Source organism: Drosophila teissieri, chromosome X (assembly GCF_016746235.2).
Source record: "Drosophila teissieri strain GT53w chromosome X, Prin_Dtei_1.1, whole genome shotgun sequence".
NCBI classification, from domain to species: domain Eukaryota; kingdom Metazoa; phylum Arthropoda; class Insecta; order Diptera; family Drosophilidae; genus Drosophila; species Drosophila teissieri.
This window is the reverse complement of record NC_053034.1, coordinates 13,376,830-13,609,813: the sequence shown is the minus strand read 5'-3', so window position 1 is coordinate 13,609,813 and position 232,984 is coordinate 13,376,830. Positions and strand designations below refer to the sequence as shown.

Below are 232,984 nucleotides of genomic sequence, written 5' to 3'. Positions count from 1 at the left end.
AAACTTCCGCTGTCATGAATCCGTTTCAAAAATTCATTCCACTCATTCACAAATGCTAATCGCAGACGGCGCAGATACACATCTGTATTTATATTCACATAAGTGCATGTGGGAATAAGAGTCAACTTCGGATGGCGAAGACCCAGCGACGCCTGCGCAAGCGCTTCTTTCTTTATTTCTTGGACCTCTTCCTCCTGCAAAAGCGATGCTTAATGCTCGCAGCTTGCCCAGTGGCATGCCCCAGGCAGCGGGTTTTAAGAAAAGGGAACGTGCCGGTAGAAATCTTCACCGGTTCCCAAAAGACAGGGCTTCCGTTCGAATGCTCTGGCCTTTTAACCCCCTCCCGAAAACACTGAGCAAATTTGAAATTAAAGTTAAAGAGTGCCATATAAGACAGCCAAACTAATGCATCATATAATTTATAATATAAAAGTAGCAACTAAAAGCACATTTATATAATGGATAAAAATTAGCAGAACATTGGTATGATTACAAAAGGTTAACAATAGTATTACCCTTAATTTCTGCGTGTGCACTTCCTTTCTGGTTTTGATTTATTGTTTTTGACATATTTCTCGTTCGTCGTTTTTTGGGCTCCTATTTCTTCGGACGGATTTCTTCACGAGGACGGGAATGCCAGGCTTGAGGCTTGAGGCTTGAGTTTGAGTCTGAATTTGGGTCTGCGTTTCAAGTGGATTCGGAGCTGAAAATCGTTGTTGTTCGTAATGTTTTATTTATAACGGATTTGTTGCTGCCACCACTTTTGGCTTTCCGTCGTCATTGTTTGTAAATATTTATGCCAAGCCGCACATGTGTGTGTCCCTTCCTCAAGACTCAAAGACTCCAAGACTCACAGACTCCTCCTCTTTTTGTAGTTTTGCTTTTCTTTGACCTGCTGCTTGTTTTCCCTTTGCCCCGTTTTTGATTTGGGTCCATTTCGCTAATTCCGAAGGCTGGCCTTAATGGAATTTAAATTTCATTTGATTCCCTGCCTAGGAAACCGCAGCGAAATTTGCCTGGCTTTTCCCCATTGCGGAAAACTTTCGGTCGTTTTCTCTACGCCCGGAGCTCTGGCAGCCAGAAATTTGAACCGCAACTTCAGCTTGGGATTTATGCACTCAGAAATATTCCAAGTTATATTCAATATTTGCTTGTATTATAGATCAATATGTTAGGATACATAATCCTTTAGAAAATACGCGAAACTTCGATAAAATTGGAACTTAATTGGTAGATTAGGTATCTAATTTCACTTAAAAAAATTGTGTTTATCCACATATTATGCCTAATTTTCTCGCCGTGCACCGAAAAGTGCGGAACGTGTAATTATGACGCCGCCTCGCACTTGGCCAAGCAAAATGCAAATGGTCAGCACCTGATCATTACGATCATTATAGAGCCGACCGACTGAGTTGCTCCAGATGAGGCCACTGATGGTCATCATGATGATGATGACGCCCCTGGTCAACGCCTTTCATTTAGGGGCGTGGCAGTGGCGCGTACGCCTTGCCAAATTTGTCCCACGATCGCGATATTTTCCGGTAACTTGAAACATTTTTCCACTTTGGTAGTGCAATAAAGTGAGAAAATGAAACGGGAAACGTGTGAAAATAACAAGGCTTTCAGTTAATAAATGTTATTTAAAAAACCTTGCTTTTTATATATTTGATTATTAGTTTTCCTTCCTTTCAACATTTAATATACATTTATATTAGTTCTATAAAATATAGTTTGCTGTTTAACTAACATACACCGACGGCAATTAACACAGCACCACAACATAAAATTTGTTTTCCATTTGTACGATATTTTCAATTAATTTCCCAAAAAGGGCTCGGCTTACAGCCTCAAAAATGTTTGCTGGAATATTTGTTATTATTCTGCTTTTCCTGTTGTTGCGGTTGCTTCTATGTTTTTCTAATGAGCCTTTTGGGTGGCCCTACTTCCACCTCTTTTCCAGCGTTTGTATTTCCGTTTCCATCTGTTTTTTTTTTCATTTAAATGATTTATTTATTTTTGCTCATTGCCCTTCGCAAGCTTTTGGCCTGTCCGCCGCAACACACATCCCTTAGACCCAGGATTGACGGCTACACTGAACAAAAACTATGTGTTTAAATTATAACTATTTATTGCATTTAGCATTGTGTTTATTTATCACTAACAGCTTACTGCTTCCAAATAGAGTCGCCATTGTCAATGGAAAAGCCAAGTCTTTCTTGATACAAATATAAAGTGAATAAAGTGTATATATATTCCTTAATTTCTTGCTGTGTACTCAGACGCTCCCTTACATTTTCTTGGCCCCACATTGTTGTGGTTAGCCGGAGCTTCTCTGGCTGCTGGTGTTTCGGCTGTAATTGTTGCTGGGAAATTGCTTCTGGCATTTGATTTGTACATCATTTTTAACGAAGCATAACGTTTTCTATATAAGCGATGTTTCGCTTCACAAGAACAGGACATGGCAGGTCAGACACAGAAACACATCCTTGTTTGCTAGAGCTCTTCACTCTAACTGCTAGCCCCTCCTTCTCCCAAGAACCAAGTTAATGAACAAAAAACGTGGCATGCAGATGTATGTATGTATGTGGTAATGATAATATTATTATTATTATTATTATTTTTGCCCCCGCTTTAGCAAAAAATGATTTGCACTTCTCACTGCACTGCCTGTGCTCTGTTGCTGACACAATATTTAATAGGCATTTGCGTTCGCTGGAAACATTAAATCAACCAATTAGAAAATTACAATGCCAGAGTGTGCAAATTGTGGAAGCAATTGTGAATGGGGAAAACACAATGATAATTGCAATTTAATTTAATTTGGTATATTGGTGTTTTCTTGCTATTGCCCATCTATTTTGCGTAACAGGAGACCACTTAGGCTTTCATAGTATAATTAATCTATTGCAAAGTGAATAATAACGAAATGTTACTGTTTAGTATTTTAAACTACTGAATTACCAATTTTTAAAGTAAAATATTGTATTATATTTCTCTCTCCATTTAGATGGAATGACATTACATATGTACATATCTGTACTTTGACATTTCCAAATGCCTTTGAACCATTTAGTTCCCATCGATCCAGCCAATTGCACGCGGCTTTGAAACCAAACGAACCGAAGACGAAGGCGAACGAATTTCAGCGCAAGAATTACACAGATCTTGCGTTTCCCTGGGGTTGGGATCGGATCCCCAGTTCGTTGGCATCGAGGCGAGGCATGCCGCCCAGAGGTTTCCGTTCTGCATCTTGCCACTCAAGTAGCGCCGACCAAGGCGATGCAGCACTGCACACTGCATCCCATCTCAAGTGCACCTTCCCATCGCCATCAGCATCACTAGCATCACCATCCCCATCACCAATCATCATCAGCACCATCAGCATTCTCATCTTCCCCGACTTCGACGTCGACGACGTCGTCTTTATCGATGGGAGACTATCGGAAAATCACGTAATGGGCACGTAGGCCAAATATTTACTTAAGCCCAAGTCGTGAGGGGGGAGGCTCCGGGTTCGAACTTCGAGGCACAGGGGCCACATTAATGCTGCGGTGGCGAACCAATTGACTTCACAAGAGAGCTGTAGCCGTAGCTGTAGCTGGAGGAGGAGCTGGACCTGAACCTGGACCAGGAACTGGAGATGGAGTTGGAGTTGGAGTTGGAATTGGAGATGCGGAGAGGGGACTGGGGTCGGGATGGGAGGCGTGAATGAGTAGCCGGCGTACACAATGCCTTGGCCCAGCAATTGTTTGCCTTAATTGCCCACATTTACTGCCGCATCAGGGGTATCAGTTGAAAAAATATTAATTAACTTTGGTTAATAAGTATGCAAACTATGGTAAAAACGTAGGTAAGTGTATTTGTATTGTATTTTCAAAGTAATGCTTTCACCAATGTATTACTACTTATTAATTTTAAAAACAAAACTTATAGATTATCTTAATAATATATCTGGGTCAACTATATATAGTATATGTGTAGAGTATATTATCACTTTCTTAATAACAGCATTAGAACTAGTGGTTCGATTTAGATTTAAAGTATTCCGCAGTAAAACAACTTTGGGAGACACCTTCATTGCGCGGAATATTCAAATGCGGAAAGTTTTCCTTTGACTCGGTTTTATTTTACTGTAAGTGGCGCTGCAAGTGCAACTTCAAGTTCAACAGTGAACAGTGACTTTCAGAGGGGCGGGGTGGGGTGGGTAAGCAATGTGGATGACTCTGAGATCCCCGGGTCGAGTTGACTTTGCATTTCGGGGGTACTAATGGGGGGTGTGGGGATACGGATACGGGTTCGGGTATTCCTTTGAGGACCACCCGCAGCAAGCGGATTGCGAGCAATTCCATTGATTAGGAGAGTACATACATCAACATACATACACGGAGCAGATCCAGGACTTCGCAACGAGTATCCTCTTGAGGAAATTACCAGCATACACTGCAAACATACACGCAAAGTCCAAACGAAATATAAACAACTTTTGCAACCCTCAAGTGTGGCGAATATCAAAGTCAAAGAATTGTGAAGTGGGCAACACACAAACGGCAAAGAATTCGAAAAACAACTGGAACCAGAGAGATCGCTATGGTAGAGTGCCTCGACTATTGGATACCCGTTACGCAGCAAACATTCAACATTCTTTTTGGCCTATTCATAGAAAATAAATTCAAAGATCCTGATCAAGTATATATATACTTTATATGGTCGCAAAAGCTTTCTTTTGCCTGTTGCATACCTTTCAACGAATCTAGCATACCCTCTTATTCCTACGCGTAACGGGTATAACAACTGGAAAAATGTGGGCCAGCCGAGTGAAGGTGGCAAGTATTTTGCACTAAAAGCGAAACTACTTAGCATTTGCCATCGAATTCAGACTCCGAATGCGGAGTTGCCCAGGCGGAAACGGAAACAGCAAAAGAAACAGAGGCGGAAGGAGCGGAAAAGCGGAAAAGCGGAAGGGAAAGGGAAAGCGAAAGCCCAGACCGAGAATTGAGGTCAAGAGACAAAATAGGCTTACTGACATGTGTGTGGGTGTGTGTGTGCGACTTTCTCCGTCTGAAATCAAATACATGTGTGTGTGTGTGTGTTTAGCCACCCTCTGCGGGAATTTAATGGTCAAATCCCTTGACTTTCGCCCGCCCAGAAAGTCATTTCCCGATGTTCTTTAACCTTTGCGCTTCCTGCTGCTGATTTCCACACCTCACACTTCAAGGCGGTTCAAGGGGATCTTGAGTTCAGCAGAATAATGCAACACTAAATCTCAATAAATACATAAATAAGTTTAAATATCAAATGGTACAAAAATGGTTCAAAAATAGTTCAAAGGCATATGTAGATTTAAGACATATTCAGAAATAAAACAAATCACCTTGATTAATATGCTTTCAAAACTTCTATTAACTGTCGAAAATCCAAAGTAGTGGGTATGCTGCAGTCGAATCACATTATCCTTGACTTTTTGCATGCATATATGTATATATATATATTTTTTTTGGAGTGCCCAATTGATGTTGGCTGCGCTTACGCTTAATTAACTCGTTTGATGCCGTTCAAATCCGCATGGAGATGCCCATTTGTTTGACCGCTTTTTAGCCTCTGGCTTTGACTTAGCATTTGGATTTGGATTTGGTGTTCGGTGTTTGGTTTTTTGTGAACTTGATAAACCGATAGAATTTGTTGTTTGATTTATACGCGGCCAGTGGGTGAGCTGTGGGGAAAATGGGGTATTAATTATGGAAAGTGCTCCATTCATTCCCCGAAAACACGCTCCGGGACATGTTTAATGAACAGTTTACTGTGAAATTGTCAAGAAAATGCGTGTTTAAGCCAGATTAAATGCAGCACGCCACTGATTTATGGCCGTGTTGCGCCCCACTTCACACTCGCATTCGTTGCGCTGGCATTGTTGTTTACTCCAATTATTTATGGGTCAACGAATCATCTTAAACAAGTCTCGAGGGCCGAAACAAAAGGCCCCACAAATAGGCCCATATCAAATTTCTGATGCATTATTGCAGCAACATGTTGTTAAGTTTAAGCCTGCCATGCATATGGCCAACGAGCTGGCTGGCAGGATGGGAATATTGTGGCTTAAATTCGAATTGACGGCGGATGGAATGGGGTATGGGTAGGGGGTAAAGGGGTAAAGGGGTAAATGGGTAATGGAGATTCCAGGTGGGCGTCAGTATCGAAAAAGTAATTAAAGGCCAGCGAGACAACGAGTACGAGTACGAGAACGACAACGATGAGAACGGCGACGATACTAAATGCTGATGCCAGCCGCAGTTAAAACCTGCCGCCGCCCACCTGCCTGCCACGCCCACCGAAAGTCCTGTCAAGTGCAATACGTGACACGTGCAGTTGCCAAAACAAAAATGCCGGACCAGCAATAATGTGCCGAATGGCAATGGTTTGCATGAAGCATGAGCGACCCCTAAATACACTACACATTTCATAGGGAATATCCATGGAATCGGAATATTTATATCGATATGGATATGGTCGGTCATATACTGAGTTGATTTTTCTACTTCCTCTGTTTTTATTCCCACTTTTTAAAGACTTTTTCGAATCATTGAAGTTCCCTGTTTCGAAGTGTGCCAGCTACAATAGAAATTCCTGCCTCGTCGTAATTATACAGTCAGCTAATGCACTCGCAAGTTGCACATGTCGTTGGGGATGCCGCAAAAAGAGCAACAATAGCTGCATGCATACGTATGTACATACGTATGTATGTATGAGTGTAGATACCGCATGAGGCAGATACAAAACGCATCCGTTTTGTGCGCTATAATCGACAATTATCAGCGACATGAGCAAACCAATTGTTCAGTGCCGCGTGTCCGCAGTCAGATATCCTTCGTCCTTCGTCCTGCGTCCTGCGTCCAGCGTCCTGTGCGCTTTGTGCAGCGGACTTCTGGATTCCTCGACTCCTGGCATCCTGTTTTACGTGCCGGAAAATGGCGATAGGCTCGCGGCCAGGACTCCATTTAACCCGCCAACTAGTTCATTTGTGTGTGTAATTGTTTGCCGGCGACACTGATTACGCTGCCTAAAAACACTAGTTAACAAAGTATCAGCAATCAGCAATTATTATCGGTAGGAATAACATGTGTGGAATAGTTGTATAAATTTATGGCAAATAGGATTAGTGCAGTAAAATGATAGCAGGCATTTTTCATCTTGTATTGTGTAACAGAATGAGCATGATTATTCCTTACATTCTATTTTGTTGACTAGTGAATATGGCCAAATGCCCTTTGCACTTTAGCCTCCCACACAAGTCGCCATTTTTGGACACTGTTAAATTTATTAAATTCATCTTAACACTGCTTACAGCTAGGCAAAAAAAGGAAATCATAATAATAACAAATGGGGAAGTAAGGTACGATAATTACAACGAAAACGAAAATACATTTCGGAACTTATGGCTAAATAAAAAAAATAATAATATTTGTAATTGTACACATTGTTTAGGTGAATAGGAATGGAAACAGGTTAATGTTCGAGATTAAAAGGGAAATGCAGACGAGTGTAAAGTTCTTCTTCAGGAATTTCAGTTTAAATTAAATCAATAATATTTATCGATTCGATTTTCCGAAAAAAAGAGTTCTCATCTCTTCCCGGTTATTCCAACGATTCCCGATCTTCAATTTCCTCAACGGAATGTGAGTATGTACATGAGGATGGGATAATACTTGGATCCCCTGCTCATCTCGCCCAACATCATCAACAATCCCGATCCTTGACCTTCTCCTCCTGGACGAATCCATGGTTCTCGATGCCGCGCTCGGCTGTGGATTGTGTGTTGTTTGTGGTTGGTGTCGCTGCATGATCGGCGTGCTCCAAGGACTCGTGTATCACATTGGCGATGATGCCGTTCATCTGACCCTTGGCCTCGCTGGCCAGCACCAGGGCTTCGATAGCATTGATATTGCCATTGGCATCCTTCACGGAGGCACGTTCCGCATCCGAGGAGGCCAGTTTCCGGCGCTGGCGAACCTGGAAGCGGTACATCCAGCTGAGGAAAAGAGCACAGTGCTATTACATAGACTTCCCGAGGAATACGCTTGGACTTACAGGAATATGAAGACGGAGAAGAGGGTAAGACCGCCGCCGAGCAGGAAGAAGGCGCCTGGCAGGACTCGCAACGTGGCTGCATACAGGGTGGTGTACATGGGAGCGAATACCATGGGCATTAGGGCCTCGGCCACGCCGAACAACGAGTTCACCTTGCCCAGCTCGTCCTTGGACACCAATTTGGTGGCTATCGATCGCATGGCTATGAAGGCCGTGCCATTGAAAATCTCCACCAGTCCGCCCAGGTACATATGCCACGGCAGGGTGGCAAAGGCGTAGACAAAGGACGACAGGATCTTCGAGGTGCTGGACAGTACGCCGACCAGTGCATCATCGATGTTCAGCTTGTGCGAGAGTATGCCCACGCAGAAAATCACACCGATGAGACCAGTGAACATGGCATAGGTCGAGAAGAAACTGAACTCCACCTCCGACCAATTGAAGCGGAATCGGGTGAACAGATACGTGACTGCCATCTCGCCGTGAAGCGGACCAATGATGACCATCACCACGATCATCAGCAGGATGACGCGTTTGCGGCGCTGGTTCTCGCCCTTCTTGAAGGCCACCCGGAAGGTCTGCACCACGTGCTCCTTGTCAAAGAAGTCGGCCAGCAGGCTCTTCTGCTCCGGACTTTTCTCCGGCCGGGATTGCGGCTCCTCCAGGAAGAAGAAGCCGTAGACGAAGGCTATCACGTAGAAGGCGGCCGAGATCGAGAATACGCCGTAGAATCCAATTTGCCTGTGAATATATATTGTTATATATATATATAATAGTAGTCAGTAATAGTAACTCACTTGAGCAGCACTCCACTGAAGGCCATGCCAATGGGCACACCCACGGAGAAGCAAACATTGAGGATGCCAATCCTCAGCGTGCGATCCTCCTCCGTGGTTATGTCCGCTATATAGCTAAAGACGCCCATCAACATGGTGAACCAGCCGCCGCTGAGGGAGGGGAAGATGGCCTCCGTGAGGGCGGCCGCCTCCATGGGCGCCTGCTCGAAGTAGACGCACAGCATCAGGCCGACGACGCCCAGGAACTCGCCCACCACCGGGATGAGGATGCAGGGCTTCCGCCGGCGATGGCGATCGCTCCAGGAGCCCCAGAAGAGGATCAGCAGGCAGGGGAACAGGGACTGGATCACCGTCTTCCAGGCGGCCATGCGCGCCACCATCTGCTGCACTGTCTCCTCCTCCCTAGAAAAAGCAACAAATTGGTATTAAATCTGCACATAAAACTAGGTAAAATGCATTTAATTTTAAAAATATTTAAAATTTAAATAATACTGCTATTGATTTGCTATATCATTTTGTATAATTATTATTAAAGAATAGTAATAATTCTGATTAATAGAAAATCTAAACTGGAGCCCAAAAGCAAACATCAAAGAACAGTATTCAATCTCAGAACAACATTAAACACTGCATAACTTTGGGCACATGGCAAATAATTTGTTAATTATTAAAGATATATAATTAAATTATATATATAAAGTCATGACCTACAGTGTGTAGTTGGCTGTTTGGCGGCGGGTGAGGGCATCGCACACCTCATCGCCGTAGGCCATGTTCACCCGACAGGCCTTCTCCAGGTTGAGATTCTGGGTGGCCAGGTTGGAGAGCACGCTGGGCATGATGTAGGCGGCCAGGATCGGTTCCACGGTGACATTGTTGGCCACCAGGCGGATCTTCTCGCGCCACGTTCGTTTCGCCGGCGGGGTCGTTGTGCCATTGTCCTTCTCCTTGGCCATCTTCTTCTCCACACCAGTGGCGGTGGTGGTGGTGTTGGTGGTCAGTGTCGTCGTCGCCGGAGGAGGTGGCTCATGGTTCACCGTGTACTTGGCGAACTTGGGATCGCCCAGGCTGCCGTCCTTGGGTGACATCCTGCCGAAAAAGAACAAGAATAAATATAGAATAATACGGAAGGAATACGAAAATTTGAATTTAATTGATCAGAGTGAAAGCTATTTTAAAATTAATATAGTAATATATTTTATTAGCTTATTTGGCTTCTTTTATTGGCTCTATGGCTTCTTTTATGCTATTTGATTAAAGCGTTTTCCTTTAAAGTACTAACAAGTTTCTAATTATATTATAGTACTGGAAGTGAGAGATAAATATAGCCAATTACTTTTAGCAACATGCAATGCAAATTTTCATTATAAACAATTATAGCCACGAAAGTTACTGAACTCATTTGTGTGGGATGCACAGGCTCTTTAGATTTCAACTACTTACAACTACTTACATAACTTGGGAGAATATATTTATATCTTCAATAAAATAAATAAATGGAAGTGAAACCATTTACACACACTTTCGAACACGTGGATAAATAATTATTCCTAAAGGTTCTTATTCTTCGTTATAAAAATTTATTATATTTGTATCTGTATCTTTATTTGTTTTTATTTTCTTAAGCATGCCAAAGTTAATCAACCATTTAATGCTTAATTTAACCTTTTGAGTTTTTTGAGAGTTATTTAGTACTGCTTCCCCTTGAAGATAAATTTGCTGTTGTTATCTAAAACGAATGGCCGTAAACACAAAATTGATAAATTTAATGATAGGTCCATTACCAAGTTTATTTGCACCGCCAATCTTGTATATGGTTTTATGATCACAATTGGTGTCTTTCAAAAATGTAAGATCTTCTCATTTAAAAATGTAATTACTTGGCTTATCCGTTGGCATTTCACCTTGGACTTTTTGATTAAGTAAATTATTTGAGTTGAATGAAATGACGAGTGTTTCCAGTCAACTTAAATGCTTTTCATTTCGCCCCGTTTTCCGTGTCAGCGTTTTTTTGGATTGACTACTGACTACTGCCTTTCGTGGAGTCAAAGTCAAGCGAAGTAGGGCGTCAACATGCGATTTTTGAAGGCTGTGTCTGTGTTATCATAAATGAGGGGTATCTGTTATCGGAGCCGCTGCTCTGCTTTTCTTGGGGAGGGGACTCCCATTCTGATTTCACAGCATCCGCTTGTAGGTCGCTAATGAAGCACATTGGTAGGAAAGCCCAGCAAATCAGCAGCAAAACATCATTCTGCGTGTCATGCCAATTCAATTGCAAAGTGTAATTAGTGGAACTCTGATCTGTAGGCATGGAGTCCCCGGGTCTGCAACTTTATCTTGAGATATTTGATTTGGAAATCCCAGACAACAACGACGACGACGACGACAACGTTTTCATTTTTCACACTTGGCATTTTTTGTTTTCTCTGTGGCGTTGTAGCTTTTAATTGTTTTGCTTAGTGCATTTGTTTTTGTTCGCTAAAAGTGTTTACACAATTGTTGCCACATTTTGGCTTAAAGCATATGTATACCCATCTATATGTCAATTCAACTTCACGTGCCAGCGCATTAACCTTATCGCGGTGAATGTTACAAGAACCCGCCAAGATTATGGCTAAACAGACATAAGCACTGTATACTTGGGCTGCAAAAATCAACGATGGGCATTTAAAACAATTAAACGAAAATACATAAAGTCTAGCTCAAGATTGTGGAGATCAACAAGTGCCTAAACTAATATTTAACTAAAATTCCTAAACTGCAGCTTAGTTTACAAGAAATTATTCTGAGAACAGCTGAAGCGTTTATAAATTTTAACACTGTTTGATATTAATAAATGGAAAATTAACAATTTATTTATTTGGCAAAACAAATGTGGCCAATTCTATTTGCCAGCTTATGTAGACAGTTAAAACGGCAATTTCAAGCGCTTTAGTTGAATCGTCGCGACGAATTAAAATTACCCAAAATTAGGCAAAAGCTAATTGACCTTGACAGGTGATCACACACACACACACACAATCCCACACACACACAAACCCCACACACACACCCAAGCATCTTGGTCATAAAGTGCACCACTGACCGTTTTAATCTCCAACTTCCGTCAGGCGATGACGCAGTCTAAAAACGAAAAAAAAACACAAAATGGCACATAGAAAGCTACAGCGAGCGATGTCCACACTTGGATTCAGATATCCAAAGTACACGGCAGCTTCGAGTCAATGATCGGGTGCCATAAACAAATCCGCGATGAATAGTAGTAGCCACTGAGTAATTGCATTCGTTTTCCCTGTAGTTCATTGTCTCATCTATTGTTGGGATAAAAATGACCGAAAACTCAGTTAACCTAAATCGATTTGGCCAAACAAACAGATCTTTATTTTAATTTTTCTCAGAAATAGTTTACATTTTGTAGTGGCATAAATCATTGTAAATGATTAATATAGTTTACATTTTGTAGTGACATAAATCATTGCAAATGATTAATATTTAGCACTACTTTGTAGTTCTAACGTCGTATTTAGTATGCCCAATTGTTCGGCCACGCCATGTTCACTAATTCACTTTAAATGCCTTACTCTTACCGACTCTACATCTTAAATCTTAACTTATGGCTCATAAATCTTGAAGAAGTGTCATTGGAAAGCTCTTGACATTGTCAGACCTCGAGCTTCCACATTTGCTGAACTGCACTTTCTGAACTTCTCTGTAACTTCTGTAATTTCTCTATTTTCTACGCTAATCCAATGCCATTCATTTCAGACATGCGTTGAACCCCAATACATAAAATTTTGAGGGCGCGGAGCAGGAAGAAGCGGTACTGAGGTCATTTTGGGCCGGCGATCGGTCACGTCAGCAATTTGGCCACCAACTCGCCGACTTTGGCAGTGGGTGTAGCCACGTATGCATACGAAATAGCCAAATCGATGGTTTTTGAGGGAGGTGCAACTTCAGGAAGCTTTCACATAGCTGACCATATGCAAGTGGACACTGGCAAGCATGGCAATACAAGGTCACCAGTAAACACATTTCAGGTAATAGTTTCTAATTGGTATTAATAATTTGTGTGATGAAATCAAAAAGTTGATGTAATAATGACAAGTGTATAAACCCCCGTTCTATTAGTTGGTAAAATCATTAGTGCGTGAATATTAAAGTATAACATATAATTTTGTACCGTTCCAGGAAAACCAATTATCAAGATACTTAATATTACCTACATATGCAATAAAAAAAGTTGATATTTTCCCCTATCAATGGGGTTTACACTTTCAACTCTTCCCACGTTGAAAATCACGGTGAATTAGCAAATATTTGGCGAGTGCCCAAACGAGCCATTGTGCTATTATTTAATTTTGTAATCTCTGTCTGAGTTTTTTGATTTATTTTTTTTTTTGGGTCGCCAACTTGGCTTTGCTCATTTCCGGCTGGTTAACAAAACTTTTCACACAAGCGAATCGAACAAGCGATGGCGCTCCAAATTACCCATTTACGTTATTAATTGCATGTCTATGACAGATACAATTAGATATTAGAAATACGAGTGTGGCATCGCAGATACGCCAGCACACGGATACGGATACAAAGATACGAAGATAGTTACGGCGGCTACGGAGTCTGCCCGTGACACAATAAACAAAGTTCTGCCTTAGTCGGGGGCACTAAATTGGAAATAATTAAATACAATTAGCTGGCAGAAAAAGAAGAGGAAAACTTTTCTTCTCGGATTTATTTATGCACAATTCAATGGTAAAATTAGCCGCCGCTAAAATATTTAGACACACGAACGCAAGCTGGGACCAAATACATTATGCACAGAAAACAATTTCAATGTTTCCATTAATCATGTTACTTTTTACTACTATTTAATATATACTCAACATGTTTAATCACATATAGACGCGAATAAAAACATACTTTGTGAACCTGTTTGCAATTCGCGGAAGTTCCGGACCAATAAAAAAAACACAGAAACAAACTAGCAAAACAAAAATTGATTGAAAAACGGAAGTCGACTATCGGGTACCCATTACTTTACTGTAAGTAATCTAAGGGCTTATTATACAGAATGTATAATGTATACATATGTATGTTGTAATCAACAATTGAAATGCGGGGCTTGTAGTATTATATATATATGTTTTTTACGGGTACGTATCTCTATTCGTCAGCGATCAAAATAATGATAAACGTACCACTAATTTGGGCAATCAAACAATAGCGAAAAACACGGATCTCATTTTGCACTAGAGAGAGAGAAAACCGCCACGGAAAATGTAGAAACAACCAAATTTAGAATAAATGAAATGCCATTTGCGTCGATTTATTCAGGCCATAATTATAATTAATTGGGCTTGACAAATGGCTTGGGATGCTACGAGATTGTCACCGAAACTTGGATTAAAGAAAGGGTTGTCGAAATTTGTCATTTATTTAAAAAAAAACAATGTATAATAGCAATTTGTCAATTTTTTAACCAAATAGCAGCGCATATAAGTGAATAATACGGTGCCACTCGAACTTCAAGAGCTTATCATTTAATGTGAAATGCAAGGAATGTAAAGTATTCAGAAAATGCTTATCCTTAGACTTTAGTTCAATATAAGGCAGTGAAATGTAATTAGTTACTGAATAGTTATTTTAATTAATATGTATGTATTCTTACCCACTCTGTACTTTCTTTAAGGCAAATTACAACTGGAAACTATGCGTTTTTCATATTTTTGACAACCCTGCGTGAAAGGGACGTGGACAGCGGTGGACAGCGAGAGGGCGCATAACGATGGTCAAACAAGCGGATTTGATTTAATTTACATGTCGTTAATAAAATTAGTAAAAAAGCAAGATACACACACAAACACACGCACTCACAATTGGGGAATACACATTTACAGATATATAGATACAGATACAGTTACAGATACAGATACAGATACATGGATGCTGTAAGCAATTGGCGGAGCAACGGCAAACGATATACGTGTACACTTGCGGAAATCCCCATCACCGATTTTCCCTTTCATCCGATTATTCAGTTTTAATTCTCTGCAGCTTTATTACCTGAGACTCGCTAATGCACTGCTCCTCCGATCGAATTGTTTGTTTGTTTGTTTGTTTTTTAATCGCCGCTTGTTTCTGTTTGCTCGCAATCATTTACATTGACACACGGCTGCAAATGCAGTTGGGATCGCTCTTCGAATCGGCGGCAATCGGTATTCGAATGGGTTTTGAATTGAAACTACAGCGGATTGCTGGGGTGACAAACAAAAAACCAAAAAAAAAATAACAACAAGGAGGAAAAACGCTGCCTTCTGTGTTTACTTTTTATTATTATTTTTTTTTTATTTTGTATTTGTGTACTATTTATTCAGACGCCACTTTCGAGCTTAAAAAGTTTGTAGTAAATGCAGCTTGTGCTTGCTGTATCTAAACCATCGGCGTTGAGCTGAACTCGGCGACTAAAATTTTTCGTATTGAATTTGATGAGTTCCGCTGGGCAGCCGCCGCACGGTAAAACGCCGATGCCGCTGCCGCCGCCGCCGCTGTCGCCGCCACCGCCGCTGCACAGTGGAACGAAAATGTAGCAAAAATCAACAAGCATTCCTAGAAAACACAACTCTAAGATTGCAAAAATGCCACTCTTAATATATTTTATTATCATTTCAGAGCATAGTTGTGTGTGCTCTAGCTATAAAGCTAACATATATTTTTTAGGTCATTTAATTCGTATTATATTTAATAGTTAATTAGAAATCAGTTTATTGAGATTCATTGATATTAATATTCAATCGATGATATTCATATTTTTTGCTAAATAATTAACGCACAAATTAACACCCGTTTGTAATGATCTTATCATTGTTACTTACCCCATGATTATGATTTTGATTTTGCCATGAAAATGGCTGGCTAGTCCCACTGTGCGTCGGCAGATTCAGTCGTGTCGCGGTGGGTGGGTGGTGGGTCGGTCGGTCGGTCGGTTGGGCGGTACGATCAGCGCGGGAGCAGCGCTGCTGTCGCAGAAAACACACTGAAACAGAAGCGGCGGCGGCGGAGATACAGGTTGGCAAACAGGTGGCACAGCCAGCGCTCCACCTTTTTTTTTCAAGTGAACCCTATCCAAACTGAAGGTTCCACTTGAGGAAAAAGTACTTCACAAGAATAGAAGGCGAAAAATCCCCACCAAAACCAGTTTAAAATTGGGATTTAACAACTTTCTTGAATTTGTAATTAAATGGTTCTTCCAAGTTTGTTCTTTGAAAAAAAAACATATAATATTTGTATATATGCGGATTAATGAAATTAAATGATTTATTAACAACTTTACTCAGTTTCAGAATTAAATGGAGTGAAAGAGTGCACATTCATTCATTAAAATTTAAGAACTAAATTAGTGAAAGCTTTTAGTGAGTTTAACTAATAACCTTGTTCGTCCTTATACAATTTCTTAATTCCAGACAATTCTGGCAATTGTGTTGCAATTAGCAGGCTACACCGCCCCTCGATGTCAATTAAATGTGTGTAGCTTACCCCATTAGTTGTTATTTATTTAATTGTCAGCTGCAATAACGAAAGTTACATCTTGGCGTACATATGTGTTTATTGTAAGGGTTTAGGCTTGCAAGAGATTATAAAATTCGTAATCACAGTTTATCGATTCACTGGCAGCAGCTTTTCACACAGAAATACTCACATATGTCACGACACAACATTCAATTGTGATCTTTCTGGGGAAGACCCCAGTGAAACGTAATAGGTAATTAATCACGAATAATTCAAAACTGTAGAATAACTAATTATCAAACAATCTCGGGGCTAGGTTATGGTAGGTTATGTACAAATGGATCTTAAACTATTTATTTATACTAAATAGTTTGTGTCAAATTCAAATGCACAAATGTAACATCTATACTATTGAAAGCCTCTTCATCTTCTCACTTATTGTTTACAAAATATACATTTATTAGAATCTAAAAACTTTCGATTCTTGGTTGTTAAATTAAACATTCAATTGGTACGTTTGATGTTCTGCTTGCAGGCGATGCAGCTTGCTCTTAAGCGTTGGCCATAATTATCGCACTTGCTGCCACTTTTAATAGCGCCGTCCATGTGATTATGATTGTGATGATGGGTTTCGTTGGGCGGTGGGGTTCAGTGAACGCCTGCAGTGGGCCGACCTTGACTCAGAAAGCCACAATGCCGCGGAGACCGCAAAAAGTGCATCCATCCATCGACTGCAGAGGCTTAGGGCCTGGCTCGAATGCAGTTAGGTAATTATTTTGCTTAATTGCTGATGCCCAATCCAACCAGGTCAGCCAGCATTAATGGCAGAGGATAAAGTTTTATAGATGAGAACAACGAGCTACTATCATGCCTTTGTAATCCAATAGTTCTAGCAATCCTTTCTCATTGCATACTTATAGACACTTAAATGGTAATTGCTTTGGTTTTTTAATTAACCATTAGTTGTTTTATTATTTGAATTTAGAATTTTGGTATTCTTACAGCTGCACTGTACCCAAACAACATAAAGGGTACCTCGGTACAACCAGTGTACTCAGTTACAACTGCCCAGATGCATACATACATAGATACATAGATAGATAGATAGATCATTTATAACTGGTCGCAATGAGATAGAGATTGAAAATCAGCATGGCAATAGCAGTTAGTCGATCTTGGCAGTCAACCCTCTAGTCGGCAATCAAGCAATAATATTTAGTTATTTGGTAATTCAATGCAAAACATGGTAGCTGCCAGCTGGGTACGTTGCTCCGTGGCTCGGAACGCTTTTGTCCGTTTCTATAGTAAGTAGTGCTGATTAAATTCTAATTGTTGTTATCTTCGAACACCCTTCAACGACCGAGCAGCGACTGGCAAGTTGAATGCAAATATAATAAAGAGTTGCAGTTGGCAGTTTGCAGTTTTGTTCAGCATAATTGCTGGAAACCATGGATCGCAAGACAATGCAATCAAATTGCAGCTTCATCTGCGACACCTGTCGTCGCTAGCAGCCATAAATAAATCAAACAAATCTATGATTCCCTTTCACGAATTCCTTGAAACTCTATCCCATCTTGTTGTGACATACTTAATTAGTGAAACCTGTTTGCATTTGCGGAAGAATCTCGATTTGAAGACATGCATCTGCCGCGGCGATTGATCAATTTAAATATATTCATAGCCAACTATGTGGGATCGTAGTATCGCCCAATGCCATCACTTTTTTCTCGGCTGCCCCTTCCTCGTCTTATATAAGCCACGTTATTTGGTTATCATACATCATTTTCACCCAATTGGTTTTGCAATATAAACAAATTCCCTTTGCACACTTTCTCCCGATCACTTGAGTGCGTTGTTGCTCAATTAGTTAATTGTGTTGTCGCTAATTGGCCGAATCCATTGAATTTTGCATATAAATTTGAAAGGTAATTATTAAACGCCGTTCAAAGACCAAAACAAACAACGAAGCCAACTCTGCGTCAAGAAAAAGATAAACATGTTTTTTATTCGGCCTACCTTGATGAGAAAAAAAAAAACCGAAACAAGGTTAAATTATTAGTTGGGGTAGCCGAAATACCATTTATATTTGGTTCAAAAACTAACTTATATTTCCAAAATCGTATATTATTTATATTTGGCTAAAGAAGAGCATAGAGTGTATTTTTAAATAGATTCAATTATATATATTCAAGCTACATTAAAAATGCATATACCCATTCCTTTACAGAAAATAGCTTGCAAACTTATTGAAACTACCAATCACATCACACAATTTCATTTGCGACACAGAAAACCTTTATTAAAGTAGATAGATATCCACAGACACGTCAATGATATATAAACATTTTTTGGGTTTCTTTTAATAAGAAATCGGTGTTAAAAGTTGGTCCAGCGCAACAATTTTCGCTTGAACGCTAACAGCCAAAAGAAATGCCTCAGTGGAAGTGCCAACCATAATGGCCAACTTGAGTCACAAATCGTATCTAATTTCGCCCAACGCCTTTTGGCCCGTTGACAACACACACTTGATGATTTAATGGATTATTTGGGCAAAAAATAATGAGAGAAATGAACATAAGCTGGAATATAGGGCAAAAACTGAATGCTGTCATTTCTAATTTGCTTTCATTTGTTACAATATCGAATTAATTCTTTATCTTAAATAGGAAAAATGATGATAATGTTTGTTTTGATTTCGATTTCAAATGTCATGGAAAAACTCGCGTGCTGTCAATTTTATATCCGAATATTTATATCAAATGTTAATAAAAAGAACTCTATTTCATCTGCGAATAGCTCATGCCCTTGTACTCTGCGAGTGGCCAATATAATTGGCAGCAACAATAAAGAACAAGTAAATAACAACAATCAGAATGCCAAATGCCCATGACAGCACAATCTGACTGGCAACTCGGTTGCGAATCGTTGTTGTATCATTTGTTGGGTAAACAAATTATAAGCTATGTGTATGCAATTTATTAATAGTAAAGTTCGTGGTTCCATACAGCCAGCCGCGTTTAATGTGTCAACAATTTGGTCCACCAACTACTATAGAAAATTCGACATTTTTTGTTAACTCAATTCACAAATGTACATATTCTGTGTTCCATAGCTATTTTTATTTCAATTGAATTTATTTTAAGCAGCCTGCTGTGCAAAGCCACAAGTTTCAGAATAAATAGAGATAATATATAAGAATCCTTTAAAAAAATATTCTCGGTGCTCTTATTTTCCTCCGCACGGCACAAAAAAATATGTACACGCATATGTAAGTTGCCCCATATATATAGAGGAAATGTTATAATGATGAAATAATAAAGCCCGAGGACAGGCCAAACAAATCCTCGGGGGAGTTGCCGGCCACACATCCTGCCCACAATAAGCGTTGATAGTCATCATAAAAAAAAGCCAAAGAAATGCCCTAAACACAGCCTACAGCCCCTTCTCCACCATACGCCATCCACCATCTCTAAACAGCATCCAAAGGCAAACAAAGGGGGGCCACTGGAACAACAGCAGCTCCTTATCACCACCAAAAAAAAAATACAAAAAAAAACATCAAGAAAAGAAAAGAAAAAAAAAAGCGAGCAAGATATAACCCCTTGGGGAAGTCCTGTCCAGAAATGCTCCGTTGTTTCGTGTTAAATTGACCGCTCACATGCAACTTGGGGCCATGGAAGACAATAAATATTTATATGTAAATGCCGGCAATATTGTCTTCATCGTGCACACAGGGCACCAAACAAACAAACGCAAAAAGGTGGAGATTTGGCTAACCTGAACCCGGAGGGTACAGTTCACACCATGCTAAGTGCGCCAGAGGTCGCACTAAAGTAAGCCATTAAATGTAACAATTGATATAATTGTACCCATTGCGTGTGCTGCAGCAAAGTTATATGGTTTTTCCAGCCACCGAAAGTAATGCACACAAAAAAGGCATTTACACATATATTTCCATACAGCAGCTACCTTTATATGGCAAAAGGAATATCAATTTATGAATAACAAAAATGACTTAAATCGCTTAAAAATGAAATTTTAGTTCTATGGCCACCTTTGAAAAGTTTATAAAATGCTTTTCCAAATTAAAGGTGTGAGCACACACCTACCACATCTGGTAGAAAGTTAAGGGTGAGTACCCCCAGGTAATTTTTTTTTGAAAACACAGTTCGATCGGAAATTTAATTACGAACTCAACGAGGTATGACATTCCATATTTGGACCATTATTTCGAATGTTCTGATCAAAATACTGCTATTTATAACGCAGAAACACAGAAAACCGATTTTCGGCCAAAATCCAAATATCATCATCAAAAATTGGAAAAAATTTGAAAAAAAAAAAAAATTTTTTTTGAAAACACAGTTTGATTGGAAATTTAATTACGAACTCAACGAGGTATGACATTCCATATTTGGACCAATATTTCAAATGTTCTGATCAAAATACTGCTTTTTATAACGCAGAAACACAGAAAACCGATTTTCGGCCAAAATCCAAATATCATCATCAAAAATTGGAAAAAATTTGAAAAAAAAAATAATTTTTTTTTGAAAACACAGTTCGATTGGAAATTTAATTACGAACTCAACGAGGTATGACATTCTATATTTGGACCATTATTTCGAATGTTCTGATCAAAATACTGCTATTTATAACGCAGAAACACAGAAAACCGATTTTCGGCCAAAATCCAAATATCATCATCAAAAATTGGAAAAAATTTGAAAAAAAAAAAAAATTTTTTTGAAAACACAGTTCGGTTGAAAATTTAATTACGAACTCAACGAGGTATGACATTCCATATTTGGACCATTATTTCGAATGTTCTGATCAAAATACTGCTATTTATAACGCAGAAACACAGAAAACCGATTTTCGGCCAAAATCCAAATATCATCATCAAAAATTGGAAAAAATTTGAAAAAAAAAATTATTTTTTTTTGAAAACACAGTTTGATTGGAAATTTAATTACGAACTCAACAAGGTATGATATTCCATATTTGGACCATTATTTCGAATGTTCTGATCAAAATACTGCTATTTATAACGCAGAAACACAGAAAACCGATTTTCGGCCAAAATCCAAATATCATCATCAAAAATTGGAAAAAATTTGAAAAAAAAAGTAATTTTTTTTTGAAAACACAGTTCGATTGGAAATTTAATTACGAACTCAACGAGGTATGACATTCCATATTTGGACCATTATTTCGAATGTTCTGATCAAAATACTGCTATTTATAACGCAGAAACACAGAAAACCGATTTTCGGCCAAAATCCAAATATCATCATCAAAAATTGGAAAAAATTTGAAAAAAAAAATTATTTTTTTTTGAAAACACAGTTCGATTGGAAATTTAATTACGAACTCAACGAGGTATGACATTCCATATTTGGACCATTATTTCGAATGTTCTGATCAAAATACTGCTATTTATAACGCAGAAACACAGAAAACCGATTTTCGGCCAAAATCCAAATATCATCATCAAAAATTGGAAAAAATTTGAAAAAAAAAAATTTTTTTTTGAAAACACAGTTCGATTGGAAATTTAATTACGAACTCAACGAGGTATGATATTCCATATTTGGACCATTATTTCGAATGTTCTGATCAAAATACTGCTATTTATAATCTCAAAAAAGTTTTTTTTTGAAAAAACAGAAAAACAATTTTAAAAATTGCAAAAAAAGTGACAAAAATTAATTTATTTTGTTGGCTTCTCTGTGCAACCAAAACTCCGCCTAAAAGTATGCAAGGCAAATAAATATAATGGAATAAATTGTAATGATTGAATAATTAGTTAATAGCAACTGTTGGCATATTATCAGTTGCATATTAATTTATACTTTTTTTTAAGGTTTGATTATATGTGAAATGAGTATTTTTATTTCAGTAACTTTCCAGGTATTTCACCAGCAATTTTTCAGTTACATTTTATGACAACAAATGCATTTATTTAATTTCAATTTCTTGCAACATTCCTCATATTTTGACCACAAATGTGTGCGTCTGTGGTGCTGCGCCCGGGGCAGAAATAAACCCATTTCCGGTGGCAGATTCAGCTTCAGCCTCAGTTCAGTTCAGTTTTCAGCTCCAAGTGACAGAGTCGAGGCTAAGCGACCACTTTAAAGTGCCCTGAACTTGATTAATGAATGGCAGCGCTCTAAAGTATGCTACGTCGTGCAGCTAACACACACACACACCCACACACACAAGGCTTCCCACACACACACTCAAAGTGTCAACGACACGGGGTAAAAAATAAGGAAAAAAGGAGAAAAAAAATGGTCGAAGGCATGGCAAAAGAAAAGCGCCGAGTTCTGAGATGGCTTAAAATCTGTTTGCCACGCGGAGCACAAAGTGAAATTGGCTCACAACTTGGCAGCTAATTTAATATTTTCACTGAAGAGATATGCGCGGTTCTTGAAAAGTGTGTGTGTGTGTGAGCTACACTTATAATTGTCACAGACACGATTTACAAGAAATTGCGCACTCCATTCAAATATGAACACAGGAAGACCTTAAATGTATAAGGGTTCTTTTTTATAGAAATCAAGACAAAACCTTACATGGAAAGCTAGGTAGTTCCTATTATCTCAAATAGACAATTACCCATGTAGAATTTTAATGAGATATAAGGAATAAACAAAATAATATATATTTTAACATTAAAATTTACTTTAATTTTGCTTGCATTTTTGATCATCTTTCCTGCTGCCAAATACACTTAAACAGTTTGCACTTCAGCCAGCCATAATAAGTATGTATACACATACTCTTTTGCCGTCATTTGGCTTCCTGATATCAACCTTTTTTTAATGCTTCCTGTGCAAGACTTAAATGTATATATATGTATATATAAGATAACTGAGTATTCCACCTGCTCACACACGGCAACTTTCATATGGATATTTGCCACACTTTGTTGGTAATTTAAATCACATTTTATGCGAAATAAGATTTAGCTGCCAATTTGCTGTAATTGAATTTAAATAACGTTTTCGCAGGGAAATATCCTACGCTTTAATTTGTATATATTTTTATGTCCATCTTCCAAAAATAATAATCGATACATGGTATAACAAAAATATGTGCATATCATCTATTTATCAAAGTAAACTAGCAAGTGGTTTGCTTCACAAAGCACTGAACTCTTTATTAATTCGCAAGCGCACATTTCAATCCATCGAATCCAGCCATGAATAAACTCATTAAGTAATTTATTCAAACGTCCATTTATTCATTAGCTGGCCTAAGCATTAGGTATATATATTTTATGTGCATGGTATGGTTAAACTTTATTGGCAAAAATAAGGATAGCACACATACGCAGTGTGGGCACATTGGCATTCCAGACATACATAAATCGAAGGTCGAAATCCAGAGGAACGAAACTCATCAGACACGAACGGACTTCGATTTCGCCCCAGCTTATTTTCGATTTGTGCAACAAATGAAGTGAGAAATTATTTTTATTATTATTTATATTTTTACTACCGATGCTGTGCTGATGGCACCCCAATGCTACACCCTCCACCCCACACCCACACCCACATTCCACATCCGCACCGTGGGCGAATCACGTATTCCAAAAAGCAAACAAACGCTGGAGCCCGCATATATAAACAGGCTGCCAAACGCTTCTCAACGGCGGGTAGTTATGAAAAGTAAGCAAAAGCAAATGCCAGGGAAAAATAATACGAGTGGGTAGATATGGGGGTACCATACCATCGCCATCTCCATCGCCATCACGAAACACTGAAGCAGCCAAGTAAAGTACATACATTTTTCGGTGGACGTCCGTCAGTCACATCATTAAAATCGAGCATGGCGCTCTGCTGAAGCTGCCGCCTAATTCGAGTCCTTGCCGCAAGATGTGCTGAAATGTGCCGCCAGGAAAGGCCAGGATGTAGGTGGGGAGAGGGGGCAGGGGCACTGGATAGGGACACCCATTCTCTGGAGGCATTCATCAATATGCCAAACATGTTTTGTTATCATCAAATGGAAAATGCTTCATTTTCACGTACGCCAAAACGGAAGACAAAGGCACTGCGAGAAAAACACACTACTTTATTACTTATCAAAATTATTTATATAATAATAAAATTCGAGATTTAAGAGCTATTTATGTTGTTTTTGTGGCATATAGTTAAACTATATGATTGACATGTTTAAATATATTGAAGTTAGAAAATATAGGAAAGGGAAGCATTATTTTAAGTATAGTTTTCTTTTAGTCTCGAGATAAAAATATATTTAGCAAGGGGCCTAGCAATTTTGTTTGAGTGTAGCAGATGCTAGGAAAATCTTTTAGTAGACAGTGTTACTAAAATAATTTTGGAATTTATAATGACAAAGGAACGCGAAGACTGAAGCTTGAACCATTTTCTTTGCTCGCATCGGAACTTCCGCCTTAATGCCGTATCAGCGCATTTCAAAGCGATTTCTTCAAATTTATTTGGAGTGCAGGACGCGCAACAGGACGAAGGGGACGACCAACAGGCTACTGACAGATAGACCGAGGCACCACCAACACCACCACCATCACCAACACCACCATCACCACCACCACATCGACAGCGAGACACCAAAGACAGGCCGTCAAAGTTGATGGCCTCCAGGCGAAGATGAGTGGAAGTTATCGTTGTGAATTCCGCAGGTGAATTTCCAAGCTCATCCCCATCCCCATCCCTATGCCCGTACCCATCTGCATCCACATACATATCCACACCCACATCCGCATCCTCATCCGCATCTTCGTCCTCATCCTCGTCCTCATCCCGCATTCAGATGGCAAAAAGTTTGCGGCTTGCGGCATCTGCCGAATGGCGGTGCTTAAACCACCCAAAAACTAGCGACGACGGAGCACATAAATTGATTACCAAGACATTTCACGACAAATTCGGCATATAACAACAATCCGCATGACGGAAACACGGGGGGATTCACCCCGCCGGATTCACTACAGAGAACAACAGTTTCCGGAAGCAATAGACTCGTTGATGTGGCAATGGCAATGGCGAAAGACGTCTGTGGCATTCCGTAATCTGCGACAACCAATTCTCAATACTCAATACTTAGTATCCAATACCCAATACCCAGTTGCCAAATCAATCGCGACAACTGTTGAGCCAGTCAGTCAGCTGGAGATTACACCGCCAATGGGGATTCAATCTGGGCACTTGACTGGGAATGCTGGGTTCAAGGAGTGACAAGGAGGAGTACAAATGGATTCAACCGAAAACTTGGGAATTAAACACAAAAATGTTCAAATTACTTAAGAAAGTACCTTATACTTATTTATCTAGCAGCTACTTTTAAAGTTTCCCAGGTTTAGAACAAAGAATGCCTGGCTGTTAGCGTCAATGGTTTTGTTATTACTTAAACACTTTTGTAACGCAGTGGGCATAGAATTTTATACCTATTTGGATAGAAGTTGCTGTAAGCTATTTTAGAAGGATTAGTGTATTGCCGAGAAATCGTTCAAAGATTTTACACAAGAAAAGTATACTTTTTTTTTTTTTTAAATTTTGCAACGCCTTTTGAAAACCACCACAGTAGTTCTCAAGAATAGTTAGAGGGTCATCATCATGTCGTATCGCCGTAGTCACACAGTCTGTCGCTTCTATTTGCTGGGCACATGTCGTTTCGGTGATTTTTGCCGATTTTCGCACGATGTGACACCAAATACGTCCAGTTTCGGCAGTGAGAGTCCACAGAGATCGGAAATCTCGGATGATATCGCGGAGGCGAAGGCGGAGGAGAAGGAGGAGCAGGTGGTGGCCAGCACCAGCAGCTACAGTCGGCAAAAGATCTGGGCAAATGCACCGGTGTTCGTGCCCAGATGCAAGAGTATTCCTGCCGAGATGCAATCCACTGGCGACCTCCAGGATATCTGTCCATACGGCGGCACCTGTATCTGGGGCAAGAAGTGCTCGTATCCGCTGCACATGGAGATCTGTAAGATGTGCGACCTGTACTGTCTGCACCCGCGGGATCTGAATCAGCGCCGTGAGCACAATCGCGAGTGTCTGGAGCAGCACGAGCAGGCGATGGAGCTATCCTTTGCCATAGCCAGGTCCAAGGACAAGACGTGCGGCATTTGCTTCGATACCATCGTGGAGAAGAAGGGACGCGAACGTCGCTTTGGCATCCTGTCCAAGTGCAAGCACACATTCTGTCTGAAGTGCATTCGCACGTGGCGCCAGGCGGAGCAATTTGAGTCGACGGTGACGCGAGGTTGCCCCGAATGTCGCGTCTGCTCGGATTTCGTGTGCCCCAGCGCCTACTGGGTGGACACCAAGGAGGAGAAGGATAAGCTGCTCAACGAGTATCGCACGGCGATGGGCGCCAAGGATTGCAAGTACTTCAAGATGGGCTTGGGCAAGTGTCCCTTTGGCAACAAGTGCTTCTACCGACACTCTCGTCGCTGTGGTATAAACCAAACCAAATCGAAGGCCATCGTATCAGACTGATGGCGCAGACAATATATTATTATGATTTTATGGAATATCATCCCTGGCGTATAAACTGGATCGACTGGAATGCAATTGGATCGATCTATTTTCGAGTGGCTCAAGCGATACTTCCATTTCAAATGAAACAGATCAGATGAAGATTAGAGGCAGCTTCTTTAGACGGCTGAGGGACAGCGCTTCGTAAACTTGGTCATGTCCTCCTCAGAGACTAAAAATGTATAACACTGAGCCCCACTATAGTCCTTAGACCAATATAGCACATTATATCCCCAAATAGCCGAATATATAGATATATATATAAACCGTACAAAATTAAACAAATCAAGTACTCGAGCACCAAATTTTGGTTTACATAATTTTCTGAACTTGATGTTTTCAAATTATCCGTACTTGCATTGAATAAACCACATTTGATAACAAATAGAAGATAAATGAGTTGTTTGCTTGCATTTAGAAATTTAGAAATTTATTGAGCACTTTGAATTTGCGTAATTTACCAGCTGTTCACATCGTACCACTCGGATGAGGAGCAGAGGTTGCCAAACTCGCCGTTGGAGCCCGATCCGCATCCCTGTGCTCCCCAGTCGCAGCTGGAGTAGATCTGGCGACCGATCATGTTGGTGGTGGCATAGTTGCAGGCCACCAGCACCTGGTTCCATCCATCGCGGTTGTACCGGGCAGCAGCGCAGCCCACACGAGTGTTCCTCTCCGACATCATCACGGTGAAGTGGCCAATGGCACTGCGGGATAGATGGAAGTTAAAGTTTTAAATATCGCTTAACACTTGTATGATATCGAAGAAGGATCTTGAAAAGCTCTCTTTCTCGTGTGGATTTTAGTTCCTTTTTGATATCTCAACTTTCTAGCTTTTGTAGTTCCTGAGTTATCGACGTTTATACGGACGGACGGACAAACTGACGGACGGACAAACTGACGGACGGACATGGCTATTGATCCTGATCAAGAACATATATACTTTATAAACTTACGGTCCGCTGTATCCGGATGGGTAGCCGCCGGCAATGATGCCGGAGTTGGAGTTGTGCACCTCATCGAACCACATCTGCACGCTGTTGTCCAGGATGTAGCCCATGTCGGGCAGGTCGCCGGAGTAGGCCTGCCAGGCGAGATTCTGGCCGGAGTACTTGAAGGCGTCGGTGTTGTGGCAGCTATCGTGCACCATGTTGCACTGCCGCACATTCAGGGAAGCCAGATAGGCGAGCTCATCATCCCACTCCATGGTGGCCATGCGACAGGCGGCATTGTGATTGGGATCATAGCCACCGGCAATGTAGTTCCGCTTGTCGTTGTGCGAGTGCACAAAGACCCACTTGTAGTCATCGTTGATGTCGATCAGCTGCGCGTCGCCGGGACAGCTGCTGTCCCACCAGTTGCTGTGCCCGCAGGCGATGTGGGAGCCACCGTTGCAGATGTCCCACGAACAGTAGTCGGTGGCCTGGGCCAGGCCCACGGTCACTACCAGGATGGCGAGCAGAGCGAGTTTCATGTTGCCTTTGTTGCGACGTACACCCAATGGCGATCTATTTGCCGGATCGTTCGACGCCGCGCTTATAAGAGGCAGCTTGTGGAGTATTGTCGAGTGCAAGTATAAATCATTCCAGTGGCCCCATACTCTTTCAATCTAATCGCCAGTTTAATATTTACGATGGACTAACTCTTGGTCTATTGAGTTCCGCCAAATCACTATATATGCAGCGGCCAATTTAGACAACTTAATCAGATTAAATATCTAAATATTCGAAATTGGCTTTGCAAACTAAAAAGTGCTGTGAGCTATGCATTTTTATATATCAAATTTGTATATAAAACATTAAAATTTTCTTCTAAGTAACGGGTATCTGATAGTCGAGGCACTCTCCTATTCTTTAGTTTTTGCTTTGATTTTGATAAGGCGATTCTCCGTTTTGGGATAGGTCGCTTCCTCGTGCAGACTGTTTTCACTGGTAATTGGATGGTTATCGGAACTGATTCGAGTATCAATTTATGGAGTACTTCCTTAGTTGCAGGTGCCCGTGCATCAGTTAACTATCAGGTTCAAAGCTTAGTGATAAGCTTAATTAGTACTGAAAATATGGCCCCATTTAAATAAAACCACCGGACTCTTTATGTTTTATTAGTTTGTTTTCATTCCCTATCAAAACTCAGATAAACAAAAGTATAAGAAATCAAAAACAAAGAAACCAATGTAAGTTACATATTTATTTGCACGTTTTTTTACGGCATCGTCAAAACAAAGAAATGAATATAAACGGAAACGAATCGCGAAATGGAATATAATGGATTAAATATGTTTTTCCAAGATTTCAGGTATGATGAGTTCCTTTTGTTTGCATCTTATCAAATTAAATACTACATTTCCTAGAAGAAGACCTCTCTTACATCCCAGACGAGCCTTCATCTGAAATCGTGTATCTTATCTTTCGAGAGACACGAGATAAGCTCGTAATATCTGAGCATCACCCCATCATACTCATTAATAGGTATACACAGGAACAAAAATTATAATTATAATTATAAATTATAATTAAGAACCCTACGCTTGCTTTTGATTAGAGTATATATTTTTGATGAAATGACCGATTCTAGCTTCTATTCATGGGCTCAAGAGAAAAGGTTGTTAACGTCGTACTTCTCGCTGGCACTGCACAGGTACTTGTAGGTGGGATTGGTACCGGTGGTACATTTGCTGGCCGGCTTGGAGCACGAGCTGTACATCTTGATGCCCAGCACATTGGTGGCCGCATAGTTGCAGGCCAGCAGGAAGGCCTTGTACGATTGCCCGGGCACCGAGTACGTGGCCACGGCACAGCCCACGTCCGTATTCCGATCGGCAACGAGCACCGTGAAGTGACCAATGGCCGGACCGTTGTAGTTCGACGGATAGGCATCGATGTAGGCCTGTTTGGTGTACTTCACCTCACTGAACCACATATCGACGCCCCACTCCAGATAGTGGGTGACATTCAGTGGATCGTAGTAGCCCATCCAGGCCAGATTCTGGCCCGACCAGTCGAACGCGTCCGTATTGTGGCATCCATCGTGCTCCATCTTGCAACTGCGCACGTTCAAGCTGGCCAAGTAAGCCAGCTCATCGTTCCACTTGAGCGTGGCCATCCGACAGGCGGCACTCAGATTGGCATTCAGTCCGCCGGCGATCTCGTTGCGGTACCCGTTCGACCTGGCCACCAGTGCGTCCTTCTGCGCGCTGGTCAGGGTCAACAGGGTGGCGTCACTGGGACAGCTTGAGGACCAGGCCTATGAAGGAAAAGGAAATAGTTATAATCCCGTATTGAAATCCCTGTTAAGGAGTATAACCAAGATTACTCACCCCCTTGTTGTCGCATCCCAGATTCTTGGTGCTGCCGCAGCTCTTTTTGCAGTAGTCGGTGGCGGAGGCGATGCCAAGTGCCACAGATAGGCTAAATATGATCACCAAGTTGCGCATTTCTATTCCCGGGCCTGATTGCTAGCGATTCCCACAGGGCAACGGGCTTTTATGGCAATCGCTGTGGAGCAGTTTTTGTTTCTCTTTGTTTTTTTTTTGTTTTTATCAACATTTGATTAAATATTTACCGCCAGTGTGTCTCATTTGTACCAGTCGAGTCTGCCGCCCCCTTTTCTTCCCTTTTTATTCTTTTTGTGTAAGGGGAGCATGCTCAAATGTGTAATAATACCACCCACTCCTCCGCCCGCAAAAGACGTCATTCGATCGGTGTGATGAAAATAACATGTCTGCGGGAACCACCTGAGAGTTCTTCGCCATGGAGCCGAGTGCCACTGATTGTTTGCGCAAGAGCACAAGATGCCATGAGAGGATTGTTAATGAGTAATTAAAAAAAAAAGAATCTGGGGAACAGAAACAGAAACAGACGTTGCTTTGTGTTTAATCTGAGTGATTATTTCAAAACAACTCCAAAGCGAAAATATTGGCTTTAATGGAGTGGTGGAAAATCCCATCGACTTAATGGCTGAGAAAGTATGTTATGTAGGAAATATAAAGTCGATAGATATTTCCTGACCTCAGTCAATAAAATCTAAGCATGTTACCTTTACTTTATTTACTTTATTCCAATATTAGCCAGCTTAGTCTCATTTTTGTAAGCTGCCAATCTGAGAAACTGGTACTAGTATCTAGTATACCCTTTTCCTCCTACGAGTTACGGGTATAGAAAGAACGGCACGTGCCGCGATGACCCTCTTGGCCAGATAAATGTTAGCCCAACTGCAGCATAGACAAAAGCAAATAGATCAAGTGCAAAACCCACTAGCCAAGACTAAGATGTTTACCCAGCTGCCCGGAAGCTGCCCCTTAACATGGCAACACCGACGACATTGCCAATTTAGCCAGCAAAATATTGAACTAAGCAATTGCACTTCCAAAACAACAATGGAACAACTCCGAAGATAAAACAATTTTGTTTTTAATTTGGAAAAATAAAAAGGGAAAATCAAATATTCAAATATAGCACCTAAGCTGCAAAATCTCAATAATTATGTGTACCAACTCCAAATTCGAATATAAACATTTCTTACCAGCAAAATCATCAAAAAATACACCAGTTTATATTTTTGTATATATATATATATAATTTTTTGACATATTTGATATGCTGACATTTTATGTATTTCTAGTAGGGTTTCTTCTTATGCAAACAGGCCTGTTCCGTTTTTCCAATCAAATTTATTAATTCGTTTTACTCCTGAAATAATATCCATACTTACTTAACTTAAAAGAGCTACCAATTGCCATGGATATCAGAAAATAAAAATCGCATATGTTTAGCAATTTGAAAAACACAATTTATACATTACTGGTATCAATTTGAATAATACATGGATCTATGTTCGTTTGCTGTTTGCTAGTTTATTGCAAAATGTTTAAATGTATCCTGATTTAGATTTACTTACGCACGGAATGGGGAACAGTCCTGTTGACTCAATTTTTGCCAAATTGATAATTGCATTTATGAATCAAAATGAGTCGACAATTGGCCTTTGGATGCAGCATTCGCATTCATTCCTGCTTATAAGGCATTGTTACCCACCATTATTTCGTGTAGATATAGACAGATGACTGCCATTGCATATATAATATTCAATTCTTTACCACTCACTTTCTCTTCGTACAGAAAAATAAATATATACTTGCACTTCCTGTCTCTGCCTTAGGGTACAATTACATATATGAATGTGTGTATATATAGATATAGATTTATTCCAGCTGGTTCTCAGTTTCATTTATATATGTACATATGTATGTATCGGATGTATACAGATACAGATCTGCGCTATTTGTGTTTATATATATATTTGCATAAGAAGTTTATCTGTGGGCTGTTTGCAGTTCTTGCAGTAGCTGTGGTTGTTGCTTTCCTTATATATCGTTTAAGTTCTTGCGTTCGTGTAGTTTTTTGTTAATAATATTTGGCGCTCCTAGGGCGACTTAATAAATTGCACACACAAAATATGGATTTTTTTGTTTGTTTACATTGATCATTTACCTTATTTATCATTTGCACAGTTGTACGAGATTTTGTTTCAGTTTTTGTTTCATTTGCTTGGTGTTGTTTGGTTTTTGGTTGTCGGTTTTCAGTTTTTGGGGTCGGGGCAACAATATCAAGAATATTTCTTTTGTCTCTGCATCTTAAATGTCTAGTAATTGTAAATCCTCCTCGATCATTTCAAATATTCTATATACAGATCTTACAAACGAATACACTGAATTGTAGCATAGCAAATGAAACTTGACAATTGTGCAGCAGGCAACATGGTGGAGTCCACTTTAAGTGACTCCATCGAGCACTCGGGAACTTAAACTAAAAATTCGCAACATCATATATTTGGAATACAAAAGCTAAGTTTAAGCAGTTTCTCTGTTTTGTGGTTGAGCCCAAGAGTAGGCCACAAACATATACATTTAGGTTCAAAGACGCTTGGCGTGGCAACGGGCGCATTGGAGCTCGAATCATGGAACCGGGAAGAAAAACAGAGGGATTTACGTATCTTCCACCAGGCGTTTTAATACGAATATATACGAATTGGTGGATCTCAAGTGGTTTAGATTTCGATTTCAAGTTTTTTCAAGAGGCGCAGTCTATGGGCAATTTATAGCCTTACAGTAATATCGAAAAAATATTTATAACACTTTGTTTTATTTACAACATGTCATGCATTGGTTGGTGGCTTCGTATAAATGGCCACATCTTTGCTTATTCGATTAAAATGGTACATATACATATATTTATATATATATTCATACACTAATAACTAATAACATATGGGAGTGGTCAGGGGTGGCCTAACTGCGAGCCCCCGCTAACTAAGTCCTTAGGAGAACTAAGCGCACTAAACGATCGATTCATGGATTAGCATTGGATATATCAAGTTGCGGCTAAATATCAAGTTCTTTTTTGCTTTTCGCGCGGTATAGTAACTGGAACGCTTAACTGGGCCAATTGGCGACGGGGTAACCAATGACTACGTGTTTACTTTCAATACATATAGATCTTCTTGCATATACTATATATATACTATATATATATATATATGAGTTAATACCGGCTAGGCATGATCTAGCCACAGTAAAGTAAGGGGGCTTACATCTAGGGGTGCCTTAGAGCAGCATTAGGTGCCTCTGCTTCTATACATACATAAATATATATATATACTTCGATATATGTTTATCTGTCACCTATTCTAGCTTTAGTTTACTTTAGTTTAGGTTGGTTTATTGTAAATTATTAGACACCATTTGCATATAGCAATAACAACGTTTGAGTGTTTAACGCTCCACCTGCCTCACACATGCCTGAACATTCAATCTTTACTCTCTCAACTCCTCGGCGGACTGAAACTGAACCGGAGCCAAATGCGATTGGGCTTGAATCTGGGATTGAGTCTGCTGTGGATGCTGCTGCTGCTGCTGCTGTTGTTGGTGCTGTTGCTGCTGCTGCTGCTGTGCCGGCGATGGAGGCTGCCCAAATTTACTGGAGATCTTGTGCGAGGCATTGACGATGGCCAGCTCATGCTTGGAGTCCAGATCGCAATCGTAGAGGCCGCTCAGCGAGTCCAGGCTGAGCAGGCGGGAGCTGGCCCGACTGGACACCGACGTGTCGTCCACGTCCGGCGCGTTATACAGCGAGTTGACGTCCGAGAGAGCGCCCTCGGCATCGGTTAGACCAGCTTCGTTCAGCAACGAGATGTTCTCCAGTCCGGGCTCATCCGTGATGTAGCCCGTGGACTCAGCTCCCCCTAGAAAGCCAGACATTAGTTAGGTTTAGAGAAAATGGTAGATAGCTTTGTGCTCACCTGTTGCTTCCTCACGACAATCGTCATCCGACCACTCCGATTGGCTCTCCAATGGATTGGAGTCCATGGACTGGTGATTGTGATGGGTCGCTCCGTACTTCAGCTCGTCGTTTATCACATTGGCCTCTAGGCCGCGCATGCTGCCGTTGGTCAGCGGTGCCGCCTCCCGCCCGCCATTCCGGTGGTCCTCCTCCTCTTCGTCATCGTCGTCGTCCTCCTCCTCCTCCTCCTCCGCCGCCGCCTCGTCGTCGTGGTGATTACCAGCCTCGGTGGCAACCTCCGATCGCTTGTGATTGAGCTCGGACTTTTGTAGGCGCTTCTGTCGCACATCGCGACCCACTTCGTCGTCCTCAAACTCCTCATCGGCCAGGTTGTCCTCGGTGTCGTCACGCTCCTCCTGCTCCTGCACATGGTTGTAGCGCTGCTGTTGCTGCTGCCTCTGTTGTTGGTGGTGATGGTGGTGGTGATAGCGTTGGTGTCGCTGCTGCGACTGCGACTGCACCGCTCCTCCATCCAGGCCGTCCAGACTCTCGTGGCTGTACTGCAGCTCCTTGGAGCGCGGTCGCTGGCGATGCGTCCTCTGTGGCTGCTGGTGATGCTGCCCGTGATGCGCATGGCTGCCATTGAGCTCCTTGGCCGTGTGCATCTCCAGCATGGCCAGCACGTGCATCTGGTTGCGGTTCTCGTGCAGAATCTCGCACGATTCCGTGTCCGACGTTTGCCTGCAAGAGTCACATGCGTTCGATTTGATATGGTTTACGAATATATGCATATGGATATCATTAAAGGAGTCTAAAATTATAAGTAATATTGGGCCACCCACACACCGGTTATGAAAGCGGCGAACCTACACCATATGACATGGAATGGAAGCTGTCGTCATGGTCAGTGATGGGATTTCACATAGGTAGACTATAAAATGCTTTATATATATACAAAATAAAGAGTGTAAAAAAGGACTTTCTTTTTCCCCACAGAAACACTTTCCTTTCCTTTCAGATTGAGGCATATTCAACTAAGTACATACATATGTCCTACCAAGCTGCTTCCCATCACTGGTCATGGTCTACTCACATTTGGCTGGACTCCGATGGATTCTTGTTGCGCGTTATCTCCTTGATGGCTTCCAGGCCCACCGGATGCTTGGCGATCATGAAGCTATTGCTGCCCAGCAGTTTGCCCCCAGCCAGGTGCTCGTGATCCACGTGCTGCTGCTGCTCCGTCTTGTGGTGGCTGCTGTTGTTGTTGCCACTGTTCGAGTTGCTGCCGCTGCCGCCGCTGAGATTGCCATTGCTGCTGCCGCTGCCACCGCTGCCATTGCCCACCGCCGATCCAGGGCCAGATCCCGAACCGGAACCATGTCCGGCGCCATGTCCATTCGCGGAGCTCAGCTTGCCATTGCTCAGGGAGTAGCTCATCTCCCGGCTGCCATTGCTGGCCGTCTGATCCGTGGTAGAGATGGCTCCAGCCGTAGTGGTCGCAGTCGGCAGGCAACGTGCTCGCGAGGATTCGTTGAGCAGACGCTGCAGTTCACGCTCGAAGGGCGACTTGGTGGCGATGGCCGCACCCGCTGCCATACCAACGGCTGCCTTCTGATAGTCGAAGCTGTTGCAGCTGTCGCCCTTGTGTTGTGTGTTGCTCGTCGCGTTGCTGTTGCTGTTGGTGTGATGTCCCTGACTTTCGGTGGTGGAGCTGAGCTCAAAGTCATGCAGCTGGGCCATGTCGACGACCGGCGAGGTGGGATCCACCTGTATGTCGCAGGGGTAGAGCCATTGCAATGGATTGACCAGTCCGCCGGCGGGCAGGTGGTAGCCATTGCGATGGTGCAGGTGGCCACCGTTGACCAGGCGCGGTGAGTCCTCGTCGCCTTCGCCCTCGCCCTCGGTGGTCTTCGAGTAGCTCTCATCCGAGCTGCTCATCGAGGGCGAGTGCGGGCGTGAGCTGAGGTCGTCCGTCGAGGACATGTCCCGGCTCTCCTCCAGATCCGTCGGTAGCTTCGGCAGCGGCTTCATGTACGTTCGCAGCACTGGCTTCGGCGGCAGCTGCGGCTGCTGCGAATACATGGCGTACTGTCGCTGCGATGGATGCGGGTTCTGGCCGAGATGTGACTGCTGATCCTGCGCAGAAAGCGCTTGCTGCGCCTGATGCTGCTGCTGCTGATGCGAGTGCTGCTGCTGCTGATGCTGATGCTGCTGCGACAACATGGTGTGGGGAGAAGTGTAACGTGGTGGCTCGTACTTTGGCGCATGCTGCATGGGCATGATCTGGGGGCGTGGTTAGTCGGAGATGAGCAAGCGAGAGAGAGAGATAGATGTGCGCGGTCATGCAAAGAGTGGACATAGAGAGTTAGACACATGGTACACACAGATATAGATATAAGGAGTGGACTCTCGGGGCAAGAGGTGGGCAAGCATCGAGAATAGACTGGCATGTAAAAGGAGTTACCTAACTGAGTTATCCTCGAAAAGATACTTTTAACTTGAGATCAACAAAATGATGTTTAAAGTTAATTAATTAGAAATTTATCTAACTGCAGTGCAAATAATCAGCTTGTAATAATAACTGAATAAATTCATTTAGGAAATGCACTTTTTACATTAAATGCAAATTTAAACTTAGTTTAGGTACAATTATCCATTTTTTGAGTTTTAATCCTTTTTTCTTTTATAAATACTTCTCATAGATGCACACAAATCTATTCTGGTTCTTGGAGATTAGTTACGAATGGGATGGATATGGGTCTTGGTATCTCGGTTATTTATTTTGTACAGGACAGTTTCTTGGAGGCACTTGGAGGCTGGAGGCTGGGACAAGGCGGTGCTGGCTGTTCAGAGGAGGATCTCCTTGCTCCAGAGCAGGTGCTCAGCGTCTTCACTCACCTTGGCTACCGGCGCGACGCTGCTGGCATGCAATAGCGGCTCGCTCTCCCGGCATTGGCCATAGCCCAGGCTGGTGAACGATGGCGGGTGCTGGCTCTGATTCAGATTCATATTCAGATTCAGATTCGAATGGAGGTGATGCGGTGGATGATGGCCATGCTGGTTTAGGGGCGGCACATACGTGCGTTCGCGATCTCGCCGCGGCATCATGAAGCAGTCGCCGCCGCCGAGCACGCCAGCCCCCACACCCATTCCCATTCCCATGCCCATTCCCGATAGGTCGAGGCTGCCGTGATGCGGCGGCAGCTGCTCCATCTGCTGATGCCGGCCACCGGAAGTCGGGTTCTCAATAATATTAAACTCGCGCAACATTACCGAAGGAACGGGCTGGTGCTGGTGCTGGAGCTGGAGCTGGTGGTGGAGTAGGATCTGGTGCTGCACTGGAACCGCCACTGCTGGCGGGAGTGGATGCTGGTGCGGGTGCTGGAACTGGAGTTGGTGGTGCTGGGGCTGGAGGGGAACCGCCACTGCAGCCGGCGGTGTCGTCGTTGCCACCATGAAGCCACCGTGCTGCTGCTGCTGATGCTCTCCATTGTGGCCATTGCCATTCTCCCGGATATTGGGCAGACCACCGTTGGCCATGAAGATGGGTTGCTTCTGCAGCTTGCTGTTCAAACGCTGCTGTTGCTGCTGGTGCAGGTGATGATGCACCGGCGGCGGCGGAGCAGGCAGCGGCAGCGGATCGAGCTGTTTGTGCTGATGCTGCAGCAGCAACTGCTGCTCCTCGCCGCCATTGCCCGCGTACAGGTGTCCGTTCTCCTTTTTGCTGTAGGTGTCGGTGTTGACACGATTCTCCGGAAACTGCGACACCTTCATATAGTAGTCCGGCGCATGCAGACTCTGGGGCAGGGACATGGCGTTGCGCACCTCGCCGTTCAGCGATTTGTTGCCGCTGTCACACAAGAAATAAGTGACCATGTCGCCCTTGCCCTTCACCTTGATGGTGCCGCGACAGCTGTAAGGTAATTTAAGCATTTTACATTGCAATTTTAAAGTCTTTATTTATAACAATACTCACCGGAACTCAAAGTGCGAGCCCACCAGGCTGTCGACCACCTCCTGAGTTACTTGCGAGTAGCCAGGAACGCCGGTGGAGTCCATGCGACTGGCCACGTTCACCGTGTTGCCCCAAATGTCATACTGTGGCTTTCGAGCTCCAATTACGCCCGCCACCACAGGTCCAATGTTGATGCCTAAGCAGGATTAATAATTGAATTAGTTACGAATTGAAATTCCAATTATATTCCATTATATTATATGTTTCTACGCACCCACGCGCAGCATGAAGTTGTTGTACGAGTGACTGTTTATCTCCTGCAGTGAGTGCCTCATGGCCTTGACGTACTCAATGAGCGCCGTCATGTGGCGCCGCACCGAGTTGGGATCGTTGGGCTGGATTTTGTACTCGGGTATCAGTCCCACGACGGCCATGTATGTGCTGCCAACTGTCTTGATCTTGTCGATGCCGCGGAAGCGATCCTCCTTGAGCAGCTCATCAAAGTCCGCGATAATCTCGTTGAGCAGACGCAGGCACTCCAGACCCTGATCGGAGCCATCCATTTCGGTGTAGAACTCGTTGAAGTTCGGAACGCTGGCAAAGATGACGCCCACTTTGGCATAACTCTGGTGGTAGAGCTCCTGCGCAGAGAAATAAAATGATTTAATAATAGGAGTTTCTTTGTTAAGTTGTCATTGGGTCAATGGGGCAGTTAGCAGCAGTGAGTTGCTTTTAACTTAATTCCAATTAGCACATATTAATCTTTCTAAATTTGTCTTTGGGTCAATAAGAGCAAGTTCTCACCATGTTGTTGCGGAATTGCGCATCGAGGAAATGTGCAGCCACATGAGCGGGCAGCAAATTGTGCAGAATGCGCTTGTTCGACTCCTGCAGCACGTCCATCTCCTTCTTCTCCTGCGACGCCTGCAGCTGCCAGAGGAAGTCCAGCCGGGCAGTGCCCTCCACCAGGCGTCCGTGCACCAGAATGGCAATCATGAAGATGGCAATGCGGGCCAGCGAGATCAAGTGGAGTGGAATCGAGGCGCTGGCAAAGAAGAAACGAGGTCGTGTTCGATTAGTGGACTGGATTAGTATGATGGCCAAAATTAGCGTTGACCTACTTGACCCGGTTGTCGTAGCACTCGAAGATATTCTGATGCGATAGCTCTATGAACAGGCCATAGATGGTGCCCATGCCCAGCACCAGCAGCGACTTGAATATGATGGGCAGCCTGTGGACAATCAAGGTTTGGCATTAGCATCGATGATGCACGTTGATGCACGTTGATGCACTCACCTGAGGAACACCGATACGGATAGGAAGGCAAAGGCAGCCGACAGGGACACGTACTGGGGCAGCGAGCACTTGCGATGAGAGTCGTTCTGGAACGAGGTCGTGCCATTGCCCGAGCACGGATGATCCGACACGCACGTAAACTGTGTGAATTGGAAATGGAAACGGGTGGGTTTGTATTTCAATATAATATCATACACATATACTGTACATACCACATTCACTTGTCCCACGGAGTAGATGAGTATGACCGTGAAAATGGTGATGGCCATGCGCAGCGAGAAGCTCTCCGAGATGTCCCAGATGATCCATTTGAGCCGCACGGCGAGCAGCAGCATCAGGATGGCGCTCACCCAGATGAAGGCGAACAGAAAGAGCAGCAGCAGGATGAGAGTGCGCGGCAGTGCGGTCACCTGGAGTGCTGCGCCCAGGATGAGCAGCAGCAGGGAGCAGCCCATGGCCGTGGTGAAGCCCAGATCGAAGTCCTTGTGATACTCGCGCTCCATGTCGCTCTGCCGGAAGCGCAGGGTCAGCCGGTCCACGTGCTCCGACTTGTCGCAGTCCACCGACCGGGCGTTGATCGCCTGCGATAGGAAACGGTTCACCCGATTGGTGGGCTGATGGTGCGCGGCCACCGAGTGGCGCTTCCGGAATGGCCTCTTGAACTTGTCCGCCACCTTCGACTGTGACTGCGGTTACGGATGCGTTTGTGGTTGCGGTTGCGGTTGCCATTTGCCATTTGCGATTTGCCATTTGCCATTTGCGATTTGCGGATTGGAAAGCCATGCAAGAGGGAGCAAGAAGTAGAAAGACAGATTCGTTAGTTGTGGTTGTGGTTCCCGGACGAGTTCTTCATTTTGCTGGATGGCTGGCACTTGGCACTAGGCACTTGAACTGGCTGGTTGAGTTGAAGATTCAAGAATTAAGTTTGTTTGATTGAAAAGCTCTACGTGTGTGCACTAAACTAGGGTATGTGGCCACGACTCACTACATGCTAACATGGCAACATGGTAACTGAAAGGCGGCGAGCAGAGCTGGGACATGAGCTGGCACTAAGCATGCTGATGCTGGTCGAGAATCGCGGATGAACTCGGATGGATCATGCACTCCGAGCGACAAGAATGACCAATGACAATGGGCAGCTGCAGCTGGCAATTGGCAAGCTGCTCGATGACACTGAACCAAAAACTTTCAAATAAAAACACCTAGAATTACTGCCTAATGATTTGTTTAATAATAAAAAATAGTAAAAGAAACGATAATCTAAGAATTAATTAAAGAAAATAACATTTTCTTCCTTATATAAATTGATTGCAGAACGAGTACCTAAAATATTACGCATACGCGGCGTTGTCTCTGCTCTAATCAATATTGAAGCTAATAAACTACGCTATTAAACATAAAACTTCATGCAATTAGATTATTTTTTGAAGCTCTTGGTAAGAGTTAACCTTATTCAATATTTTGTAATATTTTGGTCCAGTGTCTGGCTGCTTTAACAGGGCAAATACGAACACAACTAAATGGGTTTGATGAATTTTCGGTTTGGAAGCCCTCTCAGTAAGAAAACTCGGAGAAGGCCAACAAAACACACATAACGAATGAACAAAGCACACTTATGAAGTAGTTACACTTAACACAATTATTGAACGCATGTAAATGGACGAAACACAAACGGAAGGTCCCCTTCAAGGATATGAGCTCTCAAAAATAACATATCCAATTGTAATGGCTATGGATTGCACCATCAGAACTCATTTCCTTTGAAAAGGAACCTATGAAAGAACGAACGAACGAACGCAGTAACGATTTTGAACGATTGAACGAAAGTATAGAATGTTTTTATTTTATATATATTTTTTTGTTTTTTTTTGGCTGCTGCTCTGCTCACTTTATTGGTCTTGTGATTGTGCCTATGAATGCGACTAATCGTACTCGCTGTAGAGTTGGGATTTGTGCCTACGGTCACTTGGACACCGCCCCCACCGGCCAAACCACCGGAAACACAGCCACCACCACCGGAAATACCGCTGTCCACACCGCCGCCGCTGCCGACGACGCTGCCATAGCCCATGCCGTGCGGTGGCGGTGTTGCATGCAAGATCTTTTGCAGACGTATCACCTGGATCGGAGAAGTAGTATACACAGTTGTCATGTAAGTTCTTATATTTACATTTGAACAATGTTAATGTTTTCTGTGTGTGTGTGTATGTGTGTGTAGGTGTCTCTGGTGTGTGTGTATGTGTCTCTGGTGTGTGTGTGTTTCTTATTACTAGGCGTAAATTAAACAGTAGCGAGAGGTTGAATTAATCATAGTAGAACGGTAAGTTTAGTTAGGGCGGGAATCAAAACGATAACGATAGAAAGTGGAGAAGAGGCGCATCAAGTGGAAATAAAAATCGAAATAATCGATAAGGAAACTGAAGGATCGCACTAATATTATACATACATATCAAATATATATGTATATACATATAATATATAATGTGTGAGTATGGAGTAGTAGTTTAGTATAAAATACAGCCTTATAACTAGCGAAACTGAACCACCTATAAATTAAATCGTCCTCAGAGACGAAACTACATACTTTCCAAATCAAAGACTGCAAATCATCGATTTATCGATTTAACCGATTACTTATGTTATTTATGTTGTAGTCCTTTGCAAAATTGCCAATTCGTTTTACCAAAGTAATTTTAAATAATTTATAAATTACTGATATGTCAAATGTAAGTGTGTCCTTTGTGTTTTTTTCCGATGACAACAATTTCGATCAATTTACAAGTCCGAGGCGCAGATATATACATACATATATATATTCTACAATCAAACTACACACAACATCGACGCAAACGAGCCGTTATACTACAATTGTTAGTTGAGACAGCATTACGAATTACAATTACTGATCTTGCTAAGCTAGAAATACAATCTTAATTACTATATATAGGAATAGATACGTTTTTTGTACAATGCGACTACGAAACGAAAAAGGGCCCACCAAATATAACCGATCGAGAAACTAAAAACAAAAAAAAAAAGGAGCCATGGGGAAAAAGCGCAACTGAGGCATAATGGTTACTGGTTATCGGGTTTTCAAAACTGATGGATATAGAAATACTTAGACATGGGTGAGGCAAACTTACCGCATCCTGAAAGAAAACGAAAGGAAACAAATCAAAGCAAGAAATGAAAAGGATTCTCGCCGTCTTGAAGCTACCCGAGATCTATCTAACGAATCTTTCTGTATCCCTGCGCTACGGATACAAGATAAGATACTAGAACGGAAAATGAAAAAAAGCACACCAAGCCACACCACCCGTTAACAGGGATCAGGAATCTGGGAACCGAAAACTGAATCCCTCGAAAAACCACCCGGACATGCAGAGAACTCTGGAGCTACGACAAAATAAACAGAACAGAACAGAACCGAGAACTACAGGAACACGCAACTTTCAACTTTCAACTTCCAACTTCCAACTTTCCAACTCCTCCCACCTTGAAACTCCCGGAGTCGGCATTTCAGATTGGGGTTTGCTGATCTTCACATAAACAACACCACTTACCTTGCGCGATCCCTTCTCCGACACCTGAACGCTGCCAGAGTTCGCCTCGCAGGTGCTACCCCGTGCCACGCCTCCTCCTCCTGCTCCTCCTCCTCCACCTCCACCACCGCCGACTGCAATACCGCCGCCCAAGGCGCTGGCCGCCGAGGGGAACGAGCCGGTGGCTATGTTGGAGAACGGCACCGGCTCCGAGAACTTGATCGTGTGCAGCAGCTGCATGACCACATTGGACACGTTCCTGAACGACAACTTGCGCCGACTGCCAATTGCCGAGCGAACGCCCAGCGTGTTGAGCATCAGTGGCTGTGGAAGATACGGACAGATTAGCCAAGTTAACGGACAGATTAGCCAAATTAACGGACAGCTTGGTTCAAAGTAAAACCAGGGAGCAACAGGCAACATTGGCGTATCACAACAAAGACTATGCTCACCTTACGTCGATGTGGTGGCGGTACGATGAAGAACGTGTCCACACCATGGTCGCGTAGATACGAGGAGCGCTCGTCGCCGTGGCCAGCCTCCACCTCGTATTCGCCGGACAAGGAGTCCAAGGTGGCGCGGGTGACGTGCACCCGACCCGGCTCGCCGCCGGACTCCATGTGGTTGGCCAGGGTCACATCGTTCGACCACACGTCGAACTGCCACTTGCGGAGGCCCAACACCCCACAGAGCACCCGGCCCGTGTGGATGCCCACGCGCATGTTCAGGATGACGTCGGTGGCCTCCACCACGGTGCTGGAAACGGGAAAACGACGGGGAAACGGGGGAAAACGGGGAAAACGCTCATGAGATTACAATTAGAGTGCAACGCAGCGGTAATGAGAAAGGGCATTAATTAATTGTACCATGACCAACAGGGCTTAAAACCAATGACATTGCGAACCATTAGGCTTGAAAAATGCAATTCCTGCAATCCAATCAACTCTGTTTCGTCATGAATTAAGGTGAGTTAAATCACGTAGTGATTAAGTAAAAGTTACGGCATTATTTCCGTTTATTTATCAATTAAGTTATAACATGACTCAGTTTTTAAATCCCTGTGAATCAAAAGGCACAGATACTCACGCAATGGCATCGATCATATCGAGTCCCATTTCCACGGCGCATTTGGCGTGATCCTTGCGAGGTTCCGGCAAACCGGAGACACAATAGTAGCAGTCGCCCAGGATCTTGATACGCAAGCAGTGGTTGTCCTGCGGGAAAAGTACATAAAGTATATAAAATTCCTGTCGTAGTTCGGAATCCGCCTAAGGATCCAACCAACTTACGTGTGCCAGCTGATCGAAGCGGCCGAAGAGCTCGTTGAGCAGGCGGACCAGCTCCTGGGCACTGCACTGCGAGGAGAGCACCGTGAAGCCGACAATGTCCGCGAACAGGATGCTCACGTTCTCGTGCTTCTGGATGTAGATGCGATGGAACTGCCCGGCCACCGGCGACAGGATGTCGTTCTTCATCTGCATGGCCACGTGCTGCGGCAGCACCGATAGCAACAGACGCTCCAGCTTCTCGTTCTCATCCTGGATCTCCAGTCGCGATGCGATGCAGTTGCGCGTATCGAGAAAAGTGCGTCGCTGTGCACGCTCCATCATGATGTTCACCACCAGACCGGCGACATTTACACCGATGAAGATGACAATGTTGGCAATCAGCTGATTGTACTCCAGATAGCGCAGCGCATCCGTGAATATCTTGTAGACCGTCAGGCTAATGTGCACCGAGGGCAGGGCGATGCCAAAGGCCACCGCCTCCCAGATCTGCAGCGGCATCATGGCGTAGGCCAGGAAGACCACAAACACGATCTGCCAGACGCCCTCGGCCATCACCTCCTTGGTGTCCACCGGGAAGACGCTGCCCAGCGTGGGCATCGACACCACGCAGATGCTGGCCGTGAACAGCAGGATTCCGTAGCACAATGTGGGCAGGTGGTGGTCCTTGATCACGGAGCACTGCAGCAGCACCAGCACCACGGCGAACAGGCCGCAGACGATCGCATTGAAGATGTTCTTTTGCGATGATGGAAAGAAATTAATGTTTTTTTAATGAAAAGGGAAAGCAAGTACCAATAGTATCACAGTAAGTTTACATAATTGAATGGAACTACGAGTATGGGGTACAGGACTTACGTGAAAGGTGGCCGCGTTGTTGAAGGTCAGCGAGAGGGCCGCCATCACGCCGCAGAGGACGAAGACCAGGGCCACCACGCCCAGCACCGAGAAGCGCTGCAGCTTGAGCGTGTACCGCTGGTAGAGGCATTCCAGCTCATCGTTCTCGAAGCGCAGCGTGTTCAGCGGGCGGCCGCGCGTCGCCTTCACGGCATGGTCCATGCGGCGCCGCCGCAGCTGCCGCTGCCGAGCGGCTCCTTCCGACGCCTGCCAAAGGGATTGGGGCCGCCAAGATCAGGGGCTGCAAGTGGAGGAGCGCACGAGGTCATAGGTATTAGTATACTGTATGTGGCAAGTTACACTTCCTGAATTAACCCCATTTAATTCAGCTTTAAATGATATTTCTAATATTTCGTACAATAGATATACCATTATTCATAGAATATTATATGTATTAAATAAGCAAATCTAAATATAATTATTATACATTTTTCCAGAAGGCTACTCCCCATTTCCCGCAGTGTAAGCGGGAGCAGGTCACCTTGAAATCCGCCTGCCGTTGCATGTCAGTGGGCCTGCTTTGGGGGAAAATGGAGAATGTAAAAGGGAAAATGGAGAATCGAAAATGGGAAATGGAAAATGGGAAATAGGAAATGGGTGCTCGTGCACACAACCAATGGAGGGGAAAATGTCGAGAGCAAGACCCCCCAAATGCCCAGTGCTCCTCGGCCAAATCGTTTAAAATAACATTTCCCAAGTTCGCTGAAAATATCCGCTAAAAATAAGCAAGCTGGCGCGAAGCTGGCGTGAAATCAATCAATGTTCAGCACAAAATTTCCCACAAGCCCAGGAGCCCACGCACTTGAAAATATTATGAGAGATGATGAGGAGGATGGGAGATGCGAATAAGCACTGCTGACAACGGTCTTTCAGTGGCAGATTAATTGCGATTTGTATGCGGCAATCCGTTAAGTTCATTAAAATATTATGCACAAATTCATTTTGCAAATGAAATCCGTAATTAGCCGGCTTTAACGAGTGCAGCGTGGAATATTTGGCCGCTGGCCGCTGGCTGCCATTGGATCGATGTCTATATTCGGCTATGCCCGAGACGTTAAATCAATTAGGCATGAAAACATTTATAGACATCCATCGGTGGAGCAGCAACATCACCAGCACCAGCAGCACCAGCAGCACCAGCAGCACCAGCAGCCCAGAAAATGCGAGGTGTGTGTGTAACCTCAGAGATGTGGCAAGTTCACCCTTTTCGCTGGTCACACACGGCGAAGGTGTCCCAGGCACAAGGTCATCACCCAAAACCACCAAATGCCAAAATGGAGCCTCTGCTGACCTTGACAAAGCTGGCAGCCACTCGAATCCTAGCAGAAAGTGATGAGTATGTACAAAAACTCTATAGTTGCGCTTATTTACTTGGAATACTTGTGATTACTGATAGTTTTAGGCCATTTTTAAGTCAATCATTATCTCTATGCCATCCACTTATCCTTTTGCGAATTGGACACGCACTTAATGCCAACGAACTGTGCAAATTGTGCCGAACTCCTGCCCAGTTGAGCAATCATCATCCAGCAGCAGAGCATCAGATCTTGTAGAGCTTGTAGAGCCTCGTGTTTGCACAGTTGGCTCCGTGGAAGTCCCAACAATTAGACGTCAACATGCATGTTTCTTTTGTTTGTGCAGTGGCAGTTTGTCAATCAGTCACTCATTCAGTTGGTCAGGTATTCATTTAGCCATTCAGTCAGTTGGCTTGGCTTATTCGTTGATTATTCGCTGTCAATTTGTTTGCTCGCGCCGCTTGTTTGTTTGCTTATGTGGGTTGTTTGAATCATTTTTGATGTGCGCATTTCGAATTTGCATTTTCGCAGCGACATTAATATAATGAGACGTGAATATTTTCAATTTCTTGGCGTCCACCATTACTCGTCCCCCCAACTTAATGTCTTCAAAACCACCAGGTTGTATTCTTTTTTCTTTTTTTTTTTCTCTCTGTGTGCTTCTCTGTGTGGGCTTGTCCAAAATTCTATTTGCGGCACGCCAAGTGTTCGAGCGAATTTTTCTGCGTTATGCAAGTGTAATTTCGAGTGCTTCGCACTGCAAGTTCATCACACCAGACCCACAAAACTACTACTAAACAGTGAGAAAACAGTTCAAAAAAAAACAGAATAACAAAAATTATAAGCCAAAAACACAGCGCAACGGAAAAATTGCTGTCATTATAAATTCCCGTCAAGTGGGCATTTCGTGCGTATTTTGGAAATTGTATTTATGTGTCCTACATAAATTTCGACGAGCTGTTTTTTGCCATTAGTTGAGATGCTATATTCCACAGACTACGATAAATATTAATTAAATCAAGTCGAATGTTATGATTGGGAAATGTATCGACTTGACGCGCGCTGGTTATACTTGGCATCCCATCCATTTATCCAATAATATGTGCTAAAATGTACCCCTCGTGATGCAAAAACATGACAATTTCTTGTGTTTTCCCCCTTGTTTTCCATTGACAGGCAACCAACGCAGAGATCACAGAGGTACACTGTTCAAAATTCGGAGATAGGCTTGAGTTGCGTGTTCATTAGCGAGTAAATTGCCTCGCAAGTGATTTTTTGCCGCGATTTCTCGATTGATTTTCTAGCCCCAGCAATTGACAGCAATTAGGTTTGCAACACTTTCATGGGCTCTCCGCCATTAATCGTTTTCATCGTCGTCATTCTCGCCATATAATCAATCAAAATTCAATTTCCAATTTTCGCTTTCGTCGTCTGGCGCCCGCCAAACGAATTAGGGCACAAACCGATAGATAAAAAGATAGATATGTATATAGATAGATAGATAGATAGATAGATAGATACATAGATAGATAGATGGAAAGAAAAGCCGATGCAAAAGCAGCAGCAGCAGCATCAGCCAAATGACGCAAACAGAAACATTTAGCGAAAAAAGGAAATCGTAGAAATGTACGACTGTGTGTATGGACTTGGCCATATCAAACGGTTTTTATGGCCCACTAAACTGATTGGATTTTCGGATTCATTTATAGTTCCCAAAAGGAAAACTCCAGGAACTGCGATAAATTAAGAGTGTGGCTGGTTTTTGCGAAGTATTCAATGGTTTATCTACATATATGCTAAGAATACTTGAGGTGTTCAGCCTTGGAGTTAATTTATATATAAGGATTATTTGTCTAATATACATTGCAAAATATTTGTTGTACATATCGTACATATCGGAAAAGATTATATTTCGGAAGAAATTCGTTGACCAAAAGTGACGGATTATTACAAAAACCCATCTATTATCTTTGTAGAACCAACCTGACAAAACTCACTCATCCGCCATGTGGCACATAAATACATTTTTCCACACGCCGTGTGTTGCGAAACGGAAACGAAAATTGTATTAGACCAAGTTTTCAGCTAAAATGTTTTTGATAGACAACAAAGTTGTGTCCCTTTGACCAGCCATACATTTTGTGTGTAGCGAGAGAAGTCGGTCCAAAAACTAATTATATTTGCATACTCGTACGTTGTTCAGCAAGCCCAATTTGCCCCTTTTTCTGCGCGGCAAGTGGGGAAGTGGCAAAGACAAAATCAATTAGTGGATCCGGTGCACATATTGCCATCCACTTTACCAAATAGTTTATAACAGTGGCTAACAAAACAAAAAGTTATCAAAAAGTATCTAAAGTATATTTTTATGGTTTACCATGCCTAAAATCATGTGAAGCAATTCAGAAGTTGGAAAGCATTTAAATTGCACTTCGAATCAGAATCTGCCATTTCAAATATTTTGTGGACTAGTGTTATCTGCATCTAAAATACTCTTCGCTGCTGGCCAACACATATTTCGTTTATTTCGTCTTATTGGCCATTTAAGTAGGCCATCATGTTTGGGGCATTGCAACAAAATCAGTTTAGCTGACCCTCGAAAACTGTCGTAAATTGAATAGAGACCCCGGGACATGAAGGATGGACTTTGTTTTTGGAGGGTGGAACTCGGCGCCACACGAAATTTGATGTCTCGCCAAGGAACTCGTATATGTGAGGCTCCTACCACCAAATCCAGAAACCAAATCCCACCCCAATGGCCATAAAACTCGGTGGCCATTTGTTGGGCTTTAGTATTTTTATTAGCAAGTGCGCGAAATTCGATTTCCATTGTGGGCGGAATTCGATATATATGGCGACTTGATGATGCACACTGCAAGTATGGGAAACTTTTTTAGTTAATTAGTTTAGTTAAGCACACATGGGGCACGTTTTTCAATGCCTTTGTGCTCTCCGTGGATAAAAGTGAGCCAGTGCACACACCTCAGCACGATAAGAATCGAAATAGCATTGCACTTTGCACTCAGATAATGGGCAAGGCAAATAGATGCATATAAAGTACAGATGTTGCACCTCAGCACCGCGGAGTTCAACAAGGCAGCCACCTGGTATTTATTTGGATAATATTGAATAAACGCCTGTGCCATGCAATCATCTCCGGTCTCTAGAAGCCATTGCTGCAGCCGAACTACCAGCTTGATTTTTAATGCAACAAAGGGTACAGTGGGGCTCTTGCAACAAGAACGTATGTTAGTTGAAATATGTAAACAGAGTTAAGTAAAAATGGGTAGCGTCCTACAAATACCTAAATCGGAAATAACTACTAGAATAGATTCATTTTAAAAGTATATATTATTCTGCTAACTTATTTGAGATGAAGATGGTTCTTCATTGTGATAATCTACTGTTCTAGAAGGTCGAAGAAGTTTATAAGGCAGGGAGTAATGTTATCTAGGTGGCTTCTCTGTTGACTCGACGCCTCTATTTACACGTTCGTTCCCTGGATATTTCAATGCGGTGCAATGCACTGCCAGCTGATTCAATACCACATTTATTCCATTTTCCTCACGCGGTTTTTGCAGTCGGAAGAGATAAAGGTAAAGGTAAAGATAAAGATACACATTTGAGTTATAGAAAATGCAATGCTTGTAAGTTTGATTTATTAGTTATAGAAAATTCAATGTTTTTAAGTTTGATAGGACGAGAATTAGTAGAAAATATTTAATAATTTGATATATTTATATAAATCTTTCATAAATAAGCAGCTAACCTCAGCTTTTGATCCACTATTCTTGACTGTTTCTGCACTTTTTAAACCAACACTTATTTTTCAGTGTCGCTTGATTAGCGTGTGCCGATATGAGGCAAATTCAAATTTGTGTTTGAGGGATTTTCAGCGAATTCCTTTAGTTGCCGTGCTTTTTACGGCATTTTTGCGCCTAATTAAACGCAAAAAACACAAGGCGCGAGATATCAAGAAACGCATTGAGCATATGTAAAAACCCCTAACCTAGGAATCCAATCACTTTCCGATTTTGCGAACGTGGCTTCGCATCCGCAATGAATGAATGAATGACGGCAGGATGGAATGGTTGGCATGGATGAGGTGGTGTGCTGTGGTGTGCTGGTCGACGACGACGTCGACTACGTGGAGGTGGAGGTTCAAGTGGTGGCACAAAGCTCGGCAAGGGCACGATGCAAATTACCCCGAAAGGCCATCGCACAAAATAAAATCAATAAAAGGCGTTTATTTTTAACCGCTAGATGATTGAACGCCCGACGACGATCCGGAGCTCCAAGCGGGTTAATCGTGCTCAAATGCATCCCTTTGCCGCCTTCCGAATCCGAAACCGCGTTCAAATGGGGATTAATGGGTTAATAATATGGAAAGAATCTGGGATTTTCTGCAACCTTCAGATAAGAGAATATTATACGCTGATCGAGTTAGAATATGAATACTGTGTAATTATTGATGCATTAAGAAATTTAACCATGTACCCCTCACTACAAAAAAAAAATCTTGAAAAATTCTTGCAAAATTCTAGGCATTCCCATTTATTCAAAGATCATTTTATGATCACATAGCGAACATCTGCTCGTTTCTGCTCCATTGCATCGCTGTTGAAGTCAGCATGCACAATTGAGCGTCCCAAATTGCAACCGGAAGTTGCATGATCCCAGCGATCGTTGCCACCGCAGAGAGGCACATCTGTGGAAAGCTTTTTAATGCCGCAATTGATATGATATAGGATGATAATAACCCCTGCTTTCTGGACCCACTCAACTAATGGCCAAACGATTATCGAAACGACATTTGTACAAGCAACTATAAACTTTGTAATCCCGTCAAGATTACAGGTAGCAGGTGTAGCTGCTCACTGTGACGCAATTTCAGCGATCAAAACGCAAACTTATTATTTGTAATCTATGCTATTAGCTGCAAGTTATTGGCTGTTATTGGTTGTTTCGTAAGATCAAAACCTTGGCCACTTAGACCCCGAATAGCTTATGCATGGCACGCAAAGAAATAAGGGAAAAAAACCAAGAAATCGAATCCAAAATCCACAATTACCCGATCCCCAGACATCCAAGATACTTGAAGTGCCGTTGGGTCAACGGGCGAGCATTATGAATATTAAATATTTGCTATTTTAAGTGAAAACAAACCGAATGACAACATGAAAAAAGGGCTTAAAATTCAATGGAACTTTTCCAGCGTAATTCGAAATTGGAAGGAAAAATGAAGTAGAGATATCTATGTAAAATGCACATTTTTGGTCAGAGTAAACATAACTTTGTTATAATGGTTCTGTTCCTACTCTTGACGTTTTTGCTAATTGGAAACATGACAGCGCAATCATTTTAAAATCTGTGAGTTTATTTCCTTGTTGACCTAGTCAAAGCTCTTAAATTATTGTTAGAAAGACAGGCAGTGCAAAGAAAACTAGCGATGTAGGGATGTCTTATTAGCAGAAAATTCTTTTGAAAACTAATAGCCATAAGTTGATTTTTGATCTGCGCAAGAATCTCTAGTTTTAATAGATCCCGTGATCTAAATACAAATAGAACAATGTTTAGGTTAACCTGGCTGTTAATGTCGATTATGAGTGATAAGTGTATACAAAAATTCCATTGCTTCAGCTCTTAATTTTTAATTTCCATCTGTTCATCGCAAAAGTCGTTAATTAAGTTCCATAATTTGTTAAGTTTGTGAGGCCGGAAAGAGATTTCGCAGAGCAAAACAGTGCACTTCCTTATTTTGAATGTATTTTAAGTGTATGATTTAATATGCATTACTTGTTAAATTATCATTATATATTTCTGGGAGCTCATTTAAAAGCTTGCCGCTTAAAATTGATAATGGAAACTGAAAGAGTTTTCAGCATAATCGACAACTGCCAAATCATTTTCAAAAGCATCTCCCCTCCTCCATCAGCGATTTCTTCATGTCTCTGGTCATTTTGTCGGAACATCTCACTTAAAGTGTTGACTTTTAAATGGCAGCCAGTAAAAGCTAACCGAAACAGCAAACTGAAAGGAAAAATAAACGAAACGCCAGCGGCGATAGGAATAATATTTTTTCCCGATTGTCATTGACTTTGTCCTTAGGATACTTGAAACAAAAAAGGCCGCGACAAATGAAAACTCAACGTCAGGAGCATGAAATTAAAAACAAAAAATATATGAAGCCTGCAAAAGACAGGCGGCGGAAGGACGCGATGAATAAGATGATTTGTCAGCTTCTGACATTTTGACTGCTTCATTCAAGTCTTTAAAATCGAGAAAAGGACCACCGGATACTGGACATCATGAACATCATCATCATTATCAGCATCCATGGAGCAGAGCTGGCCAATCGGTGGGGATAAGCAGTGTCATTCTAATGCTAAGCCAAACAAAGGGAACCAGGTGATACAAAAGGCACGGGCGGCAAACCTCTGGGTTGTTGAACCAAATGTGCCAAATGAATTGCAGGTGTCTTGAGTGCAGCGACCCACGCACACAGGAAACAGCTGCCGGTGCAGCAGCAAAGTGTCCTTTCCTACCGGCCACCAACAAACAGCCAAACAGCCAACCACCCACCCATCCAGCCGGCAGGCAGGCAGGACACACATGCGCCTCCTTGTCGTCACCTGGGAAAAGCGAGTAAAGCCAGAAAAGCCAGAAAAGCACACACACACTTAAGCCATTATGCGCTCGCGGTGCTGATGACCCTTTGGCGGCCTGCCAACAACAGCAGTGGTACAGTAGTTGTAGTAGTAGAAGTAGTAGTAGTTGTGGTTGTGACAACAAACCGCTTGAAGGACCCTGTGCTGAAGGACCTGCCCAAGTCCTGCCAGGATGTGGGCATGAGTCCAATGTCCTCTTTAGACCAATGTTGTTTACGACATTTATTGTGACTGCCGACCACTCGAATTAAAGGACTTGCTTAATAGCACATAGGGTATGGTAGTCATCGATAGTTAGACATCGCAATCGATTCTATCGAAAGTTGTTTATCGTCTATGATAAATTAGTAGTGAAAAAAGTTACAAAACTAGGCTGAATTGGTTGCAAGAGCTTTCGGTACACAAATTACATATTTAACGCAACAGCCATCAAAAGAAAATATAGCATTCATAAATCAGAAATGCGTTGCAGCATTTGGCACGCAATTTCCACTTGACCTTGACGTGCCATCCAGAGCTTTGCTTCCTTTTCGGCAGGCAGTTGACTGCCCCATCTACGCAAAACTCTTTATCTGTCTACATATTTCCCATGACATCACTACCCGAATCGCGAATCGATAAAAGGTCTTCTGCTCTCTCGCAGGCCGTAAACAAAACAGCAAGGGGTACATAGAAGACATCAATAATAAGTGAAGATAATAGGAAGTCAAGAACTAGATCTTGGAAGCCTGGCATACCTAGCATATTATAAAGGTACTACCGTATAACTAGAAAAAATGGTATTATTTCGTTTAAATCTTGTTAGCATGACTAGGTCAATGCTGATTGCTGATACATAATGATACATATAGTACTATATATATAGTGTTAAGCAGGAAGGCACTAAAGATCTTTAAGGTTCAAGGGAGGTGGCAATACAATTGTTATTTTGATCACAGCTGTGTATTCACGGGCACACTTCAGTAGAGCGTTCCCATATTAGCTTATCTATCTTGCCGTCTTATCAACCCGCCACTGCGACCGTAGCGAAAGTTTCCTGACCCTCCGCAAAGAAAGACGTAAGATCGTTCCAAAGTGTTTCGACCCTATAAATACCATGCTCTAAAGTTGCTAGAACTTCAGTTACTTTCTGAGAAATAGAAAATCAAACCACTTATGCCAAACATTGGAAAATGTATGAAGAGTTTAAGATTGCGAATGTAATATTTATTTAATAAGTTTACGAGTTTTTTACGAGTCAAATATGCCCATTACCTTTGACACTAGGTATTAACCTATTTTAGACGCAGGAAAGCGTATGTGCAATCGCTGTGGCCACTTGAAAATTGTTTTCATTTTATCAACGCAACTCGAGAGCTGATTAACCCCTGTCCGCACTCTTTTTTCCCTTTTTCGTCCACAGTCGATTCGAAGTCGATGCCCACTGCACTGGCATTTGTTTGTCTGTTTGCAATGTCATTTGGGAATCTATTTATAATTCCCCCTCCTGCTGTGGAAAATTTCGATTTCCAGAAGGTTCCGATAGCCTGGGGTCAACTGAGGCTTTTGCAGTCCTACAACTGCAAGTCGGCCTCCTGCTCCTGCTGAATTCACAGGAAGGGGCATTATAATTTCAGCCGCAGTTCCTGTTTTCCGGACGGGTCAAATGCCAGTTCCGGAGTTCACTGACACATATGCGAATCGATCGGGAATCGCACTGTGGATTAGATGCATCTTTCAATTGAATATTTCAAAGTATGTATGTATGTATAATAAAAGATCATATTTGCCATGGTATTTTTACGAACATCACTTGCACTTTTGGCCGATACACTCGACTGGGTTCACCAAATTGATCTGCTCATTATGAGCCGAATGGGAAACAGTCGCGTCTGTTTTGCTTTCATCTTGCTTTTTTTTTGTGTTTTTTTTTTGTATACTAATATAATATTTGTTGTGCCAGCAACATATGTGAAACATCTGACATTTTGCTTTGTCACGCGAATATTCGAATATTGAGCAATGCAAAAACAATGAGCTATGAAAACACTCGGCACTACGAGCTTACTGAAAATAGCTATAAATAGTACTTCCCCTGACAGAAACCCTTTGGTTCTTTGGAGAACTATTATTTCTTGCCCGTTTGAATCACTGGCGATTTATTTTGTTTTCTTTTTGCTGTTTTTTGTTTTCTGTTTTTGTTTTTATATAGTCTTGGAACGTGCTTGAGTACTTAACAAAATCGGGTATCGGAATCTAATTGGCATTTTTTAATTAACCACTTTGTATGTGTGTCAAAATGGAGGTGTTATGGTCTGTGGATGAGTTTTTCAAATTTTATTTATTTTTTGTACCATTTGTACCATTTTATAACTGCAATAAATTGTCAAGTGCTCAGCGTTCTTAATTGTCTGCCATAAGCGGATTGGAAAATGTCGTTAAACGTCGTCGTCGCCTGAAACTGGGCAGTAAATTATCATGTACATGTCTGTCTCATTATTGCATAATTTCCTTAAAGTGAAAAGTGTTTTTCATTTACTTTCAGCTGTGTGTTATCTATTCGAAGCTTTATGATGAGGCACTTGTGGGTTCTAATCGCTTGGCTGATAGCCAAACCTCTCGGCTTTACTGGCTGCCAATGTAGTGTTAATTAAGGCAATCCAATAAACTTGACCCGAAGTGTCGAACAAATAGGCCTGAGAAACCGCTGACATGTTCGAGTGCTGCTGCTGGGAATCGAAACAATGGTCAATGGCCAATGGCCAGTGGCCAATTGGCAGTGGAGCATCTGAAGAGCCTCGAAGTGACAGGCGCCAACTTCATAAAGCGAATTGCTTGATAATTGTTTGGTCAGCCAGCTGTCTGAATTGGCCAACAAGTTTATATTGAAATGTGGTTTTGCGGATGGAAACAGTTTCACTTCATTCGGAGGTAGCTAATTGTGGCCATTAGCAACTTGAACACTGGCTGTCACATTTGGATTTGCTTCAAATATTGAAACGATGAAGATATTCAAAAAGATGTCTCAGTATTTAAGTATTTCTTCCTTAGCTGTTGCAGTATGAGTCTCATAGATTTCCCACTTTTGTAGGCTAGTGTAATTCGAGTGCGTCCAATAGGCGTATACGTGTTGGCCATTTAACCCCCTCAAGCGCCTTGCGAATCCCAGAGGCCTGTCAATCCACTCTCTCTCTCTCTCTCTCTCCAGCGTTGACTCGCTCAAGCATGATTGATGGCATTGATTGATCGGCGATCGATCGGTGTATCGGTGTATTAGTGTGTTGGCCACGTTGGGGCGGGGACTTAAGACACAAGCAATCATCTGGCCGACTGGACTGATCATTGTCATGTCGATCAAATCGGCAATTAGATAAACAATCGAAACAGTGAATGAATTCAGCCCATCCAATGCTCAGCAATCAAGTTATGACTTTGTTATGCAGTTGAATTGCAAAGTGCTTGAATTAAAATGTTCAAGAAGCTTAGAAGGCGGTGCACAGTGAATTACTATTGCTCTAACTCAAAATGATAATTAAATTAAATTAATAACTAATTCGGTAAACATCCTATTCCTTTTTATAATTATAAGCTTCTTTAATTTGTTGTCAGCAGCTAATGTTTGGTTTAAGATTTGGTGTCTAAGATCTCTTAATCCGATTGCATTTTTAATGCAAACTATAATTCCAGCATCTCGTCACAGGGCATTGCCAATTTGATCTGTCTTCACCTGTCAATCCGTCAATCCGTCAATCCGTCAAGTGTGTTTCAATTCGCAGCTCGTTTAGAGGCTCAAACGTTACAAATTTGCTGCGCGTGCGCAAGTGTCTGGTTTTCTCTCTGATCTTTTCAGTTCACTCGACTGAAAATCGAAATCAAAATGAAAATCAAAATCCAAATCAAACTCAAAACTTAATCAATGCAATGCGCGCGCTTTTGGTGTAAGTGGCTTGGCTTTGCAACTTGGAGATTTCATATAGGAGGCAGGTTTTGTTTCAATCTCACTTTTGATTTCGACTCCCAAGCAGCTGCCGCTCAGATATTTTTGCACAGTTGCTGTTGAAGTTGCGGTTGTCCGTCCGGCGGCACGTTTTTTGTCAGGGTTGCCAGCGTGAGTTCATTTTAATTGCCAGCACATTCCGCTGTCCATGCACACAGATACTCACTACTCACTCCGCACTACTCACTACTCACTCCGCACTACTCACTACTCACTGCACACAACGCACTATTCATTCGGGCCAATAGACTTCGGATACAGCCACCACTATCTAAGGAGCTCTGTAAATGAGCGGGGATTGAATTGCTGGCCAGCACTTAAGCCTGATTGATTTACCCCCCAACACACAGGCAGGAACTTCACAGTTCTATTGCCATACCATAATGGTCCGAAACTGCTGGTCAAAAGTTCATCAAACTTTGAATGGCAACAGGAAACGGGTATCAATAGCCTGGCTCAAAGTATCAACTCTTTAAGATATGAATGCTTTAATTATCAATTTTACAGTGATAAAATCAAATAAGGATCACATTGTATTAAAATTGCATACATTTTCCGTTTGATTTGCCTGATTTGCATGGACTCCTTGCCGAAAGGGTATTCAAATGCTTTCCAGTTGCTCAAGAGTTGAGCCATTTGGGCTTCAATTTATCTCTGATGTCCATAATTGATTCGCAGTGCAGATCTCTCTCGCAATTTCAGTTTGGTTAATTTTCAGATGGCGAGAATGGGGTTTTCTCTACATACATATATGTTTGTTTGTTGCTGACTCTGTCACATTTGGCGGCGAACAAATTAATTTTTGCGCCTACATGCACTAATTGACTCGCATATGGGCGTCTGTCTGATCTGCGACGGCGTTTAGTAAATCCCAAAGAAAAACCGGGCGGGGGCAGCAAACAAAAAAGCCGTTCGCACAGATGGGAAAGTTACAAATTGGTTATACTCTTACAGGGGGTATCTATGGTATTTATATATTGGAAGAAAAGCTTGCAATTATCACTACAAACAAATTCCAAGCTTCCATTCAACCATTCTTCGATTTAAACCATTATTATTTAAATTACCATTAAGATTTACATATGAAAACTTAATATTTATTTATATTTACCATCATTTTTTAAAAGCGCAAATATTTATTTAAAGCCAATTGAGGTCGAATTGATTATCACTTTGGAAAGCACTTTCTTCATGCTCAAGTGCGATGGAATATAGTGCATATACCATACACTAGGCGGATACTTGATATCAATGTCTGCTCATCTTGCGCTACCCACACGAAAAGCGAACAAAGACGCAGCTTGACCTACAAATGGCCAAATAGATAGGAAAAGCCGACACCCTTACACCTGGTTGAATGCCACATGGGGCGGTAGCATGGATAGTGGCATTAGAGAACATGTTTCAACATGGCAACATGCAACCGAAGCAGATCAAGTGCACACGTGAGCACACATTCACACATTCACACACTCACACACTCACACATGGACACATTCACACATGGACACTGGCACGCAGCAAATGCAAAATGGTTAATTAGAAATCAATTGAAACGTATATGTGCTCGTAATTGGCCAACGCCTGCAAAGCAGTCAACTGCCTGCCAACTGCAGTGGAGAGCTGCCGCCAACTGCGACCCAAATACGCCACCAATTGGATGTGGCATGCAAACTGCGACGAGAACCAGTTTGGACTGTGCCCCACCAAGCCCCACCAAGCCCCCCGAACCCCTCTCCATACTCCATCCACTGCTACAGTCCAACTTCAGCAGCTAGAACTGCGCAGAGTGTCTTTTCACTAACTCAAATCGAATCTCAGATAAGATCTATAGTTGCACTTACTAACTCTTCCCAACTTGACGCCTAATGCGCTTCGTCACTACGTGGGCTGGTTGTAGTCAGTGATGCACTTCTAGTTTAATACTTCTTAAAAAAAAAAGACAAAATTTCCGCAGTCAACTCGAAAACTGAAGAAAATCAATCCTCATTGACGTTAAAAGCCACAAAAGCTGTTCGCTCAACGAGTTGAGTAATGGGCACTTGTGTATGATATGAATGAAGTGCATAAAGGTTGTCGAAGTCAAGCACTGTCGCCATAATAATATTACTTAACTTATTTCCAATTTATTATTTAAGCAGTAACAATGACGTAGCCTTGACAATGAAATTTTGAGCTGCACGTACACGGCTGCTCAAATTCGCATTAGTTATTAAGCTCAAAAACACTTTTGAACGCTTTTCAAACAAAAAACTCTATCTTGAGCGCAATTACTGCATGGAATATATACGGTATCAAAAATACCATAGTATAAACTTTAACTTTAGAAAGAGTTGACAAACCAAATACCATTTAAATATGTTTGATACCCCTTTCTTAGAACGAAATTAAAGGAAGAATTGCAGTTTCTTTGGTCTGCTTAGAAAACTTGTTTGCCGGGGGAAATTGTAGGAAGTGGATTCTTTTGTAATTCCTCGGTCGGTTTCAATGGCACGACCATCAGTCGCCCCCATCAGCCGCCCACTTGCACTTTTCAGAGGCGATTTCCAAAGGCGGTTCGTTGTTTGCTGTTTGTTGTCAAGCAATTTAGCTCACTTCGCTGAAGGTTAGAGGCAACTGACTCTTTTGGCACCTCTTCGCCTTATCGCGAAGGGGTTTATTTTTCACCATTTTGTTTTATTTTCGTATTTGCGTTTATTTATTTATTTTATTTCTGCGGGCCTGAGGTTGAGGTTGCACTCTCGGTGTCGCGTCGCGGCGCGTCAATGCACAATTTGCATGCATGTCACGTTCCCTGCAACGATGACGGCTTCGTCACCTGGCCCAACGCACAGTGCCCCAAGTCAAGAGCAGCAAGAATTTGTGAATTTCAGGCAGGAATAGTTCGAAAAGCGAACCATATTAATTTGGCCAAGCCGATGCGGTAATACCCTAGGCGAGGTGTTACTACCATCACTGAATAACTGCTTGTTTCAATTGCAAGTAAATTCCCTCTGATAGTAACATCTTTATGGTAATGGTAAGCAGTAATTTTATTTAATTTAATTTGATATCATATTCGTTGTTACTTCGCTTACTTTAAGTACTCTATTTGATGACTCAAGTCGTGCGCAAAATATTGAACCTTTGAAAACAAAAAAAAATTGAAAACGAAAATGTGGCGAGTCAATTAAAAATCTTTGGCCATGTTTTTGTCTGTGTGCTAAAGTTAATTGAATTCACGACTGGCGCCATGATTTACGATTTGTATGAGGAATGCCATAATGGAAAATCGAATTGGAAAATTTTCCTACATTTTCCAAGCACTTTGATTGGTGCTTTGCGCTGTGATTAATTATAATTTGCATTTCTTTTTTATATATTTTAAGAATATCCAACTAATATTCTTATAATTTAAAAGTAGAATCTAAATGAACTTGCTTCTGCCACAGGTTAAGATATTGTTGCGAATTTTCGCAAAACTATTGAAAAAATTGGATTTCAAAACTCCTTTGTTTTCGTGCTCCTATTTTTCCAGTGAAGGTGGTCATGTTATTCTGCGAAGTTGAACAACGCGGCTTTGTATAAATTGGCAGTGCGTACGGCACAATGAGAACTTTTGCATCTGCGAGATTCTGAGATTCTGTGGTCACAGTCACAGTTCATTGAACCATTAGAACACACTTTGCCCTGCCGCAAAGATGCTGCAGAAGATGGAGAAGATGAAGAAGTGGCTGCCGATGGATGATACGGATGGAGCCCAAGTGCCGTGCCTCTGGATGCTGCACAGTTAAAACAGTGCACGTCTTTCCTTGAAAATGTATCTACGGAGTGTCGCAAGTAACACAAAAACGCGTTTCTCTTCTCGGCAACACTAACTAACTTAAATTATAAATTATAATACTACAAAGTATGTTTTATGTCTACATAAATATAGTTGTTGAGCGACGCTAAGCTAGCATTTGTCAATAATTTTAAGACTTGCCAAAATATTTCCGATAGTCGACGCTAAAATACGCTTGCTCATTTAATAAAGGAAATAAGAGATAGTACTGCATTTCATTGAGCATTATTAGTTTCAAAACAATCTGATATGATATATTTAGCTTTAAGAAACAAAAACTGCCAACAAATTAAAAAAAAACAATGTTGTTTTTTGTTTCTGAAGCCTTGTTGTTGTTTAACCAATTAAAGTTAGCTTCCGCCTACGTTTATTATTACTATTTGTATTTGTTTTGCTGGTTATTGAGCTTATTTTCTTTCCGTGTGCCTCTGTAAACTCTGTAGGTGCTTTGTGGGTTCAAGCAAACACTTTGGAGCGTGTCAACAGTGGCACTAGCGAGTCAGAAAAGCGATGCATCTTCATTGCATTCAGGGGAGGTGCTTATGGGAATGATGATGATGATGTTCACAATCTCCCAGAGAATTGTGAATGTTGTCCCACTGCTATGTTGCATAAGAAACTTTAGTTTGTGAAAAAATTCTACATCAGAACTATAAAATTATGAAGATTTCCAAAACAACATTTATCTAAATTGAACAAAAATATTTGTTTTCATATTACCATAAATAACGACTCATTTCTCATATCTTAATAGTAGTTTCTTTCCTAACGGGGCTATCATTTTTAGAAATGCCCTTTGAATATTTCTTTTGTATTTGTGGGGTCCCAAAAACGATAATCTGTGGGTGTTGATGGGCCATAAGACGCACATGTTTGGACCCCCAGCAAGCCACTTGACCCATATCCTTGAACTCCAAATGAAAACGAGCTTTCAGTGACCTTTTTGTGGGTACGCAATAAGTGAAATATTTATGAAAATAAGAACTTAAGGCGGCGAGCACAGCAAAAAATGCATGTGAAGAGGCTGCATTGTTCTCATGTGTGTGTGTAACTATGGTTTTTAGCGACTTCGAAGGCCAAGATGGCCAAGATGGGCAATGCACCGAGTGCTATTACCAATAAATGCGATGTGGCCGAGACGCAGGCATCAAAGCGAAGTTCTCTGGAGAAACCCATCTGGGGAAGGGGCATTTTTCCCCAGGGAGATTATCGCCATGCAGCCATGTAGCTATGGAGACCATTTAAAAATAGCAAAATCAAACGAATCCCGTGATTTCACGGAGGCTTGTCGCATGTGTCTCACTACCAAGAACATAAATATGTATGTATTTATGTACAACGAAAATATGAAAAGTCGGCGGGGCGAATAGAAACACATGTGTCAGCTGCACCACACACAATTTAATACTATAATATTAATGGCAATTTGTTAAAAGGGTTGTAATTATTTATAGCCATCGCCCTAATGATTCAGACAATAAATAGGTTTAATAATTCGAGATCCCTAATGAAAGCCTAGGAATAGAAGTCATTAAACGGGCTTAGTAGCTCTAATTATCCAGTCTACTCATTAGTTAGTCAAATACTTCTTATTAATAGTTATTATTTAATGAACATCATAAAAATGATTGGCCATAAATAATTACTTTTTAAGTAATAATAAATGCTATTGGAATGTTATAAAAAAAAATGAAACACTCTATGAGTAGTGCTCACAAACATTTTAAAATGTTATTTCTAAGTTCTAAGTTCAAGATAATAATAATTATATTATTTGAGTTCTAAGTTCAAGATAATAATAATTATATTATTTGAGTTCTAAGTTCAAGATAATAATAATTATATTATTTGAGTTCTAAATTGATTGCCACCCTCAGAATTTTAGGTACCTAGTTTTTGATTCTATTTTCGTTTAGATGAGCTATGTTCTAACATTCGATTTGCATTTATCTTATTTTTCCCCTTTCTATTCGATAAAATATTATATACATATATAGTTTTTACTTTACTCATATGTTTATTTATTTATTCAGCAAACTATTCTAACAACCTTCTCCCGATTTCATTTGCATCTTAGTCATAATAAAGTAGCTGAGAGGTTCAAAAGTATCTTATTATCTCAAACTGAATTCCGTCAAAGGGAATCACTTACCCAAAAAGCAACAACGATTGTGTTGCAAGTTGACTGCTGCTTCTTCTTCTTTTACGTTTTTGGCTCCTTGTTCTGTATCTCTTGTTGTTGTTATTATTGTTGTTTTTGTTGTTGTTGTCGGTTCAAGATGCATAGATGGCTGAGAGGAGAGTAAGAGGGTGCGAATGAGACGGCGCTAGGGAGCGAGTGAGAGGGCAAGCGAGTTGTAATTGAATGTTTGGCTCTTAATTAAAACAAGAATTGTGACAGCCACGCTTTAAGGCGGAGGGGGCGTGGCAGTCCCGCTCCCGCTCTCACTCTCACTCGCTCTCTCATTTGGTTCTTCCTTTTCTTCGCTCTCTCTTCGCGTGCCCTTTTTGATTATCTAATCCTTGGGGCAGGTGACATTTTGCAACTTTTTGGGGAAGCGGAAGTTGTTGCCGTTTTCTTGTGCTGCTGCCGCCGCTGCCAATACCGTTATCGATTTTTTGCGGCAGCTTGTTCTTGTTGCTTTTGTTGTTGTTGCCGCTGTTCGCTGCCGCCGCCGTCAGCCGAAAAAAAGGCGTGTGTGTGTGGCAAAGAGACAGAGGAACGTGGAGAGGAGACGAAAAAGCCAGTGGCAAAGCGCATCCATGGAGGAGAGAGAGAGGTGGGCCGAAAAGGCCAAAGCGAAACGGGTTAAGACGCAAGACAATGCAGATAAAGACGGCAACAACAATAACAACAACAACAAACACGGTCAAGAACGGCAACAACAGCAACCACAACAGCAGAAGGCGTCGCGGCGCGCTCTTCTTCTTGCTCTCCTACTTTATCATCTGCTTGCAGTGCATTCGTGTTTTTGTTGTTTTTTGGGGGTTTGGTTTTTCTTTTTTTTTTTGTTTGGAAAACTTGAATCTTTACCAGCTGCGTTTGGAGTTTTCCAGCCACTTCTTAAATGCGCGCGCGCATTTCCCACGACAAAAAGAAAACAAACAACCAGCGCGAGACACACAGTAACACTTTACAGCAAAAAAAAAAATAAATGGCAAATGCAAGAGGAACACACCAGCACCGAAAAAAAAGAAGAAAAACAGTTAAGATCGCCGCGTTATTTAACCGCTGCTACACACACCTCACGACGCGATTTCTTCGGATTGTTTGGCTTGGTTTGTTTGGTTTGCTCGGTTTCAGTTCGAGTTTCGAGTTCGCTTCGAATCGGTCTGTTCTCAACAAGGTGTTGCAGCCAAACTAAAGCGTCCGTCGGCGGGTCGAAGCGAACCACTGCGAACCGAGTCGAGCCGAAGCTGCACGAAGACGCACGAAGGCGCACGAAGGCGGACGAAAGCACTATCGTAGAGATGGGTCGCCAGTGCTTGCGCCAGTCTATCGATATATCGCACATGTGTGGCAAATCAGCTGGTGCGATGTTAAATTCCCATTAACAGCGTTAGTTGAAATATATACCAATTTAAAATATATACATTTAAAAGTGAAATCTAACGTTGTTTCCTTTGTTTGCGTGCGGTTAGTATTATAACTAATATGTATTTCTTGCTCTTTTATAATCGGCGCGCAGCGAAAGTCAAGCTTGCGATAGTCCATCGATAGGTCGAATATATTTGAGCAATCTTATCGTTCTTTTATTTAGTTCCTTTTTATCGATTACATTTTGATTTTGAATACAATTTGTATATTTACAATTCAATCAAACATTTCAAATGGCATTTTAATAAAAAGAAATATGTGTAAGCACAGTTATTTTTACTGTTATGAAAATGAGTATTTTATTGGATCGAAAATACCAAATACCTAACGGCCTAAAAATGGTGAGCCAAAACTGCATTTGATTAGATTAGTTACCCCATTTTATTCGCCAACCGCCCAGTTTTCGAAATGAAACAATCCGTTTTGTATAATACACTTCATATAATTGTATGCAGGTATTAGTATATGCAATTATTTAACATTCAGTGGCGCATGCAGAAGAAGACCGAAGAATTCGCGGACAATTTGCTAGCCGTTTGTATTTCAAATGTCTCGATAAAGTAATATTGCTGTAGGGGGTCTATTGCGCGCATTGTCATCGCACTCTTCATTTTCTTTCAGTGCACACGCCACATTTACCATTATTTGTACATTCTTATGTATTTTTTTTTTTGTGGGCTTCTTGTAAATCATGTTGCCGAATGTTTAGCTCGTACACACTAAAACTAATAAACTGATTTCGTTTTGTTGACTAGCATTTAGTTATTTGCTTTTTGTAAACAGCATAAAATGTAACTTTCTTATTTATATGCCACTAGATAAACTAAATTATTGCACATCATTTATTTAGGATTAGAACATAGTTTGCCACACGTGCCTGAGTGCGTTGGTGTGGATTTAAAAGATTCCTGCTGACTCATCCGATCCAATCCGATCTGATCCATCTGGATTGATGTCTATGTCTTTGTATTGAATGATATGTACGCTACGCTTTTGACTAATTGGATTTTGGATCGATCGTATAGATGCCCCAATACTACTCATAGAGTAAAATTTTGCCATAATTCATATTTGTGAGTGTCTGCAGTGATGGGAATTGTTTTTAAAGGTTTTCTAAATTGAAGAATAAATAAGTTACAACCATCCTCAAAAATAGGGAAATTTTCCAAATTTTAAATACTTAAATACTTAAATACTTCTTATGGCACTTTTGATCATCTATGCACTATTATACTGCAATCATCCATTGATAAGTGACCATTCCCATCACCGCATTTATGTATGAGTGTAAGTGATGGTGAGGGCGTTTTGGTGTGGCTTTTCTCTAAGTGTAGGGTATCTCGCTGTCGCTTCAAAACAGCAAGGCTCCAACCACGTTTAGTGCCTGATGGTGTTGCTTTTGTTGTTGCTTCTGCTGCTGATTCTGTTGTTGTTGTTGATTATGTTGCTGTTGTTGTTGTTGGTGGTGGTGTGTGTGGTACATGCTTGTGGTTGTTGTTGTTGGCGATTTGAGTTCCTCCACTATAATGGCACCATTCTCATCCACCAAGTGGTTTAATAGTAAATTCTCAACCTGCTCATCGGACAGTAACTCTTTTGGCTCTGAAGATCTGCAAAGTTAGTTAGTTTTGTATGTAATAGCTTTGCATACGGAAATTCGAACGAAAAAACACAAAACTGAGACTTGATAGAGAATAAATACATACATATATGATATATAGAGTGGGTGATGATAGGACAGGTAAGCAATTACAACACTTAAAACAAAGTCGGGCTTATCCGACTTCCAAAAACCCGGTACTCCAAGTTCTACAAGTTAACTTTAAAACAATGAAAAATATAATCATTAAGGTTTTATAAATTTATAAGTATATAGGATATTCTTAGGATCGATTATAAAATATAAAATAATTTTCAGTTTTATAAACTGATTGTGAAAAACTAAGTTTCGGACTAAGATAACTTTCCAACTGAAATAAACTCAAAACCAGAGTACAGGGTATTCAACATAGGTACATTCAAATAGACAGGGATAGCGATATGGAGATGACTCGGCTTAGAGGGAGAGGGCAATAGCGATTCCAAGCGGTTAATGATGAGTAGTGGGAAAAGGTAACGTTTAGAAAAAACACAACAGATATTTCTCGATTTTGGTTTTTGCGTTTTGAGCAGTACATACAGAATTTGAGGTTAAAGCGAGTGTGCGTTCGTGCTGTTGTTGTTATTATTATTGTTGTAGTTCTTGTTGTTGTTGCTGTTGTTGTTGTTGGTATTATTATTATTGTTGTTGTTGATGTTGTAGTTGTTGCAGTTAGGTTTTTGAAAGATATATTTTGTGAGATCGAAAGTAGCAAAAGCAGAGACCAAATCAAAGCAGCCAATTATTTGTTCATATTAGTAATTTAAGTACTATTAGTAAATTTTGCAGTTGTTCATTTTTGTAGTTGGTTGGTTGGTTGGTTGGATTAAGATGGGTGCAAAAATTGCGCTGATCATCGCTGTTTCGGTTCGGGTATATAGAGATATTTTTTTCAAATGCAAATTCGGTTTTGGAATCGAAATCGAGCTCGAAATCAGATTTCCGACTTCAAATGAGTCCGAGTTCAAATGAGCTTGGTGAGGCGGCTGTGCAGCGAGTTGAGCAGACTGCGACCGCCACCATTTGCCCCATTACCACCGTCTACTGACCTGCTGAAGAGGAAAAAATCACCGGCACCGCCGCCAGATCCAGATCCAGAACCGGATCCACCTCCACCTCCTGCTGCACTGCCAGCACTGCCGGTTGCACCGCCATGCAGCGCCAGTGAGTCCGTTGTGCCGCCGCCGAGCAGTGCCTCTCCCTCGGCTGCACAATCGCCGGACATCTCCGATTCGCTGTTGCGCCGCTCCAGGCTGCGGCCCACCTTCTGAAAGCCGTAGCTAAAGACATCCTTCACCTTGTCACCGGCATCGATGAGCAGATCCAGGCTCTGCCTGCGTCCACTGCCCTTGAAGCTATTCGAGCGGGACAGCCACTGGCTGAGGCTCTGCTTGCGGCTCATCTGCTGGCCACCGCCGCTGGATGCACTGCTATCGTCCTGGAATATTGTCGTGCAGGTGACCTTGCGCTTCGGTTCATCGGATGACGAGGTCGAGTGCTGGGACTGGGCATCCGCATCGAGATGATTCCTGGCCAGGCCGAGGCCCAGGCCGCCGGACATGCCGCCCGTGGAGTCCAAGCCCTGCTGCTCGAGCAGCGACTGATTCGAGTAGCTGGAACTGGTGCTATCCGAATGCGACAGCCGGATCTCCGTCCACTGCTCAATGTCGTTGTCCGCCGGTGCGCCGCCAGCCGAAGTTGAGACGGAAGCGGATCCCGAGGCCAGAGATCCGCTGCCCGACTTCACCTCGTACGGAGCGTGCAGGCCCAGCGGTCCCAATCCGGCTTCCCCATCCGCCGCAGCCCCAGTGCTCGCCGACTTGTGCATGCCGCCGGCCAGTTTCTGCGGAAACGTGAGCACCGCCTCGAAATCGGTCAGCAGGTGTGGGCACTCGTGGTGACCCAGACGCTCGGGCATGCGCAGGTACTCCTCATCCGCATGCGCCTGCTCCGCAGCGGCCGCCTCCGCCTCGAGGTCCGGGCGATCGGCAGCTGTGCCGCAGGAACTCCGCTCCAGACCCGCCGTCAGCGTGTCCACGGCGTCCACCTGACGCAGCATGGCCTCGTAGTTGAGCAGGTTATTGCGCTGCTGGCGCTGCCGGTGTATGTCCTCCGAGATCTGCTCCAGATTCTTGAGCGCCTCGTTGTACGTTAGCTTTGCCGCACTGACCTTCGCCTCCAGCTCGTTGACGCGCGTTTTCTGCGCCTTCAGTAGTCCATTGTAGTTCGCCCGGGTCTCGTAGTACGGCCTATGGTAGCGGGGAAGGATGCCAGCGGATTAGGTTAGTGGTGCTGCCGGCTGTGGCCATGTGGCCAAGTCGAGTCGGCGATACTCACGAACAGAGGGTACAATACAAAGCGTGCATAATGCTAAAATATCTCAACAAAAGTAAATTGCGCTTGAGCTGCAATCTAAAAGAAAGATAAAAGTACGGAGGACACAGCAGTCCGCCATAAAAGGAAAAAACAAAACGAAAAGGCATACAACAAATTAGAATTTAATAAACAAATAGAAAACTTAAAAGTTAACTAAAGAATGTTAAATAAGATAAGCGTAAGTTCGGCAATAAACCGAAGTTCGAAAATTGTTTTTTATCTGATAGACAGAAATATTTTCTAATAAACATTACAAGTTTTACAAATTATTTTACTTAAGCATACATAGCTTGGTAATAACTATCAGTCTTTACATCAAAATAAACATTAAACTTTATGGAAAATCTTGTTTGAGAAACGGACATTTGGAACTTCTGGGTCACCAGCACTCGACTTTCGGTGGCAAGCGGTTGCTGTGACCTGGTTCTGGCCCACCCATTTGCACCCTTAAGCAGTGCGCCCCCAAAGGGGAACCAATGAACTTTACCTGGATGCACGGAGCGCTTGCTTCAGCTGACCCTGGAGCTTGCCGACCCGGTTGTTGGCCACCTCGAGCTTCAGCTGGCACATCTTGAGGGCGTTGCGGGTGTCGGTGACCTCCAGCTGGGACTGATTGACCTTGCTGGCGGCATGGCTGAGCATCTCCTGGCAGGCGGTGTCCAGCGTGGACTTCTCGCCCAGCCCCTGCTCGGCCAGATAGACCATCTCCTTGGCGGCGGCATGGATGGACTTGGCCTTCTCGTGGCTGGCCGCCGCCAATTGCGTTTCCTTGGCCAGCTGGGCGGCGTAGATGCGCGACTCGTAGTACGGCTTGGCGGCATCAATGGAGTTGCCCAGCTTGTGGGCAGCTGCCTTAATCCGCACCACACTCTCGGCCAGCAAACGCTTGAACTCGCACTTGGCCTCCTTCATTTGGTTTTGGACACGGGATCAAGCAAGCAATAATGGTAAGTAACTGGGGTAATTGGGGAAAAATCAATACTCGCCCACTCACATCGAGCTCCACTTCGTAGCGGTTGATGTTGTCCGTGGCGGAGTTCAGCTTCTCCAGCTCCACCTACGAGGCTCCCAAGGATTAATTTGCTTGGCAGCTATATGCAGGTGGCACCTACCTGGACCCTCGGATCCACGGGCGTGTTGCTCTCCGTTGACATGGTGGCTGATGGCTGGTGGCTGCTGATTTTGGGGTGGCGATTCGCGGGGCTTGCCTGGATTTCACCGTGGAGTTGCTGGTGTGGATGCAGTGCAGCTGGGCAGCGGGGCAGCGGGTTCGTTCAGTGGGTCAATTGCATTTGCATTTGGCAATGCGACTCATTAGCCACGGCACATCGCGAATAGCAAAAGCAAAGCAAATCGAATCAATCGTGGAATGGAATCAAGCGAGCTTTTGCAGACACAATTATGACAACACGCTCCGGAGCTTTTGCGCTTGGCCAGCGGAAAAAGCTCTGGTCAGCTGCTTTTTACCGTTGCACAGCGCGCAGAAACTATCGTTTATTCCCATTGATTCCGATAGGAAAGACAATTTTTAAACAGCAATAAGTAAATAAGCAATATTGTGTTTTTTATTACAAATAAATGCATGTTTTAGAGCATACACTAATTGCTTGATTTATTCAATTCATAAAAATAAAATGAAATTAATACAAATAAAATACAGTTCTTCTATTCACTTGCGATAGGAACTCAGAACCCCTACGGTTACAGTGCAAACTAATACATTTGGAGTAAGACTAGAAATATGTTGAAAAGTCTTACATATATTTGTTTTTGGTTTTAAAATGCTTAAAGATAATTAAATAAATGCACAGCAATCTAAAATGAAAAAACAAAAACATTTTTCACATTTCAGCGTTCCACGAGCATCGCTTAGTCATCGCTGTTCGTTTGACGGCACACGAAATACTGGAATTGGGGGCGTCTGGTCACACTGCACCGATTGCACCCAGTGTCATGTGCGTGCATGTGTGTGCGTGTGTGTGTGAGTGTTAGTGTGTCGTATGAATTGTGGCGACCAAGTGAACAAATAAAAATAAATAAATAAATGCACATTGCGACCGACGTTGCGTGTGTGCAGACGCCAGATGGTGCAGTTGGATGACCCCAGCAGATGACCCCAACAACGAGTGACCCCGCTCGAGCCGCATTCGACATTCGAAATCAAAAACCCAAAGACAACAAAAACACCAGCCGCAGCGACAGCGGCAGCAGCAGCAACAACGACAACAACAACAGCAGCAGCAACGGCGATCGCTCGCACACACACGCACACACAGGTAGTAATCCGAACGGTAAGTTGTGTTTCACTGATAAAAACTTATCACCCGCACCAAAAAAGAAAAAACAAAAAAAAAGAAAAAGAATCCGATAATTCTAATTTGGTTTTCCACACAACCATTTGCTGCTCCATTCGCCGTTCATTTGCTCCATATTCTCTCTTTCTGCTTGCATGGCACAGACAGCAGCAGCAGCAGCAGCGAAATAACGGTAAAGCTAGCGCCCCAGACAGGAAGTGGTGAATAATTGAATATTCCAGCGACGTACAGACTAACTAATGGCCACGGGCGGCGGCGGCGGCCACGGAGGCAGCGGTGGATTGGGTGGAGCGGGTTCCGCCGGAAGTGCTGACCACCACAAGCGCAACACCTTCACCAGCTATGTGGCACCGCTACCGGGAGATTTGCGCGCCACAGCGGACACAAACGAATGGTGCCTGCCCAGCGATCTGAGGGACGTCCATCTGGCCAAGCCGCGTCTGCTGCAGGGCGAGCAGATAGTGGCCTCGGCGCCGGCCTACATGTACTCACCCATCGATCCGATGGACAGCAGCAGCGGTGGCAGTGGTGGCTCCACGCTCACAGCCACAACGTCAGCGTCGGGCACACCAGCGGATTACCATCATAGAGAGGCCACCTTCGGACTGCTTAGTGTCACCAATTTCAAGCTGGCCTTTGTGCCGCTGCATGCGAAGCGTAATCATGCGAGCACAGCACCACTGGTGGATCTGTATCAGGAGAACGCGTATGTGGGCCGGAATGAGATCACGCTGAACAACATCGATCATATCTACACCATTGCCGAGCTGGGACGGGCGGCCAGTGCGCTGCAGGCGGCGCGCGGCATGGCCAGCCATGCGGGAATCAGCAGGCGCAAGAAACTGGAGCCCTTCAAGCAGCAGAACATTAGCGGTCGCATCGCCGCCCTGCACATCGTGTGCAAGAACTTTCGCCTGCTGAAGTTCGCCTTCCAGCAGCAGGACTCGAAGATGTTCGGTGCCAGTGATCAGGGCAAACTGATTGCCTCCGCCCTGGTGCGTTTCGCCTATCCCATGCGGCATGACCTGAGCTTCGCCTATGCGCACCGCGAGCCGTACTATTCGACGCTGGGCGCATCGGGCACCAGTATGTATGCGACGAAGAACGACTGGGCCAGGGAGCTGATACGTTGCGGCGCCACCGAGTGGCAGGTGGTGAGCAGTGCCAGTGTTCAGCTGCTGCAGAATCCCCTCCAGGCGGGCAAGTACACTGTGCCGCCGCATTTCGTCATACCGAAGAGCTGCAGCGTGGATCGTTTCCTGGATCTGTCGCGCGCCTTCTGCGATTCACGAGCTGCCTTCTGGGTGTACAGCTATGGCAGCAGCGCTGCCCTGGTCAGATTAGCTGAACTGCAGCCGGCTGCGCAGCAGGACACCAAATCGGAGAATGTGATGCTGGAGCTGGTGCGCAAGTGCGATGCGGGGCGACAGCTGAAGCTGCTGCAGTTAACGGATCGATTGCCGAGCATTCAGGATGTGCTGCGTGCCTACCAGAAGCTGAGGCGCCTGTGCACGCCGGAAACGCCGGAGAAGTTCATGCTGCAGGATGACAAGTACCTGGGTTTACTCGAAAAGACCAACTGGCTGTTCTATGTGTCGTTGTGCCTACGCTACGCTAGTGAAGCGGCTGCCACGCTGCGCAGCGCCGTTACCTGTGTCCTCCAGGAGTCGAATGGTCGTGATCTGTGCTGTGTGATCAGCAGTCTGACGCAGCTGCTGCTCGATCCGCATTTCCGCACCATCGATGGCTTCCAGTCGCTGGTGCAGAAGGAGTGGGTGGCCCTGGAGCATCCGTTCCAGCGGCGCCTGGGTCATGTCTATCCCGCCCAGCCAGCCGGCGGCAATGCCGAGCTGCTGGACAGCGAACAGAGTCCAGTGTTCCTGCTCTTCCTCGACTGCGTGTGGCAGCTGCTGCAGCAGTTCCCCGACGAGTTCGAATTCACGCAGACGTACCTGACCACGCTGTGGGACTCGTGCTTCATGCCCATCTTCGATACCTTCCAGTTTGACACGCAGGCGCAGCGCCTGAAGGCGGTGCGCGACTCGCAGCTCGTCCAGCGTCCCGTTTGGGATTGGGGCGAACAGTTTTCGGACAAGGACAAGATGTTCTTCAGCAATCCGCTCTACCAGCGCCAAAGGGGCGATCTTGGCGCCCAGGCGGGCGCCGTGGCGCATCGCAGATCCCTGGCGGTGGGCAATAAGGGAGCGCATGGTGCTGGCAGTGGAGTCACGCCCTCGCGCAACACCATCAATCCGCAGCACTTTGCGACCGCTTCGTCAGTGCCTCAGGATCGTTTCCTGCAGCCGGCCCACCGCATCTTCGATCTGCATGTGTGGGATCAGTGCTACTACCGCTGGCTGCCCATTCTGGACATTCGCGGCGGCGGCCAGCCGCAGGTGGATCTCTTCCATCGCCTGCTGCTGAGCAACATAGCGAAGATACAGCGCTGCCTGGAGTATCAGAACTTTGACGATCTGCCTGATGCGTTCTACGACTCCACCGGTGAATCGCGGCCCAATCGGCTGAGGGACGAGAAGCCGGACAAGGAGGATGAGGCCGAGTTCGTGGACGGTGTGGAGCGGCGCAGGAAGACGACGACGAAGGCCGCCACGCCCACCAACGGACTCACATCCGTCAACGGCAATCTGCAGCTGTCGACGCTATCGTCGTTCTTTCCCTTCGGCAATCCCATCGCCGGGGATGCGCCGCTCCAGCTGTACGACATCCTGAGCAGCAGCAGCGAGCTGCTGATGGAGACCTCCTCCTTCCTGGACAAGTCGTCCATTGTCTGATCCACACAACCACACACACACACCCACACACCAACACACTCGTTCCACTTGTTTACTTTCAACGCTGAACTTTCGAAGTATTACACACAAAAACATAAAAAAAAAACAAAAAAGATTTAAGAAAACACAGAGAGGAAATTCCTTCACATATACATGGCATATCGCTTTTAACACCTTTGATTATTGTTAACTAATAAGCAAGTTAAGGTATAAGTTTTTTTTATTTCGTTTTACTACCACTAAACTGCATTGCATTGCTGCATGATAAAAAGTAAAAGTAACATTGACTAAATAATAATAACAAACGTAACGACAAGCAATTGATGTGAAACGAATTCAAAACACAAATCAGCAAAAACGAAGCGTACGAAAACACCAATTAAATCAATATGTATTATATTGTATGTAACTAAATATATCGATATGTATATTTAAATAAATCAAAAGTGTAAAATCAACAAAATGAGCGTTTAAGATTTTTAAATAATTAATAAATACAAAAACAGGGACTGCACAAGGGTTTACATAGCTTAAAGCTTCGATAAATAACTGTTTCATTCCCGATTGTTTAGGAGTCCCTCTTTTATAGTTATCCTGGTTTTTGCAATTAAAATCATAGCATATGGAAATTATAATGAACTTATAAAGATGTTATTATTATAATTTGTTATTGGATCGATATAAAAAGGAGCCATCAAGTAATTCTAAAAATCAGGACCTAAAGCATGAAAGAATGGCAGAGCATCTTCCAATAGCAGTAGAGGATCATGAGATCTTAGGGGAATACATTAGGATTGATCAGAAACTGCTTCCAACTGACAAACAGGATCTTGAGATGAAACAGCAGACTGAAATTCAGGAAACAAAGGATCTGGACAAGCTAACCGAGAATCACAAGCAACAGCAGGATGTGGGGAGCCAGTTGCCACGTAGGCATCCCAATGGCGGCGCCTCCCAATCGACTCAAGTGCGTCCAAGTCGCGTGACGCCACCCATGCCGTCGGAGGAAACGATGCGCCACTCCATAGCCGACAACCTGATGGAGATCCTGTTAAATATGACTAATCCGCAGCATCGGCAGCGGTGCTTTTCCCTCTTGCAGGTGGGCGATGCTCTGCAGGCACGCAGTCGCATCCTGGCCGTCCTGCAGCAAATCGACGAGAGGCGCACGACTCGCAGATGAATTATCTACATCAAAGTTATCCATCTACAAAGTCTGGTATATCTTAATCATAATCAAAACTTATAATGCCTTTGATTTAAATCACAATGCACTGCATTGTCGTTACGAGTTAAGCATTTAATAATAAAAACGTTGCGTGGCTAACATATTTAGGAAGGGATTTGATCTTTGGGTGCTCTATTGGATCATCACTTGGCCTTGTCGTCCTGCTGTTTGGCCTCCTCCGCCTTCAGCAGCTCCGAAACGATGCCCACCTTCTTCAGCTCCTCGATGAGATCGCCACTTTGGTGCATCTGCAGCAGGATGTCGCAGCCGCCGACGAATTCGCCATCGATGAACACCTGCGGAATGGTGGGCCAGTCGGTGTAGTCCTTGACTCCTGTTGGCAATTGGTTTATTCTTAAGTTAAAGGATTGCAGGCTAGTGCATATGTGAAGCGAACTCACCCTGTCGCAGGGACTCGTTTTGCAGCACATCGTGGGCATCGTACTGGACACCGTGCATCCGCATGATCTGCACCACCGCATTGCTGAAGCCACAGCGTGGCGCCTGTGGATTGCCCTTCATGAAGACGACCACCTTGTTGGTGCGCACCAGCTTGTCCATCGTCGCCTTGTCCACCGCCGCGCCGGTCGCCGCATCCGCCGCAAAGAAGCGGGACAGAATGGAGCCCGGTGTGGTGGTGGCGGATGCACTTGCTCCGGCGGTGAGGGCAGCGGGCATCCGGTAGCTTGGACGCAACAGGCTCTGGCAAATTCGGTTCATTCTGACGGCGGCGACTTGCTCGGGGAAATAATAATATAAGCAATATTATCTAATAAAAACAAGTGCTGTTCAAGTGTCAGCTGAAATGTATCGATAGCTCGAGTGGCGACGGAACGGCCTATCGATTACCCAACGGGTTTCGATTACAAACATTTCAAGAAACTCCGGAATATTTCAATACTTTTATATTTTATGTAAATTATATATATTGCATCCTTATAAAAACAACCACAATGTATATAAAACCTATAAACACACTACTATATCCAATCATAAGCGGAAATGAGTCATTCATTAGTCATATAAATCTTTAGTTATGATTAATATACATTTTAACAAAATCAATGTTAAGACATAAACTTACAATACATTTATTTTACAATACTAAAGCATACATAACTATGAATACAATGAATCAATCTAACTAGTGCAGTGTCGTGTAGGATCTTTGGAGCTCCCCAGGATTACTGGATGGCGCGGCCTGAGGCTCAGTTCGTCCTGTTCCCGTGCCAGGACCTATCATGTTCTCCATCCGCTGGCTGGTTTCCCGCATGACGCCACCGAAGTCGGGTAGATCCGGCAGATCCAGTGCCAGATGGGCGGAGAATCGCTTGTAGACGGAAGATTTGGTGCTGTCCTTCTTCACTTTCTTCCTGCTCTCCTCGTATTTCAGCTGCTGCTTGAGGAATATTGAAGCCTTGATCATTTCCTGTATGTTCTCGAATACGCTCTCCGACTTTTCAATCGTTCGCAGGGCTCTGGTGGTTAAATAGATTAAGTTCAGTTATACATATAGGGTATGGAGTACATATGGTAGTAGAACCTACTGAATGCCGTATTCCATGTCGTAGCAATGGCCCTGGAGATTATTTTGCAGCTGGTAGACTTCATCGCGTTTCTCGAAAATCGCTGGGGAAACCTTGCGAACGTGCTCTTGCACCCGGAAAAACGCCAGCGATGGATCGTTGGCGAATATGTGTATGTTCTCTGATATCTTCTCCGATGTTTTCTTCGTTTTAAATACCAATTCGCCGCCGCGCGACATTGTTAGATGCAGTTTTTATTATATTTTAGCTTTGTTTACATCAAGACTCCAATTGGAGCAGTTATCGATAACCTGACTGGGTATTTGTGTTTGGTATTCTATACGGTATATATCGACTGGAAATGACTAGGGCTGCACAATACTTTTGGTTAAGTTATGGAGTGTGGATGTAAAAAAAAAAACATTATTGTATAGCCTAATGCATTATTCATTATAATATTATTTTCTTTGATAAAATATCGCCAAAAGCGGAACACCCAACACATCGATACAAATCGATAGTCGCACTCCTCGAAACTCCACGCATCGCTGCGAACTGGCAATCGGCGTTTTTCCATCTCCAGCGCAAAGGGATTCGGTTCTAAAGAACGGTAAAAATTTCGTCAATTGAAGCGTTTTAATTGAAAGTTAGAAATTATTTAATTGAACTGACGCGGTCAATTAAACTCGAAATATTTTTTGCATATTTTTTTTACTGTGTCAGTGAGTGAATGAGAAACTAATTGAAAGATCCAGTGGCAGAGCAACAACTTTAGAAACGGAAAACAAACTGTGGGATGCTGATAAATTTTCCCGGCACGCATTTTAATGATTTATGAGTAATCTAGTGTAATGCAAAGCCGGTTTTTGCTAAACGTCTGCTAGTTATGAGTTCTAGCGTAAAAAACTATTGCTAATAAACATTGGGTACAGCAACAACAAAGCGGCAATAACAAACTTTGTTTATATAGCAACTCCAATCAGCCACCCCAATCAGAATGCACGCACACACTAAGGGTTAATTTTCCAGTGTGTATGCGAGTGTGTTTGTGTGCGGGTTATTTTTGTTGTTGGTATTGTGTTGTGTGGTGTTGTTGTTGTGTGCTGGGAATTTCTTCTGATTTTTCTCAGTGCAAAAATGATGAGCTCATTGATAAGACGCGCCCCATCTCTCGCTCTCCTTCTAGCACACGCTCGCTCTCTCTCTCCCCCTCACACACACACGCACACTGCTTACGTCATGCCGCACGACCCCGCACCCCCTTGCTCTAGTTTTTATTCGCAACTTATTTCTATTTGATTCGAACTTTGATAAAGAACGGCGCACAAGAGTCCCAGTGCCATAGAACTAATAAAAATCAACAGCACAGTTTACATTTTCAAGTGGCCGCTCTGCTTGCCGCCTTCACCCCGCCAAACTCCTCAAGTGACCATAATTCAGGCCCACACATTCCGATTCAATCGTTCAAATAAACTATAGAATGTACATACATATATGTACATACACTCATGTACATACATACATACATATTGTACATATATAGCAGGTATTATATGCAGAACAAGTTGCCCCTCATTGCTAATTGTTGTTGCTGCTGTTGCTCCCTAGAGACAGATAAAAAATAAGCTTTTAATAAAAACGATATAAAACAAAAACAACAGAAGAAAAAAAAAACGAGAATAGCAATACCGAGTACAACAAAAATCGAGAACAAAAATAAATAAAACCAGAAAATCGCGCGTGTTTTGATGCTAATCTGGATATCGAATTTGTAGCATACTTTCGGGCGGCGCAATGAAAGCTTCTATCTTTTTTCTAAATTTATTTAAACACAGCGAGAAAATATTGCGGAATTTGTAATATTGCAATGCCAAAAGTTACTGCACCTAGAAATGTATTTAAGTAATATGTATTCAAAGTCGGTGTAAAATTTGCTAGTAATAGCTACATGTTTTTTTTCCGTGTGCTAATTATACATTCGTGTGTGCGCTCTTGTTTCCCATTTTGCGGCAGAACTTTTCAGCAGAGCTTTCGGCAAAAGGAGTAATACAATAGCAAACAAATAAAACACAAATTGCGACCAACAAGTAGACGACGACGACGCGGAACGACTCAGCACTCAGCACTCAACGATGGGCAACATACACACGACGGGTCCCAATGAGGCGTTAATTGTTTCAGGTGAGTCCCACCCACCCATCCACCCACCCACCCACACAACCACAGCTGCTAGCCAGCCATGGGTTAACCCTTTGGCGTCATCATCGCCGTTTGGCCCAAACGCCTGTTGACTGAATTTGAAATGCTGCAATTAGGAAACCGCATTTTGACAGGACATTGCGAATTCAGCCAGGCTCGCCTACATACATACATACATATGTACATACATATGTACATACATATTTATATTTATATTTACATTTGTGACGTTCGACTTCGCTTTGATCTGCGATAGCGTTGCGCTCAGGATAATGACAGCACTGAGAGAAAAGCTGTGCAAAAGTGTGCTACCTTCTATGCTGAGGCAGCTTTAATCAGCTTTAAAATCTAAACTGTTTCACTGTTTTATTAAAATACAAACTTACAAAAACTCAATTTGCAATCCATATATATTTTTTACATTTTTATTTTTTACCTTTTGACATTTTCCCTTTCGCCAAAAGTCGTATTACCTGTCCAATAAAGTTCCAGGCATGTTTGTGTTATATTTTGTACTTTCATTTATAATATTTTACACCGAATTTCGCTTTATTGCTTATCGTGTAAATGCATTTAAATGGATATACACACATTAAAATATATCAAATGGGCACTTTGAGTTGGGGCCTTAAATTACATACTTGTAAACAAATATAAAAAATCGGAAAGTATCGTATTAATCATATAATAGTACTGGGTTTTGTTTTCCTTTATCAACCTGATGACTTATCATCCTTATCATTCTGATAGCCTTACTTACTTGAAATGAAATGCATTCAGATAAAGATCACATTTGGTAGATTGTTTTTTCCGGTGCAACGTCTGAGGCCAGAAAGACGCTCCCTTCGGCGGCACAGAAAACTCCCCGATGCATATTGAATTTTGCGCACACAACAACGGGAACAACAAGCCCGGGACAGTGATAACCACTTGTATGCAACCACCCCCCACCCAGCACCCACTGCCCATCACCCAGCACACCACCCACCACCCCCAGCATCCCGAGCGAATGAGGGAAACCACCCCGTGCTGTGTGTTTTGTATATGCCCCGTTTTGTATGTTGCCATTCTTCTGAGCCTGGCCAAACTTTTTCAACCCCCGTGCGGTTGTGCGGGCATGGGTTAATGCACTCTGTCCAACCCCCAGGGGCACCCCCCCACCCCCAACCCCTCTCGACCTCCCCCAACCCCCTGCGAGTTGGCAACCCCAAAAACCCAAGAAACCCAATTGCAACTCGCTCGTCTCGTTAAGGTAATTCTATTTAATTAACTCGCCAAGTCAAACAACAACTGCGGCCTAATAGACGCGTTTGCTCTGCACTTTCGCTGCCTTTTTGCGAAATGAAATGATTAATGAAATAATACACTTAACCGGGCATCGATAATCCCCTAATGGGGGCAGCTCCTCTCCCACAGGATGCTCAATACTCGCGAAGGATAATCGATTTGGACACGCATATTGAATTTAATGAATTGAATATTTTTGAGATGAATATTCTCTATTAATTCATGTCTAATTTCATCATTATTCCTCAACCCTATGGTTACCAAAATTATATATTATGATTAGAAAAAAATGTTAAGGTAAGAATCCGACAATGGATTCTCTATGGCGTTTCCTTAGTTCCTATGGCTGACTCCCAGATCCCAGATCTTATTAGATCGACTCCCAGTCGGATCGTATCATATCCGCCGCCTTTTCCCCGATCATGAAGGCCGCTGCATTCGTGTGGGCGGTGGGCGGGAATGGGATGATGCTGGTGTCCACCACCCGGAGTTTCCGCATGCCGTGCACCTTCAGCTGATGGTTGACCACGGTGGTGGGGTCACTCTCGGCGCCCATGCGACAGGTGGCCACCTGGTGGTGCAGTGTGTAGGACAGCGTGCGTATGGAGCAGCGCCAGTAGTCATCCGAGGCGAACTGGTGACCCTCGCATCCTGGCACTGTGCGCTTGAGCAGCCTGGCGCCAATCCTCTGCATCGCTGGCATTTCCATGATCCTCAGACTGGCTTTGATGCCGTCCAGTAGGTACTCCACGTCCTCCTCGGCCACAAAGTACTTGGGATCGATTTTGGGCCAGCCCAATGGATTGCGATCCTTCAGCCAGAGGCGACCCACCGACTGCGGATGGAACTGCATGACCAGCAGGGTGAAGTGATCCTGCTGCGCCTGCGCCAGTTCCCTGTACATCTTGTCGTATATTTCGTCCTTGAAGTTGGCACCCAACTTCAGGCCGGTGCCTTCGTCACTGGCCAAGCTGCCAGTGACCATGATCAACTCCACATCCGGCCAATCCCTTGGCAAACTCGATCGCTGCGTCTTGAGGAACGCCAGGGCTTCGACGCCGCCAATGGAACTTAGGCGCGTGGCTGGGTTTCCGGCCAGGAGGTAGGATATCACCTCAGCCGGCGTGACCCGCGACGTGAAGGTCGTTTGGCCCGTGGTGTTGGTCACAAAGGTGGGTCCGAAGTGGCACATGTGATCGAACATGCGCTTGCCCACCGGCAGCGCCTTGATCAGCGGTATGCCAATGGCCCTGAGGTTATCCTCTGGCCCAATCCCCGACAGCATCAGCAACTGCGGCGAGTTGAAGGTGCCCGCCGATAGGATGACCTCCTTGCGGGCCTTGAAGGTATAGGCCTTGTTTTTGTAGTGAAACTCCACGCCGTAGGCCGATTGCGTTGCCTCATCGATCAGAATGCGTGTGACGCGGGAAAAGGTGAATATCTGCAGGTTGGCGCGCAGATCCCGCACTGGTTTGATGTACGCCGAGTACGCCGAGTGCCGGCGTCCATTCAGTGTGGTGGCCTGCACATAGGACACCCCCAGCTGCGACTCGCCATTGTAGTCCGTGCGCGGCAGTCCCGACTCCACCGACGCCTCCACGAACGCGTCCACCAACTGCGATCGAAAGCGCACATATTCCACGCTCAGCGGACCACTGTGATTGTGATACGGCGACTGCTCCAATCCTTGAAGTTGGGCATTCTCAGAGCGCAGAAAATAGGGTAACACCTCGTCGTAACTCCAGCCGGGATTGCCAGCTGCCGCCCAGGCATCAAAGTCCCGGCGATTGCCCCGATTGTAGATCATATAGTTGATGGAGCTGGTGCCGCCCAGCACCTTGCCCCGCGGCAGGGCGCACTCATTGTTGTTCATGCCGTGGCAGGATAGCTTCTGTGGCACCGACCTGTAGCCCCAGTTCGAGGATGTCTGCTGCAGATAGCCGGCCACCACTGGCGTCTGATGCGCTATGTTCTCCACGCCACCAGCTTCGATGAGCGCCACCGACCACTGGGGATTCTCCGAGAGGCGGGCCGCCAACGAGCAACCAGCTGCTCCGGCTCCAATCACAATGAAGTCATAGGTGGATAGATCTCTGGGCACTACCAAGGGGATAAGCAAACTGAAGAGTTATAGGATTGTAACAACCAGGAGCTGAGACTCTAGTTACCATTCGGTCGCGTGGCCTGCTCGATGAGATTGACCAATCCCACCTGGTTGAGCTGGTCCAGCACCAGTCGGTTGACATCCCCGCGAGAAACGGCCGCGAGAATGAGCAACTGCAGCAGCAGGAGGAGCTGTGAGAGCTGTGAGCACTGTGTGGACTGCATGGGGCTAATGGTGGGCAAATGAGCTGCTGTCGCCTGGAGGGAGTTGCTTTTAAGCTCCATGGCTCCTGGACGCGATTGCACTGGCAGCGAGTGACTCAGGTGCCATAATCGCACGTCGGTGGGTTACCTTTTGTTGTTGTTGTGGTGGTGGCTCTCTCAGTGGCTGTTAATCCAGCGCCAACGTCGCCAAATGAGGCCCCACCCACCCCGTGTGCCATATTTGGGGTTCTGTAGTGGGTGTACACGATTCGGAACGATGTTGAAAATAAATGCATTTTATAAAATGAACTACAAACTCCAGTGAACTTAAGTAGCGCTTAATAGCTAAACTAAACACGGAAAATCGTAAAGAAAAACCTCGCCAAGCTATGAAGACTAAACATCGCATAAACTTAGAAATAGAATACAAATAGAAATCCAATTGAGCATTAAACTAAGCCACAAAAAACCAAATGGCAAGGCGAACAGAAATAGTAAACAAATAAAAACAAAGCCAAGTTGGCCAGAACCGGCCAAAGAAATAAAAACAAACCCAAATAAAATTAGCACCAATTAGCAGTTAAGCAAAATAAATAGTGAATATCGCAGAGTTTAGCTGGAAGCATCAAAACATACATAGTTGAGGTGCTGAAGTCATTAAGATAAACTTGGCTTGATCCAGTTTCAAATCAGTTGGTTCTTCTTGAGTGCTAAAAAGGTACACGTAGAAAAATTGCTGGGATTTCACATAAATATAGGCTTATGTTAAGGCTTATAAAGGAAAGGAAAAAGTATGCACTTAAAACCAAATCGTAGTCTTTCGCAATGAATTCATTGAACTCTCGGCAGGATTTCCATAAAACCAACGACAAATATGCATGTGAAAGCTAGCAACTATAGGGTATCCAGCAAGTGGTAGACTTATTTCCTGGTTCTGGCCAAATGTGAAGGGAGCAAGACAAGATTCTCACTTTTTAAGTGGCGTCTGCCATTTGCGGGTTCATTTAACTTTGACGCGTGTTCTCCCAGCGTTGGGCCCCCAAATGCACTTCAAGTTAATATTATATGTATGTAAGATACAATAATATCATATATACATACATCATCGATGAGGCATACACAATCTATTAGTATTCTTTTTTTTTTATTATTTTTCGGCCCGACTGGCGAGGCATTGAACTTGCTGGAGTGCGTAAACCCGTTTTGGGCTGCCTCGTTTGGCCCGATTTGGATTCGGATCAGCGCGAGACCGGAACGAATCGGTGGGAACTTATTAAGCTAGGTCATGACGTGGTCCCAATTGGAGTGACCCGCACCGTGCTGGCGACCCCGTTTCGGCGCTACACTCAGCGAATTTGTGTGGCCATTGGTGTAACAAGTTTAACAACGAATTTGTGTGGCCATTGGCTTAACAAGTCAATTATAATGATTTCCGTAGATGTTTATTTCGAAAAATAAATGTTAGTAATGTTGTGAATTTGAAATAAGATTTAAATAATATGATGCCCTTTACAAGTGAAATTTAGATTACTTATGTATGGTAGTCAAAAATCATTTAGAATATTAAAGAATTGTCAAATGCTTTCAACTTGCGTCGTTTTGACCCGTTTGCTTTCTGTCCAACTTTCCTCTCGCATTTTATTAACCCCTTTACATAAATCGCCGCCGTTTCTGATGCTGATCTCTCGTCATCTGCCGCTAATCAACTCCAGTCGGATCGTATCATATCCGCCGCCTTTTCCCCGATCATGAAGGCCGCTGCATTCGTGTGGGCGGTGGGCGGGAAGGGGATGATGCCGGTGTCCACCACCCGGAGTTTCCGCATGCCGTGCACCCTCAGCTGATGGTTGACCACGGTGGTGGGGTCACTCTCGGCGCCCATGCGACAGGTGGCCACCTGGTGGTGCAGTGTGTAGGACAGGGTGCGTATGGAGCAGCGCCAGTAATCGTCCGAGGCGAACTCGTGGCTCTCACAACCTGGCACCGGCTTGTCCAGCAGTCTGGTGCCCACGGCCTGCATGGCCGGCATCTGGGAGATGCGGATGGCCTCCTTGATGCCCTCCAGTAGGTGCTCCACATCCGCGGGGGCCGAGAAGTACTTGGGATCGATGCGTGGCCACTCGAGGGGATTGCGATTGTGCAGCCACAGGCGACCCACGGAGGCGGGCTTGAAGTGCATGATGAGGAAGCTGAAGTGATCCTGCTGCGTCAGCGTCAGCTCCTTGTACATCTTCTCGTATATCTCGTCCTTGAAGTTGGCTCCCTTGGCCAGGGCGGTGCCATCATCGCTGGCCAGGCTGCCGGCCACCTGGATGAGTTCCACATCGGGCTGGCTGGCCGCACTCTTGCCGGATGGCACCTTGATGAAGGTGAGCGTCTCCACGCCGCCGATGCTGGACAGGATGGTATCCGCCCGGCCCAGTAGGAACTCCTTGACCACCGGTGCGCCCAGTTGGGCGGCGAACAGAGTTTGGCCCGTGGTGTTGGTCACAAAGGTGGGTCCAAAGTGGCACATGTGATCGAACATTCGCTTGCCCACCGGCAGCGCCTTGATCAGCGGTATGCCAATGGCCTTGAGGTTATCCTCTGGCCCAATCCCCGACAGCATCAGCAACTGCGGCGAGTTGAAGGCACCCGCCGATAGGATAACCTCCTTGCGGGCCTTCACCTTGAAGCTTCTGCCCTGATGGGTCAGCTCCACGCCGTAGGCGGACTTGGTGGCTGCATCTATGAGCACACGGGTGACTCTGGCCAGTGTGAGGATGTGCAGATTGCGACGCCTGGATCGTATGGGCTCGATGTAGGCACGGAAGGCACTGTGCCTTCTGCCCTTCAGTGTGGTGGCCTGCACGTAGGACACGCCCAGCTGCGACTCCCCATTGTAGTCCGTGCGCGGATGACCCGCCTCCTGGGCAGCGCGAATGTAGGCATGCGCCAGTCGCGAGCGATAGCGCACATCCTCCACACTCAGGGGACCACTGCGATTGTGATACGGCGACTGCTCCAGTCCCTGCAGCTGCGCATGCTCACTCCGCAGAAAGTAGGGTAACACATCGTCGTAACTCCAGCCGGGATTGCCAGCTGCCGCCCAGGCATCAAAGTCCCTGCGATTGCCCCGGTTGTAGATCATATAGTTGATGGAGCTGGTGCCACCCAGCACCTTGCCCCGCGGCAGGGCGCACCTGTTGTCGGGCATGCCACGGCAGGCATGGCGCTGTGGCGTCGAGTTGTAGCCCCAATTGGAGGCGGTCGACTGCAGATGGGCCGCCAGCAGCGGCACCTGGTGCACTATGTTCTCCACGCCGCCGGCCTCGATGAGGAACACACTCCAGTTGGGATTCTCCGAGAGGCGAGCGGCCAACGTGCAGCCAGCTGCTCCGCCGCCAACCACGATGAAGTCATAGTTTCTTTGGGGCACTGAAAGAGGATTGGAAATATATGAATGTGAGTGGGAAATGTAAACCCATTGCTCACCATCGCTGAAGAAAGGCACATTGACGACATTTCCCAGGCCCAGTCGCCGCAGTTCGTCCAGTTGGGAGTTGCTCCTTTGGGAGTGGATCAGCGGGATCAGTGGGCTGAGGAGCAGACACAGAAGCTGGGACAGCAGCAGCTTCTCCATGGTTGCGATGGCCGGTAACTGAACTCTGTGGCTACCGAGCGTCGGGTGAAATTGGACTTCTACCTCTGTGCGGCAGCACCGCTGCCAACGCACAGTGGAACCAAAAAAAAATATATATATATATGGATTATGTGGTATTTAACTCATACTTTTATTTAATTTTTCTTATGAGAGTTAGTTAGTGGAGAGTTAGTTAGTTACTGAATATTCTGCAAACATATTAATTGATTTGATTTCTAATTGAAGCTTGCTTGCTCCACTGTGGATTACCTTGCCGGTTTGGTTCTCCCTCATTGATCTCTATCCTCTTTCTATCTCTTTCTTTTCTTTTTTTTCTTCGCTGCTGAGATAAGTTGGTTGACTTTATGGCCAGGTTTGTAGGGTCGAAACAGGCTGAGAGGCTGAGATTGTCTCAGAATTTTTATTATTTTTATTGCCACCTGCTAATTTGCGCTTTCTGCTTGCTGCCTCTCTTTCATTTGCTATCTCTTTTCTAATGCAGGCAAAAAAAAAATAGGATTATTTATGTTGAGATTAAATACTTATATATAGATACTTATATTATGGTACATATTTTTAAGCAATTATTGATCCATTTTCCTTTAAGCTGATGTATTGTATTATTTACATTAAAATTTACAAGTTATACATAACTTCTCTCTCTGTATTTCCTCTGCATCTGAGCTCAGTTCAATGGCATTTGTAGGGGCATCTTGTACTGGCTGTTTTTATGGCTTATTTTATTCGCATGCCGCTGGACTGTCAGTTGAATCTGGAATCTGTGAAGATTGAAGCTCCAGCGGCTCGGGCACTCGAGGGTTAATATATTCCCAGCCACCCCATGGCGTATTATAATCAAGAAAAACACAACAAAAAACAGTACAAAACCAAAGCCGATTAAACGACTTTAGGTCTAGCCAAAAAACCAAAAAAAAAAACAAAACAAAGCGAGGGAAATAAATGAATATAAAGGGGATGAAGGGGTGGCTCAGTGCAGTTGGGATCAACCCCAGTATGTGGATGCAGTTCCTCCTTCATTGGATGCCCTAACAAAATCGCAGCAACCAAAAAGTAAAAGGGGAACATGAAACCAAACAGGACTGGGATTTCACTGGGAGGACATGGAACTGAAATTTGAGGGAAGGGCCATGTTTTGGTCATGGCAATTGCATTCAAAATTTGTCTCCTTTGTGTTTGCCTTTTTTTTTCTGCGATTCAAACCGCCCCCTCGATTCATGAATATTTCAATTTGTGTTAATGAAAAGTCTGGCGTAACTTTAGTGACTTTCTGTGTGAAAGGAAAGCGAAATGCTGCCATGAGTTTTCACTGCCTGAGTTTTCCTATCCACGTAGTTACAAATATGCTTTGTTAGACTTGGAATCACAAGCTGGCTTTGAAAATCCATCTAAAATATATAAAATTCAAGAGCTTTAAGCTGAGCTCAAAGCTTTTCACTTCGATTTGAATAGAATTTTAATGTAGTCTACCCTTGGGATGTTGAAAGATATAATACTTATGCTAAGGCAATTATTCTCAATTTTCGACTGATTTATACACACTCCACATACATAAATAATTCTAAGGTCAAATCGCTGCAAATTATACCAAGATCAATCCAAAGACCTAGCATCAAATATTGCTTAAACAAAACACCTAACAAAACTCACAACGGCTTGTTCGTAAAAAAAAAAACGAGAGTAAGGCAAAAAAATGATCATTTCCGCAACAATAAAACTATAAAATGATTGAGAGACGCGCAGAAACAAAGGCGTGTAATAAATCAAAACAAAAAATCGTCAAACAAGCGAACAACTTCACGGATTTCACAGATTTTGATTATGAAGCCACAAATTGATTAGCATTAAAAGTGCCGGCGCTGAAAATCTCTATTGAAATAAATGAGACAATGCCGAAGACAGAAGTCCAATAAAATTCAATGTCAAAGTCAAATTTTGGCAGGCCTATAACTATTGTTTTTTTTTTTAGGAATTTAAGAAGTTTGAAATTTAGTAAAAATCCAATTAAAATCAGAGAGGCAACAGCTGTATATATAAATTTCTAATTTATAGAATTATAGAATATAGAAAACCAATTTTTGTTTATAGTACATACAAAACTTATGTTCATTTATTTATGCTTATGTTGCTTATATAGCTAAATCTTAGGCTAGAATCAGTTCAGGCAAGAAACAATTACTACAGATAATAACAAACAAGTTTTCAAAGACCTAAAAAACTATAACTTAAGCCCCCTTTTACACTGGCCACTGCATTTAAGGTTTAGTGATTTAACGAGATGATCTGATGATTTGGTAGGCCAGTGTAAATGGGTCTAACACCTGATTGTGGAATCAACTTTGGCCTAAGGTGGGCTTCACTGGCTTCACTGGATGAAGCCATGATCCTGCTTGATCATATCGGCTGCCTTCTCGGCGATCATGAAGACGGGTCCATTGGGATGGCCGGACATGATCTCGGGCATGATGCTGGCATCGGCGACTCGCAGATTCTTGATGCCGTGCACCCGCAGTCGATGGTCCACCACGGCGGCGCGATCGGATTTGGGACCCATCTTGGCGGTGCCGGAATAGTGGTAAATGGTGAAGGTGAAGTGCCGCACATAGCAGGCCCAGTAGGCCCAGCTCTTGTAGGGATGCTGCTTGCACGTGGGGATCTTCTTCTCCCACAACTGCGCATTGATCGCCTGCATGCCACGCTGGTCCATCAAACTAATGGCCTTCAGCAGGCCCCGCACCGAGATGTCCACATCGTAGGGATGGGCAAAGTAATTGGCATGGATGAGGGGATACTTGAAGGGATCGCTGCTCTTCAGCATGATGCGACCGCGACTCTTGGGGCGCAGTATCATGGGGAAGATCATGAAGGCGTTCAACGATTTGTCCTCGATCTCCGCAAATAGTGTATCGTAGATGACCTTCTTCAAGCCGAAGGCACGCGAGATGGCCGGATTGGAGGACATGGAACCGCCCACCAGGAAGAGCTCAATATCGGGCCAGCCATCCTCGTCGCGTTCGTGATCCAGATCCCAGAAGGCAATCGCCTCACAGCCACCGGGCGAACCATATGGTCCCTCCATCCGGTTGAATCGGTTAATGAGCGTGGGATCGGAGAAGTCCTCGAACTTCAAGGAGGTGGCATTGGTGGTGAACGTCACCGCCGGTGCCGTGTGATCCTGCAGATTGTAACCCACGGCCAGATCCGCCACTGGCTTGATGCCCACATCGCGAAGATGTTTCGCTGGTCCCACGCCGGAGAGCATCAGCAGTTGCGGCGTGTTGATGGCGCCGGCGGAGACAATCACCTCGCGTCTGGCCAGGATCTTCTGCATGCGTCCCTCGGTCTGCACCATAATGCCATAGGCCGTCTTGGTTTGCGGATCGATCAGCACCTTGGTCACCAGCGCATTCTTTCGCACATGCAGATTGCGCCGCTTGCCCTTCAGCGGATACAGATAGGCACGATTGGAGCTCCATCTGGTGGAATTGCGCGTTGTGGTGTGCAGGAAGGCCACACCATTCTGAATGCGTCCATTGTAGTCCCTGTACTTCAGCCCATCCTGCTGGGCAGCATCGACGAAGGCTTCGGCGATCCTCGAACGCCAGTTCACATAGCTGACCTTCACCGGGCCATTGCGACCCACATAATCCTCCTCCGCATCCGGCACACTGCTGCCCTCGTACTTCTTAAAGTACGGCAGCACATCCTTGAAGCTCCAGCCCGGATTGCCCAGTGCCTCCCAGCGATCGTAATCCCGGCGATTGCCGCGCGTGTACATCATGTAGTTGAGCACCGAACTGCCGCCCATCACCTTGCCCCTGGGCCAATTGCAGCGATTGTTGTTCATGGCCAGGCAGGCGTGGTCCGAGGGCTGTGTCCGGTACTTCCAGTTCATCTCGCCCAGCTGCAGGAAATGCGCCACAATGGGCACGTCCATGACGAGTCGCTCGGGCCCACCGGCCTCCAGCAGCAGCACTCGCCACTTGGGATTCTCCGAGAGTCGGGCGGCCAGGGCACAACCAGCTGTGCCAGCTCCTACTACTATAAAATCGTACTCGCTGTCGAGGATCACATTGTTGTCGTAGTTCTCCAGCTCCACGTCCGCCTGGCCGCGTCGCAGGAAGTTGATCGTCTCGAAGAGGACATTATTGTTGGTCTGCGCAGAGATGCGACTCCAGGTGGCCACATAGGCACACAGGCACAGGCCCACGAATATCAGCGATTTGCTTGTTGCCATTGGGGGGCCTTTTTAGTTACTTGCCACGAATTCTTCTGCACTTTTCACACCAATTGCACAGTCAAAAAAATATAATAAATTATTTGTATATTTTTGGGATATGATGGACGAACGCGTTCTGAGTGCTGTGTGATCGACGCGATCGCGAGCGTGTTGCCCAATCGGATACGTAACTAGAAATGCTGACAAATGCTGTGGCCAAGTTCAATTTAATATTAAATTCGGCGCCGATCGCCGAAGAGAAACGATCGCTTTGCGAATCTCTCGGCACTCGGTTTTCAGTTTTCGGTTTTTTTTTTGGTTTCTTCGGCTCACCAAGAATCTTCAAATCTTTCGGAAGACTTGACTATGGACACGTTCACAACGAATCTACATCCACGCAGACAAAGACGAAGAGCTGGCTGAAAACTGAAAGCTCCGACGATCTGACGAACTGAATCTGAATCTGAAAATGTATCTGTATCTGACATTGAGTTGCGCTTGCGCCGATTGACGATCGTTAGCAACTGCGAACAAGATGCGGAAGCCGGTGTCGAAACATTAAAGGGCCTCCCATGGCCCATGGAAAACCGGTGCTTAAGATCCTCCTCGATTTGGGTTTTGGCCTGCAATTAGCATAGTGTCATCGTCATTCAGTAAAAGAATTCGGGCGGGGTTCGTCGAAGAACCTGTCGCCGTTGTATCTGGTTAAATGTCAAACCAGATCGTACATAATAATAATCTGCATAATATGTTTAGAATTCTGTGGTTCTAGATGTCTATCGGTTAATTCATGTCATCGGGCTTATTAATAATAACTACTATTTATGCCAACGAGTTGTTATTCTACTAGCAATTCGCTTTAAATATTACACCTGTACAATTTTAATTTTAATGCAGGGAATTGTTGAATCATTCGTTACTACATCGTCATATAAAATTGATGACAAGCAACTAACAATTTCCAATTGATTTGCTGTAATTGAAACGTACTGCAATCGTATGATCTGCATTTGTTAATAGCTTTTCTCTATGCTAATAGCGTTTTAGCTTTAATTTATAATTTGGAAACAAAACAAAATTTCATGACAGGAATCATGAATCAGTATTATTATTGTTGTAATTTCTTTTTAATGGTGATAAACTGATATCAAAGTTCTCATTTCTCTATCAACCTTTTGCAATCTATATTTATCATCCATTGATATTACAACGCATGCCACTTAAAGAATTCGCAACCTTTTTCACTCTACAACACATTCAACACATTACAACACATTCCACTTGAAGCATTTGTACTGTATTGTATAGTGTTTAATTTACTAGAAATCACTCAGCAAATAATATTATTGATTGATAAGTGTTACTGATAGTTGGTTTTTGACTTATACAAAGTTATGATCCTCCTTGATCATGTCGGCCGCCTTTTCAGCTATTAGATAGACCGGTCCATTGGGATGGCCGGAGACCAGGTAGGGCATAATGCTGGCATCCACCACCCGCAGCCTATCGATGCCATGGACCCGCAGGCGGGCATCCACCACCGCCGAGGGATCCGAGCGAGGACCCATCTTGGCGGTGCCCGAGTAGTGGTAGATGGTGAAGGTGAAGTGGCGCGCATAGCAGGCCCAGTAGGCGCTGCTCTTCCACTTGTACTTGGCACAGTTGGGTATCCTCTTCTCGAACAAACGCGCACCGATCGCCTTGAAGGCGGGCATTTGCAGTAGACTCACCGCCTGTTCGATGCCCCGCACTGTGATGTTCAGGTCATAGGGATGCGCAAAGTAGTTGGCATAGATGAGTGGATGCTCCTCGGGATTGCGACTCTTCAGCTTGATGCGCCCCCGGCTCTTGGCGCGCAGTATCATGGGGAATATCATGAAGCCGTTGGCACTCTGGCGTTCCAGTTCGCCAAACATGCTCTCATAGACACTCGATTGGATGCCCAACGCGAGACGTAGTGCCAAATTCGTTTGCAAACCACCGCCCACCATGAAGAGCTCCATGTCGGCCCAACCATCGGGATTGCGTGCATCGTCCAGGGCGTAGAATGAGATGGCCTCCACGCCACCCGGTATGCGTAGCACGCCGCGTCCCTTCAGGAACTCAGCCATGGCCTCCGAGCCGAACATCTCGCTAATCTGCAGCGAGCTCTCGTTGCACAGGATGCTAATGGCCGGCGCAATGTGATCCTGCAGGTTGTAGCCCACGGCCAGATCCGCCAGCGGCTTTATGCCCATCTCCCGCAGATGCTTGGCGGGTCCCACGCCCGAGAGCATCAGCAGTTGCGGTGTATTGATGGCGCCCGCCGACAGGATGACCTCCTTGCGGGCCACAATCTTCTGCACTTTGCCATCGATTTTGACCATGACACCGAACGCCGTCTTCTTCAGCGGATCAATCAAGATCCTGGTGACCAAGGCGTTCTTTTTGATATGCAGATTCTTGCGCTTTCCCTTGATGGGATACAGATAGGCCCGATTGGAGCTCCAACGGGTCTCGTTGTAGATATTCGCCTGCAGATAGGACACGCGTATCTGCTGCTCCCCATTGTAGTCGCCTTGCGGCAATCCCGCATCCCGGGAGGCGCGCACAAAGGCCTCGGCAATGCGAGTCCTCGTCTCCGAGTAGCTCACCTTCACCGGGCCATTGCGACCCACATAATCCTCCTCCGCATCGGGCACACTGCTGCCCTCGTACTTCTTAAAGTACGGCAGCACATCCTTGAAGCTCCAGCCCGGATTGCCCAGTGCCTCCCAGCGATCGTAATCCCTGCGATTGCCGCGCGTGTACATCATGTAGTTGAGCACCGAACTGCCGCCCATCACCTTGCCCCTGGGCCAATTGCAGCGATTGTCGTTCATGGCCAGGCAATAGCTAGTGGATGGCTCCGTCCTGTACTTCCAGTTGATCTCGCCCAGCTGCAGCAGATGCGCCACAATGGGTATGTCCATGGCGTAGTTCTCGGGCCCACCGGCCTCCAGGAGCAGCACACGCCAACGCGGATTCTCGGAGAGACGTGCGGCCAGGGCACAGCCAGCGGTGCCGGCTCCAACTACAATAAAATCATATTTCGCCCATATGTGCTGGCCCTCGTCCAGATTCTCCAGATCCAATTGCGCCTGGCCGCGACGATAGATCTCGAGCATGTCGTTCAGCGCATTGCCACTGTCGATCTGGCTGATCACCATGGAGTACTCCAATAGCCAGAAGACAAGAAGGGACGCAATGTTCCAATGATTCCGTGGCAGAGTCTGCATCATGGAGCTGCTTCATCACCTTGCAGCCGGACTCACTCGACTGCCGCGATCGACTGGAACGCTGAGTTCTAAGAGCAGAACTAAAAAATCTAGAGGCTGCGGGTAACTGCAACTGGAAAACTCAATGGGGGCCCTGCACTGTTGACAATTACGACTCTTGGGCCCAACTATCATCAGTCATCAGTCCAGTTTGATTCTTATTTTTATATTTTTCCACAACAGTGAAAACTGAGAGTGTACTAAGTAGTGTGTGCAATTGATCGATCGTTCAAAGATCGTAAACATTCCAACCAAAATGCAGTGCGAATGCACAAATCAACGATTCACGGGGTATTGTATGTTCTCAACTGTGTGCTGAATACAGAAATCGCCTAATAACGGGGTCTGATCTAATAATCATATCGATGGATTGTGGCTAAGGGAAAATAACAACGAAATTAGAACTTGGAGGTGACGATACCCAATGGGGAACAACACAATTTCTAGAACTTTAATTGCTTGGAATTAAGTTCTATTCGGTAAAGCAGTAATATTAAATAAAAAGATGGATAATTGTACAAAATATGTCGGTTGCCAAGTGTAATGAGAGAGAGTATTTAAGTTATATAAAAAGAAGCATGAAATACACCATGACAAAAGTGGGAAACGTAAATATACCAAGAAGATTTCATTTACAAAGCAAACCTAACATTATAAACTCAGTTTCTCAGCTCGTAAATGTATTGCGAAAATGTTTATCGCAGCTGGCAATTTATAGTTAATAGTTAATAGTTCATTTATTGATTTGTTTCCAAACGATCAGTAGTCGCTTCTAATTATACTCACCTCCTAGTAAATGGTGAATGGTTTTAGTGGCATGTAATGTTTGTTTTTATTCACGGGGCTGATTGTTTTTCGTTGTTTTGTTTCTTTGAAGCAAAGCTTTGTGTTTAGTAAGTAATTTTTATAATTATTTCCGCTTGCATGTGAATATTCGTGAGCTTAGAATGGGAGAGCCCAAGAGAGTCGATTGTTTGCCAGTTTGGCAGTTTGTGAAAAATTCCAAGATACCCGTAGCCACCAAGCTTGGAATCATGGTTACTTGCCAACGTAAACTTGGCCAGTCGACCGCAACCGTATGACATACTAAAAAGAGTAAAAATGTATAAAAAAAAAGGAAAATAAAAATAAAAATAAATTAAAATGCTGCTTAATGGTTTTTTGATGTATTCTCCGCCCCACAATGGCGACGTTCTGATGTGGTATATGCTTAGTCGAAGGACATCGCCCAGAGATTCCGTTGCCAGAAGGAGTTACTACTCATAATCAACATCATCATCATCATCATCATTGAGAGAGCACATGACTGGCATACAAATGAGCTAAGAACCCTCGAGAAACCATCTGAAGGGCAGCCCAGAACCAATCTCCGTTGACATTCAAGCCCAAATGAAGCGATACACTGGACACTTTGGAGTCAAGGCTGCAAAAGCCATTGCGGCTTCCAATTTCGCAATTCGTCTGCGATTCGCGAGCTTCAAGTTCGTTGAGCTGCCATTCGATTATGTGCAGTGCAAACAATTCCTGTGAACTCCGCAAAAATGCATTTTAAACTCGGTATTCAAGTTAGTAAACTTGTTTTACAGCCAAAGATACAGATTGATTTTCTGAGCAACAAAAGTACTTTTTCCAGTTTAAACAAATAAAATGTGTTTGAGTTGCTTTAGGAACTTTTTGTCTTTGTATAACTGCAGCTAGTAATTACTCATGTCATTAAATTACCCATTTAACAACTAGCTGCTGTTTTTCGCCCAGTGCAGCCAGCTAACGGCAATTCATGCTTTGAGTCTAACTATCGATTGCTGGCTAAGAAACAGCAGCAAAATGACTGCTTTTGTGCGCATAGAGTCAAGAATTTAAGCAAACTCGTTGTCTTTGACCGAGTTTTCATAGTTGGCAACTGCCGATTTTGGCCAAGCTGCTCTTTGCACCGACTGACAATTTTCAAATTTGGGGCCTCGACCATGTCGCTTTACTGGCTCTTTGACACTCACACCAGCTAGCCCATGGCATTCAGGATTTCAATGCATTTAATTCACTTCGCAGAAGGATGTTTTTCGCTTGTTATTGCGAATGTGAAGCGAATTTCCTCTGTTGATACTGCTGATGGTTTGACATTCTGCCGAATGACTGGCGGAATTTGAGAAAATGTGCTGGCCATAAAATGTTCTCAACTTAGCCGTAAAACGCGACTTATGGTTTTGTTTTTTTCATTCTTCTGTTTTGTTGGTGGCGATTAATTGCGTTGACTTCGATCATCATGACGAAGCAACTCGTTCACTTCGAAAAATTTGCATAGACAGTGCTTTAGATGTGGTAACATTTGGCGATCGAAAGCAGTTAAAATATCCCATTCCTGATTAAAGCCAAAAACCAGTTTATTTGCAAGAATTAAGAGGCGCTTTGTTTTATGAATGAATGAAGGTAGAATATGTATTCAATGTTCTCATCTACTTGGTAATACATTTTTCTTATAGAAAACGAAATTCTTATTATACATATTACGGGAAAATCATTTCTTGGCTTTATTTTATACTTCCTAAACTGAATTGAAGCATTTTAAAGTGCATTTTTAGTACAAACTGGGGGTTTCCTAATTCGACATGCCAAATGCAGTAGCTTTATTATCTGTTATTTTACGAGAGGTCATTACAGGCAGCAATGACATAATATTACATAATGTAATAGAAATGTTTTGCAACTGCTTTGAAGTTTGCTCAACAATTGCTTTTCTGTTATATTTATGTTTTTAAATCGAGTAGGTCAAGCCAGAACTGTCAAAATTTCCAAATAGAAAAGGGTGAAGCAAAAACTTTGGGCATACTACATCTAAAACTCTGGGCAATGCACAGACCAGCTGTAAAGGAACGTGAACCTAGGATTACAATCCATCCTAAAGGTGCACCGCCATCTAGAATATTTTCAAGTTCGACGAGTTCCGACAGCGAGCCAAGTTGTTCCACAAAATATTTGAAAAAGCTGCAAATCGATAGAAACATAATTGAAACTGCGGCTCCAAAGCCCAATTGCTTTAGTGTTCAGTATCGCATTCCTGGTCTTTCTGAAAATGGATACGATGGGGATACCGATGAAGTTGGTGATGATGATGGGGATGAAGGGGATGATGCCACAATTGCAAACCTGCCGAATTGTAGCCCATCGAGCTCAATCCCTTTGAACAACTATGTGCTCCCAGAATCGATTCCATCCCATAGATTTGGTGGATTTCTACATGTCCTCTCCCGCAGTTTGTATCGCTCTTTGGCCAGGATGGCCACTGGACTTGGACTGAGACATCAGCAATCTGCCTGGTACAAGAACTGCTGGCAAAGTCCTGGTTCCAAGCCAAAAAGTGTCCATCTTATGGATCCATCCGCGCCCAGTTTGCTTGCGAAGTTGCCGCCAAATCCGCAAAACAGCGAGAGTTCCACAACGATGTGATATCTTTACCATTAAACCCCGCATCGCAATAGTCTGTAAAATATATGTTCAATATAATAGGTATAAAATCAAATCAATAAATAAAACAAATATACATTATGCACAACCGGAACCCCTGCGTAAATAGAAGTATTATTGCAGTTTATTGAGTGATTTCCATAATTCGATTACACAAAGGAAATCGACGCATTTCATTGTAGGAAGTCTAGCTGAGTAAATGAATCAATTATTGAGACTTCCCCCGAATTTTTGGAGCCGAAACCAATCGATTCATTTGCAGATGATTGACATGACAAAGCAGAACAGAAGTTGAATAACATTTTGATACGATCATAATGTGCATAATTGCTATACGCCAACGCACAAATATAGATACAAATATAGATACAGATACAATCCAAATAGATACACACACCAAGTTTGGCCAGATAACATTATTGTTTGCCAAGCACTAAAGCACATTAAAGTGTGCAATTATTTGATTTGAAGTCCACTATTCGGTGCGATTGTTGTGATCAATGGTCAATGGAGTACACTCAGTTCAAAAATGAAATAGCTGATGAAGTCAGGAAGTTGATTGGATAGATCAGCGCAAAGATGATGATGGAACCTGGGGTTCATGGATCAAGTTAATCAAACGAAATAAATGCCATAAATCAGTCTAGAAAATAATTTGTTTACTAATTAAAAAGGGCGGACTGTAAGGCAATCATTTTACGAGTACTAGCTTACAATTCTTAAAAAGAAAATTCTAAAAAATAATTTGTTAACTAATTAAGAAGGGCGGAGCTTTGACTGTAAGGCAATAATTTTAAATACTCTGTTAGGTAATGGAAAAATCCACAGATTTCTACCTTCCATTATGCAAATCACTGACTCAATCGACGCAGAACATGAGCTTAATAGTTCTTATAAAAAAAATTATAAACTTACCACTGAATCATAAAACCCGATATGTCTGCCCAGCATTTCCGAGCCCCAAGGTTGCCCCCCAAAAAAAGTGACTAAGAAGTATTTGTTCACCTTTGATTGGCACCTTTGTAACAACTTAAAGAACTGGCTGCTCGGGTTCCTCGATCGTCTATATGGGTCACTAATCATGAACCAGGGTCGTGAGTTAACAGAATTAACAGAATTAACAGAAAATCGAAAGAAACGAGACACTTCCGCTTGCGCAAAGAATGCTGCCATGTTACCATGAATATTTATGCTGTAATCTCGCACAATTCTCAGTTTTTCATGATTTATCGAAACCAATTATAATATTTTTCCTCTTTTTTTGTATTTTTTCTATTTACAGGTGAGTGGCTTGCTGCGGAGTATGCAAATAAGTGAATACTACGACTATAACGAGGCAGAGATCAAGTTCATTGGGTCTGGGTCAACTGCTCGCACACGATGGCGCTTGTCTAACGGAGATCGGAGATCACAACAAGTTGATTGACCTCTAACTGGAACGGTAACACAACGATCCGGAAGTTTATCAATTTTATCATTTCTGCTGCAGATGATCCGCTGCCATGTAGATACATACATACTTCCGCTGGGCATTGACCCAGTTTGGGGTTTAGTGAATTTTTGCAGACTCTCTTGCCAAATTTTGCATATTTGCTATTTGCTTGCGTTTATTGCGTTTGTGGCCGAGTTTGGCCGCTGGGAGATTTGCGTGTGGACACATGTGTCTAGGGCAGAGCTGGCGATTTGATCTCGTGGCGAAATTGCACTTGGTCACGTAGACATTGGGTCTCCATTCCGCTTAAGCCGTTCTCTCTGTGCTTTATACACCTATTTTTCGGGGGCGTGGCTGAATTCATTTCACTAAACAAGTCCGCATATGTAAACTGATAGGTATGCGACTGGTGGATACCGTTTATAACCACATGGCGTATACGTAATGTGCATCCACAAACAAATCAATACAAAACACTTATTCTTTATTGATTAAATAAAGGATAAGAGCTAGATTTTATACAATTTATTTACATATAATATTGCAAGTAAATAGTTAGTGATCTTCACTCATTAACTTATGTTTGCTATGTTCACAGGGCGTATACGCAATATCGAAATATTGCACTTTGTACCTTTCAACTTCGCATACCCTACGAATTAAATATACTTTTACATTAAAAGAACCCCAATTAGACCTTGAACTTGCCCGAAACGCTGGCCCATTAAAATGTGTGATTTGTTGGCCATGTTTTGTGTAAATGCGCTTAGCAGCGTCTTGGAGATTTCCATTAATAAGCCATAAAATCTGTTTTTTTGTGCTTAGCTTCAGTTGAAATGATTATAAGCCGGTTTTTTTTTCTTCATTTTTTGCCGGTCAATTAGAACGTTTCGTGGTCGAAAAGTGGTACAGGGACCACTCACTTAGCATCTTGGCATCTTCATCGATCCGTTGGTCCGGAAAAAGACAATCCAAAGTGATTATAATTTGAGTTGATTAGACCAACTTGCGTTCCGTTGGCCATTTCCGGCTTCCGATACTAGCATGAAAATGAAAATTGTTGACCAAGGCCATGGTCTGCCTCGTTGGCCTGTCAGAAATATGATTTATAACACTTCGATTAGGCAACTTAAAATGTTTAATATGTTTCGTATATATATCTATATATTTTACTGGGCGTTGCAGCGACAAGTTGAAAACGTGCCTTGTCTGCTGGTAAGTAATTAAATATACACATTTTCTACACAAGAATGTTGCGTGTTATGTCTTTTTTACTACCGCGCCCAAATGCTAGGCTATGGTATATAAATACTCAGATGGCTATTTGAAGTTAAGTTGAATAGGGTTGGGCCCCACTATGTATTTCGTGAATATTTTCACTTGGGCTGGGGCCTATTTAGTTGTCACTCATCGTGTCTGATGTAATCAATCAAATACTGCCTATGATGTAATTAAATGTAGAAAGCTTTTACTCAGTTTCAATACTGATACAAAAAAGTTACTATAAGCAATGGAACTCCATGTTAGTTCTTAAACAAACTACACGTTTTTACTATAAGCAATGGAACTTCATGTTAGTTCCTAAACAAACTACATATATCTTGAGTTAGAACACAAATTGCTGAAACAAAATATGGGCAAATACACCCAATCACCTGATGATTCAACTTTTCAAATTTATTTACGCCACTAAACCATTTTGCTTACCTCACCTGTGTTGCCTGCTTTTCGGCTGTTAGCAAATAACAAGCATTTCGCCTTCATGTTTATGCAAATTTAATTTATTAAATAGAATGTCATTTAAATAATGAAGTTCATGGAAGGTTTCTATAAATAGTCAAAGAACATTAAACTAACTAAGCTAACTTATCATAAATAATACATAAGCAAAAAAAAATGACAACAATTACTTAGGTAAGCAGTTAAACTATGACTCGATTTCTGGATTCCTTCTAGCAATGGATCGTTGTGTACAGTGCGATGAGATTCAATGGGAAGTACGAGTTACGCAACTCCGCCTGGTTGCACATAGACATCTATATTCTTTTATTGATAACGCCAGCAGATAGTAACTTCTAGCCTAATGTGTTGTGGAAATTGTATAGGCTTTTGGAGTACTTATTGTCTTGATGAAAGACAAACGACGCGGTACCATGATTCTCAGGTGTAAACCTTTTATGAGTGGTACTTTTAAATGGTTTCACAAGGAAGCATCAATCATTTCTGGTTCCGTAGTAAAGTTTTTATGAGCATTACAAGATGGCCATCCAATGATAATGAACTTCAAGTCGGTGATATAGACGTTTTGGTTGTTTTCATACATAAGATAGCTTCTGGTTTCAGTGTAGATAAAGAATTTAGGTAAAGAATGTTCGGTGCATTTTCGAATCACATTCTGGTTTTAGTTTCAGTTGAGTTTAATAACGAACTCAAAGAGTTTATGTTGCAACATGCTGCAACTTTAGCAATGGCAAACATTTTGTGTTGTTCTCTCGTTGTGGACACTTTCTGTGAGTGTTTAAAGCTATGGAGCCCTGAGCACAAAATCGGGAGCTAACTGGAGCTCTATATGTATTCTTCATCGCTTAGCCACTAACTAACTAAGTGAAGTCGCTTAGCCACTAACTATCCGCATAGTTGAGTGTGAAGTTGCTGCTGCTGTCAATGTTGCTGCTGTTGTTGCTTGTGTTGCTGCTGCTGCCTAAGTTGATGTGACTGCTGCTGTTGCTGAAGTTGCTGAAGTTGCTCTCCATGTTGCTCCTGTCACTGATGTTGCTGCTGTCGCTTTGGCTGCTGTTTCTGGGCAGTGTGCTGATGCCCTGAATGTCACTGCCAGCTGGCACTGGATCTCTAACTCCATTAGCTTGCCGCTTCACTTTGTACTCGGGATTCGTGAGCCAGTCCTCCTTGATGAGATCCGCGCCCTTTTCCGCTATCATTATGACCGGTGCATTGGTATTGCCACTGCTAATCGTTGGCATGATGCTGGCATCAATCACCCTGAGTCCACGCACTCCATAGACCCGCAGGCGGGGATCGACCACAGCCTCGGGATCCCAGGCGGGTCCCATCTTGGCGGTGCCACACGGATGGTAGATGGTCATCGAAATGGTGCGCACATGGCACTCCAAGTAGGCATCGGATAGGAATTTGTGCTGCTTGCAATTGGGCAGCGGTTTGCGCCACAATCGCGAGCCGAATTGCTTGAACACCTGGGCCTCAGCCACGCGAAGCGCTATCTTGGCACCTTCCACCAAAGTTTTCGCATCCAAGGGATCATCGAAGTAGTTGGCATTGATGAGGGGATAGTGGAAGGGATTCGCCGAACGTAGTTTCACCGAACCCCTCGATCTTGGCCTCAAGAGCAGTGGCATTATCGTCCAGCTGTCCTTGTTGGCTATGGGATGGTAGACCTCTTGGTACACCGACTCCTTCAGGCCCAACACCTTCTTCACTCGGGCGCCATTGTCCGAGTTAATGGAGGCCGGTGCCATGTGGAACTGAATGTCCGGCCAGTCGAGACTGCGATTGGAGTAGGGTGTGTGCACAAAGGCCAGACCCTCGACGCCACCCAATGTGGTCATCGGTCCGCGTTCCCGCAACACATACTGAAAGGTGACCGCGGTGGGATTGAAGCGATCCTGCACAATGGCCACGGGCTTGTCCACCAGGAACGTGAGTCCGCCCATTCCCACATGATCCTGCATATTCTCGCCCACGGGCAGATCTTGCAGCACACGGATGCCGTGCTTCTCCAGATGTTTTCGTGGCCCCAAACCAGATAGCATCATTAGCTGTGGCGTATTGATGGCACCAGCCGACAGGATAACCTCCCGCCTGGCCGCTATCCTGTACACCTTGCCATGTTTGACAAACTCCACGGCCTGGGCCCGCATGGTGCCCGGTTCGATGATGATCCTGGTCACCTGGGAGTTCATCGACAGATGGAAGTTCTTGCGCGAGCGTATGGGTCGCAGGAACGCCTTGGCGGTGGAACATCTCGAGCCACGACGTATCGTTCCCTGGGCAATCATGAAGCCCGCCTGTTTGGCGCCATTGATGTCGCGATTGTCGTAGCCCATCTGAGTACCGGCTTCCACGAAGGCGGCCACCAAAGGTGAATGCCACGGTGACTCCTGAACCGTCAGCAGTCCACCGCGACCATGATACTTATTGTTGGCCAAATAGGGATTGCGATTATCCTCCGATTTCTTGAAGTAGCGCAGCACATGATCGTAATCCCAGCCAGGATTGCCCAGCGAGGCCCAGTGATCGTAATCGTTGCGATTGCCGCGCACATAGAGCATATAGTTCAGCACCGAACTGCCGCCCAAAACTCGTCCCCTTGGCCAATTGCAGCGATTGTTTTGCATACCCAGGCACGCCTTCGTCGAGGGCTCCGTCTTGTAGGCCCAATCCAGTTTGCTCAACTGCAAATAGGCCGCCAGCGATGGCACATCGGAGATCTCGTTCTCATCCGGACCGGCCTCGATCAGCAGCACTTTCCATTTCCTCACCTCGCTCAAGCGATTCGCCACCACAGCTCCCGCCGAACCACTGCCCACCACTATGAAGTCGTACTCCGGATACAGATTCAGCTGGTCCAGGGGCCGCGATTCGGGATCCACGGCATCGTAGCGATAGTACGTGATGGCGGCCAGCATCAGTGGGATGAGCCACAGTCCGGTGGTCACCACGCCGAAAGTGGACTTGATCACAGTGGTGATGAACAGCAGATTGAGCACCATGTTGGCCTACGGATGTCTACTTGGGTTCTCTGTGGGTTTATCCCTATATAGTTCTTGCTATATTGTTACTCTTTTGGTTTTTATCTTCTTGCCACTCTCTGAAGTCTAGGGTTTCTTTCTTTTGTGCATGGCGGGGCTCTGAGGTGGCCCGATTTTCAGTAAACTGCTCAGTTTCAAAGCTGCTCTGCTCCAGTGCTTTTGTGCCACCAAGTTTAGTGCGTTCCTAGTTTTCTATTTTTTTTTATAAGAAGAGAGTTCTCTATTTTCTGTGTGGTTTTTTAAACAGTAATTCCTTATTCCACTATTCTTTGCTTCCTTGCATTTAAAGTAATTATTGCTGGTAGATTAATTGTAGTCTAGTCATTCCTTATCCTTATATGTTGTGCTATCCTTGTGCTCTTCGTAGGCCAGCTGAAAGATAAGAAATATAGTTTAATTAATATACATATTTTGGCAGCATTTACTTTCCATTGATGTTGTTTTGTATCGCTGTTAAAAGAGAACTTTATGCAACTTCACGGCTTAAGTTTTCACATTTGAAGTTACAAAACCTAGGTGTTTGCAATCCCGCTGATTATCTAATGTAATTTCGCAGGCTTAACCAACCAAAAAGGCGCCATTATCGCTTGCAAAACATTCTTGCATGTTCTGGTTGTTGCCGATCTAAATGATTTACCAATTTCGAGCTGATTTGCCTAACCTAACTGCCCAATCGAATGCATTCGGTTGCAACAGTTGCATTTGTGTTGCACTCATCCAAGACACACTAGCCACTAAACTCCATAATAATATTTCCCGACCAATTTTGGATGTTAACACGTCGACGACCTTGACGATATATAGCGGCCAAAAGCGACAAAGGGGGAATTGTTAGCGGCTTTTTGCGTTTTCTACGTTTTTTGGTTTATAATGTTAGCCACGTAAATGCAACCATCTCTCTGTTTGTTTGTCTTTCAAATTCGTCGGCCGTTTTTTCGCTTTTCGGATTACAACAATCATTTTTCGTTGGTTGTTGTACGATCCAATGACGTAACCGGTGGACCTATGGTTTTTATTTTTTTTTTAAATTTATTTTTGGATCTTTTGGGGTATTCGTAATTGGCGTGCTCGATTGGGCAAAAGACATACGAAATGGGTTTCGTTTCATTTCGATTGTTTTGCGAGCAGTATTTGTATTTTTTTGAGCTAAGCCCGGACTTAAGCCCAGATCGAAACTCAATAGCCATTGGTTTTTGGCCATAGATACGAGTGTATATGTGGACATGGGATCTGTTGACACATGGCGGCTGTATGTTGAGTTGTTATCGAGCGGGTGTTGAAATACCAAATACCCAACGCCATTTAACGCCTGTCTATCCAGTTTACCCATAAGTGCGGGGTTCCTTCCTTTTTTATTATTTTCTTTTCTCTTGATTTCAGAAGGGGGTGGCGTTTTGGGTGGGAGTGGGAGTGGGAGTGGTGGGTGAGAAACCCACAATTTACATACCTGGCCTAATGAGTGTGCGATGCAGAGAGAGGAGAGACAGGTGAAGGGATGGGAGAAATAAAAGTGACAGGTGGTGTCGAAAGACAGGGAAGTGATGGCCATTTCATTTGAGTGATTAACGATGCCGCCTGCTATTTATAAACAAATCGATTTGCCGCGCTTTACAAGTTCATTAAGTCTAAGTTATGGCGCAAATTAAGCGCACCACGGCCTATAAAGAGATCTAATTAAAAGCAGGTATCTCATTAATTACCAACTATAATTATAAGTTATGCAGTTGGAGTTCAAACTAAATTTTGTAATGATAAAACTAAATTTTGTAATGATAAAACAACATTTTGTAATGATTAAACTAAATTTTGTAATGATAAAACTAAATTTTGTAATGATTAAACTAAATTTTGTAATGATAAACTAAATTTTGTAATGATAAACTAAATTTTGTAATGATAAAACTACATTTTATAATGATAAAACTAAATTTTGTAATGATAAAAGTAAATTTTGTAATGTTAAAACTAAATGTTGTAATGATACTTTTTTTTAATAATAGTTTGGAACTTTGCTAATCTGGTTTTATAACATTTGTAAAGCCTATGAAAATTCTTTATCATAAAATCCGCCTTAAGCTTGTGTAAAATGTATAGCGAAATTGTCAGTAAACTCTTTTATTACCACAGGTTGACATTCATTGCTACGACCAGTTTTTATAAATTGAATGACATCCAAGCTGAATTGTAGCCTACTTACTCTTTGAGTTTGGAATAGTTTTTAGATTTTTCACCGCTTTTCTCTCGCTTTGCTTTCCTTGAAACCCGGCCCCACTGACGTAATCAGTTTCAATGTCGATTTCTTATCACTTCAATTGCCAACCGCAAAACCCGATCTTCCGGCGACCAAGTGAAAGGCCAGACCAGTAAAAAAAATATATATATATATAAAAAAAAGCAACAGGTTGCTATCTTGCCACAGATGCAGATACGGATTTGGATTCGGATTCAGATTCAGTATCTGAAGAGTGGAAGCTGCGGCTGCATTTCTTTTACAGATTGCTTTTCTTCATTTCTTAGGGTTCGTTTTTTCTGAGCTTTGTTTTGGTTTTTATTTTTTTGTGCGAAAAACCTCCGCGGGGCAGAGAGTGCGGCAACAAAAATCGTTGTAAAAATGTCGAAAAAAAGTTGCACAAAATTGGGTCAGCAGCGACAGCAAACAAGTTTACTTTTGCGGCTCCGGGACCAGGTAAACCTGTTGGCCCGGCCCGGAGTTATCATCCCCCCACCCCCCTTACCCCTTACCGCTTACCCCTTACCCCTTCCACTTTTCACTCCCCACCTCACTCCCAACTGCTATTGACATGCGTCATTACGGTGGAGAAAAATCACGTTGTATTTAGGCCCGAGTCAAACATCTACATCAACAGCTGTCGGCAAAAGAATAGTAGTACAATATACATAAAAGCGCTATATTGCTGCTCTATTTTGAATACTTTTGTGGGGAAGAAGGAATACTGTCTTTGGAAAATGTATCAAAAGTGCCTATTTAAGTTAAAATGGAGCATAAACACAAGTTGAAGTGGTAAAGCCAAAAGCTAATATCTTGAGCACTGCTGTGAGTGGATTATTATATTTACAATCTTGTATCGTTGCAAACCGATTAGATTTCCTGTCCAGCCAAAGGCCAAGATCACCGTGATCACTACCCCTACTACTTCAGAGGTTTTTATATGCCTCACTGTTTTTAGCACCCACGCACTCAACCACTTTATCATTTGATGATTGCGACAATTAAGTGATTTCGTTTGCCGATTTTGTGCGCTAATTTGGTGTAAACAAACACAAGACATCAGTCAGTCAGTCAGTCAGTCAGCTACTCAGTTTCAGGTTGTTGTTTTACCACTCGACATTGCTATACAGTTGCCTGGGTTCATGATTACAATGTCAGCTGGTGTCATTTGGTGTCATTTGATGTCATTTGGTGTCATTTGGTGTCAGTCACCTTGGCCGCCACAGGTGCCACACTCATTTGCCGGCTGGATTCTTCAGCTTTTTGTTTGTGTCATTGACTTGATTTTGGCCACAAGCAAAAGTAGCAGCATCAGCAACCTAACTGTATTCAAATAGTGCAATTAGCTAATTATAATACTCATGGCTGAAGTAAAATGTTTTAATTACCTAGCGGCAAATTTCATTTAGCTGCAACAACACCCAGGAAAATGCGCGCCACAAACTGCTGCTGCACAGCAACAAATTTTTTCATAATAAACTCAATGCCAGAATAATGCAGTTGAAGTTACAAAAAATTGGCAAATATACTGATTTTTCGCGGTGTATTACTGCTGGTGCGTGCCAAATGTTAATTAAAACTATGCACTGGCCATCGAGGCAACAAATCGAATAAAACAGGGATGTTTACGACTACTGGGAGATAGTTTCAAGGAAAACAAACATTGCACAAATTTGCGCTATTTATTTATTAGCAAATAAAGATAAATTGGAAACATAATGGCCAAACTGCACCCAAAGGATAGGCATCTTTAAAAGTTTTGGATATTTTTTATGTATATTTATGTGGAGATAGTTCCCAGATAATCGTTACTTCTTGTAGTTTGAAAACCATTTAAATGTATTCATAAAGCTGAACAAGTTGAATTGCTTTACCGAGAAGCCATTCATTTTTGAAGAGTATAACTAAATGCATTTTTATTCCAATGACTTGTATGCTGACTATCAAAATTAGATACCCTTTTTCATGACTTTACAAACAGCTTCAGTGATATTAAACTCCCATTTTTGATCAAGTATCTTCCATTTAAAAGCCTAATCTATCTTAAAAGCCTGCTGGCAAAAAGCCTTCAGTGTCAAACTGGAGGCATCCACTATGATGTGGCTGCTGTTTTCGAAGATGTTGCTACTGCGCTAAAGTTATGCGAAATGGGCGTGGCCGACGTCGCCCACTTCTCATTTCTTTTTTCCATTTTTTTTTTGTCTATTTTGGTTGATGTTAATGCAAATTTCTTTGTGTCTCCGCGAGAGCCCAGTGTTCATAGAGAAACAACTGCTGTTGATGTTGCAAAGACAAATCTTTCTATTGTCTTTAGCGTTGCAAAAAAAAGGGGGAAAAAAAGCGAACAAAAAAAAGAAGAAAATGTTACAGCAGCAGCAACATGAAAAACAATGACAATCGCCCAACAACCGTTAGTGTGCAACATATAGCCTACTTATCAAAGCCGCTCTTTCTTTATTGTTAATGTTTTCCATTATTTTTTGTCTTCGTTATTTGTTTGCCCGAATGTATTTCATAGTTTAATGTGGGTTTTTTGTGGGTGGATTGTGCAAATGAAAAAAAAGCAGAAAAAAAACTATGCACTTGAGTGCATTTGATGTCGAACTGTTTGCACCCATTATTTTTAAATATAAATCTTTTTGTATATTTTCTTTTTCGAAACCGGCTACAGGTGGTTTGATTCACAACACTTTTCTGCACTGGCTTACTTGCGATTCTTAGCCCACGTAGCCTGGCACTTTTGGCACAGCAAATCACAAATCACCGGATCCTTTGGATTGATTGAATTTGCCGATGTTTAAGAAATACGTACATATATGTATATATGCATATATGGATTATTTAGGTCGGATTTGCTAAGCCGCTGACTGCGTCTGCGCGGCTGCGTTGCACGTAGTCAACTGAACGATCCGCTTGCCGCGAAATTCCGAAAAGCCAACGCCATGGATGTTGCATATTATTGGCACATCGAACACGTTGGATGGCCAACAAGTTTGAAGCGCTGATAACGGTACGAAAGTGGTAGTGGTAGTGGTTTGTTACGAACTGCCAATGAAGAGGAGGAAGAGGAAGATGCGGTCATTAGGCCAAGAAATTCAGAAGGTCAAATCCGAGAGGCGAGAGAAAGAGGTGGTAATTGGGTCTAAATGCACAAAAAAATAAGAAATAATAAGGCTAAGGCATGGTTGCAATGGGCCAGCATATTATAACTAAATATTATTAAATATATATTATTATATCAGATAAAAAAATGATGAAATCTTAAATATTCCCCTTTAATTATAAAGCAGTTTTATATACATATTTCTGGGAAGTTCTCTCCGCCTGAGTGACCGCATTCCTCGCATGCCAAACTCAGCAGAAAAGTGGCAACCCAAAAGCGTAAAATGGTCAAATGAAGTTATTAACCCATAAACATGGCTGAGAAAAATCTGTGTGTGTTTTTTCTGTCTTTCTGTTTTGGTTTTTTCTGTTTTTTTTCTCTCGATTTTTTTTTTCTTTGGCAATTGCCTGGGACAACCTGGCTGGCTGTGTTTTGTCAACGGGTATAATTTATGTAATCATGAGCCAAAAAAAGTGAAAAACAAAAACAAAAACAGCACGGCTATGGTAAAGAGCAACAACATGATTTAGGTAAGCTGTTGAAATATTTCACTGCTGTCTTTTTCCCATTTCGCCTCGTTTCTCAGCTCGCCGTTTTTGTTGGCTGTTGGGTGTTAAAGTGCAATTAGTGCCCAGGGAAGAGGGATATATGCATGTCGTATACCTTATTTATAAAGAGGGGCCATGGGCAAGGAGGTGGACGCCATGCAGATAAGCTGAGCTGCCTGCCGAAAAGGGAATGTGGCGACTTTAAATAGCAACGCCCCCTCAACAAAAAAAAGTGCAACTCATTGGGAAAAGTAACTATTAAGTGCCCGTGCCAATTTGACACTGCAAAAGAGGGTTACAACAAAAAATGTGATTTAAAGTAAAGCAGGATTATAATAATATTATAGAATATTGCTTAAAAATGCTATATTGAATTTCTTTATAATTTCTAAAAAACTAGCAGAGAAGCCATACCTTTTTCGAGAGTATTACAACTTTCCCTCATCCGTAGAGACTCCTTGAAGAAAAGAGAGGGTGGGCTGATTTGAAGTGCACCATCTGGCGAAAGGCTGTGCCACCAGCAAATCAGCGCTCGAATTAAAAGGGCAACAAGTGGCTTTAACTTTGGATTAAGCCTCGTTAGCTGGATAGCAGCGCGGATGTGTATATATATTTTGTTGGCTTTGATTTGGTTTTTGATTGCCTACGTGAGGCGCGGCACCTAACACCTTGCCCCATCTATGACATAAGCGGCGGATACTTGATATTTTTTTGACAATGCTCCTCCGACTGCGCCGCCATCCTCCTCCCCCTTTTTTTATTTTTTGTTTCCAGTTTGCAATTGAAATTATATGCCTTGAACGATTTCGGGTTCGGATCTGTACGATTTACTCTGTTCAGTTCAGTTCAGTTCACTTCAGTTCGGTTTGGTTTGCTTCGCTTTTGGTTTTGGTTTTTCTGTGTGTTCAGTTTGGCTTCGCTGCAATTGCAACTTCGATGGCGGACTTGAGGCACGGCATAATTGACCGAAATTAACCAAAGATTATTCAATCCCTCCCGTGGCTCCACAAGCCTCTTCCCGCCCAAAAAAAAAACCAAAAAAAAAAAACAAAAATAAATCTCAACCAGTCTTGGATTCATTTGCTTCTTTCGTTTGCTGGTGCGATTTGTCGCGTGTGTTCGACATCACGTATCTCTGTTTGCACTATGAAGCTAAGGAGGATGACGATTACGATGTGGGAGAAAAGTGAAGAAAATAGATTATGGGTAAAGAGAAAAATGGGTGAAAAAGGTACTCAAACGAATGCCAACTTCCCTTGACATGCATTATGATTAATTTCGATTCAATGCATACGCGCACTGATGATACAACGCATGGTTGCCAATGAGTTCCTCAAATGATTCATTTTATTCAGTTCATGTGTTGCAGCTTACTTAGAGGATGTAAGATGAATGATCTTGCTCGTTTAATTGATAGGGGCTTGGATTGATTACTTACTTACTTCATTAAACAAAAAGCCAATTTAACATAGATAGTTTTATATAGATATTTAAATATGTTTATGGATATATTTATATTTTAATGGCTTATTCAATCCATCTTAAATCCACGCCTCTACTTTGCGTGCATTTCCTATTTTATCTCTTCAGCCGTCTCATTTTCAAGATGGTCTCATCGATCGATCGATCTTTCGGCGGTTTAATGACCCAATTTCTGTGTTTCACTGACCACAGACACAGATATTCAACGCACGTCCGCCGATCTTTGCCGTGCCCGCTATATGTACATATATTATATAGTGTGTCATCATCCCGACTGCCGACTCCCGACTCTTGACTCCCCATCTTCCCTCATCTTCATCATCTTCATCTTGGGCATAACACTTTCCATTAGTATGCGGTCGCAATGACTTGTCGTTTCGTTAAAATCAAATCAAATATTTGCCCGAAACTTTGTTTGCATTTATTTATTAGTTATTTCCCACTGTATACCATACTGTATACCATAAACATACCATACCATATCATACCTTACCATGCCATACCATATCATATCATACCATACCATGCCATATACCATAACCCCGAAAGAGGGCCTTATATAAGAAGTCTGGGCATCGCCTTGGGTGGTTTATAGACTCGGTTTCATTTATCGCTGTGTTCCCCTTTGTTGTTATTTATTTTTGCAATATTATTACAGGAGGGGGTGGGTATGGTATTGGGCTTCCCTGGAAGTTGCATGCGAAATTCGCAATTGTCCGGCTTTTCGCTGGCAGTCGATAATTGTGGACAGGGCATTGCCCAAACTTTCAACTGACACCTACGAAATAAAACGTGCCGAAAAGCTGGCTGGCTAATGTGGTCAACAAATTTGAATAACCTTGGCACACTTGAACGCTCGAAAGCGAAACGGTATATATTTTGTTTTTATGGCAACACGGAAGCCTGACTATCAAAAGAGCCACGCCCACGGCCGAAAGAAAAGAGGCGGGGGATTACGGAAACCATCATCGGCCATCAGCATATTAAAAATGCAGAGAGTTTATAACATTTCAAGGGGCCTTCGTGGGGGCATTTCATTTTTCGATCATACTGGCAATTTTTGACATTTGGCTTTGGCTTTGGCTCTGGCGAAGCGGAAGAGTGGGCTGCCCAGAAAGCTGGCCAAAAGGGGCGTGTGCAAAATAACGCCCAGCACTTAAGGCAAATCGAAAAATTAAATACAATTTATAAACTTCGTGACTTCACTTTCGCTGCGGTTGAAGTCTTAGCTAACTGTTAGCCGTGGTTCATGTACATGCTAAGTGCACTGATACAACGACAGCCATAGTAAACAAACAATAATTAAACTATTTATTTATAATATTAAAATATTATTATTTATTATGATATATATGCATATTATTTTAGGCTCTTTTTTAATTAATTCGTTGAGCTTAAATACTGACTCTTCAAAACAATCAAATAAATGACAGTTGTCATGTAAGATTACATGAAATTGTGTAACATGAGGCTTTCATGTAGATAAAATGTATTTAACAACAAAAAAGTTAGTAAATCCTTATGATAAAAATATAATTTATCAAGAAAGCGTACATGAAATAGTTGAAAAAGGGTTCCATTAATAGATACGAATAAAGTAGTTGAAATTGAAACCGAAAAACATTAATTAAAATTGGTAATTTATTTTTGTTTTTTTTTTCTAATAAAGTCCCATCAGTAGCCGACTAATTCATGTCACAGTAAATAACCAAGTAACCAAAGTAAGAAACGCTTCTTTTTCATAAATAGGTACATAAATATTTAATAAAATGCTTGATAAGGTTATACAAAAAAAAAGCAGTTTTGTGGGTTTTTGTACACTAAACTTATTCAAATAACTAAGCATAAACTGAACGGTGAACAAAACGAGGAATTCGATAGAACAAAAACACATAGCGATAACATTACATCAGTTAATCCACATTTGACTAGTTGAAACATAAATAAGCGATAGACAAATTCTTAACTAAGTGGAAGTGGAAGTGGTAGTGGAAGTGTGCGCCCGCCTGGCGCCCCAATCTTCTTTGATCAAATCGGAGGCCTTTTCGCCAATGGCGATGACCGGCGCATTGGGATTCCCATTGACAATCGTTGGCATGATGCTGGCGTCCACCACTCGAACACCGGATACCCCGTACACCCGTAATCGTGGATCAACCACGGCCGTTACATCCCAACTGGGTCCCATGCGACAGGTGCCGGCGGGATGATAGATGGTGAAGGTGAACTCCTTGATGCAGCAGGCCCAGTATTCATTCGACTGGAATGGCAGATGTCTGCAGCCTGGCAGCGGGATGTTATGCAATCTGGAGCCGAAACGCTGGAATGCCTGCGTATTAGACACATTGATAGCCAATTTGATGCCCTCGACCAGCACATCGATGTCCTCCTGGTGGGCAAAGTAGTTCGGTATGATCTTGGGCTGATGCTGCGGATTCCTCGAGTTCAGGCGCACCCATCCCGTGCTCTTCGGTCTCAGCAACAGGGGCAGTATCGACCAGGTTTCACTGTGCTGCAGTGGCTTGTACACCGTGTTGTAGAAACCATCGCGCAGATTCAATATCTTGCGTATCTGCTCGCCGCCATCGGAGTTGATCGAACTGGGGCAAAAATGAAATTGCACATCGGGCCAGTCCACCGATGGGTCCTGGTACTTGGTGTTCAGAAAGGCGACTCCCTCCACGCCCGAAAAGGTCATCGGACCACGTTCCCTTAGTATATACTCCATGGAAACTGGTATGGTTTGGAAACGATTGCGGGTGACGGTCAGTGGAGCATCCACCACAAAGGTGAGTCCGCCCAGACCCACATGATCCTGCATATTGCTGCCCACCGGCAGATCCGATATCACTGGTATATTGTGCTCCTGCAGATGCTCCGCTGGACCAACGCCGGAAAGCATCAGCAACTTGGGGCTATTCAGAGCACCAGCACTCGCTATCACCTCTCTGCGCACGAAAACCACATTCTTGCGACCACCCCTCGTGTACTCCACGCCAATGGCTCGCTTCTGCTTGTCGAACAGGATCCTGGTGGCCTCCGCATGCAGCAGGACATCGAAGTTCTGGCGCTGGCGCACGGGGCGAATGAAGGCCTTGCCCGTGGAGCACCGGGCACCGCGGCGAATCGTGCTCTGCGTGAGCATAAAGCCCGTCTGCTGGGCACCATTAATGTCCCGGTTCTCGTAGCCCATCTCCATGCCCGCCTGCAGGAAGGCTATGGAGAGTGGGGTACGCCATGGAGCCTCCTGAACCGTTAGATAACCACCCGTTTCATGGTATGGCGTCTTGGCCAAGTAGGGATTGCGTACATCTTCCGATTTGAGGAAGTACTTGAGCATGCTGTCGTAGTCCCAGCCCGGATTGCCCAACGATGCCCAGTGATTGTAGTCGTTCTTCGAGCCACGCACATAGACCATGGCATTCAGCACGGAACTGCCGCCCAGCACTTTGCCCCTCGGCCAAAAGCAGCGATCGCCCTTCATCGCCTGACAGTACTGGCGCGTGGATGAGGGCGTCGTCTGGTACTTCCAGTCCAACTCCGTTAGCTGCAGATAGCCCGCCAGAGCGGGCACGTCCGAGATCTCCGTCTCATCGCCGCCGGCCTCGAGTAGCAAAACAGTCCAATTGCGCACCTCACTCAGGCGATTCGCCACCACAGCGCCAGCCGATCCGCCGCCAATCACCACAAAATCATACTGACGACGTATCTGGAACAAAACAATGGGAAGTTAATGAAAGATCTCTAAAATCTATGCAAAAGATACTTGGTACTTGGTACATATTATCATGCATGATTAGCTTAATGAATTGAACTTACGACGGTTGGCTCCTGGACCTTGTTCTCGGGATCTACGCTTTGATAGCGATAGAAATTCATGCCGATCGCCAGCAGCGGGATCATGCCAAGCAAAGACGTCATTGTGCCAAACGCCATGTTTCAGTAATTGTCAAATCCACGGATCCGTTCCCGCTGCTCCTGCTCCTGCTCCTGATGCACCTGCTGATCCACCTGAGACGCCTCCACCTGTTGTCCTCTTGCCCGGTCCGTAACAATGCGCTGGCGCACTGGAGGATAGCGCTGTGTTGGTGCTGGAACTAGCCGATAAGCTCGACTCGCCGCTGGCCAAGATCTTGGGTGTATAGTTGCGAATGCCGCCGGGACGAGCGGATTTGAAGTGAGCCCGTGCCCGCTCGTCCTCCTCCAAGATGTCCAGATACGACTTGATGTACAGGTGATGGCTTAGGTAGTGTTTCTGCTTGTCCAGCGAGCGGTTCGATTTGCTGGACACCAGCGAACTGGGACAACCGCGACTAGAGCTGCTGCTGCTGCGACTGCTGCTCGCACTGCTGCTGACGGCGGATATCGAGGATATGGAACTGCAGTGGCAGGACGAGTTGTAGATACCGCTGTCGGAGCTCTGCGAACTGCTCCTTTGCAGATTTAGTTTGGCGTAGTGCGAATCCGTATCCGATTGACTGGCACTCGCTGGTATCTTGCTCCGCTCGTAGGTTTGTTTGCTCACGTTGTACTTGTGACGCAATCGATAGTTCTGATTGTTATTATTGTTGATATTATTGCTGGTATTATTATTATTATTGTGGCTATATTCGTTGTTGGTGGTGGTGGTGGTGGAGGAGGAGCTGGTGGATAGGTGACTTGTGGGCGTGTAGATCGGCTGGTTGGTGCTGCTAATGCCGCTGAAGCTTTTGCGCTGTGGTTGTCGTTTGTGGTGGGGTAGTTGTTGTTGTTGGTGCTGCTGGTGTTGTTGGTGTTGCTGATTTTGCTGTTGCGATATCTCTTGGCCCATATTTTGACAGAAATATGAACAGAACTGCAATGATACAATTGTAAACTTAGTTATTATAAAAATGACATTCATATATATAATATTTATGTATATTATTATGATAGAATAAAGTAACCCAGAAATTAGAATTATTAAAATGAAATTAGTGCACTCAATTACTAAATATAGTTTCCGTTTACATTGCAAAAGAGTTGGTTTTTATATAAGAAGTGAAGTAAAAATCTCTTGATTGATTGCTTTGATTGCAATGGCAACATCTTAATATTTCCCTCCCTAATCCATTGATGAGGCAACCAGCTCTCGACCATTTCCAGATAACGACACCCAAAAGCGTGGGAGCCGCGCTATCATACGTCCATCTATGGATGATGGGTAACTGATGAGCATTGTAGTGGCTTTTTTTTTTGGTTTTTTTTGGATTTCTTGTTAACATGTTTGCCATTGTTGCATGACTTGGCAGGCAAAAACAAAAACGAAACCGAAACTGAAACTGGCTCGTAAGTCAGCAACATGCAAGCATTATTGACTAGCGGAAGCCGCTAGATATCCAAAATTAGTGTATATATTCCAAAGCCTCCAGTTTGGCAATCGTTAACCAACAGATGGCGCTGTCACACGCGCAGTCAAACAAAAGACTTAGGCAACGAACTTGCGTACATTTTCGCAAGCAACGAAAATAAAACGTTATCAAATCGCATTGAAATTGAATTTAAAAATATAAATATTCAAATGTTGTCAGCTGCATCTCATTAGATAGCCATTTCTTTGCTTTTCTTTTCTTATTTGTATATAGTAGTATTATTTTGTCTTTCCGCGGCTGCTGCGTATATTTCTCCTATTTTCTCTCTCTTACTGGCTAGTTTTTCAAGTTCAATGCCGTTTGACAGGCGGAAAAAGCAAACAGCAAGAAAAAAAAATCCTCGACTCTTGATTTTTTTTTGTGTCTCTTGTCTCTCGAGAGTCTTGAATGTCTCAATGTCTTAGCCTGTAAAATGCAATTTCGTTATTTTGTTTGTCCATTGGCGGCATCGGGGCTTAATTGCCGTCCAGCTCCTGTTGTTGTTGTTGTTTTTTCTGTGGTTTTTCCAGTTTTCCCCCTGCGCTCTCGATTTAAAGCGATCGCAGTGAAAGCCAAGCGACATCGAGCTTCCTACATACGGTACTCGTATTTCATGTAATCACTATTGTATGTAATATTTAATTTATTTTTCCCTTTTTATTCATGTTTTCTGGTTTTTTAGTTTTTGTTTTAATTTTTTGTTGTATTTGTTTGGGTACCTCTGTCACAACACTGGAAAATAAATGCTTGGAACTGCTCTCGATTAATTAAGCGCACCGAAAATAGTTGTCTATTTTTAGCCGCGCAAAATGCTGTTAGCTAAATTGAGATATATATGTATATGCGTATATATAACGATTTTTGCCAAGCAATTTCGCTCCAGCGATTTGAACGGCTCGACGGTTGCCATGTAACTAACAACACTAAAAAACCGAAAAAACAAACATCATCAGCGGCAGACGGCAGAAATTAAATCCAAAATCTGAAAAATTCATTCACTCAAATCCCCGTTAAAGGCAGACGCAACACTGCCCGCTAATTTATGCAACGCCCTTGGGCGGAGTGACAAAGGAAAACCCTCCAAGCTATATCTATTTTTTTCATTTTTTTTCTTCTGTTTGACGCAATAATACTGGGCCAGGTTTTCTCGGGCATTTTTACATCACATTGATGTCGATTCATCCATTTATTTCGTTGGTTCAGCTCGTCATTATGCAATTCACACATTGTTAGCAACTGGCCGCAGTTTTTGGCTTAGTTTTTTTTATATTTTTATTGTTGGTGCTCAACTGCCTGCCAATTATGATTTGACAGCTTTTAATTATGGCCAGACATTATGCCCCATAATTGACGACATTTTCACGGATTTCTGTTGGCTTGCTTATTTTTGTTTTTTCTGCGTGCCCTGCCCTCTTCTGTGGGTCGTCGCACAGCCACACACATAAATCTAGTCCGAGTGTGGCAAGTAATTTCAGCTACTTTACTCCGGCTGAACGCTTTCTCGACAGCCGGCTGAGTCATGGTACCGTGACACATTAAAGAAGCCCAACTTGGCCAACAAACACACGCGAGAAAACGTCGAAATAGTATCAAAAAAAAAGAAGAAAAACAATAGAAAAATTAATTTCCTTGCTATGTGTGCTGCAGTTGCTAGGTGACACCTGAAAATTAAATAATTACTACCTTTATGTTTGCGTAGACTGTGATTTATTGAGAGTCTAAAGCACGAAAGGTGTATACACTGATTTTCATTTCATAAATTTATATTTTAAGTATTATAACTTATTTAATTGTATTTATTTAAATATGAATTTCACGTAGCTGAGCTGCACATGGCTAATTTAACTTATCTGTCAATTTTCTTACCCTACCATTTCTAACTTTCTTGCTTTCTATTTTATAATGGCATAAATTAATTGTAATAAAAATTTCATGCTGTTCTATTTTTTCCTTTGCAGTAGAAGATTCTACATTTTCTATTGCTTCAAGAATTCTGCTTGCAAGAACACTGAACTGACCCTTGCATTTGGGCCAACTTGTCGTTGCTTCCCGCAGGGTTTTCCCCACTCAATTTTTCCCTCTCTCGTTTGAGTATTCGAATCATATGGTTATGTAGCTCTGGCTCTGCGAGTATAGTGTCACTTTCCTGCTGGCCTGCTTGGCGCTTTTAATTGCCCGAGTCGTATGCACACACAGTGCCAAGTGCCAGTGGCGATACACGCGCTCCATGATTGCCTCTTTATGGCTGCGACGTGCACAAATTGATAATAATTCGCACAGAGGTGTGAGGCGATGGATATAGCGATCGCCGGATCGGCGGATTGGACAGATCGCTGGAGTAATGCCACCGTATTGGCGGTAGAAAGTGTGAATAGACCAGAAACAAATAAACAAATTCCAAGCGCAAGGTGTGTTTGTTAGGAGGATTATATAAGAATATTTGACTACTAGTAGTAATCGCCTTCTTTTTCCAAATATTTATTTACCTCCATTTCTTAGTTTTTTTTTGCGCCCTCTTTTTATTTTCCATCTTTGCCAAAGGGTCAGAAATCGGTGTTGTTACATAAAAAATAAAAGTGAAAATGAACGCACTTGATGTGTGCGCTTGTTGTCTTGGATGAATGCAAATAGGTGTTAATGTACGAGTTAATGGTTATTTGTCTGTTTATTAACGAATGTATTTATAAAGCTTGTAAAAGTTAGGCTTTTATTTATTCAGTACTTATTATGATATATGCAATTATTAACTAGTTGTGTAGTTGGAAAACAACTGCTAACTAATTCTTGCGGCAAAAATGTAAACAAATATATTTATCAAGCCTCAGTTGAGTTTAGTAAACTTGCCTGTGGTTTTTTGGTTGTTATAGTTGTGGCCGCTGCTTTGGTTTTCCAGTAGCTGCTGCTGCTCCGAAGTTAGTACGGATTATTTATTTATATTTTTTTTTCTGTGGTGTGGCGGCTTCAAACTGAACGCGACTGCCTGCCACTTTCCTTTGTCTCACTCACGATTACCATGACTGCTGTTGCCGTCTTTCATCTTTCCAAACGGCAACAGATAATGCAAAAAAAAAAAAAAATAACTAACAAAAAAATAAGGGACAAAGTACGATTTATTGCACTGTAATTTCTACCGCAAGTGATAATTGTCCACGGCGATTTCGTTTCACTACCGATCACTCAAACATTTATATACATATATCTGTGATATATAATATATATTTTGCCGCTCACTGCGAAACGCACGCCACGAGCTCGTCTTGTTCAATGAGCAATTCGCTTTTAGGTCTTGCTTTTGGCCACCACACTCGACTGCCTGAAGACGGCCAAAACGATGAAGAAGTAGCTTTTCGTACGGCCTTCAAAAGCTTTTCCCTCGCACTCCCAGATGATAACCACAACTTATGTCTGTAGAGTCCAAGTCCAAGTCGCAGCACAAACAAAAGTCCGAGCTTCAGGCCCACAGAGAGAGAGTTGAAAGCAGAGGGAGAAACATCCGTAAAGCTGCTTACAAAATGGGTACACCGGAAGAAAATTAATACACTAACACTTATCTATTCTCTGGTAGATAAATAATTGGCCTTCGATTTAGTCTGACTTTAATATTAGTATCAGTTCAAACCTTTAACTTTCATTTGTTACTTAGGTAGCATATTTAGGAAATAAAGTTCTTACAATTTTTTTTCCAGTGATTCACCGTTGAGAAGACACGGCACTTTCGATTTCGTTTCCATTTCTCGGCGCTTCAACTCGGCTGTCTTCGGGTTTTGTCATTGAGCTACGTGCTCCATTCAACGTTTGTGTTGCCATTGCAAAAGCTTTTCGGGACTTTGTAGAAGAGGACGGGGATGGCGATTCAGAAAGAGAGGGGGCGATGCATTGGAAAGAGAGAAGTACATACGTTGGCCAGTGTTTTTTGGAGGCTTTCTTTGGCTGAGCCAAAACCGCTGGCAGCGATCATCGCCAGCGATTTACAAGTCTGGCAATTGACTTACCGTTTTATTATTCATGATTCCCAATTCAAAAGTTGAGCGTTTAACTGGGGGGGCCCAATGGCAACAAGGCCATAAAGATCGGCACCAAGATGGAGATTTCCGGTTTGTTTACTCGTACGTACTCCATTCCATTTCATTTGACAGGCGATGCAATCGAAGGGTAAAAGTGCTCCATACCGAATTTATTAGGAGTACTTGCGTCTGGGGAGCAAAAGTATTGCGATATCACTACTTTCAGCTCGAAAAATGTACATAGGATTATGGGATCAACAGGAATTACAATATAATAGCAGCTTTATAATGAGTTGTTCCTTATTTAGTCCATCACTTTATTGTCCAACATTTATTTCCTTTTGGTGCTAATATGCTTGCACTCGTCAAAGTAAGAGGTACCCAGGATAGCTCAGAAGTATATTTTTTATATTTTAGTAGTAAAAATGAAATGGTTTAAGTCTTTTGCAAATTACTACGATTTATTTCGTTGTTTCGCCCCCGTTGATTCCACCTTGCCAGCGGAAAACCTGCAGCCCACTCGAAATAAATCCACTCACATTAGCTCCATTCATTAGGCGAGTCAAAGAGTTGAACCCCACTCTGTGCAACCTGCGACCTCTGGGGGCATTGTCAGGTGCAATTGCCCCTCCATTGAACTCTGTGCACGGAGCCCGAAAATAAATAAATAAATGCTTTTTTATTTTCGCCAGCGGAGCGGCGCAGCTTGTTGTTCCGCTGCGAATGCAAATATATTTTTGCATGTTGCCGGCTTCCGACAACCAGGCCAAAAGTTAGGCTTACGAGCCGACTTTGAGCTTGACATTACACTGGGAAAAATGGTGCATCAAACTTGAAATGAAAATCGTTTTTCTGTGATTATAAATATTAGTATTTTGATCAGAACATTTAAAGTTATGCTTCAAATATAGAATGTGATACCTTGTTGAGCTCGTAATTAAATTTCTGTGTTCAAAGAGAACCAATGCATATTTTGATTTTTATTACTCATACTAAATTGTTGCAAGTGTCGCATTTGGTGGGGGCAAAAGTGGAGAGGTTTGAAATGGAGCAGCTGGGAAAGGAAAAGGGGATCGTGGGGGGCCTGAGAAGGCGCCGGTGGCGGGCAACTTTCATTTTCGTTCAGATGACTGTAAAATTTTGGACGGTCATTGCTTTGCAGCATAAATATTTATGCGTTGCACTTGAGAGCGCTGCAATTGGGATTGAAATCGGAATTGGAAACGGGGCCTTAATGTTGGGCCCATAGTGCTGCACACACACACTGCACACATGGAGCTGGAATCTAGTTGGGCATGTGGATCAGATTTATGGCCGTCTTCCGCGACCCAAGTGAAAAAAAAACAAAGAAATGGTAAAGAGAAAAAAACAGAGATGTGGTATATCTATGGCAAAAAGCAGAGTGCCTGCGGCAATTAGCCAAGCACACAACGCCTAGATGTGTGTAGTGCATTTTGTTAACAAATTATTTTGGCCGGCCAAAATGCATTATTCAATTGGGAATTATTTATTATAGCTCTACGCACCGCTAGCTACTGTGATTGCGAGCGCCATTAATGTGTGTGGCTAATTGCAATCATCATCGGCTGTAACCGAAATCGTAAATGAAATTGTAAAAATGCTATTAATTCGCCAAAAGGGTGATCATGATCGCATTATGGCATTGGCATTAACGCACCTAACCGCATCGAATTGCTCAGATCCGCTGGAAAATATCCGTTCCGATGTGGAAAATATCCGTTCCGATGTGGAAAATGAGGAACTGCATTGGTTATCGGGTTGCGTAACATTTCCTCGCACATTTCTGAGTGCTGATATGCTGGAAGTACGTGTCTTACATAATGGAATCAAATCGGAACTCAAAAGGTTTCATCCATTAGATACTTTTTAATGATACTATTTTTAAGATAATACAGTTGTATGTTCCATTTTATTAAGTCACATTTGTAAATTTAGCTTTTCATTTGTTAAATTGATTAACATGTTTTTCTATTATTCCATGTTCCTGCAAGAAGTACAATTGAAGATTGTCATTTATATCTTTTTTAAACGCTTTTATAATTGTGGGATTTATAAAATTAGTTAAGTTTTCCTACTTTAACTCGGTTAAAGAAAGTGTGCAGCTTTCTGAAAGCTCTTCAAATCGTAAGCCTGCTTTTTAGCCGACTTTACAAATGTTAAGCTTTCTTTGAAAATATTAGTTTACTAATAATATCTTTTGATGTCTTTCATTGCAGGTAAGCTTTGGATAAGCTTTTGATGGTGCATTTCAAACTGTAGCTTAATAAAAATTCGTGAGCCCGGTTTCAATCTGTAAGTTGGCCGAAATATACCTTGCATTTCAAACTGTAAGTTGGCCGAAATATACCTTGTATTTCAAACTGTAGGTTGGCCGAAATATACCTTGCATTTCAAACTGTAAGTTGGCCGTGATATACATTGTATTTCAAACTGTAAGTTGGCCGAAATATACTTAGTATTTCAAACTGTAAGATTGTTAAAATATACCTTTTATTTCATACTGTAAGTTGGCCGAAATATACCTTGTATTTCAAACTATAAGCTATTACTATTCAACTTTTGCCTCATTTGTAGACCAGATACAAACCTAAATAGTTAAATTAGCAAAGTAAATAAATAAAGCTGGGTTACAAGGTTTTTACTTACTTAATCTGAAATAAACTGAGCCAGTTATTTTCATTAAAGCAACGCTTGAGGTAATATTTGTATTTATTCGATTTATTGGGTTTCTATACATTTGCGAACTAACCAAACATTTGCATCGTAATCGTAATCTTCGGCTTACGAACTAATTGAGGTACTCCAAGTGTACGCGGCGTCAAACAAACAATAAAAGTATAACAAAAATACACATTTCGATTAGACACACACAACAGACGAGCGATATTTAAAAAAAAAAATACATAAAAAATTAGCATAAATGACTCGATATTTACATGAAGCACTTAAATGACTACGATCATGGGCGGAGCAGACAGGGGCCTCCTTGCGAAAAAAGGGTAATTCTTGCATTATTTTTTTGGGCTAGAGAGCGAATAACTGTGAGAATGAGAAAGAGCAAGTTGAGCTTAATAAATTAAATTTATTTAGAAGGCGGAAATTTGTGCTAACCCCCCTCCCGTCCCCCGTCCAACTGATGAACCAAACACACCCCAACGAACCCCACCGCACCCGATTGACCCCATTTAAACCCCCACGCAATTGCAATAGCTACGACCTTGGCAGTGGCCATTGCTGTACCGGTGATGTTTCAATGTCCAAGTTTGCACTGCTCTCCGTTTTCGTTTCTGGTTCTGTTTCTGTTTCCGCTTCCGTTTCCGTTTCCGCTTCCGCTTCCGTTTCTGTGGAGTTTAGTGATCGTTTACTTCGCCACTGGGTTCGTGGTGGACTTGTGTTGTGACCTTGACGCGGACTCGGCCCCTGACCTTGAACGCCCGCGGGCGCCGTGGTGGGCGTTAGCCACAGTTGCTTGATCATATCCGCACCCTTCTCGCCGATCATCACCACCGGTGCGTGGATATTGCCATTCGTAATGGCCGGCATTATGCTGGCATCGATGACCCGCAGCCCGGGTATGCCGTAGACCCTCAGCTGGGGATCCACCACGGCCCAGGGATCGGTGGGTGGTCCCATTTTGGCCGTGCCACTCATGTGGTAGATCGTCATCGTGTACTGCCTGATGAAGCAGTTCCAATAGTCATCGGTGTACAGGTTGAGGTGCTTGCAATTCGGCACTGGTTTGTTCCAGAAACGCGCGCCGAATCTCTTCATCGCCTGCGTTTCACCCATGGCCACCGCCGCCTTGACGCCCTCCCGCAGCACATTGACATCATCCGGATGGGTGAGGTAGTTGTGGTACAGCAACGGATATCGGAGGGGATTCTTCGAGGCCAGCTTAATGCTGCCCCTGCTCTTCGGTCGCAGCATCATGGGGAAAATGCCAAAGACATCGCGATTGTTGACCTCCCCAAAGACCTCCTGGTAGAACTCATCGGTCAGGCCGTGGGCGGTCTTCACCTGGCTACCGCCGTCGGACATCACCGATGCCGAGGTCATCATAAAGTTCATATCCGGCCAATCGTCACTGGCATTGGCGTATTTCGTATTGATAAACGCCACCGCCTCCAAGCCAATGCTGGAGGTCAAAGGGCCATCCTCGGTGATGGCATACCTCAAAGCGGTATTGATATTAACCATACGCTTCATCACAATCGAAATGGGATAGTCGATGAGGAAGGCAATGCCGCCAACGGCAATGTGATCCTGTAGATTCTGTCCCACGCCCGCCAGATGTTGCACCAGCGGTATGCCCACTCTGCTCAACTCCTCGCCGTGTCCAATGCCCGACAGCATCATCAGATGCGGCGTTCCAATGGCTCCTGCCGACAGAATCACCTCCCTGGTGGCATACACATTCTGCAGCCTGCCATCGCGTATGAACTGAACTCCAGTGGCCCGTTTCGTTTGCGGATCGGTTAGCACCTTGGTCACATGCGAAAAGAGTGCCACATGCAGATTGGGTCGCAAACGAGCTGGTCGCAAAAACGATTTGGCCGTGGAGCTGCGGGAACCGCGTCGCATGTTGAACTGGTAGAAACCGAAACCCGTCTGTTGTTCTCCATTCACGTCCACGATGTCGTAGCCCATCTCCTCGCCGGCCTGCAGAAATGCCGGGCCAATGGGTGTGTTGTACGGCGCGTCCTGGACGGTCCAAAGGCCACCTAAAGACAATGTATTTGTTATAAATTGTATTACCAATTGAAATATTACGAATATAAGGCGATCTTTAAAAGCTCAGTTAAAAATACTTTCTCACAATCGTTTCAAGAAAATCCTTTTAGAAACTACATCTATTGATTCAATTTATCAATTATTAAATAAATTTTAATCACACTTTCATTTGAGCATTCAGAGACCACATTCAACTTACCTGTGCCATGGTAGCGCTTGTTCCTGGCCAAATAGGGATTGCGCTGATCCTCCGACTTCCGGAAGTAGGGCAGGATGTCCTCGTATGCCCAGCCGGGATTTCCGAACTCCGCCCACTGGTCAAAGTCTCGCTTGTTGCCCCTGATGTAGAGCATTGTGTTCAGCACCGAGCTGCCGCCCAGCACTTTGCCCCTCGTCCAGCAGCAGCGCTTGTCCTTCATCGCCTGACAAGCTGTCGGCTGAGGTTGGGTGCTGTAAAAAAATAAACATAAACATATTATAGATTAGAAAACGCCAAGAAAGCGAAAATCTGCAAATTTGGCTTATTGAAATGGGTTTGCAGTAGCCGCAAAGATTGCGACTGAGTGAAAACAATTAGCGAATCTCGCCGAGACCAAACAAGCGGCCAGAGATATCCGATTATTTTTTTGTGGCAAGTCAACAAAAGCGACAATGAAAGCGCATTAGTCTCAGAGCTGCCACGCCCACTCCCCCGAAAAAGGGGTGGGGTGGGGTATAATGGCAAATTGCCCAGTGGCGGCCAACTTAATTACAACACAAACACAAAAGCCGGTGTTAAACGCTCGTTTGGCCACAAACTCAGAAATATCTATGAGGCAATGAACCGAGCGACCTCCCCTTCGTACTTTTGCCCTTTCAGTGCCTTTAAATGGTATCCATGAGTGCGAGTATCTGAGTATCTACGAATGGCATTTAAAGTGTGGCTTATAGTACTGTGGAGGTTGCTTTGAAAAATGCCAGCTACATATGTTGCTCAAGCATACGAAAAGCATTAAAAACACCACACAGCTGGCGCCAAATTGTGTTTTTTATATATAAAATAGGATTAGGATAATCAAAAATTATAGCTATTTTAAAGGCAAATTGAAAGTGGTAAAAATTTGAAGAGTAAAACACATAGGGCGATAAAAAATGCAATTACTTGATGATGTAAGCAAGGTGCATAACCAGACAGCCTATAAATTCATGGAAATTTCTTAAGATCTAGTGAAAAGTAAATAAAATAAATAAGTAAAATATTTAGCCATAAAAGTTCATTACACGAAACATGCGCTTGGTTAGGAAGTTAACTGCATAAAGAAGATATTTGTTAATTATCACAAAAAAGACCTAACAAAATTATAAGAAGCAAAAAACACGATAGTTTCCACCCAGCAATTTCAAGCACTACCAATTAGCGGAAATCCCAGCCGAAGTTACGCATTTGTTGGGATAATAATCTCTTTGCAAAGTTCCCAGCATTATACGCATACTTTTTCCTGCCGTGAGTGCAGCCAATATAAACCCAACAAATTGGCAAACAAAACGTTTTGACAACTGCGGTGTTTTATTTTCCTTTTTTTCATCTCAGCTCTTCCGAATCTAATAAACCGAAATTCCATTTCTTTTGGGTGCCCATTAGAGCCGCTGCTAAATACATAGGAAGACATTTTTTTGTCTTTGGTTGTCGTTAATGAAAATACAAATTACCAAGTGACAGGCAACAATCAAGAGGCGACTTAGCCAAGTTAACTTGGCCACGTTCGGCTGAGAAACGCGCGACGACGAAGCAAACAAACGGAAATCAAATGTCAGTTGCGGAAAACTTGGTCAGCAATGATTTTACTTGGCCAACATGGCGTCGTGCTGCAAAGCCAAAGAGAAAGAAAGAGTTTAAAATTCCATCAAAATAATCATATTGCCACGGCGGCCGTGATACCCTTTTGATAATTTTATTCAATGAATTAGTGTTAATTGCAGGCACTCCATGGACCATCATCATCATTCACATGTCTGGTAAAATGCATTTGCATCTCTGGCGATTAGGGTGTCAAAACCTGTGCCTGCAACTGATTTGTTTATACTTTTTCCCTAAGTTAGAGGGTAAGGGTAATTAGCATACGACATGCACGTATTGGGCGTCTGATTTATGCTGCCCAGATCGGTGATGGATATTATTTCCCTGTGCAGTCCGTTGACGAGCCATTAATATCGATTCGCGCCACTGTAGCCCCACTGTAGCTCTACTGTGGCCCATTGTTTGCCATGCTGACTTATTGGCTACGTGCTGCGGCCATTTCTCATAGATACCACAGATACCACGGATACACTACAGGTGCAACCACCACGCATCGAAACGCGCGGGCAAACAAAATTGAGAGGGAAAAAATGAGAAAAGAAATAACTTTCGCCTCAACTTCGGCCTTCCACTTGGGCGAGACTGAGCCCAACTGACGCAATTTGTTTGCTTTTTATTTGCCATTTAACAGTTAACTCACATAAACGTAACAAATTATTATTAACTCATTTCGCTTAGTTTATTTGGGTTTTTTTTGGGTCTTTTTTTGTAGTGGGTGTGGAGGCGTAGATCTTGTCTTCTTCAAGGCAATTGTTGAGAAATGGGAATTAAAAGGTTGCTGAATTGGGAAGTCCTTTTTCTTTCCAGGAAGTTGGCAAACATATCTTCTATTTATTTTGCACTTGAATGCCGTTCTAAAGGCAGTGAATCATTAGGGACATTCGACGTGCTCAACTATCATAATTGCCGCTTATGAAATGAATATGCATGCCGAAAATGCGAGTTGATTGCATTATTTTCGTAATTGTTTAATGCTCGTTAACCGAAAGTTGGTTAAGGCCCCTCAGAGTCAGTAATACCCCAAAAAATGTTAAGGGGAAACGCGTTCAGATGGAACTGCCGTCGATTGCCATATAAAATCGCTTAGCAGCCGCATTAGGCTGTAAAACGATTCCATGCGATTTATTAATGGAAATGTTTATTAATCAAAGCAGACTGGCTGAGTGAAATGTGGGAAAAATGTGCAAATATTTATTAGTTGGTTTCAAAATATTTGCACAGTAAATGTAAACAGCTCATGATGAGCAACTATGCTATAAACAATGGTTCGATGTCCTCGTATTATTACAAAACATATGCTAAACATATTCTAAACATATCCTAAACATATCCTAAAAATATCCTAAACATATCCTAAACACGTATGTATAAGTCTGTCTAATAACTGAATTTACATAATCTATCCGCTGTTGCATTGGTGTTAATTAGATTAACAGCAAATATTTGCGATCCGTCTGGTGTCATAACCAGTTTCATGTGTTCGATTGTGTAAATGCAAATGAAATGATATACAACATATCAATATTTAGTGTTAATCGGTGATTCTTCATTTTAGGCAAACGTGGTGTGCAGTTGATTTGTTTTGTTTTGTTTTTCACTTGGTTTTTATTGCCCGGTTGACACAATTCGAGCTACGAGGCACTTGTGTCTCGAGTATAAAAACCCACCGAAGCCTGTCCATTTAACCGGCTCACGTATGGGCCACTCTCCTCACCGATTTGAGCGGCTTTTGGCGATTGGCAACACGGCAACATTGGCTCCATTCAGCTGCAATTGCCAAGTATCAGCCCGTTTCATTTCATTTCAGTTCAGCTCGTTTCATTCGCTTCGTTTTGTGCCATTTCCACCCTAACCCACTTTACCATACTCTACTCTACTCTACTCTTCTATACTATACTCTACCATACTGTACCATGCTATACTATGATACCATACCATGCTGCTCGAAGCAACTGCGATACGATCCGGTTTGATGTTGGGAAACTGAACTGGACCGGCGTAGGATATCCCGATCTCAGAATATACACTGCGAGAAGTGATGTGCAAACTCACAGGGTTCTAAAATGGAAGTTGCATTTGTACATCTTCTTTCTTCATTTCTATAAAAGATTTTCCACTTTGCAGAGTTAACTACTTTAATGTATTATATGTAAGCACTTGCAGTTTGCATTCGAATTCGTCAGGGGTGTGTCTCCACTGTGGCTGCCAAAATAACTCTGGCATTAGCGAACGCGAGGAGGGAGGGAACTTAATGATGCGGATAAGACTGGGGGTCATCAGCAGCTCGGCTTGCGTAATCCCCCAGTGGAATGCACCACAGATCCGCAGATGGGTTGTTTGCGGGGGTTCAGGTTCGAGTCAGGTTTTTCCTTTGGGGGCCCTCCATGCCACATGTTTACCCTGTAGAACCATTGTTGGTTTTAGGCGGCGCCTACTGTGGCTGACTGCGCATTTGAATACTTTCAAATTGGTCTTGCAACTATAGTTGCACATGGATTATGAAATATTTAGCGGCAAGTTGTAAACTTTACGGCACTTGTCCTCTAATCACAAACGAAAGTAGTTGGTTGAATTATTGATTTATTATCAGTGCTGCAAGAGTTTTTGGTGTTTAAAAACTGTGATGATCGTGTTCCCACGACCTTGAACTCCAAAAACTTGCCACTGAATCCAATCAGATACCAAACTGATGACACCAATTCCGTGACTTTCTCAGCTGGGTGAAACTTTTAAGCCCACGAGTGAGTGAGTCAATCAAGATAACCGGCCATGATTGACGTGAGAGTGATTGTCAAGTATCTGTCTTTTTTTTTTTCCTCTCCAACTCAGATTCAATTTCGATGCAGTTTGTCGACTGAATTTCCCGTTTTCGCGTGTCGATTTGTGGACACATTGCACCCAAAACAAACAACGCCACACTTTTTCAGATACTTTGCTCTCTGCAGATCCAGCTGACTGGAGCTGCTAGCATTGAGATACAAAAACACTGAGATACAAAAATGCAGATACTGCTACCGGCTCTCCCCGAGTTGCCAATGATGCAATGATTCAGAAACACACTCGATTATATTGCCACACTCGATGCACTTAGTTTGGGTTTTTCTTGTTGTGCACACTGAACGATTTTTGATTATTATGGGTGATAGTTGCACATGAAACTAGAATTGAATTTGTGTAATAATGGTAATTTAATAAAAGAAAAAAATAATAATTGCTCGCATTTTTAGATATAGATAGATAGTTTTTCTTATGCAAAATATAATCTTTAGATTGAAAATGTATCTTTTCCTACCCTACATAAATAAAAATGTTGCAAGTGCCCTAAATGTGATTTAACAAAGTGCTTTAAAGTGTATTTCTTGTGGGTAGATTAGCATAATAATCTATCTTACATTGTTTACTCTTTTTTGCACCCTTTGATTTATTTCGCATGCACTGTGCGCAATGCAATATGCGGTTAGCATTCAATTATGCCAAAAACTAATGGAATGGGAATGGAAAATAATAGAAAAGAAAAGGAATGGAAGGGAAACGAAACGAAAGACAATGCAAGAGAATGGGAATACTAATGGAATTGGAATTCTGAAAGTGAAACTTGCAGCCAAAAAAAAGAAGAAGCGAAGAAGACTCATAAAGAAAACCGAACGTATATCGCCGCTAGGCCTACAGACCCAACCCAAAACACCCAGCCCCCTGTCGCATTAAACAGTTAAATGGATTACGGTATTGGTAACACGCTCAAACAAAATTCCAAGAAAAAAAAAAACGAAAAAAAGCGAAAAAAAAATGCCAAAGCTCATGAATAATTAAGCAGTGAAGTTCGATTTGTTAATTTGAGAGCCGGTGGCCACAGGTGGCCGGCCGCTGATCATCGGCATCAGCTGTTATTAATGAAATGCCGTGAGATAGAAAACGATCTCAATGAAATCAGTGGGACCCGCCCCAAAACCAAAACCAAAACCCAAAAAAAAAACCAAAAACAAAAAACAAAATTTAGAAGCCTGAGGTGCAAAGGGCCTGCCTAACGGTAGCCCGTTCTAATTCGAATCAGCCGCTCAGCAGCACTGATAATTTCCCATTTATTGTTAAGCCGAAGTTGAAGTTTCTGGTTAATGGATGCTCGAGTCGCCATATAAAGCCGCACTTAATTGCTATTTGAAAGCGAGACACAGCCACAAAAAGGCGGAAGATTATCCATCGATATGTTAGTGGTTAAATTGGTAAATGGTAAATGGTAATGGTCTACGTTTGTCTTTATCTAATTGGAACATTCTGGATGGGGGATGGTGGATGGTGGATGGGGGGTGGGGGGGTGAGCCGGGAAATGAAAGTGGGCCGGGGAAAAGTGAAAGATGCGAGAGATCCAAGTTGCAAGATCAAAGAGCCGAGAAATGGGATCACTGGAGAGCAGCAGCCACAAATCAAGAGAAATGCAATGAAAACTGTCGTAAAGTAATTGCTGTTAATGGTGTTATAAAATGTCTGTCAATATGCTGAACAAAGATTTAACCATGAAAATACATAAATTAAAAGCGAAAATAACTAAAAGCATGGAAAAAGTATAGTTTATATTAAGTGGTATATTAAACATGACTTTTGGAGGCATCAATTAACTTCCAAAATGGATTTTTCTTATATTCAAATAATCTCTTACATATGTTTCATAATTTAAGGCACTAAACTTTTAATTTCAAGTAATTAGTTTATAGTTCTTTAAAGTGCCTTTAAGAAGCCATTAAGTATTTCCCAATTCCAACATGTCGCTTTTCCTGCAAATTAAATGCGAGTACATCGTATATGTAAGTCAGTGCATTTCCATTGTCCATTTCTTTGCGACGAGTGCTGAAATCGCTTTGCTGTTTGCGTGCAAATAGTCTGAAATTTGGCAGGCGGTTGCTAACTAAACGAATCCGGCCTTTGGCACCATCATATCATCATCATCATCGTCTTGGGTCGCCTGAACCCGCAACCCATTCAAGTTGAGCTGTCTATTTGGTCTATTCCGAATACTAATGACTACAGCACATCGATGCAGATTAGCATATGGACAGAATTCGTTGTCAGCTTTTGGAAAAATGCCAACGTCATCGAGATGAGTTGGCCAAAACAAAAAAAAAAAATAAAAAAAAAACAACAAAAAAAGGCGCAAACAAAGGGCATGTCCGGTCACTGCTAAGGCCAACTATTTGACCCAAAAAAGCAATTGAAAAATATTTGGTATTTAAGTGAGATAAGGAAGTAACCACGAATATATATATATATTTTTAAAACAATTAACAATGTAGCAAGAATTACAAATATAATGAGGTCAAAAAATCAAAGATTTATGAATTTGAAGAAGAGTATTTGAGTAACAACTTCCCTCCAAACTATGCATTTAATTTTTAAAAATTTATAGAACCTGAATGTTGCATTTTCTACAAAAATGAAAACAAAAATGAAAACCACTCACCGATACTTCCAATCCAATTTGCTTTTATGCAAATAGAGCGACAGCAGCGGCACATCGGAGATCTCCGTCTCATGGCCACCGGCCTCCAGGAGCAGGATCTTCCAGTGCGGGATCTCCGAGAGTCTGGAGGCCAGCACAGTGCCGGCCGAGCCGCCACCGATGATGATGAAATCGTAGGCCAACTCCACCTGCTGCACGTTGAAGGGTCGATTCTCCGGATCGAAGAGATCGTAGTTGTAGTAGGCAATGGCCGCTATCAGGAATGGCAGTATGGTCAGTTTGCCCACGCCAATGACAGCGGTGGCCAGCTTGATAGCACCGGCGATGGCCAGGCCCAATTTGGAGGCGCCTGCCGCTGCCACGCCCGCTGCTGCCGCCGCCTTGGAGGCGGCACTCGCCTTGAAGAGCAGGCCGCCCACGGAAACTGCGGCGGCTCCCAGAGCGGGAACTACAACCATGTTGTTGTTGTTTTTTTGGTGGAGGAGGGGATTTGGTTTACTGGGGCGATGTTTTCAGGGAAGGATTTCCCGAAGGATTTTTGTTTCACGAATTTCTTTGGGCGCTTCCTTGGGTTTAGTTCCGCTTTATTGCTGCGACTGCATTGCGTTGAGTTATTCAGGCCACTTTTATTGGAATTTTGCACTCACTATCAAAGCACACTGAGAAAAAAGCATCACAATACGGTCATTTGAAAAATCAAAGGCTAATGTGGAAATCAAAGTGACATTTAATGTTCAGAACTTTCGTTTTGAAACATAAAAAGGCTGTTAATAATATTTTGAGTTTATAGGGCAAACAATGAGGTTTTTTTTTCAACTTTTTAATGGACTATATTGTGATATTTTCTCTCGGTGCCATCCGTCACGTTCGCATTCACAGTCACTTGCCTTTCTGCACTTTCATTTAGGCCTCGTAAACACATTGAGCAAACAGAAACAAAAATAAATAAATTGTAATTGAAATAGTTGGCTGTGTCGCGCGCGCGCTGATTTTGGTATCGGTTATTATGGGTGTAATCGTGCAATGGAAAATGGAAAATGAAAAATGGATAATCGGTTAACCGGTTCACTGGATAATTCGCATCGCCTCGCCAGCCCGTTTCGTTTGTTTTAGGCCTTCCGCCTCGCTTGGCAGTCGCTGCGTTTCTGAGCCACAAAAGCCGCTGGCCTGCGACGTTTTGTCTCCGCTGCTGCAGCGCCGGCAGAGGCGGTAGCCGCGGCTGCGGACGCCGGCGTCGCTGCCAACAGGCGGTTGCGCATGCGCACGTTTTTCCCCAGCGAATCCAACTGCATTTTCCGCGGCAGCTGAGTTTTAACCACAGTTGTGGATCGCAAACATTTGCACGCACATTTAATTGGATTTAAACTGAGATTTTTATCAAATCCTGAAAAAATCTACATTTTCTAAATGGCTTTTAAAAACAAAACAAATTCACCAGAAAAATTATTGATTTGGGTTTTTAGAAACCCAACAAATTCACCAGAAAATTCATTTAAAGTAAATATGGAGTATTGCTTCCTTGTAATTCACTTAAATATATATCTAAATTATATCTCAACAGTAAAACTGAGAACTTAGAAATTGCTTTAAAACTTTAACCGTTTCGCCTTCCTGTTCTCTCCGCTTCCATTTGCGGTTGCGCCTGCGCTCATTTTGCCATGTGAAACGGTTACCGATTCGCGAGCCTCTCTTTCGCACTCTCCCACACGCACAGACACAATCACATGCACATGCGATGCGGTTGCGGTTGATGGCTGATGACTGATGCTGTGCATTGCGAAACGGTTACAATAAACCGCTTGCAGCTCCTGGCTCTCGCTCACACACACACATGCGCAGATGTATCTGACATTTGCGGTTTTTTGTTTCCCTTCAGCAACTCCTCTCCTTTCCTCTTTCTTTTTTTCTCTTCTGTTTCTTCTTCGATTTCGAATTTCCTTGCAGACGCCAGACGACCTTCATGCTCACTTTACGGTTATGTGCACTTCTCTCCGCGAACGATGGGCTTGATTTTGAGTCGAAATTCGGGTTGCAACTTCGAGTTACTCGGCCAGTTGGATAGTTGGGATTGCGCACGTAAGCCTTTTCAGCTGAGACGTCAACAAGATGTACAGTCAAACTTCGATAAGTGCAAATGTGTAAAGTCATATGTTTTTTAACCGATACTGTCCGATACCGCTTCGCAGCAGCTCCCGTTAGCAAGGAACCGAACCATAACCGATTCATTTAGATGATTACTGAATTTTCATAAATTTAACGTTTTATTTATATAAGTACATTTGATTTATATATTAAAAGTGTTTTTATTTCTATTTTCATTTTCATATAATATTTTTTGTACAACGGTTCAAAAATAACTTTAGTTGGATTGTCTTCACTGTACTTACAATGCGTTATCGGTTTTAAATTCAACTTGAAACGACAGCTGGCAGAAGAACCACAATCAATTGACCAGTTTTTGGCATTGAAGAAGCCGAAGAGTTGAGTAAAAAAGTGAAGATCAAAGTGAAATTTGTGGCATTTAGTTGTTGGTCGATTGTTTTCATTGTTTAACCGGTTTTTCCTTATTTCGATCAGTGTGTGTTTGTTTGTGTGTATTTGCCAATTGACAAACCACAACACGATTTTTGCCAAGTAATTGTCATTACATTACATTACATTACACACCTGACATCGAACGGATATTCAACGCAACTAGTTTGTGGTATCAATCGACATTCAATGGAACCACCAAAATTGCTTCCATTTCTGCCTATGAGGTTTTGATGTTTTCGATGGTGGTCCCCAAAAATTGTGGGCTTATAGAAAGCCATATTTTTTGCATTCCATTCAATTTCCTGGTTGCACTGTGCATTGTTGTGCAATGTGATATCCGGGAAGGATTAAGGCGAAATGGGAATTAATTTCAAAGTGTAGGCCGCTTTATTATTAATTGTAATAATCTAAATGTATTCAATACGATGGAAAATAACAGTTTTGTATTAAATTAAATAAATCTATATTTTTAGACAGCAATTTACGCTCATAATCTTTATCGCTGGTACAACAGGACGTATGAGCTATATTTTGTAAAACTTTTTCCCCGAATTATAAAGTCTTTATTACTTTGTTTTTTGGTTTGTTGATCTCACATTTGGCATTATCTATGGTCAGTTATCTTGGGGTTGACACTATTTTCGTGTTTACTGGAGCATTTCCCAATTGGCCGAAAAACTTGAACCACTTCCACCTGCCGAAGGAATGACGAAAGTCTCACACACAACATAATGCCGGCAAATTAACGGAGCCGCGATGATGTGACGATCGTTTGATATATCACCATCTAATGGGGCAAGGTCAGCAGCACAAGCAATTCAAGCAGAGTTTTCCATGCGAATGTCGCGGAAACTCACAAATAAACAAATAAAACATGACAATAAAGGGCACAAATAAACTTGTCAAACTTTTTGCGTTGAGTGTGTCTTGCCGGCGTTTGTTTTGGTTTCTTCTTTGTAGTTTTTTTTTTGGTTTCTAACTTGAAGTCTTCAGTCTTAGGGCCTCCATTGGTCAAGGGCCATACTTCAATGGTCAGGTGAGGTGACCTTCTTGCGGGGAGGTCTTTGCATTTGACAAATCTTGGGAATGCAAGGCTCTATTGTTATGTGTTGATTTGTTGCACATATTCTGGAGGTAACTTTTCTACTTTTACCTCAAATAATGTAAAATATATCTTTAAAGAAACCCCTTTAAAGCGGCTCTTACCAAACAAATTACTCTCTAATGAATACTAATGCATCATAATGGCCAGAAAACACTTTCGGTTCCCAGGCTTCTGTGCATATTTAATCAACGATTTCCGCTACAATTACAATTACAATTAGTGTTACTGTATGGTTTAACATACACACGAACAATTTCCGGCACTTACCACTTTTCATATGAGCACTGGCACTATATGTACTAGACGCAATATTTCTTTTGGGCCAATTGCCCAATCAACAAACAAATTTCTGCTCGAGGGCAATTAAAAGTGAAAATAGAAGAGGCTCCAAAAAAAATATACAAATAAAGTTGGGTAAAGCGAAGAGGCGTTTTCCCTTCTCCCCCTTTTCTTCTGGCCCAGAAGAAAGCTCCCTCTGGGGTGACATAACAATTACGCATCCCCCCCTTTCAGCCCCTTGAGGCCAGCCATGACTTTGTCTTTCAGCTGAGTCATCCACATCTGTATCTGCAGCCTGCGCACTGGAAATGAACTTCATTAAACGACAAATGCAAGAAACGAAGCCATGGAGTAACAGCAGCCAGTGAGCCAAGTGCTCGTAACTCCCCTAGAAATGGCAGCGTGACACGATTCTCTGCAAATCGTAAATATTCAAATAGCTCAAATATTTATCTAATCAGATAAACAGTTTAAAATGTTTCCATGTTTAAAGGCTAATAAACTAAATTCCATATAGAATGTTTATTCAACTAGAATGTTATTCAAGTGGCATGCTTAGACTTTGGAGTTAGAAAGCCCCTCAGGTTTTGCTTCATATTTTTGGGTAATTAATTATGGTAACTCCCCTATAATTTACTATATATAGTAGTGAGTATCACCGCAACTCACGTCCATCTCCGATTTGTATCTCGGCTCGTGTATCTGAACAGCAGTCGCGCATGGCCGATTTGGCCGACGTGCCCAAGACTTCGCATAGATGTGTGCCATATGTACATAGATATGTAGGTTACCCGATGGGCGGTTGCCAACAGGGGGGGGCGTGGCAGACAGTGGCCAACTGGCAGTCTGGTAGTCGGTGAGCGGACATTTCCTCCGCCAGTAGAAAATCATCCCAATCACTTACTTGCCTAAAGTGTTTTGCTTTTTGCCTATTTACCTACATATGTGTGACTTTCGGATTTTTGGAATTTCCGTGCATACTCCCGCGTAGCTCTGCTCATTTTTCACTTTCCAGCGCAGCCACTGAATGTGGCCACTATCTTGGCTTGTATCGCGAGCGATTTCATCTAATTGGTTTCCATTTTGCGCTTTGGTCAAGTGCATGGCGAGAAGAAAAGCGTTATTACGTGACCTTTGTTAATTGCGTGAAAGGAGCGGCGAAGTGGAGGGGGTCAGAAGTGGGTGGGGGTTTTAGATAGTGTAACCTCTCACACTCTAAATGGAGCAATTGTTTAAAGTGGATTTCGTAATGAAACGGTTAGTACGGATATGTCTTTCCATTTGATGGAGTTCAATTTGTAAAGTGAAGTGTTTATGGCTAACAAGATATCTTAATGCCATTTCATGTCATATCAATACCATGGTGTACATGCAACTTAAACCTTTTCAATTAATTAGTAAGGACTTGCAACTTGTTTAAATAAAGTTATTGATTAACTTGTATATCTCATCTGCCTTCCGCTAATTGGCGTTTCCCTAACACTTCTATTATACAATTACGCGGCGTCCACCCACTTGGTGGCCAACAGCACTTGGCCAACAATTAATTGCGTTTAGCTTGGTATGCAGCGCCAGGCATTAGATGAAAACCGAAATGCTCAAACAAAAACTGAAAAACTGGCACGCTTCGCGGCGCCTGGAAATAATATACATATTGCGTTGGTCGCCGGGCATAGATAATGAGTTGTCCGCAATGAGCGGCAATTTGCTGGTCGAAAAATCGAAAAATTATATATATATATATATATATACATAGTTCCAAATAAAAATGAAAAGTGAAAGCTGTCAATCAAAAGCAAAACGTAGCTAACCAGGCCGACCATCAAGTATCGCTGAGATTCAATACAATCGCCACTTAATGCTGATGGTGCGGTTTTCGCATTTGCCAGATAAATCATTTTGCCAATCGAATTTTACAGCCAACATTAAATTGGCAGGCATTTTTTGGTAATAAAACTTAAAAAAAAAAGTAATGCCAAGCTAGCTTGAATGCTTTATTCTAAGAAAAACATTAAGGACAAACGTAAGTTGTTGGAAGCTCAAGACAGTTTGGCAGCCACTGTACATTTTAGTTAGGACGCCAACCAAAAGGTACAAAAATGTAAGGCATGCGTGTAGAAAATCCAGGAAACGTAGATAAGCATGTAGAAACTCAGAAACTCATGTTAATAACTTTATAAATGAAAAGATAATAGTTTTAGATGAGAAGATGATTCAAACTTGTAATTATATGTAAGAAGCATATATTTATTATAACAAAAAAAAATGTGACAAATATTTAAAGCCTATATCGTAAAATATCGCTGAGCTTAGAGCTCGGTGTGCTGGCCGCCCAGATACTCCGCCTTGATCATGTCCGCCCCCTTCTCGCCGATCATGATGCAGGCGGCATTGGTGTTGGCGCCCACAATGTCGGGCATAATGCTGGCATCAATAACCCGCAATCCCTTGGCGCCATGCACCCGCAGTTGTGGGTCCACCACGGCAGTGGCATCGGTGGACGGGCCCATGCGAGTGGTGCCCACTGGGTGGTAAACGGTGGTGGTCATGTGGCGGATGTAGCAGCGCCAGTAGTCATCCGACTGATAGGTCAGGCCATTGCAGGCCTCCAAATCCAGCTGGTGGAGTGCGGCCTCCCGCTCACTGAACGCCTTGGTGTTGGGCAGGTTCTTGTAGATGTTCAAGGCCCTGATGTAGGTGTCCACGTCGCGCTCATCGGTCATATAGCCGGGATCGATGATGGGAGCATCCAAGTAGTTCGCAGATTGCAGGGTCAGACTGCCCGCCGAGAAGGGCTTCAGATGCAGCAAATAGGTAATGTAGGTATTGGTCTCCTGGTTGGCGGACAAGATGCTCTTGGCCACGCGCTCATTGAATCCGGTGGCAGCCACATAACCCTTCAGCTCCGGACTCTGCATCAGGCTGAAGAAGTTGGTGGTCTGGATGTCCGGATTGGGTCCCTCAATCGAGGTGGTGTTGATGAAGCCCGTCAGCGCGGTGGCCTCGTGGTGCAGCAGTTTGCTGTAGCGACCCATCAGCAGGTTGTACATGGCGTCCACCAGCTCCTCCTCGGTGGGCTTGCGGGCGGTGGACTTGTCGATCTGGAAGATCACCGGCAGACTGGCGTGATCCTTGAGGTTCTCGCCCACGGGCAGGTCCAGTTTCACGGGGATTCCCAGGCTCTTCAAGTGCTCCGCGGGTCCGATGCCTGGGAAAATAAGATAAGATTAGATATATATAACATTTATAAATATATTATATTTATATAAACTCTCAAATGCCTAATTAGTTTCGGTGTATCATCATAAGCAGCTGTATGTATATTCTACTGCGTATTTCTTGTTTAGAATGTTTGTTAGACATAGAGAAACCTGTTCCTAAGTTCAACTCAAAAACCTGTCCTATTTTAGTTAAAATTCATGTGAATTTTATGAAAAGTCTATTAGAACTTGTTCTTCAAGAAGATTTTCTCTAAATATTCCGCTTAAACAATTTCACTAACTGTTTTTTTTACTCTATTTCGTTGCAGGTTTGTGAACTTTAACTATGATGAAATACCACACATAAAGTCTAGAACTCGCCAGCTGGTAAATTTATGGTGCTCGCTACTTAAAGGGGAAGTACCGTAGCGCACAATCGTAAAAGATTTTGTTATATCTCGCTAGGGCGTTATTTTCCATACATAGTTTTACAATCCCTGCCCGATCGGACAGACATAATCGCTTGACCTTGCTCGACCTTGCGATTTGACGATTTGACATTGACATCTCATCGACAAGAGGCTCCGTTGCTTGGGTCTGATATCGTATTCCGGCTATCTAATCGTCGCCCGATCCGCGCTTATCAAAAGTCTTCACTGGCTTTTGGATGCAACCAACAGAAACAGAAGCTAAAACCAAAGTCAACAAGATTTAGGGGCTTAAAGTGGGATTGAAGGATAGATGTATATCTTGTGCACCGAGAGAACCTCTAATCTACATTTGCTATCATGTTTCTATATTTCCTTATTTCAAACTAGCAGTTGCCAGCAAATTATCAAATGAATAATAGGATATCCAAAAAGATATATATGTTATCAAAAAATATAGGTTTTAAGCTGGCTTTCACTTATCTGCATTATTTATGCCATCAACAAATAAGTTGAGCTCGTTAATATTTAGGGGTTTAGTGATATCTTTGAAGGTTGCGGATATGTTACTTGTGAAAAACCAAATATTCTTATGATAATATCAACAATATCAACTCACCTGAGAGCAGCAGGATCTGTGGTGAGCCAATGGCGCCGGCGGACACGATGACCTCCTTGCTGGCCTTGACCGTGTACTCCTTCTTGCCGCGGTGCACAAAGGTCACGCTCTCCGCTCGGTTGTTGCGATCCAGATTGATCTTCTTCACGTGGGCGTGGCGCAGGATGTGCAGATTGGGCGTGTGCTTCTTGAGATGAGAGCGGGCGGTGGTGATGCGACGACCGCCATCCTGAGTGCCCAGGATGTCCATTTGGCCCACGAACGAGCCCTCGGTGAAGTCCGGCGCACTGCCGTAGCCCATCTCCTGCATGCCGGCGCGTATTGTGGTGCGGAACTCGTTGTCGCTCACGTAATTGTTGAGTCCCATGGGTCCACCGACGCCATGATCACCGGCCTTGTAGTCCGGTCGCGTGGAGCGCAGATCCTCGGCCTTGCGGAAGTGCTCCAGCACCGCGTCGTAGCCCCAACCGGGATTGCCCCGCTCCTGCCAGTCATCGAAATCCTTGCGCGTGCCCCGGGCATAGATCATGGCATTCATGCCGTTCGTGCCGCCCAACATCTTGCCCCGCGGCCAGTGGCAACTCTCGCCCTCCATCGCCATGCAGGCACGTCCGTTCGGCTTCGAGTGGTACTGCCAATCCCATTCGGAGAACTGCGTGGCCATGTGCCAGGCCACGAACTCCGTCTCAATTGGCGGATCGCCGCCGGCCTCCAGCAGCAGCACCTTCCACTTCTTCACCTCGGCCAGTCGCCCAGCCACCACGGCGCCCGAACTGCCCGATCCAATCACAATGAAGTCGTAGTCATGCTGGAAGCCACCAGCCTGCTCCAGCCAGTCGCCCTTGTCCTCCGGCCACTGATTCTGGCCACTCAGATCGCAGTACTTGGCGATCAGCGTGGACAGCAGCAAGGACATCAGCGTGTTCGCCGGACCCGCCGAACGGGCAGCGCACTGGGCGCTCAGGAACTCCATTGTGGTGCTCGAAAAAGTCCTTTAAGTGGGCTAAAAAATATTAAAAAAATGTAAAAAAAAGTGAAAAGTGAAAAAAAGTGAAAAATGTGTAAAAAGTGAAAAATAATCCCAAAAAGTGTATGGAAAAAACATAAAAAAAGATAGAAAATATTTAAAAAGGAATAAGACACGTATATAAACTTTTTTAAACTTCCTGTAAAGTAAAAAGTAATTGTAATTGTAAAAAGTGAAAAATAATCCCAAAAGGTTTTTGGAAAAAACATAAAAAAAGATAGAAAATATTTAAAAAGGAATAAGACACGTATAAGAACTTTTTTAAACTTTTTCTCAAACAATATATAATTGAAAAACTTTTTTAAAGTTATTCTTAAACAATATATAATTGAAAAACTTTTTTAAAGTTATTCTTAAACAATATATAATTGAAAAACAGCTCCTGGCTTAGCAAACAAACAATAGAAATTCCTTTTCTTTGCCAAGGATTTCTGAAATTATGTGTAATAATCTATCTGCTTTAGAAGTCCGATGGTTTGTCCTAAAATTTCCAAATAAAACACTTCAAATAATCCTGGCAACTACTGATATGCACTGAAACTCCAAGGGATACCCACTGGCTGTGCTCTGTATTATCCTGCGGTGCTCCTGCGGTAATCCTCGACTCCGAAATCCGTAATCCAAGTGCGGCACACGTGCGAACGCTCTCTCCGCTCGACGGCAACTGTTCTACGGGGCCGGCTTTCAACCGGAATTTGTACGGCCGGGCAGCGAATGCTTTTCGTATGCCATCGGCGTCCGTAAATCAACAAACAACAATATCACTCGGAGACATTTGCATTTCGCTTCCAGTCGTATGTGTATACATATAGCCGTACCTAGGTGTTTGGCATATATACCTATATACCTATATATGTTATATATACATGTGTGTATATACATATAAATTAGACGCACCTTCCGCCTTCAGCAGCTGCGCGGCACTCCCCTTATCACTCGAAGATTAGCTAGCCGAGGTGTGATAAACCCGCAGCGACCCATGGAAGCCACCCAAAATCGAGAATCGTGAATCGAGAATCGAGATTAGAGGTTGGAGATTGGAGAATCTAGAGCCTGCCCAGCTTTGCACTCGGTTATCTTTATGCTCGTTGGTGGCCGTGTTTTTGGCTGGTTTCATTCTTCTTTTTCCCTTTTTTTGTTTCCAGCTGATAAGGACAGGTTATGTTTTTGTTGAGGTATCGCCAGCGAGAACCTGTTCTGTGGGTTTGTGGGTCAAGTTTGGGCTAAAATATATGCTAAACATCTTAATAATGGTGAGGGGTTTAGAATCTGATTTTTATATATTATATTAGTTTTTAGGGGGGGGTTTATAATCTGATTTTTATATAATATATCAGTTTCTTCCACAGTGTTCTAAATTAGTTAAAGATTGCCTTTTGAATAACTATTCAGTTCTGAATTCAGTTAACAGGTTAACTATCTGCATTTGGAAGCCAGCTGATGAACTTCATTACTTGGCTTCAGTTATGAACTTTATAGAACCCATTACCTTATAAACAAAGTTTATATATATATATTTTATATATATTTTATAATAATTGAAAACAAAAAAGCTCTATTAAATTACTAATACTTAAACGATAACAAAAAAAAGTTAATAGATAAATGCTTGCATAACATTCTATAAATATGCATTCCAGAATTAAGTTAAGCCTGGATTTCTCTTATTTTTGTAGTGTAGTAACTAACATGATTTGAAAAACCAAATTGTGTTGAAATCTACAGATTTAAGTGGATGTATTTTGTGTGGATATCAACAGCTTGTTGTTGACAACTTGCCAATCGAGCAGAGGGCTGTGTGTGGAATGCTCAAACTAGAAGTCATCCGCATGCATGTGCGGCACCCAGATGCCACCGTTGGCGCCGAGTGACTCGCCCTCGTAATCCTCCCGGATGAAGTGGGCCGCCCGCTCGCCAATCATCACCGTGGCCGCATTCGTGTTGGCACTGACCACCGCTGGCATTATGCTGGCATCCGCCACCCGGAGGTTCTCCAGCCCGTGCACCTTCAAGCGCTGACCCACACACGCCTCGGGATCGTAGTCGGGTCCCATCTTCACGGTGCCCGATTGATGGTAGCAGGTGACGGTGAAGTACCTGGCATAGCAGCGCCAGTACTCCTCACTGCGGTACGGCTCTATGTGATCGCACTCGGCTATCGGAATCCTGGCCATCTCGGCCAGGTGATCCCGGAATGCTTTCGTCTGCTCGAGGGACTCAATGTAGCGTATGCCACGCATCAATGTGGCCACATCCTGCGATTCCGTTAGATAGTTACTGGTTAGGATGGGCGCTTCCCGGGGATCTGTGCTCTTCAAGTGCAATTCCCCTTTGGCCACTGGATGTGAGAGTAGTATGAAAACGCACAGCAAGTGGGAGTCCTTGAGATATCCTTGCAGCGCGTCTATATACTGGTCCTGGAAGGACAGACCCTTGGTGAAGAGTTCCAGCGCAGCGTGATTCGCTCGCTGAAAGAACAGGTGATGGTTCTCCGTATCCGGATAGACACTATCACTACTCGCATTCGTGTTTATCAACGCCACCAGGGAGGCGGTGCTGTGCGTGGCCAGCGGTCCGGTGCGATGGATTAGGTACTGATAGATGCCATCCAGCACGCCCTTCTCCGTCAGGGCCTCCGCTTGACCCTCGTCCAGTTTCAAAAAGACAGGCACCAGCACATGATCCTGGAGATTGCGTCCAACGCCGGGCATATTCAATACCACGGGTATGCCCAACTGCTCCAACTGCCGACTGGGTCCAATGCCGGAACGCAGGAGCAGCGCTGGTGAATCGATGGCGCCGGCCGAGATCACCACATCCTTGGTCACCTGCACTCGATGGCTCACACCAGCTCGTTCGAAGTTCACGGCCGTCACCGTATCGCCATCGAACTGCAGTTTGGTGACCAGCGCATTCTTGACCACATGCAGATTGGCACGAGCTCGGGAGACGGCACCCAAATAGCCCTTGGCCGTGCTCATCCGCTGACCATCTCTCACCGTGCCCGGCACATGGGCATAGCCCGTCTCACTGCCCTCCTGGAAGCGCTCGACATAGGGGCGACCCAACTCGCGCCCCCCATCGATGATCATTTGGTGTATGGCATTGTCCTGTCGCTGGAAGGGTTGCAGGGTTACATAACCCTTGGGATGGCTGGCATTGCCTTGGGGCGTGACGGACTTCTCGAAAAATGGCATCACCTTGTCATAGCTCCAGCCCGTGCTGCCCATGGCCGCCCAGCCATCGAAGTCCCGGCGATTGCCACGCACATACAGCATGGCATTGGCTGCTCCCGAGCCGCCCAGCATCTTGCCACGTGGCCAGTAGCAGCGGCCATCCTTCATTCCCTGGCACGCCTCCTCGCTGGGCTCCGTGAAGTAGTTCCACGTGAACTCCGTGTGCTGCAGCCCAAAGAAAAGCGCCGGCAACTGCAAGATATGGCAAATGTATAATAGATATATATATATTAGTTTCTTCTTATTGCATACTTATAGACATAAAGCTGAATTGAGGTTTTGGCTAAAATTGCACTTGCTGCTTTGAAGAATGCTATAATTATCAATAATCATTACCTCCTGTTTGAGAAACTTTTAACTTTGTAGATAGAAAAAAAGCTTTGATTGCAATACAAAATGTAATATAATATAGCCTACTATTATTTTATGGTATGAAGTAGCTTACGACTTTGTTTACTAACGGGGTGAGTGGTTGACAAAGCTCAAGAGTGGAAAGATTTAGTTAGCTAGTAAGTGATAGTAAGTGGACTCACCTCAGATTCGATGGGCGGATCTCCGCCCGCCTCCAGGACGAGCACTTTCCAGTCGGGATTCTCGCTCAGCCGGCTGGCCACCACAGAGCCCGCCGATCCAGCGCCAATGACCACAAAGTCATAGGGTTGACTCAAATCGCCGGCATAGTCCACTGGCCACTGGCTGGCGGGCGAAATGAGGCACTGCGAGGACAGAAGGGTTTGCACCAGCACGGTCATCATGCCACCCCACAATCCAATGCCAGGTGCTGCTCCTGCTGCTGGCGTACTACCGGATCCACACGGATTTGGGCCACTGGCCGCCGCATCCATGTTGAGATTCTGGCCGCCGTCTAGTGACATTGCGATTGCGATTGCTTTTGCGATTGCCTCTGGTTTGGACCCGGTTTCATCTGTATCTGCGGCGCAGTCGCGCCTGAAGATTCGCTTTTATAGCCGCGGATCTGATAAGCGGGTACAGTGCAGCCTCCCCCCGCGGACGTTGACTCAGTCATCATATATACATATAATGGTGAATAATTTCATTTTTCAATGCACAAGCAGAAAATACAAAATGTTAATGAGAGCAACAAACATTTAAAAACTGTTTGAAAATATCTTTAGACTTTCTTAGCAGCTCTGTAAAACTTTAATCAATGTGAAAACTGTAAAAAGTTCGTACTTACTTTCCTGCTTATCGAAAGCTTCTTTGTTTGTCTTTTGAGCGAGTGGAAATATTTTTTTATTTTTAATTTATAAAGAGTGGATTCTTAAACGTTATAAGTAATTGTTAGTAGTGCACAGATATTTCTCTGTGTGTGAGTCGGCATCATCATGATGAGAACCAGAATCGCAATCGAAATGAGTTCATCGCTTATATGCACTACTTTCTTCCAATTACGTAGTATATTTTCTGATTGCAATCGCATTCTGGATGCAATTGGCATTTTTTCATAATATATGTACAAGCAAACAGTTATAAAATATTTTAATATAGTATTAATACTAATTTATGTGTGAAAAATGTATATTTCTGAAATCAAACCAAGATGTGATTAAGTTTTAAAATTGTTATGAAAATCTTTAGCATTTCAATTTTACTATCTTCGAATGGTTTTGCCATTTAAGAGCTGCAGCCGAGTTAGATAAAAAAAGCAGTAACGTGACAGAGATTGCCATGATAACACATTTAGATAAGAACAATATCGTTTAAAACTGAGCACCAAACTGCACACATTTTATCGCTCCGCAAAAGTCGTAACCAGATTAAACGAGTATATAAAGTCACTTATAGCACTTGGCTCCACACAAACACACACAAAACTAAAGCAATTCAGCTTAATAAAAAGCATTTAAAAAAAAAAGAAAAAAAAAAAGAAAACAAAAAATGCAGCTTAACAAAGTAATTAAAAGTGGTGCCCGAAAAGGCGCTTAAAAATTAGAGACAATTATAATTCAGGTTAGCGCCACCTGGCGGTCAGAGCCCGCTGTTCATGGCCGTGCGAATAAACTGAACGGGGGCGGGGGGCACGGCATTCGCTGCTGCCGCAATCAGACTGCCGACGGGCGCCAAATTCAAACCAGCACTCAGATCTATAAAAACAAATATCAGATCTTTAAGAAAAGTGCAACTTTGAGCTGTGTAAACATAGGAAACTTAAACTTAAACTAGCAAAACTTAGGAAACTTAAACTTAAACCAAATAAACTAAGGAAACCACTTCATTGAGTTGAAACAAATAGTTGAAATGGTTATGGAGCAATGCTGAATGGTGGAAACTGCATCTTTTGAATTTCAAAGTTTGAAGTATCTTGTACTTCCTGTGTAGAACTATTAGTATAAGTAGTATTTCAAGGATTGAAGATGGTTTGTTTAACTTTTTTGTAAGAACCTAAAACTTACCCGATGGATCGTTGATGGGCACTCGATCATCTCCAAATCCGGTGCCGCTTGCAGTGGCAGTTCCCGTATCCGTACCCGCTCCCGCTCCAGTTAGCAGATCCTCTGCGAGGAGGAACTGCTGCGGTCTGGCCCGACTGGAGTCCAGCAGGAGCAGCAGCGCCAGGAGCAGGATGCACTTGGGGGACAGCAGTTGGAGCGGCATTTGCGTCATTTGGCGAGCAGTGGCGGACGTGGACTGAGCAGCACAATCGCCGCGCACTCGCATGAAAAGTCTCGAAAACCTCTTCCGATTTGCGGCCCAAAGCAAAGCCATGGCCCACTGAGACACTCAAACTGGTAAAACTCGTAAGCTCGCGCTGCCATTTGCCATTTAAGTTCAGTGGCCGCTCATAAATTACGGACCGAAAACGATTGAGAACAATGCTTCCATGCAGCATGAATGAAACTCAAAGATACTCCTTGTAGCTACCAAATATTTGATAGAAATTAGACTCTAAAACGTTTGTAACTACAAAATATTAGATAGAAATTACTCCAAAACGTTTGAGGAAAATAGTTATATTAATGAAAAGGAAAATATGCAATAGGGTTTTATCATAAAGCTAAGTTATGAAAGCTAGTCAATCACAAAACTAATATGCTCGCCACTCAAAAAAACTATACCGGAATACACAATCATAGGTAATCACTGCGCCAGATTGCGAAAGTTCAGAACGCTGTCAAGTTCTCACACTTCGAAAACACAGCGCACAACATAAATGGGAAATGCAATGCATTGAATTGCAAAGGGAAACAAACTGCAGCAAGTGCATCCAGAGTCAAATGAATGCCAAGATCATTACCAAAGCAAATTAGCTGACCTGCGGAATGACAACAATGAATGGTGCTCCATTATATATGGTTAGTTTCAATTGATATATGGATTGCACTCGTTGACTCCCAGGCAAAAATGAAACAATTCAATGTGCCATTAGCCAGGCATGCATTTCATTGAATTGTTCTCGAAGGGCTTAGCTAGGTTGCCATATAGTTTTCCTATCATTTTCATAAATACCTTCTCATGAACGAGTGTTTTTTAGAGGTTCTCTTATTGCGCAAGTCGCACTTTTTTGTGGCGAGTCTAAGTTGTTGTGTTTAACCATTAGTTTATTGCTTTAAATTAAAGTACAAAGGGAATGCTGACATCGTAGTACTGAGCTAACCCCAACCACCATCTCGGTAGTGATGCCAGTCCTCCTTGATGATGTCCGCTCCCCTCTCCGCCAGCATCAAAGTCGGAGCATTCGTGTTGCCCGTGGGAATAGTGGGCATCACACTGGCATCGATGACCCGCAATCCACGCATGCCTCTCACCCGCAATCGGGGATCTACGACACCGCCGGGATCCGAGGCTGGTGCCATCTTGCAGGTGCCCACCGGATGGTAGATCGTCTGGGAGTAGAACCGGGCCAGGCACTCCCAGAAGGCATCGCTGAGGTACTCCACCTCCGGGCAATTGCGCCACTCGTAGATGTTCATGGTGGCATTCAGCGCTTGCATCACCGGCGTTTGGGTGAGACGATGGGCCAGCTTCAGGCCCTCCACCATCACGGCCATGTCGTGCGGATCGTCATAGTAGTTGGCATGGATGAGGGGATGCACCTTCGGGTCGGCGGAGCGCAACTGTAGGTATCCCCGGGAGCGTGGACGCATCAGCAGTGGGGCGATCACAAAGGAATCCTGGTAGATCATCGGCTCGAATGCCTCGGCATAGTTGTCCAATGTGATGGCAGCTCCACGGCGTCCAATCATTCCGCCATCGGCTCCATAGCCGTAGCTGCCCATGAAGATCTGGACATCGGGCCAATCCTGGCGGGGATCCTGATAGCGAGTGCTAATGAAGCCCATCACCTCGCTCACGGGCATGGCGTAGAAGAAGCTATCCGATCCCCGAACAAAATCCTCCACCGCCTGCTCATTCATCATTTCGGGCACAATGAACGACAGATGGCGGTCTTGTCCACTGTCGAATGTGTAGATGGCGCCCGAGGTGGAGATGTGATCCTGCAGATTGCCACCCACGCCGGGCAAGTGCTGCACCACCGGAATGCCAAGTGGCTCCAGTTGCTCCCGCGGCCCCACACCACTGACCATCAGCAGCTGCGGACTGGCCAAGGATCCCGCGGACAGGATCACCTCCCTGCTGGCTCTGACCGTGTGCTTCAGCAGGCCGTACTCGAAGATCACGCCGGCTGCTCGATGGGATTGCGGATCGATCACAATGCGCTCCACAAATGCCTTGAGTACGATGTCCAAGTTGGGACGCTGCCAGCTCCGGCGAATGTATCCCTTATTGGCACTGCAACGCAGTCCATCGCGAAGGCTGCCATGTGGCGGAGCGAATCCCGTCTGGGATCGACCATTGAAGTCGCCCTCGGCATTAACCATGCCCAGCTGTTGGGCAGCCCGCATGAAAATGTCCAGTAGCGGCGAGGGGAATCTGCAAAGAAGTGCCGCTGAAAACTGCGACTGCTCAGTATTTGCTCAGTATTTGCAACTCACCTGTATCTTTCAACGGAAATGGGACCACCATGTCCATGGTACGGACTATGCTCGAATCCAGGCACCCGCATGTCCTCCAGCTTGCGGAAATAGTGCAGCACATTGGCATAGTTCCAGCCGGGATTGCCCAGTTCCGCCCAGTGATCGTAGTCCCGCCTGTTGCCGCGTATATACATCATGGCATTGATGGAACTGCAGCCGCCCAGCACTTTGGCCCTCGGCCAAAAGCAGCGTTGATCCTCCATGGCCAGGCAGTATCGATCCGATGGTTCGGTCAGGTACTTCCAGTCCCACGGACTGCGCTGGAACACCGGATACAATTGCGGCAAATCGATGAGCAGTGGCTCATCCCCGCCAGCTTCCAAGAGGAGAACACTCCATTCCGGATTCTCCGAGAGTCTGGCGGCCAACACACAACCCGCCGAACCGCCGCCAATCACAATAAAATCGTAGGATTCACGCAGATCTTCGATGTGTATGGAGCGAACGCGATGCTGCTCGTCCACAATGTCCGGCCGCTGCTCCAAGATGCCTCGGTTCAGGAGCAGGATGATCATGGCCGAGGGGCCGAGGGTCAGCAAGAACCGCCACATGGCCACAAACGTGTTGATCGCCGACATCGTGAAAATACACTGACTGACTGAGTGAGTTTCGGCGGAACTATTTTCCTGTACTCCAGCGAAACTGCTGATTCCAGCTAAAGTCCATTCTGCTGATCCACCAAAATACGTTATTTCTGTGAGTGCATTGACCAACATGCAAGACACTGACTTCTGCAATCCCAGTTGCTCCATGGAGAACACTGGTCTGCAAAAGAAAACAGCAAACACAGAAATGCTACCTTAACTAAAGTTCCTTTTGCCATAAAATCTGTAATCTGTATTGCTTAGTGTTTCGTCTTAATTCACAAAAGAATATAATATATAATATATATCGTCTTGATACAAAACAATGGATATTATTTATAGCTTTACCCCCCGCACGACCATAAACAAATGGGCTGACCAAAAGAAAACAGCATTCAAAAAGTGAAAACAAACAGCGGAAAATGCGATAAGGGCGAAGATCATAAACTCGTGTATTGAAAGCCAACTGAGTTCGCATTTAGGCAATTAAAAAGTGCTTGTTCATATGGCCAATTGTACGGGTATATTTAATTAGCAATTTGTTAATTGGTTCGAAAGCTGTGCAGACTTTAACCTTTACTCCAAGATCTAAATATTATTAATGAGAATCAAATTAACATTTGTGCGCAAAAATTGTTAGTGTAGTTTAGAAGCTAGAAAAGCAATCATTTTTGCTAAGAATATTTTACCACTATTATTTTATTATATTATATTTTATTATATTATATTTTATTATATTATATTTTATTATATTATATTTTATTATATTATATTTTACCACTCGAATTTACGTACTATCATATCAGTATTTTGATTAGAACATTCAAAATATTGGTACAAATATGGAATATCATACCTCATTGAGTTCGTAATTAAATTTCCAATCGAACTGTGTTTTCTAAAAAAAATTAATTTTTTTCAAATTTTTTTGCAATTTTTGATGATGATTTTTGAATTTTTGCCGAAAATCGGTTTTCTGTGTTTCTGCGTTATAAAAAGCAGTATTTTGATCAGAACATTCGAAATATTGGTCCCAATATGGAATGTCATATCTCGTTAAATTCGTAATAAAATTTCCCATCAAACTGTGTTTACCAAAAAAAATTAATTTTTTTTTCAAAATTTTTCCAATTTTTGATGATGATATTTGGATTTTGGCCGAAAATCGGTTTTCTGTGTTTCTGCGTTATAAAAAGCAGTATTTTGATCAGAACATTCGAAATATTGGTCCAAATATGGAATGTCATACCTCGTTGAGTTCGTAATGAAATTTACAATTTATCTGGATGTCAAATTAAAAGTGAAAATTTTTGACATTTTTTTTTCAAAACTCTATGATGAAACAAACAAAAGTAGAACAAAAAAAAAGTTATATTTTAAATTTTAATACAAACACATCCAAACTCATTTGCAGTGTTCTTAACGTTGTAATACATATTATAAAAGATCAGCACTCCTGTACCACCTCGTTATCTGCCTCCCGATCGTCGAGAATCATTTGTGCCCCCTTTTCGCCAATCATCATGGCGGGTCCGTTTGTATTGCCCGCCGGCAACTCCGGCATGATGCTGGCATCCACCACACGAAGACCCTTGACCCCGTGAACTCTCAGTCTTTCGTCCACCACGCCGCCATCCTCCCCAGAATTTCCCTGCTTCCTCGGAGCCATGCGACAAGTGCCCACGGAATGCCAGGCACCCACATAGAAGTATCTGATGTAGCACAACCAGTAGTCATCGGAATCGGGAGCCAGTGCATCGCATTCGGCGAGGGGCGGCAGCCAAAGTCGCAGGCCACATCGACGAAAGGATCGGGTATTGCTCAACTTCTGAATATATCGCACATAGCGGAGCAGCGTCTGCTGATCCTGCAGAGCCTCGCCATAGTGGTTTTCGATCTTTGCCTGATCGGTGGCATTCGTGCTCGATAGACGCACTCTGCCTTGCGACTGGGGACGCAGTAGGGAGCCCATGATTTGCAGTACATCTGCTTGCTGCAAGACATCCTGCTGAGCCTGCACCAATTCCGGGCGAAAGCCCAGGTAGCCAAAGCTACCGGTGCTTCCCTTGGGCAACAGCGTGTGGGCCACCACATGCAGATCGGGTTCACCGCGACTGCTGCTCGGCGCACTGGAATTGATGTAGCCCATCATGTAGAAGCCACTGGCCAAAGGACCCTGCTGATTGTCCAGCAGATACTCTGCGACCGATACGGGAGCATAGGGATCCTCGGTGGCATCCCGTGTGCTGTTGACGGCGCAATTCGCGCCGAAGAGCAGGAACAGCGGCATCATGCCGTGATCCTGCAGATGTCGACCCACTGGCAGGTCCTGGTACGTGGTTATGTTCCATCGCTGCAGCTCCTCCCGCGGACCGATGCCCGAAAGCAGGAGCAACTTGGCGGAATTGAGCGTACCTGCACTCAGGACAACTTCTCCCGAGGCTATCGCCGTGTGTTCCACACCATTTAGGGTGTAAGTCACGCCCGTTGCTCGGGTTCCGTTCGCATTGAGTAGCACCTTCTGCACTTGTGCTCCTCGGATTACCTTTAGGTTGCCCCTTCTATTAACTTGATCGTTGGCCAAGTACAAACGACCGCTGCTGGCCCTGCGTCCTTGGTTGACGGTCACGGGCACATGATGCGTGTAACCGAACGTGGCACCCGCTACAAGGGGCTGTTTCATCCGCGGTACACCCAGTTCGGCAGCGCCGGCGTATATGAGGTTGGCCAACTTCAAGTTGAGCGCATTTGGTTGCAGGTAGGAGGGGTTCAGGCGCTGCTGCAGACGAGCGTAGGTCTGCTGGACCTGCGTCCAGTCCCAGCCCGTTGAGTTCCAGCGCCTGAAGTTATCCCGACTGCCGGGTATGTAGATATTGCCATTGATGGCGCCACCGCCGCCCATCATGCGTCCATGCCACCAGACGCAGCCGTGCGTGGTCGCCATTGCCTGGCAGCATTGCGGATTGGGCACAGCCTCCTCCAGGTACATGTACCGCTCGTCATGATGCAGTGCCGCGGTCAGGCTAAAGATCTCCGATTCCAGCGGCGGTAGTTGTCCCTCCTCCAGCAGCAGCACCTTCAACTGGCACAGCTCACTCAAGCGACTGGCCACAATGGCACCGGCACTGCCTGCACCCACCACTATATAGTCATACTGCTCCATCTCCGACCGATCCTCCGGCGGCTCGTGCTGCGGCGGCCAGGCGGTGTTGTTGGCCAGCGCGAGGCTGGACGCATTCAGAGCTATGGCCACCGATTGCATCAGCGAAATGCCCAGGCCACTGCTGTCCACCGCAAACAATTGGGCCACAACCGATGTAGGAGTAATGCTCCCAATAAACAGGATCAACAGTGGCCACAAACTCCTATTGAGGAGCAGGGTTCTGATCTCCGCTGTGCGCGGTTTGTGTACGCGCTGATCGCCCATTTTTAACTGATTTAAAGCACAAATGTAAGTAAGCGATGCGTATGGCACGGCATTTCGGGCACAATTAAAAGAATGTCGCGCACGATGAGCATATGAACCGAAATATACGTATACTCTGCCCGCGTTTATTTAATTTTTCGGGCTGCTTTCTGTTTGCCGGCCATAAAAATACGAAAGCAAACAAATGCAATTCCAAGCCCATATATATTTATAGCCCCGAGCTTCAGGCCCCGGCCAACAGGTGGCGCCGTTAAGAAAGTTAACTAGTATGGGAGTTTTTATTACAGATATGTATGCACATATAGTACAATGAAAAAGAACACACTCTTGCCATCAGATCATATTTTGGGTTATTAAACAATATTAGTAACTTATCTTCAGTGCTCCAATTATCGAATCGTGTTTTAAAAAGCAATCATCGATAGCGTCAAAGCTATAAAATAATATAACTTCTGATAACTGAAATTTGGACGATAAGTCAATTTTTCCTGACCAATTTAACAAAAGCCATGCAATGACCGTATTTTCATTGTTTATTGCGTTCACATATTATTAAAATAAATACAAGGGCGAGCTTATAAGATACTTCAAAAAAAAAACGAGGGACAATTCGAGTTTAATAAAATAATTTCGGATGGGTCATCAGCTGGGGCTTTATTTCTAAACCATTTACACCACTCACAGACACTTAATCTTAACACTCACAGGCTATCACACTCAGTTCAAGCATTTACACATTCACGTTTAGCAGACATACAGATAGATACATTCAATGGATAAAACACAGTTTTTCTGTGCTGATTATTGAGAAATCAGCTCTAGAAAACTATACTCTAACTACGCTACAAAGTAAGTTTCGTTCAGACGATGGTGTTCTTGATCCAGAACTCCTTGATCATATCGCTGCCCTTCTCGGCGATCATAATCACCGGCGCATTCGTGTTGGCGGACACCAACTTGGGCATAATACTGGCATCGATGACGCGCAGTCCTCGGATGCCGTAGACCCGCAGCTTGGCGTCCACCACCGCATCCTTGTCCCAGTAGGGACCCATCTTGCAGGTGCCCACCGGGTGATAGATGGTGGACGTATACCGCCTGACCATGCATTCCCAGAAGGCGTCGGTGAAGAGTGGCACTTGTTCGCATCCCGGCCAGCGGATGCTCGAAATTCTTGACCCAAATCGCTGCATGGCTTTCGTTCGCGATAGCGCCACCGCTATCTTAACGCCCTCGATCAGGGTCTTCATATCGAAGTCATCCGTCAGATAGTTGGGAAAGATATAGGGGTAATCGAAGGGGTTTCCACTCCTCAGCCGAATACTTCCCACGCTGCGCGGTCGCAGCAACATGGGTATTATGCTCCAGGCGTCTCGGTTGTTGATCGGCTCGAAGACGGCTCTGTAGAAGGCCTCAGTTAAACCATGAGCCTTTCGCAGTTGCGATCCCCCGTCCGAGTTCGTTGATCCGGAGACGAAATGGAATTCAATATCTGGCCAATCCAAGGAGCTATTGGCGTACTTGGTGTTCACATAGGCCAAACCCTCCACTCCGCCCAGTATGGTCAATGGACCCTGGCCAAATACAGCGTATTGCAGCACAGTTGACATGGTGTGGAAGCGATTCTCCACAATGGACACGGGTTGATTCACCAGGAACGTCAGACCGCCCAGACCAATGTGATCCTGCAGGTTCTCGCCCACACTCAGTTCCTTGATGAGCGGTATTCGATGTTTGGCCAACTCCTTGCGCGGACCCACGCCACTCAGCATCAGCAGTTGCGGACTATTGACCGAACCACCGGATAGCACCACCTCCTTGGTGGCCCTCACGTGGTAGAGCTTCTGATCCTTAACAAACTCCACGCCGAAGGCTAGTTTCGTCACGGGATCGATCATGATGCGGGTGACGTGCGAGTTCATGGAGATATGCAAATTGGGACGTAATCTTGCCGGTCTTAGGAACGCCTTCGATGTGGAGCATCGCGATCCGCGTCGTGTTGTGCCCTGGGCAATCATAAACCCGGTCATCTTCTCGCCATTCAGATCCCGGTTCTCGTAGCCCATCTCCACGCCGGCCTCCACGAAACTGGCCGCCAGTGGTGTGTGATAGGGGGCCTCACCAACTGTGAGATAGCCACCGGTGGCATGGTAGGGTGTATTGGCCAGATACTGATTGGTGTTGTCCTCCGACTTCTTGAAATAGTACAGGGCGTCGCGATACGACCAACTCGGGTTGCCCATGGCCTCCCAGTTGTCGTAGTCATGCTTAGATCCTCGCAGATACAGCATATAGTTGAGCACTGAGCTCCCGCCAAGCACCTTGCCCCTGGGCCAATTGCAGCGACCTCCTTGCATTGCTGCAAAATATGATAGTTAGCCAACTAAGTCAACGAGATTTACTCATTAGAAAGACTTACCCAAGCACGATGTACCCGATGGCTCCGTCTTGTACTGCCAGTCGATCTTGGACAGCTGCAGATAGCCAGCCATCAAAGGGACGTCCGTGAGTTCCGTTTCATCGCCACCGGCCTCCAGCAGCAGTACATTCCAGTTCTCCACCTCTGTCAATCGATTCGCCACCACGGCGCCCGCCGATCCCGCGCCTATCACAATGAAGTCATAATGGTCGAGGATGTCGTCGCCGCCCACATCGCTGGGCTTCGACTCCGGATCGATGATCTCCTCGTACTGGAAGTAGGCCACCGCCGCCATCAGCATCGGGATGAACCAACTGTTGCTGGTGGCCGCCGTCACCGCTCCTCCAATGGCCGAGGCGGCTCCCACGATCGCCGAGCTCATTTTCTCCGATCGGTCGGGATGCGATTTGGATTCAGTTAGGGGGTGTCTACTTTATGTACTTTATGTATATAGATATAGGTCACTGATTTCAGCTGGAACGTGGCTGCAATGACAATTACATTATTTTTGGGTTAAAGAAGTGAGTTTTAAGGGAATGGGTGAAGTGAAAAAAGTGGGCACATGTCATGAAAAGTGGCACTGACATTTCGTATGTAATCGGGTTATAGGGTGCGATTTTCATGCCCAATATTTTGATCACGATCGTATCGCGTCGATTTCGTAACTTGCATTTGTTATGCGTGCATTTGGCTGGATTCCCTCAACTCTGTGAAGTATTACGATCCCAGATGATCGTGATCGATAAATCTAGGTAACCAATGGGTAATGCAAACAATGCCGCTTTCGTTAAGAAAGAAAAGGGTTCTTTGGCTTCTCAGTTTAATAAATAACTTAGTAACTTAGATTTTGGCATTTTTAATTCTAAGAAAAAGTATTCAACAAATTGTTTAAAATTTTTGTATCGCATTCGGAGTATTTTTATTAATTTAAATTTCTAGTCTGGATAATTTATAGTAGTACTACTTCATCTAACGCAATGCGCTTCGTCACTACGTAGATTTACGTTTTGCACTGAAAAACATACATTTCCGTCTATAAATTGGTCTACAGTTTCGCTGTATATTAAAGTTGTACTTTGCCATCAAGCTCCACTATTTCTCCCAGTGATATTTTATCTGATTTTCCAAAAATCTCGCGTCACGTGTTGCACCCAGTGTTTCGGAATGTAAATAAGTGGCATGGATTGTTTTGGAGCGGGAAAGTGTGATGGGGCATGTTTGGATAGGGGGCCTCCCGCATAAAAGTGAAATCTCCCGCTCTATTATAAAACTTTACTGGGCAGCGATACAAAAACAATTGTTATAAACAAAACTGAAAAAACAAGCAGCAGCTAGCAACTTTTCACTCCCGGTCGAGCCGCATGCAACAATTGTGATGCACACTCACAAATTCCCTAACACATTCACTCACACGTAGTCCTCTCACTTGCAACCAGTTTGCGCAGCTACAGTGGTACTTCCCTAGCATAAACTGCCCTTGCTAGAAAACTATGTGTTGTTAAGTGGCAGGCAAAGTATTTAAAACCTCAAAATTATACAAAATTAAATCTTTGAATATCTTTGAAGTGGCGGAAAATCATTTCCTTTTTCAATTCTTAGGGAACACATGTGATTTTCCTTATTAACCTTATCAGTGAGATAAAGCTAACCGAGAGAGAGAGGAAATGCATTTTCTCTTGCCAATCTTTGCATAATCAAAGTCTGGTAACTATTAGAGCCTGTTACTGATGTTGCGTTTTTGTTTTTGTTATTGTTTTAGTCAATGGCAATTACAAAACTTGTTGTTGTTCCTGCTGTGGCTTGTTGTTGTTGCAAACAGGTTGTAAGAGTTGAATGTGCTCACAGATCAAGTTCAAGGTATAAAAAAAAACATACATAAACTCCACTGTTAAAAAAACTAAAATACAACATGTAAATATTCTGCTAAATAAATTAGCAAATTAGTTGCCACAGTGAAATGCGGCATGAATCACATTCGTTGAAAGAAGAAAGCTTCTGCGTAGGCGTCGAAGAATTGCTGTGCGTATTCTTTTTCGGAGCCCCGATTCTTCTTATTTGACTTTGATTTCTTTTCTTTCTTTTTTTTTTGAATATGTACGTTTTTTTTCGCGCTTGGCACACTTCTTTTCGCTCTCTTCTCTCACGTCGTGCTGTTTTGTTTTTGCCTTACTCACTTGAGCAACGAAATAACAATTCTCGACTTCCCGTAGCGCGATTTGTTTGTTTTTATATTTCTGTGCGCACTTTCTTTCTTTTCGTTGGCTTTGCGCATGCGTGCGCACTACCCAAGCGCTTTTCGTCACAATTCCCTTGGCGGAGCTTCAAAAAACCACCTCGCGCTTAGAGGTTCGCTTGGTAACTGAAGACAGCAATGCCGAAGAAACCGCTAGTGATGGTAGCTGCTCTCTCCTCTCCTCCGCTCCGCTCCGCTCTCCCTCGAACTCGAACTCCCACTCTCTTTCCACAACTCTCTTCGAAGCTCTTTGGAGAGTGCAGTACTGTGCCCTTTTGGCCAGGGTAACCGTTACTTTTTTTCTCCACTTTAAATGGACAGTGCAGCTATGAATATTACACTTCCTGTATTTTGACTGGACATGTGTGTACATGGATAGTAGTAGTATCGATGGAGTTACGGACTTTGTGACGTGTTTGCCGGCACGTAGCCAACACACATACCAACGGAAAGAAACACCCGGTTCAGCGAAATGCTTTCACTCTTACTGTTTGGACAACAGACCGGCCAAATGCCAAAAGCTCCACGATCTTCAAAAGGTGGCGTGCCTGGTGGCAACACCTTTTTGTGGGTCACTGTGCGTGTGACGTCAGCCAAACGGGGTGGTTGGCAAAGGAAAAGTTGGACCTTTATACCCACAAAACAAAAAACAAAGAAATGTTGAAGATGCTAAAGATGCTAACTAATGGTTACTTCACTCTTTCTTAAGTTACTTCAAACGTAACATATGAAAAGCTAAGCATTACATGCAGAAAGTTATACATTTACTAACAAACTGGAATCAGACTGTTTATTAATATTTGTGTTTTATTTAATTAGTTAACACGTATTACTGTTATCACTTTTCCAGGTGGCTGCTGTGGATCGACCAAGAAGCGCACCATTGTGGGCGGCTGGGCGTGGGCGTGGTGGCTGGTGACCGATGTGCAGCGACTGTCCCTCAATGTGATGACCCTGAATCCGATGTGCGAGAACGTGGAGACGTCCCAGGGTGTTCCCCTCACGGTCACCGGAGTGGCCCAATGCAAGATCATGAAGGTACGATCCCCACCAGCTAACTACGATTCAACCGATCTCCGCTCGTTTGTGGGTATGGGTATTCTGGCCACCCTTTTCTCTTCTGCACCCCCAAATCTGAGCGAAAGTGATTGAAGCTTGCCCGAATTTCAGTTTTTGACTTCAGTATGCAAGATTTGTTGGTTTGTTAACGTCTTAATATTCTTAGCCAATTAGAGTGCCGAAAGTAGCGAGTTGGTATCCTGCCTGCACTCGTTTATACATATCTATATATACATATATACATACATGAATGATCGATCCTTTCTAAACCTCTTTTTAATCCAAAAATGGCTCTTTGTTTTGTACATTTCCCGCCCGATTCCCAAGTAACCTAATCTCCATTCACATCGAATGCATATTTAGCCTAGCAAGTGCTCTCAATCTGACCACCGCCAAGTAAGTTGCGATCACCCAACCCGGCGATCTACTCACGTAGTCCTAGTTATAGCCATAGATCTCCACGTAGAACTCATCGAACACCCCGCCTGTTTGTTCCCGTTTTCGGCACTCGTTACAAACTTATTACTTTCGGTATTGATTAGTTTCCTCGTTGATTTCTTGATCGAAGTATACAACTTTTTGATTTGAAATCGTACCATTATATTTCATTATGTTGAATTTGTAAAATAGATTTATATCTGGATGGCTGGCTGTGTTGGACAGTTCTGTGACTGAACACCGACTTTTTACTTGACTTTTAGACATGTTCGTGATCCGGACGATATCATGTATTATTTACAATTCGATTTCACTCACATCACTTGATTCTGCTTCGTCTATAAGTTAATCTTTCAACAGGTTTATTTTACAAAAAATCTTTACGTTTTCTGTCAAAATATTTACTCATTCGACTGTGATCACTAGGAGGCTTAGCCATTTAAATATTAAATCATCTATTTACTGGTTTTCGGGATCTTTTGATCTTCAACTCATTCCTGTGAAATAACGATACTATCTAGTTCTTAAAAAACTTAAAAACTTTCTAAGTAATAGTACCAATTGTCTTCAAAACTATTTTTCCATTTATAAATATCATATCAACACACTTCAATTGTATGATCACAAGTTTCAGTAAATGCAGCATCATAAAGTGCACTTCACTTTCCAGTTGATTGCAATCCTAATCGATTTAATGACTAAAGAATAGCATGTTTCCAAATTTTGTTCCATTACTTAATTATTTTCATTCGATTTTACAGTCATCTTCGTATAAGCAAAACGATTATCATAACGACGAGGTATGTTTATGATTGCATTTATTTAATTTAACATCCTGGGTTCGATTCATGTTGGTTTTTTGTCCTTCTACCAAAAAAATGCAAAATATATTTCCATTTCTTATCGAACACCCTAACCACCCATACACACACACGCATCCACACACACACACACACACACACACACCTAGCGCAAAGTGATCATGATCCATTAATTAATATTAAATGCATGTGCTTTCTTTCGGAATTTATGCCTATACTTGTTTGTTTTTGTTTGTTTATATGCATTTTGCGTTTATCGAAGTCATTCAATCATCATCATCAGAAGCTGAGGAGGAAGAAGAAGGAGAAAGAAAAGTACAGTCTGCAAAATAATAATACAAAGAAATTATCCAAAATTGAAACCTTGTTGATCTCTGTGTTCTACTCTCTTTTTTCTCTACTTTCTTTTCACCACCACCAACAAAAAAAAAATAAAATCGACTAAAACCCTGCCGACCGATCGTTCAACGTTCAACTCATCAACAAAAAAAAAAAAAACAAAAAAAAAAACCAATCCGCAACTAACTGTAACTGTAAACGAAATCAACAATAATAACCAAACCAAAAACAACACACACAATCAATATAAACACACACACATGCATTCAACCAACAAATATCATTAAAATCTAAATTGTTCTACTCCAAAAACAAAATACCACCAAAAAATACCGCTCCTCTACCGTTACTGCTACCGTTACTCTGCTCTGGTTGCTGCTGTTACCGTTATACTCCATGTATCGCTCTATATACCTCTATATTATAAATATATCCATATATTTATATATATATATATCTCTCTGTTGCGCTGTCCATGTGTGCATGTGCGTGTGTGTGGGTATAAATATTTTTAAAAAACATACATCTTTATAATAAATAAACAAAACTGACAAAAAAAAAAACATACAAAATCAATCAATCGAACCTATAAAATGCCTTCACACACATGCACACCGACATGGTGACACCCACACAACAAACCCACACACACAAACACTCACACACACAAACACACACACACGTACAGATGATGAATGTTTATTATTTCCACCATCAGGCCGACGAGCTTCTAGGCACCGCCAGCGAGCAGTTCCTCGGAAAGAGCGTCAAGGAGATCAAGCAGACGATCCTGCAGACCCTCGAAGGACATCTGAGAGCCATATTGGGTGAGTAAACCATAGTGACGGCTAGCAAAACATTGCTGGGTTACCTTTTTCAGCCCATATCTGTGTCTATCGGGGTCACCAAAACCTACAACATATCTTAACTTACCAAAATGCAAGCAGATCATGGAGTAATCATATGACAGCTTTGGGAAAACAGCTCTATTCACTATTACTATATTAAAGATTGGCCGGAAAAAGTCGATTCGAAATATAATTTCCCTTTCAGTAAACATTTTGTGGGTCACCTTCTTCGTGCAAAGCCTACAAATCATAAACGCGTCCACGATTTCCATTAATTTAATTTATATATATTACTATAATATATTCAGAAAGATCATTGCATACTTTTGGGCCTCACATTGGAAGATCTTTTGTTTGATGGTTTAATAATTATTAATTATTAATTTTGTAATATTTATTTTAATATTTATTTATTAAGTGAAGAATCCGTACATCATAATATTGTATCTTAACATCACAGGGGAGAAATATCCTAGGGGTTACCAAACACTATATACAAATTAGTGAAGTAGGATTAATTATTATTAAAACGCTTATGATTAATTGCTCTAAAGTTTATTTTGTATTTGATTTTCAAACTATCCCATTCCATTTACCTTGGCTTTACTTTCTGCTTCTTTAAACTGCTTTATTTCCTTAATTTCATATTATAGTTTCATTTTATTTCATAGTTTCATTTCATTTAATAGTTTCATTTCCTAGTTTTTGCGAGGCAAAACGATTTTTTTGTTAGTATTTGATATTTTTAACTTCTTGAAGAACTTGGTTTCTGCTGCAATTGACCATAGTCATGTTCAATTTTAATGCTTCATTTAGTAGCAATTCCATTCCGAATTATCCAATCGATCTGAATCACTTGCTTTCAGTGTTGTGGCACAAACAACTAAATTTGGAAATGGGCAAACAATCTGTGAAACGCGTAACGTGCACTGTGATCCATCACTTCTTGTAATACATGTCCATGTGGGGCTGGTCAAACATATTGATGGCATAGTCCAGCTCGTCCAGCTGCCGTTCGATGGCGATCTTCCGATTGCGCACGCGCAGAGTTGGCTCCGAAACGGGCATGTGATTGTACTCCTCCACCAGCTTGCTGTACTTGATGTGCGCATCCTGCAGAGCCGCCTGTCGCTCGCTGGCGGTCAACGGGGTGTAGCCTTCGATGGCGGTGGGCACCTTCTCCCTCTCCCTCTGCTTCTCCCTCTCCTTCTCCTTGGGCCTCTGATCCTCCAAATGGGTTGGTGGCGGCATCACCTCCATTAGCTGCGACTTGCGACTGACGTGAGATCGCTTCGAGGCCGTGGTGCTCCTGGAGGCCACCGTGATGTTCGACTTGATGGTGGCACTCGAGCGTACGCTCTCCTGGGAAACGGAGCGCTTGGACTTGAGCGTCTTGGCGGAGGCACCGCTGCGCGCACTCAATGGTGCCTCGGCATCGTTGGTTCCCTCGCCCTGGGTGGACTTTGCCTGGGAGCGACGAGACGCCCGGGATACTCGGGACATGCGAGAGCATATCGAAACGCGATCGGCCTGATCACCTTCGCCCTGTTTGGCTGGCATTGGGCCATCCATTTCCGACTGGTGACCCAGATGCTGTGACACCGCCTCCGCCTGGTGACCCTGATCAGTTGGATTGGTATTTGGGTAGCCGTGAAGGCAGTTGCAACCGGTGCAGCATTTCCTTGGCGGCTTCACCTGCTGATCCTCCCAGCCGCCCTGCAGGCGCTCCTGCTCCTTACGCTCCGCCGTCTTACGTGTGGACACATCGCAACCACAGGGATTCGGTGGCAGCCGGCGGCGCACCTCGTTGTGGAATCCATATGGCTGGGCAAGACCGCTTCGCAGACGTGGAGACTCGTGGGCACCGTGCAACGGACGTGAACGACGCGGGTGGCTGCTATGGACATGGGGACGCACCTTCTCCGAGTAGTGGAGGACCACTGGACGCCACAGGGGCACACGACGGGCATTGGCCGCAGCCAGGCACCGGCCATTGGTCTCCATCCTGGTCACATTCAGCTTGTTCTCTTGCAGAAAATCACGACCACCGCCATGTGATCGTCGCAGTGTGGACATCGTATCCCTATTTTTGTATATACTCGTATATCGTTAAGTGAACTTGCAAACTGCGGCAGAAACTGAATTGAAAATATTTGTGTATTGATGATCACATAAAGAAAGCAAAAGAATAGTGAAAATCCGGAAGCTAGAGTAGTGAGGCGATTTTATTTTTGGTGTACGTTCTGATCGAAGTGGAAAATGAGACTGAAGCATTCCACACAAGGACATTGACATGTGTAGCGAATTGAGGGAACAGGCCTACTTGGCACACAATTTTGGCTCTTACTTTCATTACCTCCTTGATAGTTTCCTCCAAGAGTTTCCAGTAATATCTTGAATTTTAAATACGAAATTATTCACATTTTATAGTCTCCTTACATTTATAGTCTGTTAATGTCTTAAAGTACGAGTAGTATTGAATAATAGGTGCAAAATATGATACGTGTTATGAATATAGTATTATCTACAATTACGAGAGGTTTCTGTGCAATCGAGAAACTGTGTTCTTAATTATATTATTATATTTGCCACCAATCGTTCATGTTATTGGTTAATAACATATTGAATATACTTTTCTTGAATCTAGTTAACGATATAAGGGCAAGTCTTTGACTTTACCTTCTAATAGAATAGCTCGCATTGCCAGCTAAGCACAGTTCTACAGTGTTTGCCTAGACTTTGTCCACGACCTTGATGGCCAATCTACAGCTTTTAATTAAACATAACTCGCGTCGAGGGTTTATGGGCCCATCGAACCCGAGTCGTTATACATGGCTCACTATAGTTTAGTCTATACGAGTAGTACATATATGTACATACATGTGTTCACGAGACGCTCGAGACCTCAAGGCGGTTTCCATTTGGCGGCGCGATTACAATTTCATTTTGCGAGCCGATGCCAGTACCGATTCCCATGCCCCTGCCTTTATACCCATACCTATAACCATTCCGAATCCAAGTCCGAGTCTCCGGGCGATTTGAGCTGCCTGTCAGTTGTTAGTTGTAAGCGCATCGCGAAGCGCTTTGGTTGTCGGTTTGTTTTATTCAATCGCGTGTGAATCGTCTCAGTCGGAGGCCAAAAGTCGTACAAATAATATCAATAATTGTGGGTGCTAGTATTGGGACCACCCATCTTGAAGGAAAACGGCTGCGATCCGATTAATTCCCGCTCGTACCCCTTTCTGGTTATGAAGTGACGTCATATACATAGCTCTTATCAAACGCCAGCGATAAGAATGCGACAAATGACGTCAAATACGGCAGAGAGCACGGAATGATTTAATTAAAAGCCAGCAAGATAGATGGTTAGATAGTAGATTGCGCGAACAGAGATACCAATCCAATAAGTAGACCCCGGTTTGTTGGCCATTGGAACAGTTGTTCGACGACATGTCCGCCGTTTGGATGGGCGTCTTTAAGGTGGCCCTGATAGTGGGCGTTACCTCGCTGGTGGTCAGGCGGTAAGGTCATCGATTAAAGGTGGAAAGAGCCACCCACAAAACAAACTAAAAATCCATTTCCCTTTGCCTTTCCACAAAAGTATGAGAACCCATTTAGTCGGCTCATTATCATTATCAAAATAGTTGCTATCTGTGGCATGCCAACACCGCATTTGCCAGTGTTTAAATCATGTTTATTTGTTTATCAACAAAATAGAAGCACTGTGCACTGTGTGTTCCTAAAATATAATTCGCGAAATGTAGCAATGCGTCCTTACACAAAAGTACGTGACCTGAAATTCGCCATTCCAAGGCGGCTGCATTTCAATTCCGTTATGAGAACGTGAGGTGTTTTTTGTTGCATATCAAGTCGCAGGTCTGATTAAAGAATTGAGGTTTTGTTATATTTATAAGACTATCAAATTGTTGACTACCTACTTGGAAGATTTCAAAGTTCAATCGAAAATGGAATCGAAATGAAATTTCTCTAATTCAAACCTATTTTCTGTGCAATGACAACACCCACTTAATGTTCGATTACTTTGCTTGCGACCTTGCAGGAACGCTTACAGTAGAAGAGGTATACAAGGACCGCGACCAGTTCGCTGCCTTGGTGCGCGAGGTGGCCGCACCGGACGTGGGTCGCATGGGCATCGAGATCCTGTCGTTCACCATCAAGGACGTCTACGATGATGTGCAGTACCTGGCGTCGTTGGGCAAGGCCCAGACCGCTGTCGTCAAGCGGGATGCCGATGCCGGCGTGGCGGAGGCCAATCGAGATGCTGGTATCCGTGAAGCGGAGTGCGAAAAGAGCGCCATGGATGTGAAGTACTCGACGGACACGAAGATCGAGGACAACACCAGGATGTACAAGCTGCAGAAGGCCAATTTCGATCAGGAGATCAACACGGCCAAGGCCGAATCGCAGCTGGCCTACGAGCTGCAGGCGGCCAAGATCCGCCAGCGCATCCGCAACGAGGAGATCCAGATCGAGGTGGTGGAGCGACGCAAGCAGATCGAGATCGAGTCGCAGGAAGTGCAGCGCAAGGATCGCGAGCTCACGGGCACGGTCAAGCTGCCCGCCGAGGCCGAGGCCTTCCGCCTCCAGACCCTGGCCCAGGCCAAGCAGTAAGTACCTAATCCTTAGTACCAAAAACGCGAATTCTTTAGCTCTTAATGCAGAGGTTGCACAGCAAATTGATTCCACCGATAATTAGTTACCACTTGATACGCGAGCTCTGCAGCTTTAGATATTTCAATCAAAATAGTTTATTATAGTTCTGCTCTAGCATGGTTCATATTATATATTATATTAATCCATATATGGCCGCCTTATCTAGGGAACACAAATATAATTGTTATGGGAGCAGTGCAGCTTTGTCGTATTATAGTGCCGTGTATGAAAGTTGTATCTATCTGTAGATAAACGCAATGATTCCACTCAACATGTAATAAATAATAATATATCAATTGCGCTGGGAAAGTTTTACTATAGAGCGGCTCTGTGGCTTTGTGTAATATGTGGATATCAGTTCTTGTGTGATTCTTATAACCAAACCCATACTAAAATCCACGCCTTTCACCTCCACAGATGCCAGACCATCGAGGGCGCCCGTGCCGAGGCGGAGCGCATCCGTAAGATCGGATCGGCGGAGGCCCATGCCATCGAGTTGGTGGGCAGGGCGGAGGCGGAACGCATGCGGCTGAAGGCCCATGTGTACAAGCAGTACGGCGATGCTGCCATCATGAACATTGTGCTCGAGTCGCTGCCCAAGGTTAGTGCTCCACATGCATTTAGTTTCGAATTGCTTAAGTACAATCCGCTGAAATCCATTACAGATTGCCGCTGAAGTGGCTGCACCACTGGCCAAGACCGATGAGATTGTCCTGATTGGCGGCAACGATAATATCACCAATGACGTGACCCGCTTGGTGGCCCAGCTACCGCCATCGATCAACGCCCTGACCGGCGTGGATCTGTCCAAGGTTTTGTCCAAGATTCCGGGGGCCAAGGCGTGAAACCTAATGGAATGGGATATCCAGGAAATGGCAATGACAACGTAACGCAGCGCAAAGGAATTGTAACCGATACAAAAACAAACAAAAAAAACTGAAAACCGAAAACAGAAAAGGATAGACAACCAAATTGAGAAAGAGACGGCAGAAAGCGACAAAAAGAGGTGGCGATAGTTTGCTAGAGAGGGGGCGTGCATTTGTTAGAGAGAGAGAGAGAGAGGGGAAACAGCGAAACGAACTTGAAAGAAACTCAAGTTTCGAAATGAAATCGAACGTAGCTAAATGTACTCCGATATTATATTTATATATATACATATACTATATATATATATTTGTATATGTACATGCACACATGCAATACACACATACACTTGTCTCGTCTGTGTGGTGTGCCAGTGTGTGTGTGTGATGTTTGGCGGCGTAACAATCAAAAATAGAACACAACACAGAAAAAAAACCAACGTTAATCTCAGCTAAAGTTATGCATTTCGTACGCAACATTTTGTGGCCTTTCCTCTCGAAAACGAAAACCGATTACGATAACGATAACGATAACAAGAAATCAACGTGAAATTTGTATAACTTTAAATCGAAAACCATTTAAGCAGAGTGTTAGCTATTTATTTACTATGCTATATATATACTATATACATGCAGACTTGCTATACACAAAGAGTTCTTTGAATAAACACATACCAGACAGTGTTGTACAGGCATATATTCATCATTTTACAGTGTTGTAGAGATCTGTATAAGTAGTCTCTCTCCATCTCTTTCTTATACATTTCTATCTGCTAATGGATTCTTCATCTGTCCGAACTACAACTACTGCCTATCGACTAAAGCCAAAACTTTAAGCTAGTAAGCCAAATGGAAAGAGAGGGAGAGTGCTCTTTGAGGCCACAGATCGAGTTACTAAACACAAAAAGCTTACATACTTCCAGGCACATTATTTATAATTAACATTAATTTTTTTTTGTTTTTTTATTAACTGTTTATTTTCTTGTGTGTTTTCTATAGAATTTTGTTAAACGATTAGTTTTTACCGAAACGTGCCATAAAGGGTACAATTTTTAATATGTTTGCCAATTCTTCCTGTTTTATATTTATTTATATTCGATTATTATACCAAATCAAGCTTTGCTCGATCAATTGATATGTCATATTGCGAAATAGTCGTATATTACTTTACAACACTGTTTTTCGGCAATTTGCGCTCTTCCAAACCCCACACACACACACACACACTAGCACACTAACCAACACACTTGCGTTTGAACTTTTATATTAATTTCAGTGCACAAAAAGAAATCAAGCCTAATTTCTTGTTATACAGCGTTTATGTAATTACGTTTGTCTCGTTTAATCATTTTTCAATGTTTATTATTTATGTAACAAAACATATTGAACTACGAATATGCATTTACGATTTTGTACTTTATTCTTACACATTTTTTTAGTTTATAGCAAAAGAAGAGAACAAAAATAAAGAAAAACTTAAAAAAAAGCCACTAATTTTGTTATTTACTAAAGTCTAACTGGAATTAAATAGTTAAGCAATTAATTCTAACCGTTTATTTTAATAGAGTAATTAACCTTAATTTTTGTAAGCACTTCTGCGAATCACATACACATACACACCCATTAGACACAGAACACTCACATATATATTTTTGTTCTATTGTATATTAAGTCCAAGTAATTTTAATTGTAATGCAGTCTGATGAAGCAAGAGAACAAGAACAACAACCAACCGAAGAACTAAAAGCTAAACCTAAATCAAATGTAAAATTTTGTGTATTTTGTCGTAAATAAATAAATAAAAAAATACTTGATTTGATTTTTATATTGCAATGAATAACAGCTCATCCACCATAAAAATACGTTATTTCATCTAGTTCATTTCGTCTTTATTTTTAAACATCGTGGCATACATGGCATTTATAGTATTGGATTTGGCATGCCGCCGTCTTTTAATACGATCAACAAACAATATTCTTATGGTACAGGGCAAAAAAAAAATGTATATATGCAGGTAGGGGAATATCATAGCAAAATATCGGATGCGTCATTAAGTATAATCAAAGGTTAGAGTACAAGCATACAGATTACACTTTATCAATACGCATTTGTTTATGTATAGGGTCTTACGTATGCCTAATCTACACTTACTAACTATGGACCAATCGAGCGACTAATCGAGACCTATGCCTAAGCCTATAAACTAAGTATTTTCGAAGTTGTAAATGCAATGTCTAAACCAGTTCCCAGGGATCAGGGGATCCAAGGCCAGCATTGATGTTTCTCATATACATACATGTTCCGCGGAAATAAGTTCCACAAACAAAAAGAGATTTTAAATATTAGCAATAGGTTGAAGAACGGATCGCTTTAAGACCTCCATTCGTCCGTGTACCATTCCTGATTGAGACGAACAAAAAAAAAATCACAAAAATATTTCTTAGCCTACGAAGATCCATGCTCTGCGTACTTTAGTCGGAGAACTTCTCCTTGAGCTCGCGGCGCAGGATCTTGCCGGTGGGATTCTTGGGCACCTCGTCCACAAAGACCACTCCGCCCTCGAGCTTCTTGTAGTGGGCCACACGTTCGGCCACGTACGCGGAGATCTCCTCGGCGCTGGCCTTTTCTCCCTGACGCAGGACGACAATGGCACGCGGTGCCTCGCCGTTGAATTCGTGGGGAATACCGAAGACGGCCGCCTCCAGGATCTTGGGGTGATCGCGCAGCACTGCCTCCAATTCGGCGGGTGGCACTTGGAAGCCCTTCACCTTGATCAGCTCCTTCATGCGGTCCGTGATGTAGAAGAGACCGTCCTCATCGTAGAAGGCCACATCGCCACTGCGCAGCCAGTTGCCCGGATAGAAGGTGACCTGATTGGCCTCATCGTTGTTCAGATAACCAGACATCACCTGGGGACCACGGACGCACAGTTCGCCGGTGGTGCGCGGACCCACACCCTTGAAATCGTCGCCATCCAGCGGAACGAGCTTTGCCTCCGTGCTGGCCGGCAGCACGCCGGTCGAGGCGTACACCTTATTGCCCTCCGGAGTCAGCAAAACCACGGGCGAAGCCTCCGTCATGCCGTAGCCCTGCTTGAAGACCGTCTTCGGGAATCTGTAAGAGGACATGCCATAAGTTCGGGTCATCCGCACATCACGCGTTGCCAACTACTCACTTGTTCAGGAAGCGCTCTACATCGTGCTGACCAATGGGGGCCGCTCCACTCATCACCACCTCCAAGTGGGGCGCCGTTTCCTGCGTCAGCTTGGGATGGTTAATCATGAAGAGGGCTGCAAACATAAAGTTAATAGATTAAATATTGTCTCGGTCTTGATATACTTTCCACTTACCAATTGGGGGCACCAGGTTGAGGATGCTGCCCTGGTACTTGTCCAGCGACCGCATGAAGTCGTCCGGCTTGAAGCAGGGCATGGTGGCCAGTCGGCAGCCCTGTCCCAGCTTGGAGAGCATCACCACGGTGAGGCCGTAGATGTGGAAGAAGGGCAGCACGCCCGGCAACGTGTGCTGGGGACCCATGAGGTCCATGGGCAGGGAGGCCTGCACCTGCTCGCAATTGCTGCTGATGTTGTTGTGTGAGAGCATCACACCCTTGGGCAGACCGGTGGTGCCGGAGGAGAAGGGCAGGAAGACCATGTCGTCGGCGTTGGTGTCTTTGGGCGCTTTCAGATCCTCGTAACGCACATTCTGGGTGCTCATCAGCTCGCTGAAATCGATGGCACCCTCGGGCAGCACCTCCTCGGTACTGGTCCGCACCACGGCAATGGGTATCTGTCTGCCCACCAGCTTGCTGGCCTGGCTGAGTGTGGCGAATCCGGATACCGTGCCCACCAGGAATTTGGCTCCGCTAAAGGTCAGCTGCCGGGCGATCTCGTCTGCAATCGAAATGTGACGATCAGTGTGATGATCTTTCGACTTTGGAACCACGAAATACAGATGTCGCCACAAAAAGACCCTCAGATAAGGAGCCTTTGACGCACTCAAGAGTCACCCATAAACAATGTACAGCGGTGGTCACGCAAATAGCTAATTGTTCGCTTAATTGACTGCATCGCACTTACACTTTAATATGCCCTCAACTTTTATGAAGGATTTACGGTGGGCAATCATGATAACTACGCGCGAATTTGCTCTCACAAAAATTTCGAATGGGTTGAGTTATAAAAATGAAATTGTCGTTTCAGTGCATTTGAAGCGGTCATTTGAATAAGTTACCTTGAACGCTTTCAGCAGGTTAAAAAATACTCAGTTTATTTACAAAACTCGTAATCTGAAACTTGGATGGTAATGCTATCTGTGATATATGTATCTAACAACGTTTGTAATTGTTTCTTGGTTACTATTGCTGCGAACATCGCTGTACAGCCGGCATTTGGAGAAGCAAACAAGCAGATCTTAACTTACCCGGCGTGTAAATGGGATTCACTGTGGTCACCGTCAGACCCGCCTCAATGGCGCCCAGTGTGGCGATGGGATACTCGGGGAGATTCGGCAGACAGATGGCCAAAACGTCGGGCTTGTGGAGCTTGAACTTGGTCTGCAGACGGACGGCAAAAGCGGCGCTGGCATCTCGCATCTGCGCAAAGGTATACTGCCGATCGGTGATCACACAAACCTATAAAAAAAGGGTATTAAGTATTAGTTGTATTAATAATGAAATAAGTTCAATTGATTTACACATACAATGCACAGATTAAAAATCATAACAGCCACCTATCTCGTATAAAAATATATGTTAATCGGGCAAATATGCAGATAACGATAAATCAAAATCAAAATCAAGCAAAGTCTGGAAAAACCCAATGGGTGGCACTCGAATCTTATCTGAAGAATGCTTCAAGTGGTCTCATATGTTAGCATTGTATGTTTATCGGAAATCTAGTGTATAGTATAGAACAGGTGTCATAATCACTATGGTGAAATTAGGCGCGACAATTAGGCCGCAATAATGACCCCCCATACACTCTTGCCACTGATATGGGTTAAATCGTTTACCACCTAATTAGCAACGGAATAATAAAACCCTTTAATGCCATTTTATCAGCACAAGTTTAGCTGTTGAACAGATTAAACGCAGTGTCTTTCAGATTTGGCCAAGGTCAGTACGTGGTGATGATCTGGATTATTTGCGGCGTATTGGAAACTGCTAACAAATATTTGAACTTCATCCCTTGATATCAGTTCTAAAAAGATCTTAACTGGCCTTGACTTCTCGGTGGAGCTGACTGACCTCAAAACCGGTTTTGCAGGGCTAAGGTGAAGGTTGTTGAATGCAAATTTGCTAGTAGCAGCTAAACGAAAGGGGGTGGTGGTGGTGGTGTTGGTGACTCGCTGATTGGGGGATTGTCCGCCTAAAATTTGCGCAGTCGGAAATCGCATTCGGTTAAAAATAAGCATTATAAATAGCCGCGCCGCCAACAAGTTGCTCAAATTGAAGAAAACAACCCGCAAACGAGGCAAACACACAACACGACAACATCATAATGAATAAATAAGCGAGTAAAAAATAAGAGAATCATTTCGTGCATTTGCCATGTACATATATATATGTACATATATATACATATATATATGTAGATTTGCACCACCCCCCGCAACCCACCTCAAAACCGGCGAGCCCCCCTGTGGGTCCATCGAAAACCGCTTCGCTTGGCTTCAGTCGGTTGGACGGTCCAAAGTTCAGTGGGGCAAAGTACAAAGTCTGCAAAGTCTAAACAAGTCAGCTCCTCTCATTCTATCTGTCTCGCTCGGCGCACTCCCTCTCTCCCTCTCTCTCCCTCGCTCGCTCTTGTCACCTACACCTACTCTGCGCCGCGACGTTTGTTGACTTTTGAGCGGCGAAGAAGTGCCCCAAAAGTAGCTAGGAAATAGCTGAAAGTATCTCAGATTGTGGCCGCTCATCTGAGAGATACTTTTTCATATTTCAAAAATTAAATAATGATACAAAAAATACAAAAATCTTCTAAATGATCTAATGAAAAATAACCATTTGAAAATTAATACACAAAAAATCATCTAAATTATCTAATGAAATATAACCATATCCTACTGCATACACTTAAAATGACGCGTACATTGACAACTATAAAACTAATTTTAAAATATTTTAATTTATGTTTCATAGAGAATATGCCAGTTGTCGTCACATATACATAGATTTATTACTATAAAATAGCCAAATTACCAACATAGGATGGCAAATTAAAACGCCGAGGGACTGGCTCGCAAAAAACAAAAACAGAGGAGGCTGGACTGCTGACGTCGACCAGCGGAAAAAGCAACAAAAATGAAAACAAAACCATCAAAATTATCAAGCAACAAAATAATAACCCCAGGCGTAAATAAGTCGGAGGCAATTAAAAGCGCATTATATGGACATATCAGGAATTTTCGGGGCTCGATTCAGGTCGATAGACTTGAACACTTGAATGCGAATGGAAATTTATTAAAACTGAGTGATTGCACCAATGAATCATCTTGATTGCAAACGCAATCAAACGCACAAACAGTCCAATTAAAATCCATGGAATTTAAGGTGACAAGCAAAGCTCTTTGTACGTTACATAGTCCAAAAAGTATTTCTAAGGAATATTGTTGATTTAAGGAAAGAAAACGATAACTAATAAAAGGAGCACGTAAACAATTCTCATATGAAATGAGTTCTACTCGTATTTCCATTGCTAAATGCATATAGATAGCACTTGAAATTCGAGTAATAAATGCACGTTGTTATTTGCCACACAGAAATAATAACATAAATATTTGCACAAAACCCAAGTGCCTGTAATAACTGATCCGTCTTACGAAAAATGTGAAATATAATGATGACACGACTAAATAGTACTTATCTTATCTAGTAGAAGAAAGAAACCCTTGGGAAAAGCGACCTATTTCTTCTCCCATCGCTGAGTAAACACTGAGGGGGCGCAGTAGGGCAGATAGTGGGCGTGGCAGCGAGTGGAAACAATAGGCGAACTTTGTACTTTTAATTGCATTTAATTCAACAATTGTCTCGGGGCTCTGGGCTCTGGTTACGCCTCAAATAAAAAATAAAACCGGCCATGTGGGCGATTACTACTCGGTTATATCAGACCTCAACCTCTCCTATATTGCACAAATGATGGCAATAAATTTCAATGAAAACTGTTTGCACTTTGATTTGCACAGGCACTATACATACATATATACATTGTATATATACTCGTAGCGCTTCTAGTTACATGGCGAAAAGTGAAATGTGTAAACAATTGGCGAAGGTCGCCTGGGAATGATATATTGTATGTACATATGTGTGTATAAATCGCAATATATGTATGTAGTTATGCAAGTGGGTCTAAATATACGCCGGCTGCTCTTTTATCGCGTTGACAAAAGCTGGACGCGATTCATTTAATCGCGAGATTCCCTTATCTGCAATCCCGGGCAATTTGCCTCATCCACTTGACTTGCGCCCACTGAGCCATGGATGCGAAATCCGGAACGGGAATCAAAATACCACGGTATTCCGGAAGAGGGGCCGGCCTTTTAACCCCCCCTCACTAATAGTAATAGTAATAGTAAGAGCGAGGCCTGTGTTTACTACATTTCACTTTCGCTCTTATCGACGACCCTTATCAGCACAACCCGTCATTAGCGATGTCCGATAAGCGAACTGATGGCGAACCGGGGGCCTTAATGACCCAAATAGACTCCACCTAGACCCTCCCTCTATCTCCCTCACTGATAAGCAGTGATAAGTCATGGTAGTCATGGCAGTACATACATATGTATGTGTATCTGCGACCACGGGGGGGATTGCGATGGAGGATACAAAGATACGAAGTGCAAAATGTTGCGGCAATCGCAAATCAGACTGACGAATGCCAGCGCCCGTATAAATATCACTTTATATATAGACGTAGGTTCAGGTTCAATAAACCGTCATAAACAAACAAAGAATTTCTGAGCGGCGCCTACGACAACGAATGCAACGACTTCGATTGCGTGAATTTATGATGCGATTGGGTTTAATTGGGCTTGGGGTTAAGTTTATGTTTACGTTTATGTTGGGCCCCATATTCAAGTGGTAAATTCGATTTTAATTGTCTATGGGAGATTTCATACTCGAAGTGAGTTTCAATGGGCTGTAGTGATAATAGGTATTTTCATAGGGTTTTAGGTGTCTGGTTCTTATAAGAGATACTTTTGAATGCACTAAACATCTAAACATCTTTGACTATGGAGATGATAATACAGTATCATCAATCATTATCATTATACATAGGCACTTGTTTATAACTGGTATTCTGTTCACTAAGTTGTACTAAGCTCAAGATCCTTGCTAACTGCAGATCCTTGGTATCCATTTTCGAATGGTACTCAAGAAGTAAGCTTCCTTTGAAGGAGTTAAATCCCTTTAATGATAACGACTGTTTTGCCAATAGGAATTTCTGCCTGTTTGCGGAAAGTATTGAAAACTACTTAAACACTAGGCTTTCAATCACTTTCAATTACATTCAATCTTTTTCAATCACTTTCAATCTTTTTCAATCACTTTCAATCCTTGATCACTGATCTCTGATCACTTACCGCTGCGGTGCGTCGCTCCCACTTCTTGAAGTCGCGCCACACGTACTCGTGCAGCGGCACGTTGGGCACGGTGACGGGGTCAAAGGGCGAGGTCTTGTAGTAGCCGTCCTCGGGACTGTAGTGCAGGAACTTGTCCGTCTCGCTGACGCTCTGCGTCCGCTCCCGCTGGGCGCTGGCGGTACTGGTGGTCCGCTGGCGCCGGTTCGTCGTGATGGAGCGCGTTGCGGCGCCTCCGAAGGCGCTGCGCATGCGCAGCAGTTGGGCGGCTGGATTCATGGCTGCTTTTGTGTTAGTCACGCGGCTTTTCGCTCAGTGGAGGACAGAGTGTGGGTTTAATTTCTATGCAGTTGGCTCTTCGAGGTGCGGAACTAGTGTTTGTGCTGCTGCTGTTGCTGCTGCTGATGCCACACGTCTGCTGCTGTCGAGTGTTGAGACACGACTGGCGACGCCGTGCGGCGCTGAGAGAAGTAATACCGCTGCCGCTGCTGCTGCTGCTGCTCACCAACCAACCGACCAACACCAACACCAACAAAAACACGTATACGGACGCACGATCGCGTTGGCGGTGCGCGCTATTGCTGTCTCTTTCGCTCAAACACTGCAAATAAAAGTTAATCGGCGTTCATTTCGATCTGTGATAACTAATGCGGACTTTAATGTATTATATATGTGACTTAAATGAGATGTACGAAATTCTAAATTTAAATTTGAGTAAGAGTGGACTTCATATGATTAGTCATAAGTTTCCTAATAAAACTCTTATCAGTTACAAAATCAAAAACTTAAAAGATAAACATTATTGTTAAACTGTTAGCCAATCATAATAAATATTTTCTGCAATTGACATATGTTAGCGTACCTGGGTTGATATAATTTTCCCAGTGTATTTGCTGCCTTCATTTGCTGTTTTTGCTTTTTTGGCCTTCTTCGGAATGCACTCTCTCACTTATCCGCTCTCCCTATCCGCAGACTGCAACTGTAAATTGAAAAGGGAAACGATCTGTCAATAATAAAATGCTACTTAAAATGATCTTAGACTGATAAGGAAGCCGAAACAGAAACCGAAAAACAAATGCATATCAATAATATTTATACTTGTACTATCTTGAAATATTTTTATAACCGCTTTATTAGCCATTTGGTGTACACACTCGAAAAGAAGCCCCTTAAGTTGTCACGTTGTTTCCTTCGCGAAGTGGTAGCTGTTGTTATTGACACTTGAAGCATTTCCAGTTGAAGAGGCGTTTTTCGCATTTCTTCCAGTGCATCACTTGAGGCAACTCCCGTACACAGTGGCTCTGCAGTACTAGACTTGCCCGCCCACGCACCTCCACCCCCCCTCTCTCTGTCTTATCGTTATCGCGATGCAGTCAGTGGCTTCTTGATGTCTGCGCATGACTTGCAGGCCTTTCCCGCGCTTATCACCACCATTTTTCGGTATGCCGAACCATCGTTGCAATGGTATGAGTATGGTGAACCTTGATCACTGACTCAAGAACCGCTAATCCCGCTGGAACACCTGGACTGCCATGAATCGGGTGCGATTTACTCATTGAAGGGGGTTTTTGTTCTTCGTTGACAGAACTGACCATATGGAAAATGGTATTTTGTTTTTAGGTAATAATGTGTAACGAATGCATGAATTGGTACACTTTAAGCTTTTTTAAAGATAATAATTTGCATAATAATAATAATAAAGAGTTTCTTGGAGGTGTAATACCTGGTGCTGAAAAAGATCACCTTAGAAGGTTGTTCAACCTGAGGATTCCGAAAACATTGGACTTCCTTTCTGGAACTAAAAACTGGCAATAACCAGTGCATTCACCCTTTTGCAAGTGTTTGAATGGGAAACTCAACACTCTTTTGCCACAAGTTTCACCAGCTGGGGGAAATTCTGCGTTTGAAATGGACACTTGTAAGAAAGCAATGCAATTCTTGCACTATATACACATACATACATACATATATGTATGTGCATGTGTCAGTATGTAATATGAGAAGTAAAAACAAATCCCCGCAAAGCAAAACGAACAGCAACAAAAACTAGAGAGCAACGTAAGCGGAGCTCAAGGCCAAAAAAGAGGCCCTCTACCTTTCCCCTCCCCCGTCCACTCAAACAATCCGAGCTCTATGTAAATGAGTGCTCTCTTCGCCTCACTCTCTCTCTCTCTCCTTCTCTTACATCGATCGCGTTACAGTTGCATTTGCATTTGCATTTGCATTGAGAGAGAAGAAATTCAAAGGAGAGAGTTACAGTGGGCCTGATATCCAGTTTTTGATAGTATAGCATATAGTTGGATGTCGGATAGTTGTTATTCAACAGTTGATTGCATTTCGAACTTATCTTATGTACATGCACTCGCATGCAATGTGCTTATTTTATTCGCATAACAAATCAAACACCATTTATAATGCATCACACACATTATATCTCTCTCTCGCTCTGCCCCCCGCCCACAACTACAGTTAAGCGCACAGTTCTAGCACCACAGTCTAATTAATTTTAGTATTGAGAGTATAATGGCTAATTAAATTAGTATATGGGTAGAATGGATCAACAAGACATTGGCTGTTAAGTTTGCACTTAATTTGTAAACATATTTTGTCACCCAACCAACTTTCTCCTAAAACTTTTTGTTAGAAACGCATCTAATCTTATTTATACCAAGGGCAGATTTAATCATATTCTGCATACAAACGGTGCTATGCTAGAATTGCGAACTCGTCTGTGCGGAGCATGCAAAATTTGTGCGTTTCGCGAAAACGAGTCGTCGCACTTTCTTGGCGCTGTTTTGTGTTGAACTTTGGACCCTGGCTGAGTACCACCCCCCCTCCCCTTCTGACCGCTGGAAACGGGACCAAAACAAACTCAAAAATGTTTATCCAAGCAAACCAGTTTTTCTCGACTTCATTAAGGCTGTTGCATGTGAGTTTTTGGGCTCCGATTGCCGTTGTCGTCGTGTTTTTGTTTTGTATTATATGGCTGTTTTTCTTTACATTTGATGCAGCTCCAACTTGTTTATCTTGGTTAGTTTCGAGCTGGGTTATGGGTGGGCTTTGGGGATTTCTGGGGTGTAAGGTTCAGCTTTTCGGTTGCTTTATCATTTTTTAGTGAGGGGATTTGCCACAGGTTTCAGTTTTTCGACTATCACTCACGCAAACACCTGCGCACTAATTTGGTAATCTGCTGTGCTCAGCGTTTGTTGGGGAACTGCCACCAACTGAATGCTCTCCCCATAGAATGGGGTTGCAGGGGGGGTTGGGGAGGTGGTGCCCTTGCAATGCGCTCTCTTCAAAAGAGAGGTAAAGGGAGAGCGAGCGCAGCATGCGGGGGTGGTTCTAGGCATCAGTAATGGGATTTAAGCCTTTTTCTTTTTACAAATTTCATATTTATTTGATTTTAGCTTGTAAAATGTGAGAACCTGCAGAGCATATTATTCTATTACTCAATTGTCGTAGCCTTTAATTACAAAACAAGCTTATAACATATTTTATGATTCTCAAATTAACTTAATACAATCAATTTTAAAAATTAAATCTTTAAATGTTATGATATTAGAACTAAAAAAAAGGCAGTCTAGTCCCTTATCCAAACAGATTAAGTTATTAAAAGTCTCGCTAAGCCTAAGTAGGTTGTTTTTTAAGATAAAGTCTGATCCAGAAAGCTCAAAAACGAAAAGCTATATAACAAGTAATTGAAGCGTTAAGAACGTTGTATGTAGATTATACTTTTATTGCACATATGCGCCAGCTGTTGGTCAATTGCCAGTACTTGACACGACATCTAGATGTCGCTGGAAAGAAATGGAAATCTGTAATTTGTTGCAGACAATACTGAATACTATCGATAGTAGGCGGCTGTTTTCAAATGGTTAATTTCTGTTAATGCGACTTTTGGATTCTGCCTAGAATAAAGTGTGATATGGCGTAAAATTTAGTAAAATAGTACATTTCATTCACTACTTTTGACAATTATATAATATTTAGATATTTTAAGTACTCACGGTTACCTTGCTTGTCCCTGAAATGCGTGATAGTCCGTGGGCGCCACATCCTCACCAGATGTGTGCCGAGCCTGGCGAAGAAAAGGTTGATGAACTTTAGGAAATTGAGAAGTAGGTGTAATAAATCCCTCACTATTTCCATTTACTCACCACTCCAAGGACGCTGATGCCGAGGGCATAGTAGAAGATGAAGGGGAACATCGTCTCGGAGCTGCAAACAAAGGGTTCTGCAATGGCCAATAGCCATTTAATCCTTGCCGCCTTAAGTACCTCATATATCGATACCGTCGTGAGTAGCGCCACCTAGCGGGTGGGTAGCATTCTACGAGCAATCGATAAAAATCCAAGTGAAAATAACGGTACAATCGGCAGTGGCCATCGAAGTTTTCCCAGCTCTGGCAGCGCGCAACTCACTCGTAGTCGACTTTTAGGTGCGTAGTCGCGAAAAACTATGAAGACGCAACTCTCGCGTCGAGCGGTCCTCAGAATCCGGGATTCGTCCTCCAGTTCGAAAATCCAGCAAATAAATCCAACATTTTGTGTGCGCCAATCGAATACGATACGTTTTTTTTTTTCATTTTTTTTTTTTGTTTTGTCGCCTGGCATATTTCGTAATTCGTAAATTACAACAGTGCGATCGGTGGGCGGGGGGTGGTGGTGTCGCGAGAGGGGGGGAATTATGGGAGAAGGAAGGGGGCGCCGCGCACGTGTCGACGTCGCAGTCGGCAATTGTTGCACGCTGCTGCTCCTCCGCGTTTCTTGTTTAATGTTCTTTCTTGTTTGTTGTGTGCCTCTTCGTGTCCCGTTAATGGTTGTTTCTTCTTCTCCTCCATCTCTTCCACTGCCACCTCCACCACCACCTTCACCTTCGCCGCTCAACTGCAGTGCAAAGTGAAATGCGAAGAACGCGTTGCAGAATAATCACATCGCAAATACGGCGAAGGCAGATAAATTGAAAAGAATTGAAGAATCAAGCGAAAACCAGTGAAGAATCGGAATCAAAGAACGTATCGAAATCAGCGGAATAACACTAAAAATATACATAATTATATATATATACCTATATATATTTAACCATCATTTAAAAGCAATCAAAAAGCAACCAAACAAACAACAAAAAGCAACAAAAGGTAATCACAAAAAGGCAGGACGAAATATTGTGTAATAAAGTTGAATTTCTTTCACTTTGCCGCAAAAAAAAAACCTAGGGAGAAAGAGTAAAAAAATTATATATGGAAAGAGGGCTAGCCGAAAGGGAAAGAAAGAGGGAGAGAGAAAGAGAGAGAGGGAGAGAGCGAGAAGGCGGCATAAACACACTTCTAATTGTAATTGTTGTCTACTTTCGTTCTGCCGGCGTCGCTGTCGCCACTAAAACTTTTTCCTGGCGGAGTGAAAGAGACAGGGCGAACGGCGAAGTTTTGCCCGAAAGAAAATGTAAGGAAAAGCAAAGAAAATTGAAATGAACAGGGAGCGAGGGAGCCAGGGAGTAGGAGTAGTGGAAATGGAAAAATGGAACATAATAAGTTAAATTTGCGTGCTCTTGGTTTTTCGTTGATTCATGCCTCGCTTTTCCTTTATTTATTTATTCAGTTTTGCGCTGCTTCCTTATTGGTTTCTTAATTTCTTGATTTTTTCCTGCTATATATTTTCCCCCTCGCTTTGAATGTGTGTCAGCCCAGAAAAAAAACGAAATGCGCAATTATGTCAGCAACTGAATAAGGCGAAAAAAAAGTCTTAGCAACTACAACAACATTGCTTATTTTTCAAGTGCAACCAACACACACGCACACACTCACACAACGCACTATGCGGTTGCATAAGTGTCAACCGCAACAACGCTTACAGTTTGACAGCCATTGCGCTAGGAATGTTCAAAATACAACAAAATAAGTTTATTCTGGTAGGAAAATGAAGTTTATATTATTTAAACAGCGCATTGTTGTCCATGTGGCGACTTCATCAAATCTGCAGTAAAATATTGCAGCACCTAAGACTAATAAAATATTGTTTTAAATATTAAAAACATTTTGTTGTTAAAAAAATAATACTTCATTTGTTTACCCTTTGGGTGTATTACATTCGAATTGGTTCTGCTGACCAAAGTTCCACTGTACAGGTGAAAATGGGTGCAAGTGTGGGTGGCCAGCGTTATTTAACATCCGCACAAGATTGATATTGATGCCCTTTACACCCACACAGGCGCACCATTACAAACACTCCCAGGCGCACACGCATACATGCACACGCTCACACACACGCATGCAAACACACGTACAGTGAGTCACAGCAACAGGAAACGGGTAAAACTACTTAAATATTTAAAGCATTTGATGCCGAAGGAGCGGGGGCGATAAACAGAGCGAGACGCTCGAGGAGGAGGGGGTGAAATTGAATGGGTCCGCCCACTTTTTGCGCCTGGAAGTATGCAAACAATGCCAAATGGCACCAGCACAGAAATGCCGAGTAAATCTTGAGAGCAAGTTTTCCGCCCGCCCAAGAAAACGCGAAAAGCCCGCAACCAGGAGAAAATAAAATAAGGAAACCGAAAAGAACAACCAAATTCACCAGAAGAGCCCAACAATTTTGTCACGCATGTGTGGCTTCAAGTGTGTGTGTGCCTTAGTGTGTGTGTGTGTGCCTGAGTGTGTGTGTGCCTTAGTGTGTGTGTGTGTGGGCCAAATGAAAAGAGCCAAAACATTAAAAATGTACCAGCAACCACAACAACACAAATGACAAAAATAACAAGAATAACGGGAATAGCACAGGAAAAGTCCAAGCTGACGGGCGCCGCAATTTGCTGTCAACATAAAATAAATAAAATAAAATGAAAAGAGCAAGAAGCAATACCCACACATACATATTCACATACATACATGGCCAGTGTATACATATGTGTATAAATCTTGTAGATATATCTTTCGTACACTTTTGGCAGTTGACTTTTAGCGCCGACTGTTCCCATTCGCATTTTCACGTTCCCACTTTGCAATTTTCAATTTTACTTTGCGCATATTTAATAGCACAAATCGTAAATTAGATTCGCCACACATATAGCCCTATTCGTGCACTGAACCAAAAATATGCAGCACTCAACAGCGTACCAAATATTGATTAAATCTAAGCGCCTTTTTTTCATACTTATTATGTTCAATATTTAATTAAGGTAAATGTGCATACGATTTGCATACAAACCAAGTTAGCCATCAAAATTGCCCAGCATCTACAATTTGTATCAGTGCCTTTAGTGAAGCTCCTTTTTTATGACCCAAAGTTAATGAAGTGTAAGTGTTGGGAAAGGGAAAGAGGATGTTGCTTGGAATATCCTGTCTAATCAATCAATAAGCCTTTAATCAGATTTGCAAATTTCTAACTTTACGCTACGGTGAGAACATTTGAAATGTTTGCTATCGGATTATGTTAAAAAAAGAAAGGGTGGCAAAAACACTTATTTATGTTTCGTAAACACCCGGGTGTCTAATAGAAAGTTAAGCGTCCCTTTCCATTTCGCCCTAGGCACTCACCCCTTTCCTCAGGCTTTCCTTTCCTTTCCAAGTCAGAGCTGACAGCTGGTTGTAGCTCCTGGAAAATAGCTATCTCAGGAATTTCATCCAGTAGGTCGAAATAACATTATCGGTATCCTCTGCTGCCATATATCACATATCACTGCACCACTCACTCACAATTAGTATTTAAAAAAATTTCATCGAAAAAGTGGTTTGCTTATGTAGGACTTTTGAGAATCGCAGAGGAGGGCACCTATATTTTGGTACTATTTAGTATTACGTATTTAGTATTTTTTTAGTATTTAGTATTATTTAGTATTTAATAATATTTAAATTTTAGTATTTTTTAGTATTTAGTTCTTAGTATTATTTAGTATTTAGTATTAGTCGTTATTTCCATTATTTTGTATTATTATTATTTCATTATTTCCATTATTTTGTATTATTATTATTTCATTATTTCCATTATTTTGTATTATTATTAATTCATAATTTCCATTATTTTGTATTATTATTATTTCATTATTTCCATTATTTTGTATTATTATTATTTCATTATTTCCATTATTTTGTATTATTATTATTTCATTATTTCCATTATTTTGTATTATTATTATTTCATTATTTCCATTATTTTGTATTATTATTATTTCATAATTTCCATTATTTTGTGTTATTATTATTTCATTATTTCCATTATTTTGTATTATTATTATTTCATAATTTCCATTATTTTGTGTTATTATTATTTCATTATTTCCATTATTTTGTATTATTATTATTTCATTATTTCCATTATTTTGCATTATTATTACGGGTGGCACAACACCCGGGTGTTTGTTATTGCCGCAAATAGAGTGTCAAGACACCCGGTGTTCAGCGGTTGCACTTAGAGTGCCGCTGGCTGGCTGCAGTTCTCTGATTTCTACCCCTGACCCTCCGCAAGTGTTTTATGTTTGACATCCGCTGGCATCCGTGCAGCCTTGCCGTGGCTTCCGTTTCCGGATGACGCTGCATTTCCCCTGCTCTTTTACTAACTGCATTATCGCTTATCTACACTGAGCGGAAAGGCGCCTATTCATCATGCAGATTTACTAATTTTTCAGCCCGTTTTATGAATAATTATTTATTTTTCAAAGTTAACAAGGTTTTACCAAATTACATAAATTTTTTCCAATTGCTTGTATATAGTATATTTTATGTACATTATTTGTGTTTCATTGCACAGTGTAATAGAAGGTGATTTAAATAGAAATGACATAGAGTTTCGATTCGTTTGAGGCACATGGCCATATATTTCTGCAGGACCTTCGTGGGCAGGTCCCTCCATAATGCTAACTGAGGTTTCTTTGTGCAGGCAGTGCGGCACTTATCGCTTGTACAGTGAAACCAGACCAGTTGGACCACCTGCTGACTTCCTGTCAGATTGTCAGACTGTTTGGCTTGGCTTTTGGCTGCGGCTTCTTGGCTGGCAGCTGCGCGCAGGATTACTCGGAAAAGTCGGAAAAGTCGGAAAACTCGGTAAACTCGCTCCCCTCGTCCTTGTCCTCGTTGACCTTGTGCCCGAGATCTGGCTGTCGTATCAAAACAAGTTTATTAACATTCCGCTGGCTATCAAAGCGTTGCTCTGCCACGCCCCCACCGCCCCTCCGCCAAGGCGGCTGGCAGGTGCCCAGGGGCAGGAGGCATGGGGGGGGGGGATAGACAATTACATATGTAAAATGTGGGCAAAGTTTGGCAGTCATTGGGACAAATGGGCACGCCGTCCTGTCGCCATAAAATTGGGCTAAAAATCCTTAGCCAGCTTTCAAGTGAAAACACAGCCCAAGGGGGAAATAGTTTTCCTAGTTCCTTAAAAGTATGTTATTATAATAATATTTTAGTATTGTTAAAATATATGCCAAGTATTTAATAACAGGTCATTGGCTTTGCAAATTTTTCTATTCTGATAATTGGCAGTGGGAGTTCAGAAGTAAATGCAATAGTAAGGTTACCCACTTGAAGTAAGTACACCTGCTCTGAGTGCATTTTGCGACCTTTTAGGGAGTACATTTGGACTATTTGATATATTTTTTTTTTTTGAGGTGGCACTAGAGCCCGAACTGAAGTCTAAGGAGGCTGGAACTGGCCAAAGCACGTGCGCAATATGTAAATTTATTTATTTCTCTGTTGTAGCTGCTCTTTTATTTTTGCCATTTCTGCTGTATTTCTTCCAGCTTTTGGCTTTTTGGTTTCTGCTCTTCTTGGCCCTCGGCTTGATGTTGTTTTTATGTTAATGTGCCCGGCCGCATGTGAGTGAGTGTGTGTGTGTGGGTGTGTGGGTGTGTGTGTGTGGGTTAGTCCCTAAGCTGTTGGTTTTTCTTTATGTGTGTATGTCTCGTCCCGCTGCTTCAACATCGTCCCTCTCATGTGCTTGCTCATTGCTTTTAATAGCCAACAACACGCCATGCATTAATTTATGAATTTCGTGTTGTTCTGGGCGGCCGAACTGGCTGTGGTGGGCGTGGCCTTTCCGCCCACCCGGAAAGCTTTTATCCAGAGAGCCAACAAGCCGCAGAAATAATTAAAAAGAAAATAAAGGCGGCTTGCAAAAAAATAAAAGACAAAGACGCATGCCGATTCTTTGCATCAGAAGATTAAATAAATTATTGCCTGCAGTTGTCACAAATTTACCGATTTTTCCAGTTTTAATATAACGAGGCTTATTTCATTTGAATTTCAATAGATTCTTCTACAATAGAAGCTCAAGCCAAACTCATCAAAGGGACTTCCCTTTTGAACACCGAAGCAATCGATTAAAATCGCCTTGCAGTCAAGACTTTAAAATATATACATAAAAGTTCAGTTCAGTTTATATCAGTTATGAGCATATTTATTTGCCTTTAACGTTAATACTTTATGAAGAAATTCTTTAATTTGGTTGGCAAAAATGTCTGCATTAAAATAACAACTTTAATTACATCTCATTACGCCACAAAGGCATGCAGGGCATTTTTAAAAATTGAAATCACGTTGAAGGCATTATATCGTTTCCATAATTGCATTATTCAAGAAGGCGTTCTGAAATACATTTTTATGTAACTTTTAAAAATGCAATTCTTTAGCAACCTACTATAGTTGTAAAAATTACTTATTTACACTGAAGTGTTGTGTACCAGTTTATAGTAAATAGTTGTATAACCATCTATTTTAGTGGAAATTAAATTTTTCAGAATACGAAGTTTAGCAATTATTATTTTTGCGTCAGCCACAAGTTTTGTTACGCAGTTTTAAGTGAGTCTACTAGATGTTTTGATGGCGAAAACCGCATAACTTTGTTAATCTAATGAAAAGTACAGTATCTGTGCAATTTCACAAGCCGCAAATGTTTAAAACAAGTTGCTAATGATAGCCATTACGTATTTATATGAGAGTGCACATTATTTGTTTACAGGAGTCGCAAGTAACTGACCGGAAATTGAAAACTTTTGCAGGCCAATGGCTTCTAAAGTTATTTTCAGCCTTCCGCTTGATTCGCACTGTGCAGTGGCTGCCAAACTGTAGACGCCAGTTTGTCGACCGCCCAAATGTCGCAGCATACTTTTTGGCGTACGCTGTTAAACTATTACAGTTATTGTCGCTGTGCGTGTGCATGTGTGTGTGTGTGGGAATTCCTCGAAAAGTGTGAGAAAAGGATACCCACGTTTTTTTTTCTTGATTTTCTGCTCTTTTGCACACTGCTCTTGTTCTTTTCCCGTCTCTTTCTCTTTGTTTGCCCTGCTTTGGCCTATTGTTTGCTTATCATGTACATGGCCATGCATGTGTGTGAGTGTTTTGAGCTTGTGTGTGTTTGTGTGTGCGTGAGCGTTTTCTTACTGTGTCAATATTTTTTGGCGTAAGCTTTGCTTTTAGCCATGACAAGTAAATATGCCATCGCAGAAGCAAAAGAAGCAGCAGCAGCAGCAGCAGCACAAGAAGCTGAATAAATTGGCCAGTCTCGAGTTTTTCCCAGCCTCCCCCCCTTTCCCATTGCCCACTTTTCCAGGCGGACAACAGGCAACAAAAAAAAAAAGCAAAAAACAAGAAAAGCAGACAAAAGCCCCTGGCCTGAAGTTCTCAAGTTGTTGTTTTTGTTGTTGCTAGTATTAGTGTTAGTGTTGCTTTGGTTGCGCGTGGCGCAATCGAAAAAGTTTTTATGACACAATTTCCCTTTGTTGCCGTTTGCCTTTCGCCTCTCGTCTTGGCACACTTTCGATTTTCGATTTTGCCATCGCAAAAAAAAAGTGAAGCAGCGGGAAAGCGACAACTGAGTCATTTCTGGTACACCGGAAAATAAGAGGGGTTAATAATGGGAAATAATAATAATTTAGTAGAGAACCAAATGTAAATTATTCTTAAAACTAACCGAAACAACGATGAATTCAGTTAAAGATATGCCAAAATCTGTAAAAAAACTTCAAATCTCGCAACCAATTTAAGTTTCAGTGTAAGGTGGCAGCACGAAGCAGTTACTTCGGCAACTTCAAAGCCGCCAAATGGAGAAAAGACCCGGACTTCGAGGTCTGGGACTGCTGCAGCTATATTTAGAATTTGCAGTGGGCGTGCTAACTGGCTGATTTCAGTTGGGCGGCAGGGGGAGTGGTGCGCAAGGATCGAAGGATTGCTTACGGAGCAATTGGCACAAGGATACGCTGGTGCCACTCCCCCCCGCCCCATTGGGCAAAGCCAATGCGAAGCGAAGTTGCATGCAAGAAAAGCCATGCAAAGCGGGCCAAAAATTATGTGTTGCATACTTACGTGCGCCGCACTGACCTTGCGTGCGGTGGAAAACTGCGGGGGGTGGGCCGAAAAGTGCAAGAAAAACGGGTGGAAAAAGTAGGGATTCCAAGGAGGAGGCAACAACAGAACATAAAAAAAAAGGAGGCAACGACTTGGCCAGGTGCAACACTATCTTTAACTGTGTCTATCGCTGGCTTTTATTGCACTGCTCGTTTCAGGCACCAAAGTCTAATTGGATAGGGGGACAGAGACAGAGACAGAGATAGAGATAGAGATAGAGATAGAGACAAAGAGATGGCGCGGGGGAGCGAGATGGGGAGATGGCCGGAGAGCGAGACGGAGCAAGGAGACCCACAGCTTTAGCCTAGGCCAAATTAATCGATAAAAAGATCAAATTGAATTTGCCACTGAGAGAAGAAGAAAGAAAAAGCGCGGGGGGATAGAAAAAGAATGGCAAAGTGGGCGGGAGAAGGGAGAATGGAAAAAGGAAGAGGGAAGAGGGCCAAGAAGAGGGAAATGAGGCCCAAAGGCAGCCAAGTGAGCCGTGAGCTAAGGCCAAAAGCTGATAAGCCGCCGCAACAATAAAATCAAATCACATCTGGCCCGCGCCACGTTAACGGGCTCAAGCGGTCAGCAAACGGGTAACGGGTAAACGGGTAATGGGTAACGGGTAAACGGGTAACGGGTAAACGGGTAGATGGTAAACGGGTAGAGGGTAAACGGGTAGAGGGTATCGGTTTTTGGGCTGGCAACGTAATCTGCAAAAAGCTTAACAAAACTTAAGCGAAAATAATCGTTTAACTTAGGTATGCTCTCATAAACAATTTAAAGGAATTTCGAAGCAAAATGCTGAAAGCAAACTTCAGCAACAGAAGTAGATAACACAAATAATTATCTTTAAATATATTAAAAATTATTAAGACAGATCCCCTGACTTTTGTGAGAATTTGTAAATACAGGAGATAAGACATGAAAGGACTCTTAGCTTTTCCCAAGAAATGCGTACAGGAAAATACCATTTCAATGCCACCTGCCGCACCCACTTCATTTATTTAATGAATACGCATCTCCATTTATTTTTCATATGCCAAAATGCTTTTGCTCCCGGCGCCGCCTAATTAACTACAAAATATGAATAAAAATTACTCACTCAGCGGACCGAAGACAAATAGGACGCATTATCCTTGCCATCCCAGGCATTAGTCGGGGATAATGTCCTTCGAGTTCCTGGATGTTTGAGGTTGTGTTTGGATGCCAAGGAATCCGCTGCAGTCGAATTTCGGTGGATTTGCCCAATGCAATCTGCCTCGGCTGAAATATATATGTCTTGGAAATGAGAATGGGAATGGGAATGGGGTATCCCAAAATAGACTTTCTTTTTCGCATGATTTTTTTTTCCACTTTTTTGTTGTCTTGGGTTAATGAAATGGCTGCCCTACTTTGCCAGCCCGGCCAAGGCGGCCCAACTTGGCACGCAAAAGTCAGGCCCAGTTTCAGCTCTACATGGCTACAAAAGAATGGCTCCTCTTTCCGATTTTATGGCATCATATTTCAAAATACAAGTCAGGCTATCTATCATCCCATAAACATAACTAACTTGAGTCCAGTCGTTTCTTTACGTATTTGATAGGGGATATCCGCGTATTTCTAAACTTGCATATAACTTCTCTATAGCTTAAGCAGACTATTTAAAGATGAAAATACATAATAATTCTTAAAAATACCTTATATGATTAGATATATAACAAATCTGTTTCTCCCCGTGCAGTTTCAGTCGCAGTCGCCGTTTCAGTTAGCATTTTCAGTCGGTGGCGGCCCCAAGCAACTTGGGCTGACGACTTGGCAAAATCAAGGTTAAGTATATGTATTTATGCGCATAGCCAAGTAGCACTGACTTGTGCACACACATACATACATATACACATATCCCGTGGAGCGGGAAAACAAAGGACGAGGCTTTCGAGGGGTTTGGACTGCGACAGGAAATGTCAATCAATTAGCCCGGCCTTAGGCGCCAAATGCGTCGGCGGTTGGCCCTTTTGGGATAGAGGAATCGAGGGATCGGGGAAAATGGGGGAAATTGGGGGTATCCCTTTGGGGATGGTCCTCCAATTCGCTGCTTTCCCTGGGTCTTTGACCATAGCTGCTTGCACCTGACTTCTTGGAACTCGTGACCCTTTTTTTTCGTTTTTGCGGCCACTAAAAGGACTTTGAATGACATTCAAGCTAAAGCGTTTGACTTTAATTTATGGGGCTGACTTTTGATTGCTGGGCTTGATTTACTCTCTGCAGTTACTCTAATTGTTTGTTATAATATTTATAGCTGAAATCTAGTTTCATAATTGAAATCATTTCAAATCTCTTTCATTTTAAGTCCACTTCACAAATACCAAATTCCAATTCATACTTAAAAGATAATCATTTAATTAGCTTAATCAATCAAAACACCTTTTCGTTGGCTTTATTTTGCCAGCTGTAATTAAGCTAAAGATTTGTTTACATTTGCCAATTTTCCTGTGTATTCAATTTATTGAAAATAGTACATTTTTGCCTGGAGCCCTTAAATAAAAGGGATTTTTCGTCAAAAAGGCAGCTATAAATTTGCTGCAGAAGTTGCAATCTATATTCTATGTTTACCATTTGTTTTAGCTACACCTTGCCAAGCTTAATTGTTTGTAAAAAAATGTGTATGTAGTGAGAACACAATATCAGGTCACTTCTACAATTTATGAACGCAAAGTTCAAGTTATTTCACAGAGGGAAATGGGTTTCTTGGAATAGAAATCACTTAAAAGGCAGCAATAATTTATTTACCAAAATGGCGATCCTATGTAAATATTACTTCAAGACCCGCTATCACTAGATACTCGAGATACAAACAGTGCTATAACTCACGGATACATTTGACCATCCGTTCGTTTTCATTTCCATTTGCCAGCCAACGTTCAATCGAATCCAAGTAGCCTTTCTTATTGGGAATGGAGGAGGTCCTCCATTGTCCTGCTGCCATCGCATCCTTGGTCTGTTCTTCGTCTGCCATTTTTTTCTTTTTCTGGTTGTCTGGTTGTGGGTGCTCCAGTCCCCCTTCCTCCCTTCCTCCCATTCCCCACCACCCGCCAGTTGGATCCCCGTGTTTAGTCACCCCCCTCCCCCCTTTTAGTCACCCAGTCGAGCCTATTGTCCCCGTGAGCTTTGTTTTCCGCTTGCTGTTCGCCACCCAACCCCCTTTTTGGGTTGGGTTTGCTTTGTTTTGGTTTCCCCCACATTTGTGTTTGTGTAATTGTTGCAACAATTGTGCTTTCCGAATGGCATATGTACATGTGTATATGCCACAGAGGGGGAGGGAGGGGAGGGGCGAAACAAAACGTATTATATAGTTTGTTTGGGGGGGAAAGCGGTTCCTTCTTTTTTTTTGCGGGGGATAACAATGATTTGTCCACAGAGCGTAAAATTTGTTGTCAAAGCGAATATTGAAAAAATGTGAATGCCTAGGGAATGGCTATTGAAAATGGGAATGGGAATGAAATTGCGATTGCGATTGGGAATGCACATTGCATGTGCAGAAGAACAAATGCATTTAAAGGAGATGTCAGGAACACAGCGTTTTGGTATCCCTGGCGTAGAAGGTAATTAGCCAGAAGGTAATGGCCAGGACTCTCTGATGCTGTTCGCCAAATTCAGCTGCTCAGAAATTCCGTCTACCACTCATTCCCTCTGTGCGCTTTTGGCTTAGACGCATGAGCCAAGTTGAGCCCGAAACCGAAACTGAAACCGAAGCTGAAACTGAAGCTGAAACCGAAACTGAAACTGAAAGCGAATGGCAAAAAGTTTATAAATTTTTGAATAGTCCACAATGGCAAAGTATCCAAAAGGTGAGCCAGAGCATTTGAGGGCGGGTTACACATCGCCGGGGCAGCTTCATTTTCTTGATGACACCATCTCATTAATAATGCCGGAGCTCTATTAATATTTGAAAGCCGAACGAACGAACGCAGCACACCGGAAATTAAATCCAAATGAATGGGGCGAGGGGGGAGGTACTGAGGGGGAGAATGTGGAGAATGCATGTATATATATAATATATATATTTCTATATGCATAGGAGTGCGACTGCCTAAAGCTCAAGTGATATGATGAGTACAATCGAGGGAATAGGAACTTCACACACTTGACTTCTCGTAGGATCTTTCTTCGGAGAACCTGACTTATGTAGCACATTTTTAATCTCACTTGTACTTGATAGAACATTTTGATAGAGATACTGATATATATTTCTTTAGGAATTTAAGTTTAACTTCTATTCAGGTATAAAAGCTTTAATATATTACCTCACAATCCACATCCTGTGTCCTGTGTTTCGCCGCCATCTTAGCTGCTCCTTATCCTTTGGCTAAGCCCCTTGACCCTCTCATGTTAATTTTTATGACGTACTTGAAGTGAGCCATAAAAAATGAGTGGGTGGCTCTGGGGGGGTGGGGAATTGGGATACTGGATAGTGGATAGTGGAACAGACCGAAGCGGGGGGACGAACTCTTAGAGCTGCAACAAATTAAAATGTATAGTCGCCTCCGCACAGCCCTCCTGATTTTCCGTTTCTCCACTTTTCCCCCTTTTCCCCCTTTTCCCCCCCTTTCCCCCTCCCATCAGCGCTTTTCCTACTGCTGCTGGTGCTGCGGCGCTTTGTGGGGCAAGGTGAGCGTCGTCCTGTGGCATAGTTCGTCCTGCTCCCTTCTCGTGGTCACTCGCTCGCAGACTGGAAAAAAATATGGCAAAAACTCAAATGTGTGAAAATGGGAAATGAGCATTCAGATGCACGATTTCTCTCAGTGTCACGACCATAGTGACTACCACATAGTCGTCCGAAATAGTTGTAGTTGGTCCTTGCCACATACACAAAGACACACACACACACACACACACTGTCAGTAAAACTCCGCTCGTTTTTTATGTGTTGCAAGGTGCAAAATGTGGGATGGCGAAAATTGTGGAAAACTGTGGAAAACGGTGGAAAATAGGGGCCACGGCATGTGGCAAGTGTGTCAGCAGGGAAGGCAGATGGGGGTGGGGGGACGAGGTGGCGCCATATTAGGGGGCGTGGCGACATTCCATTTATTATAAATAGGCGAGTGCTGAGAGGCTTGACTTTCCGTTCCGTTCCGTTCGTATTCTGCCTCCTTTTTGGCCTGTGACGTCAGCGGGCAATGTGCGATTGGCCCTCAAATTGACAGCAGCCCGTACAGTGCGTTTCACGAGTGTCTGTCTGCCTGTCGGGAATCGGTCACTTGTGCCGTGAATAGCAGTGATTAGATTGGCTTCGATAATGCATCTCAATTGTGTTTAGATAAGTAAATCGATTTTATGTTTTTAATTCACACTGCAAACCTTTTGTTTTAATCTTTTAAGTAGGAACTTAGTAGAGATTATGTTTAATGCCATGGAAAATTACAATTTAAGCCAAATTTATAAGTGCCTTAAAGCTTTAATGTTTTCTCTATTAATTACTACTATCATATGCTGGTTATTCAAGTTTAAAGCGTTTCAATAAGCTCGTTTAAGAGCATAATTGTGTTAAACCGCCCGGAAGTTGCCACTTTATGTGAGGGTCATTATTGATTGCCGTAGGACTCGCATTATTCTCTATTCTCCGGTGCATTGTGGCACGAGCATCATTCTCGACGGTTCATTAGCTCTCCGAAAGGGAAGGAAGGGGAGGGGAAGGTAAGGGAGGGGAAGGATGCCTTAACTCTGGATCAGCTATGAATTTGCGTCCATTATCCCTGTGGCAAACATGGAGCAGCAAGTTACAGTTAATTATATGCATTGAAGCAACTGGGCAGAGGCTGCAGCTGCAGACTGGATAAGCCAGCCAATGCGGCGGTTGGGAGGACATTGTTGGCAAAGTTTATGCCAGTCAGCCAGTGAGCCAGTGAGCCAGTGAGTCAGTGAGTCAGTGAGCCAAAGAGCCAGTCCCTAGATCACCATCTCCCCATCTGCTGACCCTACTCTGGTTTCACTCCAACTGGGCCACTGGGCCAGCTCCTCCTGCTCCTTTCTTGCTCCTCCTGCCACTTTCTTGCTCCTTCTGCTGCTTTCTTGCTCCTCCTGCTCCTTTCTTGCTCCTCCTGCTCCTCCTGCTCCTTCCTTGCTCCTTTCTTGCTCCTTTCTTGCTCCTGGGCCACGCATTAAAGCCAGAAAATTCATAAATGCCTGAGAGCGCTACTCGCTTACGCTGAAGTGTTCCTCTTCCTTCTTCCATCTTCCTTTAGCCCTTTAATAAGCACTTACGGCACCAGCAACATTGGCAACATCCATATCCCTGCTCCACTAACAGCAACAGCAAAAGCAACAGCAACAGCAACAAAAACAAGGACCTGGAGAGCAGGACAAAGAAGCTGTCGTTGGCGTTGCTTGAATTTTAATGAAATTAAAGATTACTGAGCTCAGCCAGCAGCTCGCAGCTCACAGCTCACAGCCCTGCAGGAACAAAAGCAGGAACAACAGCTCAGCACAGGGGCGTCGTGTGAGAGGGGGGCATCTGTGGATGGAGTCACTGAAATACGAAATGCGAAATTCGAAATACGAATTCAAAGTCCATTTCCACTGTGCAACTGTTGCTAACTTTGGGGGCTCAAGCCGAATTTGAATATGAAATGAATTTAGGATGAAAAAACGCAGTAATAATTGCATGCTTGATTTTGGTTAGACTAATTTGCTACAATTTAGAGGTAGTTTTAAAAAGGAATTTCAGTAAATTGCAAAAAGCTAGTAAGGTTTTAAAGTTGATGATGTTGAACACACTAGTTGAAAGTAATTTAAGAAAGTTAAAGGTAGAAGATAAGGTTTCTAAATTGATTTCATACCTTTCAATTCCCTCGGCTTCAGCTTGATTTCCTTTCAGGATTTTCCGTTCACAAGGATTCACTTGAACTGCATCCTTAAGTCCTGCATCCTAGTCCGCCCACTCTGGTGTATATTTAACCTTTAAATGCAAACATCTTGTTGCAGTGCCCGGGCTAATGATTTCATCCTTGCGATGCGACTCCTTCTGATTCCAGCTATTCATAATCCTCATGTTTCAGCTGCCGACGTTGTACGCACGCCCCACGTCTGCCTGGCTGCCAATTTAACCCGGCTCGACTCAATCCGATCCTAATGAGTCTGTTCCTGGGCTTCGGGATCCTGCTGCCCCCAGGACCTCCCCGTGCACCACCTGCACCTCCTGCACCACCTGCACCACCCTGTGCACTTCCTGCAGTTTGTAATTAGTGCGTGTTGGACAAGTGAATCAACTTTGTTCGGCTGCCTTCTTTAATTAGTCAATTTGCTGCTGCACTTTCGGTTTATTCCTTGCGAGTTTTCTTGCGAACTCCTGATAATTGGCTAATCGAGTTGCGTAATTGAGACACGAGACAGCCAATTGATGGGCAGGTTGACTGCTCATTAGGGTGTACTTAATGCGGATTTCGGCCCTAATCGGTCCACAAAAGAGTTATGTGTGGGTTATGCCACTTATCGTGGCACAGAATTTACAATGCGTCTATATAGATGCGATAAGCCGTGGAGAGTATGTAAAGCATTTGAGAGAAACAATACATAGATTACGCATACGCCCGGTTGTCCGTTCGAATATCGTAATTAGTTGTGAAACTTGTGCGAAATGTGCACATCTTCTGCCCAAGTGCACAATCACTGCCACTGTACTTAATGTAACCAAAATTGAAATTGCATAAACTGCATTATTAATGCGTCTTGACGGCACTGGCATTGGCATTGTGCAATTTGATGATTTTACTAAAATGCCTCGCACGCTGCAATTAATTGCTGGAATTAAGAGCTGTCATTAATTTGTCATCGAACTATTTTTGGGGTCTAATTTCGAAAGCAAATAAATTAAAATTGCTAAGCGCATAAGCTTTTTTGTGTCGTTATAATTGGGTCTTAACGTTTTCTGCACCGTTTTGATTGGATTTCAATTAGTTAAAATACTGCGATTTAATTTGCGGTTTGATTTATGCAATTTCCTGATAAATAAATTGAATTTATTCTGCCACTTTCGCCAGTTTCCAATTGCAATGTCAGAGAGCTGGGGATTAAGCGAGGTTAGACTGACCTCAAACTGCAATCTTATTGTGTTTAAGTTGTCCGCACATGTGTATGCATTTTGTCTGTTATCTCATATTGTGCAAACTTACTCAATAAAATACAAGTTATTATGTGCAAATTGGATGCTAGGTTGCTGCCTAAAAATGTGTTTTCACTTGACTTTTACGGGCTATAAATCAATGTGCAGAAACATGGGTTATGTTTCAGATTAAGAAATCGCATATCTTTGGAGATTTCTTGTAGATTAGTGTCCCTTTAATGTTCCAATTGATTTAGGGATCAAATTCAAATTCAAATATGTTTGATCTATCTAACAGCTTTTCCTTCCATTTCTTTCTATTCCCCACAGTGCCATATGCAACCGATAAGACTGTGTGAATGGTCAAGTGGTCATCATTGAAGCATTGAAGCGATTCTCTCTCTCCCCGCATGTGTGTGACTGACTGAGTGCGTGAGTGTGTGTGTGTGAGCAGAGCGAGTGAGAGAGATATAGAGAGAGAGGGCGAGAAAGAGCAAGAGAGTGTGTAAGACAGCATCAGAATGACGGACGGCCGGAAAAGCGAATGCCACGCAGCGGAATGCAAATGAGCCAGAACGAAGACCACACGAGATCGGTGCTGCAACCGCATGGACTTGTATTGATCACGCAGCGCAGCGAATATCCTGCGGCATCAGGAGTCAGGATCTAGGAGCAATCAGCAATCGGCAATCGGCGAAACCCAGGAGCAGCAATCTCCGCCGGCCATCTATCCATCAGCTGACAACTGTCAGCCGTCAGCACCTGTCAGTTGTCAGTGCAGCGCAGCGTCCAGTGCAGGAGGCCAGCTGTCAGCGGAAGTGAAAGGGAACGGGAAGGGGAAAGGGAAAACTGGGGAGCGGAAGGACACCGGGGCCAGCAAAACGGGACAGCAGGAGCAGCAGGCGCACGAGCAGGAGCAGGAGCAGGAGCAGGTGCAGGAGCAGGAGCAGGAGCAGGCGAGGATTGGGCAGCGCGACGCGTAGCGTCTAGGCGGCAAAATGCCTGGCGGACGACGTGGACTGGTTGCGCCGCAGAACACATTCCTCGAGAACATCATCCGGCGCTCCAACTCGCAGCGTGAGTACTCCAAACATTTCTATCCCAGTTACCATGGGGAGAAACTATTTAATAACTTTCTTTTAGGCATTCGAACTATATACTTTCTTTAATGATTTTGCATTTGAGAGGATCAGTAAGCAGTATACCTTTAACTAATAAACTTATAGTTAGTCAAGTATTCCCTTTGAGCATTTAAAAGCAAACTGCAATGAAGCAGCAATGATCCATATGGTTAGTGCAACTCCAGCTGTAATCAAGATGCTTGCAGCCTGCATGCGACAGGACCTTCAAGTGAACTTGCCACACTGCGTGGCAATGCATACTGCATACTGGATTCTCCTGTTGCAATCGGCATTTTACGCATACCACACAATTATCGCTTGCCTGCGGGCAAATGTGGCAAATGTGGCAAAGGGGGCAACCTTTTCGACCTGTGTGTGAAATGAGAGTGCAGGAGTGTGAAATGAATTTTCCGTTAAGTTGTCAACGTGAACAGGATGCTTTGAGCGTAATTGTGTGTGTGTGTGTGTGTGTTTGTGTGTGTCTGTGCGTGTGTGAAGGAAAAGAGTGCAAGTGAAATGAGCTATAAATAGAGCCGTCGTAGTCACACACACACTCGCACAACATCGAGAGCAATGCCACACACACGCACGTGTGACCGAGAAATGTCCGATTCGGTGAAATTGAATTGTTTCACCAGTGGCCAGTGAAAAGTGCACAGGGAAAGTGCGAGGAGAGTGGGTGAAAGTGTATGAAAGTGGGCGAAAGTGGGTGAGAGTGGGCGAGTGCCCGGAAGGTGCTTTGCAATTCGAGTTTCGGCATTGAAATCCCTTTTCGGCCTGCGGTCAATGGCAACACTTTCAATTAGGGCGGGCCAATTGAGGCTTTGGGGCAAAGGCCACAGAGCAGCATTCCAAATTCCAACTTAAATCGGATTCTCGGTCTCAGCTGCAGTCTCGAATGTGGATACTGGATACTGGATTGCCAGCCTCTGGTATCCCTAAATGGCCTCTGGCCAAACAGTAACTTGAGTTTCCATTTGTCCGCCTGCCATTTGCCATTGCCATTTGCCATGCAACAAAGTGGCAGCAACAACAGTCATCAACGGCAACACATGCAGCCATAAACAACATGAGATAATTAACAAAAGTCCTCCACGTCCAACTCCGCCCCTCCGTTGGAGTCCATTAGGGAATGGATTCCGGAGAAGCTGAAGGGTCCGAGTCAAGCAGTGGACCAAAAGGACCAGAGGACCAAGAGGACCGCAGGAGTGACATAAATGGACGCACAATTGATGCACTCCATTCCCATATTGCCATGTTGCCATGTTGCCATGTGACTGACGCACAGAGTCTGCATTTCGACTGGCAATGCAAATGGCCAAATGGCCGAAAAGTATTCCGGCCAACAGTGCTTAATCATTGGCGGGAAAAGTCCGGCAATGTGGCAGCACATATGAGATATACTGCCACTAGTGATCGATTATGTAGAAATACAAAAAAAGGAACCTTTCCCATATAAAGATGGGCCATGAACGTCATTTAATCGCATCAAATGTAAGCTAGCGATTTTTACTCAAATGTTCAAGTTACAATGTCTCGACTTTAGTTTGTAAATACCTGGAAATTCTTAACTGGGCCATAAAACAGTATACTACGTATATCGAACCAATAAGGAACAATGAGCTCAAATATTATTGAGGCTTCTTTCAAATTCCATTTGACGAACGGCGACGGATGCCTGGCCCATCAGCTCCGATTCCAATCCCGATAAAGGAGCCATCAATAGATTTAGGCACGCCCCACAGAGAATAGACAGTTCGCTCCACTTCGTTCGCATAGTTTGCCATTTTCCATTTTCCATACACGCATTTTCCCGCAACGGCAACTGTCGAAAGCGGATTACTGCGAAGACGCAAAGCCTTTTCCAAAAGGATTTCGTTTCGTTGGCAGCACAAGTGCGGAGAAAAGTAAAACAGCTTTTAGGTCGCTGTAGGAAAGGATGAAAGTTCTGACCTGAAACGGACAGATACATTTACAGATACAGATACAGATACAAATGGGAATACAGCTACAGCTACAGATACAGATACAGGATACAGATGCAGAAACAGATACGTAGACTGGAAATGCCATAAAGGCAATGCACACAGCGAGCCGTAAGTGCGGCATATTAAGGTGGCAGTGCAAATGACTGAGGGAAAAATGGGTCGCCAGGTGAAGCAATAGATTCTAATGTGATTTGCATGCCAACAACAAATAAAAAGAGGCGCAGATTGAAGTAGCATTCGATAGGAAAAGGGAAAAAGGGACAGAAAGTGGCGTTTAAGTTGCAGTTAATGCGTGGCTTTATTTGGCTTCTTAAATTTAGCAAGAAGCTAGATTTAAACTAAAAAAAAATCCCTTCTTTCAATACATCATAGCTAACAAGCCCCCGGATATTTCGTCTAAATGAAATCCATCAACCCAAGTAAATGGCTTGGAAAATTTAAGGAGGATAAATGGTCTGGTGTGCTCGGGTCCCCCATTTCGTGGTGTTTGTTTGGGGCTGGAAATTTTCAGCCGCGTTGGCGATACAAACTGACCAAAGACACAGCCTCCAGAAAGAGCAACTGGCTTAGGCAGATTTTTTAATTAGTTTACTTTATGCCCAACGCTTGCGAAAAACCCCTTTTGGCGGTCTGGTTCGATTTGTCCACAAGTTGCAAATAGGCAGAAATTCGTGTGTTTGTCCTTGTTTGGTAACAAACTCATTAAAATTGAACGCAAAGCCAGCACATGGAAAAGCAAGGAAAAGCCCACACTCACACACACACACACACACTGGAAAACCAAAATCCACAAAAATCCCAACTAGTCCGATGGCAAGCATTTTTCAGTGGTTTATCTGCGGCATGGAGGTGTGCAAAAAAAAGGAGACAAACAACTTTGTCCTTGTTTTTCTTTTCCTCGTTTTTTTTTTCTTTTTTTTTGCCCCACTGTTTGCCTTTTTGGGGTTTGTCACTTTTGCGGTTTGCCTCGCACGTTTATCTCGAGTGCACATTGCTCTTCCTCCAGCAACTGCCACTGAATTTTGACCCCCCTTCCTCCCTTCCCCCATTTTCGCCGATTAGATATGGCCTTTGCCCCCCAGGAGGTCGCAGCTCGACACTTGGCGCGGCTGTTTGATCTTCGTCAGCAAGCCAAACAGCATTAGCAACAACAACAGCAGCAGCACCACCAGCAAAAAGCGCCCAAAGTGGCCAGGAGACATTAGATGGAGGTTGCTCCACTTCTCCACTTACTATCCGAACAGAAACACCAGAAAAAAGTAGGGAAATCAATCAATAGATGTATATTTTATGTGATTTTTTGGGAAATCTGATACACATTTTATTTAAATAAGTAGTTCAACTTTAATTGTTGATGCCCTCAAAAGTTTATTATTTCATAGAAAGGTTTCCTCTTACCACCTAAGATTGTGGCTATATAATTAGCATTATTAAATTTCGAAACCGTTACTGACCCCATTTTCCCGCCGTGTATGCTTTCTTGCGAGTGTTTCGCCTGTTGACAATTGATTACGCATACGCCTCGTGGCCCACAAAAGAAAACACGTGCCTGGCGATATCTATCACAGCCTTGCTGGTTTTCAGCTTTTCTGTTTTTCTCGTTTATCTGTTTGCCCAGGTCAAAGCTGTTGGGCCTCAGATGGATAAATGATAACCGAATCGGAATCAAAATGAATCAGGGAACTGGGAGACTTGGGCGAAAAAACGCAGCCAGTTTGAACTGGACTTAAAGCTAATGGAACACAAATTGGTTCGATTGGATAGAAAACTCAAGTGGCAGAGGATCAGGGATCCATGAGAGTTGTTATCGTTTTCAATTGAATGGGTTTGAATAATGCTTTTGGACTGGCTTTATTTATTGGTGCGATACTGGGAAAAAAAGGAGAGGGAAGCGTGGACAAACACGTTCACTAATTTGTGTGCAGTGGCAGAGTTACCGAGTTGCCGTGGCGTGGCATGCAACAAGCCGCATTGCGAAACGCCCTCGAAACGCAGACCAATCAGTGAACAATTGCAATTATGTGCAATCATTGTCTGGTGTCGACAGTCCCTGTTCGGGCGCCATTCGCCCCTTTTGGCGTCCCTGTTCGGGCGCCAGTTGCCATCTCCGATGGCAGTGTGTTTGTTTGTTTGTTTATTATTGATTTTCATTTTTCATTTCGTTTTCGTTGTTTGTTTGTTTTGTATGTTTTTTTTTTGCTGTTGCCGTCTGTGTGTTGCTGGTTTTCGCCTCGGTTTTTTGTTATTGTCGCTGGGTTCGTGTAAATTAACGTTATTCCTTTTTTTTTATGCCGCCAGAGAGGCGGTGGCAAAAAGGGGCGGTCATTACATTTATTGATTTTTTTGGTCGCTGGCTGAGTCTCTCATTTGTTATCCATTTCTTTGCTTTGCTTTGCCTTCGTTTGCTTTGCTTTGCTTGCGTTTCCAGTTTGCGACACTTACATTTTCGCGTTGTTTGTCGTTTGTTGTTGCTACCATTTTCATTGCTATATGGCTATTGCTATATGGCTATTGCTGTTGCTGGGGCTGCGTCTTTGACCCGTTTTCCCCTGCCCGTTTCCCTTCATTTTTGGGCGGCCGGAAATGCGCGACTGCACCCCATTACCCAGCTTTAAAGAGCCACCCCTCTTTTTGTGCCACGCTACCAAGCAGAAGGTCAAAGCATGGCGAATGCCTTGCAAAACAAAAAATGTGAAAGGAAGGAAACGCTGAAGAGCTGTGGATGGGCCACAAAAAAAAAAAGAAGAAAAAACCAGGCAATAGCAATAATAATCCGCACTGACCTGGCCAAAAGGTTGATCCTGGGCCGAGGACTATTGACATCGAACTCGGACTTTTGCACGCAACAGTAAATCAAAGCAAACAAAAGAGCGAGAGAAATTTAAATAAACACTTTTTCTTGTTCTTTTTAGCTGGAGAAGGTGATTCGAGTGCTAAGATTTCGTGTCACTTGGCCATTGTGCGGTTTCTCAGGGGTTGGGATAGAAATATTTGCGGCACATTAATCATACGCCACGTTGTCGCGCTGAAGCGACAAGGTGTAATCATAACAATTGAGCCACCAATCAACGCCACAAAAAAACAAGAGTGTAGCGGAATGTTAGGGGAATGGCACAACGAACTAGCAAAATAATAGTATAATAACTAATTCGCAGTAGGAGTGTTTAGTGACCTTTCGATAATTATTGCATCAAAGTATTTGTTAGTTTCTGGAGTTCCAAATTTTTCAATTTCCTTCGTGTGCTTTGTATCGCCGTCTTTTTTGCATTAGTTAACATTTCCATTGGTCCGCTTTGACCTTTGCCAGAAATTCCAAGGAAATCAATGGCCACCTTTGGAAAAAAAGGCCTCTGTGCCTGCGCCTTCAATGCCATGGCCAAAACCTGACCAACAGGGCCACCTGGGCCACGATCCCACCACTCCGGTCTACTGGCCAGGTGGCGACCATTGATTGAGCTCCGCCCCAGACGTTTTCAGCTCACTTGCCCATTACTCTTCACTCCCACGCTTTCTGATTGCGGCGTCTCCCCGACATTTGCGTAATTTATGAGGGAGAACTGCGTTTCTATGTTAATACCTCCCTCTCCATGACGAAGCCCAGTTGGGGCCACCCTTTTTGGGGGGGTGTTGTTATGTGTTCAGTCCAACAAAAGTCCATCACTGTACAGCGGGATATGCCACACAGTTATTACCCATTATTATCGACATGTGAGCTAAGCCAAAACGCTTTAATTAGACAACAACGCGCGTGGGTTCCAACTACTTTTCGCTTTTGGTCTGGATTTTGGAGGAGGAGAGAGTAGAGGAGGGGCAGCACAGCAGTCAAACGACACTTAGCATTAAGTAAAAGGCCATTTAAGAATGACCACAATGGTCGTCGGCGGAGGGGGGGGGGGGGGCCCATGGGTGGCCAAGTCCAAGTTTCGCCTCCGTCCAGTCAAATTGGATTAAGTTGTTGTCCCATTCCCATCCCCATTCCCATTCCCATCGTCCATGTCAGTGTGAAGTGCCTGGCAGGTGTGCCTGGGTGGGGGGCAGAAAGCGGGGACCCACTGAAAGTGGCAGAGCAGACCACATCAAAATTAAGACACAGCCTAATCCCGGACAGAACCAGAACGCATGGCACACAAACGAATGGGTAGAATGGGTCTTCCAATGCGGGATTCTGTGAATTTGTGTGTCCCACTTTATGGTTTTAGTAAACATTTAAATTGGGTTGCTTGAAAGCAACTCTTTTCACTTGATATATGTCACTCGAAATGCCTTAAAGGTTAATTGGAATGAAAGCTGATGTTTAAGGGCGACTCTTAGCTAGAAAAATATGTTCACATAAGTTGAAAAGTAAGTAACTAAGATTGATAAGTAACTACTTATATATTGAAAGTATAAAAGGATTATAAACAGTTAAATTTCAATACCAAAAGTATTTAAGGGTGTTGTAGCACATTTTCAAGGGGCATTTGACCGAGAGAATACAATGAACAGCTATTAGCTGCTAACTTTGATCTAAGGATATTAATCTAAATGCAGATAAAGCGATGCTTCAGTATTAAGTACTTGAGCTGGCTACCGAAAATTCACTAAAAATCGCGTGTCAAGTGGCGCTTTCTCATCCTTTCCGCAAACATATCGCTCGCTCACTCTATCTTACTCACCCCAGCCATTAAGTGTGTCTCTGTGTGTGTGTGTGTGTGTGTGTGAGTTTCGAGGGTGTGTGAGTGCGTGGCTAATTTGCTTGGCACAAAAAGTGTAGCATGCTTTTTGGGGCCACTCGCAACACGCAACGCAGCGCAAAAGTTGCGGCCAAAATGCAAAATGGAGGCAAGGCAGCGAGAGGGAGAAAGACAGCGAGAGAGAGAGAGAGAGAGAGAGAGTAGCAGACACACACACACACACACATGTGAGTGTATGTTTGTGTGTGGAACTAAAACTCGCTCTTGCACTTCCAAACTGGGGAAAAGTTGGCTGCTTTTCCCGGCCACTTTGTTGCTGCTTTGGACCGAGTTAAAAGTTTACGCAATCAACTTTTTCGCCATTCTCTCTTTTTTTTTTTTATCAGCCAAGGCATTCCCCTCCCCACGCACTTATACACACACATACTTACACACACACTCGCAGAGATAGAGAGAGATGGCAATGGCGATGGCGACGACGTTGACGGGGCCAAAAACTTTAATGTGGCATCAGCAAATGCGAGACGAAGCGGAGCGTGGCAAACCGATGGCGCCAACAGCTCTGCGGCTGTCTGTGTGTGGGTTTCGCAGTGTGTCAGAGTGTGTGTCAGTGTGTGTGTGTGTTTGTGAGAGTTGGTCAACCTACTAACACTTGCACACACTTGCACAAAAAGAAGTGTCAAGAATTGGCAAGCAATCGGTAGTTAATTCAAAACTATTAACTTATCTGAACTATTATTAGTTGAATTAGATCAAAAACAACACAAAAATAATGTCTAAATATTAATAATAATTTTAAATATTTTATTTATGCAGCACTTTTCGTAAATTAAGCTGCTGAAATTTGTGGCAGGCTGCTAAGTATGCATGCTTATGTAGATTTGCTGTCACAACAACTTATGTGAAATTATCATAGCATTGTGAAGCTGGTACTAAGTTTTTGTCACTGTGTAAGCACGTACATTTTGTTTGTTAGCGAAAGTCTCCAAAATGCTGGGGAGCATTTAAACTAGAAAATATTGAAAGGACTGCGGAATATGGCAAAACCACAGACCCGCGGGCAAAATTAAATGAACACTTTTGGGTGGGTATTGCGATGGGTGGTGAGGGGTGGCTAAGGGTGGTTAGGGGTATGTACGAACACGCTGGTGACCTTGAAGTCAAATGTCCACCGAGAGTCACAGAACATGAAAAGTAATCAGGCATAGTTGTGGGCCAGGCGGATTGGAAAATGGAAATGAAAAAGCGGAAAATGAAATGCGAGTCAAGCATATGGCAAGATACATTCTTGTTCAAAGCAAATTGAGAAAAGTCACAGCCTTTTATATTCGTTACTGATGGAGTAAAGAGTATACCAGATAAAGTATACCTCATAAAGTATTTCTAATTGATACATATATGTAGCTTCAATTTGTCATAAGAGTGATAAAAAATTTTTCCAGTCTGCAGCAAAAACTTTCTTGAAATGCTTAGCCCTTTTCTTTTATTTGAGGCCCATTTCTTATCGTATTTTTTCTCATTTTCATTTACATTCCCCTTTTTTTTAGTTTCTTAAGAAATTTAATTAATTTTTGACTCACCAGCGAAGCTGCATTCTTTTTCCGCCGACTATCTGTAGTTTGCCTTAGTTACCCAGCGGTTTTTGGCTTCGTGCTGGATTGCAGCTTCTCACTTAATTATGCAAATTTAATAACAAACGGCAAATGGCGCGCATAAAGACAGAGATGGAGCTAGGAAGTGCGAAAGGGAGAGCAAGAGCTTTATTATAAATGCCATTATGCGACACAGAGCAACAAAATAAAAAGGAAAGAAAAGGGGAAAGGGCAAAACTTGGCTGCAATTCTTTTGAAGCATGCCCCAAGGAGTCGTAGCGGTAACAGGCTGGCCTAATCAACGTGGTTTTGTCGTGTTCTCCCCCAAACTCCACTTTCACCACCCCCTTTCACCACCCACTTTCACCGCCCCTTTCACTTTATATTACTTTCACCACCCACTCTGGCTTAACCCCCCGCTGGCCAACCCACTTTTGTGCATTCTCCAGCTGTCGCTAATGTAATTAAATCGCAATGCTGTCGGAGGCCGAGCCTTTTTTACTTTTCGGACAATAAAATTTATGCACTCGTCGTCGGTGAAAAGGGACTAAAAGGGAAAGTGAACGAGAGAGAGAGGAGAAAGTGTTAGGCGGAGTTAAAGGATCTGCAAAATGGAGGACGAAAATGGCATGGCCAGCTGGCAATCTGTGGCCTAATCGCAGCTCCAAAGGGGCTGCTAACTACGCAGGGTATAAAAGGGGGCCAAAGAGGAGGAAAAAAGGGGTAAGAGGGGGAGAGCGGGGAGGTGAGGTGTGCATAAAGGATAATTGCAAGGACCGTTGTGTCGCCAGAGCCGTATAACGTTCAGCATTCAGCATTCACACTAATGTCATAAAAACCAACCAAACAAATTATTCTGTATGTGTGAGTTTAAGTGTGAATCTATGTGTGGCATGTGGGTATGTGGGTATGCGTGTGAGTCTTGTGGTATGTGTGACTACGGATGCATGTGTGTGTGTCTGTGACAAGTTCCAAACAATAGAAACAGCAACAGAAAACCAACGCCGACAACCGCAAGGAAGATGGCAAATGCAGAAACCACAAAAAAATAATGACAAAACTGGCCATAAAACTGCAGAGGCGGGGGAATGGAAATTAAGGGGTGCACACGGGGTAATATAGGCAAAGGGGAAATTGCCGGGTGCAAAGCAACAGTAGCCGAGAAAATTGTGCCCAGCACAGTGGCAAAATTGAGATCTGGAGTCCGGGAAAGCAATTACAACGAAAATATACAAACACAACAGCATGGAAAGCATTTCAAGCATGGCAGTTTTGTAACCTTGAAAATAAATGAAAACCTAATCGAATGAGCCACAAAATGGCACATTTCGCCCACTGTGCGATGGCCGAGCGGAAATGAAAGTTTTGCGGAATTGCAACCGCATTTGCATGTGTGCCAGTGTATTTAGGTAATGGACTAGTTGGGTTATATCCCTTGGAGGTCCCCCATTCCAAGGTCTCCACTCTTTCTTTCGTTCCTTCGACTAACAAATCCACTTAGGAGGACTATTTTTGGGACTGCGGTCGACCGCACAAATTCAAATCAATCAACGACAGGGCTCCCCGCTTTTCCACTTCACTTTACTACTTTCTTTTTCCGGTTTTGGGCCAACTTACAACTGTAAATGCTGCACGGCTAATTGGCCAAGAGTGGGTAGATTGGGTACAAAAGTGGGTGGTCGTTTCGGCCACCTCATCAATCATCGAGAAACACGGACCGCCTGCCGTTAAAAAGGACCCCTATCCGAATCCAAATCCAAATCCGAGTCCCAAATCCCGATCCTTCCTTTGTTCCTCTGTCGGCTTGTTGACATTTCAGGTTGAGTTGTCAGCTCCCAAAAGCTAAGCCCAATACAGAATTCTCAATACAAGTTATAGCCCTTCTCTGTATTTTCGATACTGTTGCTGGGTCCTTTTTGCCTCAGCTCTTCTCCTTTTGTTTGGCTTTCAAATAAAAATCAAAAAATCATTAATTAAATTGTAAGTTACCCTCCTGACCAGGCTTTTTTTTTTTTTGTTTTTTTTTGTTTGTTGAGAAACAACGATTGGCGGTTGATGTTGACGTTTATAATATATCATCCTTGATCGCGCTCATAAATAATTGGGCAATCAGGGCACGGAGATGTTGCTGTCAATCAGCAATGAAATATTCATTTCCCAGCGTTATTATTACTTGATTTGGCGTTTCGAGTGCTTTATTAGTTAGAGCGAATTGCTGTTGGCGTTACTTTCTCAGTACTTTCTTTGCTATAGTTACAAGTTTGTTCGTGGAATCAGTCACTTTAATTTCAGCTTAAGCTTCTATATACATACAATATTTATGATTGCCTTGAGAGCTATTTGGTAATAAGCTTTATTCTGGGAAACAGACGTAAATCAAAGTTGAGAAGGCTGCAAATGTCGGTTTAAATATTCAGTGACATCTGTTGAGCCAACATCGCAGCATCGCAGCATGCTAGAAGCACATAGTTTACACATTCATTGTGATCTAATTTTGTGGAAAAAATTGTTCTGCGAAAACCTGGGTGGCAATCTGCTTTCACTGCGGCTCCCACGGCATCCCGTTGACATCGCTCCCGCATTCCCGCTTCAGTTGCGGTGCCAAATCGGGTTAAGGGATGCCACGATGCCATGATGCCATGATGCCATGATGCATGATGCGGTGGGCAGTGGGCCAAGAGTAATGGAAGCCGGAGCGAGATGGCGGCAATTGAAGCCGCGGCTTAAAAGGCACTGCAATCGCTGCCGGACAAAAATGGCCAAGGCAAATTGCAAAACTTGGTGCGCCAGCTTTGAATGCGATTAAGTGTCGCAGTCGCAGAGCAACAGCGGTGCAGCCACACATGAGCGACTCTGAGCCACCGTAAGCCACCCTAAACCACCCTAAGCCACCCCAAACCACCCCACGCCTAAACAACCACCCAAACCCCCCTTTAAAAAAATGTGGGGATGCTGACTCAATAGCAAAAGGAACTCCGCGAACCTTAGACTGAACCTCTGTTGTAATATAAACAATTATCCCAAATGCTTTGTGCATGATTTATTGCTCATTCGTGCTCCAATTTATATATGAATATATGTTTACTTGGCAGTACAATGAGCCCAGTTAAATGCATCGAATATTTTCCAATAATAATAGTTTTTCTTGAATGCAGTGTAAAATAAACTCCGTTGCAGGGGGTAAAAGTTCCATTGGTAAAAGGAAGTGCCAAAAGCGCTGCTGGGGACAACATATTGAATGCCCTAAATATACTTATTGTTTAAGATGAAATATAAAGTGGAAATTGCAAACTGGCACACCTGGCGTGTCGTATTCATTTTAAACATATTTATTAATGTCTACATATTGACGCACTGAATATGCAAACTAAAGCCTGTCCACAGCAAAAAACACTGACCTGGATACCGTGGCGTATGTGTAATATTTCCCTGCCACCACAAAAGTTATAATTTGTTGTTTATATTCGCAGTAAATGCAAATAAAATATAAATCCACAGAGTGACTTAAATCCTTAGAGTCTCCCCTGGCCCATCCAAATAATTTGCGGTTTTAAGCATTATTTTCGAGTAATTTAGTTAGAACTTGGCCAATTAAGTTTTCACAGAGAGAGAGAGAGCGAGTGGTGCAACCCAATTTTCAGTTGTAAAAGTTGAGGTTGCTGCTTTGCCACCATTTTCCCAGCAACAGTCAATTGCAGAGCGTAACGAGATAGCCGCTTGCTCCACACATACACACATACATATATAGCCGCCCACCTCCTTCAATTTTTCCTTTTCCTGTTTTGCTTTTTTTTTTATTTCGCTTCAGTCACGGCAACTGTTGACACTATAAAGTAGCAAGCGTTGTTCTTGTTCTTGTAGCTGATGTCCTTGTTGCAGTCGTAAAAAGTGCTCCACATGTGTGTGTGTCTCTGTGTGTGTGTGTGAGTCAGTGAGCTTGCGTGCCAGTGTGTGTGTGTGTGTATCACATAAATATGCATTTCCCATTTTCCAACGGCAGCAGAGCCATCGAGCCATTGCATGCGAATATTTTTATACATATTCATTGGCTTGGCCATGTCCATGTCAATGTGGGTTAGTGTGCTTTTGCTCTTCCCCTGCCCCTTCATCGCGTTCTGTTTCGCCTTCTGTTCTGCTTCCCCCCCGGGATTTTCCCCGCATTTTCCTGCAGTTCCTGCTTTTGCTGCCTTTGCTGCTCCCGTCGTCTGGCACCTGCGACATGCAACTTGGGCCAGGAATGGCTTGCCTGCCACATTTGCATTTGCCAGCTGTGAGGAGACTCCACTGCCACTTGCCCCACCTTCTCGATATTACCTTCCAGTTTCCCCCACTTTCCACATAATGTCAATACAATGTAACAGCAACTGATTCAAGCAGGTGAACCGAATGTTTTGTGAGTTATTATAATAGGTTAGATGATATTTTCTTGTTGCAAAGGATTCGGTACCTAAAAGTATAGCATCACAATACTACAAAATCAATAGTAGTAAAATAGTAGGAATACTTTTTTGTGAAATTTGAATGTATGTATATTGTCATGTTCAATTTATTAAGATTTATTTAAGGTACTTATATTTTCATTTTCCAAATAAAAACTTGTGCCTGGAATTTGAGTTCCTCCTGAATTCCCAACAGGGGGCATGTCAAACGCCACTAATAAAATCACCCAAAAGTAAAACGAATGTTTGTGCAAAAAAAAAAAAGAAAAGACAGGGGAAAACAAGCCAAATGGCAAACAGCAAATAAATAGTAAAACAACCAGTCAGACTTAATGGGATAGTAAAGGGCTGCTCTGCAGGTCGATGCCAGTTACACGTACGATGCCATGTCCGTGTCCGTATTGTTGTCCGTGTGTCCGTATACGAGTCTGTCCGTATGTCTGCGTATCCATGTCCGTGTCTAGGTGCCTGCCATGCGATGCCAGCGCGTGGTTTCACACACATGTTACCTGCTGCTTACCCGAGGACTTGAATTCGTATTTAAACTCGTACCTGTAACAAATTCAGCCATAACAACCGCCATTAGACGACTCACGGACTGCAAGTGATGGCCGCTATCCGAGGTACAGGTACTATTTGCAATAATGAAGAGTATCCCCCTCTTAACTACAATTGTGATTCTTGGTTCAGTACTCAAGCTATCAACAGAATATGTAAAATAATTTAATTTAAATAAAAAAAGCCTTTGCTACACAAATCTATTACCTAGGTGTCGCAATTGTACCTAAGGTATAGTTTACTGCTAAGTATCTCTACCATTTCTGGCAACTGACTACCCAACTGATTCAGCCAAAAGTGAGTGGGTGGGTGGCTGGCAGTCAATAAAACGATTTTGATTATGAATGACAACATTTGAAATGTTCCAATTACGCTCAAATATTTTGATAAACTTTCACGCCAAAAGCCCAATAGACTGACTTACCGACTGACTGACAATGACAAATTTGTCGTTGGCCATTTTGCGAGGAATTTGTGAAATGGATAAGCCGTCCTTTGGATATGCACATAAGTTCTTTTATGTCACAACATTTGTACAAGCAATCGTGAACAGGTGAATGTTTGTTTTGGGTAAAACATTTAATAGTAATGGTTTATGATATATGCCTTTATTTTTACTTCAATGTTTTATATATTAGCCATAACCTTGTGCATTTTTCTGTGGCTCTTTTCAGCGGACAGCTCGTTTCTTTTGGCCAACGCACAAATCGTCGATTTCCCGATCGTCTACTGCAATGAGTCCTTCTGCAAGATCAGCGGCTACAATCGGGCCGAGGTCATGCAGAAGTCGTGCAGGTATGTGTACGTATTGCCGATTTCTACTCACTTCAACTACTTTCGCTCTCTTCTCGCTGTTATTGGTGTTTACTGCCGTTTGAATAACAATCGCCGCTTTAATTGTTAATCCCCAAATGACTATTGATACATACTGTATATGTAACTATATATTTATTGGTGTCCTTGATGTTGCGGCTTAACTGGTCGATAGCGCTGGCCATATGTTGATTTATTACTGCACACATACACATATGTGATTATGTGTCAATTATTTTACTTTTATTGTATGTACATATGTATACAACGAACAACAGTTTGTGCACACTTATTTTACCACCAATCTATATAGTCTGGTACTTCTCTGTTTTAGATTTCATAGCACCTAAATTTGTGTTTAACATCAGCACTTTCACCTTCTTCAGTTTGACTTTTAATCACGTTAAAGTTGCATGCTCATTTCTTAGGCAAATATTAGCTCTTGAGCAGTGCTGCTCAAACTGTAAGCTGCACAGTGGCTGCAGGTGGAAAATCGGTGCATGGAGGAGGCGGAAAAGCGGGGCGACGGGGGTGTGGCAGACAGACAGGGCGGAGACTCTGCTGCGCATTTCCCTTTGGGAGACTTGACGGCTAAGAGGATTTGTCCGAGATTGCAGGAGATTTCTTGCCACTCTTGTCCCATTAACAACTCGTTCACGCACCTGACCTGCCTCATCCGGAAAAACCCACGCCCACGCCCACGCCCACGCTTACCCCGCCTCCATGTTTTCCACAATTTTCCACCGTGTTTATCTGCTTAACGGCTTATCCACAGCTGCTTACACCCGGACATTGAATGCGAAGTTCATTTATTGTTCCAGCTTCTTTATCCGCATATATTTTTTCTGCTTTTTTTTCCAATTAATTTGCGCATATTTGCGAATGTCCATTAAAAAACCATTGTCGAACTTAATGCACTTTGCTGCTCAGCGAACTTAATGCAGATGGACAGGAGGGCTTTTCCTATTTTTTTGTTGTATCTTTTGTAGTTGGAGAAACATGCCGCAAAGTATTAAAAAAGGGATATATGGCAGAGTTGCAGTCGCAAAAATCATAGAATCACAAACTTTCATTGAAAAAGACGCAACAAATTATGTTGTTAGCTTTGGCCAAATTTGATCCTGTTTGATTTGCCTAAAAACAGAGATATGAATTGTTATTCAATTGCGCCAACATCTCTATCCAAATCGGCATATTTAAAATGTTAAGGCAATGTGAATCCCCCTTGGAAAAGTTGGTTTAATTTTTCCGCGGGAAATTGGACTACTTTTACCCCCAAAACCCGTTTTTCTTTTGTGCCTATATCCCGTTACACTGTTGCAAATTGCCTGCCGTTGGTCCTGGCCAAACAAATTTTCTATGCAATCCTTTGGTGAATTGATGTGATGGGGGAGTAAGAGAGAGAGAGGGAGAGAAGAGGAGAAAGGGATGGGTATAACAAAAAAAGAGAGATGGGCAGAAAAATAGTGTTAACTGCATTTGTTTGCCCGAATTCGGCGAGCACTTTCCATGGTCGTGAACTCGCTCCCTCAACCCCTTGTTTTTTTCAGCTGCCTTCGCCTAAGCCCGTCTCTTTCTACTCCATCTCCATCTATCTCTTTCGCCCACCAGCCTCATAAATCAACAAGCGGCGGCGGCCCGGAGGCCAGCGTACATCCAATGATTCTCCCGAGAATTGTTTGTAATTTGCGGGCCAAAAAGCGGCCCTAAAAGGAATAGGAGCACGGTTCGTTCGTCAGCTCACCTGCTGCAGCATCAGCGGTCCCGAGAATTCCCCAGGTGAAAAACGTACAGAAACGTACAAGTTTTTAATGCCAATCTGCCGTTTAGCTAGCGCTACTGCCGTCTCTTTCGCTCGCCGGGCCCAGCTTTCTATGCCTCTCTTTCTTTCGCTCAAGCCGTGCGTGTTGTTGTTGCTGTGACCCACTTTTGTTGTTGTCCCTCTTTTGGTTTGTTTCGGTTTTCTGGTCGCGTGTGATCCAAAAAACACAAAAAGACCAGCAATGAAACAAGTAGGAATGACGGCCAAAGGCAACAAGAAACAACAGTGACCAGCAAAAAAAAAGCACAAAAGGGGAAGAAAGCAAAACAGAAGAAGGGAAGAAAGCAAAACAGAAGAAAGTGGAAGAAGAAATGCAAAAATATCCAAGGAAGCGTTTGATTTTCACTTGACATTTGCTACAATGCGAATCGCTTTTCGTTCCTCGCAAGTTTACTGTACAGTAGAAGCTTGTTATGAAGATTTTCACGCTTTCTTATACGAAATGCTATTTAGCTCTGCCTTAAAAAATGTGCTGTAAATGTCAGAAGAGCCAACAAGATTACGTATACGACCAGTTGGTCTACTTTATGCTCTATGAAAATCTTTAACTATTTCGAGAAGGTTTCAATGCAATACAAGAATATAAAATAATAATTCTTCCTTTTATGCGCACTCACTTTCGATTCGAAAAAAAAAAACGTTCGATTTTAATCAACAAATGCCGACTTAAGCATTTCATAGCAAACTTTTTTGCGCCGTGAAAAGGGTTTCGAAATCACTTAAGTGCATTCTCACCTAGTAAGGTCCTTTGTGTACGGCTCTCCAGTATATGTTAGATTGAATTAGGGATTTTCGTTGAGTGCTTTTCCTTGGACCCCCTGGAAAATAATAGAATTTCGAGTGCTTGTCGAGGGCTTTTACTATGCTCCACCCATGAGCACATAAACACTTTGTGCATCCATATCTATACGTATGTATATGTACATATACGTATATCTATATCTATGGCCATATCCCCGAATCCAGGACCTGTTTTTTGTTTGCTTTGTAACCCAATTTCGTTTTTTGCCCCAGTGTGTGTGTGTGTTTGTGTGTGAACACAACGAACACACACATTAAGGAACCCGTGACGTCGCCATTTCGTAGTTTGTTGAACTTTTGTTCGGGCCACGAATAAAGCAAAACAACAGAAATTAACTACAGCTCCTCCATCTCCACCTCCACCTCCCTTCTTGCTTTTCCCCAATTTTCCTTCGGCAGCGTTCTCGTTTCCCTTCGTTCGCCGCTGACGTCATCGCTCCTGGCCCGAAAAGTATGCAACACTTTTTGTACACTTGGCACTGCAAGTGGTGCTGACTTTTCCAAGTCAATACACAGCGGCACGGCAACTTTAGTCCCCTGTTTAACCCAGAAACTCGATCATTAATTATTTGGTGTTCATTGGAAAAGCGAACGAAAAATAATACATACAACAAAAGGTATCTAAAGAATATGCATAGGGAGGCCAACTCATAGTTATCAACTTTTGGTTAGGGAAAAGCCGGGAAAAGTTCATCACGCATAACTTTCGTCCGTATGTTGGGAATGGCAAATTTCCGAATAGAGTTTTTGATTTCAATAATCCAGCTAAGGACAACACTGTCAAAAATAGGGGTGTACTTTAGATAAATAACAAATTCTTGAATGCTTTAGTATTGATTAAGTTTTTAATAAAAACCAAATGCTGAAATGCAAGGAATTTCTTTAGGTATTACTACCAACTCCTTGACCCAATATAATATATAAATTATTGACCCGGTTGCCATCGGTTGAGCAGCGGTGCATTAAATTGATATTTGTGCAATACTTTTTGCTGTGTGCAGTCGAGCTTCTTCGTATTTTCACCCAATGGGCCCCAGGTGCATCAATCTTGTTTTGTTCGGCATGTTTTCCTCCAATTGGAACGCTTTCTGTTTTCCCATTTTCCGCTGCATGTGTTTGCCCTGGCGTCCATGTGTGTTTCTTTCTTTTTCATATAGGTTTGTGTGTGTCTCTGTGTGTGTGTGTGTGCATTTGTGGCATGCAACCAATGTAAAGCTAACCAAGAATAATACCTCGTCTGCTCTCCACATCTCTTTCTATTTCTTCTGGCATCTCCATCCCGGCAACCTGGCATCCCGGCATCCTGGCATCCCGGCATCATTGCATCCACATCCACATTCACATCCTTGGAACAAAAAAAAAAACCCTGCAGATGCGGCTTCATGTATGGCGAGCTGACAGACAAGGAGACGGTGGGACGGCTGGAGTACACGCTGGAGAACCAGCAGCAGGATCAGTTCGAGATTTTGCTCTACAAGAAGAACAGTGAGTATGCCTAAGGCAGTGCACTGCCCTCTGACCCCTAAGATCGATTGTTGTGTGCTAATTTGGCCGAAAGTTGTAGCAAATGCTATACCCAAATCAAAGTCTCCCTATTAAACAAAAGGTTGCTTGTCCTTCTTTTGCGACGATACACTTATGGTAGAATAATCAGCTACTTTTTGGGAATATCTACTAAAACAGATACATCTATCTTTCAACTTAACCAAAACAAAAGAAAGAAATTAACCAAAATATTAGTTATATTTTTCCCAAAGTCCCCAAATGAATCATTTAACCGCCACTGTAGCCTATTTGGCTTTATGCTCGACTTGTGCCCATTGTAAATTGTTCATTTCATGAATTTCTGACTCCGAACCCTTCATAATTCATTCCCAAACAACCCCCCTGCCCCTTTGAATTCTATTTGCCAGTGTGCACAAGCCTGTACCCTCTTACCAGCTGCCAACCCGTAATTCCAACGAATTGGGGCTACGATGGCAGCCCGCCGGCACTTTTGAGTGGGCCCCATCAATCAGGCTGCCTGCCCGCCCAGACACCTGTAGTATTTGCCCATATCCGTCTAATCCCAGATCCCCAAACCGAATCCCCAACACCAATTCCAGCCAAATCAAGTGGAATCGAGTCGTGCCTTGGCCTCCCCCATTGAAGCTCCCTAGCTGCCAGTATCGCCAGAGATTTTTGGGTGTCGAGCTCATGAATTAACGCCTTCGAGTATCAATTTTCAGATTTGCAGTGTGGCTGCGCCCTCTCGCAGTTTGGCAAGGCACAAACCCAAGGTATTTGAAAATGGGGGGATGCTTTTCTGAGGGGATGGGTCATTTTCCGCGCTACCAGTGGAATTTTCCGAGTGGCAATGCCACTGCTGCCATGGTTTCCATCTCGATTCACGTCTTGGCAGTCTGCCCGCAGCAATATTTCCTCATCCTGTTGCATATGCGGTCAGAAATAAAGCGGAAATATGGCGATGTGGGGGGGGGCATTAAATTGGCATAAATCAATTGCAATATATGGGAAAATGCAACATCTGGCGCACTTCGACTAAGTTGGCAAAATATTTGCTTCAACTCGGATTTGGGCCAAGGAGAGCCACTGATGTGGTGTGTGTCCCCTGGCAATTGGATATAGACAGAGCAAATTAATCCAGTCAGTTCGCATCAATCGGAATAAGTTCACATTTAGAAATGGGAACAGCGACTGAAACAATGACCGCACATAAACATTCACCGGAAGCGGAAGTAGCAAATTGTGCTTGCAATTGGTGAATAATTATGCCATCAAACACAAACGCACACGTACACGCAATCGGAACGGAAGAGAAAGGGAGAGAGAGGGAGAGAGAGAGAGAGAGAGATGTCCTTTAATGGCAAGTACGGGAATTGCGGTCGTTAGCAGTACGTGTAAAAAATAAACAAGTCCTTGGCAATTAAAACTAACGTACTTTAATAACTAATTAGCCAATTATTCGAAAGTGTGGATATATGCATATCGAAATACTTAGTCCACTGATCAGAAAGATACTTTATAAAAAGTATATCCTTATACTATTTTATTAAATTTATCAAATATGATGACCTCATATAAGTGTTTCAATACTCCTGAAAATGAATGTGCGACTTTAATGCGTAGATTTGCATTGGCGAACCCATCGATTGCTACGACAATCGGTGTGCCTATTGAATTATTCATGCGCAGCGACAAAGGACAAACAGCTTCAGCTGTTGCACACATATGGAGCGCACTGTACGCTGGCGATTTACATGCCGACCATTGTGTCCGAAGGCAGCATTGTGCATTCCAAATGCAGCATCCATTAACCAGCGTTCCATATCAATAATTGCAATCCAATGAAATGTCTGTCTGTCTGTCCGTCTGTCTGACTGTCTCACTGTGTCCCCGCTCATGTCGTGACCCCAATGCGAATGGAATTACCTATATGTATCTATGGATGTATAGATATACTTATGTATATCTGGTGTTCGTACGCCCCTTTAGCAACGTCATTGTGCCGTACTTACCTATAATTGTTATTAATTCCGATTCGCATGCCCGCAGAAACCCCATTATGGCTGCTGCTACAGGTCGCACCCATACGCAACGAACGCGACCTGGTGGTGCTCTTCCTGCTGACCTTCCGGGACATCACGGCCCTCAAGCAGCCCATCGACAGCGAGGACACCAAGGGAGGTAAGTGAATGCTCCACAGTTCTTATTCAGCCATCACACCCATGGACCACGGTTGCCTAATGAAATTTCAAAAACCATGCTGACATGCATTTCATTTATATAAAATTAATCAATCGTTTCAAGCTGTTAACTAAGATTAAAGGTTCCAAAAATGCAGCATCCTTAAAATGTAAAGTTACTAATAGTCAAAGAAACTATTAAAGTTTTAGCAGCCGTGCTTCATGCCCATTCTCTGCACCTCTATGTATCTGAATGTGACCGTCTCTTTCCGCCTTACTACTCAACTTATCTGCTCTCTCTTTCCATGTCTACACACACAATCACACACGCACACACAATCACAACACCCACCTGTAAATACGCTTGAACAAATTGAAAACCAACAAAACGAAACACCCAACCGAAAACGAAAAACAAACCAAATTCGCTGTGCCAACACTCCTTATATTATATATATGTATAAATACCACTCATATCTCTGACTACTTTGTATATTGTTATCCTTTTGTGCTGGATGTTAACCGACTCGCTGCACTGTTTATTTATCGTTGTTTGTGTGCGTGTACCCACCTCGTAGCGGTTAATCTATTTTTGCCAGTTTTAGGTCTCTCGAAGTTCGCCAAATTGGCAAGATCGGTGACCCGCAGTCGCCAGTTCAGCGCCCATCTGCCCACGCTGAAGGATCCCACGAAGCAGTCCAATCTGGCGCATGTGAGTCCTTCATTTTCAATTTACTGTTCTACTCCGCTCTGTGCTGATTTTACTGTACCAACACACAGATGATGTCCTTGAGCGCTGATATCATGCCACAGTACCGACAGGAAGCCCCCAAAACGCCGCCACACATACTCCTGCATTATTGTGCATTTAAGGCGATTTGGGACTGGGTGATATTGTGTTTAACATTTTATACAGCCATCATGGTGAGTGAAATAACTGACTTCATGAAGTTATTTAAAGAAATTTATATCCTATAAAGTTATATACATATATTAAGTCCTTTGACGTCAGCTAATGCAACATCTCTTCAATGATGCAACATTTTTGTTATTAAAATATGGATTTGATCTATGCGTTTGATTTGTTTGTCAATTGCCTCTAAATTGAATCCGTATCTTTACTTCTGCTGTTTAATATTTTGCCATTCTTATTCATCTTCCTACTCCGCATTAAAGTACAATTTCATTGTATTTCCATTGATAGCATCATCATCTTTTTCCCAATACCAAACATGCTGTCTAACCAGCGAGTGTAAAATATTTTATGACTTTGTCTGCTTTTTGCACACAGGTGCTGGCAGAAGAAAGGGTTTTTCCAGAAATGGGATTATTGGGGGGAGACATCTCCACACTCGCATTCAGATTCAGATTGCCACAAAGCCGCATGCGATGCGTTTTCAAAAGCCGATGTCGTCTGTCTGCTCGAATTGTGTCTATTTCCGTCAACAAGATGTTAACATTTTCGCTTAAATTGCGTTCAACATAAGTTGGCATCCGCACATGTGGGGATTGGTATCCGTAACCCATAACCCTCCATGTCCCTCTGAAAACTACTATAGTATATGTATCAGCCAAAAAGAAAGTTGAAATTCCCTGTTAGCTTCTTGTTTCGGTTTTCATGTTGCGCACTTTTCGTTTACTTATTGTTTAATGACATTTTGCGGTATTAGTTGTTTGTCCCTGGGTGTTTCTATATATTTGCTCTCCCAGCTCAATGTTGTTCGTTGTTGTGGCTGGCGCAACTTTGAGATAAATGTTTGTATAGCCAGCGACAAATCAAAACTTTCTCTGCAACTACGCCAGTACAAAATGCGCACAAAAAACCCGGAAAGTTAAGTGATATTTTAACCAGGTGGACAAGGCATTTGGGAATATAGAAGCGACTTCAAATTTATGTGAAAGAAAATCTATTTTAAATCACCTGCAATTGTGTGTGTCTGTGTGTTTGTACAGTATGCGCCCGCTATGGCCCACAATTAGGAAAATACCCTCAAATCGGATCAGAAAGGCCCCGTCGCCTGGGCTCAGCCTCAAGTGAAGAGTTCAGATAACGACCCTCTGTCAGACATTAATGTTTGGTTCCCACCCAGACAAAAAGCCGGCGAACAGGACGAGTTGCTGGGCCAGAGATGCCAGCAGACAAGTGCACACATTTACATGACCAAGTGGCTGCTCAGACGACGAGTTCTTCTTCCACCTCATCATTCACATTCACGTCCACATTCATGTCCACATCCCCATTACCCATACCCATCCACATACCCATACCCAAACCCATTCCGCTGCTATGGCGGCCTCAAAGAGGGCGGCTTATGTTTCATGTGCTTAAATTAATATGCTCGGTGGGCGGAGGATGAGACATGAGGCTTGACAGGACATAAGCAGCGGCATTCGTGGCTTGTAATCCAACCTCCGACCAGGACAAGACGAGCCACGTTAAGAGGCTTCTAACTGCCACTTGGGGCAACAGTTAAGACAACACAAAATAGACGGGGGCAGCAGAACCAACTGTTGCTCAGGTAATGGAACCGGTAACTCACAGACTGACAGATTACACTTGAATTATAATTATAAAATAGAAATAAAACAATTTAATCTGCAATAGGGATAATGGGTCGTATGAGTAATATGATGGAGACGGACAGCACGTTACTCATACGCCCTGTTGAATCAATAAGGTTCTAAAATTACATATTTCTAAGTATGGTTTTCATTGTTTTCAACTATCATCACTTTTTTCCAGGTGCCATACAATGTAGCGTTTAAAAATAAAACCTCAGAGGATGTTTCCCTGCTCGTGGTCGATTCCATAGTCGATGTTATATTCTTTATAGATATTGGTGAGTTAGCCGCATACCATTACTAACTACCGTAACTAATACACTTGCATAGTTTTAAACTTCCACACAACGTTCGTGGGTCCCGGTGGCGAGGTGGTCAGTGACCCGAAGGTGATCCGCATGAACTACCTAAAGTCGTGGTTCATCATCGACCTGCTCAGCTGCCTGCCGTACGACGTGTTCAACGCGTTCGATCGGGATGAGGACGGCATCGGTTCGCTGTTCAGTGCCCTCAAGGTCGTCCGCCTTCTGCGCCTGGGGAGGGTGGTGCGAAAACTGGACCGCTACCTGGAGTACGGAGCGGCCATGCTGATCCTGCTGCTCTGCTTCTACATGCTGGTGGCCCATTGGCTGGCCTGCATATGGTACTCGATTGGGCGCAGCGATGCGGATAATGGGGTTAGTATGAAACAGTTTCAACATTCCCTTGATCCCCTAAATCATATGTGAATCATTCCGTTGCAGATCCAGTACAGCTGGCTGTGGAAGCTGGCGAATGTCACCCAGTCACCGTACTCGTATATATGGAGCAATGACACCGGGCCAGAATTGGTCAATGGGCCGTCACGGAAGAGCATGTACGTGACGGCCCTATATTTCACCATGACCTGCATGACATCGGTAAGTTTGTGCGTGGCTGTGGATGATCATCCACATTTGTGATCAAAGCTACACACTAAATAATTCCTTAATTTGTTCTCTATTCTCTGTTCCATATTCTCATCATTTGATTGTTCTCTCTTCTTTTTGTACAGGTGGGCTTTGGCAATGTCGCCGCGGAGACAGACAACGAGAAGGTGTTCACCATCTGCATGATGATCATTGCAGGTGCTGTGTTCTTAACACGTTCCGTTGCCGCGTCCAAGTTTCTTGATATTCCCGCACACGCGTCACGCTTTTGAATTCCGGTTCCGATCTCTCGATTCCGATTTCATTTGAAAGCTAGGCCATCCGCTTGCGCCGCTAGAACTAATAAATTGCTGCAGTTATTTGGTGTAGAGCCTCATTAATCGATTGATTCGTAGCCCATGTCCATGTCCATTTGTCCATGTCCAAGTAGAGCAACTCACTCGCATTCTCACAATGTCAATCATTGATTGATCGCAGCCAGAATCAAGTGTCAAGTTTTTTTCTCCACCCTTCTTCTGCTCCGTCGTCATCTAGTTGCACAATTCGTGGCCATGTGTGAGTTGCATTGTGTATTCCTCTCTACTCGTTGTCCGTAACTCGTTACTTGTTATACGTTAATCGGCAATCGTAACGCATGATCCGTAATAGTAACTCGTTGGGCGAACTCGTTACTCATTAATAGTAACTAATCATAACTCGTTGATAATAACTTATTTTCTTTTGTAACCTGATACTCGGTACTCTTTAACTGTAACTCGTTATTTGCAACGCGTACCTTTTCTGCTGTACTGTACCACATTTCGAACAAAATCAGTAAAAAATATAATGAGTTTGAACACTGCGCATGACTAGCACTTCAACAAAGAAAATTGCCATGGTGGAGCTACTCCTGCGCAGTATTTCGCTCATGTCACTCACCAACCCGCTCCAACATCCTTATATTTCCCACAACTCACCTACTCGTCTCTGTCTAACTGTGTGCTCGTCCAATCTGTGGAATTTATTACTGTTCTAGCCGCGCACCTGTGCGTCTTTTCTTCCACAGCGCGTAGAATCAGCGACTACTGATAACACACACGCTATAACTGTCTAACTCACACATATCACACGCACACTTCACGTACACGCAGAGAAAAAGTAATACCAAAAGTACTAAGTATTTTAACTTGTTGATCTGTACTTTATTATAAGTTGATTTATTTAATTTACTCTATTGTACAATTGATTTGATTTTATTAGTTGAGATTTACAAATAAAATTCTTAGTTTGTGGTTTACTTCTTCTCTGTGCACTCTCACACATCTCAAGTGTTATCTAGCTGATCGTGTAAAGTTTGCTTTAAATGGAACCCCAAAAACTACGAGCTCTTCAACTCTGTGTGCACCTCCGTCGCTTAATCTGAATGTCTCATCACGTTTCTCTCTTTCTCCCCATCTGAATCTGAATCCTCAACGATATAGCTCTGCTGTATGCCACGATCTTCGGACACGTTACCACCATCATTCAGCAGATGACGTCGGCCACGGCCAAGTATCACGACATGCTGAACAATGTGCGCGAGTTCATGAAGCTGCACGAGGTGCCAAAGGCTCTCAGCGAACGAGTGATGGACTATGTAGTCTCCACCTGGGCCATGACTAAGGGTCTGGATACCGAGAAGGTAAGTTTCCGATACGACACCAAATGCAAAAGGATCGCTTCTGGGCATCGAAATCGCCTTGAGCCTTTTTTTCGTTGCCAATACAGCTTTTAGCTTTCAGCATCATTCATATTGGAATATTATGTCAGATGGTATAAGGATACATTTTCCCATTTATGTGTCTCATTTACAAACGCTTTTGTCTACAAAGTCAATGCGCTGGAACTGGGTTCCATTTGTACATAGCTGGCTTCTCTACAGAGCTTGGCGTACTTCAGCCTATCACTATCTCTAATGCACTCGGCATACGCACACATACACACATGGCATACATCAAACAACTGCTCCAACTCCACAACTCGTTACTAGCCACTCGCCACTCGCTACTAAATTTTCCACACACAGCTGGTTCTTCTGCAAACTTTTGCTCTCAATTTTTTTTAATCATATATTCTGTTTGTATTTTTTATTTATGTAACGACCACTCCGTGAATGGATTTCGTCAGTTCATTATTCGTGTATTAAACTAGTACTACATACTGTACATATATTATCGGGAAATTTGTTTATTGAATCGTTTTTTTTCGATAGCAACAAAATTACTTGTCCAAAAGTGGATTGCCATATCTCGTTGAATTCGTAACAAAATTCCCTATCCACACGTATTCAAAATAGGAAATCACAATTTGTGGCCGTTTTTTGCAAAATTTGATGATGGTACCCCTTATCAAAAATGCAAAAATTTGTAAAATTGTTTTTTTTCGAAAATCAAAAAAGGAGGAATACACATGGTTAGCTATGTTTATTAGCAGCACAAAACAGTCATCATTTTAGCTCTGCCCCCATTTTTGACCAAGTTATGGAAAAAACGCCGATTGAAAATATCAGATTTTTTTATAACATTTTTTTTGGTTTATTTTTTGATAAAAAATAATCAGTTTTTTGTCGATAGCAACAAAAATAGTTGTCCAAAAGTGGATTGCCATATCTCGTTGAATTCGTAACAAAATTTCCTATCCACACGTGTTCAAAAAAGGAAATCATAATTTTTTGCCATTTTTTGCAAATTTAATCGAAATTTTAAAACTTGCAAAATTTATTTTTTTTTGGAAATTATAAAAGTAGTTATGGGCATAGTTAGTTATGTTTATTAGCAACACAAAACAGTCTTCACCACCAATTCACACCAATTACTCGTACGTCAAACTACAGACACCACAATTCTCGTTAATTGTTATTCGCTACCTCACATGACACCTGTACTATCTCTCTCTCTCTCCAAAACTATTCGACAAAAACCGTTTGGTCGCTGCTCTCGCGCTTTCTTTTTCTATTATTTTGAGCTCGCTACTCGCATTTCTTTAGGCCTAAGATCAAGCCCCCCAGAAAATCAAATAGCCCAAAGTCCAAGCCACCCACAGAGCAAGGTCCTGGCGATGGGTCCGAGGTAAGCTGTGGGTGGACGCAAAAATTTGAAAATTGATATCTGAAAAAGTGCGGAATCACCCAAATAGCTCTATACATCTAACGAATTCATCTTTAACAGAACTCAGCTAATCGATCTATCTTTTCATTCTCTCCATGTGTCTGCCCGCGAGCGAGATCCGTGCCAAAACGAAAAGCGTCCGTCAAATTCATGCCTTTAGATGAACCTGAACCAAACGGCGCAGCGCCCCCTGGAAAGCTATAAACCTATAACCCCCAGATTACAGAAATAACATAACTCGGGGGTCGTTTGCGCCTGAAATTTTGATATTGCATAAAACCGTGTTTGGTTCACAGAGAGAAACATAGTTTACAACCGGTCTGAGCCGTATAAACTGACCTTTATAACTATCTCGTTGACTGTAGTTTGTGCCGCAATTAAGAGACCACAAGTCCCCGTCCTTAGAACCCAAAATAAAATTGTGATGTTACTTCCCTGAAAATTGGAAATAGCACTCAATTACACTCATACAACCACACACACACACAGTCACAGACGAAGACACTAAAAGAATAAACAAGAAACACTCACACTGACACGCGATCAATGTTGTATGTGTATTAGTGTATGTGTGCGTGTGTGTGCGTGTCTCGTTAGCCACTAGAGCTGAAGAATTCCGCCCAGAGGATCAAATAATCTGGGTGGAAAACCTCCGTGGTGGTCCGCAGTTTTTAAGTTCCCATACAGAAAGGTTTTTAAACTCAAATAAGCCTGTTAAGTCGATAATCCAATTACACCAATCTCGATTGCAATCGCTTCGATTCGATTAGTCTCGAATCGAAGCCTATCGAACCGCCACTCGCAACTCGTATACAATTCGCAGGTACTAAACTATTGTCCGAAAGATATGAAGGCTGACATATGTGTTCATCTAAATCGCAAAGTATTTAACGAGCATCCGGCATTTCGTCTGGCCTCGGATGGTTGTCTCCGGGCACTGGCGATGCACTTCATGATGTCGCACTCGGCGCCGGGGGATTTGCTTTATCACACCGGCGAGAGCATCGATAGCCTATGCTTCATCGTCACCGGCAGTCTGGAGGTGATACAAGACGACGAGGTTGTGGCAATATTGGGTGAGTTACGCGGTCTGGCAAATCGATTCGATTTCCCCCTACTTCCCCACAGCAAAAACCGCAGAACTATCTACGTCGATTGTTTCGATTATTTCGATTATTTCGATAACGGAGGTCAGTGCAATAGGAGGTATCAGGTAAAATGACTACACACATATCACTTAAATGGAACTTTAAAATATGTTTTAAAGGTAACGATTAAAAGAAATCTGCTTCCAAAGCATCGACGGTTATGTATCTGTTATATGATTTTAGACAGTGAGACAAGAGACAATCGATATCGGCAATAGATCTGCGGCAATTTACCGAACCATACTGCACACTGAGAACAATTTCTTTTCAGGCAAGGGCGACGTCTTCGGCGATCAATTCTGGAAGGACTCGGCCGTTGGCCAGAGTGCGGCCAATGTGCGTGTTCTGACCTATTGTGATTTGCATGCCATCAAACGTGATAAATTGCTCGAAGTCCTCGATTTCTATTCGGCATTTGCGAATAGCTTTGCACGCAATCTGGTGCTCACCTACAATCTCAGACATCGACTGATTTTTCGCAAGGTGGCCGATGTGAAGCGCGAAAAAGAATTGGCCGAACGGCGTAAGAACGAGCCGCAATTGCCCCAGAATCAGGACCATCTTGTCCGGAAGATCTTCTCAAAATTCCGTCGCACTCCGCAGGTCCAAGCGGGCAGCAAAGAGCTCGTCGGCGGATCCGGCCAAAGTGATGTCGAGAAGGGTGACGGCGAGGTGGAGCGAACTAAGGTGAGTCCTTGGGATTGAAGTGTCCCTTGATCTTTCTCTCTCTCTCTGTCTCGAACTCTCTCGCTCTCTCTCTCTCTGTTGCTGTGCATTCTGCTTTCTGTGTTATGTGTTCCATTTTCAGTGTTTCGTTGTTGTTATTTAATGTTCCATTTTCATGTTTCGTTGTTGTGTTCATTGGGTAGTTCTATGCGGTTTACTCAAGATCGTTGTGCTTGTGCGATAAGAAGGTGCTGAAGTACTGCTATACTGAGGAACTTAACTTCTAACAATATTTGAAAATACATTAGGCATAATTGCTCTGTTACGTTTAAACAACATTAATGTTGTTTTCAAAAGGTTTTATAATATAATCGCACAATCGCAGACGGTACTTGAGTAATCTTATGTTGCTGTTACAATTTTTTGTTCCTTTTCGGTTGGCTCAAAATCACCACGGTGCGAACCCGTTCCGTTGCCATACGTTTCCGCCGCATTCTCCACAGTTAACCGAACTAACGTTTCTTTCGAAGCCTCAGCCTCACAATCCACCAATCACAGCTCCAGCCAGAGTCCAAGCCCCCAGGCGAACTGAAACACCCGGGCACTGAAACACGAGCGGTGGGGCAACTGTTTGCCGTTTACCGTTAACTGTTAACTGTTTACTGTAGTTAATAACCGTTGTATTGCTTAACTAATGTTGTTTACTATTGAAGCGAAAAACTGTTTACAAAAGTGACTTATGCTCGTTGTATGTCTTTCTTTGTCTCTGTCTTTCTTTAACATGCTTACGCATAATGCATATAACTGTTCACAATTCACCACGAATCCACGAAATCCACCACCCATGCTCACCACCCACGAAAACCACCCACCACGAACACAACTGTACTTTTCGCTTTGAACATACCATACATTCTGTGTTGATGATTACTTACGGTTTATGTTGTGAATTTGGCTAAAATACAATTGATATGATATTAAACAAAATTACTAACGGAAAATTCTGTATTATTACCCTCACACCCAAATGGAAAATTTCCCATTTCCTGCAACCCCTGCGCTTTTGAAAACACCCCCCTCCCCCAAAATCCCCCACCCCACACTATCTCTTTCTTTTCTCTTTCTCCCCGAAAATTTGTTGATCGCCAAACGCCTGAAATGATATGATATGATATGATATGATAATGCTTGCTCGGTAAAATGCTCGATAATGCCCCCTATTGCCAAAATTAATCGAACAAATCGACAACCAAAAATGCAACAACATATACAAGAAGCTACCAGCCAAACTGACACTGACCGAGGACGCTCGCATCCTCAGCACCGCCGCGGCGCCCTCGCCATCGCCATCCCCATCGCCCTCATCGGGTCCACCATCTGCGCGCAGTACACGGGCCAGCAAGTGGGGACGCCTCCTGGGCAGTTCAAGCGTCGATTCAGCTAGCGACACCAGCGCCAAGGTAGCCGTCTCGAGAAGTTTGAGCGCCCGCGAAAGCCTCCGTGAGAGCACCGCCCAAGCGCGGCAGAGTAGTACTTCGAGTAGCAATGGTGGACAAGGCAACAAAGTAATTATGCGCTTTAAGTTAAGCGGATCTGGGATCTGAGTAGCCGCTACACGGTATCCAGAGTCCGCGATCTGGCATTCAGCAAGAAACGCAACATACACTCAGAGACACAGGGTCACACAAGAATGCATTCGAATGATATAATCTATAACAATGATTCACCGAATCAAAGCAACTAAATTTGCAATTTCATTTCAATAGCTTGATTCCAGTGACACTAAACTAAGAATTTGGCTTTCAACTATCGAAAATTGTATCTAAACGTACATATACGTCATTTTATGCTGTAATGTAGATCGGTGGAATCAAGCTAACTTTTACAAACTACGCTTAAGAGCCTGTCTTAAAACCACTATATACAACGATTAGATAACCATTTCACATAATCAAGTTAAATGCCATGAAATGTTAAGAAAATCTGTCGGAAAATTAAATTTAAAACAGGCCTTTAAACGTAGTTACATTCACATAACAAGTATACCAAAACAGACATGTCGCGGATTAATGCTAAAATGCATGTTTGTTGGGGTTTCCCAAATTTAATGATAACTCTGTCTCTCCATTTTTTTTTTTGCCTTTCGTTTGCTCTTCTCACTTCCGGTTACGTAATCGATGTCGATGCGGTTACTCAATCATTTGACGTTCATTTTCTCAATTATCATTTCGTATTTCTCCATTTTGAAAATTGTGCAATCGAATTGAATAGCATTTACAATTAAGCAAAGTAAGTGTACGAACAATTAGTTTGTTTAACCGCTACTTTAGTTGGCTGTACTGTACCACTCTGGCACACCACACACTGTTATCGGTTCGACAATCGATAGGCAAATGGGCGGGCAACTGGCAATCGTAATAATCGTAATAAATGTTTATCAATGTTCATCAGTTCATAAATTATATTGCACTGTGTGTAATTTTTGTATTTAAACGCTTTCAAGTCCATTCGATTATGTATATTTGATACATAATTGAACGGTAATAGCGCCCGCCCGTTGCCGAAACTTAAGTCCCTGCACCACGCCCACCGCCCTTCAAGAAATACACCCAGCAAACTGCCTTTAGATTGTTTATACTGCAATGATCCCGAACCGAATTGATATATTTTTTCGATCTTTTCCGTTTACTGTTGACTTTTCTCTCTGTCTCGCAACTAAAAACTCGAAATTGAAATAACTTTGCCTGCCTTGCTACAACAACTCAAAATTGATTCCGAATTGGAACAACAACAACTGCAACTCGATAATAAATTGGATTAATATACAATGCACTGCACTCTGCCTATCTGCCAAACTGCAATAAAACAACAATCCTGCAACGAAATAAATGCCTCAACAATCAATCAATCCATCAATAAATCAACCAACCAACCAACCAACTAACCAAATCAATCAACAATGAAACCACAAAACTGATAACCCGAATTTCGAAAACGAAACCGAAACCAAAACCAAAACAAAAACCAACTCAAACACAATTTTTCTCACTTTTCTCCCCTGCCGAACCGAACAAAATACATGCAACATGCAACAACCTGCCACCCCGCCTGTCAATCCCGCATTTGCATCCGCATCTTCGCATCGCCCATTGTTCCATTAAACGTCACCTCCAGGTTTTTCCCAAGGCGCCCAAGCTGCAGGCTAGCCAGGCCACCCTGGCCCGCCAGGACACCATCGACGAGGGTGGCGAGGTGGACTCCTCGCCGCCAAGTCGCGACAGTCGCGTGGTCATCGAGGGTGCAGCCGTTACCACGGCCACCGTGGGACCATCGCCGCCAGTGGCCACCACATCCTCGGCGGCGGCGGCGGCGGGAGCATCGGGTGTAACTGGAGCAGCAGGAAGTGCTGGCACTGTGGTGGCCATTGTCACCAAAGCGGATCGTAATCTGGCCCTGGAGCGGGAGCGCCAGATCGAGATGGCCAGCTCGAGGGCCACCACATCGGATACGTACGATACCGGGCTGCGCGAGACGCCGCCCACGCTGGCGCAGCGCGATCTCATCGCCACCGTGCTGGACATGAAGGTGGATGTGCGGCTGGAACTGCAGCGCATGCAGCAGCGGATTGGCCGCATCGAGGATCTGCTGGGCGAGCTGGTCAAGCGGCTGGCACCAGGTGGTACCGCCGGCAGCGGTGGCACCGCTCCGGACAACAGCAGTGGCCAGACCACGCCCGGCGACGAGATTTGCGCGGGCTGCGGCGCGGGCGGCGCCGGCGGCGGCGGTACACCCACAACACAGGCCCCCCCAACATCGGTGGTAACCAGCCCAGTGGACACTGTGATAACCATTTCATCGCCAGGAGCATCTGGTTCGGGTGCGGGATCGGGCGCGGGAGCAGGAGTAGCTGGCGCTGGTGGCGCTGGTCTGCTAAATCCGGGCGCCACAGTTGTGTCGAGCGCGGGAGGCAACGGCCTGGGGCCACTGATGCTCAAGAAGCGACGCTCGAAGAGCAGGAAAGCACCGGCGCCTCCTAAGCAGACACTCGCCTCGACGGCCGGCACCGCGACCGCAGCTCCAGCGGGCGTTGCCGGATCTGGTATGACGTCATCGGCGCCAGCGTCAGCGGATCAGCAGCAACAACAGCTGGCGGCGGATCAATCACCCACAACGCCTGGAGCGGAACTGCTGCATCTACGCCTGCTCGAGGAGGACTTCACGGCGGCCCAACTGCCATCGACATCGTCTGCTGGCACCGCTGGTGGTGGTGGAGGATCCGGCTCTGGTGTCACGCCCACAACACCGCCACCGGCCACAACGGGGGGCAGTGGCAGCGGCACGCCCACCAGCACCACAGCCACGACCACACCCACGGGCAGTGGTGCAACAACGCGCGGCAAGCTGGACTTCCTGTAGCCCACGACGATCGGGAAGGAGCGGCGAGGAGAGGAGGAGGCCTCCTCCAGCCAGGAGCAATAATACAAAATCGGGGGAGTAGGAGCCCAGCCACGCCCACTCGCAAGCCTACGCCTACGCTTAGTTAGTCTAGACACTTAAGATACAGCTGTAACCTCAACTCAACACTGAAACTAGCTCATCTATCTCAAACACTTGAAAGTCCACTGCAACGTATTTATCCAAAGATTACGCAAGGCATTCCACAAAAGAATAGTTGAAAAGAGGTTTTGAAAATCCGATTTTTAAAGTTCAAATCTCTGTGTACACGACGAACATTTAAATACGCATTACTCATTACGATATTACGGAACACAGTCGATTTATGATTGCGATTATTTGAATTAAATGAATTGATATTTAATTTGAAGGTTAGATAACATAACATGAAAATAATTCTCAGCATATACATTTATCATTAACGTAGTATTCAAATACTTATTTCGTAGTACCTAAAAGCTTTCTGGTGATATTCTTAAAACCTGTTTAATATATTATTACCTACAATTAGTTTATGATAGCGATTGTTATTGAATTATGTTCCATTGAATAATTTTTAAATTTAGATAGGAAAAACATGCTGTAGTGGAATTTTGGATGAAATTCATTATTTTTTGTTGCATAGATCTCGGCCTAGTGCTATCCCTCTCTCTCTCACAAGCACACACACACACACACACACTCTGAATGGAAGTGCTCGATACTCGATATTCAAAACTCTATAACCGTTACACGATTATGATTATGATTATGATTACGGTAGCGATAGCCATAATGATAACGATTACGATTAAGGCAAGCGTGTTGCTTACGAATTTGCTACATTTACTGCAATTATTTACCTTTTTATGTATACAAACGTTGTAAAGGACACACACACACACAGACAGAGACACACTCACGTTTATATATATGTATATGTATATAGCTGTATGTATATATGGATAATTTTGTGATAACTGCTAAAGGAGGCAAAGAACCAGAAGAAAAAGCTTACAGACCGACACAATGCCCGTGAATTGTACATAGCCTAAAACTGAAACCTAACTGTAAGAGGAGATCCAAGAGGGATCCACCCACACACACACACACAGACTCACTCACACACAGATACCAAGCTAGCGAAGAAAGTGTAAATAGCTACATGTATGGATATAACCCGTCCTAACTAACAAAACTAACTAACTTAACGAAACTCGGCTTGAGCACTCCGGCACTCGCACTCGCTTGGCTCCCTATATTGTAGGCTTATAGACTCGAAATCGAAAGCGATAACGATAACGAAAAACTCAACTCAACTCAACCAAATAGTTAACTCAGCAACAGTAAAGCTTAAGTAAAACCAAAAAGATATATAGACAGCAGATATGTGGCCGCTAAACGAAACGACAATCGACAGACCTAAGAAAAGAAAAACGAAAAAATACTAAGATCACAAAAAAAACCCAAAATGAAAATGAAATGATGGTAATAGCTTATTCTGTAGTTGAATGCAAGGATCAGATATGATTTCCTCGGGCAGTGTAAATACTTGAATTGAAACTTAGCAAAATATGTTACCACACGCCACTCACCAACACTTACAAACAAACAAAACATACACACATATTTTGTGATAAAAAACCATTAGCTAAAAAACAAAACCAATATGAAAAGTTTAGACAAAAAGAATTAACCTAGATATTTGTTTATGCTGGCATTTGATAGGCTTGCACTTGGCATATAGTTTATACCGGCAAAATACGAGAAATACTCTTCGGGTGACGATATACATGGTTGGTATGGTGGGTTAAATAGGAGATTGAGGAGTATGATTATCCTGGGCAGTTTTTTAGGCAAGGTTTCATTACGTTTAAGTCGCCAGAAACATAGCATCCATCGGTTGGAGTCCACTTGAATCTCGTTCGGTTACCGTTTTTGATTACCTAGTTGGTATTTGATAATTATTCGATAATTGATATTTGATGATACTTAGCGTAGTAGAGAGGGGGGCAGAACCGGAACACCCGACTACGGATACTTACATAGTACATACGAATTGTCTTCCCTGTATAGTTGGGGGAGTTAGGAGGGGGGGTGGGGTTCTGGATAATCGGGGTTTCGAGGTTCTGTCCGCGAAAGTTACTTAGTTCTAGTTGTAGTTTTTTTCAATTCCCATTCCCAAAAGGGCGCCAAGCCCCTCCCCGTTTAACCAAATCAAACCAAAAAGCAATTCAAGTGGTATTAAATCTGAGTAACCAAAACTCCCTCACTCACCCACTCCTTTTGCATATACGTATTCCCAATACTCTCAACAATGAATCAAAAGTTAATGGATAGCGAAGAATAGACATTTGTTGCATATGTTTAGGCCTTAAGTTCTAGTTGACAGTTTAACGAATGTAGTGGGCTCACTGTAAATAGGTATTTTTTTTTTTGAATAACCATAAATAAAATATACCTAAACATAAATATATATAAAACTAATTAGTAACGAATAACTAGGCAGCAAACCAACTGAGTAAGGAAAGCTAAGACGCACTAGGCCGGAAATGGGAAACGATAAGACGATAGTCCTCATAAGAAGATTCGACAGCACTGATACGATAGCAGTTTAGTACTCGTACTGGTTCTCGAACTCGTTATGTTTGACCCTATCTCTCGCCAATCTCTCTCGCTCTCTATCTCTCTCTCTCTCGCTGTCTCTCTCTGTCTCACTCCTCTATGTCTGCCTCTCGCTTTCGCCCCA

General features: G+C 43.2%; 28 protein-coding genes across 50 annotated transcripts; 6 read left to right on the top strand and 22 right to left on the bottom strand.

Moving 5' to 3' along the window:
• Window positions 1-7,382: 7,382 nt before the first annotated feature.
• Window positions 7,383-15,327, bottom strand: LOC122624078 (solute carrier family 46 member 3). The gene is made up of 5 exons (XM_043803514.1): window positions 14,943-15,327; window positions 9,591-9,968; window positions 8,880-9,281; window positions 8,083-8,823; window positions 7,383-8,023 (listed from the first exon to the last, which is right to left on the bottom strand). The coding sequence occupies exons 2-5, from the start codon at window positions 9,965-9,967 to the stop codon at window positions 7,732-7,734; spliced, it is 1,812 nt and encodes a 603-aa protein (XP_043659449.1). The 5' UTR covers window position 9,968; window positions 14,943-15,327; the 3' UTR covers window positions 7,383-7,731.
• A 10,469-nt stretch (window positions 15,328-25,796) lies between these two features.
• LOC122623585 (E3 ubiquitin-protein ligase makorin-1-like) lies at window positions 25,797-27,267 on the top strand. Its single transcript, XM_043802817.1, has one exon. It carries the CDS (start codon window positions 25,985-25,987, stop codon window positions 26,867-26,869), a length of 885 nt encoding a protein of 294 aa, XP_043658752.1. The 5' UTR covers window positions 25,797-25,984; the 3' UTR covers window positions 26,870-27,267.
• Window positions 27,268-27,311: 44 nt separating this feature from the next.
• LOC122623587 (antigen 5 like allergen Cul n 1) lies at window positions 27,312-28,423 on the bottom strand. Its single transcript, XM_043802818.1, has 2 exons — window positions 27,862-28,423; window positions 27,312-27,612 (listed from the first exon to the last, which is right to left on the bottom strand). The coding sequence occupies exons 1-2, from the start codon at window positions 28,377-28,379 to the stop codon at window positions 27,366-27,368; spliced, it is 765 nt and encodes a 254-aa protein (XP_043658753.1). The 5' UTR covers window positions 28,380-28,423; the 3' UTR covers window positions 27,312-27,365.
• A 953-nt stretch (window positions 28,424-29,376) lies between these two features.
• LOC122624128 (antigen 5 like allergen Cul n 1) lies at window positions 29,377-30,357 on the bottom strand. The gene is made up of 2 exons (XM_043803571.1): window positions 30,222-30,357; window positions 29,377-30,148 (listed from the first exon to the last, which is right to left on the bottom strand). The coding sequence occupies exons 1-2, from the start codon at window positions 30,336-30,338 to the stop codon at window positions 29,495-29,497; spliced, it is 771 nt and encodes a 256-aa protein (XP_043659506.1). The 5' UTR covers window positions 30,339-30,357; the 3' UTR covers window positions 29,377-29,494.
• A 2,671-nt stretch (window positions 30,358-33,028) lies between these two features.
• LOC122625288 (Ca(2+)/calmodulin-responsive adenylate cyclase) lies at window positions 33,029-64,271 on the bottom strand. Of its 13 annotated transcripts, XM_043805348.1 has the most exons (20): window positions 64,164-64,271; window positions 63,953-64,050; window positions 63,071-63,209; window positions 45,121-45,400; window positions 44,266-45,000; window positions 44,063-44,190; window positions 43,429-43,732; window positions 42,998-43,300; window positions 42,578-42,583; window positions 41,323-41,553; window positions 39,647-40,120; window positions 39,435-39,574; window positions 39,259-39,369; window positions 38,942-39,182; window positions 38,412-38,778; window positions 38,159-38,333; window positions 37,081-38,095; window positions 35,276-36,465; window positions 34,202-34,923; window positions 33,029-34,144 (listed from the first exon to the last, which is right to left on the bottom strand). In XM_043805348.1, the coding sequence occupies exons 4-20, from the start codon at window positions 45,319-45,321 to the stop codon at window positions 33,717-33,719; spliced, it is 6,771 nt and encodes a 2,256-aa protein (XP_043661283.1). In that variant the 5' UTR covers window positions 45,322-45,400; window positions 63,071-63,209; window positions 63,953-64,050; window positions 64,164-64,271; the 3' UTR covers window positions 33,029-33,716. The 13 variants fall into 13 exon arrangements, with proteins under 13 accessions (XP_043661283.1, XP_043661285.1, XP_043661282.1 ...); XM_043805350.1 differs by lacking the exon at window positions 63,953-64,050; XM_043805347.1 differs by having other exon boundaries at window positions 63,953-64,268.
• A 703-nt stretch (window positions 64,272-64,974) lies between these two features.
• On the bottom strand, window positions 64,975-69,979 carry LOC122623122 (SH3 domain-binding protein 5). 4 transcript variants are annotated; one of them, XM_043802079.1, is made up of 6 exons: window positions 69,644-69,977; window positions 69,526-69,588; window positions 69,019-69,437; window positions 68,493-68,567; window positions 67,205-68,404; window positions 64,975-66,126 (listed from the first exon to the last, which is right to left on the bottom strand). In XM_043802079.1, exons 1-6 carry the CDS (start codon window positions 69,683-69,685, stop codon window positions 65,868-65,870), a joined length of 2,058 nt encoding a protein of 685 aa, XP_043658014.1. In that variant the 5' UTR covers window positions 69,686-69,977; the 3' UTR covers window positions 64,975-65,867. The 4 variants fall into 4 exon arrangements, 3 of the variants coding, with proteins under 3 accessions (XP_043658014.1, XP_043658015.1, XP_043658016.1); XR_006326380.1 differs by having other exon boundaries at window positions 65,997-66,126; window positions 66,696-68,404; window positions 69,644-69,979; XM_043802080.1 differs by lacking the exon at window positions 68,493-68,567.
• Window positions 69,980-70,481: 502 nt separating this feature from the next.
• Window positions 70,482-74,096, top strand: LOC122624227 (myotubularin-related protein 10-B). 3 transcript variants are annotated; one of them, XM_043803705.1, is made up of 3 exons: window positions 70,482-70,822; window positions 70,990-71,018; window positions 71,068-74,096. In XM_043803705.1, the coding sequence occupies exon 3, from the start codon at window positions 71,086-71,088 to the stop codon at window positions 73,636-73,638; it is 2,553 nt and encodes an 850-aa protein (XP_043659640.1). In that variant the 5' UTR covers window positions 70,482-70,822; window positions 70,990-71,018; window positions 71,068-71,085; the 3' UTR covers window positions 73,639-74,096. The 3 variants fall into 3 exon arrangements, with proteins under 3 accessions (XP_043659640.1, XP_043659639.1, XP_043659638.1); XM_043803704.1 differs by having other exon boundaries at window positions 70,482-70,807; window positions 70,990-74,096; XM_043803703.1 differs by having other exon boundaries at window positions 70,990-74,096.
• A 133-nt stretch (window positions 74,097-74,229) lies between these two features.
• LOC122624229 lies at window positions 74,230-74,896 on the top strand. The gene has a single exon (XM_043803708.1). It carries the CDS (start codon window positions 74,372-74,374, stop codon window positions 74,819-74,821), a length of 450 nt encoding a protein of 149 aa, XP_043659643.1. The 5' UTR covers window positions 74,230-74,371; the 3' UTR covers window positions 74,822-74,896.
• On the bottom strand, window positions 74,892-75,678 carry LOC122624228 (glutaredoxin-related protein 5, mitochondrial). The gene is made up of 2 exons (XM_043803707.1): window positions 75,268-75,678; window positions 74,892-75,200 (listed from the first exon to the last, which is right to left on the bottom strand). The coding sequence occupies exons 1-2, from the start codon at window positions 75,584-75,586 to the stop codon at window positions 75,010-75,012; spliced, it is 510 nt and encodes a 169-aa protein (XP_043659642.1). The 5' UTR covers window positions 75,587-75,678; the 3' UTR covers window positions 74,892-75,009.
• A 253-nt stretch (window positions 75,679-75,931) lies between these two features.
• Window positions 75,932-76,692, bottom strand: LOC122624676 (BLOC-1-related complex subunit 8 homolog). The gene is made up of 2 exons (XM_043804348.1): window positions 76,414-76,692; window positions 75,932-76,344 (listed from the first exon to the last, which is right to left on the bottom strand). Exons 1-2 carry the CDS (start codon window positions 76,629-76,631, stop codon window positions 76,011-76,013), a joined length of 552 nt encoding a protein of 183 aa, XP_043660283.1. The 5' UTR covers window positions 76,632-76,692; the 3' UTR covers window positions 75,932-76,010.
• A 212-nt stretch (window positions 76,693-76,904) lies between these two features.
• LOC122625132 (flotillin-2) lies at window positions 76,905-167,625 on the top strand. Of its 6 annotated transcripts, none has more exons than XM_043805047.1 (8): window positions 76,905-77,002; window positions 78,406-78,573; window positions 158,735-158,922; window positions 160,143-160,181; window positions 161,260-161,368; window positions 165,450-166,017; window positions 166,481-166,664; window positions 166,729-167,625. In XM_043805047.1, the coding sequence occupies exons 2-8, from the start codon at window positions 78,525-78,527 to the stop codon at window positions 166,906-166,908; spliced, it is 1,317 nt and encodes a 438-aa protein (XP_043660982.1). In that variant the 5' UTR covers window positions 76,905-77,002; window positions 78,406-78,524; the 3' UTR covers window positions 166,909-167,625. The 6 variants fall into 6 exon arrangements, with proteins under 6 accessions (XP_043660982.1, XP_043660981.1, XP_043660984.1 ...); XM_043805046.1 differs by having other exon boundaries at window positions 76,985-77,114; XM_043805048.1 differs by lacking the exon at window positions 76,905-77,002 and adding an exon at window positions 77,022-77,038.
• LOC122625130 (glucose dehydrogenase [FAD, quinone]) lies at window positions 80,249-82,206 on the bottom strand. Its single transcript, XM_043805044.1, has 2 exons — window positions 82,047-82,206; window positions 80,249-81,978 (listed from the first exon to the last, which is right to left on the bottom strand). Exons 1-2 carry the CDS (start codon window positions 82,204-82,206, stop codon window positions 80,249-80,251), a joined length of 1,890 nt encoding a protein of 629 aa, XP_043660979.1.
• Window positions 83,656-85,815, bottom strand: LOC122625131 (glucose dehydrogenase [FAD, quinone]). The gene is made up of 2 exons (XM_043805045.1): window positions 85,660-85,815; window positions 83,656-85,602 (listed from the first exon to the last, which is right to left on the bottom strand). Exons 1-2 carry the CDS (start codon window positions 85,805-85,807, stop codon window positions 83,888-83,890), a joined length of 1,863 nt encoding a protein of 620 aa, XP_043660980.1. The 5' UTR covers window positions 85,808-85,815; the 3' UTR covers window positions 83,656-83,887.
• LOC122625128 (glucose dehydrogenase [FAD, quinone]) lies at window positions 87,949-91,133 on the bottom strand. Its single transcript, XM_043805043.1, has one exon. It carries the CDS (start codon window positions 90,060-90,062, stop codon window positions 88,191-88,193), a length of 1,872 nt encoding a protein of 623 aa, XP_043660978.1. The 5' UTR covers window positions 90,063-91,133; the 3' UTR covers window positions 87,949-88,190.
• Window positions 91,294-93,397, bottom strand: LOC122625126 (glucose dehydrogenase [FAD, quinone]). Its single transcript, XM_043805041.1, has one exon. It carries the CDS (start codon window positions 93,302-93,304, stop codon window positions 91,427-91,429), a length of 1,878 nt encoding a protein of 625 aa, XP_043660976.1. The 5' UTR covers window positions 93,305-93,397; the 3' UTR covers window positions 91,294-91,426.
• On the top strand, window positions 96,105-96,900 carry LOC122625134. The gene has a single exon (XM_043805053.1). It carries the CDS (start codon window positions 96,185-96,187, stop codon window positions 96,779-96,781), a length of 597 nt encoding a protein of 198 aa, XP_043660988.1. The 5' UTR covers window positions 96,105-96,184; the 3' UTR covers window positions 96,782-96,900.
• LOC122625120 (glucose dehydrogenase [FAD, quinone]) lies at window positions 100,456-103,004 on the bottom strand. The gene has a single exon (XM_043805035.1). It carries the CDS (start codon window positions 102,977-102,979, stop codon window positions 100,853-100,855), a length of 2,127 nt encoding a protein of 708 aa, XP_043660970.1. The 5' UTR covers window positions 102,980-103,004; the 3' UTR covers window positions 100,456-100,852.
• On the bottom strand, window positions 112,239-115,193 carry LOC122625137 (glucose dehydrogenase [FAD, quinone]). Its single transcript, XM_043805055.1, has 3 exons — window positions 114,341-115,193; window positions 114,201-114,237; window positions 112,239-114,090 (listed from the first exon to the last, which is right to left on the bottom strand). The coding sequence occupies exons 1-3, from the start codon at window positions 115,189-115,191 to the stop codon at window positions 112,348-112,350; spliced, it is 2,631 nt and encodes an 876-aa protein (XP_043660990.1). The 5' UTR covers window positions 115,192-115,193; the 3' UTR covers window positions 112,239-112,347.
• LOC122625119 (glucose dehydrogenase [FAD, quinone]) lies at window positions 122,986-132,253 on the bottom strand. Its single transcript, XM_043805034.1, has 3 exons — window positions 131,796-132,253; window positions 124,706-124,956; window positions 122,986-124,496 (listed from the first exon to the last, which is right to left on the bottom strand). Exons 1-3 carry the CDS (start codon window positions 132,251-132,253, stop codon window positions 122,986-122,988), a joined length of 2,220 nt encoding a protein of 739 aa, XP_043660969.1.
• LOC122625127 (glucose dehydrogenase [FAD, quinone]) lies at window positions 137,941-141,700 on the bottom strand. Its single transcript, XM_043805042.1, has 3 exons — window positions 141,546-141,700; window positions 139,962-140,964; window positions 137,941-138,922 (listed from the first exon to the last, which is right to left on the bottom strand). The coding sequence occupies exons 2-3, from the start codon at window positions 140,932-140,934 to the stop codon at window positions 138,024-138,026; spliced, it is 1,872 nt and encodes a 623-aa protein (XP_043660977.1). The 5' UTR covers window positions 140,935-140,964; window positions 141,546-141,700; the 3' UTR covers window positions 137,941-138,023.
• Window positions 142,240-145,166, bottom strand: LOC122625123 (glucose dehydrogenase [FAD, quinone]). Its single transcript, XM_043805039.1, has 2 exons — window positions 144,758-145,166; window positions 142,240-144,416 (listed from the first exon to the last, which is right to left on the bottom strand). Exons 1-2 carry the CDS (start codon window positions 145,097-145,099, stop codon window positions 142,803-142,805), a joined length of 1,956 nt encoding a protein of 651 aa, XP_043660974.1. The 5' UTR covers window positions 145,100-145,166; the 3' UTR covers window positions 142,240-142,802.
• Window positions 145,439-146,929, bottom strand: LOC122625135. The gene is made up of 2 exons (XM_043805054.1): window positions 146,639-146,929; window positions 145,439-146,329 (listed from the first exon to the last, which is right to left on the bottom strand). Exons 1-2 carry the CDS (start codon window positions 146,901-146,903, stop codon window positions 146,214-146,216), a joined length of 381 nt encoding a protein of 126 aa, XP_043660989.1. The 5' UTR covers window positions 146,904-146,929; the 3' UTR covers window positions 145,439-146,213.
• On the bottom strand, window positions 147,696-149,975 carry LOC122625121 (glucose dehydrogenase [FAD, quinone]). The gene is made up of 2 exons (XM_043805037.1): window positions 149,180-149,975; window positions 147,696-149,117 (listed from the first exon to the last, which is right to left on the bottom strand). The coding sequence occupies exons 1-2, from the start codon at window positions 149,971-149,973 to the stop codon at window positions 147,836-147,838; spliced, it is 2,076 nt and encodes a 691-aa protein (XP_043660972.1). The 5' UTR covers window positions 149,974-149,975; the 3' UTR covers window positions 147,696-147,835.
• LOC122625122 (glucose dehydrogenase [FAD, quinone]) lies at window positions 151,227-153,274 on the bottom strand. The gene has a single exon (XM_043805038.1). The coding sequence runs from the start codon at window positions 153,230-153,232 to the stop codon at window positions 151,253-151,255; it is 1,980 nt and encodes a 659-aa protein (XP_043660973.1). The 5' UTR covers window positions 153,233-153,274; the 3' UTR covers window positions 151,227-151,252.
• On the bottom strand, window positions 153,783-157,997 carry LOC122625125 (glucose dehydrogenase [FAD, quinone]). The gene is made up of 3 exons (XM_043805040.1): window positions 157,826-157,997; window positions 155,652-156,136; window positions 153,783-155,591 (listed from the first exon to the last, which is right to left on the bottom strand). Exons 2-3 carry the CDS (start codon window positions 156,031-156,033, stop codon window positions 154,093-154,095), a joined length of 1,881 nt encoding a protein of 626 aa, XP_043660975.1. The 5' UTR covers window positions 156,034-156,136; window positions 157,826-157,997; the 3' UTR covers window positions 153,783-154,092.
• LOC122625133 lies at window positions 161,929-163,660 on the bottom strand. Its single transcript, XM_043805052.1, has one exon. It carries the CDS (start codon window positions 163,463-163,465, stop codon window positions 162,329-162,331), a length of 1,137 nt encoding a protein of 378 aa, XP_043660987.1. The 5' UTR covers window positions 163,466-163,660; the 3' UTR covers window positions 161,929-162,328.
• A 1,168-nt stretch (window positions 167,626-168,793) lies between the features above and the next one.
• Window positions 168,794-176,473, bottom strand: LOC122624094 (4-coumarate--CoA ligase 3). Its single transcript, XM_043803533.1, has 6 exons — window positions 176,372-176,473; window positions 175,513-176,110; window positions 171,349-171,559; window positions 170,277-170,819; window positions 170,102-170,216; window positions 168,794-170,040 (listed from the first exon to the last, which is right to left on the bottom strand). Exons 2-6 carry the CDS (start codon window positions 175,786-175,788, stop codon window positions 169,398-169,400), a joined length of 1,788 nt encoding a protein of 595 aa, XP_043659468.1. The 5' UTR covers window positions 175,789-176,110; window positions 176,372-176,473; the 3' UTR covers window positions 168,794-169,397.
• Window positions 176,474-179,968: 3,495 nt separating this feature from the next.
• LOC122623303 (potassium voltage-gated channel protein eag) lies at window positions 179,969-230,717 on the top strand. The gene is made up of 18 exons (XM_043802377.1): window positions 179,969-180,057; window positions 180,402-180,646; window positions 196,230-196,976; window positions 210,945-211,065; window positions 215,079-215,191; window positions 215,935-215,985; window positions 217,262-217,393; window positions 217,992-218,104; window positions 218,173-218,316; window positions 220,136-220,232; window positions 220,285-220,631; window positions 220,698-220,853; window positions 220,988-221,060; window positions 222,323-222,522; window positions 224,811-225,063; window positions 225,407-225,822; window positions 227,079-227,366; window positions 228,976-230,717. Exons 3-18 carry the CDS (start codon window positions 196,898-196,900, stop codon window positions 230,215-230,217), a joined length of 3,825 nt encoding a protein of 1,274 aa, XP_043658312.1. The 5' UTR covers window positions 179,969-180,057; window positions 180,402-180,646; window positions 196,230-196,897; the 3' UTR covers window positions 230,218-230,717.
• The last annotated feature ends 2,267 nt before the right edge of the window (window positions 230,718-232,984 follow it).

What these genes read in the sequence shown, in the direction of transcription:
- LOC122623303 (XM_043802377.1), top strand. Translation starts at nt 196,898, where the DNA reads ATGCCTGGCGGACGACGTGGACTGGTTGCGCCGCAGAACACATTCCTC. An exon ending in CAGCGAGGACACCAAGGGAG is followed by an intron (nt 217,394 to 217,991) that starts GTAAGTGAATGC and finishes TATTTTTGCCAG; the next exon opens with TTTTAGGTCTCTCGAAGTTC. An exon ending in AGGGTCTGGATACCGAGAAG is followed by an intron (nt 222,523 to 224,810) that starts GTAAGTTTCCGA and finishes TACAATTCGCAG; the next exon opens with GTACTAAACTATTGTCCGAA.
- LOC122625120 (XM_043805035.1), bottom strand. Translation starts at nt 102,979, where the DNA reads ATGGTGCTCAATCTGCTGTTCATCACCACTGTGATCAAGTCCACTTTC.
- LOC122625132 (XM_043805047.1), top strand. Translation starts at nt 78,525, where the DNA reads ATGGGCAACATACACACGACGGGTCCCAATGAGGCGTTAATTGTTTCA. An exon ending in TGAGGCGTTAATTGTTTCAG is followed by an intron (nt 78,574 to 158,734) that starts GTGAGTCCCACC and finishes TCACTTTTCCAG; the next exon opens with GTGGCTGCTGTGGATCGACC. An exon ending in ACATCTGAGAGCCATATTGG is followed by an intron (nt 161,369 to 165,449) that starts GTGAGTAAACCA and finishes GCGACCTTGCAG; the next exon opens with GAACGCTTACAGTAGAAGAG.
- LOC122623585 (XM_043802817.1), top strand. Translation starts at nt 25,985, where the DNA reads ATGTCGTATCGCCGTAGTCACACAGTCTGTCGCTTCTATTTGCTGGGC.
- LOC122624229 (XM_043803708.1), top strand. Translation starts at nt 74,372, where the DNA reads ATGGCAGAGCATCTTCCAATAGCAGTAGAGGATCATGAGATCTTAGGG.
- LOC122625122 (XM_043805038.1), bottom strand. Translation starts at nt 153,232, where the DNA reads ATGGGCGATCAGCGCGTACACAAACCGCGCACAGCGGAGATCAGAACC.
- LOC122625121 (XM_043805037.1), bottom strand. Translation starts at nt 149,973, where the DNA reads ATGGAGCAACTGGGATTGCAGAAGTCAGTGTCTTGCATGTTGGTCAAT. An exon ending in ATTTCCGTTGAAAGATACAG is followed by an intron (nt 149,118 to 149,179) that starts GTGAGTTGCAAA and finishes ACTTCTTTGCAG; the next exon opens with ATTCCCCTCGCCGCTACTGG.
- LOC122625133 (XM_043805052.1), bottom strand. Translation starts at nt 163,465, where the DNA reads ATGTCCACACTGCGACGATCACATGGCGGTGGTCGTGATTTTCTGCAA.
- LOC122624228 (XM_043803707.1), bottom strand. Translation starts at nt 75,586, where the DNA reads ATGAACCGAATTTGCCAGAGCCTGTTGCGTCCAAGCTACCGGATGCCC. An exon ending in AAACGAGTCCCTGCGACAGG is followed by an intron (nt 75,201 to 75,267) that starts GTGAGTTCGCTT and finishes AATTGCCAACAG; the next exon opens with GAGTCAAGGACTACACCGAC.
- LOC122625130 (XM_043805044.1), bottom strand. Translation starts at nt 82,206, where the DNA reads ATGCAGTCCACACAGTGCTCACAGCTCTCACAGCTCCTCCTGCTGCTG. An exon ending in GCAGGCCACGCGACCGAATG is followed by an intron (nt 81,979 to 82,046) that starts GTAACTAGAGTC and finishes TCCCCTTGGTAG; the next exon opens with TGCCCAGAGATCTATCCACC.
- LOC122625128 (XM_043805043.1), bottom strand. Translation starts at nt 90,062, where the DNA reads ATGGCAACAAGCAAATCGCTGATATTCGTGGGCCTGTGCCTGTGTGCC.
- LOC122625288 (XM_043805348.1), bottom strand. Translation starts at nt 45,321, where the DNA reads ATGGACCATGCCGTGAAGGCGACGCGCGGCCGCCCGCTGAACACGCTG. An exon ending in ACAACGCGGCCACCTTTCAC is followed by an intron (nt 45,001 to 45,120) that starts GTAAGTCCTGTA and finishes TCATCGCAAAAG; the next exon opens with AACATCTTCAATGCGATCGT. An exon ending in CGCAATTCCGCAACAACATG is followed by an intron (nt 38,779 to 38,941) that starts GTGAGAACTTGC and finishes TTCTCTGCGCAG; the next exon opens with GAGCTCTACCACCAGAGTTA.
- LOC122625135 (XM_043805054.1), bottom strand. Translation starts at nt 146,903, where the DNA reads ATGCGAGTGCGCGGCGATTGTGCTGCTCAGTCCACGTCCGCCACTGCT. An exon ending in GCCCATCAACGATCCATCGG is followed by an intron (nt 146,330 to 146,638) that starts GTAAGTTTTAGG and finishes TTGTTTTTATAG; the next exon opens with ATCTGAGTGCTGGTTTGAAT.
- LOC122624227 (XM_043803704.1), top strand. Translation starts at nt 71,086, where the DNA reads ATGGCCACGGGCGGCGGCGGCGGCCACGGAGGCAGCGGTGGATTGGGT.
- LOC122623587 (XM_043802818.1), bottom strand. Translation starts at nt 28,379, where the DNA reads ATGAAACTCGCTCTGCTCGCCATCCTGGTAGTGACCGTGGGCCTGGCC. An exon ending in CCATCCGGATACAGCGGACC is followed by an intron (nt 27,613 to 27,861) that starts GTAAGTTTATAA and finishes TCTATCCCGCAG; the next exon opens with TGCCATTGGCCACTTCACCG.
- LOC122623122 (XM_043802079.1), bottom strand. Translation starts at nt 69,685, where the DNA reads ATGTCAACGGAGAGCAACACGCCCGTGGATCCGAGGGTCCAG. An exon ending in CCGTGGATCCGAGGGTCCAG is followed by an intron (nt 69,589 to 69,643) that starts GTAGGTGCCACC and finishes GGAGCCTCGTAG; the next exon opens with GTGGAGCTGGAGAAGCTGAA. An exon ending in GCTACGAAGTGGAGCTCGAT is followed by an intron (nt 69,438 to 69,525) that starts GTGAGTGGGCGA and finishes AACCAAATGAAG; the next exon opens with GAGGCCAAGTGCGAGTTCAA.
- LOC122624676 (XM_043804348.1), bottom strand. Translation starts at nt 76,631, where the DNA reads ATGTCGCGCGGCGGCGAATTGGTATTTAAAACGAAGAAAACATCGGAG. An exon ending in GACATGGAATACGGCATTCA is followed by an intron (nt 76,345 to 76,413) that starts GTAGGTTCTACT and finishes TTTAACCACCAG; the next exon opens with AGCCCTGCGAACGATTGAAA.
- LOC122625131 (XM_043805045.1), bottom strand. Translation starts at nt 85,807, where the DNA reads ATGGAGAAGCTGCTGCTGTCCCAGCTTCTGTGTCTGCTCCTCAGCCCA. An exon ending in TGTGCCTTTCTTCAGCGATG is followed by an intron (nt 85,603 to 85,659) that starts GTGAGCAATGGG and finishes ATCCTCTTTCAG; the next exon opens with TGCCCCAAAGAAACTATGAC.
- LOC122625125 (XM_043805040.1), bottom strand. Translation starts at nt 156,033, where the DNA reads ATGAGCTCGGCGATCGTGGGAGCCGCCTCGGCCATTGGAGGAGCGGTG. An exon ending in ATCGGGTACATCGTGCTTGG is followed by an intron (nt 155,592 to 155,651) that starts GTAAGTCTTTCT and finishes CATATTTTGCAG; the next exon opens with CAATGCAAGGAGGTCGCTGC.
- LOC122625134 (XM_043805053.1), top strand. Translation starts at nt 96,185, where the DNA reads ATGCACAGACCAGCTGTAAAGGAACGTGAACCTAGGATTACAATCCAT.
- LOC122624078 (XM_043803514.1), bottom strand. Translation starts at nt 9,967, where the DNA reads ATGTCACCCAAGGACGGCAGCCTGGGCGATCCCAAGTTCGCCAAGTAC. An exon ending in CAAACAGCCAACTACACACT is followed by an intron (nt 9,282 to 9,590) that starts GTAGGTCATGAC and finishes TGCTTTTTCTAG; the next exon opens with GGAGGAGGAGACAGTGCAGC. An exon ending in TTCTCCGTCTTCATATTCCT is followed by an intron (nt 8,024 to 8,082) that starts GTAAGTCCAAGC and finishes TCTTTTCCTCAG; the next exon opens with CTGGATGTACCGCTTCCAGG.
- LOC122625127 (XM_043805042.1), bottom strand. Translation starts at nt 140,934, where the DNA reads ATGGAGTTCCTGAGCGCCCAGTGCGCTGCCCGTTCGGCGGGTCCGGCG. An exon ending in ACAGATCCTGCTGCTCTCAG is followed by an intron (nt 138,923 to 139,961) that starts GTGAGTTGATAT and finishes TTATTTTCCCAG; the next exon opens with GCATCGGACCCGCGGAGCAC.
- LOC122625119 (XM_043805034.1), bottom strand. Translation starts at nt 132,253, where the DNA reads ATGGTTGTAGTTCCCGCTCTGGGAGCCGCCGCAGTTTCCGTGGGCGGC. An exon ending in AAATTGGATTGGAAGTATCG is followed by an intron (nt 124,957 to 131,795) that starts GTGAGTGGTTTT and finishes ATTTTTTTACAG; the next exon opens with CACCCAACCTCAGCCGACAG. An exon ending in CAAGCGCTACCATGGCACAG is followed by an intron (nt 124,497 to 124,705) that starts GTAAGTTGAATG and finishes CATTGTCTTTAG; the next exon opens with GTGGCCTTTGGACCGTCCAG.
- LOC122625123 (XM_043805039.1), bottom strand. Translation starts at nt 145,099, where the DNA reads ATGTCACTAGACGGCGGCCAGAATCTCAACATGGATGCGGCGGCCAGT. An exon ending in ATCCGCCCATCGAATCTGAG is followed by an intron (nt 144,417 to 144,757) that starts GTGAGTCCACTT and finishes CATATCTTGCAG; the next exon opens with TTGCCGGCGCTTTTCTTTGG.
- LOC122624094 (XM_043803533.1), bottom strand. Translation starts at nt 175,788, where the DNA reads ATGAATCCAGCCGCCCAACTGCTGCGCATGCGCAGCGCCTTCGGAGGC. An exon ending in GGGAGCGACGCACCGCAGCG is followed by an intron (nt 171,560 to 175,512) that starts GTAAGTGATCAG and finishes CTTTTTTTATAG; the next exon opens with GTTTGTGTGATCACCGATCG. An exon ending in GTAGAGCGCTTCCTGAACAA is followed by an intron (nt 170,041 to 170,101) that starts GTGAGTAGTTGG and finishes GTCCTCTTACAG; the next exon opens with ATTCCCGAAGACGGTCTTCA.
- LOC122625137 (XM_043805055.1), bottom strand. Translation starts at nt 115,191, where the DNA reads ATGGGCCAAGAGATATCGCAACAGCAAAATCAGCAACACCAACAACAC. An exon ending in GGAGCAGCGGGAACGGATCC is followed by an intron (nt 114,238 to 114,340) that starts GTGGATTTGACA and finishes TCGCTATCAAAG; the next exon opens with CGTAGATCCCGAGAACAAGG. An exon ending in AGGTCCAGGAGCCAACCGTC is followed by an intron (nt 114,091 to 114,200) that starts GTAAGTTCAATT and finishes GTTTTGTTCCAG; the next exon opens with ATACGTCGTCAGTATGATTT.
- LOC122624128 (XM_043803571.1), bottom strand. Translation starts at nt 30,338, where the DNA reads ATGCGCAACTTGGTGATCATATTTAGCCTATCTGTGGCACTTGGCATC. An exon ending in TGGGATGCGACAACAAGGGG is followed by an intron (nt 30,149 to 30,221) that starts GTGAGTAATCTT and finishes TTTCCTTCATAG; the next exon opens with GCCTGGTCCTCAAGCTGTCC.
- LOC122625126 (XM_043805041.1), bottom strand. Translation starts at nt 93,304, where the DNA reads ATGATGCAGACTCTGCCACGGAATCATTGGAACATTGCGTCCCTTCTT.